This window comes from Osmerus mordax, chromosome 21 (genome assembly GCF_038355195.1).
Source record: "Osmerus mordax isolate fOsmMor3 chromosome 21, fOsmMor3.pri, whole genome shotgun sequence".
Taxonomy (NCBI): domain Eukaryota; kingdom Metazoa; phylum Chordata; class Actinopteri; order Osmeriformes; family Osmeridae; genus Osmerus; species Osmerus mordax.
Window position 1 is genome coordinate 7,341,112 of NC_090070.1, and position 268,678 is coordinate 7,609,789.

Here is a 268,678-nt window from a genome sequence, read left to right on the forward strand (position 1 = left end):
TGTAAAACGATCAATATGTTTCAATGCAAGTGTACAAAGAGGGTATGATTAAGCAAAAAAAATTGTGTGAATGACAGTTATTGAAAGTATTACTGAATGCTCAGCAATCAAGGGAATATTGATATCAGGTGAGGCAGTTAACAGTGCAATTCAATGGAACCCTTTTATGTTTAATTTTTGTAACTTGTAAATTGTAACTTGTAACTTGTTTAACTACATGCTCTTATGGTTCTTCCCTTTGGCACTTACTTTGGTTGTTCACAATGTGTGCTTCATGTTTTGGCTACTCGCAATGTTTTTTGGCTATCTTGTTGTTATGATCAGTGACCTATGCACTTTGTAAAGCTCTCTCTTGGAAGTCGCTTTGGATAAAAGCGTCTGCTAAATGAATAAATGTAAATGTAGTGTAATGTTTACAGAAGGTAGATGCCATGATTGGCAAACATTGCGCAGCAGTGAATCATATGAAAGAGACTGCCAAGAGTTCAGACACACTGGCAGTCTTATTGCTCTGAATATTTAGTATGTGTGATTTCCTCCTACAGTCATTGCCTTCTTGTGCATTACCTCCCCCCGCACACAGTCCCCCACATGGATTCACTCATACAACAACACAAGCACACACACACGCACATACACACCCGCACACACACATTCCATTACAATTTCCTCACAGGAGTGAAAACTGAACCCTGGTCCTTAAAGGCAAACACACTCTGGGCCGTGCCAATACTATGAGACAGGGCTCTCAAGCCAAGTCCCCCCCACCCTCCCTCCCTTCCTCCCCTTCCCACCCTCCCCCTTCCCTGGCCCGCCCCTGAGCCGGGACTATATGAGCCGTTATCCTCCTTCTGTCCACCTCCACACTCCTGAAGGCTCAGGGTTCTCCTAACGGTCCTCTCTCTCTCATCTCCTCTCATCTCCTGACTCGCCCCGACGACATGTCTTTCCAGAGCTACAGCTACCGTTCCGGCGGCGTTCCCAGCAGCGGAGCCTCCACCATCAGCTCCCGCCGGGTGGGCTACGTGTCCAGCGCCCCCAAGGCCTACAGCGTGTACGGAGGAGGCGCCGGCGGCAGCACGCGCATCTCCTCCTCCAGCGCCCGCAACGTCTCCTCGGGCTTTGGCGGCGGCTACGGCGGTGGTTACGGGGGCGGCAGCGGCGGTGGCTTCGACCTGTCGAGCGCCCTGGACCAGAACACCGTCCACCTGAACGAGAAGGCCACCATGCAGAACCTGAACGACCGCCTTGCCTCCTACCTGGACAAGGTGCGCTCCCTGGAGGCAGCTAACTCCAAACTGGAGCTGCAGATCAGAGAGTACTACGAGCAGAAGGGACCAGCCGCTGAGAGGGACTACAGCAACTACTGGGCCATCATCAACGACCTGAAGGACAAGGTAGGGTCTACCAGCCCATCTATAGGCTCTACCAGTCAGGTTTTCGAATCACTTTTGACAGTTTAAGATGTCCCTAACTGTTAGGTTCTAAAAGTTGTATAAAACAACTTCGAATGCTGTGTGTATATTGGATAATAGGTTGTGGCCAGGGATTATACAGGGACTGTTAAGGAACGAGACTGAGATAGTTTCTCCTTGCATGCAAAATCTAAGACTCCTAAAACCACAATACCTTTGAGGAGTTGGACTAATGGTTGGGTAAACTGGCAAACTGGCTGAGGGTGTGTCAATGTTTGTAGTCGGTTTCAGCTAGTCCTTCAAGAGATAAAAAAGCTTATTGAAATCATTTCTTGCAAAGCCTCTTCAAATAATGTTTGTTGACCTATGATCGATCATATACTTTCAGATCAATGGTGCCACTATCAACAATGCCAACATCCTGCTCCAGATTGATAACTCAAAACTGGCAGCTGATGACTTCAGGACCAAGTGAGTACTGCTATCTAACTGGTCCTGTTTTCTCTTACCATTGAAATCAGTTCTTGAAAACTTGTAAACAATCATCGAAACCCGCGCTGACACATTTAAAATCTATCAAGAATGAAGATTAACACTGCTAAAGGAGATGGGTTAAAACAGTGTGCTTTAGTTATTTTAAAGGCTGAACACACCGCGAAGGACCTTGTACTTTCAAACTCACCGGTCCTCCTCCAGGAGAAAATATGCTAACTTCACCCCATTTCGCCGTCGCCAATCAGGTTCGAGCACGAGCTGATCATGCGCCAGTCCGTAGAGGCTGACATCGCCAACCTTCGCCGCCTGTTGGACCAGACCACCCTGACCAAGGCCGACCTGGAGATGCAGATCGAAGGTCTGCAGGATGAGCTGGCTTACCTCAAGAAGAACCACGCAGAGGTGGGTGCTGTAACACGCCGGACAGTCTCTCCGTCGGAATCAAGATCGGGAGAGTAGATAAAGAACGAATGGCAGAAACGGCTGAAAATCCGTTGGAGGGACTGAAATGTAAACGACTGTTACCCTTAACCTCTGACCTTTCCACCTGTCGTATATCTCAGGAGCTGGCAGCCATGCGGGCTCAGCTCACAGGCACCATCAACGTGGAGGTGGACGCCGCACCCCAGCAGGACCTCAGCAGAATTATGGACGAGATCCGCGCCCAGTACGAGGGCATCACGGACAAGCACCGTCGCGACCAGGAAACCTGGTTTAATGAAAAGGTAACCAGCCACAATCAGGTAACTTTTAATCTAGTCTCTACTGGCCTACACTCCCCCCCACGCTCCCACACTACCAAATCCCAGCACTGTCTTCAAAGACTTCCTCGCTTTGAAAACTGTGATTTACAGTTACAATTGGCCAGAAGGTGGTGAGTGAGTTTTTTCAAGAGACTTAAGTTTTAAGGGGATTTAAGACGTTCCATTGTAACGCTCTCTTGTGCTTGCTTCCTACTAGTCCACGACGTTGTCCAAGGAGGTGGCCGCCAGCACCGAGACCATCCAGACCACCAAGACAGAGGTCAATGACCTCAGACGCACCCTGCAGGGCCTGGAGATCGAGCTGCAGTCGCAGCTCAGCATGGTGGGTCAAGAATCTGACGACAGAGCTTGATTGGCTGCCCATGATTTTTGGCCTTGGATCAGTGACTGGATTGTTTTTATCGTGGTTTCTTCCAAAACGTTGGGAAAGAGGGGGAGGTGGGGAAAGATGAAGATGGTGAAAAGAAATGTTGTTTAATCTGGCTGAAAAATGACATGCACTGGAAGAGAGACAAAGAGAGAGAGATGAATAAGTTGGAAAGGCCTGTGTTCTGTCAAAAGGCCTTTTATGGACGTGGTCCTGCTTTTGAAAGACAGAAAGCAGGGTGAATAAGACTAATGGAATGTAGTGGTGCTGACCCAGAGCTTTGCTCCCATAGATTTTCTGTAACCAGCTGGGAATTTTCATTCCAAGCAATACCCTTTTCATAACTGTAAGTCACTTGAACTATGTTAAGCTAAGATGAAGAATATCAGTTTTGAGATGCACTGCTGACACATTTTTTGCATTGGCTCCTGAATATACCCTCATCCGATGACAAAAATCCCTATCTGAATCTTGAAAAAAAAACATTGCATTAGCGTCTAGCAAGGTCTGGTTTGTGGACACATCTCATGCTGAATGGGTTCCAGTATCAACAGCATGGTTGGCTTTGCTGACATTATCCTAATAGCATGGACGTGGGTGGCATTTACTTAGCTGACGGATATTAGCATAGGGTTTAGCATGTCTCTTTAGCGCCAGGTGCAGCTCGTCGGTGACTGACCCCGCCGCCGTCTCTTCTCCCCGTCGCAGAAAGCAGCAATTGACAACACCTTGCGAGAGACCGAGGCTCGCTACAGCGCCATGCTGACCGGCTACCAGAACCAGATCAACATGCTGGAGCAGGAGCTGGGCAACGTGCGCTCCAGCATAGAGCAGCAGGGCCAGGACTACAAGATGCTGCTGGATATCAAGACCAGGCTGGAGCAGGAGATCTCCACCTACAGGAACCTCCTGGAGACCGAGGAATCCAGGTGCCATTCAAATAGTTCCTGTGCTTCCTAACAATGTCAAATGTCGCGGCCTATAGTCAGCCTAAAGTTGAGTAAAAAAAGGTTGATAGTTCAAGGAACGTTTAGGTTCGAGGATTAAAATGAGAGGTTTGTGTGGAAGATTCTAGCATTTTGACCACTCACACTTTTCTCTTTTTGCTGTTCCTCCTCCACCTTTGCAGACCTGTTGTCTCAGGTAAATATCTTCCTCAGTATGTACACAATATAGACACCGTATGCAGTTCTGTGTGAATAGCAGTGTAAGCGTAACAGTAGATTCTTTGCTTGACTCTAACTTGACTCTGTCTTCTCCACAGGTGGAACCAAATCCACTGTCACACACACCACAGTGCGCTCATCCAGCTAGATGCTCGACTCTACTGGCAGAGCAGGACATTTTCAGAAATACCCACTCACTCACATACATTGTTACAAAGAGAATAGCTGTCAATCCAAAGAAAATGTGTTGGGGTATTGACTTGTTAGCACTGTAATTTTCTAACATAATGTTACTCACTAGAACTGGAGTTTACGTATCGAAATTAGGATAAGATTTAAGGGAGAATTGCACTGAGGAACAATTGCTGGCCCCTGTTGTGAATGAATGTGTTGTTTCTGACAATAAATCTGCTGGTGAATATAAATTCTTACTGTGTGACTTAAGTGAGTTCACTGACATGGGAAACACCACACACAAAGGAGCCAGATATTTTTCCATCACATACATGTATTTAGTCCGTAGGCATGACAACCTCGGGTTACTACAGATGGCTTCATGTTAGATAAGAGCGGGGGTTGTCAGGATGTTGGTAGACAATGGCTGCAAACTCAGATTTGGGGAAACAAAACTTGCCATGGGGAAGTTGAAGGGTAGGCCCCTGGAGATCATTTTGACCTGGCAGCTCACCTCTCCAAACACAACTGAATGAGGGGCTGGTACGAATGGTTGAATCTAGTAAATGACCCTGGGTGCGGCGAAACAACTCTATGAAGGGACCACACCCCACTGGTCAACTCATTTCAACACAGTGCTGGAACATGCACAGTCTGTTACTCACCAAGAGCCTCTGTTGCCAAGGGAACGCTGATATAAACATTGACTGGGAGGCAAACACAGACCGGCTGTACAAAGAGAGCCTTTAGTACGCGGGGCGGTTATCTGCTGCACTTTGCTCCTTGCACTAACTCTGATTGAGAGCAGTGGATTTGGGCAGGGGTGTCGGACTTGTGGGTGTGTAACTGTGTATTTTTTGTGTCTATCTGCGTTCATGATGGAAGCCTTCTGTAAAACGTGCAAAGTTCTGTACGGATAGCATGAAACGGCAGTTCCGACGACGAAAAGTTCCACACTCACACACAAACACCACCCCCACTAGAACACTCAAGGACTTCATATGATTGAACAAGAACATATATTATAATGGAACCCGTGATTGTGTTCTCAAGAGGGAAAGATAATGATAAGAATGGGGCATTAAGAATGGAAGAAACCCTCAGGTGTTTCTCATTATAGCGTAATCCCATCTGTCTCTGTGAACTGTTTAGAGAATGTAATTGCAGTCTTTGTTGATGAAACACTATAGTTTCAGTGGTGACCTCAGCTTTAGGTAACATGGATTTTGGATGCAGACTTTACCTCAGTCATTTTAAATCATTGTTTTGGTTTACAGGTTGATAGCCTACTCTGACAATAGTTAACAGACACATCCAAGAATCAAAATCTCTTTGTTTATACGTTTCTGCATGCAGTTTAGGACAGTGCAGTTTGCCCTGTATCTAATACATAATTTTACTGTTTGTTTGCACTACTGGTTGGGTAATTAATTTTGTGTTAACTGTTAAACTGCCCAGATAACTTTACAGCTAATTTTTTTGTAGTCTGACTCATGCCGTGTTAGAGATGTTTAAAGTAATTGATCTTGTTTTCAAAATTTCTAAAAAACATCAATTGAGTTTGTGATTTGGTGGTAACAGCATACATTTAGATTGTTGAAGTGTTCTGGGAGTGCCTTGCTTCACTGGAGTTGGCAGACAACAGTTTCCATGGTCAGAGACAGTTTAAATGCTTATGATCAATGTCCTTGTCACTTATTGAAGTCTGACATAATTACTAAATTGATAAACTATCAAGCTCATTTGACAATATTTGTCTTTAAAGGGGGTGAGAAGAAAAATGCCTCATAGGGAAGCAATGCCATCCACAGCCTATTCTTGTGCTGTGTTAAGTTTGACACAAAGGCCAAGAAAATTCCTAACCTCGGCCCCAGGTCACAGACAGTGCCTAGCATCAGAGCTATCTGTGAAAGTCTAAACATCTGCGGACGCAGCAAAACTTGGAATCTACCAACGGCGAGAGAGAGCGTGGAATACTTGCGAACTCCGTTCTGCTTCTCTGATGCTCGGCCAAATGCTAGCAACATGTGAATTTTCAAACCCTAGCGCTGCTCTCAGTTGCTTCTCCATTGCCACTTGATCAAACACCGTCATCAATTTGTCGGTTTTAGAATTCCTGTCCTGCATTGCGTCATGCATCCCGCCCCCTCTCCACTCAGATTGAAATCTGAGTCAGACTACCATAAAACGACACTGCAACAATCCTGTTGCGAGCAAGTACTGTATGTAACGTTGTTGCACAACGGTTGTAGTTGTGGAGACATTACACATTGGAGCAGGGTTGAACAGGTCAGAAATGTTCCTTGTCAAAACCCCACCCTGTTCTTAACACTACCCAAACAGTATATCAGTGTGAGGAACTAAGGTAGCCTATAGGATGAATGCTTTCTGTCAATTGGTTTCACATTGCTGTATCTGTATCTGTGTGAGATGCAGCACTGAAGCACAAAGGAACAGAGTTTCAATTATTCCCAAACTGTCTGAACATATAGATGTAGGCTATAGTACTGTAAGTGTCCCTTGCATGTGATAAAGCTACATTTTACCTCTAACAGCTGTGGTTCAAATGCCGTTTATATTTTTCCCTCAAAGAAACATTAGGCCTACTGTTCTGTAACAAAAGAGACCTGATACTGTAGCCTAGTTATGTTGTCTGAAACCTGGTGTTCCAACTGGTCAGATTGCTAACCACCAAGGGAGCAATTGAACAACAAGCAGGAAAGTGATCCACATTTTCCCAACCAAGCTGGAGTTGGAAGCTACAAGTATGACTCAACTTCTCCAAACCCTGCATGTTTGTGTAAAACTTTGCAGGACGGTCTCACCATGTCCCAATTCCAAAGTTTTGACAAAATATCCACTTATAGCTTGTTTTGTTGGCATTTCTTCAAGTCATATCATGGGGCCATTCACGCAGGTCAGACTAACAACTTCATGTTGCTAGGAGGATTTAGCTGTGGTGGAACCACACTGACATCCAGTGTCCTAGACTCTCCTTACACACTCAGGTTCAGGGAGTGTGCTGCCAACCACAAGGCTATCATGTAGTGGATGAAATGAGTCACTGTCACTTCCGGATCCAAGGCGTGGCAAGCCGTGGTGGCTGCCACCCCAGCGAAAAAGACTTGTCACCCCAATCGCCCAATGCTAAAATATATATGTTTACATTATAGTACCTTTCATTCAATAATATTAATATTATTAGCATTATTCAAACCACAATGTTATAATAATTTATGGTGGCATCAGGTCACACCGTCACTCTATGCCTCCTGTCACCCCCTTGTCATCCCAGGTGAAAATATCTAGATCCACCCGTTTATCTAGATCCACCCCTGTAAAAGTCTCTACCTAAAGTCTAAAATGAGGCTCTCTAGCTCTCTCTGCTGTTTCCTCTCAGGTCGTGTTCACACTTATAGTTTGGTTCTCCTGGTTCTCTTGGTCCGGACCGAAATTATATGAAGATAATACATGTTCGCTTAGTGTTCACACTGGCATATCTCATTAGTGAGAAAAGGAACGAGAGAGGAAGAGAGTGAAGAGGAGGGAGAGAGGAGAGGCAGGAGAGAGAGGCAGAGTGTCAGAGAAATTAAGAATGTACTGGTGCTTAGCATTCCTTCTCAGCAGAAAGGAGAACCCCCCCAACATGAACTATAGATGACACTAGGCTTATGTAAACAAGCTGACCTAGGCTGACCATTATCTTACTAGAGATGCCATAAATATGCTCATCTTATCTGTACTGATTGGGCCAACTGGTCAGCCTAGAAGGGTCCTGCAAGGGACGCATGCACACACGTGCACGTGCACGACAACTCTGGGATCGATCACCTTGACAGCTGCTATGCAGGGGAGGGGACGTCCCACCAATATGTTTTAAATGGTCTTACATGAAGACTAGAGACCCAGACAACTTTGCATCGCGATCAAACTTGTCTCCTTGCTGGCAAGAATGAAAACTATTGTACTTTCTTTGAGTCCGACGACTCTGTGCCATTCTTTAATAGACGATTTAATTAACAGTGTCTCATAAAAACGTACACATGGTGAAGGTCATTTCTGCTAATTAAACAACAGCCATTCAGCTTGCAACACACATCAACGGTGAAAGGGGGGAGTTTGAATTTCTCCTGAGAAGAAACAGATCAGCTGTCTCTCTGTCTGCCCTTCCTCCAGTACACACTGGTACAGTATACTTCCTGGTCTGCTGAAGCCCCACCTACTACCTGACTCACCTGTCAGAATCCAGGAAGTACATTTACATTTGACATTTGAGTTTAGTTAACATTGATGCATATGAGTCTCCTCAATAGTGTCTTTCATAGTACAGTGTTTTCATCTCCGATGGTTAGTGGAACAGCAACACCTGTCTCACACAAAATGTCCGGCTTAATACAACCAGCCTGTGTCGGACAGACACGGTTCTAATGATCTCCCCATATATTCATCACTCTTACATATGAGAGAATGAACAACCTTTCCTCAAAACATGTTTTGTTTCATTCCAGGAGAAACTCCAGCCTGCTCTGAAATCCTTACGGAAGAAGCTGGAAGTCTTTAATAAGGTTAAACATACCTGTGATCAAACAGCAGAACACTTTAAGGTAAATAAGATGAGTAATAATAATACATCACTGTTTTGACATTGAAAACTCTGGTCCCCTAAACCCCTTTATGAACCTGCATGTCTCCAGATTCAGATCCAGCACACAGAGAGGCGGATTAAGGAGGAGTTTCAGAACCTTCACCAGTTTCTACAAGAGGAAGAGGAGGCCAGGATTGCTGCACTGAGGAAGGAGGAGAAGCAGAAGAGTCAGGTGATGAAGGAGAAGATTGAGGGGCTGAACAGAGAGATATCAACACTTTCACACACAATCAGAGCCATAGAGGAGGAGCTGAGAGCTGAAGACATCTTATTCCTGCAGGTCAGGACTGATCTCTCTAAGTTCATATGGAATGGCTGGCTGGGTGTGTTTATGAGTGTCTAACTTCATCTTCTGTATCTCCACAGAACTACAAAGACACAGTGACAAGGTAAGTGACCTGCCTCCTGTCTCTCTCTTCTCTGTGGTTGCGAACCAAACCCCACACCAGCTCTGATTCCAGAATGTTCTTCCAGAGCCCAGTCCACTCTGCCGGATCCACAGCTGGTCTCAGGAGCACTGATAGACGTGGCCAAACACCTGGGCAACCTGACCTTCAGAGTCTGGGAGAAGATGCAGGACATTGTCACATACAGTGAGTATTAGATCATGTAGTAATATTCAAATATTACTTACAGTATCCTGCATTACTGATCAGGATCGGTCTTATTGTGATCATATCTGTCCATACACCATCCTTAACACTACAGTACAGGCTACTTACTGTACATTACCCTTGTTCCTTGATCCAATGAACTGCTCTACCAAATATCACAACAATATCAGGCTACTAGGTTAAATATACATTTGTTGCATAATGTTATAAATACAACATGATCATTAAAACCCCTGACACATCCACATACATGATATGTAATCATTACTGGGTTTGTCATGGTGTCCACTCCTGGTGGGTGAGAGTGTAAACATTGAGCACTGCATCAACACAAACCTGACCTCTCTCCTCAGCTCCTGTGACTCTGGACCTCAACACTGCCCACCCAGCCCTCATCCTGTCTGAGGATCTGACCCGTGTGAAAGTCAGTCTGGAGAGACAGCAGATTCCTGACAACCCAGAGAGGTTTGACAGATATAGATGGGTCCTGGTCTCTGAGGGTTTCAACTCAGGGACACACAGCTGGGATGTTGAGATGGGAGACAGTACAGACTGGTACTTGGGCGTGGTAGCCAAGTCTGTCCAGAGGAAGGGAGACAAACTGGGTGGATACTGGGGAATTTGGTTCTACAACGGTGAATACACAGCAGCATCCTCATCAGGGTCGGTCACTGTTCTCACAGTGAGACAGAAACCCCAGAGGATCAGAGTGCAGCTGGACTGGGACGGAGGAAAGCTGGCATTCTCTGACCCTGATAGAAAGACACACCTGCACACATTCACGGACACCTTCCCTGAGAGAGTTTTTCCATGCATTGGTACTGGCTGCCCTCTCCACCCTCTGATGATCTCACCAGTGAAGGCCTCTGTAACCGTCGAACAGCAGAGTCATCAAAGATGGCACCACCTCTATCTGGAACAGTAGAACAGCATGTGTTTACAACCTTCCTGTCATGAAGATTACCAACCTATAACATAAGCATCAAGGTATAAAGAACAAAGATCAATATGAGTGAGGGAATTATAGGTAGGGTGTTCTTAATGATTTACAGGGTCTGAATTCAGAAGTAATTTAGTTATGTGGTAAAAATCTAATATCTATGGAAGCCCATTTCCGCCAGTAAAAAAAAATAATAATTGACAAATTAAGTCATAATTATGAGATACTAAATCGAGCGTCGGCTTCCAATTCATTTTCAATGAAGCCGGGCGTTCCTGTTCAGAACAAAGTCCCGAAATGTAACGAGCCTGAATTTAAAGATTACATTAAAATAATAATGAATGGTGCAGGGTTGCCGATGTTGTCAATGTCCCTGGTGTGTTTTTATACTTTAAATTCATTCTCGTCACATTACGTGACTGTTCTGTGCCACTGCTACTAGCTCGCTAGCCCAGCAGACACACGACTGGTTGAGTGACCGGTGGCGTAACATGTAGTCTACTGTAATCTTGCACTAGTAAAATATTGTGTATTTTTACACAAATGTTGTGTAAAAGTGGTATTTTGATCGATATTGTGAGTACATGAACCCAAGTCTGCACGCTTGGCTTTGACTACAACAATAGTTACCTTAGAGAACTAGTACAACTCTGTATTAACCTGTCGGACACGCCTCCGAGCGTGAACTGTGGGAAGGCAAGCAGTGCAAAAATACGAAATTATGACTTACGTATCTCATAATTTCGATTTAGTTGTACTTGGATTTAGCTAAAGGGGCCTTTATAAGATATTGGGCCAAATGGTTAGAGGGCGAGAATAACTGTAGTTATTTTTGTTCACTGGAGAAGAGGAATGGCCAAAGAAAAACCCTGACTTCTCTTAATATAAATGGTACCAAATCTAAAGACCCTGTGTTAATTTCAGAATTTGTTACAAAGGTTTACAAAGGTCTGTACACTTCCCAGTTTAATCCCAGTAACTGCAGCATGTTCATTGAGAAAATAAGTAAATATATTCCGATAATCAATGGCACTTACAAAGCAGTTTGTGATTCTAATATGTTGCTGAAATAAGGAAAGCTCTCCATTCCATGAACAAAGGAAAGGCTCCTGGTATAGATGGGCTTTCAGTGGAATTTTATGTGCATTTTTGGGAATATTCAGGGTCTTTGCTTTGTATGTATAAAGTGTGTGGAGCAAAAGGAGATGACTACTACTATGAAACAAGGAATTATTTCACTCATCCCTAAACCGCATAAAGACGCACAGTGTATTGACTGGCGTCCAATTTCAATTTATCAAAAGTCACCTTTCTTTTGGTACGGACAATGCAACATAAAATAAATTACTTTTGAATGGGATTGATGTGTTAGACAGAAAGTGTGATAATAAACATATTCGCCAGATCTTTCAATTCAGACTCTACTGAGGATCTTTGGTTCAGGACATTAACTGGCCAAAAGCTTGGCTGTTACCGAGTAAATACTGTACCACAAATAAGGTAAAGGAGGTTCACTTCAAAATTCGACATAAAATATATCCAGTGACTTCAATTATTAGCTTTTTTAATTATCGCATTCTCTGAATGCAAAGGATTTTCTCTTTTATTATGAGAACCCTGTGAACTACCCTTTGGAATTTGTTGTCAACTTTTTTACTCTGCAAGACAAATTTTTCCTCCACAAACAAAAATGGCTACAAGGATGGCCATCCTTCCATGCCTTTAGGATATAAATTGACACTTCTTAATTCTCTTCGTTTGGTTAAAAATAACCCCAAATGACTTTTCTGTCTCCTCCACACGGTTGTTAAATGATAATTAATTATTGCCTCTTTGTTCTGTGATTATTACTGCTCCGTGTTAACTACGCCCCCCTACTGCAGTCCTGCCTTTTCTCCAATTTAGTTTAAATAAATCTTTAATTTAATTCCTGGGTCTGAGTCTTGCATTTGGGTCTACCTGCCAGCCAGCCACCGTGACAGTACCAATATAATGTATTCTGTTCTTTGTTTCTGTATTGTCACTATGCATATATATATATATATATATATTGTTTTTACAAAAAAACAAAAAAATAAGTCTTTGGTCTACTCGCTGTCAGATAAAACGAGGGTCCTAGAACTGCGGTGCACTGCGGTCCTGAAACTGCAGCTCTCCGGGGTCTCCGGCTCTGCAGGTATATGCTACTTCTTTGGTCGGTGTTGCGTTTGTTTATAGCGGACAGAGACCTACTTTTCGAGCGGTCCGCTTGTTTGGTGCGCACCAGGATACGGATGACAGCGTTCACACTTGTTCAAATAAACGGCACTAACTACGGTGGACCTGAAGTGCAAATCACACCCACTAACAGAGCAATTACACCAGAGTTAGTTTTAATCGATACAAACCTGTTCGTGTGAACACGAACTTAAACTTGCAGTGCTTATCTGCCGTTTTCTTAAATATGGTTCTGTTTTACAATAGTGCAATGCTGCTGCCATCTAGTGGAACCTTTCAGTAAAATATTCCACTTATTTCCTTACCTTGTAGACCCCTATCTTACATGAACACAACCTCTCATCGTCAGGCCTCTAGGCATTCCAGTTTCTTCAACTGTCCCTATCAATGTAAACAATGCCAAAAGAAGAATGATTTTGCTTTACTTGAACTCTGATTCAAGTAATCAAGTCTCACTTTACTTGAACTCTGAATTTTGTCCCAGTCTTAACGATACATGCAGTACAAAAGAAATGTCTTTGGAGGGCTGCTTCACTCTCCTTTCTTCTGATAATTCAGGAACTCATATTAACAAGTGTTATCATCTGGGCATGGAACTACACCATATCCCAGTTATTAATATTATTTAGCTAGTTTGTTTGGAGTGTGGAGTGTAGTCTCCTTACTCATTTCTGTTCTTGTTAATGACAATGCAGATCTGTCTCACCAGATAAAGTGACCAAATTCTACATTAACCTTCATGTTACTGATTCCAAAGGTGCAGTATATGAGAGGATTTCTCTGATGAGCCGTATGCACCCAAATTAACTGCCCTACTAAAGAAATTAGCTTTCTTTTTCAAAGTTCATAAAAGGATGATGTGCCAAGTCAGCACTCGGTCCTTGAGCCATTCTCAAAAAGGGTCTTCCTTCCTATTTAACCTTAGGTAACCTCTGATTTATCTTGCTAGGTTACATTAACACTTATCTACTACACATCCACACTCAATCCCGTCGTGACAGACATATGCAATCAGGTAAAAAAATGACACATAACCATAACATGTAAACATATGCCGTACCGCTTCTTTATTGTGTTTTTTTTATGCTGGACATTTTGGTAGGGTATCTTATCTGAGATAAGTACAAATGAGTATCAGTGGTGTAGCCAAAGTCAGGCATTATAACAGCTGTTTAGGAGTAGTTTTGGTTTGAAATATAATAGTCTTAAATTAAATATTCTTGATGTTACTGGGAAGTTATCCATCTGTGGGTCCACATTTAGGAATGGGGGCATGGGTCAAGTCAGGGGGACAATATTGGGTGGTGGTGGTGGTGGGGGGGCCAGGGTGGGCATCTCTACTTGCTGACAACTGCCACATCCACGTCCTCTGTGCGAGAGACCACCTTTCCGTCAACCACCTCCTCGACGACTGTCCTGACCCTCTTGGTGATCACGGGTGCCTCTGTAGAACAGGAAAAAGCATGCCGAGCAATCAGCACACTTTGAATGTTGTACTTCGAGTGAAATAAATGGGAATACAATGAAACTAACCCTAACCAACTTATGATCAGGCACAATTTCATTTGAAACGTTCCCTGATGCCAACAATGCATGATTTACGGTATTCGTCTGTTATTAAGAACGATGTATCATGTGATGATGTGAGATGGAAAGGGAAAGAATTCTCCCTCAACTTACGTTTCACAACCTCGACCTTCTTTATGACCACGCATTGGCTGGAGAAGAGAGAGGACAGAGTGAGTGTTGACACCTTGACAATCCGACCCCTCTGCAAACGTTATATCTCTCAATAGTGCTGTCTGGCCCACACCCATATCCAGTAGATACTGTATCTCGTGGATAAGGGCTGTGAGTAGCATTGGAATCGGGGTCGTTGCTACAGTTGGGCCTTCTGCCCTGGACGTGGACGGCACTCGTCTTACCTCACGTCCTCTCCGTCCAGCAGCCTCCTGTACTCGGCGATCTCCATCTCCAGCCTGGTCTTGATGTCCAGCAGCATCTTGTACTCGCAGGCCTGCCTCTCAATGTCCATCTTCATCTTCCCGAGTTCGGTCTCCAGGCTGTTGACCGTGATCTGGAGCTGGCTCAGTTGCCTGTTGTACCTGTTCTGTGTTTCGGTCAGCTGGCCCTCCATTGCGGATCTCTGGAAGAGGAGGAAGAGGAAGGAAGAGGAAGGAAGAGGAGAAGGTCGAGGAGGAAGAGGAGGCCAAAGAGGAGGAGGAGAAAGAGATGAGGAGAAGGGTGAGAGGGGCAGAAGGGTGGTTGAGGAGGAGTATGAATTAATTGTCGAGTGCGATGGTTGATTGGACAGGCATCGTCGCCTTGGGTTTCAAGATTCAACATGATCTGGACTATTTGCTCTAGACATGATTGACTCATTGCCTCTTTAGTTCATCCATCATCATTAACAGTTACACACAACCAGAGGACCACCCGTCCCTTAAGATAGGAATGTGTTAGGGATCCTCACTTCCTACCACTTTAAGTGACAAATTCACTGTGAATGTAATGTTGTAAAAGAACAAATGACTGTTGAGCAGTGAAACATGAGTTATATGAGCTGTAACACGTTGTTAAGGTCACATGTTTCAGAACAGAATTTACAATCTGTGTGTGTGTGAGAGGTCTTTACCAGGTTAATCTGGGATTGTAGTTCGATCTCCAGACTCTGGAAGGTCCTCTTCAGCTCGCTGAGCTCTTGTTGGGCCATCTGGAGTTCCTGTGTGTTGCTTGTCACCACCTTGTTCAGCTCATCAAACTGCAGGAGAAGAACCGCATGGTCAGGGTCATGTGAATCTGAACTGTACATTTCATGAAATCCATGACAGTAGTGAGAAATAGGATTGTAATACAATAAAAAAACAAACATGGCTGACATATCTGCTTGGTTGTTAGTTTGTTGTTCAAAAGACGGCTCAGTGTGTTTGAAAGAGCGGTTCTTTTGGCTGGTTTTAGACTTTTGGAGGCAACACTCGAGGGAAACTCTTCCAGTGTCGTTGTCTCTTTCTCCTCACCTTGACCTTGTACCAGGCCTCCATTTCGCGACGGTTCTTATCCACGATGCCCTCGTACTGGGTCCTGATCTCATCCATCACGCGGGCCATGTCCTCCTGGGGCGCGGCGTCCACCTCCACGTTGACCGTGCTGGAGCTCAGGGCGGCGCGCATTGAGTCCATCTCCTATAGGCGGTGGCGAGAAAATGTCACGGTCAGGAGAGGTCAGAACCAGGCGAGAGGTCGCCTGGGAAATGGAAAGGGTTTAGCTGGGGTCGGGTGTTAAGTGGCCAACTTGTCACGAATGAGACCCTTATTGATGTATGGTTAAAGTGTAGATATCTGTTGCATGGTTTATTCCCATGCTTTAGAACAGGGCTAAAAGTAAATACTGTGACGTGAGCGATTCATCTGAAGGTTATGTCATCTCAATTGTGGTGAAACTGCCTTTGTGGTGACAGCACCAGTATCACCAGCTTAAAAGGTACACAAAGCTAGTGGGTACATCAAACACAACCTTTTGCGTTTGTGTACCATCAATTACCCCTTCAAAGACAATACCGCTGAGCAAACAATGAGAACAATCCAAAGATGGAAGAAGCGCCACTTTTTAAAACTACTTTTAAGGGTTAGACACTTGTCAGGGCCCTGCTGAAGGACTCCATCGAGCACCAACCTCAGCGTGGTTCTTCTTGAGATAGAGAAGCTCCTCCTTCAGGCCCTCAATCTGCATCTCCAGGTCGGACCGGGACATGGTGAGCTCATCCAGAACCTTCCTCAGTCCTGCGATATCTGCCTCCACCGACATGCGCATTGACATTTCGTTCTCATACCTGCCGCGGGAAAAGCAAAGCACGTGAGTGCTCGTGCCGAACATGGTCAACTGACTAGCTCAACAGTGTTGCCGCCAACAGTAAGAGGAAACTTGACTAAACCAGTTATACCAGGCCTATCACTTTCCGCTGACCACAACATTCACCACAGTGGTGTGATGTGACTTTGATGAAGTGATCTGGCAAACATGTGCATCCTACATAAAACTAGGGTCTTGCTGTGTTGTTATTTGATAGACAAAGTTGATTGACTTTTTAAAGACTCTTTGTTTTCACTCACTTGAGTTTGAAATCTTCAGCGGCCAGTTTTGCATTGTCAATCATGAGGAGGATCCTGGCGTTGTCCAAGGAAGCAACGCTGATCTGGAATAAAAGTAAAAAAGAACATGGAACAACGTTAAATAATTTTCTCTCCATAAACTGGTATAACACTTGAAGTGTTTATGGGTGAATCAAAGGTAACCCAAGCGGCCATTTTCTAAGGTCAAGCATCTGTTAATGTCAAAGGTGTAATTGTGACCTGCGCGCCAAGGTGAAAATCACATGTTCACGTTTAATCAAGTTACCTTTAATGTGTAAGTGGCTAGCATAGCATGATGTTAAAATACGAACGACAGTAAAACACTTTGAAGGTAAAATAAACTGGTGTGACAGTTTTACAAACAATAATAATTATAGGTCTACATTTTAAAATGAATAATAAATAAATCATAATTTAACTCGGCCATTTGAGAAAATACACAGTGTAGACTATCAAGACAAACCTGTCTATTCCACACAGTTTTATCGCTTAATCCCCAGAGTATATTTCTGAGGCAACTGCGCTCAATGTTTTTTTAAATCCACAACCTAAGGGCATGCTTACAGTGTAACTACCTTGGTGTAGCATTTATTGGTGTATTTTCAATCAATAGCCTAATGTGACTTAATATGCTTTATACAATATGAAATAAAATAATTACACGTTAAATTGTGCTCACCTTTTTGCGCAGGTCAGCAATAATAGCCTGGTATTTGCTGTAGTCATTGACGATGGGAGCTTTCCTTTCATACCATTCGCGGATTTGAAACTCGAGCTTGGCATTGGCAGTCTCCAGAGAGCGGACCTTGTCCAGGTAGGTGGCCAGACGGTCATTCAGGTTCTGCATGGTAGCCTTCTCGTTGGCGGCATTGTTCCCTCCGGCCGCGCTGGACAAGTCAAAGCCGCCCCTTGAGCCCGAAGCATAGGACACACGGACGCTTTGCCCCCCTGCACCTCCATAGACACTTGGTGCCCTTGACATGCCAATTCGAGATGAGTATCCGTAGAGAGAGGCAGAGGAGGGACGGCCGGAGGAATAACTGCGCTGGGACAAGGTACTCATGGCGACACCGGTTGTGATGGATAAGCACTTCAAATCGCCGAATGGTAAATTAAGAGTTGGTACTGGACTACCTTACAGTAGCAGAATATATAGGCTACCCTTACCACGTGGGAGCGGCTTCAGGGCGTGCATAGATAACTATTTACAGGAGAGAGATATGCATCACACATCATTAACAGGTGTGTCAGCCCTGAAAAGTGAGAAAGTGCCCTAGGTGTGGTGCGCGTGAAAGACTCCCACCTATTGTATCATCCCCATGTCAGAATGCTGTTACGGTCTGTTTTTAAATCGAGTCAGTTGTAAATATGAGGATAGTTTCACACGATTTTGCCATGAAGTCTATGTCTTTCGCAAAATTATAACGACTAAGTTTACAAGAAATGTGAAGTAAATATGTAAGTGTAAGTAAGATTGAACAATGGAAATGCTGTTTCTTGACAAAATAGTTAATGTCAGATGAGATTGAGCTGTGCTATGCCATTCCTTTATAAAGGATAACAAATATGTTCCTCCAAGAGTATTATATGGACTCTAAAAGTGGTTTGACTGTTGGCGTAGATAGAGATACATTTATGACTTGGCATATGATCCGAGTGCAAACATCAAGTAGGCTACACGTGGCATTAGATGCCATCCTACAAATGTTTCCTCACCAATGTAACACGATCAATAATGTCATTTCTTAGCGCCTTTCATTCGTAGTGTATGTTTCAAAGGGGCTCATCTGTGCTTTAGGGGTGTGAAAAAGAGCCTTCACGTAGTCCTGAGCCCAACCGCCTGACAAGTCCTCCAAGGTTCACATAAAAGCATTCTTAACAGACTACCTGTTGCTCAACAGACACACGTACAAACACACACACATACTGTAGGGCTGCATGCAGGAAACTTAGCCATCTATCTAAGCAGTCTTGCGTGTGTGTGTATGTGTGTGTGTGTGTGTGTGTGTGTGTGTGCGTGCTTGCGTGCTTGCGTGCAACTCAAACACATTTTGATCGCCGCCTTCGGTTAAACAGGCCTACAGTAGTACTGTACTTCGACATGTTATGTAGTTGTCCATCAGAGAGAACAGGCTCTCACAACGTAGGACATAACTCCTTAATTAAGTCAGCATGAATAAGTCGATGAGAACATTGACATTCATTTAACTGTGAAGAAAACTGGTTTCGTGATTGTAATTTGCCAGAGGTGGCTGTTTGTGTATGGAACTCTAGTCTTGCTTTCAGCATATTTTTGACATATCTAGTACAATATATTTTACTTTTTGGGGCACACATTACAACCATTGTCTATGTGCAAACAGATGCAAACAGGCGGTTTCTGTGGTATGTAAGTTTAGCCGTATAAAAACTGACAAACACAAACTGGATACATAAACTTACATTTACAAATGGTACTGTTATAAAGTCATTTCAATCAGTTGTAATACACAGGAATCAGGATCAGTTTTGATGACCTGCTCTTTAATCCATGTTGTCATCATCTTGTAATTAGCCTCTGTCTACACTGTTGCTAGGGTGTTGAGTTCTGTCTGTCATGTCTCTTGTCTAATAGACAGCAAACAATGTTCTCTAGGTCAACATTGACTTTGAAACGCATGACAAAACATGAATACGAAAGTGTACTACATACAGTACTAGAATGAAACCGCTAATCACAACTCAAAATGAATACATAAAGGCTCAAACAATATATTAGAACCCTAATGAAAGACCAGTGAACCATTCAATGTGAGAACCTGGTATTTTCAGGACAATACTATGTCAGATCTAAACCCAGTGCTTTTCAAAATTCAACGTGAATGTCTTCTTAAGCCATGGTATGAAGAGCTTGATCCACACCCTCTGTAATCATAGCTTTGCATCGCTTAAGATATGTAGTCCCATCTTAAAATATACTTACTGTAATTACCCCCTCATTAATCTGTATTCTAAATGTCATGTCATTATGCGACTGGATCATGGAGGGGACACAGTGGTAGGAGTCCTGTAAGGGTTATAATCTCATGCACATTGCACGTACACTAACACGTGCGCACACACACACACACTTACACCCACACACAGGACTTCAGGAGCCTGGGTTCCCAGGCTCTCCAAATAAAGTAGATGGCCAGTACTGTAGAGGTTTGCAGGAGAAGAAGAATGCATGAGAGAGCAGACCCTTCCTCCACACACTCCACTGCAACTCTGTCCCCATGAAACTGTATCAACCAGGAGGTGGATTATGGTGCAAATGAATACACAGTGAACAGTACTGTAAATTATTGGCGAAGCCAATCTTAGTTAACAATCTTAGACTGGCCCTTTACATCATTTCATCCCTTGCCAGTGTGTATCCACCAGAAAGCTATGACTGACTCCCTTTGGGTTAGGTTATTCGCCTCTCATCCTTTCCCCTCCACTCCTCTTCCCATCCTGTGAACAATAATATTTCCCAGTTTTGCTGAAATTGATACCAAAGTAATGGACACCTGTTGATAAAACCACTGATGCAGCAACCCATAATCTTGCCAAGGGAATCCATTAATAAAAAAAAAAAATTGTCAATTGCCATTTTGATGGATTCCTGTTGTAGGCTACTGTCCCAACTGGACCCTGTCATTGGGTTTGGGGGAAGGTGTGTCTCCATTGTGTGTCCTGTGTTGTGTAATGTTGTTGGTATTTGGCGGTGCTGTTGTGTGTCTGTGTATGTGTTCCTGACCCCTGCTGCACACTCATTTCCTTTATAAGGATAAATAAAGTTGAAAGTTGAAGTTAAAGTTAGTGTGGGCCTAGGTGCTTGTTCAAAGACAATGGGCTTCAAAGGCTACCTGAAGTGTCAACTGTAATTGCAGTCTAAGCTCTTCTTTGGATTGTTTCCACGTGACAGACCCTCAGGGTCTCCTGCCAGAGTTGTGGGGAGCCTTTAAGACAGAAGACTAGTCAGAAATCCACCCTGGCCACATGCCATCAACAAGAGAATAAAAACAAAAAAGCAGGAATGAATTATGATAAACCTTCTATCAACTTCACACTTTCTGCGGTACTCCAAACAGTACTGTTTTCCATCGATCCAATTAGACACATTTTGGAATTCATTTAGTTCAATAAGAAATAGACGCTTGTGAAATAAAAGCTTGATGAACCGCTTTTAATGGTTGGTTGTTATGAGAAACCTCATGACCTGTGTTACCAGTGTCACTGGTCTTCTGGGCAGAGAGTGGGCAGCCCCTCTCCTACCCACCCCCACATACAACCCCTCACCACATATCTTACTTAACTACGCCTCCTTAGGCACACACACACACACGCACACACGCGCACACGCACACACACACACACACACACACACACACACACACCCTTCCCCCCCTCATACACCTCAACTGACTTGTGTTGGGGTTGCCTCAACCTGTCTGGCTGGGTTTCAGATATGAGCCCATCCCTGTTGTTCAGACGAGGGAATGAAAGTAAAGTGTGCCACTCCTTGGTGTAATAGTTTTTCAGGACAACAGATACTCCCATGCCCCAAGGTGCTTTACTTAATACCCTGTTCAGAGCAGATCATGATCAGGTTTAATAGTTTATCACTCCACAGAGTACATTCAGGAACGATGATTTTATTTTGCAGAGTAATGGGATTTTTTGTGTCCTTAAGTTAATTAAAAAAAGAAGTTATATTTGCATACAGTGATTGAGTGAAAATGTTGCAAGGATAAAATGTCTCAATATCGTTCTGTTTTAATTGAATGTGAAAAAGGTTGCACTGCTCTAACAATTGAAACCACACCCCCACACATTAAAAAATATCAATAGAAGGCTCAGAAAGTTTTCTAAATTGAAAAATAAGAATTAACAGTGGCATGCATGGTTCCAAAGTTCTTAACCCAAGTCCACTACATTGGATAACTAAAGATAACACAATAGTTATTGATGATCTTTAATACCTTTTTAAGCTAATTTAAAAGACCTTACTTTTCAGCTAAATTGATTGACTTGATAGCCCTATTTAACTTGAGTCATTCGTCAGACATACAGATTAAAATGGAATACACAACATAATAGGTTAATAAGCAATATTAATTAAGTCACAAAGAAAAAAACACAGAAAAGTGTGAGAAACCGTATGTAGACCAAAAAGAAAACATTGTTCACAACCACACACTACAGCATGTTTTGTGAAATTACATTTGTATGACACACTTGTAAGAAATACAACTTAGCTTTTTTTCCCAGCCAATTAGCTAAACTACCTGTCGTTTCAGACAGTCTTGCCAGAGGGAGTGGTGCAAACCTTCACACCAGAACTACCAATCACCAGTCTGCACTCATGATGAATACCTCTCAAACATTTGACGGTAGGTATTTCTCATTGTAGCTTCAACTAGTTATCAGTGTAGTAATGTTAGGAATGACTAGTAGTCTGGGAGCCTTGACGACGGAGCCATAACAAAAAAGTTGAGGTCCCTTTGCTCTGAATGCTTGAGATGATTAAGATTTGCATAGAAGGTATGGAAGGGTGGGGGAGATTAACATTATGGACTGATGTTCACCTACGCACAATCACCTGATCAAAGGTTGCTGATTTGGGACTGGAGTTGGTTTAAGGATGCCAGGGGCTGATGTTCTAACCATCAATGACATTTTTGGTTGGAAATGCATTCAGCCAGGATTAGATCGAGTGAAGGATTTAAACAGGTGTTCACAGTGCAAGGTGGTCCAAAGACAACATCCCCCTATACACGCCCATCTTAACTTGAAAGAAATGAACACAAGAAAGCGTTTTTGCCAGAGATGATGGCTGAGTATTAACTGGCTCATAATCATTCAGTTTAACGCCATTCTGACAATGCGGTTTTAATCATTTTCCAACAGCTTAGTATTACTGTGTGTGGGGGGGGGGGGTTGTGTGGACATCCAACCATGTGTGTGTGTGTGTGTGTGTGTGATTGTGCTTGAGTGTCACATGCAGACGTGAGTGTGTGTGTGTGTGTCGCTGTGGCATGCTTGGTATTTCAGAAGCCACATGTACAGACGTGGTACTGAGACGTGTAACGAGTTCATGTGAAAGTTAATCCTTTGAGCAGATTTGGATTCATACTACAATAACCTTTACAGAAAACAAATCCGGGGCTCAGTTGTTTGTTGAATGATATGATGAATAGACAAAACAAGCGTGGCTACAGGGACACATGAGCTAAGTTACACGTTCCCACCACGGCTCTCAGTAGCTTGAGGCCTCAAAGCGAGGTGAAGCAAATCGTTTTGTTATGTGGTGAAATCTTAAAATGCATGAACATGAATGGTCCACAATAGTCTTGAGATGTTGGGAGAAGATTCAACGCCAAGCCTCTGTCTGAGTTGAGCCTGCTTGTCTACATATCCTCCTATGACCCCTATTCTGTCAAGATTGGAGACGGGTTATGTATGACAGTAATGCCAGTCTCAAAAGGGAAACTCTCGCTGTGTGAGGGGCTCCCCTTAGGTCATTCCTTCAGTTCTTCAGTCCCGTCGCCTCTTACTGTTGTCACCCCAGCTTCATGCCTACAAGCCACTGCATGATTCACCCCCCTGCCCCCTCCCCTGTCGCCCCTGCCCCCTCCCTCAGGCTTAACATTTCCTGGTTTGACATTTCTGCGAATTATGTGGGACGTTAGCTGTAAGAGAGGCTCTGCGCCTTTGAAACAAGCTGGGCCACATTCCCTGCACGCAGTCACGGAAGCTGATGAGTCTCAGGATATCAGAACGACTCACTGCTACGCCCAGGTGGGGTTTGTTATCCAACCGGACTTTTTAACTGAAATCATCAATACCCATCAGTGCCCCCCAATCCTCACCGCCCTATTGGCAGGAAGAGAAAAGGCCAGGTTGGGCTCCGAGGGAACGGTGTGGGCGTGTGTTTGACGGTAAGCGTGCCGACGACCTTGCATGGCCCTCTCCACCTGCTGTTATTGTGTGTGCGTGCGGGTGTGTGTTCATGAGCATCTGTGTGTGTGTTGTTGTTTCATCAGATATCATGTTTTTATCAGAAGGCGGGTGTCTCTCAACTCTCCCTGTCACAGTCCAGCCCAGCTAGACTCTCATGTGGGCACATACTCTCTAGATTTCTCCTAGTGCATATCCTCGTTATGGAGCCAAACCACAACAGAGACAGCCTCTTGGATATGTACTGCAATCTTCTCATTTGTAACCCTCATGTCATCTTCTCATTAGTCTAATGCATTTCGTTGGTCCTACTTTGCTCCTATGGTAACAAGATAGCCCTGTCTCCTCTGGCATAATACAACATGCCCTGGCGTTGGCTTAGTTGCCGTCTCATTGATAATCCTTTTATCCTGTCTTCACAGGGATACTAGGTGTGGTTGTTGACATTGTAAGGAAGTAGAAACTCTGTTAATCCAAAAACTTCATCCAAAAGTCACAAGTTGTTATGTCTTAGATCAAGTTCAAGCGTAGACAATTCAGGCTATCTTGGCATTTTGTTAATCCAAGGTAGATGCAGGTGGAAGGCTGGGGATGTTTTTAAGTCCGATGAATTTATTGCGATTATTCTGTCAGAATGACGTTTTCAGTGCAATTGTTTTGGTCCTGTGTATTCTTTCCTTGAAGGGCACGCCCCAGTTTGAACAAACACATTTCAGCACAGTTCCTCTATCACTGTGTTGTTGGCGTCCGTGCTTACGCAAAACTGTCTGCTATATAAGGTAGATTAATTGAAAATGGAAGTGCCTTGCTTTCATGCTTAAGCTGAAATAGTTTACACAGACTGACAAGATGGTGAAGTCATAAGATAAATGATGTTGAATCAACAGTCTGTAATCACGTTGACAAATCAACAATGACTACACTCCGTCATTGTTGCAAACTACAGGAAAACGAAGGAAATAATACCCTTGCCCCACAAATTCTGATATTTGCAGTCATGCAAACACTAAGAGGCACACAGACACACACACAGAGGTTCAAACCAAACCACACAGAGCCGCACACACAAATAGAGGCACGCACACAAACGCACTTAAACACACGCACGCACAAATGATCGGCTTGAAGTCCAAAGAAAGGTTTTGAGCGGCATGGGTTACAGTGTTTACAGTGTTTACCGCATGCCTCCCAGCTGAGTGGGTGTATTATTGAGACGTCACTTCATCCCCAATAAACAGCGTGTGTAATGTTGGGACGCACGCAAACAGACAACACACACTTTATCTGCGTGTCCCTGAACTTTCCCCGCACAGCTGGTGTTGCCCCTCTGTTTGAAAGCGGCTCAGTAATCCCGGATCACAGAGCACAAAGGGCTTCAGAGCGCTGGTGATGTAAGCAGTGTGGCCAGCGCTTAGCTCGGAACTCACCCCTCTCTCTGTCTCCAGAGCCTGTTGTTACTGGTGATGGGTTGGGCGGGGGCGGGGGGGTGGGGTGGGGGGGATAATGGGAGAACTAGCCTCGTCATGGCTAACCCCTGAGGTTTGCTGCTGACACACAGCTGTCCCAGAGCGCTAGCTCTGTTAGCTTAGCTAACGCTGTTGGCACTCCCATCTCGTTTGTGACAGGACGACCCTTGACCCTGCCTGAACCCAGAGAGGATAGCAAAAGAGTCCGCCGACGAAACGTGGAAGAATGTGACTAAGCTCGGTCTGGGGAGAGTGGAACGGATCCTTCTGACTGTGGGGCTGGGACAGAAACACTCTCACACACACGTCCAGTGTGTTGTAACCAGGAGAGAGGGCCACGTTGCCTGAAAGGTGAGTGTATCGCTGTGTAAACATTTACCAGGTAAACACTTATGGGTTGGTGATCTCTGCTGCATGGGTGGCACGGCTCTACCCAACTGTATCATTGCGGGAGTAGACAAGCAACGAACATAAGATGTTTCGTTAGGCAGTGTGTGTGTTTCTCGATGGTGGTCTCGTTGATTGAACCGCAGCCTAAGGATTGTGTGTGTGTGTGTCTGTAAACCTATACGTGTCTGTGTGTATCGCGTCTGTGTGGGTGTGTACCGCACGTGTGTGTGTGCGTGCGTGTGGACATCCCAAAACAGGGTTTCCATGGAACTCCTCGATGACTCCCGTACGACCATGCAGGACTTGAATGCCCGCCTGAAGGGCTTCTTGAAGCAGGTAAACCGCCTGGAGGTGTCCAACCAGCGCCTGGAGAGCCAGATAGTGGACTGGAGCAACAAGAATATCCCCCAGCCACGAGACCTGTCCAAGCAAGAGAGGACTATTAACGAGCTTCGTGCCCAGGTGAGAATGAAACATTTAGAATGTTGTGTAACTACTGGAGCCTGTCTCTAATCTTGTATTACAGCATCCGATGACTCTTCAAGTAGGCTGAGTATTCATCCCTGGGGGGACACCAGAACTAAACGTGAACTTGTAGAGCTGAGCTGTGAACAGAGATGAATATGATTGCTACCTTGCTGTAGTGCTAGTGGAGGGGCCTTTTTGGTTCTAATCTAGGCCTTAATCACATGACCATACAACCAGCCCATTCCCATGCGCCCCCTAAGTTTATTGGGTTCATGGTAGACATTTGGCAGAGCCATTTGAAATGACTGAGCTAGTGCACTTTCAAGCATCCATCTGATGGTGGATCTGATACTCTGGTTAGTTGTTGGCTAGGAATGTTACGGTCTCTCTGTACTGAAATCCTATATTTGATACTGTATCCGAGACGTGTGAATCGTATTCAAGCTTTGGTTGAAAAGTATATTATGTTTCGTTATAATTACAGAGAATCCATAACTGCATGCTGTACTGAATGTGGACATTTATTGCTCTTCCCTGCCCCTTTAGTAGACCATTAACTCTGCATGATCTGACATGTGGCTTGTCCGACGACCACTCCTTGGTTTACTGTCCGTGTCAGTTGTAAAGTCAAATGTACAAAGGAATTCAGGACACGGATATTTGGCCTGTTACAAACGGACGGGTCAGTACTACGCCCTGTTGAACCTTAAAAAATTGAAAGTGAAATGGACTGGAAAGCATGATGACCCAGCATATTTTACAGCCCTGCCCTGTGTACCAGGTCTTCTGTGATAGAATGTCATAAACACACCTTGAATGTCAATATTCCCATAACCAGTCGCTTTCAGATAACCTGGAAAGGCAAAATGTCGTTTGATGACTTGGGTGCACATACTGTTCGCTCTTGTCAAGTTTCGATTGTACCGTTGCATTTGGTTCCATTGTTTGAGTGTTGGCTAATGTTTACACTGTTTCATTTGCCGATTCTTTGATGGCGCATGATCGAAAATCAATCAGTTTAAAATTCAGTTGGAGTGTTCAACTGTCATGGCGCTGATTTACTGTCTGCATTTGTGTCAAGGTCATAAATCTGAACCGGTTTTGGATAAAAAACAGGCACCACTAAGCATAGAGACATTGACAGGAAAAATGCTGGTGGCACCTGCTCGTGTGGCTCACCAGGTAGAACACATGCTGTTTCACCTCAGGCTGTTACTCAGAGGCCTTGCCCGGTCCATTCCCTGCGAGTCTCTGTGTGTCTCGTGGAAGAAAAAGGGATTTCCTGTGTACTTATGTTATTCACTGATCAATAGAACTAGTCATTGGATACTAGTGAGTATGTTCTCAGGCGGGTTTGTTATTGATGAGAGTCGAGCGTGTCTATGTGTCAGGCTGACTAGACGTCAAGCGTCAGGGGAAAGTACTGGGTAAACGTCCCATGTGATGACTACGGGGAGGGCTTCACCTATGTTCTCTCTTTGCCCTGGGAGTGGTCACGCGCTGGGAGCTGTCAATGTCTTTCTCTGTGGCTGTCGTAACAACGTTACTGCCTTACCGTCCCTGTCTGAGTTTACCTTCTATTGCCCTATAAAAGATGGTCCTCCGGCCTTCGGAGCGGCGAGAGACATGACTGAGACCTAAGCCTGGTGTTGTGTTGTTGTTTAATGTCAGAGGTCTGGTTTTCTCTCCCAATCTGCAGCTCGATCATACTTCTAAAACTCCAGAACATAACTGAATGTAGTCACTCCGTCAATGGAGAGACAGACAAAACGCTTTCTTCGTCACTGTCTCCAACTGTCTTAATCCAACTTGATCTTAATCTTTGCGGGCATCTTTGAAAGTTATTGAAGCATCCAAGTTATTGTTGGCATTCTGTCAACAATGCGTGCGGTTGAGCCTTCGGTAAGCCTAAAGATCTTAGGAAAACATTGAAGGTAAACAACTTGTCAGAAGGGTGTGAATGTGTCTGATGCATGGTGAGGACAGGGTCATCCCTGAGCCTACGTCCTAACACAGGGGGACACTTGATTGGTTGGCTTTGTGCGAATCAGGACATAGTTCTTGTAAAGAAGATGTCAAGTTTTACAAAGGGCTTTGGGATATTTACAGTACCATGTCTTGTTATGCGTCTGAGGTTTAAATCCCAGACAACAACTGTGAGAGATTGCAGTACTCATAATTACCACAATACCTTTAGGGCTGGTTTGATTGAACATAAATCATGGGATGAATAAAGCATGTTTGTGAAACTGAGAGAAATATTGATAGTCACAATGGCAAACACAAGTCCTGACTTGACTAGTAATGGAAACTCTTCTGGCCTTTTCAAATGTTTAAGCTAAATGTGTAAGTGTGCTAGATACATTCAGATCACCCATTTCAGTAAGTGCTCTTAGTGTTCGCTTTTATTGAAAGAATTATGTCATACAACAATATTCAAACTTTTATATATACCTCACCCATGTCACAAACATTCATATTTTGAGGGTAAGGGAGTGACTCCAGAGTAATAGGCTTAAGTCACTTGTGTGACGTTTGTGTGCCTTTGCATCATTCGAATTATATTATTTTAATTATTAACAATTACATTAAATACAACCAAAAAGTGAAAGCTTTACTTATAATATGTGTGTGTGTTTGTGTGTTTGGCTACTGTAGGTTGCTAAGCTACTGATGGAGAATTCCCAGCTGGCCCTGCAGTCTGACAACATGAAGTCCAGGGCTGCTCAGATCCAAGCCAGGTTAGACACACACACACACACCAGGTACACACACACACACACACACACCAGGTGCACGTACTGGCACACACACACCTTGTATACATTCTGCAACACACACTTACACGCATACACAAAACAGATACATACTGTAATACACATACACAAACAAAACATCGTAAAAACATTTCATCTGAAGACAGTAGACCCCCAGGAAAAATTAGACTTCAAAACCAAAAGACACTTCTGCTCCTCCCTTATATCCCCACATGATCAGGTAATGGCCAGTGAGGATAGAAACAGTTTTCAAAACACTCCAAGAGAGATGTCCATTCCCTCCCCCTCCGACCCTTCCTTCCTTCCCTCCCCCCCCCTTCCCCCCCTTCCCTCCCCCCCCCCCCCTCCCCTGCTGAGTGTCAGAAATCGTTAGCTCTGCCTCCTCTTCCCCGGAGCGACCTCTGACCCTCCTGGGCTGTGACATCACCGTAGCAGCTGCCTTGTGTAACTCTGCCAGCCCCCACTGCTCCCCAGCTAGAACACAAACCTGGCTCCTGCTCTAACGCAGCGTCCACACTTTCCCTCCGGTATGGATACGGAGTGACATGCACCCCCCCCCCTCCCCTTTTCACGCTGCCCCCTTTCCGCTCCGCCCCTGTGGACGGACTGGTCCATTAACCCCTGAAGGGCATCGTGACAACGACATCCCTCTGTCTAGGGAACACATTCCAGGGTCTATTTATATATCTATGGACCTGTATCTATCTGTCTCACCTGAATGTCTACATCCTAGAGCCACAGTGTTCTGTGGGTCCTGTGGGTCTGTTACCGGGGGCTTGGTCCTATGCCTGACGGAACATATACAACTGTTGTATTTAAGTGTACCAAACTGTGTGTGTGTGGTGTCCACCCATGTGCTTCTGTGTGTTCCATGCATCCCTTCTTGCGTGTGTGTATGTTCTGTACATGTCGGGAAGTCAAGTGGCTGAGCGGTGAGGGAATCGGGCTAGTAATCCGAAGGTTGCCAGTTCGATTCCCAGTCATGCCAACTGATGTTGTGTCCTTGGGCAAGACACTTCACCCTACTTGCCTCGGGGGAATGTCCCTGTACTTACTGTAAGTCGCTCTGGATAAGAGCGTCTGCTAAATGACTAAATGTAAATGTCTGTGTGCATGCGTGTGTTACACTCTCCCCTTCCTGCATGTGTGTGCGTGTTTATCACACATCCCTGTGTGTGTGTGTGTGTAGGTGTGAGATGGAGGAGAGGCAGACCAAGCGTCTGGAACAGCAGGTGGGTCAGCTGAGGGAGACCAAGAGGAGGGCGGAGCGTGGAAACATCACCCTGGAGGTGGAGCTTCGCAGCTCCATGTCTGAGCTTCAGCAGATGCAGAAGGACTTTGCGGAGGCTGAGGTGGGTTTTAAGTAGGTGCGTGTGTTTGTGTGGGTGTGGTAGAGGGGGGGTGTTTGTGTGTCAAGGGGGTGTGTACTGTGTGTTTTGGAGAAGTCCTGGGCGATCTCCACCGTGTGGGATCGATATCCAATCCGAAAACGAAAAAAACAAAAGTGTGCGTTTGTGTGGGTGGAACTGTGTGTGTGCGGGTGTGTTTGTTTGTATGGAGATCCGTGTGCGAGTGCGTGTGGGTGTGCGTGTGTACTTGGCTGTGTTTGTAGGCATAGTTGTCTGTGTGTGTGTGTGTGTGGGTGGGTGTGTGTGTGTGAACAAGAGAATAGTGGCCCAGAACGCCTACTCCTTATTAGCCCATTAGCAGGAAGACTGCTTACCGTTGTCTTCTCAAGCCTCCTCTCGCTGACCCTGGTGGCAGGCCTTGTTACGTTTCACAGAATACTCTCATCACTTCCCCTCCCTCCCTGGCTTCCTCTCTTCTTTTTTGGGGATTCCTGCTGACTAATACCTCCCTCACTTCCCTCCCTCCTTTCAGTCTGTACGTGACCCAGCGTCTCTCTCCCACAGTCTCACACACACACACACACAAGCCCATGGAGACACACGCACACACATATAGGCTCAATAACAGTCTATCCCTTCCCTGCATTGCGTGTGCCTGCTCCTGTGGTGTAACACCCCCCCCCCCTCTCTCTCCTTCTTCTTCTTCCTCTTGTGCCCTCTTTTCCTTCTACCTTTTCATTCCTCCCTCGTGCGTACTCTCTTGCTGGCTGATAAACCTCTGCGTGTCTCTTTCTTTCTCCTACTCACACTCTCTTTCACACATTTCCTCTCTCTCTCCCCTCTCTCTCATCTCTCCCCTCTTTCTCTCCTCTCTCTCTCTCTCTCCCTTCTCTCTCCCCTCTCTCCCCTCTCTCTCTCCCCTCTCCCTCTCTCTCCCCTCTCCCCCTCTCCCTCTCTCTCTCCTCTCTCCCCTCTCCCCTCTCCCCTCTCTCTCTCTCCCTCTCTCTCTCCCCTCTCCCCTCTCTCTCTCTCTCTCTCTCTCTCTCTCTCTCTCTCTCTCTCTCTCTCTCTCTCTCTCTCTCCCTCTCTCTCTCTCTCTCTCTCTCTCTCTCTCTCTCTCTCTCTCTCCTCTCTCCCCTTCTCTCTCTCCTCTCTCCCCTCTCCTTCTCTCTCTCCTCTCTCCCCTCTCTCTCTCTCCCTCTCTCTCCCCTCTCCCTCCCTCTCTCTCTCCCCTCTCCCCCTCTCCCTCTCCCCCTCTCTCTCCCCTCTCCCCTCTCCCCCTCTCCCTTCTCTCTCTCTCTCTGGTTGGTTGCTTGCAGACAGCCCGGTCTCTGCAGCAGCGGCAGCAGGCCGAATCCTGCGATGTTCTGCTCGTGACGGACACAGCGGGAGGGGAGGAGGAGGAGGATGGCACAGGGATGGAGCTCTCCCAGCTCCTCGACCGAATCAGCACGCAGTGCGACCGTCTCAGCCCGGGCGACGTACACCCAAGCCTGGACGCCCCGTCGAATCCGGGCCCAGGCTTTGCCGGGCCTAGCCGGGCCAGAGGCGCATCGGCAGCTCTCGCAAACGGAGGAGTTCTCGCACAGGTACCCGGTGTTTTTCACTTGGCCTTCCTCCCTCCCTCCTTCCCTCCTTCTTTTCTCCTCTTTTGTTTCCCTTCTTCCATTTCACTCCGTTTTGATCGTCTCCTGGCTCCCTGCCATCAAGACACACCCTCGCAGCCCACCCCGGCTTCTCCGGGCAGACGACGCAGATTGATTTGACGGTGGGATTGGAATTGATGGGGGTTTTGTTGCTTCAGTTCATCTCCCTGCTGTTATTTCCGAATTTGTGTCATTTCTGTTTTGACTGGCTGCCTGTCTGTCTGTCCCTCTGTTTCTTTCTTTCTGGCTGGCTGGCTGCCTGTTTTTCTACCGACCTCTTCTGCTACTTTGACTCTCTCTCTTCCCATCTCGTTTCTCTTTTCATCGATTATCACATCCCTCCAAGTACCTCCAGGTACGCCAAAGGCAATCCATTATCTCATAAACTTTGACTACATTATTGGAATATGGCTCTACCTCACGTGTCCTCATCAAACATTAATACGCTGTAAGCATAAACTTCATATCAGGACTTCACATCAGGTCTACCCACAACGTACACTCTCATTACAACATTCCTCACAAATCGCTATCTCAACTGTTTTGCTGGCGCAGTCCGTGGAAAACAAGTATATATTAAAAAAAAACGTCCCCATACATGGAGGGAAAGCTATTGCTTCATCTAAATGTGACCCAGATTTGTGTACTGTAGAAATGAACAGCAGCTTCCACATTCTGGGTCCATGTTGTTTTCTGTGATAATGCCTGTTCTGTACGAGCTTTATACGACTGCCAAGTATTCGTAGTCATTCGTTGAGCATGTCGTAGATATTTTTTTGCGAACAGGTGAGATACGGATATCCCAGTAGAATGGAATCTCCGTGTTTTCTGCCGTGCCATGCGGAGTGTGCCGTGACACCGTGTCTTTGATTTGACAGCTGTGATGAAGCACCTTGGCCCGTGGCTACAGGCAGGAGTGGCACTCAGTCAGCCAAATAGTTTCTTTGTTTCCTCCTCTGAGACCGTGTGCATTCTGTCCTGTTTGCGAGCATGCAACAGCAATACATATCACTGTGCAAGCCTTGTGTGTGTGTGTGTGTGTATGTGTGTGTGTGTGAATGTGGGTGTGTGTGTGTGTATCTGTGTGTGTGTGTGTATTTGAGTGTGTGTGTGTGTGTTTGTATGTGTGTGTATGTGGGTGTATCTGTGTGTGGGTGTATTTGTGTGTGTGTGTACGTGTGTGTATCTGTGTGTGTGGGTGTATTTGTGTGTGTGTGTGTGTATTTTCTGACCCTGCTGTCCATCTCCAGGAGGAGAGAGACAGGCCTCCCAAGGACACAGGTGCTCTAACACAATTTTCTGACTCTGCTGTCCATCCTCCAGGAGGAGGCAGCATGGGCCCAGGTGAACCTGGGTGGGGCCGCCCTGAAGGAGGCTCGGGCCGAGCTGGCGGAGGCCAGGAAACAGTGGCACAGCCTCCAGGTGGAGATTGAGACCCTACATGCGCTTGTGAGTGTTTGTCCAATCAACGCAATACACACGCACACACATGCACCTACTATTGGGCGTGTTACTATATACGATTCACGTTCAGATATTTGTATTGATGTTGCCTATAGCGTCACCTTCCTGAGCTTTCTCCTTCTGCTCACTGGTCCACGAAACACAAGTTGATGTTTCTGTCTTCACCCTCCCCCTCTCCTCTTCCCCCACACCCTTCTCTACTCACCCATTTACTTTTCAAACTATCGATCCCTTCCCCCAAAACTCCCCTCCCCCCTCTACCCTCCCCCCTCTCCCCTACTCCCCTCTCCACCCCCTCCAGGAGAAAGGCCTTGAGAGCTCCCTCCACCACACCCAGCGCCAGTACTCCACCCAGCTGCACGACCTGTCCCGGACCGTCGCCGGGCTGGAGGGGGAGCTCCACGAGGTGCGCGACGGCCTGGTCACCCAGCGCGAGCGGCACAGCCAGCTGCTGAACACCAAGATGAGGCTGGAGCGGGAGATCGCCACCTACAGGCGCCTGCTGGAGCGTGAAGAGGGCAGGTGAGGGTGTGCGTCAGTGTGTGTGTGTGTGTGGGGGGGGGGGTGGGGGGGGGGTGGGGAGGTGTTGCAGGGTTGAATAGAAGTGAGCAATATTTTGGAACTGTGAGAACAGTCAGAAAGCCTGTGGGGAGGCTTGTGGTTTTGTGTGTGTGTGTGGGGGGGGGGTGTGTCTGTGTGTGTGTGTCAGTGCATGTCGAAGAGAGAGACCTCCCGTGACACAGGTGCTAACACAATAGGAGGAGCTGCTTGGAAACTCACATGGGGGTCACATGGCACACCTACATTAATCCACAGTTTTCATCTCCCAGCCGACAGCTCAATTTCCTCGCCAAACATGCAGAAACACACAACATGTTCCCAAACAATTAGTAGAAACGTACACAGCCCAAATCCAGAAGGAGCTTAGCCAACAAAAAAAAATGTAAGAACAGCGATACTTCATGTTTATTGATCTTATTTCGCTGTCACAACAAGGTGTTTTCATGTCCTGTAGACTGTCTTTGTTGTGAAGTGTGACAGATGGCTGTCTTTACTGTAAGAGCTTAGGGAAGACTTACTCCATAAGTAAAGACATTCACAAGTACAGGCAGAGAAGGTCTGGCAAACCCATCCCCTCATCGTCATAACAAAACTAAGATGGATAGGAAATTCCCCAAGGTGCATACACAGTCACATACGCAAACCATAGCATGCCAGAACCTATGCAAGTCAAACACGGCCTTCTCAAACTACTGTAAAGAGCAGGTGTTTATTTTGTATTGGTATTTTCATTTAGCCTGTCTGTGATACCGTCCTACAATTAATTCACCCAACCCCTAACAGTTAACACATAACCCATCCTCTAGTCTACATGGTTGTGTTTGTGAGGAGAATTCCGGAAGAGAGGGAAACTGCAGTAGCTTTTTAAAAGCCGGTGTTTGTTATTTGATGAGTATTTTCATGTCTATGACACCATACTACAGTTCAATGAACAAACCCTTAACAGTTAAGACACAGTTTGTCATCTATAGACATGTTCACCGGGTGTTCCATTCCAGAAGGGTCCACATTCCTTTCCCTGTCAACCTTCAGAAAGGTGTTAGGAGGATTCCATTTGACTGACACATACAATAATAGTCAATCACTGTCAACGAGGCAACGGAACACAGACAGCTCATGGCCTCTAACCATTTTAAACACCACAGTTTTAACCCCTTACCTTGCGCAATTCTGCTCGTAATGTTTTACTCCACAGAGGGAAATGGTTTTTGGTGATGCAGCTGAAATCTGACTGAAAATGTCGAGTAAGGTTTATGTTCAGTGACGTATTACACTGTCTCTTTGAATCTGGAAGAGGACAAACTTTACGAGACCTGGGCATTAATCATTATTTCCTGGAACTAAATGGATCTCTGCCCTGTGATTTTGGCATGCTGACTTAATGAGATTGTAGTGACTCTGGTAGTGGAACCAAAGAGATAAAATCTTACAAGAGGTTTGAATCGAATACCTTGTGGAGGTAAATGAAGTAACCCGAGCTTCATTAATCTTTGGGAAAATGTATCAAATCTATCAGTGTTTCAGAAGGCTTCAAAAGACAGCAAGTTTAATCTTTAAGAACAGTGTTCTGAAGGGTACAGATGACCTTTGTAAATGGACAGAAATAGGCTAAAGGGGGCAATTCTTCGAGCTACCTCATATAATAATCTAAGGAAGTGTAAAAGACAGAAAGGGGCCTAGATGCTTCAGAGGCAACCATTCGGTTCTCATCCAAACTAACCGCTTTCCGCCTTTTTTCGCTCAGGTACTTGGGCCGTAACGGCCAGGTGATGACTCTCCGGCCCTGGAAGGGCTCCTTGGGGCCCTTGGGGGAACCCAAGGAGAACGGGCTTGAGAACGGTTTCAGCGACCCGGCAGTGACCCCTGACGAGCCCAAGTCGGAGCCCCTGCCTGACATCCCTTCGTTGCTGACTGAGAACGGCATGAAGGGTCACGCTGTCCTTCGCCGGCAGCAGAGTCTGGTCATCCTCACAGGTAAGGGGTGCCACACACAGCACACATACACAGACACAAGCCAGTAATTACTAACCGCTCCTTGACGCTGACCACCAAAATACAGTAGAACTATGCACTTGTGATCCTTGATCTTCTACTTTGCTCTGTATATGTATGTCGTTTTAGATAAAAGCATCTTGTAAATGAATAACATTTGAATATATTTTTTTGTATAGTTTATTTGAATCTAATTCCATTTCTAGTTATGTACCCTTAGTTTGCTAGTTATGTACCCTTAGTATAGTTAGTCCTCATATCTAAATTTTTGATTCCCATATGTTTAATGTTTGCACCTTCCTGCCAAAGCAAATTCCTTGTCTGCGCAAACCTTCATGGCGAATAAACCCATTCTGATTCTGATTGTGATGTGAATGGTAAGCAGTGGCGCGGGAAGGGAGGTGCTGAGGGTGCTGCAGCACCCCCTAGCTGCAGGAAGGAAAAAATAAATAAACGTGTTAGTAATTGTTTTAATTAAATATATATATATATATATTAAAACGATATAATAAATAATTTTGCTTTGGGGAAGAAAATAGACGTGGGAAAAATGTGTTTGCTAGTTTTTACCTATCACAGACATGCATCTTGCTATATGGGGTTCACGGAAGTTGTTACTTGCTAACGGATAAAGAAGAACGTGAACGAAAATGGGCCAATAAGAACTTTTTGTGTGTGAGCGAGCGCTAGTGAGCGAGAGACCGAGAGTGTTCATGTTCATGTCCGAGTTTTTATGTTCCATATGCAACATATATATATGCTTATTTTTTCCCCATGCAAATACTGTAGCCTAGATTATAGACAGTACCTCAGCACCCCCACTCAAAATACTTTCCTGCGCGCCTGATGGTAAGTTATTTGCTAGTAGTTGTGATTCTGTATGTGTAAGGTACATGTTCTGTACTCACAAAGACAGTATGATGGTATGCTCAGGACATGTCACACTAGTGTACTCACAGGGTCACATGCACACTTATTCATCCAAAGCGCCGTACCCTGAGGCAGAGCTTACACACATAGGTACACACACAAGCATGCACACACACACACACACACACACACAAGCACGCACACACAAGCATGCACACACACAGCCACACACACACAGGCACACACACAAGCATGCCCACACGCACACAAACACAGACACACAGGCACACTCGTACCCATGCATACCATAAAATCCATGTAATTTATTTGAACATACTGTCATTCCACACAGAACCTGAGACGGACAACGAGCTGAGGATCGCCACGGTGAAGACCCAGGAGATCCTCCAGGGCAAAGTGGTGCGTGAAAGTGCAGAATGCCACGGCACAGTGGAGTAAGTATTGATCGCTCGCTCCATATTGATCTGATGTCAACGCCCCTCGTAGATGGTGAAACGTAATCATTTTACAAGGTTCAGGAAGTGGCATCTGTCACCACAAGTACTATTTATCATTGATCAGTCATCACATGATAGATTGTGTCAATGATGAGAGGTTGAGGCTGTGTCAGCAGAGGCGTGGGTTTGATTCCACCATGGGCCATCTCTGAAAGTTTTACCGCCTCTACATTTCCTGTCTATGTCTTAGAGTCTCTGTCCTAAAAGGCCAAAAGCACATCTTAAAAAAAAAAAGAGAATGACACATTGTTGGCTGTTGAGAAATAGAAGGATTTAGGTTCCAGATTCATTACCTATACCATATTCACCCATTAAACTGTAACATGTAACATGCCGCCTTTGAACGTTTTAAATGGTTCCCATTTGACTGTCGATGACAAATGAAAACACACCCAAATGTGCAGGACAAGCCCCTCCCTGGCGACGTCTAGTCCCGGGCACAAGATGTGCAGACAAACACATGCAGGCATACACACGCACAGCAATGGGGAAACGTTTCACCCCTGCATGTCAAACAAGTTCATAGTCATTAAAAGTGTATTCAGTTGTATCGTTTGGCAGGAGCTTCACTGTTCAAAGCTCATGGGAATACATTCCCATTTGATCAGCCCTCCCTAACGAGCGTCACTTGATCTGGAGACAGCTGTGTTTCCGTAAAAGGAGTGGCGTTCGTCATCAAAGACCCAGACGGGAGTAAGTCTTCCCTTTACCGCATTAGGTGTTAAAACTCCACCCTGCCGTCGCCCAAATATTTTCAGTTCAATGTCATCAGCTCCGCCTCATAGTTTACCACTTTGCGTGGGTGCCATGGTTTTAGTCAAGGTATTGTGTTCTGGAATGATGAGGTGTGTAAATGTGCTGTCTGTTTGGGAGAGGTATGGCGTCGACATAGGCATCGAAATACTTGGGTAGTTTACACACACATGCGTGCACAGCTCAATGCAAAATCCACTGATTATGCTAAACCTATGCTCATTTTTTCATTGCTTCCTCTTCCTACGCCAATCGCCGAACAGGACCGAGAAGATTGACAAGGTGATCAAGCAATGGGAGGGTTCATTCTTCCAGGGAAACCCCAAGCTGAGGAAGAAGTCGGTGTCGCTGCGCTTCGACCTGCACATGGCGGCGGCCGACGAGGGCTGCGCCCAGACCAAGCAGGACAGCCTGCCCGACGTGGAGGTGCGTCTGGTCATGAAGCGATCTCGCAGCATCCCCACCATCACCCAGTGACCCCAGCATGGCCGCCGCGATCCGTGACATCACGGTAATGACAGTAGTTAAGGTTGACCGGCCAGGATACACTGGCGTCATTGTTGACGTAATGTCCCAGTAATAAGAGAGTGGTATCCTTGTGGTGGTCACAACTATCAAGACTGACATTGGCATCAACGGATTACCATGACATTGTCACGCTAATCACAAGATTTGAGATCACCAGAGGGGAAAAAGCCAATCCATTGGCTTGTGGTACTGTATCGCCATGACAACCCAGTATCCAGAGTTGTTTCAATACCCAAATCACGACAGTAACATCAGCATTCTTGTCTGACTATTTAGCAAAACACATCACTTAGCTACCTCATTTCGGTAGCATCGTCTTAAACAGCTCAGTAAACAATGGAGGGCCACACTAATCATAGGTCACGTGGGACCATCCCTTCATTCCACTCATGGTCAGTTGCATTATAAGAATATCCCAAGTTAAATATCACATTTTCAAACTCTACCTGCAGAGTGCATTAGGGCATAGTTATAAGAGATTTACACAAGCTATATCTGTCTTCATACAAGGCCACATCATAAAATTCAATACCACTCAATGTAACAGTTCACACATAAAATAAGAAGTAAAAAACGTAAATAATGATATATCACAGACCGACATTCTAGTGTGGACTGTATATTCAAGGCTGGATATTTCTTGTCTGTGAGAATTGGTTGATGGGTTTGCTATGCATGGACTCCTGAAGAGATCCAGAACTGGAAGATTTGGTGATGTGAAAAAAATGTTGCTTTCTTTAACATTGCTCCGACTCCACTTGCTAAATCTGCTAACGTGGACACAGTCAAACCATAGCAATTAAAACAGAACATGTACAGTACATAATGCAATTTATATCCTTTGAACTGCTCACTGTGTGACTCAAATTGCAGTGAAGCTACTAGCCTCACTTACTTTGAAGAATTCCCAGATGTAGCCAGAAGGGCGCAGTATTTGTAAATAGTTACACAACAGTATCAAGAATGCTTAACTTTGGGGTTGTGGTGTATTTAACAAAGTATATAACTATATGACTGGTTACACGAGTAAACAATATAAATAATTTTTGCTACCTTTTTTGATTTAGCACCAGAGAAATGAAGAGAAAGAAACCATTTTGCATTGCAATTGGGTGCCTCTGATGTAAAAAAAAAAAAAAAGTTTAAAAATCGGAATAATCTATGCAGTTCTTCATAATGCTTGATTTGCTCTGCTTGGTGGAGTACTTGATCTATGTTCTCTTGTTTCTGGGATCCTCTTTCACTTTAGAATGAAGCATTGTGCTTTTATTGAACAAATTAATCCTTTAAATAAAAAGACCACAAACGCTGTTGTGTGTGTTACTCTCATCTGAGGTTTCTGTCCATGTAGCATTTGTTTATATCATCTAATCAGCTGACGTTGCATCCTTAGGGGTGATCTGAATGTTTTCTGTTGTTTTAGGTTTTCACCATTGTGCAAGTAAACATGGATCAGTCCTTGAACTCATGAATGTTTATTATGGTCCACACCATTAAAAGAACAGAAAATATAATATGCACGAAAAAAAAAAGATTATAAATAAACTATATACACATTTCAGAAAAAACTGATCCTACAGAAGAAAATAAAACATTCTTGAATCGACAATGTATGATCATATACCTCATCCAAAAAGTATTTATCTACATAGCAATGTGTCTCATATTCAAACTACTTTTCCACTTTTGGATAATATATTGCAGATTTACTCAGTGAAATTAAATCAAATGCAGTAAGCGGTCCACATTGTGATGATAATGTACACTACTATGAAGTCAGCAGACATTTAGTTATACATTTCTCAAGCAAATAATATTGGCAAAATATCATCTATATGTGTTTATTGTATTTCCGTTGAAGGTATCGTCTTACTATATAAGGATACTTATTTTGTAAATTCTAGACAGGTTAGTCATACAGTTCACACATTGTGAACAATTATGATTTTTTAAGAAGTCAGAAACCTCACAGGCCATCCAGCAAATTCATATTGACATTGATGTCATCTGTCATCTTGTTACATTTCCAACCTCATTTCCTGGGAATGGTTACATCTTATCTATGATGACTTGAATGAGTTGATTGGTCCGGTTGCAAGGTTGAAGGGCTTCATGTTCTGCAAAAACATGGCAGATGTTCTCCATTCCAGCCTCTGGATCTTTTACTACCATACCAAAAACCCTGTGGGAGAAAAAAATATCAACATTAGGTTTTCATTCACATAACTACAAACAATATTTTGAATTTAAGGGTATAATTTACAAGCTGTTGGTGAAAATACACTGTACCTTGCCGGTTTGGAACCTTTCAGCCATCTGAGAAGAGAAAATGTGATTTAATAACCTATTTAAATACATTAATTGCTGTGATTTGCCTAGTTCAAAGCACACATTTAGGCCTACTCATTATTTTAACAAATCAACTCACAGTCGCTTGTCTGGATCTTCACCACTGTAGCTCAACAGATGTGCAGGGTAATGACGTCTGAAGAAGAGTCTACAGAGGGAGAACACCATAGGCCATGGTCAAATACATTTGAATAATAAGAACAATTTGTAATAGGCCTGTCATAATTGCACCCCCAAGTTTTGATAGCCTACAGATAACCCCTCAGTAAGATTTCCTCATAATATACAGATGAACAATCACAAGTATTGCTTCAAGTGGAATTTCTTACTTTCTCTGGATGTCTGTCAACGTGACACCTTTAGGTGACACTTTCAGGTTGACAATGGTTGGTGTGGTTGTGCTGTTCTTCTGCAATAGGAAGGTGACTGCCTTCTGGACGGCACATGGTCCCGTCAGCATCTCAGTAGGGGCAGCGCACAGGTATAGGTAATTGCAGGCTAGATATGAGAGAGAAGCTTAGTATGTGAATACAATTGGTGGATGGGCAACAAGACAACTTCATAATCTCATATTTAAATGTCGGCTCTGTTCCATTCAAAGGGACATAGGCTACTTTTTGTTTGGCCTGTTAATATTTGTCTGAGAAATGAATGGATTTCATTTGGCGCGAATCACGTGAGGCTTGTCAATTAACTTTTAGGTCACCCGCTGCGTTGTTTCAAGAATGTAAGTATTGTGGTTGGTGGAATACTTTTTAGTGAGCTTACGTGACGACGCTCAAATTTATGGTGAAAATGTGAATGTTGATATAAAAAAACGTTTAATGATGGGATAGACGTTTCTTCAACCGTTTGATGAGGTAAGACTGCAGGCACTGTGCCACCACCGTTAGCACCGTTAGCTGGCTACTATAGAAAGCCACAGGAGCTAGGGCGATGTGTTGTAGAAAATCAACCTACCCGTTTTTGTCATGTCCTCTGTTAACTTGTCATTTGCTCCCTCCTCTGCTTGTGTTTGATCTGTGGACAGTGTTTCATGTTGAATGTGTGGACATTGGTTTGACCACACAGTCCAGTTTGCAATACCCACACAACATTTGTACACGACCGATCCAAATTACAGACATGTAAAAGTTCCGATTAAAAAAGAGGAATAACCTCAAAAATAGTTCATTTTGTCATTACTTTTTGCACCTGAACTGCTAACCTTTGCTGAAAAGTAACCAAAGCTCACACACAAACACGTGTATAGTGCATGATGATTACGCACAAACTTGTCAGCACAAAAGTACCTTGTGACTGGAGACGTAGTTTGCAGGGTAGGGCATACGGGGTGATGGTGTGCTGATAAACAAGGGCAGACAGACTTCCTGCAAAAGTGTAACAAACACAGATTGGATGTTAGCTGAGGATAAAATGAATGAACATAAATAATCATTCAGAACAATTGACAGACATTCTGATGTCAAGTGTGGCCTTTCGCGTTTCTCTCCACAAGAGGGCAGAAGTGCTCTGAGAATATACCTTCGGCCACATACTCTGCATTCAGAGACTGATTTCCAGTAAATCATTATGTGTGAACCAATGACATACGTGCGAACACACTTGCAAGGCCAAATAAAAGGCTGTTTCTGTGGACTTTTCTGATGTTCTTTTCCATACAGGATAATTGTTTAAAGACATTAATACAACATTATTGAATTAGTCTGTGCTTGTTACATAAATCTCCTGAAACATGAAATCGAATCACTAATTTGACAACTTCTGACTTGACATGGGACTTTGACTTGAATGATAACATAAGATTTGAACTCTGAATAAGATTGCGTATGAAAGTCCGTCGACCAGATACATGTTTCAATGTGACTTCTTATAAGGTACAGAGTCTGATGGGAAGGTAGAGTATAGAGTCTGAGTCTGATGTAATGAAGTAAAGAAGGACTATGGAGTCATTAGATTTGAATAATGGCTGTCAGAGCACTGGAGCACACACACACTGTATGAGTCTGCTCCTTTTGAGGGAGATTACAACATGCGTTCACCTCCCACGTGCACTTGAGACGGGACACGACTGACTATTATATGGTCATGCTCTAACAGGATGTACTGGGTGTGTGTTTCTTTTTATATCCAGACATGTCTGATAGACTGTGTCTGAATTAGGCTCGATACACTGGTGACATTATAGTTTGGGTGGCTTGCTTACCAAAATAGGGTTCCTGAGAAGCGCCTTTGATGCGGACACCTTTGGCTGAAGACTCGATGAGAAAGTGCCTGATGAGATCTGAACTGCCCAGGCCTGTGATAAAGAAACAGAAAGGTTTCTGAAAAAGACGACATTGGGAACCCCACTCTACATTTCGTGTTTCACGTTGGGCCGTTTATCAAACAGGTAGATCCTAAACGTTGTAGAGTCGAAATCTTGGACTTTTAGTCCCCTACTCTTATTTTCTATTAAGGTTGCCGGTCTGGTGTTAACTTGAATCTGTCAAATGAGTCTTGTAAATTGGACATTTCAAAATAAACTAGTGAAGGTGATGATTCTTTTCTGAGGCGAATATCAGACAGGTCCCTCTTATGTCAGCTCAGAGAGTTAGGTAAGTCCTCCCAGATCATATCTGGTATTCTAGTAAGTTCTGAATCATGAATCGTGTAAGCACAAATGTGGAAATATGTGATTCCCTCCTTCATACCCTCCCTCGGTATATATAGAATACATGGGTATATAGGAGGGTTCCAGGATGTGGAGTAGACAATGGCTTAGATGAATCACCTATTGCCACATTTGTGGAGGGACTCCAACCCATCTCTAGGCAAACCTAGAACGACTTGTTATTAAACATCCAGTATCTAACTAAAATGAGCCTGATTTGACAAAGCTCAGACATGTTGAATCAGTGAACTGAAGTCCGGGAAATTTACCAAGTTGGCTGGTCGGAGAGATGTTAGTTGGCACCTTGTCCAACTTCATAGCTAGTCCGAAGGAGCCTTGGTATGATGTGCTGTCCCTTACCACGAAGGATCCTGGTGCCTTGTCTCTCAGGAGGGCTTCAGCTACGATTACACACCACAGAAACGTCTCTCAGTGGATTGCAGGGTAAGAGGCCTTAGTCTACACAGCCAGGTGCACCACATTTGCCACCCGACCCCAGTCGAAGTTGCTGTTTTACACCTAGATTATAAAACCTTCAAATACCTCCCAGTCATTGCTGATGGGGATCAAAGGAAACCCACAATGATGCTTAGAAAGACGTGAGAACCATCAAATGTGTGAGGTGTTATGAATGAGATTCTTACCCTCTGCTCTGTTGATATGTGGACAGAACCAGAATTTGGAAGTGTCCATGACAAATTTCATCGATGACTGGCTGCCGTTGGACATGTGTTTAACACCTGAGCGATGAGGAATACGATGCAAGTCGTCAGGTGGAAATAAGGTGGAAAAGCACACTGCCATTTCGAAACATCTCCAAAGCATTCGAAAAACCCCATTCATTTTTGAACCGACCAGGAGGATTTCAACGGCAGGATCTCATGTCTTATTGATAAAGGGATGATGCATGTGGACTCACTGTGAGGAGACGAGGGCCTGGAGAGGGATCTCTGGATGGTCTGTGTGGTGTGCATTTCTGGAGGGGATTGGAGTTCAGGCTCCGGGGCTCCATTGACCAACACCACAGGGATGTCCGTTAGAGAGCCGGCCAGTGAAGCTGGACTGCTGTGGAAACCCTTGCTGTGGATCCCAGGGCAGTGGTCAATCGGTGAAGGCCCAGTCTGCAAGCGTTTGTCTGGGCTCTGACTGGAGCTGAAGGGCTTGGTTGGCCGAGACACATCACTGAAGGAGCCCGACGTGCGGAACATGAGTCGCTCTGGGCTGTCGCCATCTTCACTGAACAATGATTGGCAACTGAGATCGGAAGGAAAGGATGTGTCTTTAGCGCTAAGAAGCTGTGTGAAATACATTTCGTATAGTGGAAAGGATAACGTTTTACACAAAAAAATCTCCAGCATGTTTCGAAAACTCCCTGGACACACATTCAGATGAATACCTGCTCTCAAGACTTGAACGGTATCTACACATGGGCCCTACCTGCCAAGCATGTAGCTGGTGTCTGAACCAGGAGATGTGGAGAGCAGGGACACAGCACTGCTCCTCTGGGAGGGTGACATTCGCAGGACAGCCGGGGAGCAGGACAACTCTCCCTGGTAGGACGGGGCCCGTCGGTAGACACTCCCGCAGGGCAGCGGAGGCAGAGAGGACATGGGGGAGTCGGAGAAGACCAGGGAGCCATGGGGGCTGCAGCTGGGGCTAGGTTGCACTGGGATGGGCATGCTACGAGACGTGGACGAGGCGCTCCCTGGAGAACACCCTCTGGAGACCAACACACAGCTGGAGACATTTTCTTCTGGAGAAGAGTTGTCTGGAGAGAGAGTGGCAAGGTTATTAGAAAGGGCAGACAAGAGGATGTGGTATGTAGAGGATGTGAAACATTCTGATAGCAGGAAAGGCTGCAAATGATTTTTTAAGATAGACAAGGACATTGTCGGAGTTGTGGATCACAATTCAAATCATGTGAACTTCTTATGAAGTTCCGAGTGTTATTCCTTTGTACTTTTTGCTTGCTTTAGCATTAGTAAGCAGGGCTTGGCTCTAGTACATCAATATAGAACTTCCAGAGTGTTTTTGTGGAGAGTAACTATGAAATACCTGTGTGTCAAACAGGCACTAACTTGCTCTGAGTTCCAACCTTGATTTCTCTGCTTCCCCCAACTGCATACAAATACACCAAGCAACTATTGTGTTATTGCTGTTGTGAAGCTAGTTTTCCATTACGGTGGAGATTTCGGCCTAACTTGTTTTAACTCGTCCTGGTTGTCATGGGGACTGCTTTATGTTCTGTTATGGGCAGCAATGAAGTTTGCCGGTGCCCTGGAGTTAGTCAGCTGCCCTGTGGTCAGGGTTAGCCCGACAGCCTGCATAGAAACCGTAGACAGAGTTGACGTGGAGTGATGACTCGTGCTGACGTGGGCATGAGGGAGGTCTGCTCGTGAGTCTGCAGTTAGTGCGTTACAACCTACCCCTTGTGTGCATTCACTCAATAACACCAACACACAAAGTATGGTTTTTGTAATATCTAAATAACTTGTTCCACGTTACCATGACTGTAGATGTAGTTCACTGTTGATCATTATGTCTACTGGTATTTCACAGGGTGTAGCACAGTATTTTGTTTGGGCAGTCACCCAGAGCTTTGAAAGCAGAGTCATTATGTTATTATGTAACATTAAACTCTTGTGAAAATAATGGGTGTATTTTCACAGCTTCAGGCTACGATACATAACTCTGTTCTTTTTAGCACCTGCAGATGTTTCCTGGAAGTTGGTGGGAAAACGACAAAACTAGCAAGTGAATCCCCATCCACTTTGTTAAACTTTGAATGTTCCCTCTGTTCAATTTATAGTACATTTGAATGAGGGAAATAGTGTAGACAATTAAATATTGGAATTGGGTATTTTGACAAAGTGTCACATGCATTGTATTTAGGTTCTAGTGGGAATATCGCAGCCTAGTAAAAGTGGTCACAGAAGTCGAAACTTGACAAAACGATGCGTTTCCTAGAAAGGATTAGATAATTCTATCGATAAGACAAACTAAACCCAAAACATCTATCGATTCCCAGTGGGCTTTTTGTGTTACCTGTCTGGTGGCGGCTGCAGGACATGTGTCGCTTGTTGACCTGGATGGGCTCAAAGGTAGGGTCCAGCTCCAAGATGAGCTGGTTCAGGGTATCCAGGGAGACGTCCAGCTCTGAGACGTCACAGTCCCCTATGGGTTCCCCGGGACATGGACTTCTCCCCAAGGCCTCATGGGTGGGGTCCAGGAGGACACTTTGACCCACCCTTAGGATGTGATTGGCTACCGTATGGGACATGTTTTTGGTCATAGGCATCACAGTAGCAGTGCGTCTGCAGGGACACAGAGACACCAGGGAGATTAACTCAGGAGAGATCCCTTACATTGGCAGTAGGAGGGTGAATAGCGTTTTGTTCTTTGCCAAAGATGGCCTCTTACTGCTGTGCAATTCTGTGGCAGGTGACAGCTCGCTATCATTGTAAATATTTTTGCCTGTTAAATGATGTGGTCCTATTAAACCAAATTTCACTTGGTTAAGTGAATATTTACAGGTACCTTGGCCAAGTAAAGTTGGTGACTGTTACATCCTACCTCTGAATAAATACCACAAAGAATCAGACGTTGTTGAGTGCCGTTTGTTTTATGACTCTTAAAATTACCTTTTCATTGGTACACAATGTTATCACGAGTATAGCTATTTTTTTTTATTTCAGTCTCACACACGTGTGTATGAACTCCACCCAGCCCAGCACACTCATCAAACTGAACTCAATCATTTGAACTAAATGAACTCCCTAGAGCTCCTTGTATGTTACATGATTCACCAAGGCTACCTTTAGTGGACGGAGCTTCCTGTCTAAACTGATTTGTATGTGGCCCATTGTCATTAATTAATAGCTTTTTAATCAGGATTATTACTCATGTTGCTTCAACATTAGAGCCATTTCATATAGGTTCCAAGTACAAATCAGCTGGTTAACATGTAACTTGACAACATTGCTGTGTGACCCCGATCAACTTTTAAGACTGCATGAATAAGTGCTGAAATGGCCTGAGTCCTCAACATTGACCTCAGCAACAGATACCATACACACATCAAAATAGCTAAAATGTTTCAGTTCAAATCCAGTCGGATGTTATTCAGTGGTATTAGAAGTAGGCTACTATGTATTGCTAAGATTATGACTCCAAAGTATTGTACAACATTTTCTCACATGGATAGTTGGAGGGCATAAAGGGAAAGGCACGTCTGACTGAGTCATAGAACCTATGTTATGTTTCTATGACAACTCCAACATTGTTAGCTCTAACACCAGTCCCAAACCTACATTTGGAGAGTAGAAATGGCTGCATTGGAATTCCCCAATTTGACTGTTGATTTAAATTAACAAACATACAAACTGTATGTGTCCTTAAGGGGCTAAGGGTTACAGTTAATTTAGGATAGATACTATAGTGTACCTCAGACAGAATGCCTTGAATTGTTTACGTTAATTAGGTATTGTTCCAGCCGACCTACAGTTTTCCATTGTATTACATGCAATAATGCAATAAGTTCTGCTTACGAGTCCCATTGCAGCAATGCGCCAGCCCCTTTTCAAAGAACCACATTTCACAAAAACCACAATTTCTTGAAGGTGTGGGTGGATAAACATAAGTTACTGGAATGTTCTCCCACCTCGGCTTCAATACACCTCACAAAATAAACCCTTTTAGCCCAAACACTAGCCTACATTCAACAAATTTGATACTTCTGGTGATATGTTTTGAACCTACCATCAGATTTGTTTTAACTAATGAACTATCTTTTCAATGTAGATACAACATAAGGTACATTTTTGCTTTGCTGTAAACTAAAATGCGAAAATGGTAAATACCTGTGCATGCGGTCTTATTCTTCTGGAGGTGTGAATCTTTGTGTCCAGAGCTTCAGTGTTCAGTGACTCCATGTGGTGAATGCTTTTATTGATGCATCCCAGCCACTCCTACTTTAACCAACTAGAAGCTGACCTGACAAGCCCTTGCAGTTCAAACTATCTGGGCTAGGCCTGATGATGTCATCAGTGTTAAAACTGTATCTTGAGGCGTTCCTACCATGGAAGTTTAACTTTGTCTTTTATTTACTTTTCTGGACCACTGTGTGGTATAACGTTCTACTGAAACTTATCGCACAGTTCTTTTACAATCTTTTTTGTGAAGTCTTTTGAAAGGGGTATTAATGGACAAAGGTTTGCTATGAAATGAAATACCTCAACGTCGACATCTGACCTTTTTAAGCCTCTAGGACAATTCTGTGTCTGAGAAACTGTGCTACAATAAGTTAAAGGTGGACTCTATGTAATATAACCATTCTTAGTAAGACAGTGAATGCCATATTAAGCTCTACGCATACTGTAATTTTTATTTTTATTTACAAAACCAAAACAAGAAAGTAGGAAAAAATATAACAGAAGAAACACGTGTAACAATTACAATATTCCAAAATGTACTTGTGGTTATCATGTTACCATGTAGTCAGTTATAACAATATAGCAAGTACAGCCTAGAAACAACCGAACCTCCTGACTGTAAAAAAAGAAAGGTGAGGATACAAATTATTTTCTTTCCCCCCCCCCCATTCAAAAATGTACATCAACAAACAAGTAAACATGTATGCTGCAGTTGGAAATGGTGTCTACTCGGGAAACGAGTTCTAAAAGCTGTCCGACAGCACATGTTTGTGTCGTAAGATGGTCATAGTAAAAGCGAATACATTGGCGTCCGCCCGCTTCAGGGTGAGAAGGTGGTGGTGGTCTCAGTGTCCGTGGCCGCTGAGCTCCTCCTCCGATGGCAGGTGTACTTGTAGAAGCTCTCGTGACTGATGCAGCCCAAATCCTTGAGCAGCTTCATAAGGTCATGGCGGAACTTGACCCCGATGAAGGCGTACACGAAGGGGTTCAGGGAGCACCTCAGGAACGCCATGCACTGGGTGACGTCGGAGGCAAAGATCAGGCTGTTGAAGTAGCGGCAGTTTTTTGTGCCCCCGTTGAGCGTGTCCAGGGTGGTCAGCACGAGGACCAAGTTGTAAGGCAGCTGGCAGAGCAGGAAGACAGCGACCACCGCAAAGATGACCTTGATCGCCTTGTTCTTCTCGAAGCTCCGGGCCTGCCACAGGGTCCGAACGATGGAGTAATAGCAGAATCCCATGACCAGGAAGGGCACGCCGAAGCCCAGGACCATCTGGCTGACCTGGATGCCCACGCGGAGGTTGTCTGAGTTCACGGCGTAGGGGGTGCAGGTGTTGTTGTTGATGTGGGTGTAATTCATCTCGGGCACGGAGCAGAGCAGAGCCAGGAGCCAGATCCCCACGGAGGAAGCCTTGCTCCAGAAGACGGCCCGGGAGCGGTGACGGTGGGCGGAGACCGCCTTGGCGATGGCGAAGTACCTGTCCATGCTGATGCAGGTGAGGAGGAACATGCCGCTGTAGAAGCTGACCTTGTAGACGGTATACATCATTTTGCACGCAGCAAGCCCCAACACCCACTTTGTCATCGCGTTGGAAGCCCAGAGAGGCAAGGACAGGGCTACGAGCAGGTCGGCGAAGGACAGGTTCAGCAGGTACACGTCAGTCATGGTCTTCAGACGTTTGAAGTAGTAGAAGGTGAGGATTACCAGGAGGTTTCCCACAAACCCGAAGAAGCAGATTACGGAGTAGAAAACGGGCATAAACCAGGTGCGGAAATTACGGAATGACTCCAATTGACACTGCTGGGTGTACAGATCATAGTCAGGACTGAAGTAATCGGACTCTGTTGTCATGGTCTCCATTTCTTCCCCGAGTAAGCTCTGAAATAGAGTGACACATAGGTTATGGGAACACACTGTATGTTGCTGTCAGTTGAAAGTAAATGCTTGTATTCAAAGTAAAAGTACTGTATTTAGATATTTCGGTTAGGGGTTTAAAACTTGACTGCATTTGCCAAATCCAAGCCAAGGTTGTCTGGCTGTGTTTTGCCCATGACTTTACTACTTCCTGAGGAGAATTTGTACTACAGCAAGTCAAACTTTGTGGTTAGTCGATTGTTTTGTTGGCTGTATCTGTTATGCACATTGAAAGTTGAATAATAATAAAGTCTTGATGGAAGTTTATGAATAGTAAATCAAATTAGTGCTTACCGTAGAATTCATAGGAAACAGCTCTCGGTTGGTGTCTATAAAAGATGATCAGAGGTTAATAACTTGATTTACCCCAATTAGGGTTGTGAAAGCTAAAAACTGTGAAACTTCTGACAGTGTTATACAGTTGGATTTAACTATATACCCTACTGTTGACCTATGTACTGTAGGCCTATGTTCAAAAGCAAGCCATTTTCATTCATAAAAGGCTACATTGGTGATAAGTTAAAAGGCGTACACTTTTAAAAAGCAGCACTTTATTAACAGTATTGCTTTTTCAATTGGTTTCAGCAAACTAAAAGTGATATTGAAACAAAAATACTCCTACCATAAAAAATAAAAAAACTCCCTACAAATTAGACACATAGTTCTGAAACTAAGGTTAAATTCCCCTTAACAAAATCTTTCTTAATATTACTAAAGTGTTCTTCATGATGGCAGAGGGACTGTACCTAGTAAACTGAAAACCGGGTATAAACCTATGGACTAGACATAAGAGTAAGGACTAAATGAAATCCTTTATTTAATGAGTAACATTTAATAAGTACAGCGTTGCTATCTTAATTGTTCAGTAAGAGCGATGCATATCTGTGGTCTTCTACCTGTTCCTATTTCTCTCACATCACTGACAGGGAAGTTTGTAAGTATCCACTGTTGACCATGTACAATTTAATCTGAAAATGTTATTACTTGTTTATATCTTACACTCACTATGTATACTGTGAGGGAGAGCATTATTATTCATCCTTGAATCCAATTAACCCCTTAATTTCAATGAGATGAAACCTCGATATTTCCTTGGACAGCAAATTGAATGTCCAAGTTATTTTCAGTAGTTGGTTTACTGTGATAAACATTGAGATTTGACCTCTGCACTATATTAGAATAAGTTAAATCATTAAACTTTTTTTTTAATAACTTAGAATCATGAACTCACCATTGAAAGGAGGCATTGCTCTCACTGTTAGCAGCCAAGAATCAAGAAGATTATATAAATTGCTGGTTTCACCTCTGAAGCTGAGCTTTGAATGAAAAAAAACCCTGACTCTCTCTTCTGCCTCACCTCATTGAAACCACAAACTGAGAGTGCTGTGCAGAAGTGCGTGTGCAGACAATCAGCATGTAAACACGTGGTATTGTTATTTTACCTACAGAAGTACAATAAAAAAAACTGCAGCACAACTTGTTCACTGTGATAGTCAAAGTGCCATATAGCACAGGGAAACCACTGACAACCACAATGATAGAAATTCTGATTTTGACAAGATCACAAATCTCAAAAAATCACATTCATGGGGCATGCTATAACACTCATGAATGTTTTTTGCCTCATTGCTACTTCCTTACTCTGTTTGCACATGGTTATTCATGTCTTCCGACTCAGCAAAGGACAGAGGCATGTCTCAAGTATGTCTCCGATCAGGGGATGGACTGATACTGGTTGTCGATGTCTGTGGTGTAAAACTACCTTTAGTTGATACTAATGCAAAGTAACATCCACTATGGCCTCCAGCTCATCCAGAGAATACGTGTTTGGCATTAAAACAGCACTGCACATCGACCACGTGTCTCCATTTCAATCAGGAGAGACCTTGGATTAGTTAAGTGATGTTTATCACAGAATGATGAATGTACTACTTTTTTTTATTAAGTGTCGGGAGCTTAGACCCCATGGGGAATTATTGATCAAAGGGCGCCTGCCCAACATCCAAAGAAGAATCCCCCACGGAGTCCAGACACTGGTGGCGGTGGCGGCAGCCGACGACCCAGCCAAGAAGTCGAAGAACAGAGACAAGGCACCGGGTGGCGACGGGGAGGTGGAGGGTCGCGCACTTGATAGCATGGACAAACTAAACAGGGAGAGAATCATATTTAACCCTTGTGTTATCTTCGGGTCATTCTGACCCATCAGTCATTGTGACCCACCGTCGTATTGCGACAACTTTACCGCATACAAAAACAGTGAAGTGAAGCATTTTCTTTTAACTGTTGGGCTGTCTCAGACCCCCAACATTGCGAACGATGGTTCGTTATGAACCTTTGGGTCATGTGACCCGAAGGCAGCACGAGGGTTAAAGGCACGGGATCATTGTGATAGGCTGACAGCAAAGAGGAAGATTTGACAGCGTTGATTGATAGACGGGAGCGCTAATGGAACTGAAACCCAGATGACAGCCCAACATCGGAAAGAGGGAAAGTAGAGCGTTCTTAGCGGGGGGAGTAAGTAGGGAAACATTATCGAGTATGCCCGAGGGCGGGGATCGGTCTTGCCTGACTGAACTTGCGCTAAGCTTCATTTGTATGTGTGTAGCAAAGTAAACAGGATTTCCTGTTTCCTGGAATTGGAAAAAGAAATTGAATTTCTTTATATATAAATATATATATACACACACACAGATTATATGGATTAGATGTATAGATGGATATATAGATATTGAATACAACAACAGTAATGAGATGACATTAAACTAATAGTACTATTGCAAATGTGACATTTCCTCTGGCATGATGGCCCGGTCAGGCAGGTGTGTTTCTACTTAACTTCCCTCTAGAGGTTCTTGAGTTATATACAACTGTGCACCTGCCTGTGCGGTTATGGGTTTTTAGATTTCACTGCACACAGGAAAGCTCCTAACCACACTACGCTGCATCACCAGACCCCGCTGCATTGCAGGGCAAAGGCTGAACGTTTCAAACATTTTATATGCAAAGGTTTGCTGGTGCAGTTCCTGCATTTGGAATTGCTAGCAACACAGAATCTGCCAAAGCAGTGCTAAGTTTGTGGAGAACCTTAAGTTGTACTAGCACTTTTATTGACGTTTTATTGTCCACTGCATATCTCATACTCCAATCACATTAATGACAATATGGCAAAATTAAGATTCAAGTTATCCAAGTTGAGAAGTAGTGGTTGAAAACAGGAAACAAGTCACTCAGTTCCTTTACCTGTACCTGTCGATCAAAGGGTATTGCTTTCAGACAAACAGTGGTGTGAAATGTTTTGGGCTTATTTTTCACCTTGTACACCAATAAGCTGAAAAGCCACTTTGCTAAGGGAATTTGAGAATAAACACATTACCAACTGAACTTCAGGGTAGAAAAGTTTATTGGTATAAATATGTAAAAGGAAACTGATCTTAAGACTGCACTGCATGTTTGTAGCTCGTTTTTTCGACTTGCTTTGCAATGAGATGAAAATCCACTTGTGCTCAAGCAAACCATTTAGCACTGCTCACAACGAAACATTTAGAAGCTTGTTCTGGGTTAAACGTCGTAATACTGATAACATAACACTGCAAAGTTGTTCTAAGCGTACTGCTTTGATTTGATTGAGAGCTAGCAAACTTCAGAACACTGCTGGAGCCTTGTTTACAGCATGGCATACAGCACAGTACAGTTGATGGACGGACTGATGATATGCAATAAGAAGAAGAATAAATAACAAAAACTACTACTGGTGACTAACTCCTGAGACGATACTGTCACTTAATACTGATACTGAGAGTAAACAAGGAAAATTTAACACCTCACCTTTTTCATTTTTTTTTTTCGCTACAAAGGCAACTCTTCCATTCGAAGAATTACAACACCATGCAAAAATAACATTGAAAGCAACATGGACAATACACTACTACATACAAAGGTAATCATAACATTGAACATCAATGTCCGTTTGTGACAGGATTTTACAGCCAGTCTTTATTCATGATGATCTGGAGTATGCCAGATATATAGTGCCAGAGAATAAGACAAAGGATATGTATCGATTTTAAATGGATGGAACGGAATTGCATTCGCTTGGGCTTTGTGGAACATTATGTCTGAAGTCCTACGTATTTGATGGCCTCATTGCTTCACGGTTTAGGCTTATTACGGTTAAAATGGACACTGGGTCTGTCAGGCAACAACATACAATGGCCTTTAATGGAAATCACTAACACTTGACTGGGAGCGTTTTGCGTCACAAAGTAAAGCCTGCCTTAACACGGTTGTGATATCTGGATAACCGTGCAACGTGTCATCAGAGGAGGCCTTTCGTACATGCGGAGTGGCTACGCCGACGCTCCCATCAGTGGGCGACGCTGCGTCCTCTGCTGGGCCCCTCGGAAGCCGACTCGCTGGGTGGGGCATCCTCTGTCAGGGCCGAGGTGGTCTCAGAGCCCGTGTTACTGTCACTGGTGCCCTCTTCCATCGCCCCCTCCGGGACACTCTCTTTGTCCTCCGATGCCCCCTCGGTGCTACCGGAACAAGCCTCTGGCTCCTCTAAGGCCTTCGACTTCTCCGTCTCTGGCAAAAGGAGGTATTGTGTAAGAAGATGTCATAGAAGCAAAGGAGCATTTGAGCTGGGGCGTGTGGGAAATATTAATCTATCAAGCATTGCACAGTCAGTCGGTGAACAAGTTTAATGAAGGGAAAACAGCCAATTGCCACTAAGACGACACAAGGAATGAAACAAAGAGAAATGACGACAGGAATTCAAGTGCGGCTGACGATTCAGAAAACGGCGAAAGGCCTCACCGCCCGCGTCGACAGGATTGGTTTCCGTCTCCTCGCCTTCCTTGTTGCTGCCTTCGCTCGGGGAGTCCAGCTGGGCCTTGCCGCCGTGCGCCAGGCCCACGTTCTTCTCCACCACCTCGTCCAGCCCGGAGGCGGCGGCGTCCGGCTCTCCTTGGTCCGTCGCCTCCTTCTCCCTCTCCGCCATCCGTCGGCGGGACGCCTCCTCCGCCGCCGCGATCTCCGCCGATATCTTCTCCATGTCCACCTCCACTTTCATACAGCACAGCTGGACAGACAAGATGGCGGATGTGAATAGACGGCCTGACACAAAACCCTGTCGGCTCAGTTGACACACGGGCCGTTTGACAACAGGCATGCTTTTGTCTACCATTTTGTCTCCAGAGGCTACTGTCATCTTGCCTCGATATATATTGAGTCATTGGGGGGAAACGAAGCTGCTCTGCCAATCGTGAAGCCCAGGGAGGTAAACCTGAACATACGCATGGTAAACGGTGCCATCTGCTGTCAGGAATACGTAGCACATCCGTAACCAGTGCTGCATGTGGACTCGGATCAACTGTATTAGGTCTACAAATCCAAAGCGATGACAGTTGTGTGCTGGCCAGGACATGTGGATGGAGTTAGCAGCTGGTGCGCTCTATAAAGGCAACACAGGCCCCCTTTGGACATAGCACGGGGTCAACCTTGTGCAATATGCAGCGCGCAACGCATATGATTGCGCGCACGTGAAGGGATGGAAAAAGTCCCGCGCGAAGGATATCGTACCCTTTTGAGCTCGTTGGTGAAAGACTCTGTGGCCTCGATGAATTTCCTCTTCTTGTCTTGGTGGCGGTCTTCTATCTGGAGTAGCTCAGCCTCCAGCTTCCTCTGTGGGCCAGACGCACAGGAACAACAGACTGAGTGCTCGTGGTCCAATCAAATGATCCATCACAGCGACATCAGAATCAGACTAAGTTTGAATCGCCACAAGTACTACAAACACTTGTAGTTTACACCACAAGGAATTTGGTGGGCAGCTGCATACAGTAAACATGCAAGAGCGTTTGTACCTGCCCACCAAAGTAAATTGAACACTCGCGATCGGTCAAATGATCCATCACGGAGACAAGAGTGGAAGGGGGATATGTTGATAGAACAGTCTTTATGGATTGAAGTCTTCAACTTCCTATGACTAAATTGGAGACACTCAGAATATGGTTATTGTCATGTCAAGGTGCCCATGGTGCTCACTGTAACTTGATGAATTAGATCCTTAATCCTTGGGGTTTAGGTTGACCCTTAACCCTAACTCATCAAATTAAGGGTCAACCCTAAGCCTAAACCAGAGAGACAAGGCCCCATACCATACCTGGTGCACCATCAGAGACTGAACCTGGCGTTTGAGGACCTGCATGCGGGCAGTGGTGACCACGGAGCGCACGTCCGGGACCACGCTCTCACTCAGGATCTCGCTGATGAGCCGGTGGTTGCGTTGGAAGCGGGCCGCGGCGGTGTGCTTCATGGAGAACCCGTCGTCGTAATCTGAGGAGAGAGCGACGGGCCCTGCGGTGGTTGGTCACGGATTATGGACAAGGCAGGTCCATTGAATCTGTCTGAAAATATTGGCGCTATCTTATTAAAACAGAGGTTTCTGTTTGGTGAGGATTCTATCGTGGCAACTGGCAAGTATGTATTTGAGTAAAAACATTAACGTCTTTTAGATAAATCCAGGGAAGAAGTCAAAACAATTGAAACACTGGGTATGATTTGAGAGGCAACGTTGTAAAACTGGGAATTGACTATGTACAAACTACTTGCAAACTCTTTGTGCTTTCATAAGGTTCCATCTTCACATTTGAATGATGTTCCTCTCCAAACCATCTGGAACTCGATATTATATCTGTAAACCAAATTGTGGCAATCTCTCTCAACAAACGTACGCTTGCCGAGAACACAACTCATTGGGACGCAGACTGACGTTTTTATGGACATGGGTGTTTCAAATTAGACACAAGTTTTTCTATGGGTTTTTCCCTAGAGGTGGGTGTAACTCAACTATGGCCCTATGGTTTTGATGTCTGAATCATTATGGTAGGACCGGTAGCCCTGAACTGTATCTTTTAGCTTTAAATGTTAGAAATAGAACAAACATGTAGAATACAGTTGTTTTTTTGTCATGCGTGTTCTCAAATCAGAGTATATTTGACCATTGTACGGATTAGAGGATGAGGTAGTGTTACGGGGGGAATAATCACAATTCAACTGAAATGGAGGATGAATCATGGATGAGGTTGTCTCCAGAGGTTGAAGCATGGGTGTGGCGACCACACAGGTTTGTGGTCGTGCTACCGTAATTGCAGTTATTGTTACCAAGGGAATCAAGTGGCAAACAGCATGCGTCACAACATGTTAACCCTAATTGACACTGCAAACGCCTCCAGAACATGGTTTGCTACGCAACAAGGTCACCGATTTGTGAAACCCAAATTGCCACAACACAAACATTTTGGGGAAGTAATTATTGTGCAAAGTATAAATTGTACAAAAGTAAATTGTGGTTATTAACACACTTCTGTCATTGGTATTCATTTGCATTATTTCTGCCTTCCAGGTTGTGGCTCGGACCTGCTCGGTTTCCGATAAAGCCAAGCTTTTGGGACAATCTAGAATGTTCATAACGTGAACAGGACTATGCGTGCCAGATTAAGTTCCTTTAAGTAAGTAACCTCTTCTGTGATACAGACCAGGTCTTAGCAGGTGCGTCTGTGATACAGACCAGGTCTTAGCAAGTGCGTCTGTGATACAGACCAGGTCTTGGCAGGTGTGTCTGTGATACAGACCAGGTCTTAGCAAGTGCGTCTGTGATACAGACCAGGTCTTAGCAGGTGCCGACGCCTTACCGTCAGGGTCCTCGGCCGGCTGGATACTCATGTAAGGCTCGCCCTTGTCCAGACGGGACTGCCTCTGCCGACTCTCCTCCTCCAGGGCGGCCTCGGCGCGATTCTTGGCGTTGACGTAGGCCAGGTAGGCTGGGGAGTTGTGGTAGGCCTTCATGCTCTCATTGTACTCAATCTATAGAGGGGGAGACAAGGAGATGAAGCGGAGGGGGGGGGACTCAAACCAAAGCCACTAACGCACGGTCCCTCAATGCTTTTCCACTATTCAAAAGAGGAGAGAGGTTACTCAGGTGTTTCACAGAGGAAGGAATGATGACTGGAGGGACCCACAACTGTCGGAGACACCATCTACTGGTCACCCATGACGACCCCCCTCCCCACCCCCAGTAAATACCCCCCCCCCCTTTGAAAATAACCAACCTTCTCTGCTTCGTATTCATTCAAGTAATCCTGTTTCTCCTCATCAGTGAGGTCCCTCCACATGCCACCGATTATCTTCCCAATTTCCCATAGCTTCAGATCGGGATTGGAGGCTTTTACTTGATCCCAAACCTGGTGATGAAAACCAGACAGGGCGTGGGGTTGGGTTGGGCTGGAGGGGCTATGAGTGGTTATCTCTTCGCAGAGAAGTCACAAACCAGAGGAGGCCGTGTGGTTCAAGCTCCATCTCCATGTTAATTAAAAGTTAACCCAAAGGCAACCGAGAGACCCACAGCGACACTTAATGTTAACGAGTTAGCCCACGAGCTAGCTAGTTTGACACCTGCCTCTGAGTGAGTGGGGCCATACCCTACACCTTGGGACATATAGTTACGAGCTGAATATTTTACGGGGCACAATAAAATAGTTTTTTTTTTTTACTTTTTTAACTATTATTATTATCTGCCTTGCAATGACGAACATGCAGGGGCAAATTGTGGGAGGTGTGGCTTAAACACTTACCTTCCTACTGTAGCGCATATATGGCATCAGAGGCTTGTCTGGAGGCTTGGGTGGCTTGGGAATGTTTATTCCAGAAGAATTCTGTGAAGTGGAAAAGCACATCAGACATGAGAGTAGTTTGAGTCAACAGCCAGCTCTTGAGAATACAGTTATACAGTGTCATAGCAAACAATATCAATTAATAATACGCCATAAATGAATATGAAGGCATGTGGTTTCGATAATGACACTGTAGATTTCCACCCTTCAACAAAGGTGATACTATGACAAAGATGCATCCATTGGAATTTAGGGACATGTGAGGCCGACATGAGACAAAACGAGGCAATTGCAAAAACCAACTGGTTGAAAAAAATGCTCAAATTGCTCCCCCCCCCCTTAAGCTAAGATAAGCATCACTGTGTGACATAATGCCATTATCAGAACCGGAGTGCCAACCACAGCTTGCATGCAGCGACTGAATAGGCCTCACTCGAGTAGCAGCCTTAGCCATGCCAAGCAGTGGGTCTATGATGCCATGGCAACGCTGATGGCATGGGTTACTAAGCATGCCTGTCTCTGCTTTTGCAAAGTGTGTTGAAGGGCAGGTTGAATCTGAATACACAGATGGATGCTTGGCCAGTCTGCACTGTGATGGAAACAGCAGAGGGGGTGCGTGCGGAGGGTGGAATGGCGCAGGGTTTTGTTTTGCAACTTAGGTGGTTAGACTAATCATGCTGTCTATTCCTAAACCCTGAAAAGAAGTTAGGCCGGACTTAGTCACTCTCTAAAACGGTTAGTTGAAAAGATACTAGTTATAATGTCGTTTGCACATATTTTTTTTACAGGGCAAATTAGACCCATCTTAGTTTCTATTAACCAGGCTCTGAAATCTAACTTTGTACATTCGACTGACATTTCAGCTATGTCATGTTTCCTACCGTCACCCGACTGTTGCTGCCTGAGTTCCCTCCCAGTCTGTAGTTGTTGTAGGCCAGATGGCTGTATGGGTTGTACCCCACAAACCCAGGAGTGTTGGGCATTTGCTGATGGAAACAAATGACACGGAAACACGAATGAGAAATGACACAAAAATAAGAAGGGTATAGAAAAAAAAGGGCAAATTAATACTCATGGGGAAAAAAGTGAACAAAAGTGAAATGACAGAGCTACTCAAAGGAGACTGGCTTTCATGATAAAATCACTATCAACATTTTATTACAACTGCTGTAGCTTGTAGTTACTTTACATTTAGGAAGGGCAGGAGGAGTTTGGATTTAGATCCCACCTAAGCAAATTCGACTGTAGTTGCATCAGAGAAATGTGCTCGCCTCGTTGCAAAACATTGATCATCAATCTACATTTACATTTAGTCATTTAGCAGACGCTCTTATCCAGAGCGACTTACAGTAAGTACAGGGACATTCCCCCGAGGCAAGTAGGGTGAAGTGCCTTGCCCAAGGACACAACGTCAGTTGGCATGACCGGGAATCGAACTGGCAACCTTCGGATTACTAGCCCGACTCCCTCACCGCTCAGCCAACTGACTCCCCTCAATCTAGCAGGCAAGTAAGACATGCAGCCAAATAACTACCTACATATATATATATATATATATATATATTATATTTTTTTATTTTTTTATTGGGGGGGGGTGGGGGGGGTTATTAGGGTTGAGATTCATTCAGTTTCAATTAAGGGAGTGATCATTTGAAACTAAAAAGAGCTCACATATGAAAATGTTGAACAATTCATTGGCATCTATGTGTGTACTTACTTGTCCAATTTCAAAATGTTCACGTGCTTCTATAATATTTCAATTCTACCCAGTACCTCAATGTACAAAGACCATGCAAAACCCAATCAAATTAAATCACAACTATGGCTCCTTACATTTGATTAATTTAACTTAGCTACACAAGAGCATTTAATATAATTTTTTCAAATGAAATTGATCTGACCTCAACACTGAGAATAACACAGTAAGACGGTTTGAAATGAAAATGCCTTATAATCATTGACACTAGTTTGATAAAATATGAATTATCATAAATAATTTGAATATGAGGGGGGGGGGGTCTTCCTACCCGTAATCCCTATTCACATTTAAATGAATAAGCAGGTGCTACATATACTTACTGTGGTAGGGGCAGGGGGAGGGGGAGGGGCATATGATGGCCTCTCTGTTATGAAAGAAAATGTGAAGACATTAAAGTCAAAGCTAAATTGTTGGCCATTTAAATCAATTTATTTCAGTACAGTAATGTAGTGTTAAATATCCCCCTTCAAACAATGTCAGGATAAGTTTAATTTATTTGCCTAATGTTTTAAGCCATCCCTTAAATTATTTGAAAGAAGAAACAAAGCCAATTTGTCTCATAAATTTACTTTGATTGGCGTTTAAGGAAGGCCAATGCAACACATTGGGGCTAGCTTGGGACCTGGTATAAATTATAGTTTAATTTCTTACTTGACATCTTGGCTGATGGAGTAAGCTCTCAGTCTATTCCAGTCATTGGGTCTGTAATAAACATATTGAACATTTGGAATGATGATAACATGACTTGATGCATTCTACCAAAGCAATGTGATTAATAGCTCCCTGGTGCAAGTAATATATGTGCCGTTCATTCACAGGACAAAAGAGATGCCAATGATGCAAATAATGGTCCGTGTCAGGCGACGTACGTGCAACATCACAGAATACAGTATTAGCTAACAGGACTGGCAGGATGACAGTAGTGCTCGCTAGCCAGCTAGCTAGCGCTACCTGGATGGCGCAGTTCATGTTAGCATAACAAGTTGGATATATTTCAACCTTTATAACTGCTCGTCTTTTGATTACAACTATCAGAAATTATGCATTTGCCTGTCAGAGCCATTGGTAGCTAGCCTGAAACGGATAGTTTGCTAGAAAATAGATAGCCACCTACAGGATTGCTCGTCAACTAGCTTAGCTACCTTAGCTTGCTAGAAAATCGTCCCACATTAGGTCGCACAGTATTATTGTTTCACAATAATTAATGCACATCGTTAGATGCTAAGTATTTGTTAATATATCAAGAAACTAGCTGGACAACGCTTGACAGCATATAAGAGGCATACTGTATTGTAGCACGCTAGCAACTGCAGCTAAGAGAATAGGCTATGCTAAGTAGTCCGCAAGCTTTGTGTGGCATAGCCAAGAAAAATGGCATCTTTTCTCAAATTGATGACAAGCAGCGTGACGGTAAAAAAACAAAATGAGTTATCTAATGTCTGCCACAGATTTGTTGTTATGGTTGTCATAAACTGAAACAAGTACATGTAAAATGGTCAACCAACTCACCCCAAATCCTTTGTCCCCACCACTGTGTGAGTATGTGTAGCTAAATAACAGTGTTAGTAGACTGGCTTGAGAGTCCCCAGAATAAGCGGATGAAATGGGGGTCCACTCAAGATTGCAGTAGAATCTTCCAGAATTACTCCTCATTACAGACATGCACACACTGAATGCTACTCTGATTGGAGACATACTTTCCCTGATTCACATCATTTATTGACATCCATGGCACAGTTATCCTATTCAAAATCGAAATCAAATTTATTGACGTGAAATAGCTTTAATACATTAGGCATCAAAACAATCAGATTTAATAAATTGCTCGAGCAAAAGTAAAAATGTATAATTCATTGCACAGTGATACTTGCAACATCTTATCTAGTTTATATTGATTTGAAACTATATGAACATGCAGACAAGTGTCAAATCCACTCATGACTGTCAGAATCATGCTGTAGCCTACAACATTGGACTGACCAGTTATATCTGGCATTAGCCCACACATTACATAAGCAGGGAATCCAAATTACCAAACTTTTTTTCCTTAATTTTTATGGCTTGTTGGGGACAATAATTGTTCCCAAACTAAACTCGAATCGCATCCAAGCATGAAACTCAGCTGAGTTGATAATGCTTCACTGAAACAGCCTTTTGAGAAAACCCACTGCAGTTCCATTCACAGGTCCTATGTTGTTATAGCTCAAATACTTGGCATTCCTCCTCGCATTCTTTAAAAGCTGTACATGTCAACTGTTATAATGATGTGCTCTGCTTTTGGACTTACAAAAACATTCTGAATCCTCTTGGATTTCTGCACCCATTCAACTTGAAAAGCACTTGCTTTGGATTACGTATCGGTCATGGCTTCTTGTGAACCTCTCACCTCACTGCCTCTAAATTTATTCCTAAACACATTTCTCTCAACTCCCATTGACCTTGAACACTCACTGATGCACAATGACTCAGTTTGACACCTGTTATGTTTTACATTTGGAATTCATTGGCTGAGTAAACTAGTTGAGGATTATACAGTGATTAACACAGGTGAACTGAGTAGGGGGGGTGGGGGGGGGGGGGGGGTGCACAAATGCCTGCAGTACAGGTTCAGCACAAAAGGCATTCTTCTGTAAAGGGTCAACGATATAACCTTTTTTATGGCTTAAGCCTGGAAATGGTCAAACACATTTAAAACTGAGCAAAGGAATCAAACCAAAGTCCTATGGATTTCCCATTTTGGTTTAGACACTGGAATTTTCTGAGTGTACTAGTGTCTTCTAATTCTAATACAGGCGCAGTTCTTCCTAAGCTGGTTCAGCTCACCAAAATAGACTCAGGCAGTGGAACTAAGCAGGCTTGATAGTTTACTCTGGTGGTGGACCCTGTAGGTATTTTTAGAAGCAGTGGCAGTCATATTATTATGATGTATCATTCCTGAGGTATTTATTGGACTACTGCCTTGAGTGTTATCATTAACTTGTGAAATCTATCAAATGTTGGAAATTATATTTAGTCACTAACTTAGAACCGCTTTAACATTTCATGTCCAGCAAAAAACAATATTACTACCTCTTATGTATTCAACCTCACATGGGAAAAGTATGTCATTTTATGTCATTTAAAAGGCCTCCATTTGGCAGCTGCAGAAATGTGAATAACCCACATTTCAGCGTCAATCTTCTTCAATGTGTGACTTTTGACAGGATATTCTCAATCGCTTGATGACCTGTATAAACATTACACTTTGTGGTAGAACTGGAAGAAACTACAGTGTACTGTACAGTTGGTGCAGATAGAAAGGATGTAAAAACTGATATTTCTCATATATCTGCGCACACATACAGTTGTCCAAACTCTGCAACTGTTCTTTTGAAACTTTGTGGATAGCACATATCTACCAAAGTCTTAACAGCATGCACACATTTAAAAGGGAGATGCAGTCAATGTTGAATGTTTACATTTTAATTAGATATATATATATTGTATACATTGTTCCATCAAGTCAACATTTACAATATAACCAAGTCATTATTTCGAGTACACACTCTCATTGAGTAAACTTCACCCCCTAGTTTTATAAAACATACATGATATGGTCCTCTTCAGGACCAAACACACACACAATCTAGACATTCTTGAGTCCCAGTTCACCATTACACATGCAAATGCTACTTAGAATTAGAATTAACAGAGTCTGATTAAAACAAGAATACAAACAGGAATTTTCAGAAATGCAAATACACTATAACGAATGTTAGAGATGAGATAAGGTAGCTTAAGCATACAGTTTAATACATGTAGAACACTGAAGGCCTTTACTCTAATGACAAAGCCATGATCATTCATTGTCTTTTTGAGCACCTCTTAACCATTTACAGTACATGTCGGGCCCAACCTGAAAACCTTTTCAAGAGAGTGATGTAAAAATAAGAAATACACATTTATTTTTGGATTTTTATTCCCTCCAAAATATGGGGAATTTTGTCTTTGGAGAAAAAAAAAGTTTCACTTAAATGTATACAGTGAGCACCTAAGGTCCTCAGACAAAGACAACCTTTTTGTTCTTTTGTTTTTAGCACTTTGGATTTGACATGATACGATGACTATGAGGTTAAAGTGCAAAGGGTTTGCTTTATCAGCATGACTGGAGTTTGTCAGAATTGTCCAATAAGCCAATATCAGTTTGGTAGAATGTCTTGTGGATAATTGAGACCAGATTAGAGTGAAAGCACACCCCCCCCCCCCCTTCAAAAAAAGCCACTAAAAATGTCAGTGGGACAATAAACTAAAACACACTTCAGAAATCAACCAGCAATAGATAAAACAAAACACTTGTTTCGAAGTGTGAGTGTACAACCAAGGAGATTTGACATGCTCCAAGAGGAAACTGAAGGCAAGGCAAGGTAACAAGAAGTAATAGAAGATGGCTGCAGTAAAGGCAGAGCATCTTTGAAGATTCCCCAGTGGCTGGTGATGTATATTGGTTGCAGATTTCAGGCAGTCATGCATGCAAAGGATATACAGCCAATAATAAACCTTCTAAAATATACTATCCAATGACCTTTGGTGCCATAACATAGTGGACTAAAAGTGCTATAATTCCGAAACACTTAATTTGAAATGCATGAAAATACCTCTTAAGTTGAAGCTGAGAGTCACACATTAACCTACTCATCATTGTATACCGACAAAACCAACATCATAAGTTGTGGTACCAAAACAACAAAAAATGTGGTATTGTTCAAGGGCAAGGATTTATTTTATGGAAGATGGTTGAATGTAGGTAGTCCATGTTATAAAATAAGCTAAAGCTAAAGAAACATTTGATGTTTTTACTTCAGTCATCATGAATAAGAAAGGATGTCTATTCAGAAGCTTGTTAAATGTGTTAGTTAAAAGTTGTTTCTTCTACCTACTGTTAATGATTTTGGCTCTCAAACTAGATTGGAGAAAACTTCAGAAACATGCCAATACCAAAGGGTCAGGGACTCTGTACTCTATTCCTTTGGCTTTTGATTGCTACAGGTAGGCTACTTGCAGATACACGACGCATAATTATTCTCTATGTAAAACGTAGCCACATTTTCATACAAACTCTTTCTCCATAGCTCATTGAATTAGCTTGAAGTACTTTATTTCCACCCCACACCTTCATGGTATTAATGCTATAGCAAATGGACTTCCAGACTACAGACTATTACTTGTGAGTAAGCGAATGTTTCGTAAGACATTCAAGTGACAGACAACGCAATGGGAAACGGTTTTGTTCCCAGAGGACTCAACGTGAAATTTGGTACGTCTACATTTCTCTCTCTCTCTGTCTCCTCCTCACGCCTCCTCTCTCACACACTGTCCCCTTCCTAATGACCTGCCTATCAGGCGTACAGAGGAATGAACTCGCACTGTCCTCGGGATCTTGAAAGAGAAAGCGGGACAACTGCTCCTGGCGTCTCATTTACAATCACCTCCTCCCTCATCTCCTCGCTTCCCTCCCTCCTCATGAACTCACACTGCCGGCGCACCATTAACACTGATAACGACGGCACAGGCACAATGATTCCATTGTGTGTCAATTAGTAACCCAACCCTCTCATGGGAGGATTACATGTACTATCAATTTCTAGAGACCCTACTGAACTGTCTGATCTGTACTGCATCCAAGGGGGTTGTTCCTTTCCTCTTCTCCATGGCTACGAGTCTGATTTAACCAGCCTTGAAAGTGAAGGGATTCAAGTGTTGCTCTTTCGATGTACAATACAATCAAATTGCTGTAATATATGAACAGTCAAGCCTATGTAAATATAGAAAGCAGAGGAAGCAAATTATTTTGGAAGGGGGAAATTCCTTGTGTGTTGAATGTAATGCAAATAACTACTGTGCAGTGGTATCATTAGTATAAATTCTGTGAAAAGGTATAGGATTTCTGAAAGCAATGAGGGCTGTGCAGCACTCACGTATGTGAGTATTCAAATGATCTGAACATGTTGCGATTTCTTTGAATTGCAGATTCTAATGGATTACGCTTTTTATAAAACTTCTATTATTCTTTTGACTACTCAAATACTGTTTATTATTTTGCATGCTAATTCGCTACTTCAGTTAATAAAACAGTCAGGCGGTTAACTTAAGTATAACTGCAACTATAAGGATGTGCAGTTGCGCCTATTTGATTTTAATCAACTTAGCAAAAAATAAAAAATAAATTTGGAAATGTTTGCCGCTAACCAGTGATTTTTTCTCATTTAGGTCATCCAAAGATTTTTTGAGTGCCTCCGCTCTGGAACGGTCTCTGTCGTCGGTTTCTATCAAAAACAATGCCCATAAAAGTGCAGAAGCCAGTTTTTGGAACAATCAGTGTATAGCACCACTAAACTACAAAACACTGCCAAGCAGTCTGTTGGAAAATAAATCCTGTATATAGAAGCATATTCATACAAACATGGAGAACAGCGCAGGCCCCAGCTGGAGAAACAAGATTATCCTATCAGCAGTGTACAGAGTTCTGAGCCTAGCTATGCTGCCGATCCCCCTGGCCAAATAAGCCAGAGAGCTCCCAGTCAATAGAGAGGGGGATGCAGAGCGCTCGAGCGATAAAGCACATCTCTTCTTGGACTCCTTGTGCTCTCTCTAGGGTACAGTTTCCTCTTTCAAAGTAATTTATGTTGTGAAAAACAGAGGCTTATCATCAATTGCTAATTCAAAGCAGGGAAATGCTTTATAATTTTTTCTGCCTCCCTCGCTTTTCATTTGTTTCTCTCCATCCCTCTCTCATTCGTATCTTTCTGTTTCTATTTTTACGGTCTCATACTTTCTCTACAGATCCTACTGCATTGTCAATGGCAAGCCCTGCAAGAGGCAAGGGATATCCGTTTATTTACCCGAAACAAAACCAACTTTGTCGTATTTTCAAGATAATGTTTATACACTTAATTCAGTGGACTGTTTTCACAACTTGCCATTTAAAACAAGAGCGTGGGCCTTCATTTTACAGAACCCAAAGGGAAGCCACACACAAGTGCTCAAAAGACACAGAGGGACACAGAGACTCACACAATAGCAAAACAAACAATAAGTAAAGGAACAAAAATTCCATGGTTTTTCTTTTCTTTTTTTGTTACTTTTGTATTCTCAAGTACCGTTCGCCTCACGCGAAGAGAGGCTTTAAGGTGAAGTCCTTTCTTTTTATAGTTACACTAATCAGCACCAGTAGATTTCAGCTGGCCCTTTCCACCTCCCCACGGTCGACCCTGCAGGTCCCCTCCTCACTCTCTCAGGGTGGAAGTCATTAACATGTGGCAGTCCAGTTCCCCTCTCAGTTCGAGGGGTCCTGGCTGCCTCATGCCCGTCTTCTGGTCCACGCACCAGCACTTTCCCCGCTGCCCATCACGGGCCGGGTGGCACTGTGGGCGGGAAAGTATGATCAAAACATGCAGAGGTGTCACTCAAAAGGAGCAGGCGGCACACGATTAGGGGGCACGGCAGAAATACTGTTGGTAGGGAGGTTAGGACGGTACACGATTGACGTGTACATCTGTCGTTTAGATCGAGGTAAGAGCACGGAAAGGACTTCATTCCATCGGTCCCGTTCTCTCGATTTAAGTCAGGTAAAAGATCCTTCCTGTTTCTCCTGTGGGTAAGCGTCTGACTAAAACCTGAAGGCTGTTCAACAGCTTGGGAGTTTCCAAATGATTCCTGGTATGCAATGGGATGGAACAGATCACCCCTCAAAGCCTCGTTGGTCGTCGTAAAGGGTGGCACAGAGTTCCTACCATGGTGCAATTATAGTTAAACAGTAAACAGATGACTTTGCTTCGACCCCCAGACACAAGAGCAGACGAGAGTACTTTAACCCTGTTACACAATCAACCCTAGCCCAGACTTTTGAGGTCCATGCCCTTGGCAGGCTTAGTCTTTTATCACTGACTCTGCGTCTGTAGCTGAAATTGTATATCCCTGTCACAGCAAATCTTATCTGCTTCTGTGTACACAACGTTTCTGATTCCCTTTTATCTTCAAAGTTAGCCATTGAGGGGAAAAGCAAGGAAATGCAAGGAATTGTTTAGACCAAAAGCTAATAGCATCTATCACTGCAATGAGGCGATTATTTCTGTGTTTTTATTTTATTTTTATGATGCAAACCAAGTGCGCACTTATACTTCAGGACAAATGGTCTTTGAGAAATCTGTTTTTCTGCATGCACGAATACGTGCGCTCTTGGCCAGAGTAATTCCCATCCCACATGAAACAATGTGTCTCCAGTTAATATTTCAGTTCATGCACGGTCTTTGTTTTGGCTGAGTGAGTAGTGGCGTAGTTTGAGGGGATTGTATGAGAGTACAGTAAACATGCTGGGCCTCACATCCAAAATGGAACAATGACATAACAGGTATACAGGCAACAACCCGCCCCCCTCTCCCCTCAAAAACAAACAAACAAGAAAAACAATCTCGACATGACTTGGATATAATAATAACCAGTTTATGAAATACAATTGAATTTATCACATACCATTACAACTGATAGGCACCATAAAAAAAAAAAGGTCCTTATTAGTCTCAAACCTGCTTGGCATGGAAGTCTCCGTTCCTGTCACAGTTGGGTATCGGGATGTTGTAAAGATCGTCGTGGGTGCGAGTGTTGGTTGCCAGCCTATCCAGCGCTCTCTGCAGCTCAGCACGACATGGAGCCTGAGAAAAAATTAAAGGATGACCAAATTACTTCACCGTAAACTCTACTCGTGGATGTTGGTGGTGAGCCAGATTCTTCAATGGTTTTATGCCATTGCAAACGTGTGTGTTGATTCAGGCGAATACTTGTGTGCCTTTTTACAAGACACACAGAGGTTGCAAGTCGTAGCCTGCAAACAAGCGATCCGTAACCTGTTAACCCTATGCTTGTGACTTTTAAAGCCATAAACTCTTGACGTGAAACACCTGTTGGGGCTCTTTGTGCTGTGTGTGGTTGAAAGGCAATGTTTTTGAATGCCTTATTTGGGGGGATTAGGAGGTGAGAGCGTTAACGGTGGATATCTCACCAGCGCAGCCTTTGGGTCCTCCCTGGCATTGTTGCTTCTCTGATTGGTGGATTTGGGAGGGAGGCGGGCCAACGTCTTCTGGATGCAGCGTTTGTCTTGGGGACTGCAGCGGATGTTGCTGTTGTTTGGGTGCTCAGGGATGATCTCATCCTGCCGGTCCATGGCTGCGGGACACAGGAAAAGAGTTACGACTTAAGAATTCAACTGCAAGAGCTAGGGGCTATACAAGGGCATCAAAATATCGACAAGTCTCAGAAGCAAACAAACTAGTCAAGACATGAGCTGTGACAACGCTTTGGGAATGTCTTCCAAAACCTAGATTGTTAGTATGATTTCTTCAGAAGTCAGTCTTTGTGCATGTTTTGTGGTGTTTATACCCCCCTGCAGAGAGATCTCAGCAAACAGCTGAACACAGTGGTAAAATGTGGGCTGAAAAAGCAGGTTAAGATCAAGGACACAGCAGTGTTCTCACTACAGGGGGGGCGCGGAAGGGGTAAGGGGGGGTGGGCGGGTACTCCGGACACAGGCTCTCTTCAGCCACCGCAGCCCCCTCTGTGTGTCAAAGGCCGAGCCCCCCCCCCCCCCGCCGTCCTGTGCCCTCGCCCCCCCTCCGCCTCCCTCTACCCATTCTGGTCTGTGCCACATTCACCTTGCATCCCTGTAATCCTGCAGTTCTGTGTGGCCCTGTAGGCAGCCAGCTGCTTCCTCAGGAAACAAACCCCCCCTCCCACCCCCCCCCCCTTCCCCACTCCCACTGTTGAAGAGCACCCTGCTTTTGCCAGATGGAAGTTATCGTCCTTTTTGCAGTGTCACACAGTGGACAGATGAGGACGTGAGTGTGGAGTAATTTACAATCGTGGTCTTGTGCATTTCACCTGTGGCCCGCCAAGTTCGCTAGCCCTTGTGAAGCAGCTCTGTGTTTTTCCGACTCCTCTTGTGTTTGTGACCTGTGGTATTTCCAGGCTTGGCATCATCATCAAAGCACCAAAAGTCTTGGCGTCCGTGTTTTTACGTAGGTCGGCTTTCTCAGATTGCAGATTTATCAAAAGGCCGACCAGAGTACTGGATAGCATCTGGGCTTGGTTCCAGGCGTAATACAGGTCGCTATTGGCAAAGAAAAAACACCTCTCAGAGGCCTCTCTGCAATCTATTAGGATGGCTTTTCTAAGAACTTTAGTTTTCATGGGGAACCACAAAGACAATACTGATGAGATTTCAATAAGCTTTTAATAGGCTTAACCATGAACATTCACACACCAGTTCAAGCTTGGGTCTCTTGTCATTTGGCTCATTCCAGTTCACCCCCTTTGCCTTTTTTTTACTGAGTTGTGTCACATGCTTTATTTTCCCCCAGGTACAGAACTATCACTTCAGATCTGGCGCCATGTTTCTTCGTGGTAGTTGAGGTGAGGGAGCTTCTCCGCTACTTGAAGCTCACTGACAGAGACGTTTCTTGGCTTGAGAAGGAAAGGGAATAGTGCCTTTACTCTGTTTGTATTTTCTTGTCATGTTTGAGTGGCCTCATACACCCCCACCCCTCTCAGACTCAGCAGGGTTGAAGCTCAAGCCCCGGTCATAAGTTGTTCTTTCCCTCTTTTGTCGTTCTGCGTTTTTTTCCGATTCCACGCTCTTTCGTCGTGCCGTATGATACGAGCCAAAGTGATTTAGAAGTGGGTCAGGGGTGCCACATCCTGTTTGCTGCCCTCACTGTTCTCCAGAGAGGAAGTGGAGGCTTCATTGTACGGTGCTAGAACCGGAGGACTAAGACAACAGCTCTTGACTTTAAAACACACTTCAGATCTGCTGACATCAACAAGTTAGGCTGGATATTCGCTTCCAGCCTAGAATTGCCTCGAAGTTGAATTGCATCATTAACTCGTAGGCTAATCGATTGTTTTGGTTGTTTTAGGGTTTTAGATCCTCTTAACACCTTTAACTGAAATGAAGATCACTGTGGTATTTATGGAATCGAAAACTCCATGAAGGCAAACTCATTTCATTGAGCTAAAGGGAGGCAACGGTACCTTCCAGTCTTCTTCAGAAATCTTTAGTAACTTCCAGGAATAGTGTGGGGATTCCCAGCCCACAGGAACTAAGAGGATGCCATGGAATTGGATCTGCAATGTTCCAGTTTCAGCTGTCACCCAGCATCTGGACTGAGACAGTAAACCATTGGCAACCATGTCCCTGATTTACATTTAGTCATTTAGCAGACGCTCTTATCCAGAGTGATTTACAGTAAGTACAGGGACATTCTCCCCAAGGCAAGTAGGGTGAAGTGCCTTGCCCAAGGACACAATGTCATTTGGCACGGCCGAGAATCGAACCAACAACCTTCTGATTAATAGCCCAACTCCCTAACCGCTCAGCCATCTGACCCCTGATGGACCCAGGCACATAGGCAGGACTTTGTCACTATGTCTAGTGTTATACTATAGCACCTGGATGCTTATTAGTCTAGCCTATGAATTGGATTAGGGTGAAACTGTGTGCTATGGACACTCTAACGTGTTTAGCTGCAATCTTTAAAAGCAAGTTTGTAGATATTGTTTGTAGATTTAGGATCATAATTTCTTAACTGTAAAATGTGTGAATAAGTCATTCTGTGTGTTTATGGTCATCATTAGTCATTTGACCATGTTTCTTGTTTGACCTCTTTGTACGGACACAAACCATAAATTAAAGAGGTCTACAGCTACATTTTACTCGTGCCAAGGGTAACATTGTGTTGAGTGATTTAAGCACTTTTTGATTGCAGTGTTTTCATTCACTGGCTCATTTGATGAGTCTTCAAACTAATAAACAAGGTACACTGTGTAAAAATACATAAATAAGCTATCAGCTAATCAACAAATAAATCAGACCTCTAATAATGACCTGCATTGTCCAAAAGCCGCCAGATGATTGCTAAATCATTGAATGGAGCCAAGCACAGAATTATGCGGTTCAAAGGGGAATCTATTTTCGAATAGATTATATGCTATATATTTGTATTTTTAAAACCAAAATCTGCTGAGTTTGAGCTCTGACCAAAACTTTTCTATGGATATCCTTTTTTAAATGTTTATGTTAGCTTATATTGTTTGGGAAACGAACATCAGTTTCAACATTTGTGGGTTTTTAAGGGATTTTGTGGCAGACTTTAGATTGCTACGTACTTCATACTCCCAAGGCTGCTAATGCTAATGGTAGCTAACATCTCCAAAGTGCCAGAAGCATCAGCATACTTTTGCTACTCTCCCAAAAAGTGCAAAAACGTTCTTAATATAAAAAATTAAGATATATATAATAATAAGAAATGCAGTGCAGCTTTAATACACTTTAATACAATTGTACTGTTTTGGAGTTGACTTCTTCCAGGGAAAACCATCCAGTACCTATTTGGCACATGCAAAATTCAAGTGCTACCTCATTTCTTTCAGTGTTCATTTTGTCTGTATATCTCCAGCTCCAGGAAGGGGTCTCTGCTCCCATGAAGGGAGATAATTAGCTAATCACATTCACTCCTACAGTAAAATGCACTGCATCACCCCGAGCAAGCTAATTATAATGCCTGAAACATACTTCTGAGAAGTATTAAATACATTGATTCTCACTTAGCATCAAGAAACAATTTATTAATAATAAGTCATTTATTTGATCATCCAACAAAGAGATCACACCTTAGTTGGTAGATAAGTTGTTGGTTGGTAAGGTGGTTAGATGGTGATTAACATAATACAAAACTGGATCCGCACTCACACAGTGAGTGGTTATTAGAACTCTTGGCTTTAGCCATTTCTGTTGTGACATCTGGTGTAGTGCTAGGTGCCTGGCATGACATCTTTATCTGTTTGTAAATCCTATTAGTTTCACAGTTATGGCAAAACGTCAGAATATGACACAGAGGGAGACTCGACCGGAATGTTGCGATGGACTCCATCCTGCTTGATGATTTGTAAGTGTTGGGATGGATAGCATTTCTTAGAATATGGTATTAAGGAAAGGAACAGTATTAAGGAAAGAGCACGTGTGCTCACAGTTGCTATGGGAAATGAGTTAAAGAGTAGCTCTGAGCTTGATGACGTTTTGAGAGTGTGAATGCAAGGCAATTTACTTTATTATTGTCTTTCTCTAAGTAATATTTGACAGATGATATATGGTAGACGGTGGCTCATAGCCGTGATAAGTAGAATAGAATGTGTAAAAAAACAAAAAAGAAGTTATGCAGCATTAACCTTGCTATCAATTAAGCTCAATAAATGATCTCGCTCTGCTATCTATTATGACAGTATAAAAAGGTATTCATCCACACATCTGTCGTCTTTTCAGTGAAATGGTCAGGCACTGCTCCCCACTCTGGGCTTTTCTTTCGTCTTGGTGAATGCTCTCAGTTTTTAAAAACCTTCTCCTATTTTTATCTGGGTCGCGTTCACTGTTGCTAGGACCGGGGCGGACCGGACTGGCGCGGTGCAAGATGTGTATCCAGGAGATGTGCCCCCACCCCTCCGGTTTAATAATGGATAAGTACGGTCAACATGCCACAAAGGAACTCCTGTACTTGTGGCTTGGGTTTCTCTCCGCACCTCTCTCATTCCCCCCCCCCCTCTCATTTACCCCCGCCCCCCCCCCCCCCCCCCCCCCCACGACCTTACGACCCACATTCTCTCAGAGCTCCAGAGGCGCTGCTCTGAAGCGTTGATGTAAGACTTATTGAGTAGGGCTACTTTGCTTTGTTATGACAGGACCCGTGGGTGGAAAAAAAGGGGGGGGGAAGGGGCTGGGGGGGGGGGGGGGTCAACACTCAGATTCCAGACCACTCTAAACAAAACTTCCAAAGTTTCAACAACGCTCCATCAATTGCCACACCACCCCTTGCAGCAGAGGAAGGGGGCTGGGGGGAGGGGGGGCGAACCACCCCACACCCCCCTAAGAGCTTTACCAAACACACCCCACCCTATGTTGGAGCCTCAGATGGACAATGGCCCAGGCCCCAAAGCCATCTGGTCACTGCTGTTCAGGGAAAACCTTGAACGAGATTTAGCAATGCAGACGAACGAAGCCGTGCCAAGCCGAGACGGCAGTCCTCTTTTTCTTTCTCTTTTTTTTTTTTTATCATGCTCTAAACAGCTTTTCCCTCGTTCTCCCTGATTCTGTTTAGTCACGCTATGCGCCGGCCTAACCTAACCCGAGGCCGGCCCTCGCGCTGAGGAGCAGAAGGCTCTCATTTCAGCTCTGGCAGCGAGCGCGCCGATGAGCTCATCCTCTTCGCCCGAAGGAGCTGGACGCAGCGGCGTCCGACGTGGTGGTGTGTGTGGAGGAGGGGTGGGGGGGGGGGGGGGGGGCAACCAACGGGGGGGCCCGGGAAGGGGGGTGGAAGAGAGGGTAGCAGGGGAGGTGGAGGGGATGGTGCTGCACGTCGTGGACCATGGCACAAGAGACGCAGAATGCAGTGCAGAAAAAGACACCGTTTTTTTTTTGTTTTTTTTTCTGGGAGAGCTTTCTGGGATTTTCTTTCTGGGAAATGTTTTGTTTTGCACTGTTAAAAACTGGAGCCAGGGAACCACCGCCTCACGCTGGCACAAGGAGATAGTTTGCTGCCATTACCAATAACCTCTCGAAGGCCTGACTGGAGGAAGCCCAATTAGCCCTCAATCTGGAACAAATGAGAGAACCGCTCTCGTGGTGTACAGAAACCCTCATGGCATAATGGAAATCACCGCTGTGACGAACAGCCTGTACGCCTCCCTATGCATTGGAGGGAAGACAGAGGTGGTTGTGGGGCGAATGCAGATAGCGAATCGAGAATTCGACATCATTGTTCTAAAGTGCAACCAGGCCTCTGCTGTGCGCAAAAGGGGGGGGGGGGGGGACGGCTAAAAGGGGAAAAAATGGATGGAGGACAAATAAGATGGAGAAAGAAAAAGAGGAGAGGCTGGAACGAAGATGTGTCCCGTGGACGACCAAGGGGACATCTGGATGGGAGGACGGGGGACGATGAGGACAAACGAAGGGGCATCAGTGGAGGAGAAGAGAGGAGAAAAATATACGACTGATTGCAAAGAGGCTCTAATAGCTTGAGACTGGCCACTCTCCATTACCGAGTCGTTTCATACTGCAGACAGGCAGTTTTTATTTCCTCCTCTTATTACACACAGACACGCGCGCGCACACACAGACACTCAAGCCGTTCTTCCTGCCCTAAGATACACAACACTCACGTGGGCTTCAAATGGACTCGTGTTTCCAGTACCAACAACCAAACGAACAAAACCTATGTCAATAAACACCGACAACAGTCCCTCGCCTGGATACACAAACATACAGTAAAAACAAACGTTCACTGCCCATACCGCCCTGCTAACAGACAGTCAGAGTGGTCGCACGAGCAAGCGTACACAAGCTCCAGCACACGTACAAACACAGATACCCAGTGTATACAAACACGTCCAGACTCACTCTGTAAACCAAAAGTACAAAGCAGACACACTCTCACGCAGATCCCACACGCATATCATATACACGTGCATGGATTTCATACAAACATACAACGCACGCACTCGCGCCCTGTTCGGCCATGCCATGCTTCTCTCTGAGTCTGGTTCTGGGTCTGACGGCTATTTTTAAAAGTACACAGTGGCCGTGAGACAGCGAGAGGATTGCGTGCGTTCCCTCTCCCATCAGGCCATGCGTGAGGAGTTGGTGTGTGTGTGTGCTCGCTCGCTCTGGGCCAGGGCTCAGCAGAGATTAGGATTAGCAAAAAGCGCATTGTCACACCTCACCCTAACCCTGCCCGGCACAGGTATAAGACTCAGGCAGCAAGAGAGGAAGAAAAAACTTGGGTTCACTTATGTACGTACCTAACAAAGAGGCTGAGAGGGAATGAGACGTATTTGAGCAGGATGTATACTCTCAAACTTGCATAATATGGACCGTAATAAGCAGATGACGAGACATTTAAAGCAACTTCCCAACTGGGACACAACTGGTGGACATTTGATCAGGAATTCTGACATGCTCAGAAGATCCTGTCAGAGCTCTGGAAACTGCTTACATGAGATGGGATTTGTCAACATACAGGGTCACTTCAAAAGTGAACTTCCCACCCCCCCCCACCCCCACCCGACCACAACCCCGTGCCGCCCTCCTCTCTCACCTGAGTTCTCATCCACCTCCCTCTCGTCCGTGCACACCCCCTGGCCGTGCATGAGCGAGTGCAGGGGCCTGTCCACCCCGCGCGGCGGGTAGCAGCGCAGCCCCGTGGCGCAGCGGGGTGAGTAGACCCCGCAGAGCGCCCCCTTGGCCAGGGCGCAGGTGGGGCAGCATCCGCAGCCCGTCTCGCGCACCGTCTCCTCGCAGCCGTCCGGCAGCGGGCAATCGGCCAGCCGCTCCTCCGTGCAGAGGGGGCAGCGAATGGCCTCGTCCGTCAGGCACAGCGACGCCAGCGACAGGACGCTCAGTGCCCAGAGGCTCCAGCTGGGCGGCGCCACCGCTCCTCCGCCTCCGCCGCGCACCATGACGACCTCCCGGAAAACACACAGGTGGCTCTCGGACACCCCCCCAAAGAAATCCCAAACAAAGTTGAGCTCCACCTTAACTTGTTCTTGGTCGTCGGCCCGTTTCCCCCCTTTGCTTTGTCACCTCGCTTCTCAGAGTCGAGGTGGCTATCTGTGGTGTGGGGAAGAGGGAGGCGGGTTGAGGTGGGTGGGGAGGGGGCGGCTCTTTGATGTTGTCAGCTGGTTGGCTTCTAGAGTGGCACGGGTTCGAATACAATGCCCCTGCTTTGCTGCCTCACCGTCTCTCTGACTGGTTCCGGAATATCTCTGGCAGCTTAAAAAAGAATACAAACAGGTTGAGAACAAAACCCCCCCCAAAAAAACTATGTCCGATACCTACTCCTCCCTTATCCGGCGGATAAATATCGCAGTCTCTTGGAAACTGTCGTACGTTTTGTTGGAAAGGACCGTATTCACTGAAACGCATCCGCCGCAATGCACAGAGGAGCCTGTCTCCCTTTCAAGTCCGATTTACCCTGAACTTGAGAGCTGAAGAGCAGGAGGCTGGTGAGTCAATGCCAAGGTGGAGTTGGTGGGGTGGGGCATGAGGGGTGGGGGGTGGGTGTATCGGGGGGGCCCTGGTCCTCGCGCACACAAGTCGTTTATGTAGAGCTGCGGTTTCCTCTCCTACCGGCGTGCAATGCAAGAGGCTGCTCCTGAGAATGGTTCTACGCGAGTGGCTCTCTGTGGACTTTATACTGGCCCGTGGACACGCCTCCTCCAGGGGGAGAGGAGCTGAAAGGCAGAGGGAAGAAATGCCAAGCTAAAGCCCTCACTCACTCTCTCTCTCTCTCTCTCGTTCTCTCTCTCACTCTCTCTCTGTCTCGCTCTCTCTCTCTCTCTCGCTCTCTCTCTCTCTCTTCTCCACCCTCCCAACCCCTCTATCGCCCTTACTCTCTGTCATACTCCAGCTAACATAAACTCTTTCTTTCTCCTTGGTTCCCTCTGAATCTCAAATGCACAACACACGCACACACGATTGCAAAGAGAACCGTCCCAAACCGCTCTCTCGCCCTGCCTCACACACACGCGCATGCACATACATGCACACACGCTTGCTCTCTCGTTATTTTTGCTCTCTGCGCACTCTCCCTCCACTAGCTCTCTTTCTTTCCCTGACTTCTTTTTTCCCCCTGAAATACGCGTCGGAAGACACACCACCGGATCAGAGCTCGACTCTCACACTTATTTCTCTTTTCTCTGCCGTCTCCTGTCTCTTGCGCCCTCCGAAAATGGAGACACAGAAGACCCCTGGTTGACACCCTCGACGCAGGAAAACAAATGAGAAACCTTTGCTCTCTCTTGTACTCTCCGTCCTTCCTTTATTGTACACTACATGCCAGGTCACGCACCTCTAACTGCGACAGTATCAACTCAACGGACTGTTTCAGGGAGCAAACCTCGTCTCCTTGTGTCCTCCGCACAAACATGCAAACATGCCCTCATCCATGACCATTTCGACACACACCCACGAGGAATTGGAATGATTAGACGGGCTGTAATGATTCCCCCTCTCACGGTGAGGTGCTCCACGAAAGGGGATCTAGAAACATCCCTCCCAGGTTGCTCTGACTTAATAGCTCTCTCACTCTGTTTTTCACTCTCACCTGCCAACTTTTTCACCCTCAAACACACACACACACACCTACAGAAGACAGCCAAGCATTGTTCAAAGAACAAAGCCCTAGCAACCTGTATGCCTGCGTGGCATCTGGTGGTTCTCCAACTCGCTGTTGACCTCTGCATTCCCTTTCCCACTCCCCCTGTCCTTCTCGTTCCTCCGACCTCCTCCTCCCCCCCCCCCTCATTCTCTCCCTCTCTATCTCTCAGAGGGTGGCTATAAAAAGAAAATGCCCCCCCCCCCTTCCCCCCCCCCCAACACAGCCTGCGCTGTAGCCCTGCCCCCACAGGTCCTAAAAAAGCAACCCCTCTATTCACTTTTTAACTTCATGCCAAGGGGGGGTGGAAGGGGGGGGGGGCGGTGTTATTTGGACGTCGAGTGTGTATCTGATCATGAGTGTGTGCATTCCTCTGCATTGTCCATGCATGCATGCGGCCGCCTCAGCCTCCCCAAGTATTGATGTTTGGAGCCTCGTATCGGAGGTCACGTCTTCCTTTCATGCTCCGCGTTGCTTGTGTTTTGCCATGGTAACCCAGCATGTATTGTGATGCCTTTGTATTTTGTGATTTCTTTTCTCTTTCAGATTTTCTCCCAAACCCTCGCTCGCTCACTCCCAACGCCTCTCCTTTTCTGCTCCTCCTTACATTTACATTTAGTCATTTAGCAGACGCTCTTATCCAGAGCGACTTACAGTAAGTACAGGGACATTCCCCCCGAGGCAAGTAGGGTGAAGTGCCTTGCCCAAGGACACAACATTATTTGGCACGGATCGAACCAACAACCTTCTGATTAATAGCCCAACTCCCTAACCGCTCAGCCATCTGACTCCTCCTTAAGGCCTGTGGCCGACTGCCATAGGCCTGGTCCATAGGCCTGGTCCATGGGCCTGGTCCATGGGCCTGGTCCATGGGCCTGGTCCATGAGGCAGCTGCCAACCCTTGCTGGGTGAGCCCATGTTCCCCACAGGTGGGTGCTTCACAGGCCACCGGATTTCTTACATCCAGTCTCCTACTGTGGAGGGGCTCTGTGTTAAGGGCACAACCTGGCATAATACACCTCACCGCCGCAAGATTGTCTACGTGTTCTTAGTTACACAGGTGTGCTGGCAGGATGGAACCGGTTGTTCAATTTAAGTATGTTTTCCTGTAAAAGCAGCATAGAAATCCATGTGGGTTTAGGGAGGTCATTAGAAAAGGTGTTTATTGGTCTCCCAAAGCCTTCAGCATAAAGGCCAACTGTAGGGGAGGCCAAGCAGGATAGGTGGCGGATAATTTATGAGGTGTTAGTGTGCATGTGTGTGTGTGTGTGCGTGTGTGTGTGTGTATGTATGTGAGGGAGAGTGTGTGTGTGTGGGGGAGGGGAGAGGGTGGGTGGGAGTGGTAGGTTAGGGATGTGTGTGGGAAAGAGATTGTGTAGTGTGTGTTTGTGTGTGATACAGTGAGACAATGTGTGTGTATGAGAGAGAGCTGGAGCGCGTGAGAGAGTTTGTGTGTGAGAAAGTGAGTGGTTCTCTGGAAGATCGAATGCTAGGTCACAGTGGTTCACAATTCAATTTGGAAGGTGTTTCATTGTTAGTAAGGCGTATGAGTGTGTGTGCTAGTTGTGTTTTGAGACGTGTGTGTGGCAAAGTAGTGTGGGGTCTGCCTCTACTTGCAAGTTTTGCCTCACACACACACACACACACACACACACAATGGTGGACACCTCCTAAATACCTCTTTTAACACGTTATACCCACTTCTCATCCAACAATAATATTATTTCACCATATTTACCATTGCGGTATACTTTTTAGTCCCTACTACACAGACCAGGCATACAGGACTTATTGAGGTCAGAACAAATGTGGCAATGTGTTGCATGCCAATCCTGTACTGTAACAGGGGTTAATCACCTTTACAAAATACATGATCATCATGGTAAACAACACTATATTGCAAACATTGTATTAGATTCGACTACTGGTGCTCAGACATTGAAGTTGGTATGATGATGATGGTAAGATAAAAATAACATTGCTGCTCATGAATGTAATGCATGAAGCCCTTGGTCATGTTCTGTAAATGTTTGGATAATCCTTTTATAAGTGGTAAATAATTGAACTATTGAGACAGATTCGCTTCCAATTACATCTGAAGGTAGTAGCATTATTTGGCCAGAAGATGGAGGAATTGTGCTAAATTTTACCCACTAACATTATCTACGTTGCCTGAAAATAGCTTTGTAATGAAATATAGGCCTACACTAATCGAAACAAATGTAAAGAATACACAGTGATATAAACATTACATTCAACGTTCATTTTCCGTTTCGGAACTAATCTATTTGTAAAGCTGTAATGAGGAAACCAATACTTCCATCTTGCAAAATTCAGTCCCTGTGCCTTTAAGAACACTCCAAAGTTTAGCGTGACGTCGACTATGGCATTTCCATAGCGAGGAGCTCCAGCGGCGGAGAAGGGAATCTTACGGCGGGAGAGACTGGCCACTTCAAACTGAACCTGACGTTATTGCGTTATTATCCCAGGTGCGAGTTATAAGACCAGGTACGTTTCTTTTAAGGAATACTTTGTATCATGTTACCTTCCTTGTAAATAACAGCGAATCATTTTTTTTTCTCTCACTTGAAGTCCAAGGAATAAGAGTATTGTATTCGTTTGATGAAGTAATTATATTTTGTACAATAGGGATGTGATAACACATTTTCCCTTTTTTTTATTTTGAGCAAACGTTCAATTTAAAATCACAAATTAACAAGTCTTTATGGAAAGCTCAAAGTAAATGTGTAGGCTATGCAAAATGTATGAAATTAAGTTTATCTTCTTTTACAACAAACGATCATTGGCCGTCGCGCAAGTCATTTGGCTTGCAAGATTACCTAAATTTGTATCAAGATGGCAAAGAATATTAACAGTTTGAGTCGTTGGATGTCTTTTTCACACTTCGCTTTTGCATTGACTTTACAGGAAATGCATGTTGAGTGAACGTCATAGGATTGGGGGTATTTGAATGAAGTGATAGGGTTGAGCAATGAACCTTTCAACCTTTTACCGGTACAGGTCTTGAATTTGAATGAAATTCTATTCAGAAGCAACTTTTGTGTGCGCCTAAATGTGTGATTGTCCACAGAACAGCCTAGACAGCATGTCAAGGGTCAGCTGGAGAGTGCATATTTACTCTCCCGAAATGAGAGAATAAGAGCTTCTGACATGTGCCATAGCTTCTGTTGTCCTCAGACGACTTCTTCATTCTGTACTTTCCGCTCCAGAGAGCAACGTTCCACGATGAACAGAGACCAGCCCCAAGAGTTCAAACCGGCAGAGAGTGAAATGATGGGTGGGTTCTTTTTTCCACTGTCCAAGTCCGCTTTCAAATTGCGGTGTAATGTACACAACCTGTCCTGGAAATGTGTGACATGCACCATATAATGTTTCATTTTGTTCCTTTGCTGGGGTTTTGCCCCCCCCTTAGAAAATATGCAACACATTTAGATACATTAAAAAAGGTGATATATCCACAGATATCAGCAGCAGTACGACAGACCAGATACCACAGGAAGAGAGTGAGGTGGAGAAGAAGAAGGAGGCGGAAGAAATGGGTTATGGTGCCCTGGAGAATGCCTCAGTCAATGAAAATGAAATGGAGTCTTCATCTGAATCCGCAGATAAGGAACAGATAACAGGTGTGATTCTCGCATACACACAGTCATGCATTCGTAGCCACCAACACACACACACACACACAGCACAGTCTTTAAATAAATTCATAGCCACAAACATGCACACACAGCACATTCAATGCTCCAAAATATAAAGTTACGGCATGTAGTGTTATAACATTATTGTCTTTCTTATTGCTCAATCATAAGAAACACTCAGTATTTGTCGTGGGGGCGTTTGACTTAGAACACACACATGTTCAGGATTAAACTGTCCTCATCTACTATAACTGTTTATTTGAGAGATGGAAGATACACTTTTATTTAAACCACGGCTATATTCTTCTCAACAAACAGCATTCAACAAAACCCTCTAGATGAGCCTGGGCTCTATTATTGGGTCTCTCAAAGCTGTGTTTGTGTGTGTGTGTGCGGGCGATGGTCGTATCTGTGTCTGACTCTGTACATACGCCTGCATTTGTGTGTGTTCAATCCGATTACGTACGTGTGTGTGTGTGTGCGTGCACATCTAAAAGTGTACGCAAAGTTTCCATAGCACCTCCCGAAGTGTCTAATGTGAGACCAAAAAAACAACACCGCTCTTCAGCTCTTCATCCACCGCCGTGACCACATCGTGGTTTCTGGAGGGGGGGGGCCTTGGTCGTCGGGGCTGAGTTAACACTCATGCAAGCGTCGCCTTGGAGACAGGCCGGGCAGGACTTTGGAGACGTGTTATAACTGTAGCAGGGACCTACGAGCGGGTACAAGCACTCACCCCTCCACCACAAGGTTTGAGATGCTCAGAGTTTAGTGTAATCCACCCTGCACTTCCAGGAGTTGGTATGTGCACTGCGGCTTTGCAGCACGCCCCGTAAGTTTCATTGGGCACATGCAGATGAGGATGAGAGTGTGTTCTTTCGCTGAATGTGGAGAATGAGCATGCAGGGGTTGCGCGGATTCAAGGGGTCAGAGTTCGGCGATGATGTTGTGTGTGTTTGTGTCCTTATGCTGCCGTGACTGTGTCATGCATTTTTTTTTGGTTGTCGCCGTTTTAAATGTATTTGATGGAGACAGTGAGAGGGTGACAGGAAAAGCAGAGAGGGGGGGGGGAGGGGGGAGACATGCAGGAAGTGGCCCGGGCTGGAATCAAACTCGGGGCCCCTGAGCCGACAGTGCATAGTCTGTGCCTTGTTCTGTATGCACGTTCCTTTTCATAAGCAATGGGAGTCAAAGACCATGTTGAATGTTTTTCTTCCAAAATGGGCCCTGAAGCTCCCTGAGTCTAAAGGCTTTTGAAATCTCGACTATCCCCAATCTGGGTTTGGAATATACACAAGAGTGTACGTCAAACACAGTAGTTGCGTGATGAGGTGTATTAGGAGGTGTGTGTGTAGAGGGCTGAGGGGGGGTGTACAGTCTTTGGAGTATATAAAGAGACCGTTTTTAAGTCAAGGCTGTTTTATTTACGTGCTTGGAGGAAAGGTGGGCGATACGGTGAACACCAAAGCCCTTGGAGAGTGACCTTTAAAAAAGGATTCATTCTGTTTTCCAACTTTAATTCTGCATGTCCACATCAATAGTTTGGTTTGTCAGTGACCATGAAAATGCTTGGGTTAGCTCAACTCCAGAAAACCAGCATGTGTAGACCAAGAATGACTGGAATAGCCTTTATTGTGGAGAAAGAAATTAAGAACGAAAACCCAACAGATGAGAAACATACATGCCCAGGTCTATTACAATCAAGTCTATCACAATCAGGTCTATTACAATCAGGTCTATTACAATAAAGTCTATCACAATCAGGTCTATCACAATCAGGTCTATAACAATCAGGTCTATCACAATCATGTCTATCACAATCTAGTCTATCATAATCAGGTCTATAACAATCAGGTCTATCACAATCTAGTCTATCATAATCAGGTCTATCATAATCAGGTCTATCATAATCAGGTCTATCATAATCAAATCATGTAATGCAATACAATACATGATAAACAAAATACAACAGACAAAATCAGTAGGACTGTAAACTAGAAGAACATAAAAAAACAGGTTAGTTTGTTAAAAACAACCTAAAGAGCCTTGAAACTGAAGAAAAGATTTATGGACAAAAAGGACGATACCAGAATTATGGGGAAGATTCCCATAACCCAAAACACCTCATCTGTGAGATCTGGTAAAGGATGAGTTATGGCTTGGACATGCATGGCTGATGAATTCAGAAGTGTACATAAATACTTGATCTTCTCAGATACAACAAAATGCCTCAGAGATTCCCCATGCAGGGAGACCTACTCAACCAAGAGTTGTTCAATGCCAAAAAAGTTGGATGATTCTAGATCAACCAATCTGATTCCATATTTGACATGCTGAATAAGAGGAGACTGGAGACAGGATGTCCCTGAGACAAGCAGGAAGCGAAGATGACTGCAGTTCAGAGTTGGGAGAACATCATTGGACGATGCCCATATCCAGGGCTGTCTATGGGTTACAGTCTTCAGGTAGTCATTGCATACCAGGGATATGCAATCACAGATTATTTAGGATGACTTGGACAATTACGTTGAAGTGTTCAAAGGACCTTTGGTGCCCTAAAATGTGGAGTGTTGGGATATAATTTCTAAACAGTTCACAGTTTAAATCTGCACTTTTGTGCTATGGTAGAAAACCAAAACACCAAAAATCGATTGTTGTCCAACGACTTGGCGATCCCTGTACTGAATTCTTATAGATCTTTTATTATTTTCTGTCATCCCTGTAGATCAACCAGATCCACTTTGATAATTGGTTGGGTGGCTATAGACTAATACGTGCAGCCTTCAAATGAACAGAGGTACAGAATCAGTCCGGCCTTTCTCATACCAGTGGCAGATGGGAGTTTGTTTCTCTTCGACGGTGACTTCTCCTGACCCTGTTCTAAGCACAGAGAGGAAATGTGTTGTCTTTATCTTCTACATTCATCTCCCGGCTGTCTCTCAGATGTCACTCTGCCCCAAATAAACCTCAGCAGACTTGGAAATGTACTGCTGCGAGAACAACCCACTAAATATAAATCAACAAGTGGTGGCAATTTCTTTCACTGAACTTTAATAGCAATGTTGCTAAGTGAAGCCTTTGCAAAAGGGTGTATCTTGCCATATTTGAACACAACATTGCCATCCTAACCCTAACCCTTTTCGCACATTGGTGAGTGGATTTAGTCTGTGGAAATTCTAAAATGAGGTTACACACAAGTTTTGTTTTTGTGGTAAAACGTGATACATATCTCAGTCCAGGGACACATATTTATTTATTTTAAATGTACTGCTTCTGCCCTGGTATGAATTGAGTGAACTGGGTTGAAGCGAGGAACAAGATAATATGGGTCAGGCGCTGGCTAACACCGTCGGATGCATGAGTTTGCATGTGATCTTCCGTTCCTTACCGAACTCCTTTTTCCCCTCATGCCTCTTCCTTCTTCCTCTCCAGCTGGGATCATCGTGAAAACGGAGGAAGAGGAGACGTTCGAACAGAAGGGCGACGGCGGAGGAGGGGACGAGCTGAAGGACGAGCGGGGGGGCTTCGATGCGCTGGAGGAGGAGGAGGACGATGAGGAGGAGGAGGAGGAGGAGGGGGAGCGAGAAGGGGAAGAGGGCGAAGAGGAGGAGGAGGACGAGGAGAGGGACGGCGACGAGGAGGGCGATCCCCTCGACGAGCCGCAGGACCTCTCCCTGGCCGACTACGGCAAGTACGACAACCAGGCGGAGCCGACGGACGCGCGTCATCCCGGCACCGCCGCCCCCACCTACGGCGCGCCGGCGGCCGGCGCTTCTCCCCGCGGCCACGCGGGCAGCAAGCTCTGCTGCGACATCTGCGGCCTGTCGTGCGTCAGCATCAACGTGCTGCTCGTGCACAAGCGCAGCCACACCGGTGAGACTAGCGTTGCCTAGCGCTGGGACCTCAAACGGAGGCGGCGGTTACACAATAATGAAAACTTAACCGATACTTGGAGTTGATAAGGCGTTTTTTTTAAGAGTTAAATCGACAAGTGTCTGAATGACTGTGAATATATAGTGTAGTGATTTGTCGTAGTTGACTAAAAGCCATTTTGATACATCCAGATGCATCCAAGGTCCTTAATACAAATGCTGAACGATTATCTATTGAAAAGCCTTCTTAGTCTACTACATTAGTCTTAATCTGTGTGGAGGGATCCCTAACTTAAATGTGAACCAAAGTTTTCCATTTATTTGTATTTCATGTCTGAGCCTTTTCCCTGGAGAAATATGAGAAAAATCTGAGAAAAATTGTACTTCACAATAATTCACTGTGGTAAACATCCTTTCAAACAAAAGTGATTCACACAGTGTCTCCATGTAGTGTAATTCCCTCTATGCTGTGTGTGGTTGTCTTGCCGACCCAGGCGAGCGTCCGTTCCACTGCACGCAATGCGGCGCCTCCTTCACTCAGAAGGGAAACCTGCTACGCCACATCAAACTGCATTCTGGGGAGAAGCCCTTCAAGTGCCCCATGTGCAGCTACGCTTGTCGCAGACGCGACGCCCTCAGCGGGCACCTGCGAACGCACTCCGGTAAGACACGGCACCTGCAGGGGAGTCTGGTCTTCAAACACACACATTTCACACACCTGCAAAAAAGAGAAGAAATAAACAGATGCCTTCAGTAGTACATTCAAACACCTGGGAATCCTTCACTCACTCATACACACACACACACACACACACACACACACAGGCAACCTCACACACTCCCATGTAGAATCCCTCACATTGCACATGACCAGACACACGGCTGTTTCCAAATGTACGCACTCTTGTCGAAGGATGTAAGAATCTTCGACAACAACACAGATTTCTTATAGGTTCATGGATAAAAACATTAGATAAGGGTCACAGGATCAGCGCTTCAGAGGGAGAGCATCCTGCTCTGAGCACACCATGTCGTGTTTTATCGGTGTTGCATGACTTTCCAGTTTTAACCGGCCAACTCTTGCTTGCAGTGGAGAAGCCCTACAAGTGCAACCACTGTGGTCGCAGTTATAAGCAACGGAGCTCTCTGGAGGAGCACAGAGAGAGGTGCCACGTGTACATCCAGAACAAAGGCCACACGGAACGAGGTGAGAAGCCAATTCGCGCGCGCACACTTGTGAAGAAAGAACAACAACAAAACACTGTAACAGCAGCGCTTATACTTCCAAGGATCCGCACGTAGATACGACAACGCGTACACACGCGCACGTGTCCAGTCTCACGCTTGCTGGGTAGGAGCACATACTTAACTCACACTTGATGCATTTAGATACGGCCACAGATGCGTCACTTTAATGACGCACGCACATTTATACGTTTTCCCACATTTTAATCATTCATTCATTTACATATTTGTAGCATGAGAACGCTCCAACACCGCACACCCATGCACGCACACACTGTTGCCGCAAGACTGGTGTAACCTCATCGCATTGAGCTCACAGTACCTGCCAGTTGTTGGAATTAAATAGGTTACGGCCTCTGTGGTAAATACTGTTGCCTTACTAATCATTTGGTTTCCTGAGTAATCGTGTCTTTATCAAAAGGGGTTAAAAATATAGAACAAATACTTAGGGCCTCGTGTTTTCGACGCTGCACCCCACAACCGTCATACACACACATTCAAGCGCACACATATGACCGCACACACACACACCTCCAACCTCTTTAGCGTCTGTTTGTCTCCTTGGTGGACAGGGGACAGTTGCGACACAAACAATTCTTTCCTGTGTCTTGTTCGAGTGTTTGTTTTATTTTGTGGTCGGCGAATGTCGTAAGGTATGGTCGATAGCGTCTCGGTGACAAGGAAGCACATCCTCGACTTGCGGGCTCTCCTGCGCTAGTAGCTGGTTGAGGCACAGCATCAGGAAGTGAGGTCATGGGGCTTGTTATCATGGCTGGAATCAGTCTTGTTCCCCCTCCAGTGTGTTTTTTGTTGTCCTTAATTTGTTTGTGTGTCTCTTTTTTCTTTTTTTCACGTGGCACATCCTAAAATGCTGGAGGTGGTAGACTATTCATTTGCGGCTAACTGCCTGCGTGTGACACTGTCTTAGCACTCTGCTTCTCACCAGTTAAAGAGACCTCTCTTTTATCTTTCTCTATCTCTATATCTCTGTCTTTCTCTCGGTTCACCTCTCTCTCGGTTTCTCTCTCTCCTCCCGCATCTCTCTCTCTCTCTCTCTGTACATTCATCTGTCTCTATCTCTCTCAGCCTCCGAGGAAGCCCACGCATCCAGGACCCAGATGGGCAGCGAGCGAGCTCTGCTGCTGGACAGGCTGGCCAGCAACGTGGCCAAGCGCAAGAGCTCCATGCCACAGAAGTTCACCGGTAAGGAACCCGCCGTCTCTCCCACCCGCAGTCCGCCCTGGTCCGCCTTTGAGGACACGTTGACCTCAAAAAGGAGGTACAAGTTCAAGGGTCGAGTGGGCTGCACATTGGGCTGCACGTGGGGGCGACAGTCATTTTGAGGATAGACATGAATTGCACTTTTGATTTGAGTGTTCTTCTTTGGTATTTCGCTTTGTTCGGGGCGGCCATGCAAACGATCAGCTAAGCTTTCAACTGCTGCTTGATATGTGACTGGTTTAGGATTGTGTCTTTTGATAGGTATCCTGCATAAATAGCTTCAATGCTGCAGTAGGCAAATGCGTGGTGTCGCCTGTTTGTCTTGCAGGTTGCAGTTGTGTTAAATGCAGCCTTTGATGATGCTGCACATGCACGCCTATGTGAGCTTTTGTGATTCAACGTATACTTGGTATTGTGCAAAACTAAGCTGTCTGTCTGCCTATTGTATGTCTGTCTTCCTGTCTGTCTGTTTGTCTGCCTGTCTGTTTGCCTATTGTCTGTTTGTTTCTCTGTCTGTCTGTCTCTCTTCTCTGTCTGTCTCTTCTCTGTCTGCCTGTCATCTCTTTGTCTGTCTGTCTCTCTTCTCTGTCTGTCTGTCTCTTGTCTGTCTGTCTGTCTGTCTCTTCTCTGTCTGTCTTTCTGTCTGTCTGTCATCTCTTTGTCTGTCTGTCATCTTTTTGTCTGTCTGCCTGTCTCTTCTCTGTCTGTCTTTCTGTCTGTCTGTCTCTTTTTTATGTCTGTCTGTCTGTCATTTCTTTGTCTGTCTGCCTATCTCTTCTCTGTCTGGCTGTCTGTCTGTCTGTCTGTCTCTCTTCTCTCTCTCTCTGTCTGTCTGTCTGTCTGTCTGTCATCTCTTTGTCTGTCTGCCTGTCTCTTCTCTGTCTGTCTTTCTGTCTGTCTGTCTTCTCTGTCTGTCTGTCATCTCTTTGTCTGTCTGTCATCTTTTTGTCTGTCTGCCTGTCTCTTCTCTGTCTGTCTTTCTGTCTGTCTGTCTGTCTGTCTGTCTCTCTTTTATGTCTGTCTGTCTGTCATTTCTTTGTCTGTCTGCCTATCTCTTCTCTGTCTGTCTGTCTGTCTGTCTGTCTGTCTCTCTTCTCTCTCTCTCTGTCTGTCTGTCTGTCTGTCTGTCATCTCTTTGTCTGTCTGCCTGTCTGCCTGTCTCTTCTCTCTGTCTTTCTGTCTGTCTGTCTCTCTTCTCTGTCTATCTGTCTGTCTGTCTGTCTGTCTGTCTCTTCTCTGTCTGTCTGTCTGTCTGTGTCTTCTCTGTCTGTCTGACTGTCATCTCTTTGTCTGTCTGACTGTCTGTCTGTCTGTTTCTGTTTGTCTGTCTGTTTCTCTGCCTGCAGCTTGTCTCCCACTCTACTGGCCCAGCAGTCATTCATGGACCTGATCCTCAGTACGGGTGCCATAAATTGGTAGACCTCCAGCCATGCATAGGAACATGATCAGACAAAAAACACCAAGCTACTTAAGGGTATTTAAGCACACACTCACACACAATCTGAAACTCTCCAAAGCCGTCCCACAGATGCATATAGATGTTCCAGTTTTACAACAGTGGACTTGAACACTTTATTTAAAACAACACCCAGCTATTGATACTATAGATTGTTCCAGTTTAGTAACTTCAAACTTGAAGGCTTTATTTAAAACTATACCTAGGCCTAGATATTGTAGCCTGGTTAAAATTACACACACTTCTAATACTGCTCCTTCTGGAACTAGCAACTACCATAGGGTTTGTGGAAAAAGCCAATTTCGGTAAATGACTGATTTGTCAAGCCTTCCCAAACCTTCTGGGCGTGTGTGGCGATTTCCAGTACACCCATCACACCTTCTCACACGGCCCAACTCTCGTTTCACTGCGCTTCATCACTTATGGTTTCACAACCGGGCGCCCTGCCTCCATGCCGACGTGAAGGAATCCTGTGTCGAGCAATCTTACAAAATGAACTGAGCTGTTTCACTTTGACAACCGCGGGAAGAGAAGAGAAGAAAGTGCTTCTGCGACCGCAAGACAGAAAACAAAAAACGCGAGAGAAACGTGAGCGCGTTCCGTCTACCCTCCTGTGACTGCAGCTGCACAGAGGATGCCTCGTGTGTTTCCTCCTCCCCTTCTACTGTCCTCTCTCACTCACGCACACACACACACACACACACAACACACAAACATGAGTGCACATATTAAGTGAGCAGGAAGCTCAACTGTTGCTTGGGTCATGGACTTCCGGTGCTTTGCTGCTAGCTATCCAGTCTCCTTTATGTGTTTTGTCTGCCCTGGCGCTGTGCAAATGCCGCCCCTGGTTACAGGAGAACGTACGTATGTTTTTTTGCAACTTTTTTCTTTAGGAGGGTATTAGGCCAGGCACCCTCGGCAGTAGCTACAACAGTGTTAAAAAAAAAATGTATTTGTAGAAGAAGAAGGAAGACAAAAAACTGTATTTGTAGAAGGGGGAAGACTCTTACACCGACACAGGAAATGCAAGCACTCTATCAAGGTATTCCCCCAGGAGTCAGGTGTCTGTATGCCCCCTCTTACCCCTTTTTTAAACTACGCCAACTTTGGTTCAGCTGGTGTGAGCTTCTGTGTTGAGTCTCCTTCCATAGTGCATGTGCTGAGGTGCATCTCCCTGTGTGTGGCCGGCGTAGGGGACAACGGTGTGTGTCTGGACCTGAGCTTCAACCGGGAGCTGCTGCACCACCGCACCGATGCCATGGATCCCACTCCCCACTCTTCCCCGGGCCCAGATGCCCTCCACCACCACTCATCCCTCCATGCCGGCCAGGACTCTGGTGACCCCGCCCACAGGTCCTACCCGGTCCCTCTGGCTCTGACCAACGGCCACAAGCTGGAGCTCCCTCCCCCCGGGCTGTCCCACCTGACCCGTCCTGGGCAAGGCCACCTAGGGCTGGACCCGCTCCACCCCGACAGCCTCTCCCAGCCTCTGTACAGCCTGGGCCACCTGCTGGGGGTGGCGAATGCCCACAACGGCCTCCCGCTCCCCCACGGCCTGTCCATGGCCCCCCCGGAGGCCCTGAGGGTGGTGAGGGGCGACGGGGAGGCCATGGCGGGGGCCGTGTACCCCTGCGCCCACTGCAGGGTGATCTTCCTGGACTACGTCATGTTCACCATCCACATGGGTTGTCACGGTTTCCGCGACCCTCTGGAGTGCAACGTGTGCGGCCATCGCAGCCGGGACCGTTACGAATTCTCTTCCCACATTGCCCGTGGTGAGCACCGCATAGAGTTGAAGTAGTGTGCTCACACACACACACACATAAGCACATACACACTCTCCACTAGCATACACACTCCAAATGCACACACTCACTAGCAGTCCTAGGTATAACCACATACATGTTGACACACATACACAGGCGTTTCAAGTGAGCACATGTAAACAGAAAAAGGCACCTCAGGTATTAGAATTATTTGTTTTTATCTGTTTATTTATCCGTACTTACAAACGCAGCACACAACCAAATGTAGCATTTTAATGTGCTGAGTGAGGACTTATACAACGTGTATTTATGTAAAATACATTTATAACTGGGTAAATGATATGATGAAAAATATGTGTACATGTTTTATTCTGTTTTCAACTTTTTAAATGGTTTCTTTTCATGGTTTGTTGACGTGTTTTTCATGTCCTTTGAAGAACAGCAAGTTTTGTGACTGTAAACTGACTGTATGCTGTCGACGTCTCCTGTCAACTGTACCAAGTGTGAAAATAAACACATCATATTAAAGCCGTTTTAGCTTTGTGTGGGCTGTACGTCCATTAGTAAGGCACTACTACTACTACTACACAAAAAAAAAGAAACATGATCCTGACGCTCTCAAAGGTCACATGGCTTCTTTTAGTTTGTGGTTTTGACGACTGCTGTTCACAGCTTCAAAGCCAGCTCTTCACAGTTTACTCCCCTCTTCACAGCTCCGACAAGTCGCTCTGACACATTTGTTTCTCTTTCCTGGATTTTTGAACGCTCCTTTTTAAATGGAGAGGCACGTCTGTCAATACGTGCGGGGTTATGGGTGAAACGATGCGGTCTGGGAAACAAATGAATCCCATAGATAGAAAGTGATATATTCATACAAGAGCTACAGTTGTATTCACAGCTATCCATGGTTATGGCTCATGTCATAGTTTATCCTGCAAACATTGCATTCACTTGACTCATACTTTGAAGCAACATCTTATGTTCTGTTGCCTCTATAAGAGCTTGCGTGATAAGAATTGGTAGTCGAAATATGGCACCAAAAAGTGGGAAGCGATATGCTAGCTAGGGCAAGCTTGCTTTATGTAGGCAATGTCTCCCCTTATTAGCACCTGGTGTTTGATATGTTTGCCGTCTTTCCTAGGTGCAGAGGGGTTTTGAAGACCTCCTTTTGCTTGACACCTGCCCCCTGGTGGTTGAAAAATATATTTAGATTTTCTTTTCGGAAGGAAGGGAAATGATGTGAGATGTGTCCACATCCAAAAATTACCCCCACCCCATCTTGCCCATTTTGCCTTCTTGCCTTGCCTCACCACCCTCACATCAGCACGGGTGTGTGGGGGTGGGGGGTGGGGGTGACAAATGCGTCTCATCCAGCTGCCACTTCTTTATCGGCCGTCTCCCATCAGCAACGCTTCCCCTTTTCTCTCTCTCTCTCTCTCTCTCTCTCTCTCTCTCTCTCTCTCTCTCTCTCTCTCTCTCTCTCTCTCTCTCTCTCTCTCTCTCTCTCTCTCTCTCTCTCTCTCTCTCTCTCTCTCTCTCTCTCTCTCTCTCTCTCTCTCTCTCTCTCTCTCTCTCTCTCTCTCTCTCTCTCTCTCTCTCTCTCTCTCTCTCTCTCTCTCTCTCTCTCTCTCTCTCTCTCTCTCTCTCTCTCTCTCTCTCTCTCTCTCTCTCTCTCTCTCTCTCTCTGGGTATGGAAAGGAGACACTCCTTAGTCGTGCAACACTGTCTGATGCAAGGCTGTCACAATGGATATTTAGTTCATTACATAGAATGATGAAGTGACCAAAGCAGTTGGTATTAGTTCTCAGTAAATGCAATACATTTTTAAGATGTCCAATTTAATTTACCCTGGGAACACCATCAGGAGGGATTTTGAGTGTGCGTGTAAACAATTATATTGCAAATGGAGCATCGGTACTGTCATGTTTTTCGCAAAAAGACACACAACAATTATTGAAAGGCAGGATCAGGCGCATGTTCACCCACAGGAGCGGGAGTACAAGCTACTCAGCGCCATCTACTGGTTTGAAGGATGTACTACATGAGAGTGTTGTCATTCTGGCACTTTGTAGATCATGTCGAATGAGTAGGCTGGTCAGCCTTATTTTAATTTTTTTAAGCAATCAGGGGTAACAAATGTCATGTAAACCACATGTAAATGAGGGGGCCCTGTGGATGCTTCTGGTAAGCATGTCACATTTCAAGTTTGTCAGATTTTCATAACACAGTATTAGCCCTAGAGTTATAAGGAAATGCTTAATTTTCAGGCTTCCCCTGCAGTACAGAAATAGTTCGACTTCAATAACGTAACAAATAATACTATTTTACATAAAGCAATTTAGACTGTACAGTCGGGTATCTATCAAACATGAAATTGACAAATCAAATACTATTGTTTTATGTAACATTATACTAAGTAGAGCAATTCATATGATACAAATACAATAAATGAGAAGTGGCTGGGTGAAGTGATTAGGGATCTAGAGAGGATCTGAGTTTTTCTGTTGAGCGGTTACGTTTTTATTGTCAGCGTGTTTATAAATTCAGTGGCTTCAGTTCTATAAAAATCCAAATAATAAAAGGCCTACATTTTCTGTTGACAACTGGTGGAGACACTTATTATACGGTGTGAGGGTGGGGCACAATTCAAAAGCAAAAATGTACTCAATCAGTTGAGGTTCAAGCACGGTCTTCTTCTAACTTCTGAGGACTATTTCCTATCGCAGTGCTGTAGTCTATCTATGTGAACTCAATTTCCCATGAATACCTTTGGTGAGGAAAAGTGTTTTTATATCTACCCATAACCTGCACGGGCGGGGTTCTCAGCCTGTCTTCGTGAAAAAGAATGCAAATGTCGATAACTCCGCCTGTACGGCGGACCTTGTAATATAAGTCGAAGAACGAGGGTAACTAGAGAGAGTACAATTTCTGGGGAAATTGTAGGGTGTGCTTGCTTGCGTCGGTTGCACAGGGGTCTGTATATTTTATATAAAAATGCATCGGGCCTACTTATTATTTATAAAGATTACATAGATTTAAAAGCATCTTTTTTTTGCTGCTCATTTACAACTCAAAATATGAGTGAAGTGTAGAATGAAATATGATGTCTTCTCATTTCCCCTGCAAGAGGCAGCTGACAGGCTGAATCAAAACGAATACATTTGGCAGACCGGTGTACAAATGGACCTAATCTCTATGACTTAAACGTCCTTTTAAGTTGTCCCTTCTCGTGATATTTTCAGGCATTTAGACTACTCATATTGCATTCATTCATTAATAAAGAACCCCCTTTTAAGATTATTCTACGACTTTACCGGCAGAAGATAGAATCGCGATTCAAACAGTACCATCTGCTAACTGAAAATATGCCCCCAAAAACGTAAATAAGCTTGACATTTATTTAGTGGAAAATAGCTCATTCATAAAAAGCTCACTGGTAGCGATCATTGTCAGTAACAACTCAAAATGCGATATAGCCCTGTGTGGAGAAGCTGCCCCGGTAAATTCTACTACTACAGTACAGTACTAGACTACTGCTGTGTTCGTCTTGATAGCGATTGCGTTGGTTGAATTCGATTAAACGTTCCGTTGTTAGGTTTAGGCTGAAATTAATTATTTTCATGAACAGATTGACAAAGTTTAGGCTGTGGCAATGAAGTTCAGGTTAGTAGTCAGATAGTTTCCCTACTGAAAGACTTTTGAGTAAGGGGAGTGCCATACATGTTCTGTTGCCGTTTGACTTAAACAGCTGAGGAGTTGTTGTTAGCTACTCACACTAGTGTCTCGGGTACAGTAGGCTACAGCGTTGCAGTGAGCTACACTGGTTTGAAACCACAGGTAATGGTAATTTCACCAACAAATCGTTTACTAATGTCAGAATAAATCCTACAACGAAAATGTATATGTGAGGAATGTTTATTTTAACGATTGAAAACAGATACATCATAGACCACTGTAGTATGTGTTGCCCGGGCAACACAGGCTAATGTCATGATGCTAATATGTCAGTGAAATAGTAGACTACTGTTTCCGAAAGTAGATGTACTTCCTTAATAATATCAGCTTATATTGTACATTACACATCACAATTGTGTGTCATATCACAAAGTAAAATGAGTAAATATTTATCACCCTGGCCTCTTTGCTTGTGGCGTTTCTGCAGCTGCCTTGCAGTAAAGCTATAGTTAGCCTAGCTATCCCCCAAGTTAACAGATGCGAAACGAATGTTCTGGCAAAGGTAGTCACGCGTGTTTTCGTGACATTATTGCAGACCGGTGTAAAAATTGACCTAATCTCTATGATTTAAACGTCATTTTAAGTTTTTCTCTTCTCATGATATTTTCAGGCATTTAGCCTACTCATATTGCATTCATTCATGAATAAACAACCCCTTTGAAGATTATTCTACGACGTTACCCGGCAGTAGAAGATGGAATCGCAATTCAAACGGTACCATCTGCTAACTGAAAATATGCCCCCCAAAACGTAAATAAGCTTGACATTTATTTAGTGGAAAATTGCTCATTCATAAAAAGCTCACTGGTAGCGATCATTGTCAGTAACAACGCAAAATGCGATATAGCCCTGTGTTGAGAAGCTGCCCCGGTAAATTGTACTACTACGGTACAGTACAGTACTAGACTACTGCTGTGTTCGTCTTGGTAGCGATTGCGTTGGTTGAATTGGATTTAACGTTCCGTTGTACGGTTTAGGCTGAAATTAATTATTTTCATGAACAGATTGACAACGTTTAGGCTGTGGCAATGAAGTTCAGGTTAGTAGTTAGATAGACTTTTGATTTAAGTAAGGGGAGTGCCGAACATTTTCTGTCGCCGTTTGACTTCCTAAACAGCTGTGTACTGTAGCTAGATGTTTTTGTAGTGTGTCTCGCGTAAGCTACAGCGTTGCAGTGAGCTACACTGGTTTGAAACCACAGGTAATGGTAATTTCACCAACAAATCGTTTTCTAATGTCAGAATAAATCCTACAACGAAAATGTATATGTGAGGAATGTTTATTTTAACGATTGAAAACAGATAACGCTACATCATAGACCACTGTAGTATGTGTTGCCCGGGAAACACAGGCTAATGTCATGATGCTAATACTTCAGTGAAATAGTAGACTACTGTTTCCGAAAGTAGATGTACAGTACTTCCTTATTAATATCAGCTTATATTGTACATTACACATCACAATTGTGTGTCATATCACAAAGTAAAATGAGTAAATAGTTATCACCCTGGCCTCTTTTCTTGTGGCGTTTCTGCAGCTGCCTTGCAGTAAAGCTATAGTTAGCCTAGCTATCCCCCAAGTTAACAGATGTGAAACGAATGTTCTGGCAAAGGTAGTCACGCGTGTTTTCGTGACGTTAGTGACGCAGTGACGTTAGTAACGTCAGTGACTGTGGCTAGCAAATTAGCCACCGTTAGCTTCACTTTTCGCCACAAAAACTTAACTTACGCTTAAACCATGCAACGGAACGTAAATTCCAATAGAAGCAACTCAATTGCTACCAAGACGAAACTTTTGACACCTACGTTGTCTATGTAGGCCAAGTATTTACTGAGTTTTAGGGGGGCAAAAAGAAAAAAAAAAAATAATAATAATAATATATATGTGAGAGAACAAAGGTTGTGCTCTCGCCGAAGGCTTGAGCACACCCAATGACATCGCAGAAGGGAGAGCCAATAGCAAAGTGGTGGATTTGTAGTAACACGTCATTCTAGTGAAGTACAGGAACCGGCCGGGGAACACCCCCAGAGTCTTGTGTCTCTCATTCTGTTTGCCCGTCGGCATTTATCGCCAGATGCTGATGTAAATCGATCAAAACAGTCTCATATTTATTTGTATTCTTCTGGACCTACGACCGAAAGCACGAAAGAGGTGAGTAGCTCCGGTATTTCCGCCCGTATCAATTCGCAAAAGTAGGCCACTTCTTTCGCATTCGACAAGCGTATAGGGAACGCCGACAAAACGGGGTTAGGCCTGTTTATCCTTAACCTATGTGCTACAACACAGAATCAATCTTCATGCTAACAATAATCGTATTAATTGTTTCCGTTTTGGTTTTGGTTTTATTATTTATGCTAATTTCTAATTTTCACAAATAGGCGTGTCTCTTACACTGGGGTTGAGAGTAACGCTGTTTCTATGACTGTCGCAGGCTATGCTACCTAACCCTAACGGTTTGAACCTAACATGTCTGTTTAATGCAATTAGGTTGTATTCTCTATATACAACTGTACGTGTTTGTACATTTGCTGTTTAATAAATAATAATACATTATTAGTTTTAGGTACACTTTTGAACTTGGACTTTAAGTCGTCATTTCTTGGGTCTTAAACTTTTTTTCTTGGTAAGGATTTTGTAAGAAGGGCTGTAAATAGTCCAGGAAATCCCGTTTAAATTAATCAGGTTGTGTAAACCCAAAATCAATACTATTTGTAGTCAAAGTGCTCTCACCCCAGCCATTGTTTGCTGCCAAAGGTTCTACTTTGACTCTGAGGGGAAAGGAAAGTGTGTGTGTGTGTGTGTGTGGATGGATAAATAGATAGATATATAATCTCCCATATCTTATATGTAATGGGAACACGTTCATAGACTAGAACTGACCACTTCTGATACATACAGTTAGGTCCATATTATAAGTATTTGGACATTGACACAATTTATCATTTTGGCTCTGTATACCACCACAATGGATTTGAAATGAAACAATCAAGATGTGCTTTAAGTGCAGAGTTTCAGCTTTAATTTCAGGGTATTTACATCCAAATCAGGTGAACAGTGTAGGAATTACAACACATTTCATATGTGGCCCCCCCCTTTTTAAGGGACCAAAAATATTGGACAAACTAACACTGTACCAATGGCAATAATGTAAGGAAAGCAATAGGGAATTGTCAACCTGTTATAGCCTTGCCCTTGATGACCTGTCAGTCTGTAGTTGATATAGCTGTAACTATGGTCTACCTAATGTAGATCATTATTTTGAGCAGTGTGTAACACCCACTGCATACCTGACCATTTGGGCTGAAGCGTAAACGGAAGGAGTGACCAATATTTGTGATGCCGGTGCATAAAAATAGTTCCCAGGTCTCCTATTCACTCGCATTCATTCATGAAAAACATGCAGAGCAGGTTCTTCGGATGACACCCATCGTCGTCAAGCTTGTTCCACCTACGCAAGTGGAGGAAACCTCATGAAAAGAGTGTTCCTCCGTCTCTCCAGCCAGTATCTAAAAGCAGTTTGAGAAGGAAAGACGAATCAGGGAGGACTAATAAAGCCGAAGCTAGTTTTTGTAGACATTGACGAGCCCTACAGGGTAGGTCTTTTTTGGCTGTCGTTGACAGAGACTTCTCTCAGGACTAGTTCCAAAGCCGACTGTACTTTGTGGCTGACGCTGAGCCGACGGATGCTACCCAAAGTACGTTAGCCAAATGGGCTAACCTCTTGTCTCTTGTACTTCTTCCCTTCTCCTTTCGAAACAGTCATGGCGACCTACCAGGAATTCATCCAACAGAACGAGGACCGGGACGGCGTACGTTTCAGCTGGAACCTGTGGCCTTCCAGCCGGCTGGAGGCCACCAGGCTAGTGGTGCCCGTCTCCTGCCTCTTCACCCCCCTGAAGGAGAGGCCTGACCTGCCGCCAGTCCAGTATGAACCCGTCCTCTGCAGCAGGGCCAACTGCAAGGCTGTGCTCAACCCGCTATGGTGAGTGTGTGTGTGTGTGTGTGTGTCAAGGGCATTTGCTATGAAATATCTTGGGGTTGGAAGAGATCATTATGGGAAAATCCCTTTGTCAGTCATTCTTATGGTCTTGTCTAAGACTTGGCATCATCTGTGGAGTTTTGGGAAATGTGCTCAAAGGAGTTTTGTCAGGTGGTGTTGTTAATGTGAATGTCACTCAGACTTTGGTTTGTTTTTTGATTCCACACTGAGTGGAACCAAAGATGCGGAGGAACCTGTATTTATTTGCATATTAATGGAATTTGCGCACCCATGCTCAAAGAAATGTGAGTTATTGAAAGAATGTTGTGGTAGCCAACACCGGTATAGGTGTGCTGCCGGCATCCACGCCTGGTGAATATGATGTATTAGAGTACAAAATGTCAAATATTTCTGTTAATACTTTACAGCCCTTTATTGACAGCCACCTTTTTTTGTTGCTTTGTTTGCAGCCAAGTCGACTTCAGAGCCAAGATATGGGCGTGCAATTTTTGCTTCCAAAGAAACCCAGTAAGTAGCTGAAATACTGTCAATTACATTTTCGTCACTGTCAAATGATTGGTCGTATGCCCCACATCAAAGAGATTCCTAATAACCATATATTTAATGCTCCATCATTGTTTATCTGCTAAATTATTGGCTGCATGTGCAAGTCTTTATTTGTTTAGTACAAGTGGCTAATTGACCTTTGACCTTGTTTCACAGTTCCCTCCATCCTATGCAGGCATTTCAGACGTGAACCAACCAGCTGAACTCATGCCACAGTTCTCCACCATCGAGTACATAGTTCAGGTAGATGCATACATGGAACCCTAAGGCTGTACTCTGAACCTGACACAATATACAGGGACAAACTGTACAGTACACACACACACACACATACCTCAGACCTTCGATAAACATCTGCTGCCATTTCACATACATGTTACGTGTATTGCATCATCAGAACGAAGTTCCAACTGAAAACTTTTTTTTTTGGTGTGTTTGAGCTTTTTTCAGAAATGTGCTTGTTTGTTGCTCGGCTCTTGTTAAGCACCAAGCAGAAATACACAATTAAATATGAATGAGGTTTTAGGCTCAGTGCTTTTGAGGCCGGAGAAGATATTCCATTACATTTATGCATTTAGCAGACGCTTTCATCCAAAGCGACTTCCAAGAGAGTTTTACAAAAGTGCATATTGAACTACAATGTCAAAAATATCGCCAGGGCCACATTTGTCATTTTACAATCGCCGATAACACTGACTCGGCTGTTCTAGAGAAGTCTTATCACATTGAAGGGCCACATACGTGCTCTCACACACACAAACACAACCCCCGTGGGCTGACCCCCCCCCCCCCTCCCTCCCCTGCCTCTCCAGCGCGGCCCCCCCACCCCGCTCATCTTCCTGTACGTGGTGGACACCTGCCTGGAGGAGGAGGACCTGCAGGCGCTGCGCGAGTCCCTCCAGATGTCCCTGTCCCTGCTGCCCCCCGACGCCCTGGTGGGCCTCATCACCTTCGGACGCATGGTGCAGGTCCACGAGCTCAGCTGCGAGGGCATCGCCAAGAGCTACGTGTTCCGCGGCACCAAGGAGCTCTCCTCCAAGCAGATCCAGGTGAGGGGGGAGTCGGAGCGGGGAGGGGTTGGGTTGGGTGTGTGGGGGGGGGGGGGGGTATATGGGGCAGGGACATCTGTGGTGTGTTTGGGCGCTGTGCGTGCCATCCCGCTTCGGTTGGGGGGGGGGGGGGGGGGGGGGTTTGCACAAATGTTGAATTGTGTCTCTGTGTTTTCATTGTTTGAGAATCCAGTGCAGCTCGGGAGAAGGCCTTTTGGGTCGGCTGTCTTTTTTTTTTTATCCGTCTTTTGCTGGTAGGAGTGGAACCAAATGGTCTCCGCATTTGGTTCCGAGAATGTGCAGGACGTGATCTAGGTCAATGTTCAGGATCTATTGAATTCGAGAAATACAATGTGTAGAAAAGACTCCCCTCATTGTCTTTGTGAGGAGTTGAGTTTCATCGCTTTTGAGGAATTCTAAGGCCAATGCGAGGGCAATGGAATGGCAGGCATTGAGCCGATCCAGGTCAACCTCTTAGATAAGAATGGTCAACGTCAATTTCGACCACATGAATGGGTTATATGATCCATATCTAGGATAGTTTGCTCCAGTGAAGAGTGGATGTTTATGGGAAACGTTTAGCCGTGTTCAGTTTCAATTTCGGAAATTTTCAATGGCATTTACGTACGAGCGTTTTAGTCCTCCTAACCTATTTATGGGTGTCAACAAAGCATGACTGCTTAAAAAGGTGCCGTGATACAAGATCAACATCGTTGATGAGATGTTCACATATCATTGTATTTGTGTGTGTGTGTGTGTGTGTTCCAGGAGATGCTGGGACTTATGAAGCCGGCTGCCTCCGGCCAGCAGGGTCGTCCTGTGGCCCCCCATGACGCAGCAGCCTCCTCCTGCAAGTAAGAAGCCAGCCGCCCCTTCACCGCCGTGTGAAAGCCGCTTCGCCTAGACACAAACACACTCGCAGAAGTACTTGCTTTCGCTCCCAGAGACCAGTGGAAAGGCCACTAAAGAAAGAAATCATGCGACGGGATTCGGACATGGCTGGCTCAAACGAGCGACAGAACCCAAGTCTTCCGTTGTCGAGTTAGGAGTCAAAAGAACGACTGCTTTAAACCGCCTGGGCTGTCGTGTCTAATCCTGCATGTCGTGGCCCACCCCTGCCTCCAGGTTCCTCCAGCCGGTCCATAGGGTGGACATGAACCTGACCGACCTGCTGGGAGAGCTCCAGAGAGACCCCTGGCCTGTGCCCCAGGGCAAGCGGCCCCTTCGCTCCACCGGCATAGCTCTCTCCATCGCCGTGGGGCTGCTGGAGGTACACACACACACACACACACACACGCGCGCATTACAACACGCCCTCCTAAACTGAACCTTGTCCTCTCCGATGTGCCACATGGCATCCACACACACACACACGAGCTTGATAGCACACTTATCTCCAAAGTGTTACGTTTTGTACTGGATGTCCGCGGTTCAAAGGTGAACCTCTTTCTCTTTGCCTCTGTGTTCTTCTCTGTTACTCCTCGTTTGTCTTTCTTACTTATCTGTCCTGTTATGAAACAGATGGGGGGGTGGGGATCTGTTGTTTTCTCCAAAGCTGGCAACATTTGATGATGGCACATGTCCTTTCTCTCCACGTGGTCAACTAGGAGTCACTTATACTCAACACATGTTAAATGCCCCAATTTTTTATTTCACTTTCACCATACACCCCCGTTGCTTATTTTTCCCCTCAACATTTCCATCGCGAGCGCATGTGCGCTTATGCAACTCCCTCCTTCAGGCAAGTGACATCTCTTTGAAGCTTTAGTGAAGCTCAAGTTCAGTACGGGTTGAGGAATCAACAGTGAAGGCAACTGTTCCGCTTTGAGGGGCGATGTGCTTTTAAACCGGAAACAAACCGTTGACCCCAACGTAACGCAACGGCTGTCAGGTTAGGGAGGGGGGGTGGGTATCCTCAAATCATTCGAGCGCATCACCCCTTTCCAATGATGGCCTCGGTGCTGTACGCCCTCCACCCTTACTGACCGCAGCCCTCCTCCGTCCCCCACCCTAGGGCACGTTCCCCAACACAGGGGCCCGCGTGATGCTGTTCACGGGCGGCCCCCCCACCCAGGGCCCTGGCATGGTGGTGGGCGACGAGCTGAAGACCCCCATCCGCTCCTGGCACGACATCCAGAAGGACAACGCACGGCACCTGAAGAAGGCCACCAAGGTGAGGGCGCCGGTCGCTAACGGTCGTGATAACGGAGAGTGACCTGATAACACGCTATTTTGCAATCAATGCTAATGCTGTCAGTGATGTGTGAAATGGTGTTAATGAAATCTCCTGTGCATTTCAAATCAAGCTCCTCCGCTCTATTTGGTTTATCAAAGTCTTACAAATGTTAATCTTTTTTCAATAACTTTGGATTTATCTGTGGGTAGCATTCAAAAAAACTCCAAAGGTGCACCTGAGTGCTTTGAAACAAAACCGTTTATACCGTGTTGCTAAGGTACGCTCAAGGGTAACGTTCAAGAACCCAACAACTGTTTCCATGGCTTAAACTAAACCAAGTCCTTCTGCTGGTGTGTGTGTGTGCGCGCAGTACTACGAGGCTCTGGCGAACCGGGCGGCGGTGAACGGCCACTGCATGGACATCTACGCTTGCGCTCTGGACCAGATGGGCCTGCTGGAGATGAAGTGTTGCGCCAACCTTACTGGGTCAGTACCGCCCAGACAACCAGACTAGATGTGTGTCTCTATACAGCTGGATGGATATGGAAACACATGGTAGATGTATGTCTCTGGATACATTTCTTTTAATCGACACAGTGCTACTGTCTATTCATGATATGGTACCCACATGATATGGTACTCACAAACCGTTAAAGAGCTGTACTCCTACTCCACACTATTATGCTAAACCTGAGGTTTAGCACAATAGTGTGGAAGTGTGCTATTGAAAGGCTGGTTTGAAACTAATTTTCATATATTTTAATTTTTTTACCCTGCATGTTTGTATCCTGCATATTTCCCGACACTGTTCAACTTAGTATTTGTTTGATATGTACCAAAACTTCACAGCCTTTTGAAGTTTTCCTTCTCCTCCTTCTCCAGGGGCCACGTCGTCATGGGCGACTCGTTCAACACCTCGCTCTTCAAGCAGACCTTCCAGAGGGTCTTCAGCAAGGACTACAATGGAGAGTTCCGGATGGCCTTCGGAGGCACGCTGGAAGTCAAGGTAAGACGCGCTCGCTGTCCGGGCGAGGATATCGCTAACGTGTTTTCTGTGATGGGGGGGGGGGGGGGGTGAGAAAATACAATAAAATAGCTTTCATTTTGTACAGACTCCCCCCCTTCGGGTGTTGAATCCGTTGTCGGACGGAAGCTGAGTTGTCTTTTCTCTCGCTCTCTCTTTGCAGACGTCGAGAGAGCTGAAGGTGAGCGGCGCCATCGGCCCCTGCGTGTCCCTCAACGCCAAGGGCCCCTGCGTCTCCGAGAACGTGAGTCCCTCGACGGCGCAAACTCCAACCCGACCTCTCCTTTCCTCCAATCACCTCCCTCCCATTAAAGGATTTTCATTGAACGCCTTAAGCATTTTTGATGTACCTAACCCTTTTGGTTATAACTCCCCTTTTCGTCGGTACGACTGTGTTTTCCATCGACCCATGTTTTTGTTGTTGTTGCGTGTCCTCCAGGAGATGGGGATCGGAGGTACGACCCAGTGGAAGATCTGCGGCCTCAATTCCTCCTCGACGTTGGCCATGTTCTTCGAGGTCGTGAACCAGGTACTTGACGGTTGCTGCAGTAAAAGAAAGAAAGAAGAAAAAAGTTAGCCTTTGTCCCCCGCTGATCCTCCATCTCCTCAATCCCACTCCAATTTTAGTTTTGTTTTTGAGTGTCGTCTGCGATGAAGTCACGACAGAAATCCCTCCTATAATCGAATCAACGGGAAACGGACGATGGTTTATACTTCTGAATGGCCGTCGTTCCCGCCTCTCTCGCCCTCCCTTGTTTTGAAGCAATCGGTAGCCTGACGGGATTGGGTTGATGAATGCCGTGTTGCTGATCAGATTAGTGCAGAGCCTCCTCGCTGTGAGGGGTGGAGGAAGGGCCACAGGCGGGTCGTCTCCATTCGTACTCCGGGCAGGATCTCATTACCCGCGCCGGCGGGATCATCTCCCTCAGGCCCTGGACAAGGATTGTCTAGCTGGGAATCTGTCGTTGATGGCAGACGTTCGCGTGTTGCGTTTCTCAACCTCTGACTTGTTGTTGTTGTTGTTTTGCAGCACAACGCGCCCATCCCGCAGGGCGGCAGAGGGGCGGTGCAGTTTGTCACCCAGTACCAACACTCCAACACCCAGAAAAGGATCAGGGTCACCACCATCGCCAGGAAGTAAGCCCTCCCCACATCTCCCTCTCTCTCTGGGTCACTCTTTCCTTTTTCACTCTCTCTTCCGTGTCACTCTCCTTTCTCGACGCGTCTCTTTCTCTCTCATCTCCCCACTCGCTCCCAGGCCGCGTGGCTCTTGTCAGCTTTCGCCCTGCTCGACAAACGAGGACGTGGCATCTGGCCCATCCTGTTCAAACATGGGCGTGATGTGGCATGTGTACATTTAGTTGCTGTGTGTGCATGTTTTTTTTTTTTTTACACGCGTCACGCAGCCTCCTCCCTTCTTCCGTCACTCACCTCTCCCTCCCTCTGCCCTCTCCCTCTGCCCTCTCCCTCCGCCCCCTCCCTCCCTCTCCCTCCGCCCCCTCCCCAGCTGGGCCGACGCCCAGTCACAGATCCAGCACATCGAGACGTCCTTCGACCAGGAGGCCTCGGCCGTGCTCATGGCCCGCCTGGGCGTGTTCCGGGCCGAGTCGGAGGAGGGGCCCGACGTCCTGCGCTGGTTGGACCGACAGCTCATTCGCCTGGTGAGTGACGGTCGCCCGCCGACCAATCCCCGTTTAGCAAATCCCCCCCCCCCGTCCCGGGAAAACGGACCGGTATCGTTTGACGTCAGTATATGGTTCAGCGCCAACTGGGAGTAGTTTGCCATGTGTGCTTTCAATAGAAGTCGAGGACAATAGATTCATTGACGTGCGAGATTATCATGTTACGGTTCTTCAACACGCTGACGCTGCACGTTTTTGTCTCCGCAGTGTCAGAAGTTCGGTCAGTTCAACAAAGACGACTCCACCTCCTTCAAGCTGTCGGAGTCTCTCTCGCTCTACCCACAGGTAAGGCTGCCGCCCAGTGGTATCTTGTGGAACTGCAAACCACTCCTACACTGTGTAGAAATACCGTCATGCTTTGAACGCCGATTACATCTAAACAGTTGATGGATGTTAAAGCAGGCATGTGATTGAAATGGGCGAAATGATATTATACAGTACCAGTCAAACGTTTGGAGACACATTATAAAGTTTAATATTAAGGATTTTTGTTTTGATTGATTTGACAATATTTGTGACACTTTCACAATTACAGTTCGTGAAAATTGAAAAAACGATGAAATCCGTCAAAAGTAGTCATCGTAATAATAACCTCTACATTTTCCCCTCCACAGTTCATGTTCCACCTGAGGCGGTCGCCCTTCCTGCAGGTGTTCAACAACAGCCCAGATGAGTCGTCCTACTACCGCCACCATTTTGTGCGCCAGGACCTGACCCAGTCCCTCATCATGATCCAGCCCATCCTCTACTCGTACTCCTTCCACGGCCCACCAGAGGTCAGCCTGCCAACCAATCACCTTCCTAGAACCCCCAAGTCAGACTAACCAATCAGCAGGACACAAGCTTAAGTCACTTCCTGTTTCCTGTAGTGCGCCGCTGATAAAAATGCATCTTCCCCCTATTCTCATGTTATCTAACAAAACCACAGATGGAACACACTATCATATCATATCAAACATTTCTATACGAGTAAGCCGTTATTATAACGGTATACGAAAAGAACAAATTCCTACAGTAGTGATATGGTCTTCCCTCCATATTGCTGTAAAACGTGACTTGTCTGAGGTGGAAGGTGTGACATGTTGTGTCCCCTCTCCCCCCTCCTGCAGCCCGTGCTCCTGGACAGCAGCAGCATCCTGCCTGACCGCATCCTCCTCATGGACACCTTTTTCCAGCTGGTCATCTACCACGGAGAGGTGAGACTTCCTCACCGGGGCGGTCCCCCGCGTTCGAACTTCCTGTGTCAAGCGACTTTTTGGATTACCATTGTCACGGCTGTGGGCCTTTTAAAAAAAAAAAAAATATGTCGCTGTGCGCCTGTGTGAAATGCTAAGTGCATTTTTGCACAGATGGCATGTCAATAACTTGGTGGTCCCTTTTCGCAGAAAGTGTTTGTAAATACAAAGAATCTATATAATCTCCCCTCAGCTGCCCTCCCACAGTCTCTCCACAGCCCCTTCGAACATCTGGACATGAGAGCCAAAGAGGCTCGTTGACTTGACGACCCATCCTCCTCCTTTCCTCCCCAGACCATCGCCCAGTGGCGCAAGGCGCGCTACCAGGAGATGGCCGAGTACGAGAACTTCAAGCAGCTGCTGCAGGCGCCGCTGGACGACGCCCAGGAGATCCTGCAGACGCGCTTCCCCATGCCCCGCTACGTGGACACGGAGCACGGCGGCTCGCAGGCCCGCTTCCTGCTGTCCAAGGTCAACCCCTCACAGACCCACAACAACGCCTACGGCTGGGGACAGGTACGGTCAAATCCTCCCCGCCCCCGAATCCCCCCCCCTCTCCCTTCTCCATCCAGACTCCAAATGAAGCTTGTTGGACAGCACTCGGATGACGTGTATTATTAACCAGCTGTTTCGCGAGGTCTCGTCGGTTAAAGAGCTAGGCGTGGTGAGACTCATCCCGTTTTATTCCTCCCCCCTTTGCCAGGAGTCCGGTGCCCCCATCCTCACAGATGATGTCAGCCTACAGGTGTTCATGGACCACCTGAAGAAACTGGCCGTGTCTAGCGCCGCCTAAGAACCCCTCCACCTAAGACCAGGACCAAAGTGAAGGACGGAGAGAGAGAGGGAGAGAGAGAGAGAAAGATTCCTATATACATATAGGGTCCCTGTAACATTTCCATTTTCCAGTATGGCCACGGATGAACACTTGACCACAATCACCATCCATACTGAAAAAGCCATATTAATATTACAATTCTCTTATGTAAAGAACTTTCTGACCATTTTTACTGACATTCCCTCCCATCCTCATAATTTAGGTTATTAATCTTCTTTTTTTTTTTTTTTGTCTGTGCTGTAATGTGTAGCTACTGTAGCAAATTGGTGGTCAATGCTGCTTGATGTGCTTTTGACTATAATCCATGTCCCCACCAAGTTCACAGCATGTGTACATTCCTAGAAAGACCCTTAATGGCAAGAACCATGTTTTGATGAATGGAAGTCTATTATTATTATCGTAAGGGTACTGTTAATAACTGAATACGCAGACTAGAATTTCAATGAAGAACATGGCTACTGTAAACTCTAACAGATCTTATAGGCCACTGATACTTTACCCTATTTCTTCCTGCCTGTCTGAATTTTTCTACTAATCTTCTCTCCCACCCCACTACCCACAATTTTCCAAGACAGACTGTTCCTAATGTCAACATTGTATTGTATTATAAAAGCAAAACAGTAATTGGCCTGCATTTGGTTTTAAGTATCAAGCATATAAAAGTATGCCATGATAACTATTCTAAGGCTCGAAATCCATTCATTTATTCATTTGTAAAGGGTCGACCTGCGTCCGAACAATGATTACAGTACCATATCAGAGTCTCACAACCCCACGCGGCTCAATAAAAGACCGTATTTCATGGCTGGTTGAGAGAGCCTGGGGGTTTCTGTCAGACAGTCCAAGAACGTTTGTGTAATGCTAGCGAGACAGCGTGCGGGTATGTTAGCTGGCAACATACTTACACCAGATGTCAGATTCACCTGGCAGGTGAAAGGGCTCACGAAAGACTGAAAACAACAGTTGACCTATTCATAGTCTGAATTAAGGCCTCCATTAAGCTCAGGCTACTGCAGTATCACTATAGACTAACACGCAATCACGTCAAACCACTCACACAATCCATGTCACCGACAGTCCACTGTAAGCTGATGCTAAGCAGTGCAGACACAGTATGATTTCGAGGATCTGAGAGGAACAGATTACGAGGACTAATCCTTACACGGATTCCACTCGTATCGGCTTGGAACGGGAGTTGTCGGGAAAAAGTACAAATGAGGTATATGTCTATCTAGCGCCTTTAATGGCTGTAGCCTGTTTCGTGGTGCATATGCTTTAAAATACCACAGAGGCAGATAAAAGAGCATGCCCATTTAGCCTGTTGCGCCACTCACAGCACTGTGTTCTATAGCTACATCTAAAAGCTGTATCTATGCTTTTAGTTTTTTACCATAATAGAATATGTGTGTCTAAACACTAGAGTGATAGATTAAAAAGGAAAAATCAATCCCCCACGCTATCCCTAATCTGCTGTGCTCATTTAAGGCATAGAAGCAAACTGCAGCTTTATAGCCTAGTGATGATTGATTCATTCACAGGCATCTAAAAGTATTTCATTTCCTGTCCACAGCAAAATACCGGTTATTTTTTATACAGATCATCGTCACTGATGCCTTTGTCAATCTGTATCTAAAAGCTTAAAGCCAAAGCCTTGAGAAAATATTGTCTTATCTTTGAGAATCATGAAAAATGAAATCCTTCGGCTCAAGTTCTGGACTAGCGCATTCATGAGCCAGATTCTGAGGCCTGTCTTCCTAGTTGCGTAATAATTCTATGGCGAGAAAGCAATACGAAATACAAGTTACGGAACACAGAGTGAGTAAGCTGAATGGAAACTTTCCAAAGCAAACTGAGATCTTGGGAGCATATCTCAACAGTAGCTTTCTTCATTATACATCCTGAATGTGCTCTGATTTAGGAATGGCTCTCAACGTTATCAAACCTATAAACATGAGACACAGGATAGGAGACCACAACACGGAGCTGGAAACGACGCCATTAGGGACTGTGAAGGAGAGCAGATCGAGAGGTGGGACCCCTAAGTAGACGAGGAGAGGAGGAGACCACAGAAGGAAGGGGGATGCAGCTAGGACAGAGGAGGTGAGGAAACCATGAAGGATCTACGAGAGGGCAAGAGACATGTTTTATGTTTGACTGTTAAAAGATGGCCCAATGAATCCCACTCACATCCTCCCAGACAGTTGTTCAAGACACGATATCCATTCTCGTCCGTTTCATCCACTTCCCAGAGGCTCAATGGCATTGAAACCTGACATGAAGTTGAGGCTGAGAAGATATTAAAAAAATGGGTGTGACTGACTCATATCACTCAAGCAAGAATATTAGAAATATTAAGAACAATAAGAGCTTGGACTTGCCTGTGGATTCACTCATAACCCTACATGTTTATATGAGGTCATGACAGGTGCGTGTGCATATGTCTTGCATGTGTTGAATAGTTTCAGCTAAAACAATCATTCTGTAGTCATTTCATGTGGCGAGTTATCATTTGCATAAACCCTAGAAAGTTAATCCCTATGACCATAATATATATATAAAATAACGATGGATGCAATCTTTTTTTTTTTTTACCACCATAAAACAGCTCTTACACCCACTACAGCACAATAGCTATATTTGTTTACTGTACTTCAAACTCGAGTCTCACTACTAAAAAGGTCCTAATATGAATTAACACAGATATTTATGATGTGATCCTCTCAAAAACTTGAATACAAGCATGTTTGTTTATTTGGAAATTGGATTTTTCAAAAAGAGGAAAACATACTTCCTATCAAAACTTGAGTTAGTGTGGTTAGTCTTGAAGGTCTAAAGTTGCCACACAAAGAAAAAAATGTATTCTCAACTTTACTGCACTCTAAAAGAAATATAGCATGCCTTTTTGATGACATAACGAAAGTAAGATAAGTGCACATATCGCTTAGCTTTTTAACTGAACTGCTTGATTATAAAAACTGAAACTGAGCTAGTCTAGGCAATTGAACACAACACAATTATTTTGATAAATGTCAACCGTCTACTTAAATTTACCCTCTATTACAAAACACATTCCCAAAAGTTACATGTTTTACTGATTAACCAGAGCATTTACTGACAATAATATAATCATCTTATTGTAAAAAGTTAGAAAACATTGATATATCAATAGCGTATAAATATTGCACTGATGTCACTTAAATGGGGCAGGATACCAGTCACCCAAATGTATGGGTTTGCTTCATTACACCTCATTGCTCACTGAATCTGCTGACTGCGGAAGTCCCGCACCATCTTGCGCATGTCTGGGTAGGGCTTCAGCTGAGTTTCATGCAGGGGTTCCTTCTTGACAGGATCTGTGCTTTCCCTACGACAGAAGGAAAAAATGGTGAACACCTGAGCACCCCTTAACTGCTGATAACAGGGACTAGGGAGTCATATCGAACATGTCATTTCTGTCACTTTTAACGTAATACAATTACGCACCTAAACGTGTCATATATATACATTTATTTTCATTTTTTTACAGATATTGCTATGATTGGACTTTCAAATGCAATCAAATTCAATTAAGGAACATATTAGATCAATAAGGAACTTGCGTCTTCAGATGTTTCTCAATGGCTTTGCGTTCGTAGACAGTCCCGTAAATGGTCATCACAGGATCGATAAACATCTTTTTGGTCAGTGGACAAATCAGGTGTGGTGGCACAAAGTCCTCTGTGACCTCTGAACCCACCAGTTTCTATCAGGGAACAAGACAACAAGCACACTCAAAGGTCACTGACAGGAAAAACAAAGAAAAGTTTCACTTAAGTCACTGTCCCTAAAATTGGAAAAACAAAAAGGACCAACAAAAAGGATCTAACCTCAATCAAAGTAGTAAATTGGAGTTAATAAACTGTACTTGCTATATTTAGGGATGACATTTCAAGGAATGGCTTGGATTAGTGCAATTATACACAATTGTTGGCGTTCACCTGTTCCATGTCATTCAGAGAGTTTCCTGCTATTTCTTCTGTGTTTTTCTTGGCCTCTTGTTCATATGTCTCTCTACTGGTCATGAACTCTTCAGCCAAGATGCTAAAAAAAAAAATATATATATATATTGTACATAATATTACATGATATTTTATAAAATTCAAACAAAAATCATGAGACTACTATTTAGATGTTACATAACCCTTTGTCAATAGAGGCAATTCATATTTTTTCTCCGACAGGGTTAGTACAAAAGAAAAGTTGCTATGTTCAACCTATCCAGAGGATCCTCAGGCTCGGGCACGATGAGCAGTCCATAGACGGCGTCCAGGATCTCTCTCATGGTGATATGAGCAGAGTAGTTGCGGTCAAATATATTGTGGCAGATACGGCCCACGCTGTTGACGTTACAGTGGTACACCTTTTTCAAAGTCAAGTAAGTTCATCAAATTGAATACATACAATACTCAAGTATGCACACAGTATACATGTTACACCATCAATGTCCCCAGTATCACCCAATTCTATGCCTCCCTAAAACTCATACCCAAAAATAAAAGGAAAACATTATATCGGAAATTATTTGAAGCCCTACCCTACTAATATACACACCACCCCTTAGATGAGCTTCATGTTATGTGGGGGAGGGTTTTTTTTTGTTAAGGGGGAGGCAGAATGATGGTTTATATGAATATTACTCAATGCATTAACTAGGGGACACATTACCTGGACACAATATTGATTCTACATGACTAAGTTGTGTCGAATGTAGTCATATTATTCAGTTGACATATCGTTTTGCTGACAACATGAAAGCTGACTTCATTTAAGTAGCAGGATACAGGTGTGACAAATCGCATCAGTGGCGGTTTGACTGGGTAGTCGTCACCAAACTGGCAGTACAGCTCGAACACTCCGTTCTCGTATGACGTGTCAGGGGGGCCTTGCATGAGGATTTTCCAGAAAGCTGTGAAGATAAACAAATTAGAAGCTGCGTTTACCGTTTCATCCAAGATCTCCACCTTGCCGTGTAATCCAGTTTGCTGTCATTTTCTTGAATTAGACAGACAGTACACTGAAGCAAGCAATGAGTGGGTTTGTGGTGTTGAGTGGGCAGGGTATTTTAACACTTGTCCATTGACAGTTAGCATATGACTGGCTATTAGGTATCAAGCAACTCATAATAACTTTGGTAAAATAAAAACATTTGACATATTTCCTTATGTAGATTGGAGTCATGAATGAATGGGATTTAGATGATGATCAATTACTATACTGCATTAGGTTACATATGTGCAGGAACCGAAATAGAATAAAAAATGACACTTCTATTCTGTTGTGTTTATTAAGAGTTCACTTACTCATGTCTGACTCTGTGGGATAGATGGTGCAGAAAGGGTGTGGGTCACAGTGCAGGCTTCTCAGCTCGGCCAGAATCCGCCGGTCCTTCTCCAGATAGCATTTGGTTTTCAAATTCTTTTTCAGTGTGCTGCATTCAAAATATTTAAGATGTTTGTTTTGGATATAAAACAATAGGAAAAATGACATACTGCATGTGCTTGGAAGAATATGTGGAATAATCTTTCAGCACTTCTGGCATACCAGTACTGTATTCTGCATCGTCATTTTGATGGTTTTTAAGGTTGGAAAATTTTGAAATTTACTGCCATGTGGTTCATGGAAATCTGGAGGGGACAAGGACTAATCCTTGCAAGACACTCATAACAGCAGATAAAGGGGTCATTTTAGGTACAAGTGAATTTGCCATTATAATGGCTTAAATATATAGTCATAATCAAAGCCATACCTAGAATTATTGTTTAACATTTTCAGGATATGATTCAAATGATGGGAAATAACTTACTTCTTTGCCACGGTCACTTTATTGCCTAGTTCCAATGGCAGAACATTTTCAGGTGATTCATCATAGTCTTTACTGGCTACGAGAGCTTTTATCGCCCTCTGTAAAAAAAGGTTTAGCCTGGTCAGAGTATTACCCACTAAGTTAATATACAGTACGTGATACAGTATTAGGTGTTTTAATGTATCAACATAAAACATGGAGGAAGTTTCCCTGTGGAACTGGTGTGGCAGACATACCACGCTTGTAAGGACAGAGGGGTCAGGTTCTTCTTTCGGCTTCCTCAACTCCATGGACAGAACCGTTTCCATTTCAAAGAGCTTCAGACCGTCTTTGCACGTCATTGGCTTGAAACAATAGCCACCTACAATATCATACGAGTCATTATTCAGTTTCGATGGTTGTCTTGATCATTTCATCAAAAGAGGCTATAAATTCCAATAACTTAGTATAACTTTCCTTTTCCCTCTGGACTGCTTGGAAAAGACAAAAGATGAAAATAGTGGTCAAAAGCTAACAAATGGCCAGTCGTTTCTAAGAAAAATGTAACTACGCCTTTGTCAAGTCTGAACAAGGAACAAATGTAAATGAGCTAAATTCAATCTTCCTACTGACTTGGGAATCATGATCTGCCTCAGAGTGAGTGATTTTGTTCACTATTACTTATTGTTAGTATGTGCAGCACCATCACAGTGCAGCCTGTTAGGGTTAGTGCACCAAGTTAACAGTTCCGTTTTGCACAAGGTGCATAGAAAAGGCTGTAAATTGACGTCATACCTTCCTTTATTAAAATTGTATCACTGACCTATTTAATTTCTACAAGTAAAAGTTGTACAACTTTTTTGAATATCCTGTACATATCATGTATGCTGTGATTTTAGTTAAGACGGTTGTTCCCTTTCTTGATATGTAATTGTTGTGATGAAAGTCGTAGTCAAAACGGCCTCCTACCTGTTGCATAGCTGATCCCATGTAGCACATCGTTCACCACATCTCCCACCAGAACGGCATCCACAACGATGCCGGAGCTCATCAAATTGGTTACAAGACCGCGTGGGTGGGTATCTGAACTGCAATATGAATAAAGGGTTAAGATAATTACTACAATATACAAAGATATTTGTGTATTGCTACTATTTCTGCAGGTCAAAGGCGAACTTGTGTCACGTTTGAACACGACTAACTGGAACTTTCCAACTAATTTGTAATTATGTTTTACCCCAAATCATTCCCGTCTGTGAGACATATGATGCGAAGTTTACAGTCAGGGAATTGCTTCTTGACTTTATCCAGCTCAGTTATGCCATTCTGTAAGGCGTCATAGAGCCGAGTAAATCCTTCTGCCTCCACACTGCGTACATATTCCTGTGTGTTAAAAAAAAAATGAAATAAAATAGATGTTCAAAAATGCATGAAACATTAGTATTCAAAAAACATGAGTATTTACAGCGTTAAGTGTAATACTGTATAGATTCCAATTTCAAAAAGCTGGTAAGTTATCAATTCTGTTGTTGAAAGAGAACGGTTCAATCAGAATTATAGAATTATAATAAAATGATCACATTACTACTGTAAATTTAAAACCACTGTAGCACAATTCTACATCTACAAATCTATCCTCAGTCTAATTTAGACCTACCAAGAGTGAGGGCCCAATCAATATGGCTAAAACAGGGGGTAAATGGCTGACACTTAGCATTTACCAAATTGCCATGCCCCCGTAGGTGTATTTGCTTAGCTTTGGCATAGTTTGCCACAGAGTATGTGGAACAGCACACACATGCAGAATAGTTTTACTGTGAGAATATAGTAACAATTCAAGTGTTTACCATAAAGGTCTCAAGAGTCTCTGTAAAAGTATGGACCATTTGAACAAGTGAGCCAAATGTCATCAGGCCAATGACATGACGCAAATTATATGCCATGGTTCTGGTTGCAAAGGCATGGAAGAGCTCTTTGACTTCGTCGATTCTCTTCAATGTCACTCCTTCATAGCATTGCTCCGTCATTGAGGTACTTGTATCTATTAGTACCTGGTAGGGGGGGAAGAGTACTGTTCAGTTATAATTTACTGTTGTTACTAAACAAAATATCGAGTATTAATACTATCATAGCAACACGTTATATTACAGCATTAAGTTATACATCATTAAAGACAGGGTCAGTAATGTTGTTGTGATGCAATTTGTCATATTTGCTGAAATACACTTCACATCCTGTAAGCAACAAATAAATCTAAAAGGTTTGACAATAACATTTGATAAATCTGGTATCTGTGGCTCAAATAAACACGGCAAGTTTGTCAGTGCCTCACTATGCCTGAACATAAACCTTCATTGGCATTGTTGAGGTAAAAGCGTGGGTTAGCTTTATATCAATCATCACATAGCATTAGTCATTCTGTAGCAATCTTTGAATCTGTTTATAGTTCTATCATAGATCTATCAAGACTAGTGAAATGATTGCAAGAAAATATATAGATGTACATTACCAGAATAGCTTCCTTGGGGGTCCTGCTAGTTATGAACGTCTGATCACTTCTTGTGTCTCTCATTCTACACAAAAGTACAGGATTAGAAGTATTGGGTCAGTATTGACAGTATATTTGTCAAGGCAATGCACAAGTACTTGTGACTATCTGAAAATCAGTATTTGGGTAATATAACATCCACCCCACTTCACAGTTGTAACATAGCAATAGCCAAACCTCACTGTTGGGTAGAAGAACAGAAATACAAACACAGTATAGAAAGAAAATGTATAACAAAAGTAGATATATTTATGAGGTATGGACACTTACTCTTTTGCCAAAAGGTTCAGATCTACAGTTTGGATTTTGCCAGCCATGCAATTAAAGATTCTTGCATTCTGGGGTCCTGATTTGTCATTACTGACATAAACACCAAGGTTAGCTGTGAGGGAAAAGCATTTATTGCATCACTTGAAAATGCAATATTTGAAGCTGAATTATTTTACTACAGATCAGTATGAGCAATGTCTTATTGTCAAAGGGCAGCAAAAAGCAGCAAGACAGTGCAGTAAACCCTCTGTCTCCATCTTAAATTAAAATCAAATATGACATCAAATGTTCCAAGTAAGGTTTTGTCATTTCTACTAAGTAAGTAGTAACTAAATACTAACTAAGAACTGCTTAATCTCAGGGCTCTGGTCAAGCAAGAACTATACAGTACATACACTTCTGACAGTGAGCTGACCCTAACCTTAGCAGTTGCAGAAATGATTTCCCACTAATGCTGAGTACACACCACAAGATAATAGGGCTGATTTGGGGTCGATTTCCCCCTTCCGACAATCCTAGGTAATGTCCTGATTATCTACAGATTATCTTATCAGATTTTCCATTGGTTTGAGGTGTGTTAAGAGTGACCGAACTTGCTCGGAAGAACGTCCCCGATCGTGAATCGTAAATATCATATTTACGATCAGAAATCCTGATGTGTGGGGGGAACCCCGAGGACAAACACCACACACTATAGGAGCAAAACGGTTAAATCTAGTCATTTTTTTGTCCTCATGTTTGTGGTCTCACATTTTGAAAATCTTTTTTAAATCTTTTAGCGTTTACCCAGCATTAGTCCTCTATGTAACCCACTGGGATGTCCAATACCTTCATTCAGGAGCACAAGCATTGGGGCTTGCAATCCTGTTTCCTTCAGCATCAAAGGTGGTGTAATCGTCAGGTAAGAGTACTTTTTTACATTTTCCATCATGTTGCCAAAATTCTCCACATCACTTATCTGAAAGCTTTAAATACATTGTGTGAGACACAATAGCTTTTTTGTCCATAATACAGCTCAGTATTGATAACGCAAAATACTTCCATTAAACCGTACCCATGACTAGTCGCCTGTTCAAAGGAGATCCAGACAGGAAAGGATTTCATAGATGGAGGTAAACTGAGCAGTAATTTCTCAACATCAGTTGCTCTCTTCATGGATGTTTCTCGCAGGTTTTTATCAGTGCAGTTTGGAATTTTTTCCCCATCTTAACAAATGACAAACAAGAATCAAATTGATCACAAATAAAGCGCTGCTGATACAGAAAAACAAAAAGGTAAAGGATTTAGGGGTTGATGGATTGATGAATGGAGCAAAACAAATGTTAACCAGCTTAGCCAGACACCAGCTTCAGACTGGGGCAAATATTTTTCTTGGCGCAACACCCACCTGATACTGTACCAACTTGTTATCGTTTGCCTGGTACTGTACATAGATTTTAATTGTATTGAACCAAACTGAACTCACATTCCAGCTTCTGGATTAATGCAGTTTGTTTGGTTTGTCTCCAAAGAAAGGAGTTAAAATAAGTGTTGTTGATAATAGCCATTTGGTTTAAATAAACTAAAAATGAAATAACACAATTGAGGGTCTTAATTAAAGACAGTGCTGCCTAGTGTCTTTCTGCATAAACCGATACTACATTACAGTCTCATCAATCACAACCAGAGTATACAGTCTCTCGTAATAATATCCATTACTTTTACAAATAGAAGAAATGTGACAAACTGTATCCTTCCCTTGTTACCTTTTTGTGAAATCATACATATTCATCTGCGATTACATACTATAGCATACCTTTGATTTTCTGCAGAACATATGCTCTTTCAAGAACATCTGGTATACCTGGGACACGAACTGGGTCAGAAAAGCGCTGACCTTGTTGAGAAGTCAGACACATTGGTGCATAGTTTTCATGCTCTGGGGTACATGTCTGGTAAGACAGAGAAAGCATATGAACATTATCATATTAAAAAGATGCCAAATAAAAGGCATCATGGAGAAATGTTTTAGTTTTGATTCAAAAAAACTACCTTCAACCTTCTAAACCCCAATACTAGACACATTTAATATTCCACCATCTTGTTACTTCTGTAATACCATTGAAATGAATGCACATTTAGTGTTAAGTGCTAAAACAAACATTTTATAGACACACCTCTGCTCCCGATAGCAGAGTGGCCCAACACACGTTTGCGCTTTCAAAGACCTCAAAGTCTTCAACGACGTGTCCATCTCTTTGTTTCTCAGGACTTGGCAATAGTTCTCTGAAGAGATTGTACAATCCTTCTACAATCGCAATCTAAACAAAATATTAACAAATACTTTGTGTAAAATATTTATCTAAAAGTAAATAAAAAAGTTTTATACTAAAAGTATTTTCTGAAAGAATCATTATGTATATCTAACTCTTACCCTTTGAGCACGGGTTCCAATCTCATTTCTATTCAGAAACTGAAACAAACTTTGGGCCAAAGGGTTGCATCCACTGAGTTTTCTAATATATGCAATCAATTTCCTAAAGAATTCTCCAGAATGTTGATGCATTTTCTGCAAATAAGATGAGTAAAACAAGTTCATTCCAATTCCGTTGTTTGGCTTACAATTTCATATTCAGTTTTCTTAGCCTCACAGTGTAAGTGAGAGATACGTAAGTCAGGAAGGCATAGTTCAATACAGTTTGTTTACAAACACTGACACCAATTTCGGAACCTTGATGTCCTTTTTCAAAACTCTACGGACACAAAACTCACAACTGATGGTCAAAATGCAAATTTTTCAGAATGCTAACACCATTTTCAATTGTTTGGATACAATACACATACACCTTAGATCATTTCTTCATTGAACTATAATCATCTGTTCAAAATGACACCACTAACATCAAAGTATCACAATTTTTTAATGAAAATCACACATAACATGTCTGTAATTTCCTTAAATTACAATGATCTGTCAATTGATACTACTGCTCAAAATGATAATTATAAGTAATTGCTGCATTACTCTTAACGCATAGTTTTACAGAAACTGACAAACAATATTCCAAGTTTAGAACATGAAAGCTCAGTACAACGAGATCCATTGACACCATGCTCAATTGGTGCAAGCATGGTTTCAGGCCCATCCACAATTTACAGCCTTGTACTTGCCCCCATACTTAATCCTATTGAGGATTCTTCTCCACGTGGGAGGTGGAAGGTGCACGATAGGCACCCTCATGAACATGTTACCCTTCTCCAGGCCATGGATGAGGCATGCAATTACATCACGGCAGACCAGTGTCAGGCCTGGATTCGCCATACCCGGAGATTCTTTCAGAGATGTTTGTCAAATGAAAACATCCATTGCGATGTGGATGAAAACTTGTGGCCAAATCCACAAGACAGGGTTGTTGGAAATGTAGGAGTAATCAATCCTTTGTTTTGCTTTGCTTGATTGTTTTTTGAGCTAGATGAGGAACACTGCAGTACATGTTTTACGTACTGTAGCATAGTTTTCTTTTGTAGCTAATTATGTTTGCTTTGATACAAAAAAACTAAGAAATGTTGTAATTTGATTGTATTTCATCAAGAAATGTCAGATTTTGCTTAATGATTCCACTCTGTAGTATTCTCTCAGTCCATTTATGGTGATGTAGTGTCTTATGAAACATGTATCACATATTTTGTAATACAATGATTGTACAAACAACTACATGGTGAAACTATGGGCATCTTGGGTGTGGATGAACTAAGTGAATGTTCCTATGGTATTTCATGATAAATTTGTTATTTGAACTAATAATTCTGCATGAGCACGGTGTCTTTAAAGATACGAACATACAATGCTATGCTTTGAACATGTGACAGTCTGTGTTACAAGTAATGACTGTAAGAGTTTTGAATCTATAGTTTTGAAAAAAGACATCACGTTTCTGAAATTAGTGTCAAAGTCGTAAAAACACTGTAATAATTAATATTCATAAACATTTGAAGTGAATAATTGAGGAAATAATGTATATCTTACAATGGCATAGAGAGTAGAGAAAAACACACTCAGCCCTTTTGGAGTTTGTTGTACTGAGGGTGTGATGTCATTTGTGCAAAACGACATGGAGTCTTGACTTTCTTCAGGGAATGAGGTCAAAGAAAAATGCACCGTTGACTCCACAGTGACTCCACAGTTCTGCAAGGTGTCTCCAACACTGCCAGATTCACCTCTGCAAAACAATTGGAGTGCACAAGTAAGTAAAGTTGGGGTGTTGAAGTAAGTTGTAAAGTGTATTAGAAAATAATGTAATATTAAAATATATCTCAAGAGTCCTAAAATTTGTAAGGTGATTGGTACAGTCATTTGAGTGAACCGTTTTCCTTTTAATACATATTCCCATAAGTGAGGCATAGATTTGGTTTGAACATTCATAATATTCAAACATTGTTGTAATTTGAATATGGGGGGGTGGGGGGGTGGTTGCATTCACTTGGTCAGTATATAATTGTTCAGCTATTTTTATAAAATTATCTATCAAATGCATACACTTAAAACAATACTTTTACCTCAATCTAAAAGGTAGATTGCATAAACATTGATAATCCATTAAAACTCATGTTTACACCATGTGTATCCTGGGCCAGTATAAGTTGCTATGTTGGGTATGATATTTGTTGATATACAGAACACTTAATATACAATTACCTGTAATGGAGAACATGTGCTGGGATACCAGTCTCACCGGCAAGCTTCAGTCTCAAGTCCTTGATTGTATCACATTTCAAGTCCACCTTAACCTCATAATCTCCCTGTTAAGGAATGCAAAAAGGGGCATCCAAATCAGGATCAAAGGTGGAAAAGGGGGCTCAGATCAAGCGTGATCACTTGCCAGAGTAAAGTATCCTGTGGGATTCTTTAGTCATGGTCGTTTCATGCTCACTGCTTAAAGTAGGAAAAGGGTGTCAATCTGGAAAATAAACATCTGGAACTTTTTAAGGTATGATAAGAATATAATCTTTTGAGTTGCCTCAGCTTTAAATGTGCTTTAGCATTTTCTATAGGCCCAAAATTTACAGCAGACCAACATTAGGTTTTTAACAAAAATATGTTTTACAGGCAAAACTTTTCAGGTTTTAGTTGTGCACCAGCCTAACACTTCTACTCATACATTTACAGAATGGTCACCCACTGAGAAACCATAACAGTCATACAATTGTAGAGCTCAATCATATTCTATAACATTTATATGATTTTTCCAATTAGATTTTACCTTTGCTAAAGTTTACTTATCATTAACGTCATAATTACAATGTGATCATAAACAATAAATGTAGCTCATGGCAGCATTTAACAACTTCCTTCACAGTGCCTCTCGACCGTTATCTTGACAGTTATTGGCCTGTTGTTCTGGGTTTATCAACAGTGACCTTAAACTGTAACCTAATCATTATCATAGACAAAAGCATTTTCTATCTATATACACCACAAAACATTTGTTTTGGTAACAATTACAAACAAATTAATGACGGCAAACTAAGAGTTTGATAGTGTCTATGGAGCTCTTCTTAAATTAACCATTGGGAAATATCTAAAAACCTGGGAACTTTGCCTAATAAAACGTGACAATCAAATGCTGTGTAGAAGGTTGACCTAAAGTACTTGACTAGTAATTAACGGTTTGGTAAGCTAATTCAGGTTAGTTACAACTGGGGTTTGAGTGAAAAGCTAGTGGGCTGGCTGTGCTGGAACAAAACAGGACGGCCTTGATTACACAAGGTGGAAACTGATGTCAGTATTTTCATAATCATGTGAAACTTATTACGCTCACCTTAAGCATGATGTGGCAGCGAAGGGTATCTCCTCCAAATCGTCCATCAACCATTTCATGCTTTGGCATTTTGGGGGCTTGTTTCAAGTTCTCCTTGGGTGTAAATATTGCATATAGCACAGACCCATTTTCAATGTGCCTGTCTGTCAATGACCCTGAAAGTGTTCAACAAATAGAATATCAACACTAGCATATGAACACTAGAATGTGCATATCATTGCACAAATGATAGTGTTTGACATTGATGATGATGAGTGTTATGCAGCGTTAGACATACTTACACGTATTGAAGAAAGGATCGTCTGTTAAAGGCATTCCATCGACTGTGTAGAGGCACACACCTTTAGTGTTCCCCACGCACTCCTGGTAACAAATCCTCAGCATCAGATCCTCTAGTGTGTTTTGGGCCGGGTCCATGTCTGCACTCAAAACCAATTAAGGCGTATGATCATCATCTCCAGATGTGGCCAAATATAATGACACCTTTACCATTTGTATTTCAAAACCATTTAATCTTACTGGTCAGAACAGTACATGCAAATGTTTAACACTTATCAAGTTGTAATAGCATCACCGTTATTTTGTTGCATTTGCAGAATATGATAAATTGGTATGAATTCATTTTTGTAAACAACCAAGATGAGGTTTTGTTGCTCTGATTGGCTGTATCTATCCAATTGCATCCAGAGGTATTTTGGTCTGCACTCTTTGATAACAGCCCTTGGATATCGAAAATGATCTGACCGGTTGCCAGGTCTGGCAATGCCAGGCTAAAGGGATCTGTGTCGACCAGTCAAGTTCTTCCACACACAACATTTCTATATGGACCTTGATTTGAGGATTGGGACATTATCAGGTCATTGTCAGGTCTAATCACCCTATGTCAATGTCCAACCACACTAATGCTATTGTGGCTTAATGATAGAAAATACAGCTTCAACGTCACAACATCTTTCGGAAAGCCTTGTTAGTTTTATTTCACTGTAAATCAAAGAAAAAATGTGGAGACATTGATATGAATTCAGATTACATTCATTACAAACTAAAAAGAATGTAATATATACAGTTGATTTATTATAATTTAATTATTAATTATTAATATTCATGTCAAATTAACAGGACAAGTGGACATCCTGTCATATGGCTTTCTACCCTTGTTACTGGATATCTACCCTTCTATTTACAACCAAACATCCTGCACTACAGTATCTCTCCACCGTCAGGATAGCTCAGTTCCACAGTTTAGTGTAGATAGGTTTCACTTTCTTAACCAGGCAGTTTCAGTTTTCTCTTGAAAAGGATGTTATAGTTGGTGATTGCTGTATGTTGTTGATGCCAGAAGATGCCCCCTTACTACTATGTTTCCGATATGCTTCTGGCACTTGAACTTCCATAACCCTGTAAGACCCCTTGTTGTAAAATGACAACGTCACCTTTAGCTCTTTAATTTCTCATTTCCTTTTTTTGATATACCATTGCAAGGCAAGACAATAGGACCCATTGGTTACGTAAATGTGTCTGTTCTTATTTGCAAATGTGTTGTTTGGAGAGCTAAATGTGATGTTGAAATTTTAAGTCAGGTCTAATAGGGAGCATTCATTTTTCTTACCTCTGATGTATTTTGGCTCAGGACAATGGGGGTATGTGTACTTGAGGTGGTAGGCCTCCATTGATTTCTGTACAGGTGTGCCTACATGGGGATTGTTCTGTGGGGAACGAAGTCTTCTAACATACTCTTGCAATGATGCAAAGCGATTCTTCTCAATGTGACTAAAACCTGTTTGGGAAAAAAAGCATGTCATGCTGATTGGATACAGAGCATACCAATGTAAAAATAGGACTGTGACGTGTCTAATCTACTGTACTCTCTACCTTCCCTTCATACCAACTTTGACAGTTTCCACAATAGTTGTGTATAAAATGTCTGTTTCCTCTACATGTGTCAAGTGTTTATTATTACTGTTTTACTCTTATATAATCATGTCTCTAGTGGCAGAGAGAAGAGTAGCAATAAAAGACTGACTGGGCAATGTAGCAAAACCCAGGTGTTTTTTTTTGTTGTTGCATAATTTGTTGCCACATTATATCAATTTACGATGTTAAAGAACAGCAACAAATGAAACTTACTTATTAAATAACAAGCTGCTAAATTGTAAAAAGAACATGTGACGCTTACCCATGGTGTTTAAGTCTTCACCATTTACACTGTCAATGAAATCTCTCTCATCCTTGACACCAAAATTTAGGAACTTGTTATAGTACGACTCCAGTCGGTGTGTTTCAAGAAGACTGTAGATCTTATCCATCTAAAACAAGAAGCCCAAAATGTTATGTATTGCATTTAGCAGACGCATTTATCCCAAATGTCCGAAAGGGGGGGTAAGTGAATTTGGGACCTTTTATCTGTGGTCAAATGAACTACCACTGGCACTGAGCCTCAGGCCTGCCCACTTAGAGGATTAACTGTATGATGGATTGTGAAAATACATTGAATGGTCTCAATTAAATGTGTAGGAATTATGGAGGACGATCGCCCCCCCCCCCCCCCCCCCCCACACACACACACACACACACGTGGATTACATTACAAACAAATTGAGGTGTTTTTTGTTGTTGGAATTAGAAATCTACCTCCATATTTGCATACCACTCTTCAAATCTTTTAAATAGAAGTCCAGAAGTAAATGGTATCCTAGTTAATTTCACAACATAACTCATGTCACTTTAGGTAATTAACAAACGAAATAATACGCGTGCCAGACTTGCAGTCGGCTAGAAGCTTGACCCTAGCTTCATCTTGCGTATCTTTCTCTATCCCATCACACACACCAGCAATGTGATTCTGATGGCAGCGAATTCGTTTTTCCAAGTTAACCCAGTTTACTTAACTCCATGGAACCTGTCCTAAACGAATTTATAAATGTACGACTACTCTACTACGTTTTGTAGTTACAGTGAAGTAGGCTACCACAGCGTAGGCTACGCTTAAACTTTTACTTACGCTACGTGATGGTTCGGATACAATAATTTGCCCTTCTGTTTACAACGCATTACCCGTTCTTTTTTTGAATAACTCTGCTTTTAATACATCCCCACTGTAGCTTATGTTCAGTAGGCTATAAACATCGATGTACATTTTTTGTTACAAAACTGTTACCTTGATTGATCTTGTGTGTGTAGCCTATCCTGGCTAATAAGTCTCTGACTCAAGGTGTGTCAGACTGAAACTGAAACTGATTGCCATATCACGTGACAAAACCGGTTGTAAGCAGATTGATTGTCATTTTAAAGGGTTCTAAACTAAGCACGCATTGCTTATGAGTTAGGCCCATGTCTTCTGACTATACCCATCTACACTTTTCACAGTGGGAGGAAGTGAATCTCCTAGTTGGGAATTTCTATTCCTATAGGCCTACCAACATGTGGGAGCTACTGCTAAATAAATGCAGTTCAGGCTGGTTGTTTACATTTCGGAGAGAACTCTATGTTGGTCCTTTTGATTGTATAGGCTAGGTTTGCGATCACATTCATCATATTCAATGTGAGCATGGTCTGTCTGTAACTTTGCGAGGTTGTGATGCTTCTAACTACAATAGGGCACAGAGAGAGAGAGGGAGGGGAGAGAGAACGAGGGAGGGAGGGAGGGAGGGAGGGAGAGAGAGAGAGAGAGAGAGAGAGAGAGAGAGAGAGAGAGAGAGAGAGAGAGAGAGAGAGAGAGAGAGAGAGAGAGAGAGAGAGAGAGAGAGAGAGAGAAGGGGGTGATAGTCTGACAGTGAGAGACTGAAGCGAGCATCACCAAATCCATGTCATCGCGCGAACAAGCACGAAATCCGTTGACAACGTGACTCTTTGAGGACCCTTCGTCCGAAAACAAATGGCAGATCCAGGCACAATAGTAAAGCCGAATCAAGATTTTAATTCCAACGTCTGTGATGAAGTTGATGTAGGTTACCATTTCGATGAGGAGATTTGTAAAATCCCAAATACATCTTTTTTTGTGAGATTTTCCTTTTTCTTCATATTTGATCAATTTTACACTGCGTTCATGAACTTGGGATACTTGTGATCGCATGAGTTCAAATAGGCTTCGAAAATCTTAATGGACAATGAAGACGACGCGAAAGTGCAGGGCACTGCTCTCTGTCAGCCTGAATTTCTTAGCTCTGTTTTTCTCAATATCGGCATTTCTAACAACTTACTGGTGCGTCGGCACACAGAGAGTCCCGAAACCCAAGTGCAGCAAACTCAGGACGCACAATTGCATTGACTACGGAGTCAACGAAACAGACCCTAACAAAGTAGTCTACAGTTGGGAAACTGGGGACGACAGGTTTCTCTTTAGGCAGTTTCACACTGGAATCTGGTTTTCTTGTGAGGAAAACATTCATGATGAAGGTAAGAGGCTGTGAAAAGGTTTTTTCAATAGTTTTTAATTCTTGATCAAATCTAAGCAGTGCATAATCAGTGGATAACATTGAATGGGAATGATCAAATAAACATTTATGCCTTAATTTTGTTTTTATTGTGTTGGCCAGTCTTGGGAGGAAAAAAAATGAAAGAAATGAAAGTCCGGTTCAACTACAGTTATTGCAGGCATTCAGATCTTACAAGTGCAAGATTTCAAAAAGCATTTTTGGAAGTTAGCTTGACTGACTGACTTCAAAATGTTTGAATAATTGTAAAAGGGCAATATTCTCACCAAAGTAGATAATATAGTCCTACATTTTTGCAACCCTATATCACCTTTGTCATAATCCCTATGATATTGTCTTTATCACAAACCTCCTTCACTGTAACCAACTACACACACACACACACACACACATACACATTCAAACACAATTCAAGAGTGAAACACTGGTGTATGTTTGTCTCATTAACAGCCAGCCTTAAATTTACAGCTAGGGAACCAAACAGCCTGAGTTACAGCTCTGGAAAAAATTGAGAGACCACTGAACCTTTAATTAAAAAAAAAGTTGATAAGTACAATTTTGAGTGAGGAACAGAAGGGTACAATTTGCAGTGGCCTCTTAAATTCTACCCTTCTGCCCCTCACTCAAAATTGGCCTTTTCAACAAACAAAAAAATGAAAGAATAAGGTATCTACATTATTTCCAGAGCTGTAGTTGTAGTCAGGCGCTTTACACCTTAATTTCTGAAGAAAAGCATCTGGTGTCAAAAAGTGCAAGCACAGGAAGCACAGCAACCAGGTTGAGAGAATGTGGAGAAAGAGGTGATGGATGAAATGCTGTCTGGGTGTCAAATGAAACCCTTTTCTCGTATAGTTGCTGAGTACAATCTGTCGTAATCTGACCCGCACACATTTTGGTCAGTTAAACCATATTGGCCAGTAGTTAACCAGCACCTAGCTAGTGTTTATGGTTCTTTGATAGTGGTTAGGGTAGCCACTAGCCTTGACAAGCTCCACAAACTGTCCATTTCCATGAAGAGCTTTGGAATCCTATATAGAGCAGTATATTTTAGAAATGATAGTATCAAGCCAGGGACTAAGGGATTACTATGGGAATAGCTGTACAAAGGTGTGGGGTTTATTCCAAATAAAAGGAACTTCAAGAACAAGAACACATGCACCCCCCCCCCCCCCCACACACACACACACACACACACTCAAACACCTACACACAATTTAGGAGTGAAAGACTAGTGTGTGTTTGTCTCATCAACAGCCAGCCTTAAGTTTACAGCTAGGAAGCGAGACAGCTTGAGTTAATAAGGATTATATAACGCGCCTTGATGAGTTTTTTCTCAAAACAGCTGTTGCCACCATCCCTCTACCTGATTAAGCTTTCGATTTACGACAAATCCTGCCACTGTGGACTGCAATCGACAGATGATGGAAATAATAAATCACGTCTGGCGAGAAAAGAGAGGAGGGGGAGGAAGAGAGGAGTGGCAGGGGTGTCTGTTACAGCCGACCTTGATGAGCTGACACAAGGTCTCATAAGATGTTGTCATTTGTTTGTTGGTTAACTGGTGGCTGTTCTTTACGTGTTTACTTATTTGGAAGAATTGTGGCTACGGTGTCCTTCTTGTCAATGACAGGACTGTCGCAATGACTTCAACGAGTGAGTGGTATTAGACTGATCGGCTGATGATTGGACGAGAAGCAGTTCAGCAGCTTTGACATGAACCTGTGAACTTTGTCCGGCGGGATCGACCTCTGTGAACTTTATAGCTTGGTTGTGAGTGCCGAGCACGCGATTATTCCACTTGACCCTCCAAACTATCAATCACCCCTTTTGTCATTCCATCTTTTCTATCAACAACTGGGTTGATAACAGCAAGTTAGACCTCTACATGCTTTTCCCATCAAATCCTTTTAGATCAGCAATTCCAGATTTCATCTTGGAGAACCGAGTTTCCACTAACCTTTCCAGCAGGGGTGGATAGATAAGTAGGTTTCATATGGGAGGCGCCGATGAGTTGTGGTCCGTTGATTCCGGGAAAGCTGATGTCAACCCCGGGTCACGGCGACACTGACGCATCTGTTTATGTTCCAGGTGAGAAATGCAGAAGCTTTATTGATCTGGCCCCGGCATCTGAAAAAGGTGAGTGATCTATGCATACATCAGGAGGTTAATAAGCCCAATGAGATGCTCCTCGTCACTCTTGAGACTTGAGATCAGAATAAAGAGAGACCAAATGGGGGACCTCTTTAAGCAACCCCTTAAAGGTATGATAGCACATTAAAAAAGGCATTCATATGCATTTTTGCATGTGGATAATGTCTTCTTATTACTTTATTACAAGCAAAGCAGTCGTTTGACTGCATTACAATGTTTTTCCAAATACATTTTTAAGTTGGAGGAAGATAAATGGGGTTTCCCCTAGCAGCATGCAGGGATTGCATTGATTTTGTTACCATGACTTCATCTTTGTTCAGGTGCATCAAATATTAAAGTTCCATACTGTTTTAATCTGAACTGATTAAGATTTGAATCATATATTATTCATTTCTGTAAAAGAACAATATTAGTCAATTAAATACTTACATTTACAGCTAGGGAGCTCCTACGTGCTCTACAATTACAGCTATTACGTGATGTAATATGTTTATACCAAAAGCGGTAGATCCTAATGCTTTTGTATAGTCATTTTAATTACCTTAGACATTCTCACAATGTGAAATTCTAATAAATTCATAATTAAAATCAATTCTTTGAAGTTTCTTCTACCCTGTTTAATTCCTCTTCATATTTGAATACCAGCACAACACCCTTTTTTATAAATTCTCTCATATAACTTTTAAGTGAACACTGAACTTGGTATCAACCTCAAAGTTAAAGCAACTGATTTATAGAAGCCTAGTTATTGGGGTTATAAAACTCATACATATTCCTGAGGTAAGCTCCACAGTGGCTTATGTTCTTAAGCAGCCTTGACATTCTGTAGGCTGTCAGGCAGGTGGATGTTGCTGCAGGCACACCCCTGTGGAGCAAGGTTATAATATACTGAGGCTATCCTTCAGAGGGTCCCCGGAAATAATTGGCAACAAGGTATATGACATGGAGAAATTGTGAGCTTTTGTGGGTGCTTGTGTTAACAAGTGTTGTGCATTTGGGAAGTGACCAAAATTTACATTTGGAGATACTGCAGAGAACAAGACAAGTTTTAATACATTTGAAGCTTTGAGGGCGGAAGCTTTTCTATTATTCTATTCAACCAACTGCTGGGGGTAAAAATGGCAATGTTTTTGTAGAGTAAGTAAAAAAAAAGTGACCTACCTTACACTCCAGGTACATTGCATTAAACTAGGACACATGTACCTGCTAAGATTAAAACCTATCTTTGACTTTCCACTGGACTCCACCCTTCACTCTCTTAGGGCTGTCCATGCTATTGGGCTGCGGGTCTCTCCTGGGAAATACTGGTGGCACCTGCAATGTTCACTTCTTGCAATGAAAGTGTCAAGCTGGATTAATAGCCAGGGAGAGTGAAAGGCGAGATAGGGAGAGATGTGATGTCCAACCTGTCGTGTAGCGAGATAGTGTCTTGGTTGATTCATTGGAAATTTAAGGAAGTTCCTAGTTCTAGAGAAAAAACTGCCTCTATTGGATTTGAGGGGTCTGTGACTGCAGCTATCTTATAATGAGCAGCATGTGAATGATAGGAAAGGCTATTTGGATGTCAGGTTAACAGGTTAACATCCATTTGAGGTGTACTTGTATGAGGATGCAAAAATACCATAAAGTATTTGATTCCCTGCATGGTGCTTTCTTGGCCCAGAGCCAATTGTGACTCCACTAACAAAACAAGTCCCTTTTAATCAATAACAAACCAATACATTTTTATTTGTCTGTTTCTTCATTTGAGATATTTTGTTAGCAAGCCATTTAACAGAGGTTAAAGAGCTACAGATTTAAGATAATTTAAAAAAGTCTAAAAAATAAGTTTTACAAACATAATATAACATAAATGTTATATTATATAAATGTATACAAACATAATATAACATAAATGTATGTTTGCAATGTATCTCAATGCAGCTACAGAATGTCTGCGTCCTAATCTTTGGCCTGCTCTGTGTCAGGCGTCCTGTGGCTGTCTGTGATCTCGGAGATGCTGTACATCGTGCTTCTGTTCGTGGGCTTCAGTCTCATGTGCTTGGAGCTGGGCCATTCCAGCAACGTCATCGACGGTCTGAAGCTCAACGCCTTCGCTGCCGTCTTCACCGTCCTATCAGGTGCACATTGTTAACGTCCTATCAGGTGCACGTCGTTAACCTCGTAGCCTACCGTCGCCGACTTCATTTGGTCCCGGATCCCGAACCGTTATATTCTTTTCGAAAATGATTGTCTTAACGTGTTATCGTGACAAAAATCACATTTGGGAACATTGGAGCATGTTGTAGCAGTTGTTAGCAGTTTCCGTCAAATTGTCTGGAAAAAGTCCTGGTCAAAATGGAATCATTTAAGTTGTTTGAATAATGTAATGTAATATGTTAAAGTGAACTCAGTACAGTAGTATATTAATAGAAGAGCAAATGGTACAAGTCTTTGGTTGGGTCTGGGACATATGTTTGTGTTCCAGACAGGATGAAATACCATGTTAAAAGGGTTAGTTTGCTAAATCTTTCCCAAAAATTCAATTTGGGGTCTTGCAGACTGTAGACACATACGCCAGTCTAGAGGGATTTGAAAAGTCACGATCAAAGGAGACAGTGTGTGTGTGTACGTACTGAGTCTCGGTGTGTGTGTGTCTAACACCCAGCTTTACCACTACCTTTCCTTACACACACACACACACGCAACCAAAGGTCTACTGGGGATGGTGGCCCACATGATGTACACGCAAGTGTTCCAGGTGACCGTCAGTCTGGGTCCAGCTGACTGGAGACCCTACAACTGGGACTACGGCTGGTCTTTCTGGTAGGCCTCCTCAACGATTCCATCACCCCTTCTAATGAATAATTCCAAAGCTCTCGTGTTACTGCAGGATTAAAGATTTGGCGCCCAAAGCCCCAGTACCGATGCGATTGGAATTGCATAACGGGATATCTCATATACCCCTTAGGCATACTATGCAAGCTACAGTATGTTGTCATTTCATATGGTAGGCGTAACAGGCAAACCTGTTGACCTTTGGAGTTTTGGAAGTAGTTGATGTTACATGGTGTGATCTTACACTTCAAGTTTACGAGGCCAGGATGTGGAGCTCAAATTTGGTTCCCTGAAATATAAGCATGCCTGAAAGTATTAACTTTCATGTTTTTTCACGCCATTGTCCCACTGTTGTTCCGCCATTTTCCTCCAATCTCTAGCATGGCCTGGGCTTCCTTCACCTGCTGCATGGGCGCCTCGGTAACGACCCTCAACTCCTACACCAAGACTGTCATCGAGTTTCGACACAAGCGCAAGACCTTCGAGCAGAGCATCCGCGAAGAGCAGGCGAGGGAAGCCTTCGGTTACCTCCGGGAACGCTCCATCCACTCAATCTCCAAAACAGTGGAGGTGTTCACACAGACACCGAGGAGCAGTCGGAAAATGCCCGTACCCGGAGACTCCCTGGACCTGAGTGAGATTCCCGAATCTCTGGAGGAAGAGCAGTGCTGATTTGCACTAGAAATCGATCCATCGCCTCAATATCACACCAAGACAGTTCAGAGAAACGGCGGTCCACACAGACTGAATTTCTTCAGGGATATTCCACATCGGCATCTCTGCCTTAATTGAAATGCGAAAAATCCACTGTCTTGGCTTTGGAATCTATAGGGAGTCGTCCAATCGGACCAGTGTTGACCAGCTCAGTTAATGCCATTAAAAGAGTCAGAGTGGCGAGTTAAATCAAATGTATTGTTGCAGATGATAGGGAAGGACTGAGAAAAAATATTTACAACAACAATATTTGTTATGAATCATCTCCCGGCATGCCCTCTGACCCATAAAAGCAGATTACACATCAAGGGTCTTATGTTCCATAATAGCCTTACTAAATTTGATGTTATATAATATTTGTGTGTGTGTGTGTGTGTTGATGGACTGACAATCTGCATTAAATCTCTATCTACAGTATGATCTATTGGAAAATATAACCTCAAGTGTTTGCTGTGCATAAAGTGTGCCTATATAGCCAACGTCATATTTACATCTATGCATTTAATATTTGTCTACAAAATGAAAAGCTCTTCAATGATTAAAGTGATACTTTCATTCAGTGAAATGCTATACAGTTCTGGTTACAGAGTAATAATTTTGCAGGGTTTTAGGGCCCTGGTATGAAATGTGTCTTCCACTTCCTCTTGCACGATGAACTGTACATAGAAACATTCCTGGTCACCACCGATACAAATAACTGCAGCTGCTTTTTTGCATCCACTGTATTTGACTTCTTTATGTAGTATCCATTTCTGCTTTGCACTGAGAACAATAAATGACTTTAAGTACATTTCCTTCTCCACCGATACAGTACAAAGTTGCAGTCATTTGACTTAGCCTGTGCCATTTGACCGGCAAATGGAATTGAGTTGATGAGGAATTAATTGTGCAGGTAAATGGTTTCACAGTAAGTTTGGTTGGAAGATGTTGACACACGAGAGTATCTTTTAAGATCTCATCCACTAAACCTGATGTAGCCATTTCTGGAAGCCTCTGTAGAGTAAGAAATCATCACAGCTCTCTGTTTGAACAGATTTAGTACCAGCATGTGCCGTCATAAAAAGTATGCACAACATTTACATTTAGTCATTTTTTTTATAAATCATAAATTGAATGTAACCTATATCAATGTACTATTAACTAATGAACTCAATGAACTATATACATTTTTTGTTTTTCTTGTTTGTTCACAGGGCTTTACAAGCATATGGCTGAGTAAGGCCAGAACCAGCATCGAGCACCCTGTCACACCTGACGGTGGATCTCACACTGGCCTGTAGAGGGTGCTGTGGGCCTGAACGACGTGGCGCACAATGTTTGAGGTGAGGAGCACGTCTGTCTGGTGTCGTCCAATCAAAATAGCCTGTGAACCTTTTGAACTGTGTTATTTACATATTGCAATTTATACATTTATACAGTGTATTGGACAGATAATAGGTTCAGCCACTGATTGGCTAAAAAGAGTCCGTACAATGCACTTTATTTCCATACCTCAACATTTTTCATTTAAAACATACATTTTTCAAAAGTTAGTTTTTGGTTTTTTTGATCATTTACATGTAGTCATTTAGCAGACTCTCTTATCCAAAGCGACTTACTTACTTAAAGTATCATTAGTTAGACGAGTTAACATTTTAAGTTCAAAGAACTAATAAACAATAGAGGTGGCCAGCACCCTCATTATGCTGGCTACTATGCGTCCTTTGCTTAAATTTCAAGTGTCCTTTTTCCCATCTTTCCATTTCCTGTTCTACTTCCTGTCCCCGTGGTTCACTACAGCCCATGCAGTGCTCAGCTCAGTATCCATCATCGTACTCATTCTGAGCCTGCTGACGAGCCAGCATGGCCTGTATAAGTGCACTTGATCCTAACGGAGCTGGGTTCTCCGGAGGAGCGGGGATCCGGAAGAAGTTATCTTCCTCCTCCTCTGCTTTCTGTCGAGCGCGCATGGCCTGTTCCACGGCACTGGACCTGGTGGACATGGGGTCCTGGGAAGAAACCTGCGCCCGGAAAGGATCATCTTCTTCTTCTGCCCTCTGCCTAGCTTGCATGACCTGGATCAGAGCACTAGGTTTGGAGTTTGCGTTGTGGCCTGGAAGCGGCGCCCTGTAATAATCGGCTACATCCTGTTCTTCGGCCTTCTGCCTGGTTAGCATGGCCTGCATCATGGCGCTGGATGTCGTGGACACCGAGATATCTGAGGGAATAAGCGCACCGTTGTAGCCTACTCTGTTTTCCTCCTCCTCCTCCAATCGTTGTCGGGCTAGCAGGGCCTGGAGCATGGCATTAGACGATGACTGTCCACCAGGGAACTGGTCATCTTGTTTTCTTTTGGACTGATGGAAAGAGAAGGGAGAGGAGATTGTACGTGCACGTTGACAGTTGGAGGTTATTTAGCACAATGAGCATAAGTTAAAGCAGTTGTTCTCAAACTGTCGGGTGCCAAGCGGGCCTGCAGGGGGATGGGGGGGCGGGGAAGACCAGTACATTGTTTTTAGAAAGAGGATCTTATTACAATGGGAGGGTGTGAGGTTTTTGAACTTTCAAAGTGAGGCCTGATTGATAAAGTTGGAGAAGAACTGAGTTAGAGAAGTGCACTGAAAGTCTATGCAGAACTACCACATACCTGTTTAGCCTTTTTCGGTTTTGGCTTATTTTGGTTTGATTTCTGAAGGGCCTGGAGTTTCTCTAACAGGAAAGTCTTGTCCTTTCCTTCCTGGTAAAAGACATGAGAGAAAAGTTTGAAAGAAATCAGAAAGCCATGGGCCTCAACGGGTAGATTGAGTACCATTTGGGCTAGGGCTAGGACCGTGACTTCATGCAATTTCTTGCATGTCTTCCCCCTCTCTCTCTCTCAATACTTTTCTGTCTCTCTCCAAACTGTCTCTATCAATATACATGAACCCCCCAAAATGTCTCAATGCCATTAGTCTACAATACATGTAAACCTTTCTGCGAAACCACATTGTACAAATTCACAAAAGCATTGTTCGAGCAAGAGAAACAGTTTGAGATTGTTAAACTAAACACCAGTCAAACAAAGAAAATTCTTTTTTCAAAAGAATTCTGGCATTACTCAACTATTCGAGACAGAGACTTAAAAAATGGCAGTCGTTACATAACTCACATTAACAATCTGCTGCTTGAGGAGAACAATGAGCAGTTTGCGTCCCTTTGTGATCTGCCAGAGGATGTATATGAAAACTCTGCAGACAAAGACAGAGAGAGAAGGAGACAGGGACAAAGAGAGAGAGAGAGAGAGAGAGAGAGAGAGAGAAAGAGAGAGAGAGAGAGAGAGAGAGAGAGAGAGAGAGAGAGAGAAGGAAGTCAGTCCACTTGCTGGAAGGTAAGGTACACCTGCTCACCACATCCCAGACAATAACATACTTGCTGGACTAGATAACATGTTGTGAAATTCAAAAAGAAACCAAGGGTGAATAAAATGTAATAACGCCAGCATGACAGCATACAAGTTTAGTTTTTTATGGTACAAGAAACAATCAACAGTGTGTCCTAGGGCTTATCGTCCTGATATAATACGGTAAATGACTGATTAACTCATATTTGACTGATTTATAGTCAACTGACCTTACAGTTTAGCTATGCTTAATCAATGATCCTCTCAACCTCTGGGCTTTGCTTTCTTCCTCCATGATGTTTTGACATGACTTATTTTTTCTTATGCGACAACAGACCCAGAAAAAACTTGAGGCCACACTGTTAATAAAAAAGGCCTTGTCTGTAAATGCAACCAGGAAGCTGATGTGTCTGGAGTGTGAACCACCTTGAAGGCCCTAACTCACATGATGATGAGAGCAACCAGGAAGTAGAAGACCTCGCTCCTGACGACGTTCTCGTAGATCCACACAAACCACTGAGAACCAGGGACGTCCTGCTCGCTCACCATCCAATTGGACACGGCGTCAAAGGTTCTGTTGAGGCCCCGGAATGGACCGCAATGCTTCGACGGAGGCAGACTGGAAAGAGTCGTAGGGGTTTTATTTTTATTGATTCTATGTTGGGCGTGATCATGCTTTTTTTTGGATAGCGACAGCGATTTGAGGTAGACGGGAAGGCAGGGAGAGAGGAGGAGGGGAAAACATGCAACAAAGGGCTTCCCCGGGCCGAAGCGAACCGAGGCTGCCGCGGTAAGGCTGTGCCACATGCGGCGCATGCTCTGTCCCCAGTCAGCAATACCTGTAGCAGATACACGCATTCTAAGGAGCCGCGTAGACATAAACGTAGGGCACGTTCTCACTTCGGAAAACTTCATAGCTCAATACTATCGTTTGACTCATTCGACCTTGTTTAATTATATTATCTAGAGTTTTAATCGGGAAATTCAGCTCGGTTAATGAATGCCAAGTTGGGTAGGAGAATTTCAGAGTCTTTGTATGAAATATGAATGACTCTACATTAGTATCCTATTTCCATCACCGCCCCCCCCCCCACACACACACACACACACACACCACCACCCCTTCCCCCTACCTCCAGACGGTGTAGGCCAACATGGAGATAGCTCCCAGGAAGGAGGGGAAGAAGAGCAGGGCGATGAAGATGGTCTGCATCTGGGCCGCCCGGCCGGACCTCCGAGGGGGCTGACAGTTCTGGGTCAGGCTCACCTAGACATCCCAATGGAAAGAGAGAAGATATAAGATATGTATCCTCCTCTCTCTTACAGAGAAAAGGAGAGAGAGAGAGAGAGAGAGAGAGAGAGAGAGAGAGAGAGAGAGAGAGAGAGAAGGTGAGGCATAGAAAGTATGCTATGGACAGTGTTGTGAACGTGTATACGTAAAACGCCGATGGACAAGTCATAAATGATAACGGGGCACCTAAGGGGTCTATAAGCATACTGTAGCTACAGCTTGTGTCAGTTTCATTCCAATGTCATCTTAAATGTGCTTTTGGGAAGTAATGGAATCCATTTGACGCTGCATAACTGCAAGAGCTGTAGTATTACCAGGAAAGTGTACCTTTCAGCCTGCCATGGAAAAATATGAACATATCTCAGGAGCTTTGAATGGGCTCATGCCCACGGCATGGCCATTCAACAGAGTCATAAAACATTCAGCATTGCCCATCACATGTGGGTAACACGAGTCCATGAGACAAGAGGAGGGCCGTGTAGGCCTCGGCATTGTGATCTACGGCGGTGTACCATCGCAGGATTCACCTTACACTTTAGAGCAATCCGAGTCCGACACGCCGCTGAACTCATCCTCACCAAGGATTGTTTGTATGAGGTGGCTCATTCCTAAATGACACCTTTTTGTAGATGACTGATTCAGGAATTATTTCTGATAACGTGATAGCTCCCTGAATTTCCTGTCAGCTATATCTCGGTGTGACTGGGTAGAAAACATTTTGAGAAAGTGTCCAGCTTTTCTCTTGCAAGTGTGTGTCTGCTCATAGTTCCTCGACAATAATGTTTCTCTATTTTGTCTATATTGATACTATAATTGGCTATTTGTCCAGTACCTTGACATTTGCAGAAACATATTTTGTTTTAATCATGTCTTACAATTCACACTTGTTCTTATTTTCAAGTATAAAAAAATCTAACTGAGATGGGACCTTGAGAAAGACTTTGTTATTATTTTAATCCACCATGTACTTTTTAAGACCACCGCTTTCCTGCACTGCGTTCTAAAGTATCCGTCTCCATGATGCATTATTCAAACTTGATTTGGGACACACTGGAACCTAAGACTCACAAACCATTTCAAGCGATTTCTAATGTTTCGGGGTTATTTGTTTAAGTTAACTGGCAACACTTCAATCAAGGTTACATAAACTAACATAACAACACCTAGAGTGAAAACATTCTAGGTTTGTAGGAATTGTTATGTGATTAAATTAACCTATAGTCAGCGGTATAGGTTGTTACTAAAGTGTAAGAAGACAGATTGTGTCTCCCACACAATCTGCAATTGAACACTGTATAAACTATCTGCACAATCTGACCTGAAATATATGTTGAATTCTGTACTACATGACATGACACCATGCACACACACACACACACAATGCCGACAGCCCTACCTTCTTCAGGTAGAACAGGATGAAGAATTTGATGATCTGAATCACAGGCAGGAGTGGAGAGAAATAGATCCCAATCCTGCCAAAATGAGACAGGCCAGGTACATTGTCCCATCATCTGACTTCAAAATTCTCCATCTCAGGTGTTTAGAATTTGGTGGTTATATTTACCACGCCAATGTCTGTGCGTAGATGAGGTCTAGAACATTCCTAGCAACATCAAACTCTGGAACCCCCAAGTTGGGCAGGCATTTGGTCCCAATGACGCTGTGAAAAAAGTCTCCTAGTTATATGAGTGATGCTTTCCATTATTGACATTCATCTTACGTATAGTTTAACTTTTGTTTTGTACAATGTTGAATGTATTATTTTCATTATACATTCTCACAGTACGACAAGCGAGTTGAAGATTTGTTAGAAATGTTCCTCACTTTCTGAGAAACTCTCCAAAGAAGGAGCCCAACATCAGGAAGAGGAAGTCAACAATGACCAACCGGTACAAGTTCTGCCCAACAATAGACTCCCAGCACTGTGATAGGGAATAAATATGGGTTAAAATAGCCAATTGGTGTGGGTTACAACCATATAGGATGGAACTGATTGGTCTGAAAGTACTCACAGGGAATTTATTGGCCACATCATTCATCCAGTAGTAGCAGAGTATTCCCAAGATAGACATTTTCAGAATGATATTCCTAGATTTGGAAAATAATACAGATTGACCATGTGACTGTACAATGGGAATGTAGTTGGGAGTATAAACAGTGATGTAAAGTTAACTTTTTTATTTTCCCTTATAGTCTCTCTCTCTCTCATATATCTGGGCTCCTACCTGACTATGATAGCATAGATCTGCATGCGCGGGTGGGAGTAGTGCTCGAACTTGTTGAACAGCGAGTAGAAGAGAGGGATGACCAGGTTGATGAGGGACACGACGAACGGGAGGAGGAGAGTGGCGGCCTCGTCCACCAGAAAGTTGGTATCCGACATTTGCTGTAAAGAAGCAGACAAACACAATCAATCAACTGCTTCGAGGCAATACACTTAAGAGGAACATGAGTGAAACATGTCCAGAAACGCATATTGACACACACATAAACATGGTTACATCTTTATTCAGGAATGAAGCAAGGCCAGAGGCAGCACACACCTTGTACAGCCTTCAGTGTGACACCATTAAAGATTATACAACAGCCCTTATTGTAAGCGAGGCGGATTTATCTAACATAAAGGAGGCCATTAGAATGACAACAAGCTCTTGTGACATTTACAACTTTAATTTGACCTCTGGGAATCGTACTAGGAACTTCCTCTGGGTTACTTAACCAGGAAGAGGTTGGGTGTTCAGATATACAGTATCAAAGGCTAGTAAATGACAATGGAATGGACTTGTTCCATCAGATGAAGGTTGATCATTGACCTTTATGTACTTCCCCCCAGAAATGTCATGTAGTTAAAGCATGATTCTATACAGTTTCATCAAGGTTAATAACATATTTTGTTACTTTTCTGTGCTTTGGTCTTTAGTCTGCGTACCTTAGTGTCAAACTGACACAGGAAGTAGATGGCGGCGCCACAGCCCAGTGCCAGGACCGTGGAGAACAGCCAGGCGGTCAAGTGGACCCCCAGGTGTTTGAGCCTCTCAGACATGGGCAGGTAGGCCACATGAGCATTCTCCGACAGAGACTCCTGGAGGGGAGAGAAGGTAAACAGTTCAGCGACACGGAAAAAACGAGGTTGTCCGACGAGCTGAAAGGGTCAACAGAGACGGACAGGCACAGACTGACCCCTCATCTGAAAGGGTTTGGCGTTCACTTGCGGCGTGCCAAGCACAGGGACAGGCACCTTGAGTTGGATGCGGAGGTTGTTCTTGCGCTGTCTGACCGCTCTCTCGTTGGTCACGTTGAAGTCCCAGGTACAGAGGAGTGTCCAGGCACCGCCGGATGTCGGGTCAGCCAGGACGTAGTTCCTTTTGAATGAACTGGCCATGCTAGAGAGAAAGACAGACACACACACAGACAGACACACACAAAAACAGAGATGCAGACATACAGACAGACAGACAGACAGAGACAGACCAACAGCCAGACAAAAACCGAGAGAGAGAGAGAGAGAGAGAGAGAGAGAGAGAGAGAGAGAGAGAGATGGTCACCAACAGATTGTACTGAATAGTTTGATATAGTACTCATCAGGACGTACAGAATTTCGAGTTACCATACTCAGACAACGTGTAACTGGTTGGGTTATTGTCCCTCTTCATGACAATCGATTGCATAGTATAAGTTGTTAGAGCCCTACTGACCTGTATATCAGGGCACCTCCACACAAGACCATGTAGGCTGCTATGGTGAAGAAGTAGGCCAACTGCATGTTGTATTCTGTAGGAGCTGACCCCGTGGGCTTATCACTGTATGCACCATAGTACATTACGGTGTAATTGAAGTAACCCTGTGGAATCACAATTTAAAAGGCATTTTTTGACACCTCATTCACTAGTCAAATCAAATTTGAAATAGAGGGTGTCTTTGCTTTTGGCTGCCGTCCTGCCATGCTAGTTTGGGCTGTCTGACCCCCCCCCCCCCCCCCCCCCCCTCCCCAACAAATATTACAACACACGTTGTAATATTTACCATTCATGTAATACAATGTAATACTGATTACAAGGAGCAAAGCTAACCAATTTAGCTAAGCTAACTTAGCATGTATAAATGAATACAATTGTATTCAAACTAGGAATGGAAAAGGATGAAAGTGCAACGTAAACCGAACCCACCGCTCCGGTCAGCAACTCCAGGCCTCGGAAGTTCGTCTCCACGGGGAAGCTGGCTGTGGCGTTATGCACCAGCTGAGGGATGGTGATGAAGCCAAAGTTGACCAGGAAGGAGAATAAATTGAGCATGAGCAGCCACTTGAGGAACAGGAAGTAGGAGAGGACGCCAGTCCCGAACTTGCCGCCAATCTCCTTGAACGTCCCTTGCCAGATCTTCAAGGCCTGCCGGGCTGAGGTCATGTGAATGCCGCACCTGCGGAAGGACTGGGGGGTGGAGGAGCTGGTCTTTGAACAGAGCCGAAACTAAGACACAAGCCTGAGTTTATCACACAGACCATGTAATGGACAGCCTTGGAGGTGTGCTTGATTTTCCTTTCAGCTAGCATGATGGGACAGATGCATTTGTGTTCTCGCACTGCGTATGATAAATCAGGCACACCCAAGAATTTGACAGTATTTGTAAATAGTTATTGACAGAGGCCTGCTACTTTGGAATTCCGCTAACAATGACTGAAAGCTGTCAAATTAAAATCAGACATAGATCAAACAGTTGGGGAACGCTTGATTTGGATCACATGGGTCCATGAACGAACAGTGAACCTCAGTCCAATCAAGTGCACCTCTATTCAACCACGCTATGATTCACACCATACTTGACCCAGATCTGATAACATCAACAGACAGAAAGTGGAGATGGTTCATAGAGCGCAATAACAACCTAATGATGTGGCAGGTCTAATTAGACTGGAGCCAGAGGTATAAATGTCACAGGTGTCGCTTGTTAGTTTGGCGCCACCTCACAAGGCTCGATCTCAGGCCCTCTTCTGACGATGATGTTTATTTGTTTTATTAGTCATTAGTAGCCACCATGAAAAGCTATTCATTTGATAGCATGGATAATTGGTACTTCTGCTCAACCAAAAGATCATCCAAGAGTCAGTGACCTGACCAGGAAAAGATTTCGTATTATGACACCTGGTTTTATGCCATAGGCCACTAGGCTTGATTCTGAATCACTACATATTGATTTGGTTCTTTATCAGCAACACTGACTGTGTGACTCACCAACGACATGTTCTCTGTGCATTCTGCAAAGCAGGTGAACTGGCGAGCACGCTCCGAGGACTTGAAGGCCAGAACCTGGCTCCTAATGAGATAGGGAAGAATAGATTAAATAATAGTGTTTGGCAACGTCATGAGCTGCCTTTATCTCTCCATGAAAATATACAACCTGCCAAAGCAGCCCAAGTCTGTAGGGTAGCTGTGAAACTTTGGACTCCAAAGGTATTTTTATTAGCAGGGTTTATGAACGAGGGAGTGTGTGCGTGCATGTCTGCCCCCCCCCCCCCCACACACACACACACACACAAACACACACACCAAACCATGACACAACCGTGAGCCTTGACACAAACCTATCCTTGTGCAAACAGAACACCTACTTCCCGACTAATGTGACATCTGCGCCGAGCCGAACCGAAGGAGTAACCCCGCCCCCTCGTCAAACACCCACCTGATGTGCTTCTTGTCCTCGAAGCTCATGGGGAGGCCTCGGATGGCACGTATTCTGTCGCGAGTGGACAGGGCAACAAGTTCTTTCACCAGGTCCTGCTCCTCTGTGGAGATAAGGACAGTACGAAAGACATCAGGAAAGACGTTATCTATGATGGAAGTCCGGTAGGTCAGTCTGAAGAAGCTCCGCTTGATATGAAAACACTGGATGACTGAGAGATGACAAAGGCATTTGTTTCCTACACAGGACACCTACCAATCTTTCCTGGTCAGCAAGAACAGAAAGCAAATTGAATCTCTCCCCTGTCTTACCGTTCTCCATCTCAGTTCTGATGGCGTGCTCTGTGAAGCCCAGATTACTCATGGCAGCCTCTCCACCAGGGAATAGACTCATCCTCCTCATTCCCCTCCAACGCATTGTCATATTACCTGAAACCACATGAAAAGCAAATCAGTATATTACCTGAAAAAAAGACATATTGCATTGATATACAGTGTCAACCGAAAACATAAATGTGTCAGTGAAATTACCTCTGGTAAATTAACTCATGGAGATTGGTAAGAATGGTCATGCTACTATTTAACTATGTCTCATCTTAAGTGGATGGCAAATAAGCTTTGACAACTACTGTACATTCACTTTAGACTAACTAGGTTATTCAATACTCAAGGAAATGGGTCTTATCACATACAACAAAGGTAGATACCTGATGCTAATATTTACACCAATAAAGGAGTTACCAAAGGTTTCTGTTTACAAGGTTTCTCAATACAAGTCAATCAACTACCAAACTCTTAAAATTCAATCAATTATCAAGGGGTTAATTTTTAAAGATTTCATGACAGATTATACATTAACATTTACAGTTGTCTTTAATTCTAGACTGGCTCCTTTTAAGGAAATGAGAATTCCATTACAATTTCCCTAAATAATTTTCTGACAGCATGGAATTTTCTGACTGCATGGTCACTGAATAGTTTACTTATTTATAACAGCAACACCATGAAAAAACTGTTGTGACAGTCAAATGTTTAGGGTTTATGAGCTTTCTCTGTTTGCATACATATCATAACAACAGTGTGATGGACGCTAACTTCAGTAACAGTGCATCTTTAATGTTTCCTGAGCTTAAAAAAACGGTGACAACTCTGAAAAGAAACGAACCCCTTGAGCGTTTGTAAATGTTTTGAAAGTTCTTTAAACGGTACCTGTGAATGCAGGTAGCTGTCGTACGGGAGGGGAAGGATCATACTGAGCCGCAGGTTCTATCTGGAACGTACTGTGGTCTAAAGAAACAAGACAGAGAACTGGAGGGATTAGGAACACGCTGTCACATAGCAACACACAACAACAGAAGGCTCCTCAGAATCAGAATCAGAATGGGATTTATTCGCCGTGAAAGTTTGCACAGACAAGGAAATTGCTTTGGCAGGAAGGTGCATACAATAAACATATAGGAACCTCAAATTTAAATATGTGGACCATCTATACTAATCTGTACATAAACTAGCAGTACTAAGTGGAATTAGAATTAAATAAAATATACAATAAAATACAATAAAATAAAGTGAGTTACACACGCAGTGTGCTTCTAAACCACAATGGACCATCGATGACATAAATACTAGTATGCAGATCTGAAATCTGCATACTGCATATCTTTAAATCCGTTTTTTCATGCGTCACCGGTGGGATATGATGGGATTCCCGCCTTCTGCGTGGAATCCCATCCAAATGAAATCCACCCCCTCTCAACAACTGAAACAACATGTGGGCTTTCGGAGGCATAGACAACAATACTCATTACATAGTTGTGGATCCCAGCCACCTCCTCTAATGAGCAGATGAGAGGTCAGGCTCTCCACTTACTGAGCTCATGCTGCAGCCACTTGGGGCTCTCGGGCCGAGGCGAAAGGAGACCCATGGGGATGCTGTCCCTGCCCCTCCAGCTGCCCTCCTGCCAGCCCCCCCAGGGCACCTTCTCCAGGGCGTCGTCGTAGCCCGCCGGGCGGCCCTCTGGCTGCTGCCAGCCTCTCTGCCCGCCCGTGTCGGCCTCTCGGGCGTAGGGATTACTGTGCTGGTGTTTGCTCCTGGAGGGGCTGCAGATAGGAAGAGAGTTGAGAGAGAGGGGAGGGGAGGGGAGAGAGGACAGTTGACAAACACATGTTGCTGGTTGATATATTTATATATACTTATATATAAGTATTCAAGTATCATAGTCAGAAAGATTATTATTGAAAGCTTGTTGACCCACACCCACCCTGGCAGTCATGTCCCACAAACGGAACAGTACATTATTAGCATTAGTCACATACTTTATCTTTCATGTAGCTCTGATTGTTTCTGTATGTATTTTAGAGGAGCTATTATTGGAAGCCAGGCTATAAATCACACCTTCAAGATGTTGCCATCACCCCAACCTTGACAAACAGTAACTTCAAATGACCTTGCCCCCCACCCCATCCACACTCAAACCCACCCTGGTTTCTATTGACAGCAAGATGCATTTACTTTCATGAACTGAGTGGTGACTCCCATACAAAATGCAAATGTATGTGTCCAAGATAGGGGAGGTAAAATGATCAAAGATAAAATAGACACAAAGTCACAACATAAAAGTGTCAAACCTCCTGTCGACCTCCAGTGTTTCGCTGTCATGGTAGGCAGGGTTGAAATGTCCCCCGTTGTAGTGTGACATGAGATCCTCGATCTTGGACTTCTCTTCCTCCTCTTACTCAACAGAGGCTTTCCCCCTCTTTTATGCTCCTTCTTCAGTCTCTCGTTCCTTCGCTAGTGCGCCGCAGTCTTGGATGTCCACCTATTCTTGGTAAACACGCCTGGTAGTCATCAAACATCTCCCATTACAAAGAAAGCAAACTAGTTGTCGTGTTCAATGATGCAGTTCTGGTATAGAATAAAGATCCTATACCTAGGCTAACATTAAGACTTTCATGGTAAGGTCTTGATTACATCGACAAATAATGGTATTCAGCACACCACTTATAATAAAACTGCATTTTACTCCATGTACATTCAAACAGCTATAACCCAAGGGAAACCTGTAATTTAACTCTTTTCCTATGCCTCCGTGTAATTCATTATTAATGAATACTGCGGATAAGGTTTCTGACAGACAATTTGTGGTTCCTCGGTGGCAGAAGTAGGAGTATCAGTACAGGAAAGACAAATCTGAATAGCAAAAGAACAATCTGGAGAAAAAAATCTGAGTGGATGTTCAAACATTGCTGTCCTAACAAGTCAAAATGGATCACAGTGCTATCAGTAAATGAAGCTCCATTGAAATAATGTTACTCAAATACTATACTATTCAATTTCCATGAAGTGATATAAAGTATACACACTTCACCATAATAATTAAAGTGTGTCATAATAATAAGTCACCATAATAATTAACCATGATAAAAGTTATGTACAAACTAGCTTTTCAACTTACATAGATTCGATTGTCTTCTTCAAGTTAAATAAATGCAAGCTAATCCAAAATTATTCCAGTGTTACAGTATTAAAGTGCTGCCTGGTGGGGACAAGAGAATGAGAGTGATACCTGTGGACAGCAGTGGTGTACACGGAACTGTGGTCTAAATTCATAAAGTTGAAAGTTCACTGGCTTTGAATAAATCATGAAAATCCCAAGGCTCTTTGCTCTAAAGACAAACATTATAAGGACTCCCATGAGTTGAAACCTAATTGGAATATATACTTAATATGTTGCCAGGAAATGATAAACCTTTAGATTAATACATAGTGAAAGCTGAATAATGTCCACTTTTCACTGGGAATGCAAACATTACCTATTCAAGCAACTATAATGATTAACCTTAAACAGGGTTCTCATGGTCTGTATGAAGCACAGATTAAACCAGATGATTTTACCCATACCAATGCTTTTACTGATACTAAATAGCCTACTCCTCAAAAAGGTTTTTATTGAATCATGATTAATACAGTTTGTGTTTTGTCGATATAGGTTAAACAATAATGCATTTCGCAAAAACTAAACTGATCAATTAACATTAGTTACAACGTCAATAATGCCGTTTTATATCAACATAACGTGCATTTGTTATGTACAGTTAGTAAATAATCTTTTATTTTGCCTATTTATTTTTAGTTAAGTCCCCCTGGATTTCAGGAAGTGGATGTAGGCATTGTTTTCCTACTCCATAGTAAACGGGAGCTGTCAGGCTAGCAAAGTTGGACAATTCTTTGATGGTCGCTAAACGTTCGTGAAGAAGACTAAAAATGGAGATAGACTCAGGTAAACTATGCCAACTACATTTTTCTGACTTTTAACAATATAGACAGCTGCTGTTCTTGCCCTCATTGGTGGTAGCTAAAGTTAGCTAGGCAAACTAAAGTAGTTAGCTAGCGTTACAGAACTGTAGCCAGCTAGCTTATAACTGCGGTCTGACTGCAGCTTATCTATTACATTCTTTCTGGCTATTATTCTAACAACAAACATGTTTTCAGACACCTTTTCATGTCATGCTTGTTAGCAAACAACATATGAATACATTTGTTATATTTGGCCTTTGGACGATCACTTTGATGTTATTTCAACTTAAATGTAATTGAATAATGAATAATGCCCATTCATACTCAATTAACTCTACCAATGCAGGTATTTTTCTGGACAATTGAGTCCTATTTTAGCCAACCACAACCACCAACAGTTCTCCACCATGTCTATTTAATAACAGTGTTCTACACGGACCGAACTGGACCAGTCAGCAACCCTTTGCTAGACCAGCTGCCGAGCTACCAGTCTCTGCTGTACCGCAGGAAGCCGTCACATTCGAGCAGTACAAAGCGCAGGAGCAGCACCAGAAACAGGCTGGGTTCGACCAACAGTGGGAGATGGGGGACGACCACCGTGGACAGAGCGGCGGAGAAACAGAAAAGCCAGACCGTTGAAAGAGCTGTCAGAGAACTGCCGAAGCCTATGGGAGAGAGACGCAGAGACATGTGAGCAGGCGATACACCCCCCCCCCCCTCCAGACACATTAAGCCTAGATAAGCACCATAGGTAGAACCGAAACACACTTACAATCAAGAGTCTTCATTGACATTGTTTTTAGTCATGCTTAGAAAAATGGGTGTAAACCAAGCCCCTCTGTATCCTATCTGTTAGTCACAAACCTGTGGCATCATGTACAGTACAAACTCATTTTACTGCTCTATTAGGATGTGAAACTCACATACAAGTCACATAAAATGAACTTTTTGCTGAATCTTACATCTAATCACGTATTTGCCAGACACAGATTATACCTGGTCTTTGATTTATAAACAAGGAAACTTTGATCTTATGAGTCGCGACTGATCAATATCAAGAATGTGCCCGACAAACTGAACTGTATTGCGTTCATTGACTTCATGAGCGCAATGGACTAACCGATGCTCCCTGCCGACGGTGCCCACCCCCCCAGGGACCAGCGTCTGGAGCAGGCCAGGGAGCTGAGCAGCTGGAGGCAGTGGAGACAGAGCGCCAGACGAACCCTGCGGAGGCTGGGGGAGGGCGCCCGCGACTGGCTCCACTCCCTGGAGCTCTGGAGGGGGGACATCCACCTCATTGAGGGTGAGGTCGGGGGGAGAGGGTGGGTCGGGATGGGGTGGGGGGTAGCTAGCGGTGAGAGGTTTATTTTTAATGACAACGTGAGTCTCGCTAGCAAGGGTTAGCGGTTTGACAGTTACGCTTTGACTGTAACACTTCTAAGGAACTTGTGGTGTGTGTTGGTGTGCATGGAAAGCTAAATATTAAACCAGTGTTTTCCCTATTTGGGAAAAGTTGGCAACCTTGTTACCCATTGTTTATACCTTACAGGCCTTGATGAATCAATTTATTTGTTATACCTAATTTACTGAAGGTTTGTAGGTAACTGTTTGGATAAATATTGGCCGTGCTTATCTGCAAAAGCCGCACACCGGTTCAACAACAGTTTTGATGTTCTCTCTCTCTCCCTCTCTCTCTTCCCTCTTTCTCTCTCCACCCCTCCCTCAGGGATGTTCGGTACAGGGATCCTGTCCTACTTCTCCTTCCTGCGCTACCTGGTCCTGCTGAACTTCGTCATCTTCCTCCTCATGTTCAGCTTCGTCATGCTGCCCATCATCATCGCCCCCCATGCCTCAGGGAACGCCACCTATAACCAGGCGGACGGTAACACAAACTAGCTTCGGAACCAGTTCATACCGGTATAATTCAGCACGTGCCAGTTTATACCAGTAGAAATGCGCAAAAAAACCTGTCTCTTACTTCTCACAGTCCAAGAGAACGGATACAGTAGGAGCATGGACATAAATGTCATCACATCAGACCCTCAATGTTATCCGAGGAGTCATTTTGCATTGTAGTCTTAAAAAAAAATATATAATCCAATTAGCCCGCAGATAAGCTATAAACGGAGTGCTTCCACCATTTCCAATGAGCACAACAGACCAGCCTGTGCTGAACTGACCCACGGGGTGGTATGTGGCTGTGCTCCACAGGCAGCGTGTGCAGTGTCTACCCCAGCAGCTCGCGTCGAGGCCTGGTGGTCTTTCACCAACACATCACTGACTTACTCTCCGGAGGGGTATGTCGCCCGTTCTCCCCGGACGTTCTGCCTTCATGAGTGTTTACTGCTGATATAAAACTCTTATTTTGAAAGCAGAGACATAACGTTATGTATACTGTGTTCTGAATACAGAGTTTTATGGATGTGAGGTATCTTTAAAGTGTGGGATGATGGGAAACCGAAAAGATAATGATGATGGGAAATTGAGTTTTTTTTTATGGACCGGTAGTAAGTGAGTTCTCTGGACTGTGACACACAGGGTTTTCTGGAGCAGACCTACCTGTTCTATGGCTACTACCAGGTGGATGCCATCTACTTCCCTGGGTTCAGATACAACCTTCCTCTAGCCTACCTGCTGGTCACCATAGCCTACCTCTTCCTCAGTCTCATATGGATCGTGAAAAGGTACCGTCACCAGCATCTACAAAAGTGCTGTTCTTTGGGGCTGAATAAGTCGAATTTCAGCCAAGGTTATACTGCTACTAATTAATGCACAGTTACAAATCAACAGTCAATTCAGATATCATAATTATTGATATTGATACATTGTACATTTAAATGATTTGTTTCTCCCAGATCTGCCACGGGGTTCAAGCGTAACCTGGTGCAGGACGAGGACCGCTTCCAGAGCTTCTGCAACAAGATCTTTGCCGGCTGGGACTTCTGCATCACCAACGAGAACGCGGCCAGGCTGAAGCGGAGCAGCCTGCTGTACGAGCTCAAGGTGAGGCGAAGGGGGCCTCAAGGTGAGGCGAAGGGGGCCTCAAGGTGAGGCGAAGGGGGCCTCAAGGTGAGGCGAAGGGGACCTCAAGGGGAGGCGAGGGGGCCTCAAGGTGAGGCGAAGGGGACCTCAAGGTGAGGCGAAGGGGGCCTCAAGGTGAGGCGAAGGGGGCCTCAAGGTGAGGCGAAGGGGACCTCAAGGTGAGGCGAAGGGGGCCTCAAGGTGAGGCGAAGGGGGCCTCAAGGTGAGACGAGGGGGCCTCAAGGTGAGGCGAAGGGGGCCTCAAGGTGAGGCGAGGGGGCCTCAAGGTGAGGCGAGGGGGCCTCAAGGTGAGGCGAGGGGGCCTCAAGGTGAGGCGAAGGGGCCTCAAGGTGAGGCAAAGGGAGCTCAAGGTGAGGCGAAGGGGGCCTCAAGGTGAGGCGAGGGGGCCTCAAGGTGAGGCGAAGGGGCCTCAAGGTGAGGCAAAGGGAGCTCAAGGTGAGGCGAGGGGGCCTAAAGGTGAGGCAAAGGGAGCTCAAGGTGAGGCGAAGGGGCCTAAAGGTGAGGCAAAGGGAGCTCAAGGTGAGGCGAAGGGGCCTCAAGGTGAGGCAAAGGGAGCTCAAGGTGAGGCGAGGGGGCCTAAAGGTGAGGCAAAGGGAGCTCAAGGTGAGGCGAAGGGGCCTAAAGGTGAGGCAAAGGGAGCTCAAGGTGAGGCGAAGGGGCCTCAAGGTGAGGCAAAGTGAGCTCAAGGTGAGGCGAGGGGGCCTAAAGGTGAGGCAAAGGGAGCTCAAGGTGAGGCGAAGGGGCCGCTGTCGACGGGAGAGAGAGTCTGTTTGGGACTGCAGGTGTTTGCTTTCACTGCACGGAGGGATGGCTTCTATCCCAAGTGAGAATGCGAGTTTCAACAAGTTTGCTTTGCCCGTGCCTGCTAAATATGTCGTGCAAGCAGCCCCGGCGATGCCTCTTCTTATTCAGTGCTCGCGTATTTTGTGCTTTCTTATCGTTTTTTCCCCCCAAGCTTTTTTGAAGGTCGACATTACATTAAATGATGTCAAGCTCGCACATCTGACCACAGCTGGTCACCATAACGATACCATTTTCAATTTTCTTCACGTCACTCTTTGCCAGACTGACCTGGAGGAGGAGCGGATCAAGCAGAAGATCGCCGACCGCACGCGAGGGCAGCGGTGCAGGATCTACCTGATCCGACTGATCCTCAACCTGTTTGTGGTGGCTGTCCTGGCCGCCTGTTTCTACAGCATCTACAGGGCCACCATCTTCTCCCAGACAGTCCAGGTCACCAAGGTCGGTAGATCATCCATCCTGGGGAAAGTGTTGGAGAATGCTAGGCACTGGTTGTTGGGTTTTACAAAACAATACGATGGTAAGAATGGGAATTCTTACCATTGAATGTTAGCAGAATGTTTACAGATGGTTGCGGAGTTCAGAGTGTTCTCTATTGCTTGTCATCAGTTATTGTAAACTGAAGCTTTTTTTGTGAAACGTTTTTCAACATTTTCTGAAAATACAGAGTAACTGAAGAAAAACAAAACACTGAAAAACAGTTGTAAGTTCGGTTAAAAACCGAATATATTCTATAACTACTATATATTGAGTGGTTCCCAAACGTTATTTTAGTTTCTGATTTTGTTAATCTAAATGGCCTAGTTTATTTCATAAAGAGGTAACATACTACTGTACAGTTTTACACCCTATTACAGTAGTAACTTTGCTCTGCACAAAGTCCATCCCAGTGACGTATGCAAGCTTTGGTTTTCCGTGGCGTCCGCCAGGTGAACTTCCTGCTGGACCTGATCTACGAGTACCTTCCGTCCATTGTCATCACCATGGCCAACTTCATCACCCCCCTCCTCTTCTCCTTCATCATCAACTACGAGGACTACTCCCCTGCCTTTGAGATCCGCTTCACCCTCATGAGGTACACATTTACATTTACATTTAGTCATTTAGCAGACGCTCTTATCCAGAGCGACTTACAGTAAGTACAGGGACATTCTCCCCGAGGCAAGTAGGGTGAAGTGCCTTGCCCAAGGACACAACGTCATTTGGCACGGCCGGGAATCGAACCAGCGACCTTCTGGTTACTAGCCCGATTCTCTAACCGCTCAGCCACCTGACTCCCTACACGCCGCGTAAAGATGGGCGAACATCTTGAGGTGTTTCGGATTCACCTCGGAGTTTGCGCCCAGTAGGATCGTTTGTTGCGCTAAATCGAGTCACTTGAACGTGTACCAGGTCAGTTAAACTTCTCCCTCTATTTCTCTCATTGCTTCCTCCCTCCCTCTCTCTCTTTCTCTCTTCCTCTCCTCTGTCTGTCCGTGTTCTCTCTCCCCCCCCCCCCCCCCCCCCCCCCAGGTGTGTGTTCATGCGTCTGGCCAGTATTGGGGTGCTGCTGTTCTCTCTCTGGTCTCAGATCACCACCTGTAAGGAGCAGCCCTGCGTGTGTGGCTACAACCACGTCCTCTACTCTGTGAGTACAGCCCTCAGGTGTTTATTCCTCTCCTGTAAATGATCTAGCAAACGAGCGTACTGTATGGTTACTGGTTTGTGTCAGGGTTTGCTTAAGTTGAATTCATTGTAATGTATTGGATTCTGTGCTTGCCTGTCGTCCTGCACAGTGCTGGGAGACACGCGTGGGCCAGGAAATGTACAAGCTCACGATCTTCGACTTCATCATTATCGCCGCCGTGACTCTCTTCGTGGAGTTCCCCCGGAAGTACGTGTGTTTCACACCATTGAATGTTAGTCAGTCACGGTAGAAGCAGTGTATCTTGGATACAGCTTTGTAAAGAGCAGTGTCGTACACACACAGTCCACAGTAAAGGAAATCCTTCTTCCGTAACCTGTCCGACCACCATGCATTTACCACTGCCACTTCAACAGACTGTACAGAGAACCAAAATCCAGCATAACTGTTTTATTTCTAATCTGTCTCCCTCCCTTGTCCTTCCTATCTGTTTCCTTATCAACCTTACCCCCCCCCCCCCCCCAATTGACCTCTATCTGTATCCCCATCGAACCTAACCCTCCCTCAATTGACCTCCACCTATCTGTAAACCCCATCCACCTAACCCTCACCCCCCCCAATTGACCTCCCCCTATCTGTTTCCCCACCAACCTAACCCCCCCCCCCCCACCCCCATCCCTCCCTCCCACAGGCTGATGGTGAACTACTGTGACTGCGGCCTGGCCAAGTGGTGGGGCCAGCAGGAGTTCGCCATCCCCCAGAACGTGCTGGAGATCGTCTACGGCCAGACCATCTGCTGGATCGGCGCCTTCTACTGCCCCCTGCTGCCCGCCATCTGCATCATCAAGTACTTCATCATCTTCTACATCAAGAAGGTAAAATCGAGCATTCACAGCTGCCAGGTAGAATGAAGGGTTTCTATTTCAAGCCTGGGGAAAGAGTTGAACGCCACCAGTTTGTGGGGAGGAATTGAAGCTTGCCTCAGTTTTCCCATATTGTGTGTCTTTATCTCATTTACTGTATAGAATACCAGGGTGTTTGCTAGCTATTCACCTCTGAACCTTAGCTATTCAAGTTCCCTATCAAAGATGGTCTAAAATGGTGATATTGTCTTGTCTTAAACCTCAGGGGTATATATTCTATATTTATGTTTACAAACAGTAGGACAGTTCCCATTGAGTACTGTGCAAAAAATCTTCGGCACCCAAGACATTAATATTGTCTTGAATATTTCTATTTGTCTCTTCTGTATTTGTGCGGCAGTATAAAAGTGCAACGTCAAGAACATTTTAGTTTTAGTCTTTGACATTTTTCCTTCAAGCATTTTTGTATTTGTGCCTAACACTTTTGCCCAGTACTGCATATTGTAGCCTGGGGCATGTGAAGTGACTGAAGAGGCACGTTCACATCAACCAACATATTGTGTTACTCACGCCTGCTGCTCCCTGTGTGGCTGCAACTCCTCCAGGTGTCCCTGGTGAACAACTGTCGTCCAGCCACCCGGCCATTCAGGGCCTCCAGCTCCAACTTCTTCTTCCTGGCCGTGCTTCTGATTGGCTTAGCCCTGGCCTGCGTCCCCGTCGCCGTCAGCATCGCCCAGTGAGTACACGGCCATAGCTGCAATGTCACCACAGCCTGTGTGTTCACCGCTCGAAACGAGATGCCGTTTAAAGGGGCGTGCCCCCGAAACTTCGAGTCATGATACCAGAGCTCAAACACATACCCCCGCAGCAACAAAGCTAACGGAGCTAGCGTAGCTAACGGAGCTAACGTCTCCTCCGCCCCCTCAGGATCAGCTGCTCGCAGGCGTGCGGTCCCTTTGTTAACTACACCACCTCCTGGGAGGCCCTCCCCCGCACCGTGGCCCAGCTGCGCCCCGAGGCTCGCTCCGTCCTCCTGGCGCTCTCCTCCGAGGCCTCCGCCGTGTCCCTCTTCGTCATCACGTGGTACGTTTGAAAAAGATAGCCTAGCCTAGCCTGTGTGTTTTTTTTATTAATTTTTTTATGTGGGGAGTGCAGGTCTATTATACAGTAAGGAGTACAGTTGTTACTCCTTTTTATATGTCGGGTTAGGGTTACCTAACTAACTAACTAACCCTAATATTATGTTACACTGTATGTTGTGCTCCATTGGTCACACTGAGTTGTTACTAGCGATCCCTGCGTGTCGCGTTAGTGTGTTTTTATCATTAATTCCTGTCTGTGTCTCTCCAGCCTGGCCATGTTTTATTTTATCGCGTTAGCCGGCGCCCACAAGAGAGTCATTAACCAGTTGAGAGAGCAGCTGGAAATGGTGAGTACACCTTAGAAACTTTGCAGTTTTGGTGCTTCTGAGAAGGCTTCAAAGACTAATTTTAGTGTTTGTTTTTTTTCTTCACATTGCATATTTTTGTCTACGACTTGATATTGCCGGTTATATAATTTGGGATAGGTGGAAGTAAGGAGCCTCTTTCACTTCTTACTTTGACCCGTTACTGTGTTGTACAATCACACAAATGAGCTCTGCTTGAGGAGTCCCAGCACTGTAAGATCACATTATGTGATTAGAAACCAAGCTTATATGTCTCCAGCATCACATCTAGTACAGTACAACAGTTTTTTGTTTCACAAAAATGTTATTCCTCAAATACAAAGATTTATTGACCGTTGAATCGTATTTACTGTAAAGCCATTCACTTGACAATTATACCAGTGACATTTAATGGACAACTGGACTCTCCCTGTGGGACTGTTATGTCCAGGAGTTTAAGAGAGAGGGTTAACGTGTGTTTCTCTGTTCTCCAGGAGGGTCGAGACAAGCGTTTCCTCATCCAGAAGTTGTGTCAAGCCCAGAGGGCCCAGACCCGTTCTCAATCCCGGCCTCGCGCCCAGTCCCACCCAGACAGGCACAGCCCCAACTACCAACTACCATCCCCCACCTACCCCTACAACTCTGGTCTGTTCCTGGTCCAACCTCCCCCTGACTCTTCCACCCACGTATAAACCACAGAATAAGAGTGAGCGCTGTAGAGCTCTAATAGATTTGAATGGATGCTAAAAGTTCTGAAACCACAGAATTATTGTTTGAGATCTTAATATTTGGAAAGGACTGCCTTTTATCCAAAGTAGATTTGAGCATGTTCAATCTTTTAACTACAATATTGGGACCAATGATTTGAACATGAAGCTCAAAAAAACTGCTGCTATCCTATTTTAGGGTGCATAGCTCCACTGTAGCTACTATAAGAATGGCCTGCTATTTTGTAAGAACATGAGAATCCATTCCATCACTTTTTCCTTCCAAGAAGGACTTTTATTATGAAAACCACTACAAAACTTTGAATTAAGTTAAATAAATATTCCATGCCAAATCTGGCCCATGTTTTCTAAGCTTGAATGCCCATGAACAAAATGTCCACATATCAATTGTAATTATTTTTACAATGACTTTGTTGCTATGTTTATGAACTATTGAACATATTTTAGCTCTTGTCATGATTCCTTATTGTTTTTTCAAAATGGTGTGCTATTGAATTGGTATATATATTGTATACGTGCCTTGCCCCGAGTTTCCACTACTAAGTTGAAAATACTAGCCTAATGGTTTACTCTTACTGCCTGCACCAAGGCTATGGTGAGCGCTTTACCTCAAGTATTATATCCTCTGTGTTGTTGTGTTTTGGTGTACTGTTACAGTTAGAATGGTCTGTACTTTTACCATTCTGGGAATATGTTGGTTTGATACCTTAACCTTGAATTCTTGATCTAAAATAAATAAGTAAATAAATCAGTGTATCTGGATTCCACCATATGCCACTGTGTTATCAGCAATAAATTGAATCTACTTAGAGAGAGAGAGACAGAGAGACAGAGAGAGAGAGACAGAGAGAGAGAGAGAGAGAGAGAGCTCCCTCTACAGCTGACTGGAAGGAAACACATCATTAGAGGCTGACACAGGTTTTCTATAACATAATCTCCAAGTCTGCCCGCAAGGATGCTCTGCAGCAGAAAAGCACAGATGACCCAGGCTGGCAGGCACATGTTCTGTTTCTTCATGTCTCTCTGATAGATGTCTGTTTCTCCCCAGAGAGAATGCCACTTTTATAGCATTTTGGAATTCCAAAGGAAGTTCGGTAATACTTTTGAATAATGGTCCATTGTTAATGAGTAGCTTGGCAGGAAGTAATAGGTAGAACTACATTAACACCAAACTTTATATGGAAACCAAGATTAACTAAGCAGGAAGTAATAGCAAATTTAGTACAAAGGTACTAAGATTCACTTTTGAGACATGTTACTTTTGTGATTAGTAATTAATTGGTTATTCTTTCTTAATTGGTCATAGTTCACAAGTAGTTCTCAATGAGGATATATGTATTTAGTAATAATCAAATACCTACCAAGGAACTATCTTTGTACTAAATTTGCTATTACTTACTGCTTATTAATCTTGGTTCCATATTAAGTTTGGTGTTAATGTAGTAGGCCTACTACCTATTACTTCCTGCATAGCTACTCGTTAACAACGGACCATTATTCTAAAGTGTACGAAAGTTCCTTGGAAATGATATACTGAAAAACAAATAGCATTACTGTTTCCTGATTGATTGTAAGAGATAGTGAAAGAAAGTGTGACTGCGTGTATGTGTGTGTGTATGTATAAGAAAGTGTGTGTGTGTGTGTGCTGACTGCTGAGTAAGGGATAATTACGGTGGCCCTGAAGTGCAAATCACACCCACTAATATGAGTGCATCCCCCAAATGAAACCCCCCCCCCAAATACCAATAAACTCCCCCCAAATAGGATGACGTGCTCACCTCCCCCAAATAGGAAACGACATTACATTAACTCAAACACATTACATTAACTCAAAACGGAAAGGGATGGTACTACACTTCGTCGCTGATTGGATGCAGTAGGCAAACTAACAAGAAATAAGAAATTGATCGACAGAAGTACAAAATGCAATAGCCTGACAGAGTTACCGTGCACCAAGACATTTGTTTGGCTATCGAAGAATGTAGCAAATAGTAGGCTACTTATGCAAAAGTATAAATTGCGTGTTAAACGTAAAAATCGATAGCCAAACAACTATCCTGGTCCACGTAACTCTGTCATTGTGGCATTTCGTTCTTCTGTCGTGGACTATTAGTTTTTTATTCTGAAAAGTCCTGCTTCCTTCAACTGCGCTTTTAGCGTGCGCATAGGCTACTTATTTTAATATTGTGAAACGTTAACAGCATATCTAAGATTATTTCATAGGAATGACCCTGATTAAAATAAAGAGTCGTGTCATGACTCTGAATTGTTAACACAAATGTTTCTTCTTTCCTTCCAACCAAAACGATCAAGTTCATGATAATGACAGAGGTACGTGCACCAGCATGGTTGTTTGGCTATCGATGTTTACGTTTAACACGCAATTTATGCTTTTGCATAAGTAGCCTACTATTTGCTACATGCTTCGATACCCAAATAAATGTCCTGGGGGGTATTCGTCGTAGCTCGCTAAGCGGTTTAGCGAGCTAATTTTCAGGCTAAGATAAAAAAACGCCCCTCTTTTTGGTTCGTGGAAGCAACTTTCGATAAATCACCATAGTAACATCAATTAGCACTAACCTGCTCCAGAGCAGGCTAACGTAAGTGTAGCTGGATAAGCTTGCCACACCCCCGGAAAATAACATGGCAGCTCCCTTTTTGAGAGACCCAGTTGACCAAGGAGCTATATTTTAGTTCGATTAGCTTTCCATACCAATAGAGTTCTTCGCGATTGCCAAGATCCTTTATTTCATACGGATGAGTTCTTGTTTGAGCGATATCGATTCAGCCGACTATTTGCAAGACCTTCTCGGGCCGTGCATTGCAAATATCACACGCCGCAGCAAGCTTTATGCTTTATTATGAGCTTATGCTGCTATATGTGAATATGTAACGCTATGTTTTACAAAATGTCTTGTCTTATCTGTTGTGCCTGTGCTTTTTATATGTTTCACTGTGGGAGAGTGGGAAACGTTATATCGAGTCCTTTTTATGTCTTGACATGTGAAGAAATTGACAATAAAGCTACTTGAAACTTTAACTGTGCTTCAGACTGCATAGCCTTGAGATTTTTTGCGTCAGGTAGGCTATAGGCTACATTTTTATACAGTATAGGCGATGCAGAAAACATTGGCAAAGCCGCAGCATGCGTTGCTGTAAGAAAAGTGTACTTGGCGCTTAACCAGCTGATGAATCAATTCATCATATTCCCTGGCCATGTCCCAGTCAATGAAATCAAAGAGGGATTTACACATAGGCCTACATGCACATATATAGTAGGCCTACATGATATAAGCGCAGTATATCCTCATAATTGTCTATGAATTCGTATCAATTAGATACTCTTTGGCCTTGTTTTTATCTAGCCTACTTATTCTGAAAGAGTTGAGATCATTATTTTCGCTAGCAAGATCTCATTCGATTATTAATTTCCATTAAGCCTATACCAGCAGGCACATTTAAAGAAATGTGATCTGATTGATTGGGGTAATGAGGCACTTAAGATGAGTCTATACATTTCCCCAAGACTTTCGCATTTAGCTTATTGGCAATTTTTTGCCAAGCTGCTTGTCTTGCTCTGGCAGCGGTGGCGGTGTTTGACTTAGCCATGATAATATATGCTTATTGTCTTATAGAGACTCATTATAATAGTTTGCTCGGATGGCGAGAATAGCCTATCACCGCTCTCTCTTTCGTATTTTCCGCCATCATACCGTTAGAAAATCAAGGTTTTGGTGATCGACCTTTCCTGCCTTTTGAAGTAGGACGTGCACTTGCAATTTCCCTGATAAGTTTAGCCTGATTGAAATTAACCGCATGATTTGGATGCGGATCAGCCGTTGACGAACCGATATTTGCTATTCTCACTCATCTCGCTAATGTTAACGGGCTAAAGGGACAATTGATTAACTTAGCTTCAACCCTTACGACGAACGGGGCCCTGGTGCACGTAACTCTGTCATTGTCATGCCCCTGATCATAATACAGGTTATCTTTCACAAAATATCTTGGAACTTAAAGAGAAGGCACATAGTGTACAGAGAATGACTGGAATTCCCTTGAGGCATGGAACATTCAGAATGTTTCTTAAATGTCAAACAATTTGCAAATTCTGCTATGTTGTGTGTTCAAGATTTATTATTCAACCTTTTGTTTTTGTTTGTATGCTGTTTCTTTGTATGATGCACCAACTGGAGTAGCGCTCCTAATTACATTGTATGCAGAGCTGTACCATGGTGGATGGATGACTCAAATATGATTTCCACACAAATCCTCACATCCCAGATCTACATCATCATGATGGCTGTTAAAGATGAAAAGACATTGTGCCGCGAGATAGGCCCGATGACTTGGCCAAAGCAGGCACTGTTTACTACGGTACATTGATTAAAGACTGCCATCTAGTGTAAACATTGAGATCTACAGTTTTGAACTAGGAAGAAAAACATTCTTGTTTGAACCGACTTGAATATTTATACTGGCATAACAGAAAAACAGTATTAGTTGCTGCTTGTGTTTTATTTTCATCTCTGTTGATTGCTAATAATAACCTTTACTAACAAACTGTGGTTGAGGTCTGTGATTGAGGTTTGCAGCGAATAAATCTGATGATGGCAATTTTTACTTCTTTATTTGAGTCGGACTTCATCAAGCCTTGAGTATTACACATAAATCCCTGATTTTGGTCCAGATAAGTGATTAAGTTAAAGGGAAAGTAGTATGTTTATTTAGTAGGCTAAACTTATTTACCAATGTTCCCACTATTCCCTAGTATGCAATTTATAATTATAGAATGCAAACCTTCAGAAACAGTAACCCACAATTCAAAGCTTATAGTTATTTATATGCAGGGTGTTCTGTCATCATTTCCAGGGTTAAAACATTTCAAAGGAGACAGGAGAGAGCCTGAGCTGGTTGCCATAGGGATGGTCATGAAGCCGTTCTGAGGGAGGTGTGACTTCATCAGCTTACTCCAGACTCTGGCTCCCTGGAGGTCAGAGGTCAGGGAAAAACACAGTGTTACCAGGGAGACCGTTACTATGACAACATCAGGAGTCATCATGGCTGTGGTTTATACTCACAGGTGATTGGTCCGACTGAGACAGGTTGGAGGGGCACAAGTTCGTCGACAGAGCGGACAAACCTTCTGGAACACATCTGTGGAGAGACACCAGAGAGTCAGAGAGACCAGAGAGTCAGAGACCAGAGAGACCAGGAAGGAGGGTGGGAGGACTCACAGGAGAGCAGGAGGAGTTCCTCTGGTCACACAGGTTGAGGCTGCAGTGCAGGTAGACGTCCCTGTAGTCCCCCTGGAACAGGAACAGCAGCGCAGAGAAGCGAGCCTGGAGGGACAAGCCATTCTCGTCCACGGTCACCTGGTGACGGTCGGTAGAACACCTGGTGGAACAGGGGGGTTAGACAAACACATACACACACACACATTCTTTTCCTCTCTCCAGGCTCACATACCTGTGCTGGATGAGGAAGTATTTCAGGAGGTCATCAGGATCAGGGGAGTGGGTGGTGTAGCAGTCCTCCAAAACGACCACAAAGATGCCAGCGTCCGTCTCTTCAACAGACACACCCACATGCAGAGCAGAGCCCAGGGGCAGAGTGACACGGCCTGCTGGGTAAGGAGCTGTGTAGTTGGCATCACGGAACAGAGACATGGAGGTCCTGGCCTTGGCACCCTCATCTTTCACCGCACCTTCAAGTCTGTCAAGATATGGAACAAGTAAACAACAAAGTCAAAACCAACAAGTTTAAATTGGAAACTAAGTGTGTCAATGTTTGAGTTTGTGAGGGTCCACCTACTCCAGGTATGGTTTGATGGCCACATCCAGGCTAGCCACTGTCTCCAGAGGATAGGAGCAGGAGAAAGGGATCCTCAGGGGTTGAACCAAGTTCTCACTGAACGGGTAGACAAACAGACTGTTGGAGTAGATGGCGTGGCTGCCGTTGGTCTGGAGAGGGAAGGAGGAAGACAACGGGTTTTTAGAGACAGGCAGACAGGCAGGAATACGGAAAAACTGACAAAGATGGACAGACTGGTAGAGTAACCGTGTCCTCACCGTCAGAGTGGTTCCACAGCTGCCCTCCCTGCGCTCCACCTGGAACCACACCGTCCCGTTAATCTCCTGGGAGGAGCAGCGGGGGTCGGCCATGTGAGCAGAGGACGAGTCCAGACGTTTGGCCGCTAGCTGAGACTTGAGGAGACCCACATCAAGGAAGCTCCTCCCACACACCAGCTCTGGGGTGACTTTTGAAAAAAAGAGGGAATGAGAGAAAGAAAGACAGAGAGAGAGGTGAAAGAAGATAAGGAATTAAATAGAGAAAAATAAATAATTAAAATCCCTCCCAAATTTATTTTTGTAATCCTCTCCTTTAATAGATACTATCTAGACATACGGTACACAAATATGATTTTTCCTGCTTACATGTCAAAGTTCATGTCCCAATTGATGTGTACTGTGTTACTTTTGTCTAGTTGAAGATAAAAACACTTAATTCTCTCCTCATAAGTCCAGGTGACGTTATTTTGACTTGTGCAGTCTTTACACTTACTGGTGATGGTTGTGGTTGTTGGTCTGGAGGTGGCAGTAGTGGTTGGAGGAAGGGTGGTGGTGGTGGTGGAGTTCCCCCAACCAACTGGGAAGAGAGGTAAACAACACAATGGGTTTAAAACAGCTGTTTGACAACTGTAAAAAAAGAAAAAGAAAAAAAAAAAATACTGAGAGAATAAGCTAAATGAATGACAACTTTTAAATTGTTGAATCGTATAAATTCTCGTTATTTCTAACGTGATAATAGCTACAACAATTTTGGACAAATGTTTGAGACTATGACATGATAATGATGATAATGAACAATGACATAGCATTCCCAATTTCAGACAAAGTAATTACATGCAGTCCACAATGGTTACATACCTGCACAATAAGCCAAGTAACAAGCACTTGGTTGGACAAACTTGTAGACGTAGTAGTTGCCAGGACAGGCTTTGACATGGATGGGGTTTGACCTAAATGCACAGCAGTTGCCGTTGCCGGCGCCCCAGGACCATTTCCCACAGGTTCCCCGTTCCACCACGCCGTCTCTCAGCAGGGGGTGAGGGGTGGTGATCCACAAAGCGGCGTGGGTCCCACACATGTTCTCTTCCACACACGTCTCTGGCATCTGGGTACTGTTCCCCCCCAGGAACAAGCGATACCATCCCTGCCAACTGATATGCTGGTCACAGTGCAGGTTACCATCGTTTCTGAAGTCCGTTGAACGCCAGGCATCGTCCAGAACAGAGTACTGGCTACAGGGGTCAGCACAGCGAAGAAAACCGTTGACACTGACACAGTCCTGGCCTGCTGGGCAAGGTGTGCCCCCACACAGGAACACCACAGGAGGGGGAGTGGTGGAGGTAAGGGTGATGGTGGTGGAAGGAGGGGTGGTTGTGGTGGAAGGACGGGTGGTTGTGGTGGTGGAGTTTCCGCGACCAACTGAGAAGAGAGGTAAACAACACGACTGGGCTAAAGCAGCTGTTTGAAAACTGTAAACATTGAACAAATACAGAGAGAGTGAACGTCAACTCTAATATAGTATAATATATACTATATTTAAATTAACATATTAATTAATTAATTTAGTAAAAGTAAATGGGACGATAACTACCAATGAAACATAATTTATGTACACACAGTAGGCTAAGGGATAAATTTGACTAGTACTGGAGTTTGCCTTCACAAAGTAGTCTACACTATTTTTCAACAACACACTTGAGAGTGTATCATCTTGCTTATACCATGACCACTTGCCAAAGACAAAAAATATGTGCCATTGCCATTTACTTATATTTTAGATTTGTTATCAAATTCCACAAATAAATAGGAACTGATGTAGCGTTTTAGTTAACTAGTGTGTTTACTTGTTACCTGGAGGCATGATAAAAATGATGTTCATAATACCTGGAAAGCAAGCTTTGCCATCCAATAGTTAACACGTAGGGTATTTGTAATGGAACTTGCAAGACGACCTATCGATACGAGGTGCTAGTAGACCATAGTAGCAGAAAGTTATGCTAGCCCATCGCAACCCAAAGTCTTGACTGGAAAGTCAACTTCTACAGTGACCAGGTACCTAGCCATGAACAAACTTGTGTAACTTCCTTGCTAAAACACATTTCCAGTAAACAAATTATGCTAGCTAGTTTTGAATATAAAAAAAACATTTTTAAATGATTTACATCCGACACTGCCAGATAAGGAAAAATCTTGCCAGCGTAGTTAGAATTAGCTATTTTTTCAAATGGTTTTCTTTTGGATGAAATTCTGATTAGCTAACCAGCTGTAGGACAAGATAAAGTGGATATTTTATTTTCAGTGGAGAATGGAATTGTATCTACATGTTAATGAATTATCGCGTTTACTAATAATCCATGTGGACGCCAGTAATAATTGAACTGTGATGTGTAAACAGGCTCTTGGTTGTTGAAGAATAATGCACACCCATCCAAGTCAATCAGAATCAAGAATTCATCAAGGTCATGCAATTATAACTAATTATGACTATGACTGGTAACAAGCAGTCAACAATGGTTACATACCTGCACAATAAGCCAAGTAACAATTATTTGGTTGGACAAACTTGTAGACGTAGTAGTTGCCAGGACAGGCTTTGACATGGATGGGGTTTGACCTAAATGCACAGCAGTTGCCGTTGCCGGCGCCCCAGGACCATTTCCCACAGGTTCCCCGTTCCACCACGCCGTCTCTCAGCAGGGGGTGAGGGGTGGTGATCCACAAAGCGGCGTGGGTCCCACACATGTTCTCTTCCACACACGTCTCTGGCATCTGGGTACTGTTCCCCCCCAGGAACAAGCGATACCATCCCTGCCAACTGATATGCTGGTCACAGTGCAGGTTACCATCGTTTCTGAAGTCCGTTGAACGCCAGGCATCGTCCAGAACAGAGTACTGGCTACAGGGGTCAGCACAGCGAAGAGAACCGTTGACACTGACACAGTCCTGGCCTGCTGGGCAAGGTGTGCCCCCACACAGGAACACCACAGGAGGGGGAGTGGTGGAGGTAAGGGTGATGGTGGTGGAAGGAGGGGTGGTTGTGGTGGAAGGAGGGGTGGTTGTGGTGGAAGGAGGGGTGGTTGTGGTGGTGGAGTTTCCGCGACCAACTGAGAAGAGAGGTAAACAACACGACTGGGCTAAAGCAGCTGTTTGAAAACTGTAAACATTGAACAAATACAGAGAGAGTGAACGTCAACTCTAATATAGTATAATATATACTATATTTAAATTAACATATTAATTAATTAATTTAGTAAAAGTAAATGGGACGATAACTACCAATGAAACATAATTTATGTACACACAGTAGGCTAAGGGATAAATTTGACTAGTACTGGAGTTTGCCTTCACAAAGTAGTCTACACTATTTTTCAACAACACACTTGAGAGTGTATCATCTTGCTTATACCATGACCACTTGCCAAAGACAAAAAATATGTGCCATTGCCATTTACTTATATTTTAGATTTGTTATCAAATTCCACAAATAAATAGGAACTGATGTAGCGTTTTAGTTAACTAGTGTGTTTACTTGTTACCTGGAGGCATGATAAAAATGATGTTCATAATACCTGGAAAGCAAGCTTTGCCATCCAATAGTTAACACGTAGGGTATTTGTAATGGAACTTGCAAGACGACCTATCGATACGAGGTGCTAGTAGACCATAGTAGCAGAAAGTTATGCTAGCCCATCGCAACCCAAAGTCTTGACTGGAAAGTCAACTTCTACAGTGACCAGGTACCTAGCCATGAACAAACTTGTGTAACTTCCTTGCTAAAACACATTTCCAGTAAACAAATTATGCTAGCTAGTTTTGAATATAAAAAAAACATTTTTAAATGATTTACATCCGACACTGCCAGATAAGGAAAAATCTTGCCAGCGTAGTTAGAATTAGCTATTTTTTCAAATGGTTTTCTTTTGGATGAAATTCTGATTAGCTAACCAGCTGTAGGACAAGATAAAGTGGATATTTTATTTTCAGTGGAGAATGGAATTGTATCTACATGTTAATGAATTATCGCGTTTACTAATAATCCATGTGGACGCCAGTAATAATTGAACTGTGATGTGTAAACAGGCTCTTGGTTGTTGAAGAATAATGCACACCCATCCAAGTCAATCAGAATCAAGAATTCATCAAGGTCATGCAATTATAACTAATTATGACTATGACTGGTAACAAGCAGTCAACAATGGTTACATACCTGCACAATAAGCCAAGTAACAATTATTTGGTTGGACAAACTTGTAGACGTAGTAGTTGCCAGGACAGGCTTTGACATGGATGGGGTTTGACCTAAATGCACAGCAGTTGCCGTTGCCGGCGCCCCAGGACCATTTCCCACAGGTTCCCCGTTCCACCACGCCGTCTCTCAGCAGGGGGTGAGGGGTGGTGATCCACAAAGCGGCGTGGGTCCCACACATGTTCTCTTCCACACACGTCTCTGGCATCTGGGTACTGTTCCCCCCCAGGAACAAGCGATACCATCCCTGCCAACTGATATGCTGGTCACAGTGCAGGTTACCATCGTTTCTGAAGTCCGTTGAACGCCAGGCATCGTCCAGAACAGAGTACTGGCTACAGGGGTCAGCACAGCGAAGAGAACCGTTGACACTGACACAGTCCTGGCCTGCTGGGCAAGGTGTGCCCCCACACAGGAACACCACAGGAGGGGGAGTGGTGGAGGTAAGGGTGATGGTGGTGGAAGGAGGGGTGGTTGTGGTGGAAGGACGGGTGGTTGTGGTGGTGGAGTTCCTTTCACCAACTGGGAAGAGAGGTAAACAACACGACTGGGCTAAAGCAGCTGTTTGAAAACTGTAAACAATAAACAAATACTGAAAAGTGAATGACAACTCTAATTAACAAATGAATATGTTAATAAGTAAAAAAAATGGAGGTGTGGGAAAATCATGTATTCTATATTAGTTACTCATGTCATACAGTAATCAATACTGTGTATCATACTGTAATCAATACTGTGTATCAAACTGTAATCAATCCTGTGTATCATAATGTAATCGATACTGTATCAAAGACAGATTTGAAAGAAAGAGTAAGCACTGGCTTAGTAGGGGTCAAGTGGAGACAAGTACTGTGGGCAAGGGAAACCTTACACTTGACCATCTGAGCCTAGCTTCTAGCACTCTTGATATGGTAACCCGTCCTAAAATATCATGGCTGTTGGGTCTGTGATGTAGTATCTGCCTGATCGAATACCAAACACCTGTGATTAACTTGATATATTGACACTATAAGTCTACATTTGAATGTATTGCAAGTTGACCACACAACCACCAGGTGGCACATGGGAGCATGTTCTGGAACAGTAGTGGGGAATGTGTTCTGGAACAGGACTGGGGAATGTGTTCCCCCCCCCCCCCCCCCCGCGCGGTTGGTGCCCCCTGCTGGTAGTGCGGATGCACTTGGAAAATTGCCGCCCCCCTCTTCATGCCGCCCTAGGCGCCTGCCGACGTCGCCTATAGGAAGGACCGGCCCTGCATTTAACTGCCCTGCAATTGAAACATCGTTTAACACTCACCCTCACAGATGACCCCGGCATCTTCACCGTGTACACAGTTGTGTGAGCCGAAGGGCAGGTGGCTGCAGTTCGCCAGGGAGGACTCTGACCCCGAACACCTGACATCGTCCAGCCAGATGGGCCCGCTGCCCTGGCCGAAGCTGGCATATGATGGAGCAGACAGAGCGCTGCCACAGCCCAGCTGACTGCACACCACCTGGGCATCCTGCACGTCCCAAAAGTCATCACACACCGTCCCCCACTGGTCCTGGTGGTAGATCTCCACTCTGCCGGAGCAGGCAGGGTTGTCAGGGTAACCGTTGACCAATCTCAGAGGATCGACAGCTACAAAGTACAGATGGCAGCCCAGAGAAAGTTGCATGAAGATCACATCGTTATAGTTTACATGTGTTCATTTCCTGTTTGCGAGCAACAGTGTAAACAGTTTTAATAGAGCGAATGTGAATACATTTAAAGTTGAGGAAGACTTGCCAGAGCAATTGTATGCTGACACATTTATGAAAGATTGAATGAAAATTTACAAAATGAGCTCTTCTTAATTTCTGTGTTTGGGCACATTTGTAACTATGCCAACCTGGCTAAGTTGATACACAAATAATGAAACATCTTTCCATAAGCACAAACCCCTGTCCTGATTCAGTCGTTCACTATTCTGTGTTTGTGTGTTGTAGTGTCGTGTTTCTCCACTAGATGTCGCCTGTATTCGGCTCCTTCTTGTTGTTACAGCTGTGTGTCATTACTAAGAAGTCTGACAGCCTACCTCTATAACCCAGTCTTCTGCGTCACCCTCTGCCAGACTGTCTCGTGTGCGTTGCCAAGCCTCTCACACTCACCTTCACAGATGACCCCGGCATCTTCACTGTGTACACAGTTGTGTGAGCCGAAGGGCAGGTGGCTACACTCTGCCAGGGAGGACTCTGACCCCGAACACCTGACATCGTCCAACCAGATGGGCCCGCTGCCCTGGCCGAAGCTGGCATACATCGGAGCAGACAGGGCGCGGCCACAGCCCAGCTGACTGCACACCACATGGGCATCCTGCAGGTCCCAGTAGTCATCACACACCGTCCCCCACTGGTCCTGGTGGTAGATCTCCACTCTGCCGGTGCAGGAAGTGTTCCCCCCAGCCAGACGTAACTCCCCCTCTGCTGCTGAGGGGGTGGTGGGTACCAGGGTGGTGGTGGAAGGAGGGGTGGTGGTGGTGGAGATCCCTCGACTCTCTGTGGAAGAAGAGTAAACAACACGACCGTTATAAAAGTGAGTGTTATTCTAAATAAATACTGAGAGAATGATGACCAGTAGATATAGAGGGTCCCTAGCGACCAAATGGTATGTGTATACTGATTGAGTGTATATCAATGAATGACCATCAACTATGACTAAAAAACATTTCATTACGTGTAGTCCAAAATGGTTTCAAACCTGCACAATAAGTCGCATGACAAAAATTTGGGTTGACGAACTTGTACACGTAGTAGTTTCCAGGACAGGCTTTGACATGGATCGGGTTTGACCTAAAGTAACAGCAGTCGTTCCCCCAGTGCCCACACACACCGCGTTCCACCACCCTGTCTCCCAGCTGGGGGTGAGGAGCAGTGAGCCACAAAGGGGCGTGGGTCCCGCACATGTACTTTTCCACACACGTGTCTGGCATCTGGGTGCTGTTCCCCCCCAGGAACATGCGATACCATCCCTGCCAAACGAGGTTACTGTACCAGCCGAGGTCACAACGAATAGTACCATCATTGTAGTCTGTTGAACGCCAGGTATCGTTCAAAACTGAGTACTGGCTACAGGGGTCAGCACAGCGAAAAGAACCGTTGACACTGATACAGTCCTGGCCTGCTGGGCAAGGTGTGCCCCCACACAGGAACACCACAGGAGGGGGAGTGGTGGAGGGAAGGGTGGTGGTGGTAGTAGGAGGGGTGGTGGTGGTAGAAGGGGTGGTGGTAGTTGTTGGTCTTGAGGTGGTGGTGGTGATGGTGAAAGGAGGGGTGGTGGTTTGACCAACTGGGAATAGAGGTAAACCAACAACACAAGTTAAGCAGCTGTTTAAAAACTGTAAACAATTAATACTGAGAAGAAATTAAGTAAATAAACAAATTACGTAAATTGGAATGATTGTGTCTTATTGTATTTTGTTAAACTACAATCATATATGTGAGATAAATTGTCCATGATATACATTTCCTCTTTAGACTCGTCAGCAGATTTGCATTGCCAGAAACAACATGTTCACATCCTACCTGAAGCATGATGAAGAGCTTGTATGATCAGGAGTAACAACAAACCCTCTGACATCATCATCATGCGAGGCTTCATTCTCGTCAGACAACAAACCTTAAAAACATTTAAATTCACATATGAGCAACACAAGCTCAGGTTAGTTTGTTTGCTTGCTATAGGTTAGTTTGTTTGCTTGCTATAGGTTAGTTTGTTTGCTTGCTATGAAGGCGCACCATTGTCATCGCACTCACTCATGTAAAAAAAAGCCTTATTTCTAGAAAATGTGTCCTATTTTTAGTCTAAAAAGAAGAAGAATCTTGCCAAGCATTTTTCACATAATAAAAATAGTCTTATTTTGAGAAAATATATCAAACTTTTTCTTAATAAGATTTACCAACTAATATCAAGCTCGATTTAACTAGTACCAAGGTGTGGACATATTTAGATAATTATCCCAGCAGAGGAACAAGATTATCTTTCCTTATTTTAAGATTGAGACCACTTGCACAACTTCTTAAGAATCTTAAGAAATGACAGCCATTTTTTTTTATTTATGGTTATTATAAACATTATAAACATGAAAATACAGTTTAACATGACCGTTGACTGAAAAAGGGTTAGGTTTAGGAAAAAGGTGTTAAACAGTTCTGTGTTGCCCACTACCTTCTTACCAAATTAATTTCAAAACTTTCCATAACATTTCTATAACTTTTTGCAAAATGTCCATGTATATCTTATGAGCCACAGCTGTTGTAATAACAGAATAACAGTGTGCCTTTTACAATACATCAGATGAGGCTTTGTGTGGCCCAATCACATCCCCAAGGTAATATTTCATTGGGACATACACTATATCCTTGTGATAAAAGCTGTAATATGGAGTGAAATCTACAAGGTTATCGACAGATACCAGTTCAGTTGCTTGTGCCAAGTTTGGGATCTCTATTTGATATGCCATATAATCTCTATCATAACAAATGGTGTTTTTTTTTATTAAATTAATCGGTGTTGCCAATAAAGTCAAGCAAATACAAATATATAATCACAATGAAGTGCCCAGGTAGATGTTAGTACTTACATGCACTAGAATGTAGATCTGATGCTCTCTCCTCAGTCAAAGTGAAGTGATGCACTGATGAAAGTCTCAAATGGGCCTTTTTATTCTATTCTGTACCTGCCTGCTGCCAGCACAGGTAGGTGTGTTCTATGTCTAGAGTTAGGTAGACATAATTCCTCAAAATATAAAGCCACCATCATTGCCAACACTGGACAAGCAAGTTTTCATGCCAAGAGAATGCTACATTTACTGGAACATGTATAATCACACTGTGGGTGTGTTCCAAATTCCATCATGCCTGCTTCATAGCTAGCTGCACAAAGGACACCCAATCAGGTTGTGTGATTAGCTGTGTGAGTGATTAGGCCTAGACGTGTCATATTTACTCCCTGCACTATATACCCACTGTTTGTGCATCGCTTTGGACAAAAGTGTCGGCTAAATGACTAAATGAATGATTGTAGAAAGATGACCAAGCTTAGAGTGGTCGCTGTCCGTGGTGCTGCAGGGGTCCACAAAAGGAGGTCCAAAGCATAACTGGTATATGTTTGACAAAGCAAAACTCACACATTCGATTAATAACTTAATTCGATTTCCATCTATCCTTAACCCTTGTGATATCTTCCGGTCATTCTGACCCATCAGTCGTTGTGACCCACCGTCGTATTGCGACAACTTTACCGCATACTGTCTCAGACCCCCCACATTGTGAAGGTTAAAAGAAAATTACTTGTATTTGTTTTTGTATTGGGTAAAATTGGGTAAACACAACGATGGTTCGTTATGAACCTTTGGGTCATGTGACCCGAAGGCAGCACAAGGGTTAAAATGTGTTCTTTTCATGAATGACCATGAAACGTAGTAGACCCCATAGTCTGCGCTCTGATTGGACGACCTTTGGTTTGAATTTACTAGAAGGAAAAGAACGCAACTACACTCATCTAGCAAGTTTCTGTGCCAAGTGCACATCACACAACTCCTGCATTCAGGGATGGACTGGGACGAAAAAATAGCCCTGGCATTTTGGCTCAGACCGGCCCACCACAATAGGTTGGTCGGTCAGACACCTGCTCCTCTGCCTGACAGGTGCCATGGCCAATCACCTCTCCTCCATGTTCTATGTTCACCTGTCTTTGCAAAATGTCAGGTACTGTAGGCTTAGAAACTGAAGCTACAGCACTAAACATGTCGGTTATTTTTGCACATGTTGAGGCATCAACCTCTTTTTTAAAGACTGAAACTTTTTTGGGCCCACAACTTCTCTGCATCCCCATTGCCCTTGCGCTTTTGTTTCTCCATCCTAATCCACAGATTTTTGTCTCTGAGCCACTGCATCTGACACAAGAAACAGAGAGGGAGGGGTGGAGCCTGTTAAGAGATGTGATTGGGCCAGCCCAGTGTCAGTATGGAAAATTAACCAATGGGCTGCTGTCCCTGCTTTATGGGCCGGTTGTTGGCCAATTTTAAGTTTATAAAAAATATATATATAAAGATTTACATATATATATTAAATATCATATTGGCCCCAAGTGCGTCGGCCCACCGGGCATTTGCCCGGTATGCCAGATTACCAGTCCAGGGCTGCGTTTCCCGAAAGCATCGTAAGCCTAAATTGATCGTAGAATCCATCGTAGGACGAATCTTAGTTTTACAAGCTGTTCCCAAAGACATCGTAGCTAAAGTGTCTTTTGAAAATTCGTAGCTCTTGAAAGCACATAGATTAGCCTACTCCTTACAAGCATGTTTGGAAAACGCATGGAAGAAATATCGATGTTTTTTTGCTCGATCGTTGCTACGATCCATCGTTATCGGGAAACGCAGCCCAGGCCTGCATGCCTGCATTCTTATTGTATGAATGTCTCTCATTTCCAGAGGAACCAGAGGAACAGGAACTGTCAAGTTATCTGATCCACTAATCGGACAGGTTCACACGAAACAATGACAGGGCTTTCTAGTCACACTATGTACTGTATGCTTGAAGCTTTTCCCCTGGAGGGCAGGGTGCACAGGTCCAGGGTTGGAGGGCAGGGTGCACAGGTCCAGGGTTGGAGGGCAGGGTGCACAGGTCCAGGGTTGGAGGGCAGGGTGCACAGGTCCAGGCTTGGAGGGCAGGGTGCACAGGTCCAGGGTTGGAGGGCAGGGTGCACAGGTCCAGGGTTGGAGGGCAGGGTGCACAGGTCCAGGCTTGGAGGGCAGGGTGCACAGGTCCAGGGTTGGAGGGCAGGGTGCACAGGTCCAGGGTTGGAGGGCAGGGTGCACAGGTCCAGGGTTGGAGGGCAGGGTGCACAGGTCCAGGCTTGGAGGGCAGGGTGCACAGGTCCAGGGTTGGAGGGAAGAGTGCACAGGTCCAGGGTTGGAGGCTCTGAGGCGCACACGGTACACAAGGTTTAGAAAGCCTGAGGAATAGTAACATAGAAAGCATGAGGAATACTTGATTTGTAGCGGAAATGTTTCCCTTCCTTCAGGCTTTAGCTGATCGATGTTTTTTTGCTCGATCGTTGCTACGATCCATCGTTATCGGGAAACGCAGCCCAGGCCTGCATGCCTGCATTCTTATTGTATGAATGTCTCTCATTTCCAGGAACTGTCAAGTTATCTGATCCACTAATTGGACAGGTTCACACGAAACAATGACAGGGCTTTCTAGTCACACTATGTACTGTATGCTTGAAGCTTTCCCCTGGAGGGCAGGGTGCACAGGTCCAGGGTTGGAGGGCAGGGTGCACAGGTCCAGGGTTGGAGGGCAGGGTGCACAGGTCCAGGGTTGGAGGGCAGGGTGCACAGGTCCAGGCTTGGAGGGCAGGGTGCACAGGTCCAGGGTTGGAGGGCAGGGTGCACAGGTCCAGGGTTGGAGGGCAGGGTGCACAGGTCCAGGCTTGGAGGGCAGGGTGCACAGGTCCAGGGTTGGAGGGCAGGGTGCACAGGTCCAGGGTTGGAGGGCAGGGTGCACAGGTCCAGGCTTGGAGGGCAGGGTGCACAGGTCCAGGCTTGGAGGCTCTGAGGCGCACACGGTACACAAGGTTTAGAAAGCCTGAGGAATAGTAACATAGAAAGCATGAGGAACACGTGATTTGTACCGGAACTGTTTCCCTTCCTTCCGGCTTTAGCTGTTGTCATCTCAAGGAATATTGGGCCCCTTTAAAATATTCCACTGGTCTTCTCAAAGTATCAGATGAGCTAAAGTCTGGATTAAAAGACTTGCCCCTCGTTATCAACACATTGGAAGCAATCGCTTTCATTGACAAAGAAATGCTAAGATTTTGTTTTAGAACCTGTCTGGGATGCTGTCACGACCCCATCCCCTTGAACTTGTTTTCCCTGTCTGTCTGGTTTGTTCTGCGTTTTGTGTTCCGTTCCTGAACGTACCCGGTTCCGATTTCCGTGCAACGAAGGCAATGCGGGAATTCCCGTCACTCCCGCCCAGGGTCACCGGCAGGAATTTCGGGCCGCATACATCCAAATATATATTGTTTTTCTGTTTTTCTATTTTTTCAACCCTGGACCTGTGCACCGTGCCCTCCAAGGGGAAATGCTTCAAGCGTACAGTTAGGAATTGTCCTAACTTCCCCCCCTATACGGCGCCCCTGCTCCCGCCTGGCCACCAGTAACCACTGACCTGCACATTCGTCACCACCATCAACCTCCCATCACCCGTACTCACCTGTCTACACGTCTGGAAATACCTCTTCAGTTATTTTTGTGTCACCAATAAATACCACCTTTTTCACCAGCTACCTTGTCCTGGTCTGCGTTTGGGTTCAGTTACTGGGGATAGTGACAGATGCCTTCATTGGGGGTTGAACTAATCTGTCTGTCTGGCATTACTACATGTTTTGGTTGTTCCATTAAAGCCAAATCACTTAAACACAATTATAATGCTGAATGGAATTTTCCTACATTGAAACATCTCATGTGATTTTGAATAGCATAGAACAAAGGGAATCTGGAGGACAGGAAGGGGTTACATGTAGGTCAGTGAGGACAGGAGAGAAGGTGATTGTTTATCTGACAGGATCACAATTCCTTGCCAACAAACAATACAATACAACAATGCTAGCCAAGCAGGTTTCTGTGCCAAATGAACACTGAATGACTTTCATGTGACTAATGCGTGAATGTCTTTCATTTCCTGACACAAGCAAGTGACTAGCGCTACAGTCTGCCTTTGAGGGCATGGGTGAACAGGGACATATTGAATGTATTTCAATAATAATGAAGCATATTTTGCATCTTTAGACGAATGTCTTCATTTGGGTATTGTGTGCTTCTTTATTCTTCTTCTGAAGATTTGACACAATAAAGCAGCCTGTTGGTATCTATACAATATGTGTCCATTCCCAGTTCAACATTCCTCCACTCTCTTCCTCCTCTCTCCTCCTCCACCTCTCCTCCTCCTCTCTCCTCCTCTCCTACTCTCCTCCTCTTCCTCTCTCCTCCTCCTCTCTCTTCCTCTCTCCTCCTCCACTATCTTCTCTTCCTCCTCTCCTCCTCCTTCTCTCTTCTCCTCTCCTCCTCTCTCCTCCTCCACTCTCATCCTCCTCTCTTCCTCCTCTCTCTTCCTCTCCCCCTCCACTCGCCTCTTCCTCTCGCCTCCTCTTCTCCTCCTCCGCTCTCCTCTCACCTCCTCTCTCCTCTTCCACTCTCCTCCACTCGACTCCTCCTCCTCTCTTCTCTCCTCCTCTGTCTTCCTCTCTCCTACTCCTCCTCTCCTCCTCTCACCTCCTCCTCTCTCCTTCTCCTCTCTTCCTACTGCAGCAGTGAGACTACTTGGTAATGAGAAATGAAAGAAGGGGTTTGACATTTCCAGTAAAGGAGAGACACTATAGGAACATGAAAGTTCTGCAGTGTTCACGCGGCACAGACACCCGCTTGACTGGATTGGTGGTATTGTGTGTTGTTGCACAGGATTAGAGTATGACCTACATTTCTCATAACCAGTTTGCTCCAATGCAAGGATAGTATATCTCGTCCAGAGTAGACTGGTAAAAGGCAATACTGGACTAATGTGAGGCCTGACACCACCATCGGTTTTGCGGTTCGTGTCAGACGATCCAAAACACACTTTACAGAAGGTTTAGAAAAATACTTTACTTGGAAGGACAGTCACATGGCACATGGTTCAGGACGGAAGACTCAGGAGTCAGTTAAAGAAACTTTATTGACAATACAAATAGGTTCGATCAATATTGAATTTGTTAACATTGTAAACAAAATGAATAAATGTAAACACATAAATTGAAATACATAAAAACAAAATAAAAGTTCCTTGCTTTGGGTCCAGTCAGCTATTTTGCTTGCGCTGAAATGTACCCAGTAAAGAGGTGATGGCACCAAGGACTCCTTACCTTCTGACTCCTTTCCCTGCATGCAATTACACAATACTAATGCTGCTCAACACTGCTACGGCCCCACCTCAAATAAGACTAGCCGCACGCCCTGATGATTCCCCCTAGTCTTACTGTAGTCCTACTCAAATCTAGAACAGTGGCTGACGCAAATTTTGACATACATTTAGGGTTAGGGTTTAGGTTTGGGGTTTAGGTTTAGGGATGAGGGTTAGGGTTTGGATTTAGGGTTAGGATTTAGGGTTTAGGGTTAGGGAGGAGGGATGGACTAAACATCCGATGAGCAGAGTACACAACCTGGATCCAGTAGTGAACCGCTCTCTTTGGGTCTGCGAAGGTGGTTCAGGCAGGAGGACTCAGTAGTGTTTACTTGAGGGTGATACTTTATTGCACACGATACAATACATGATTGTAATACTTGAATTTGGCATAATGGTTTTGCTTGCAGTGGCTCCCTGCCGCACCCAACGGAGACACCGCCTCGACATCCGAGCAGAGAGCAGCGAATGCATTCCCCAACACAAAACCAAATGCCAATCGAGACAAATGTATGAGACGGCTGCGTGTATGTGGAGCCCTTGATGTGCCTGAATGTGAATTGAGATAAGCGTCATGTCAGCCATACTTACCCTCAGCATTGTATCTCAGAACAGACGGTGCCCCTAGCTGCATCTATAGAGAATGAGCGTTGTGTTGCCTTGCTTGACCTAAGTAAGTGTAGCTCACAGCAGACAGTGCCCCTAAGCTTTATCTATTGTGAATGTGTGGCCGTGATTCCCAACTGAAGCACTGTCTCGACGTCCCGACTGAGGCATGACCTCGACATCCCACATTGACGGTGACTGTGTCACCTGACGCTCCACGTGCTGCTGTAATGACGAAATGACAAAACGACGAAACATTGATCAGTGAATATTAAGCATGCAATACATGAAACATGAAAGAGTGACCGTTAGGTTATTAGGAGCTAGGGAGGTAGACGCCATCCTCCTCTGGCCTTCCAGAACATCACTGGCATTCGGTCTAATGTAACGTTGAACCGTTGCAGATGACCAATGATAGAATGTTTTTCTGTCTGGAGCAGAGAAGTTGTTTGACATAAAACTCTACTGGGGCACAGGCCCCTAATTCATTCCATTTTTTTATTTCAAGCTTGCTGCGCACAATGCACTACTAGGCTATAGAAACTCCCCTTGCTTAACCCAACATACAACAGTTCAGGGACGCAAGTTAGATATCAGCTTTGGCAGGGACATAAATAGCTAATGCGAGAGCTTACATTTTCGCATTCATTTGAGTGCAAATACAGTTTTTTTGAGCATCATGTACATTTACATTTACATTTAATCATTTAGCAGACGCTCTTATCCAGAGCGACTTACAGTAAGTACAGGGACATTCCCCCGAGGCAAGTAGGGTGAAGTGCCTTGCCCAAGGACACAACGTCAGTTGGCATGACCGGGAATCGAACTGGCAACCTTCGGATTACTAGCCCGATTCCCTCACCGCTCAGCCACCTGACTCCCTCATGTAATATTGTTTTTATGTTTTAGTCAAAATAAGATGATTGGTAGGCTTATCATTAAGAAACTTTTGTAATGCTTTCTTAGCCTACCTCAATTCTGACTTGTGTGCTGAGTCTGACACCTGGGGAGTATTCCGGAAAGCAGGTTATGTGACATACCAGGGTAAGTTAACTCCCCAGCTGAAACCCGCCGAGCAACATTGCAAATCAGCTGTTGGATTATCAATATAAATTAATGCACTGACTAATGAAGTAAATTGTTAAAACTCAAACTTTTTTTATTTTACTGGGGCACAGCAGATTTATACTGGGGCTCGTGCCCCAGTAAAAAGGGTCTAACGACGCCCCTGGTCTGGAGGCAGGCAGGCCGAAAAGAGAGGCACGATACTGAAGAGATTTGACTTGGTTTATTAGCCCAAGCTCGGATCATGTGACTTCCCCACGACAGAGTGGTCAGCATGAGTGAAGAACATGTCTTTCAGATGGCCCTTATGTCTGGCCGGACAATACAAATATGCTAACCACAACACATGCCCTTAACCAGCACAAATTCCACGAATGATACACATGGGAAATGGCACACAGGTGATACAGTCATAACTCAGTGTGTAGACTATTCTCTGCATCCTGCTCTCTCCAGAGGTCGAACAGAGCACCTTCCAAGATCTATATGTGTCTTGCCAGGTGCCCACTGCGCGACCTCTTGACCCCAGCTAGGGACAAACCTCACATGTAGAAAATCTGCACATCAACCAACGACCCAACACTTTGAGCGGTGAAGCCGAGATCACTTGAACCGTTATGTAGTCATTCTTTCCCTGTGTAACAGGCCATAATATACCCCCAGTCCGGACTGTACCTGGGGTTCAATTGGCCTTGGCTAGATTATACCCCAGGTATATTATGGCCGAGGCCAATTTATACTCCGGGGTACTCCTGACACAACCGCCGAAGAGAGGACAGCGCCCAAGCCTAACGTCCCTCAACTGAAATGCACCGCCCGGTGCGAGACGGAAAATTGATCACTAAATCGTCCGGCAGGTGCAGCACAATGCAACCTGCACTTATGAAGCAGACCCAACACACACGGAGACTCGGACAGACGTCTAAACAGTAGCAGTTAGAACCCAAACTGTAGGCTACTGTACTGTTGCCAGTGGTACGTGACGTCGCCTCCACTGGCACATGATAGTTACTGTTCTGTTGATAGTGGTATGCAAGTGGTACGCAAGTGTCTCGTGGCAGTTGCATTGGGTGTCTTGCATCTTTTTTGTTTACTGTCGTCAGGGCTCTCAAGTGTCACGCATTGACCGTGACAGTAACTCATTTCGGTCTTTTGTCACGCACCCCCGCCACACATTGTATTTCTCATGCGGAAAAACTATTGTTCACGTGATTCTGCTACACCGTCTTCCGAAAGTTTCGTTCACCCACAGAGCAAACCACAGAGTAAGTCATGATCTCCTGTTTTAATGCACAACTTGATTGACACAAACAATGACAACTTAGAAAATGTTTCCCAGATAATTAGCATTAGTTTTTCATGAGTATCTGTAACTTAACCAAAAGTTTTACAGCCTGTTCACTGACAACCCCTGCTCAGAACAAGTAGTCTAGGCAGTGGCGATTTTAGACCCTTTTTAGGGGCGCTCAACACCCACTAAATTTAATCTCAGCAACCCTAAAAATAATAATAATTTAAAAATATATATTATTGTTTATTATCATTTGATGCTGGTAGTTCATGAAGAAAGGGACATCCTTAGTTTTTTAATTCATTCAATATTTTGCATAATAATTGATACATGTATTAATTGTTATCCAGTGTAATTAGGGATTTTGAAACCAAAATGGGTAACCTACGGTAACCGCCGTGGCCAACACAGCATTTTACCCGTGCTTCCCAACTTTACAACTAGCTCTGGAACCAATGCTATACCAAAAATGTCTTTATGGTTAAAAGAACATGACATTGTTTACAAGAGCACTGATTCTACATAGATCTAGCCTCTTAAAGGCTCTCAAAGTGCACCAGATTCATGCGTTTAACTTTAAAATGTTATAAATTTGGGGGAGAATGCCCCCAGACCCCCCTAGAAGGTAGGGGGTTCGCTGTAACCTTTTTCACCCCTGACCTGTTTGAATGCCTGTTATTGTTATCGCTCTGGATAAGAGCGTCTGCTAAATGACTAAATGTATTAGCAAGGGGGTTTAGTACTTTTGCAAGGCACTGTATTCATGTCACATGTCATTGGGGGCTGAGCACCCCTAAAGGTCTGACCCTAGAATTGCCCCTGAGTCTAGGCCTAGTCATATTTTCGTTATCACACGATGACTGACATATTGTCACATTATAATCATATTTTTCCAAATAGGCTTAATAATTTGATTTGCACTAAATACATTTAAGTGTTTCGCAATGTTTGGGGCTATCTCATTGTTATGATCAGTGACCTATGCTCTTTTGTAAAGCTCTCTCTTGGAAGTGGCTTTGGATAAAAGCATCTGCTTAATGCATAAATGCAAATGTACACACGTAATGACTTAGTAACAAATTATTTTACTCAGAGTAACTGAATTTAAGCGTGCACATGACATCCACCGTCGTAGACTCTTCTATGTCTCTAATGCACATGCACCATTGTGTTGTTATGAGCGCCTCCTGGTGACAGTATTGTCAAACAACAAATTAAAAATAGACTATAATTCAATCCCTTTTAATTTCCCGGTCAACTATAAATCAAAGACTTTTTTACATCGTTGTTGTTACCCGGTCAAAACAAATCGATGCTTACTCAATTATAATCAGGACAACTATAAATCAATGTTTTTCGAATGTTTATCTCAACCATTCAAATGATTTAGATGGAAAATCTATATGAATTCAATGTCGTCTTGCTATCTGGGAAGTATTAAAAAGTTTGGATCATATGCGATTAAAACTCAACGGTGATTAGGTTGATATATATTTGCTGTTGTATTTAGACAAAAACATAATATTTTATTTTGTTTATGAAAGTTTAGAGTTATCTACTTATTAGCCTTATATGGGGGTCAGATGGCTGAGTGATTAGGGAATCAGGCTATTACTGTAATCAGAAGGTTGCCGTTGTGTCCTTGGGCAAGGCACTTCACCTTACTTGCCTCGGGGGAATTTCGTTTTATTTTTTCTTTTTTTAATTGATCTTATATAGGTATACTTACGTATACTAAAGGTACAAAGTCCAACTAATATTAAGGCGTTAGGTATGTAAAATATTTGAATAAAAATAAATTAAAGCCATATAAAGCCATAATATACAATATAAAAAAACGACATGTACATGCTCAAGATTACAGGAATAAACTGTATTTAAAAACGTGTTTATCCGATATTCTTCCTCCTAGCAGATGAGTCGATTCCCTAGCCTGAACCTGAACAGGTTTGGACAAAGATTCACTTGAGAGACTTTTTAGTCTGGGCAATATTGTGCTTCACCCCAGAAGAAACTGGTTGACAGACAAACGTTTTGAAAAGCTTCTGTTGATGAGGTACAACCGTTTCTTTGGTAGGCCTAGTGAGGAATAGAAAGTGCCTTCGTTACTCATCATCAAGTATGATTAAAATATTTTTATATGTCATTTTATTTCTTCTGTTCATTATTTCTGATCCCCAAACCTTGTTCAATAGATTCAACCACAAGAAAAAATCATTTTGTTTAGGAAATTTGTTTAGGCCAAGAGGTGTTTAACATAGTATAATTTATTTACACAAATATATTATTATTTTTGAATGTGTAAGACTTTTTGATATTTATATTGTTGGAAATAAACGTTGTTCTTTAAAGAAACACTATTTTGCATCTGTACTGTGTCAAAAATGTTCTTGCAAATTGTTTTACTAAGTCAAACTCCCTACTATTAAAAGTAGGTCAAAGTAATAAAATAAGTAATAATATTACTTTGTACAGAAAGTAATAATGTAACTTAAACACACTACTCGTACTGAACAATAATAAGTAATAACTAATATATTACTGTTTGAGTAACCCCCAACACTGCCTGTTAGTGATGTTATGTTTGAGATGTAATGAGGTTGTGACATAATGATGTCCTAAAACTTACCAGACACACTATGTATGCATCAGTTTGAATAAAACTGACTGTTAAATGAGTAAATTAATGGTTGTAGAAAGTGGCCGCTGTCCGTGGTGCTGCAGGGGTCCACTACAGGATCCCTCCTAAAGATGGAACCACAGCCTCTGTCCATGGTGCTGACAGACACAAGTTCAGTATTTATCAATGAAGAGGGAAAAACTATAGGATACTGTATTTGGAATAAAACAAACATAGAAAAAAAAATGAACGAAGTATTGAACATTAATGCATTAGTGCATCAATTGAATTATTGACAGGGACACCACCCTACTCAAGTCACACAGCACGTCACATTGACTGCCTGACATGCTACCCAATGTCCTCTGATTGAGCAATGCATCCCTGGCCTGACTGACTCTGAGAAGCCCAGTGGAATATTTTAATGGGGCTCAAGTTTACTTGGGATGACACCAACTTCACAACACTGCAATGTTGTGTGTTCAAGATTTATTATTCAACCTTTTGTTTTTGTTTGTATGCTGTTTCTTTGTATGATGCACCAACTGGAGTAGCGCTCCTAATTTCATTGTATGCAGAGCTGTACCATGGTGGATGGATGACTCAAATCTGACTTCCACACAAATCCTCACATCCCAGATCTACATCATCATGATGGTTGTTAAAAATGAAAAGACATTGTGCCGCGAGATAGGCCCGATGACTTGGCCAAAGCAGGCACTGTTTACTACGGTACATTGATTAAAGACTGCCATCTAGTATAAACATTGAGATCTACAGTTTTGAACTAGGAAGAAAAACATTCTTGTTTGAACCGACTTGAATATTTATACTGGCATAACATAAAAACAGTATTAGTTGCTGCTTGTGTTTTATTTTCATCTCTGTTGATTGCTAATAATAACCTTTACTAACAAACTGTGGTTGAGGTCTGTGATTGAGGTTTGCAGCGAATAAATCTGATGATGGCAATTTTTACTTCTTTATTTGAGTCAGACTTCATCAAGCCTTGAGTATTACACATAAATCCCTGATTTTGGTCCAGATAAGTGATTAAGTTAAAGGAAAAGTAGTATGTTTATTTAGTAGGCTATACTTATTTACCAATGTTCCCACTATTCCCTAGTATGCAATTTATAATTATAGAATGCAAACCTTCAGAAACAGTAACCCACAATTCAAAGCTTATAGTTATTTATATGCAGGGTGTTCTGTCATCATTTCCAGGGTTAAAACATTTCAAAGGAGACAGGAGACAGGAGAGAGCCTGAGCTGGTTGCCATAGGGATGGTCATGAAGCCGTTCTGAGGGAGGTGTGACTTCATCAGCTTACTCCAGACTCTGGCTCCCTGGAGGTCAGAGGTCAGGGACAAACACAGTATTACCAGGGAGACCGTTACTATGACAACATCAGGAGTCATCATGGCTGTGGTTTATACTCACAGGTGATTGGTCCGACTGAGACAGGTTGGAGGGGCACAAGTTCGTCAACAGAGCGGACAAACCTTCTGGAACACATCTGTGGAGAGACACCAGAGAGTCAGAGAGACCAGAGAGTCAGAGACCAGAGAGACCAGGAAGGAGGGTGGGAGGACTCACAGGAGAGCAGGAGGAGTTCCTCTGGTCACACAGGTTGAGGCTGCAGTGCAGGTAGACGTCCCTGTAGTCCCCCTGGAACAGGAACAGCAGCGCAGAGAAGCGAGCCTGGAGGGACAAGCCATTCTCGTCCACGGTCACCTGGTGACGGTCGGTAGAACACCTGGTGGAACAGGGGGGTTAGACAAACACATACACACACACACATTCTTTTCCTCTCTCCAGGCTCACATACCTGTGCTGGATGAGGAAGTATTTCAGGAGGTCATCAGGATCAGGGGAGTGGGTGGTGTAGCAGTCCTCCAAAACGACCACAAAGATGCCAGCGTCCGTCTCTTCAACAGACACACCCACATGCAGAGCAGAGCCCAGGGGCAGAGTGACACGGCCTGCTGGGTAAGGAGCTGTGTAGTTGGCATCACGGAACAGAGACATGGAGGTCCTGGCCTTGGCACCCTCATCTTTCACCGCACCTTCAAGTCTGTCAAGATATGGAACAAGTAAACAACAAAGTCAAAACCAACAAGTTTAAATTGGAAACTAAGTGTGTCAATGTTTGAGTTTGTGAGGGTCCACCTACTCCAGGTATGGTTTGATGGCCACATCCAGGCTAGCCACTGTCTCCAGAGGATAGGAGCAGGAGAAAGGGATCCTCAGGGGTTGAACCAAGTTCTCACTGAACGGGTAGACAAACAGACTGTTGGAGTAGATGGCGTGGCTGCCGTTGGTCTGGAGAGGGAAGGAGGAAGACAACGGGTTTTTAGAGACAGGCAGACAGGCAGGAATACGGAAAAACTGACAAAGATGGACAGACTGGTAGAGTAACCGTGTCCTCACCGTCAGAGTGGTTCCACAGCTGCCCTCCCTGCGCTCCACCTGGAACCACACCGTCCCGTTAATCTCCTGGGAGGAGCAGCGGGGGTCGGCCATGTGAGCAGAGGACGAGTCCAGACGTTTGGCCGCTAGCTGAGACTTGAGGAGACCCACATCAAGGAAGCTCCTCCCACACACCAGCTCTGGGGTGACTTTTGAAAAAAAGAGGGAATGAGAGAAAGAAAGACAGAGAGAGAGGTGAAAGAAGATAAGGAATAAAATAGAGAAAAATAAATAATTAAAATCCCTCCCAAATTTATTTTTGTAATCCTCTCCTTTAATAAATACTACCTAGACATACGGTACACAAATATGATTTTTCCTGCTTACATGTCAAAGTTCATGTCCCAATTGATGTGTACTGTGTTACTTTTGTCTAGTTGAAGATAAAAACACTTAATTCTCTCCTCATAAGTCCAGGTGACGTTATTTTGACTTGTGCAGTCTTTACACTTACTGGTGATGGTTGTGGTTGTTGGTCTGGAGGTGGCAGTAGTGGTTGGAGGAAGGGTGGTGGTGGTGGTGGAGTTCCCCCAACCAACTGGGAAGAGAGGTAAACAACACAATGGGTTTAAAACAGCTGTTTGACAACTGTAAAAAAATAAAAAGAAAAAAAATAAATACTGAGAGAATAAGCTAAATGAATGACAACTTTTAAATTGTTGAATCGTATAAATTCTCGTTATTTCTAACGTGATAATAGCTACAACAATTTTGGACAAATGTTTGAGACTATGACATGATAATGATGATAATGAACAATGACATAGCATTCCCAATTTCAGACAAAGTAATTACATGCAGTCCACAATGGTTACATACCTGCACAATAAGCCAAGTAACAAGCACTTGGTTGGACAAACTTGTAGACGTAGTAGTTGCCAGGACAGGCTTTGACATGGATGGGGTTTGACCTAAATGCACAGCAGTTGCCGTTGCCGGCGCCCCAGGACCATTTCCCACAGGTTCCCCGTTCCACCACGCCGTCTCTCAGCAGGGGGTGAGGGGTGGTGATCCACAAAGCGGCGTGGGTCCCACACATGTTCTCTTCCACACACGTCTCTGGCATCTGGGTACTGTTCCCCCCCAGGAACAAGCGATACCATCCCTGCCAACTGATATGCTGGTCACAGTGCAGGTTACCATCGTTTCTGAAGTCCGTTGAACGCCAGGCATCGTCCAGAACAGAGTACTGGCTACAGGGGTCAGCACAGCGAAGAAAACCGTTGACACTGACACAGTCCTGGCCTGCTGGGCAAGGTGTGCCCCCACACAGGAACACCACAGGAGGGGGAGTGGTGGAGGTAAGGGTGATGGTGGTGGAAGGAGGGGTGGTTGTGGTGGAAGGACGGGTGGTTGTGGTGGTGGAGTTTCCGCGACCAACTGAGAAGAGAGGTAAACAACACAACTGGGCTAAAGCAGCTGTTTGAAAACTGTAAACATTAAACAAATACAGAGAGAGTGAACGTCAACTCTAATATAGTATAATATATACTATATTTAAATTAACATATTAATTAATTAATTTAGTAAAAGTAAATGGGACGATAACTACCAATGAAACATAATTTATGTACACACATTAGGCTAAGGGATAAATTTGACTAGTACTGGAGTTTGCCTTCACAAAGTAGTCTACACTATTTTTCAACAACACACTTGAGAGTGTATCATCTTGCTTATACCATGACCACTTGCCAAAGACAAAAAATATGTGCCATTGCCATTTACTTATATTTTAGATTTTTTATCAAATTCCACAAATAAATAGGAACTGATGTAGCGTTTTAGTTAACTAGTGTGTTTACTTGTTACCTGGAGGCATGATAAAAATGATGTTCATAATACCTGGAAAGCAAGCTTTGCCATCCAATAGTTAACACGTAGGGTATTTGTAATGGAACTTGCAAGACGACCTATAGATACGAGGTGCTAGTAGACCATAGTAGCAGAAAGTTATGCTAGCCCATCGCAACCCAAAGTCTTGACTGGAAAGTCAACTTCTACAGTGACCAGGTACCTAGCCATGAACAAACTTGTGTAACTTCCTTGCTAAAACACATTTCCAGTAAACAAATTATGCTAGCTAGTTTTGAATATAAAAAAAACATTTTAAAATGATTTACATCCGACACTGCCAGATAAGGAAGAATCTTGCCAGCGTAGTTAGAATTAGCTATTTTTTCAAATGGTTTTCTTTTGGATGAAATTCTGATTAGCTAACCAGCTGTAGGACAAGATAAAGTGGATATTTTATTTTCAGTGGAGAATGGAATTGTATCTACATGTTAATGAATTATCGAGTTTACTAATAATCCATGTGGACGCCAGTAATAATTGAACTGTGATGTGTAAACAGGCTCTTGGTTGTTGAAGAATAATGCACACCCATCCAAGTCAATCAGAATCAAGAATTCACCAAGGTCATGCAATTATAACTAATTATGACTATGACTGGTAACAAGCAGTCAACAATGGTTACATACCTGCACAATAAGCCAAGTAACAAGCACTTGGTTGGACAAACTTGTAGACGTAGTAGTTGCCAGGACAGGCTTTGACATGGATGGGGTTTGACCTAAATGCACAGCAGTTGCCGTTGCCGGCGCCCCAGGACCATTTCCCACAGGTTCCCCGTTCCACCACGCCGTCTCTCAGCAGGGGGTGAGGGGTGGTGATCCACAAAGCGGCGTGGGTCCCACACATGTTCTCTTCCACACACGTCTCTGGCATCTGGGTACTGTTCCCCCCCAGGAACAAGCGATACCATCCCTGCCAACTGATATGCTGGTCACAGTGCAGGTTACCATCGTTTCTGAAGTCCGTTGAACGCCAGGCATCGTCCAGAACAGAGTACTGGCTACAGGGGTCAGCACAGCGAAGAGAACCGTTGACACTGACACAGTCCTGGCCTGCTGGGCAAGGTGTGCCCCCACACAGGAACACCACAGGAGGGGGAGTGGTGGAGGTAAGGGTGATGGTGGTGGAAGGAGGGGTGGTTGTGGTGGAAGGACGGGTGGTTGTGGTGGTGGAGTTCCTTTCACCAACTGGGAAGAGAGGTAAACAACACGACTGGGCTAAAGCAGCTGTTTGAAAACTGTAAACAATAAACAAATACTGAAAAGTGAATGACAACTCTAATTAACAAATGAATATGTTAATAAGTAAAAAAAATGGAGGTGTGGGAAAATCATGTATTCTATATTAGTTACTCATGTCATACAGTAATCAATACTGTGTATCATACTGTAATCAATACTGTGTATCAAACTGTAATCAATCCTGTGTATCATAATGTAATCGATACTGTATCAAAGACAGATTTGAAAGAAAGAGTAAGCACTGGCTTAGTAGGGGTCAAGTGGAGACAAGTACTGTGGGCAAGGGAAACCTTACACTTGACCATCTGAGCCTAGCTTCTAGCACTCTTGATATGGTAACCCGTCCTAAAATATCATGGCTGTTGGGTCTGTGATGTAGTATCTGCCTGATCGAATACCAAACACCTGTGATTAACTTGATATATTGACACTATAAGTCTACATTTGAATGTATTGCAAGTTGACCACACAACCACCAGGTGGCACATGGGAGCATGTTCTGGAACAGTAGTGGGGAATGTGTTCTGGAACAGGACTGGGGAATGTGTTCCCCCCCCCCCCCCCCCCCCCCCGCGCGGTTGGTGCCCCCTGCTGGTAGTGCGGATGCACTTGGAAAATTGCCGCCCCCCTCTTCATGCCGCCCTAGGCGCCTGCCGACGTCGCCTATAGGAAGGACCGGCCCTGCATTTAACTGCCCTGCAATTGAAACATCGTTTAACACTCACCCTCACAGATGACCCCGGCATCTTCACCGTGTACACAGTTGTGTGAGCCGAAGGGCAGGTGGCTGCAGTTCGCCAGGGAGGACTCTGACCCCGAACACCTGACATCGTCCAGCCAGATGGGCCCGCTGCCCTGGCCGAAGCTGGCATATGATGGAGCAGACAGAGCGCTGCCACAGCCCAGCTGACTGCACACCACCTGGGCATCCTGCACGTCCCAAAAGTCATCACACACCGTCCCCCACTGGTCCTGGTGGTAGATCTCCACTCTGCCGGAGCAGGCAGGGTTGTCAGGGTAACTGTTGACCAATCTCAGAGGATCGACAGCTACAAAGTACAGATGGCAGCCCAGAGAAAGTTGCATGAAGATCACATCGTTATAGTTTACATGTGTTCATTTCCTGTTTGCGAGCAACAGTGTAAACAGTTTTAATAGAGCGAATGTGAATACATTTAAAGTTGAGGAAGACTTGCCAGAGCAATTGTATGCTGACACATTTATGAAAGATTGAATGAAAATTTACAAAATGAGCTCTTCTTAATTTCTGTGTTTGGGCACATTTGTAACTATGCCAACCTGGCTAAGTTGATACACAAATAATGAAACATCTTTCCATAAGCACAAACCCCTGTCCTGATTCAGTCGTTCACTATTCTGTGTTTGTGTGTTGTAGTGTCGTGTTTCTCCACTAGATGTCGCCTGTATTCGGCTCCTTCTTGTTGTTACAGCTGTGTGTCATTACTAAGAAGTCTGACAGCCTACCTCTATAACCCAGTCTTCTGCGTCACCCTCTGCCAGACTGTCTCGTGTGCGTTGCCAAGCCTCTCACACTCACCTTCACAGATGACCCCGGCATCTTCACTGTGTACACAGTTGTCTGAGCCGAAGGGCAGGTGGCTACACTCTGCCAGGGAGGACTCTGACCCCGAACACCTGACATCGTCCAACCAGATGGGCCCGCTGCCCTGGCCGAAGCTGGCATACATCGGAGCAGACAGGGCGCGGCCACAGCCCAGCTGACTGCACACCACATGGGCATCCTGCAGGTCCCAGTAGTCATCACACACCGTCCCCCACTGGTCCTGGTGGTAGATCTCCACTCTGCCGGTGCAGGAAGTGTTCCCCCCAGCCAGACGTAACTCCCCCTCTGCTGCTGAGGGGGTGGTGGGTACCAGGGTGGTGGTGGAAGGAGGGGTGGTGGTGGTGGAGATCCCTCGACTCTCTGTGGAAGAAGAGTAAACAACACGACCGTTATAAAAGTGAGTGTTATTCTAAATAAATACTGAGAGAATGATGACCAGTAGATATAGAGGGTCCCTAGCGACCGAATGGTATGTGTATACTGATTGAGTGTATATCAATGAATGACCATCAACTATGACTAAAAAACATTTCATTACGTGTAGTCCAAAATGGTTTCAAACCTGCACAATAAGTCGCATGACAAACATTTTGGTTGACAAACTTGTAGACGTAGTAGTTTCCAGGACAGGCTTTGACATGGATCGGGTTTGACCTAAAGTAACAGCAGTCGTTCCCCCAGTGCCCACACACACCGCGTTCCACCACCCTGTCTCCCAGCTGGGGGTGAGGAGCAGTGAGCCACAAAGGGGCGTGGGTCCCGCACATGTACTTTTCCACACACGTGTCTGGCATCTGGGTGCTGTTCCCCCCCAGGAACATGCGATACCATCCCTGCCAAACGAGGTTACTGTACAAGCCGAAGTCACAACGAATAGTACCATCATTGTAGTCTGTTGAACGCCAGGTATCGTTCAAAACTGAGTACTGGCTACAGGGGTCAGCACAGCGAAGAGAACCGTTGACACTGATACAGTCCTGGCCTGCTGGGCAAGGTGTGCCCCCACACAGGAACACCACAGGAGGGGGAGTGGTGGAGGTAAGGGTGATGGTGGTGGAGGGAAGGGTGGTGGTGGTGGAAGGAGGGGTGGTTGTGGTGGTGGAGTTTCCGCGACCAACTGAGAAGAGAGGTAAACAACACGACTGGGCTAAAGCAGCTGTTTGAAAACTGTAAACATTAAACAAATACAGAGAGATTCAATTAAGTGAATGTCAACTCTAATATAGTATCATATATAAATTAACATGTTAATTAATTAATTAATTTAGTAAAAGTAAATGGGACGATAACTACCAATGAAACATAATTTATGTACACACAGTAGGCTAAGGGATAAATTTGACTAGTACTGGAGTTTGCCTTCACAAAGTAGTCTACACTATTTTTCAACAACACACTTGAGAGTGTATCATCTTGCTTATACCATGACCACTTGCCAAAGACAAAAAATATGTGCCATTGCCATTTACTTATATTTTAGATTTTTTATCAAATTCCACAAATAAATAGGAACTGATGTAGCGTTTTAGTTAACTAGTGTGTTTACTTGTTACCTGGAGGCATGATAAAAATGATGTTCATAATACCTGGAAAGCAAGCTTTGCCATCCAATAGTTAACACGTAGGGTATTTGTAATGGAACTTGCAAGACGACCTATAGATACGAGGTGCTAGTAGACCATAGTAGCAGAAAGTTATGCTAGCCCGTTGCAACCCAAAGTCTTGACTGGAAAGTCAACTTCTACAGTGACCAGGTACCTAGCCATGAACAAACTTGTGTAACTTCCTTGCTAAAACACATTTCCAGTAAACAAATTATGCTAGCTAGTTTTGAATATAAAAAAAACATTTTAAGATGATTTACATCCGACACTGCCAGATAAGGAAAAATCTTGCCAGCGTAGTTAGAATTACCTATTTTTTCAAATGGTTTTCTTTTGGATGAAATTCTGATTAGCTAACCAGCTGTAGGACAAGATAAAGTGGATATTTTATTTTCAGTGGAGAATGGAATTGTATCTACATGTTAATGAATTATCGCGTTTACTAATAATCCATGTGGACGCCAGTAATAATTGAACTGTGATGTGTAAACAGGCTCTTGGTTGTTGAAGAATAATGCACACCCATCCAAGTCAATCAGAATCGAGAATTCACCAAGGTCATAGTGCAAATATGACTAATTATGACTATGACTGGTAACAAGCATTCCACAATGGTTACATACCTGCACAATAAGCCAAGTTACAATTATTTGGTTGGACAAACTTGTAGACGTAGTAGTTGCCAGGACAGGCTTTGACATGGATGGGGTTTGACCTAAATGCACAGCAGTTGCCGTTGCCGGCGCCCCAGGACCATTTCCCACAGGTTCCCCGTTCCACCACGCCGTCTCTCAGCAGGGGGTGAGGGGTGGTGATCCACAAAGCAGCGTGGGTCCCACACATGTACTCTTCCACACACATCTCTGGCATCTGGGTACTGTTCCCCCCCAGGAACAAGCGATACCATCCCTGCCAACTGATATGCTGGTCACAGTGCAGGTTACCATCGTTTCTGAAGTCCGTTGAACGCCAGGCATCGTCCAGAACTGAGTACTGGTTACAGGGGTCAGCACAGCGAAGAGAACCATTGACACTGACACAGTCCTGGCCTGCTGGGCAAGGTGTGCCCCCACACAGGAACACCACAGGAGGGGGAGTGGTGGAGGTAAGGGTGGTGGTGGTGGTGGAAGGAGGGGTGGTTGTGGTGGTGGAGTTTCCGTGACCAACTGAGAAGAGAGGTAAACAACACGACTGGGCTAAAGCAGCTGTTTGAAAATTGCATGTTGCTAGTTGACTACACAACCACCAGGTGGCACATGGGAGCATGTTCTGGAACAGGACTGTGGAATGTGTTCTAGAACAGGACTGGGGAATGTGTTCTGGAACAGGACTGGGGAATGTGTTCTGGAACAGGACCAAGGAATGTGTTCTGGAACAGGACTGGAGAGGTTAATTAATGTAAAATGTATTTTGTGTATCAATCATTTAACAGCCCTGCAATTGAAACATGGATCGTTTAACACTCACCCTCACAGATGACCCCGGCATCTTCACTGTGTACACAGTTGTGTGAGCCGAAGGGCAGGTGGCTGCAGTTCGCCAGGGAGGACTCTGACCCTGAACACCTGACATCGTCCAGCCAGATGGGCCCGCTGCCCTGGCCGAAGCTGGCATATGATGGAGCAGACAGAGCGCTGCCACAGCCCAGCTGACTGCACACCACCTGGGCATCCTGCACGTCCCAAAAGTCATCACACACCGTCCCCCACTGGTCCTGGTGGTAGATCTCCACTCTGCCAGAGCAGGACGTGTTCCCCCCAGCCAGACGTAACTCCCCTTCTGCTGCTGAGGGGGTGGTGGGTACTAGGGTGGTGGTGGTTGTTGGTCTCGAGGTGGTGGTGGTGGTGATGGTGAAAAGAGGGGTGGTGGTGGTTGTTGGTCTTGAGGTGGTGGTGGTGATGGTGAAAGGAGGGGTGGTGGTAGTAGAAGGGGTGGTGGTAGTAGAAGGGGTGGTGGTGGTTGTTGGTTTTGAGGTGGTGGTGGTGGTGATGGTGAAAGGAGGGGTGGTGGTGGTAGGAGGGGTGGTGGTAGTAGGAGGGGTGGTGGTAGTAGGAGGGGTGGTGGTGAAAGGAGGGGTGGTGGTGGTAGAAGGGGTGGTGGTAGTAGGAGGGGTGGTGGTGGTAGAAGGGGTGGTGGTGGTTGTTGGTCTTGAGGTGGTGGTGGTGATGGTGAAAGGAGGGGTGGTGGTAGTAGGAGGGGTGGTGGTAGTAGGAGGGGTGGTGGTGGTTGTTGGTCTTGAGGTGGTGGTGGTGATGGCGAAAGGAGGGGTGGTGGTAGTAGGAGGGGTGGTGGTAGTAGGAGGGGTGGTGGTGGTAGAAGGGGTGGTGGTGGTTGTTGGTCTTGAGGTGGTGGTGGTGATGGTGAAAGGAGGGGTGGTGGTAGTAGGAGGGGTGGTGGTAGTAGGAGGGGTGGTGGTGGTAGAAGGGGTGGTGGTGGTTGTTGGTCTTGAGGTGGTGGTGGTGATGGTGAAAGGAGGGGTGGTGGTAGTAGGAGGGGTGGTGGTGAAAGGAGGGGTGGTGGTAGTAGGAGGGGTGGTGGTTTCACCAACTGGGAATAGGGGTAAACCAACAACACAAGTTAAGCAGCTGTTTAAAAACTGTAAACAATTAATACTGAGAAGAAATTAAGTAAATAAACAAATTACGTAAATTGGAATGATTGTGTCTCATTGTATTTTGTTAAACTACAATCATATATGTGAGATAAATTGTCCATGATATACATTTCCTCTTTAGACTCGTCAGCAGATTTGCATTGCCAGAAACAACATGTTCACATCCTACCTGAAGCAGGATGAAGAGCTTGTATGATCAGGAGTAACAACAAACCCTCTGACATCATCATCATGCGAGGCTTCATTCTCGTCAGACAACAAACCTTAAAAACATTTAAATTCACATATGAGCAACACAAGCTCAGGTTAGTTTGTTTGCTTGCTATAGGTTAGTTTGTTTGCTTGCTATCAAGGCGCACCATTGTCATCGCACTCACTCATCCCACAGTGTTTGCACTACATGAAGGGTGTGAAAATGTGCATCTCGTTCCCCGAAACATAGCTATTATTTGTAGAAGGTTCTGTAGCTGTAGTTTCAGTCCAGCATTAATTACTTGACTTAATATTAATGTAATATATTTATATAAATATATATACTGCAAAAAACAGATTTTTAAGAAAGTAAAGCCTTATTAAAGTCTTATTTTGAGAAAATATATCAAACTTTTTCTTAATAAGATTTACCAACTAATACCTAGCTCGATTTAACTAGTAACAAGGTGTGGACATATTTTGCTAATTATTCCAGCAGAGGAACAAGATTATCTTCCTTATTTTAAGATTGAGACCACTTGCACAACTTCTCAATTTAAGAATCTTAAGAAAGATTTTTTTTTTCGTTTATGGTTAATTGAAACATGACAAACATGAAAATACAGTTTAACACAATGTCGGACTGTCCATCGGGAGAATCGGGAGATTTCCCGAACGGCCGGTCCAACTAACGGCCGCTATGGCCACGGCACTATGCAAAAAAAGAAAGGTACAGCCTAATAGTTTACGCTCACTTTGAAGACAGCCTGGCAACTGTTTAACTGGAGCGATCCAAAATCCACAGGGTGGGGGTGGGGATTTCCCCCGTGTAAACTTGAACGGTGCACTTGTCCGTCCGGTCTACAGATCGCGATTGGTCAAAAATCTATCGTTTTCCGGTATGAACAGTTCGTTGGAGTGGGTGGAAGCAATGAGTTCGCGTGCAGTTTTTAAAGTATTTTGTAAACGAGACATATTTAGCTATTGCTAAAACCATTGTTGTCTCTTTTGCAAAGAAATGGAAAGAAAAAGAAAAGGAGAAAAGGGTGGTGCAGACAAGCAAGAGACAAAAAACAACGGGCACTGCAAAATGTAAAAACAAATGTTTAGACCGGCAAAAGCCAAGCGAAGTGAGGGAGAGAGTCTGCAGCCCGAAGATGCGGCAGTACCAAAAATCCAAACCATATTGTTCTCATTTTTCTAAAAACATACATTTGGTATTACTGTTAGCCAATATATAGGCTATATATTTTAAATGAAGGAAAATAAATGGCCAAGAGAAAAAGGCACTCTTTTAAATATGCACAACATGTTTTTTGGCTTTAAATATTAAATGTGCTATGTGGATGAAATGCAATTGTCTTATTTGTTCTGTTCTGTGTATTAAAGCAACCACAGGTGACACGGGGAAAGAGATGAAGACTGCTGTGGTGACAGGGTCCAGTGGAGAGAATTTGACAGGTGCAGCACAGCAACTGTACACAATAGACTATATGTTAACAGGGTTATTATATGTAAATTAGTTTGTTGAATTGATTTTCATTATTGACTATAGTTAACTGATTATTGTTCTTTTGCAACATCAAAAAGCAGATGCAGAAACAGAGAGAAGTAAGGAAAAGGAAAGTAAGGGAGAATTGCCATATTCATTTTTAGATACTGTATTAGATCTAATTTTGTTAACAGTCTTCGATAGCACTGCATTATACTTTATTATTATATAGCCTATTTAAGCAACTGTACACAGGTCGCGGGCCGGTCTGCGTTTTAAAGTCCCGGGCTGTTTTCCGGTCCCAGTCCGACCCTGCGTGTGGTACTCATTACCTTTAACTGCATCAATCAGAAATGGCAGAATTTTAAGTAGAACAAGCATTTGGCCTGAGTACTGCTTTAATTTATTGTCACTGGATGCTAATGTGCTGTAGCTTATAGGGCTTGGTTTATCTCTGACATCATGTGGAGGGAAGGGAGATGCAAGTAATGCACTATTGAGAACATCCAAGTCAAGTTGTCCTAAAAGTACTAAGTGTTTCAGCACACAATTTATTTCTAAAGGGGCAATGCCTTCCAGTATTACGTGCATGATGTCTTGCGGTGTTTGTTGGATCAAGTTAAAAGCCGGGAATTCTACCAGTTTACTCCTTCTGTTGATCCCAAATGTAGTTTTTAAACGGTTTCTAAGATACTCAGTATTGGCCCTCTCAATATCACTACACTGCCTGTACTCATTGACTCAGTGAGTGGATTGATGGATGCAGTGCAAGTTGTTAAGAAAGAAAAACCTTTCAAATCAGGGGTCAGATGGGTGAGCGGTTAGGGAATCGGGCTATTAATCAGAAGGCAAGGCACTTCACCCTACTTGCCGCGAGGGGGAATGTCCCTGTACTTACTGTAAGTCGCAGGTCTGTTAAATGACTAAATGTAAATTGCGTTGAAGCGTTAAACTTACTTCAAGGTATTAATTCTTAACCCTTGTGCTGCCTTCGGGTCACATGACCCGAAGGTTCACAACGACCCATCGTTGTGTTTACCCAATTTTACCCAATACAAAATCAAATTTGTTTAATTTTCTTTTAACCTTCGCGATGTGGGGGGTCTGAGACAGCCCGATGGTTAAAAGAAAATGCTTCACTTTGTTTTTGTATGCAGTAAAGTTGTCGCAATACGACGGTGGGTCACAATGACTGATGGGTCAGAATGACCCGAAGATAACACAAGGGTTAAAGTCAGCTCAATTAAGAGAATAACATGCTTATTTTAAGATTATATTTGCTAGTTATTAATCTTATTTCCAGATATAAACACACCTGATTCAAATGAATGGTCGTTATCCAAGCCTGATAACGACCATTCATTTGAATCAGGTGTGTTTGGAGCAGGGAAACATCTAAAACATGCAGGGCAGGGGGTCCCGAGGACCAGGATTGAGAACCACTGTGCTAAATGATTAAATGTAATGTAAATATAAAATCACAATGAAGTGCCCAGGTAGATGTTAGTACTTACATGCACTAGGATGTAGATCAAATCACACTGCTCTCTCCTTAGTCAAAGTGAAGACACTGATGACAGCCTCAAATGGGCCTTTTTATTCTATTCTGCACCTGCCTGCTGCCAGCACAGGTAGGCGTGTTCTATGTCTAGAGTTAGGTGGACATCGAATCTAAAGCCACCATTATTGCAAACACTGGACAAGCAAGTTTGCCAAGAGAATGCTACATTTACTGGAACATGTGGGTGTGTTCCAAATTCCATCATGCCTGCTTCATTGCTAGCAACACAAAGGTCACCCAATCAGGTTGTGTGATTAGCTGTGTGAGTGATTAGGCCTGTGGGTGAAATGTCATATCCCTGCACTATATTTTTAACATTTATTTTACATTTTTAGTCATTTAGCAGACGCTCTTATCCAGAGCGACTTACAGTAAGTACAGGGACATTCCCCCCGAGGCAAGTATGGTGAAATGCCTTGCCCAAGGACACAACATCATTTGGCACGGCCGGGAATCGAACTGGCAACCTTCAGATTACTAGCCCGACTCCCTCACCGCTCAACCACCTGACTCCCACTGTTTGTGCATCGCTTTCGACAAAAGTGTCCGTGTTGCTGTCCGTGGTGCTGCAGGGGTCCACTACAGGAGGTACAAAGCATAATTGGTATATTTTTGACAAAGCAAAACTCACACATCCGATTAATAACTTGATTCGATTTCCATCTATCCCAGTACCGGTCCTAGCACATTTGGTGCCCTAGGCAAGATTTATCATGGCCCTGGCATTTTTGCTCAGACCGGCCCACCACAATCGTTTGGTCGGTCAGACACCTGCTCCTCTGCCTGACAGGTGCCATGGCCAATCACCTCTCCTCCATGTTCTATGTTCACCTGTCTTTGCAAAATGTCAGGTACTGTAGGCTTAGAAACTGAAGCTACAGCACTAAACATGTCGGTTATTTTTGCACATGTTGAGGCATCAACCTCTTTTTTAAAGACTGAAACTTTTTTGGGCCCACAACTTCTCTGCATCCCCATTGCCCTTGCGCTTTTGTTTCTCCATCCTAATCCACAGATGTTTGTCTCTGAGCCACTGCATCTGACACAAGAAACAGAGAGGGAGGGGTGGAGCCTGTTAAGAGATGTGATTGGGCCAGCCCAGTGTCAGTATGGAAAATTAACCAATGGGCTGCTGTCCCTGCTTTATGGGCCGGTTGTTGACCAATTGTAAGTTTATAAAAAATATATATATAAAGATTTATATATATATATTAAATATCATATCGGCCCCAAGTGCATCGGCCCACCGGGCATTTGCCCGGTATACCAGATTACCAGTCCAGGGCTGCGTTTCCCGAAAGCATCGTAAGCCTAAATTGATCGTAGAATCCATCGTAGGACGAATCTTAGTTTTACAGGCTGTTCCCAAAGACATCGTAGCTAAAGTGTCTTTTTAAAATTCGTAGCTCTTGAAAGCACATAGATTAGCCTACTCCTTACAAGCATGTTTGGGAAACGCATGTAAGAAATATCGATGTTTTTTTGCTCGATCGTTGCTACGATCCATCGTTATCGGGAAACGCAGCCCAGGCCTGCATGCTTGCATTCTTATTGTATGAATGTCTCACATTTCCAGGAACTGTCAAGTTATCCGATCCACTAATCGGACAGGTTCACACCAAACAATGACAGGGCTTTCTAGTCACACTATGTACTGTACGCTTGAAGCTTTTCCCCTTGGAGGGCAGGGTGCACAGGTCCAGGGTTGGAGGCTCTGAGGCGCACACGGTACACAAGGTTTAGAAAGCCTGAGGAATAGTAACATAGAAAGCATGAGGAACACTTGATTTGTAGAGGAACTGTTTCCCTTCCTTCAGGCTTAGCTGTTGTCATCTCAAGGAATATTGGGCCCCTTTAAAATATTCCACTGGTCTTCTCAAAGTATCAGATGAGCTAAAGTCTGGATTAAAAGACTTGCCCCTCGTTATCAACACATTGGAAGCAATCGCTTTCATTGACAAAGAAATGCTAAGATTTTGTTTTAAAACCTGTCTGGGATGCCTTCATTGGGGGTTGAACTAATCTGTCTGTCTGGCATTACTACATGTTTTGGTTGTTCCATTAAAGCCAAATCACTTAACCCTTGTGCTGCCTTCGGGTCACATGACCCAAAGGTTCATAACGAACCATCGTTGTGTTTACCCAATTTTACCCAATACAAAAACAAATAAAAATAATTTTCTTTTAACCTTCGCAATGTGGGGGGTCTGAGACAGCCCAACGGTTAAAAGAAAATGCTTCACTTTGTTTTTGTATGCGGTAAAGTTGTCGCAATATGACGGTGGGTCACAATGACTGATGGGTCAGAATGACCCGAAGATAACACAAGGGTTAAACACAATTATAATGATGAATGGAATTGTCCTACATTGAAACGTCTCATGTGATCTTGAATGGCATAGAACAAAGGGAATCTGGAGGACAGGAAGGGGTTACATGTAGGTCAGTGAGGACAGGAGAGAAGGTGATTGTTTATCTGACAGGTTCACAGTCCCTTGCCACCAAACAATACAATACAACAATGCTAGCCAAGCAGGTTTCTGTGCCAAATGAACACTGAATAACTTTCACGTGACTAATGCGTGAGTGTCTTTCATTTCCTGAAACAAGCAAGTGACTAGTGCTACAGCCTGCCTTTGAGGGCATGGTTGAACAGGTACATGGAAATATTGAATGTATTTCAATAATAATGAAGCATATTTTGCATCTTTTGAAGAATGTCTTCATTTGGGTTTGTGGTCTTCTTCTTTATTCTTCTTCTGAAGATTTGACACAATAAAGCAGCCTGTTGGTATTTATACAATATGTGTCCATTCCCAGTTCAACACTCCTCCACTCTCCTCCTCCTCTCCTCCTCCACTCCTCCACTCTCCACTCTCCTCCTCTCTCCTCCTTCTCCTCCTCTCTCCTCCTCTCACCTCCTCCTCTCTCCTTCTCCTCTCTTACTACTGCAGCAGTGAGACTACTTGGTAATGAGAAATTAAAGAAGGGGTTTGACATTTCCAGTAAAGGAGAGACACTATAGGAACATGAAAGTTCTGCAGTGTTCACGCGGCACAGACACCCGCTTGACTGGAGTGGTGGTATTGTGTGGTGTTGCACAGGATTAAAGTATGACCTACATTTCTCATAACCAGTTTGCTCCAATGCAAGGATAGTATATCTCGTCCAGAGTAGACTGGTAAAAGGCAATACTGGACTAATGTGAGGCCTGACACCACCATCGGTTTTGCGGTTTTGCGGAGGATCCAAAACACACTTTACAGAAGGTTTAGAAAAATACTTTGTAAGGACAGTCACATGGCACATGGTTCAGGACGGAAGACTCCGGAGTCAGTTAAAGAAACTTTATTGACAGTACAAATACGTTCGATCAATATTGAATTTGTAAACATTGTAAACAAAATGAATAAATGTAAACACATAAATTGAAATACATAAAAACAAAATAAAAGTTCCTTGCTTTGGGTCCAGTCAGCTATTTTGCTTGCGCTGTGTGATAGTGATTCAACATTTATTTAGCATTGAGATTTCACATCTCAACCATTCTGATGATTTAGATGGAAAATCAATATGAATTCAATGTTGTCTTGCTATCTGGAAAGTATTAAAAAGTTTGTATCATATGCTATTACAACTCCACGGTGATTAGGTTGATATATTTGCTGTTGTATTTAGACAAAAACATAATATTTTATTTTGTTTATTAACTTTTATAGTTATTTACTTATTAGCCTTATATGGGGGTCAGATGGCTGAGTGATTAGGGAATCAGGCTATTAATCAGAAGGTTGCCGTTGTGTCCTTGGGCAAGGCATTTCACCCTACTTGCCTCAGGGGAATGTCCCTGTACTTACTGTAAATCGCACTGGATTAGACTGTCTGCTAAATGACTAAATGTAAGAGTAAATGTATTCATTACTTTTGTTTATGAATGATCTATGAATTATCAAGATCTACAGTAAAACAGGCAAAAACTATTTTTGTTGGTGAGTAGATTTGGTTTTATAGTTGTTGTTTTTTTTACAGTGAAGAAACAGAATCAGAAAGGGTTTTAATCGCCATGAAAGTTTGCACAGACAAGGAATTTAGTTTGGCAGGAAGGTGCATTCATTCAACATATAGGAATCTTAAATCTTAAATATGTGGTCTTACTATACTAAAGGTACAAAGTCCAACTAATATTAAGGGGCTAGGTATGTAAAAAATTTGAATAAAATACAAATATATAAATAAAGCCATATAAAGCCATAATATACAATTTAAAAACCGACATTCTCAAGATTACAGGAATAAACCAACTGTTTGTGTTTCAAAAACAGTGTATTTATCAGATATTCTTCCTCATGAGCGAAGCAAGTTCAGGCATGGCACTCGGGCAGCGCACGTCATATCGCCCCTCGCCGTGTTCTTAGCCCATAGGCTTAGCTTGATAGGCGGCGCTATAAAGTCGCACACATGCACGCACACACGTCATCGATTACCTTTGTGTTCTGCGCTGCTGCCACCCACCACCGTCCCCTTCTCCCCCATGTTGTCTGTCTGTCCGTCAGGATCCCTCCTAAAGATGGAACAACAGCCTCTGTCCATGGTGCTGACAGACACAAGTTCAGTATTTATCAATGAAGAGGGAACAACTATAGGATACTGTATTTGGAATAAAACAAACATAGAAAAAGGGACAGGGACACTACTCAAGTCACACAGCACGTCACATTGACTGCCTGACATGCTACCCAATTTCCTCTGATTGAGCAATGCATCCCTGGCCTGACTGACTCTGGGAAGCCCAGTGGAATATTTTAATGGGGCTCAAGTTTACTTGGGATGACACCAACTTCACAACACTGCAATGTTGCCCTTTTGTTTTTGTCTGTATTCTGTTTCTTTGTTGATGCCCCAACTGGAGTAGCGCTCCTAATTTCATTGTATGCAGAGCTGTACCATTACAAATGATTTCAATTCAGTTTGAGTTTCAAGATTATTGCCGTTTATGACAAGTACATTGAAATAAATGTATCAATAAATTGAACACAAAAGAAATCCCCAACAAATGAGAATAACCACAGCTAAGAAATACATAATAATATGTACATGTATGTAGAGCACAGCTATGTCCTTGGGGAAGGACAGAACGGTGCCAGGAAATCAGATAAACCATCACAACACCTCACAATTCCAGGACATGAAAGAGCTACCTCCTGGATAGGCAGCTACTGTAGAATCACATTTGCATATTTTTGTCTTGTTGAGACACTCAGTAGAAATCTGAGTTGTGGTATGTTCTTTTGGCACAGAAACCTTCTTAGCTAGAACCATCATTTGATGGCATTACACTAAAGAATGACACTAACACACTGAGAAAAGATGCATGAATACTTCATACAGCAGGACATTAGAAGTGGGAGCACCAGTAGTTGTCATGGTCTTCTATGGGAGTCCTCTGCCCTAGCCAAAGCTGGCACTGTTTCAGACATTGATTAAAAACTTCCATCTAGTGTAACCATTGAGATCTGCAGTTTTGAGCTAGGAAGAGAACATTAATTCTCGATTGGACAGATCTTGAACATTGATACTGACCTAACAGAAAAACAGTTTTGGGGGCTAATTTGTATTTTTCCAGATATAAGGGTGGACCTTTGGTATGTTTTGGAAGACTTTTGACAATTGACTTGTAAATTCCTTTTTGGTAAGTTATCACATGTGCATATGGATGTGGGCACTGCCTAAATGAAGGAAAGGTAGTGGCTAAGGGAAAGGGGTACACAAGAGTCTATCCACCTAACGAGGCAGATAGAAGAACCCACAACCATGCTGTAGAATGTGGGGAGAGGGCTATCCAGGATGGGGTTACCCATGTCTTTGGAGTGAAAACTGTCGCCATTGATCCTTTCGAATCCCTCCACCGGTTTTGACATGGTGAACAGTTTTCCTGTTGATTATATGCATTGTGTTCTATTAGGAGTGACAAAGCAGTTCTTGGACCTGTGGTTTAACAGTAAGCACCATAAGAGTCTTTGGTATATAGGTACATCCAAAGATCAGGTGGATCAGAGGTTGCTGTCCATAAAACCCCCCTCAGATGTGCCAAGAGTGCCAAGAACTGTGAAAGTTGCTCAGAGATGGAAAGCTGCAGAGTGCCGTAGTTGGTTGCTCTTTTACAGTGGGCCTGTGCTGCATAAGATCTTACCAACCAAGTTCTTAAAGCATTGGTTGCTGTTAGTGGCAGCTATCTTTGTTTTTCTGAAAGAGACCATTTCTCAATGTGACTTAGCAGAGGCAACATCAAAGATCACAGTTTGTACATGAGATACCTGCAACTTATGGCTTATGCCACATGTCTTTCAACATTCACCAACTGACCCATTTGCCTTTCTCTATTAGGATGCATGGGCCTCTTTGGAGTACATCTGCATTTTCTTTTGAACGACACAATAGTAAACTGACAAGGTTATGCCATGGGACTAATTATATACCGACACAAATTGCACGCCAGTTTAGCACACTCCAGTTCCTACCTACGTTTTTGAAGCTGTCGCAAACAACATGTAGAGGTAACATCTCACATAGAGTTGACAGGCTGGTCGATTTTATCACTCCAATACAACCATTTCTCAGCTCCACTGTATAGCTGTTGTGCTTGTGCCCTTTCCCGTAGTTTTCAGTAGTGTACACTTTTCCTTTCATGATTGCTCTCTCATAGAGCTCAGCAGTAACAATATCATCTTTAGATACATTACAAAGAGGAAACAGAATAGCTCTTTCATCTGGCTCAAGTGTTGAGCCAGATGTCCAGATGTCCTGATGAGTACACCCCAGCAACACAATACCATCCACCTCTTTTGCCTTTGCTATTAGGGGGTAGCCACCAATCCAGTCATTAACCAGCCTGTCAACAAGGGCTTTCTCAGGATGTTCTCAAGTGGCTTATGGTCCGACTGGACAGTAACTCGCACGCCACAGGCGTATTGATGAAACCTTTTGACGGCGAACACGATGGCCAAGAGCTCTTTTTCTATTTGAGCATAATTCTGCTCCGGTGCAGTCAGTGCTCTTGATGCATAGGCTATTGGGTGTCCACCTTGAAGCAGACACGCTCCCAGCCCATCCTTAGATGCATCAGCCTGCATAACAAGCTGTTTCCTTGGATCGAAAAACTTGAGCACAGGTGCATTTGTAAGGGCCTCTTTGAGTCTCTCAATGGCCTCACCTCATGTTCGTGTCGCCACAGCCACACCCTGTCTTTGCGCAGCAGCTGTCTCAAAGGCGCAGTGAGGGTGGCCTCGCCCGGAATGTACTGAGCAAGATATTTGATCATGCCCAACATTCGCTTTAGCCCTGCTTTGTCCTCGGGCGACGGCATCGCTGCGCTGGGTTTTATTTTTGTGTCGTCCGCCTTCACGCCTTCTGCAGTGACCACGTGCCCCGTGTACTTGACACTGTTCACCTCGAATTGTATCTTTTTCTTTGTTGAATTTGACGTTTGCTTCTTTTGGTTGTGTTATTACCTTTTGTAGTATTTCATCATGTTCCACTTCTGTGGATGCTGCAATGATCATATCATCTGTTATGATATGGACTCCCTGAATGTCACAAAACGTTTCACAGTTGCGCTGTTGGAAAACTTCACTAGCAGATTGAGAAGCAGTTAGAATGATGAAGTGTAATCTCCATGTTAAGAAAGGGGGATGTAGGATATATTGCTGATTTGATTCCAAAAGGCATGTGTTTGAATCTGTATCTCCCCCACGGGGTGTTGAAAGTGCAGTCGTGATGATGCCTTGTCAAGCTTCACCTGCCAGTAGCCATCTTTATCATCAAGCACAAAAAACACTTTCTTACCAGCCAGTTTGCTCAGTACTTCATCAGTCGTGGGAACAGAGTAATTCTGTCTCAGAATAGCTTTACTGAAGTCACTGGGATCCAGACAGAGCCGTAGCTTGCACTTGTTTTTCTTTTCAGTGACAACCAGGGGTGCGTTTCCCGAAAGCATCGTAAGCCTAAATTGATCGTAGAGTCCATCGTACAATGGATCTTAGTTGTACGAGCCGTTTCCCGAAACCATCGTAGCTAAAGAGGCACTTGAAAATCCTCGTAGATTAATGAGAGCTCCAGACCAGTCGTAGATCGCTAAATGCATCGTAGCACAGAGACTCAGTGGAGACGCACGTAGGCCGACCATGAAAACTACATTAGACTAATGCTGAAAGTTACTTCCGATGGAAAATACCATTATTTTGGTTCTCTTTTTACAGCAGTTATGCTGGAACTGGGATATTTCTTAGTGAACCATACAAGTTTAAGTGCCGAAAAAATATCAGAATCCGGTTTATTCTCAAGTAAATTTAGGTTACACAAAATAATTTGATTTGGTGGGTTTGGCGCATGCAATGAAGGTATTTAAAAAACAAATGTCGGTCTTATTCAAAATACTATAAAATTGAAATATGGCTGTTGTAATGTACAATAGTAACTAGAAATGCATTAACGTAACGCTTTTACAAGTACAATAACACAACAACAATTGAACATTGAAGATGTTTATTAGAATTATAGGGCTGGTAGCACGCCAAGCCCGGTGGATGAAGAGGCTGGTGGCAGAGCCGAGCCTGATGTTAGGAGATGGTGGAGCCCAGGAAATGGAAAGACTCCACAGGGTTGACTGGGAAGGCACACAGGGTGAAGGGGCTGGGAGGGAGTGAAAACTCATACAAAAATCATAAAAGCCATTGAAGATAGCCTAAGTCCTGCACCGCAGACTTGTCCCCTCTGGTTGTGGGGAATTGGATGTGGTCTGGGATGTGGCAAAGTAATGCAGTTGTGACAGCCTGCACAGATCCTGACACTGAGGCCTTGTAGAGCCCATGTCCATCTCCAATAACCTCCAGAAAACTGCCAGTGGCATATAACCTTAACACTGCCAGTAGTTGGGTTGCAGGGGTCAGTGCAAAGGACCTCCTTGTTAGCCTCTGCATGTCAGCTTCTATGTGGTTCAGGAGCAGCATGATATCATGATGTCATATCTTATACTCATAATGAGTATAATTGATCAACCATCAATTAAAGTAGAGTTGATTATTCATGTCAGAAACAATGATTCTGACATGAATACCATGTTGAAGACGGGGGTATTCATTACTTATGTATTATTATTTATATTACCATTATGTTACAATTTTTGTTACCATTTTTGAGTCTGCTTAACGATCCGAGTTAATCAAGTGCGGAGCCAGACGTTATAAACATTAGGGGCTTAGCTCAAACTTATGACGTATCCTGGGTGAGCTCCACAGTTTATGCGAAATTTTGGGGCATTCATTTGAGCGCAAAATAGTTTTTTTTTTTAGCTTTATGTAAAAATAAACATAGCCGTTTTCCAATTGGTAAAACCTTGTCTACTGAAGGTGATGTCTTTATAATTGCTGGCTCCAAATTGTCGACAGGGGAAGCAGAAACATGCATCTAGCTTGGCTGAGCACTCTAACCAAGTTCGAGAGCGATGCCCTAGGAGCAGGGCCGTTGCTAGGAATTCTGGGCCCCCTGAAAGAATATTGGTGTGCCCCCGACTTTTCATCACCGAAGATCAATTTTACACCACTTTTTTTCTTAGATTATATGTATTATAATTTTTTCTTTATTTTTCTGTTTCTCTATGTTCTTGACAGGGCCTGACGAAATGCACCCAATTCGTTTCAATTAACCACTCAAAGGTTAAAGACCTTTTTATAAAAATGAATGTTGATGCGGTTATTCTGTTTGTCTGTGTCTTACCATGTTGTGGTCCTATTTTAGTACTCTGTATTGGTCAACGGAAGTTGTGTTTAATTGTGCTTTATAAATAAAGTGATTGACTGATTGAACAAAGAGTCACTGAGTATTATTACTGTATTATGGTGTTTGCAACGTAAGACAAATGTTTGCTTTTGAAACGTGTTTGTGAAATGTTCAATGCTTCATTTAGCAAGAGATGCGAGGCATTTTGCATTTTGTGTGTGCAATTCTTGGATTTGTGTGTAAAGTTTTGAAAAAAAGAGGAAAAGTAAAAAAAAATGTGTAGCAGTTGAAAAAACTGTAACCATATAGCCTACGACTTTAATTTAGATTTTTTACTATTTGGCCTGCCAGTTTTTTCACGTGACCATCAGTTTCATTTATCCTTCTGCCACCTCTTTTATCCATTATCCTTCTGCCACCTCTGTAGGATACTACACAAGATCAACACCAATCAAGGTAACAGTTTTTTAACTTACAACAAAAATTTACATCGATGTTTATAGCCTACTGAACGTAAGCTACATGTAGGCTACACTGCTGTAGGGATGCATTCAAAGCAAAGTTATTCAAAAAAGAACGGCTAATGCGTTGTAAACAGACGGGCAAATTATTGTTTCCGAACCATCACGTATAAGTTTAGGCGTATCCTATTTGTGTTTACGCTGTGGTAGCCTAGGCCTACTTTACAAAACTTTAGCGTAGTGGTACATTTCTAAATTCGTTTAGGACGGATTCCATGGAGTTCATTTGACCACAGATAAGAGGTCCCAAATTCACTACCACCCTTTAGCGCATTTTGGATAAATGCGTCTGCTAAATGCAATACATAATATTTTGGGCTTCTTGTTTTAGATGGATAAGATCTACAGTCTTCTTGAAAAACACCGACTGCAGTCGTACTATAACAAGTTCCTAAATATTGGTGTCAAGGATGAGAGAGATTTCATTGACGGTGTAAATGGTGAAGACTTAAACACCATGGGTAAGCGTCACGTTTTTTTATTTTATTATTACAATTTAGCAACTTGTTATTTAATAAGTCAGTTTGATGATTTGTTGCTTTTCTTTAACGGTGTAAATTGATATAACGCGGCAAATGCTTTTTTTCAAATAGGTTTTAGTCACATTGAGAAGAATCGCTTTGCATCATTGCAAGAATATGTTAGACGACTTCGTTCCCCACAGAACAATCCCAAACTTGGCACACCTGTACAGAAATCAATGGAGGCCTTCCACCTCAAGTACACATACCCCCATTGTCCTGAGCCAAAATACATCAGAGGTAAGAAAAATGAATGCTTATGGAAGTGTTAATGCGCCAGAAGCATATTGGAAACATAGTAGTAAGGGGGCATCTTCTGGCATCAACAACATACAGCAATCACCAACTATAACATCCGTTTCAAGGGAAAACTGCAACTGCCGGTTTCTTTTCTAAAGAAAGTGAAACCTATCTACACTACAGGGCGGAACTGAGCAACCCTGACGGTGGAGAGATACTGTAGTGCAGGATGTTTGGCTGTAAACAGAAGGGTAGATATCCAGTAACAAGGGTAGAAAGCCATATGACAGGATATCACTTGTCTTGTTAATTTTACATTAATAATGTCAAATTATAATAAATATACTGTATATATTATGACGCATTCTTTTTAGTTTGTAATGAATGCAATCTGAATGCATAACAATGTTTCCACATAGGTATTTCTTTGATATACAGAGAAATAAAACAAATAAGGCTTTCCGAAAGATGTTGTAACGTTGAAGCTGTATTTTCTATCATTAAGCCACAAGAGCATTAGTGTGGTTGGACATTGATGTAGGGCGATTAGACCCGAGAATGACCTGATAATGTCCCAATCCTCAAATCAAGGTCCATATAGAAATGTTTTGTATAGATAGGTTTTGAAGACCTTGACTGGTCGACACAGATCCCTTTAGCCTGGCATTGCCAGACCTGGCAACCTGTTAGTTCATTTTCGATTTCCAAGGTCTGTCAGATGGCTGAGCGGTTAGGGAGTCGGGCTATTAATCAGAAGGTTGTTGGTTCGATTCCCGGCCGTGCCAAATGACGTTGTGTCCTTGGGCAAGGCGCTTCACCCTACTTGCCTCGGGGAGAATGTCCCTGTACTTACTGTAAGTCGCTCTGGAAAAGAGCGTCTGCAAAATGACTAAATGTAAATGTTATCAAAGATAACCAAATGACCAAAATCCCTCTGGATGCAATTGGATAGATACAGCCAATCGGAAAAACAAAACCTCATCTTGGTTGTTTACAAAAATTAATTCTAACCAATTTATGAATTTATCATTATTCTGCAAATAAAACATAACTGTAATGCTATTACAACCTGATAAGTGTTAAACATTTGTATGCACTGTTCTGACCAGTAAGATTAAATGGTTTTGAAATACAAATGGTAAAGTTGTCATTATATTTGGAGATGATGATCATACGCCTTAATTGATTTTGAGTGCAGACATGGACCCGGCCCAAAACACACTAGAGGACCTGATGCTGAGGATTTGTTACCAGGAGTGCGTGGGGAACACTAAAGGTGTGTGCCTCTACACAGTCGATGGAATGCCTTTAACAGACGATCCTTTCTTCAATACGTGTAAGTATGTCTAACGCTGCATAACACTCATCATCATCATCAATGTCAAACACTATCATTTGTGCAATGATATGCACAGTCTATTGTTCATATGCTAGTGTTGATATTCTATTTGTTGAACACTTTCAGGGTCATTGACAGAAAGGCACATTGAAAATGGGTCTGTGGTATATGCAATATTTACACCCAAGGAGAACTTGAAACAAGCCCCCAAAATGCCAAAGCATGAAATGGTTGATGGACGATTTGGAGGAGATACCCTTCGCTGCCACATCATGCTCAAGGTGAGCGTAATAAGTTTCACATGATTATGAAAATACTGACATCAGTTCCACCTTGTGTAATCAAGTCCGACCTGTTTTGTTCCAGCACAGCCAGCCCACTAGCTTATCGCTTAAACCCCAGTAGTAACTTTTAAATTTACATTTAGTCATTTAGCAGATGCTCTTATCCAGAGCGACTTACAATAAGTACAGGGACATTCCCCCGAGGCAAGCAGGGTGAAGTGTCTTGCCCAAGGACACAGCGTCAGTTTGCATGACCGGGAATCGAACTGGCAACCTTCGGATTACTAGCCCGATTCCCTCACCACTCAGCCACCTGACTCCATAACTTACCTGAATTATCTTACCAAGCAGTTAATTATTAGTCAAGTACTTTAGGTCAAGCTTGTACACAGCATTTTATTGTCATGTTTTATATTAGACAAAGTTCCCAGGTTTTTTGATATTTCCCAATGGCCATTTTAAGAAGAACTCCATAGACGCTATACAACTCTTAGTTTGCCGTCATTTAATTTGTTTGTAATTGTTACCAAAACATATGTTTTGTGGTGTATATAGATAATAATAGAAAATGCTTTGTCTTTATGATAATTGTTAGGCTACCTGTTTTTACAGTTTTACTATCAAAAACATTGACATACCCAGAACAACAGGCCAATAACTGTGAAGAAATGGGTCGAGAGGCACTGTAAAGGAAGTTGTTAAATGCTGCCATGACATGAGCTACATTTATTGTTTATGATCACATTGTAATTATGATGTTAATGATAAGTAAACTTGAGCAAAGGTAAAATCTAATTGGAAAAATCATATAAATGTTCTAGAAAAGAACTTATAATTGAGCTCTACAATTTGATGACTGTAATGGTTTCTCAGTGGGTGACCATTCTGTATGAGTAGAAGTGTTAGGCTGGTGCATTGCCTAAATTAGCCAACAATAGTGATCGTTATTTCTTGGCCATTAATTCTGGTCTAGTACTATTAAGTAGATCATGGAACTTCCAAGAATATCCACAACTAAAACCTGAAAGGTTTTGCCTGTAAAACATATTTTTGTTAAAAACCTGATGTTGGTCTGCTGTAGATTTTGGTTTTGGGCCTATATATAATGCTAAAGCACATTAAAGCTGAGGCAACTCAACAAAAAAAATCATACCATAAAAAGTTCCAGATGTTTATTTTCCAGATTAACACCCTTTTCCTACTTCAAGCAGTGAGCCTGAAACGATCATGACTAAAGAATCCCACAGGATACTTTACTCTGGCAAGTGATCACGCTTTAGCTGAGCCCCCTTTTCCACTTGTGATCCTGATTTGGATGCCCCTTTTTGCATTCCTTAACAGGGAGATTATGAGGTTAAGGTGGACTTGAAATGTGATACAATCAAGGACTTGAGACTGAAGCTTGCCGGTGAGACTGGAATCCCAGCACATGTTCTCCATTACAGGTAATTGTATATTAAGTGTTCTGTATATAAAATATTATACCCAACATAGCAACTTGTAGTTGCCCAGGATACATATGGTGTAAACATTAGTTTTAATAATGAATTCCAAAATGTAATAATGGATTTTCTATGTTTATGCCATCTACCTTTTAGATTGAGGTATAAGTATGGTTTTAAGTGAATGCATTAAGTGTATGCATTTAAGAGATCATTTTTAAAACAGCTGAACAATTATATACTATATGTTACCCCCCAAATATTCAAATGACAACAATGTTTGAATATTATTAATGTTGTATTATGTTACTTCAACCCCCCCCAATGTTCAAACCAAATCTACGCCCTTGGTCAAATGCCTCACTTATGGGAATATGGTTTAAAAAGCAAGACGGTTCACTCAAATGACCGTACCGATCACCTCATGAGAGCTTTCAGGACTCTTGAGATCTCTAATACACTTAATACACAACTTACTTTAACAAACCCCAACTTTACTTACTCGTGCACTCCAATTGTTTTGCAGAGGTGAATATGGCAGTGTTGGAGACACCTTGCAGAACTGTGGAATCACTGTGGAGTCAACAGTGCATTTTTCTTTGACCTCATTCCCTGAAGAAAGTCAAGACTCCATGTCATTTTACACAAATGACATCACAACCTCAGTACAACAAACTCCAAAAGGGCTGAGTGTGTTTTTCTCTACTCTGTATGCCATTGTAAGATATACATTATTTCCTCAATTATTTACTTCAGATTTTCATGAATATTAATTGTTATTGAACTATGTTGTCTTCCTGACTTATCTTTCACTTACACAGTGAGGCTAAGAACACTGAATATGAATGAAGAAAAAAAAGCCTAACAACGGAATTGGAATTAACTTGTTTTACTCATCTTATTTGCAGAAAGAGAAACATTCTGGAGAATATTTTCATAAAGTGATTGCATATATTCGAAAACTAAGTGGATGCAACCCTTTGGCCCAAAGTTTGTTTCAGTTACTGTGTAGAAACGAGATCGGAACCCATGCTCAAAAGGTGAGAGTTAGAAATTCATAATGATTCTTTAAGAAAATACATTTTGATAAATATTTGACACAAAGTATTTATGTAAATATATTTTTAGATTGCAATTGTAGAAGGATTGTACAATCTCTTCAGAGAACTATTGCCAAGTCCTGAGAAAAAAAAAGATGGACACGTCGTTGAAGACTTTGAGGTCTTTGAAAGCGCAAACTTGTGTTGGGCCACTCTGCTAACAGGAGCAAAGGTGTGTGTATAAAATGTTTGTTTTAGCACTTCACTTTAAATGTGCATTAATTTCAATGGTATTACAGAAGTAACAAGATGGTGAAATATTAAATGTGTCTAGTATTGGGGTTTAGAAGGTAAAGTAAATAAATTGTAACTATTAGTAGAAGGAACAAGTGCTGTGTGTGTATAGCGGCTACTTTCCATGTGGAAGTGGAAGTTAATGATGATCTTGTTTTGGTAACACACCCTTCTCTATGCTTAGAGAGCCTCTTATCCCTGGAAGCCTTACATCCCCCACACCTTAAACATAAATAACATGTCAATTGCAATCATTGATTCACTTCGTTTTTGTATTTTTTCCTATTTGAATCAAAACTAAAACATTTCATGAAACACATCTCCACGATGCCTTTTATTTGGCATAATTTTAATATGATAATGTTCATATAATTTCCCTGTGTTACCAGACATGTAGCTCGGAGCATGAAACATATGCCCGAATGGATCTGACTTCTCAACAAGGTCAGCGCTTTTCTGACCCAGTTCGTGTCCCAGGTATACCAGATGTTCTTGAAAAAGCATATGTTCTGCAGAAAATCAAAGGTATGCTATAGTATCTAATCACAAATGAATATGTATGATTTCACAAAAAGGTAACAAGAAGGGAAGGATACAATTTGTCACTTTTCTTCTTTTTGTAAAAGTTATATATATTATTACGACAGACTGTATACACTGGTTGTGATGAGACCCTAATGTAGTATCGGTTTATGCAGATAGACACTAGGTAGCACTGTCTTTAATTAACACCCTCAATTGTATTATTTCATTTTTAGTTTATTTAAACTAAATGGCTATTATCAAGAACAGAGACTTATTTTAACTCCTTTCTTTGGAGACAAACCAAACAGACAGCATTAATCCAGAACCTGGAATTTTAGTCATTTAGTCATTAGTTGTTAGTAGTAGTAGAATGTTAGTTCAGTTTGGTCCAATACAATTAAAATCTATGTACAGTACCAGGCAAACGATAACAAGTTGGTACAGTATCAGGTGGGTGTTGCTCCAAGACAAATATTTGCCCCAGTCTGAAGCTGGTGTCTGGCTAAGCTGGTTAAAAAAAAAAAATCTCCATTCATCAATCCATCAACCGTAAATCCTTTACCTTTTGTTTTTCTGTATCAGCAGCGCTTTATTTGTGATCAATTTGATTCTTGTTTGTCATTTGTTAAGATGGGGAAAAAATTCCAAACTGCACTGATAAAAACCTGCAAGCAACGTCCATGAAGAGAGCAACTGATGTCGAGAAATTACTGCTCAGTTTACCTCCATCTATAAAATCCTTTCCTCTCTGGATCTCCTTTGAACAGGCGACTAGTCATGGGTACGGTTTAATGGAAGTATTTTGCGTTATCAATACTGAGCTGTATTATGGAGAAAAAAAGCACTTGTGGCTCACACAATGTTTTTAAAGCTTTCAGATAAATGATGTGGAGACTTTTGGCAACATGATGGAAAATGTACAAAAGTACTCTCACCTGACGATTACCCCGCCCTTGAAGCTGAAGGAAACAGGATTGCAAGGCCCAATGCTTGTGCTCCTGAATGAAGGTATTGTCGTATTGGACATCCCAATGGGTTACTCAGGGGACTCATTTCTGCAACTGCTAATAACAAGTACTCGGTTAGGGTCAGCTCACTGTCAGAAGTGCGTAGTTCACAAGTGTATGTACTTTATAGTTCTCGCTTGACCAGAGCCCTGAGATTAAGCAGTTCTTAGTTAGTACTTAGTTACTAGTAATTTAGTAGAAATTACAAAAAACCTTCCTTGGAACATTTTATGTCATATTTGATTTTAATTTAAGATGAAGAAACAGAGGGTTTACAACACTGTCTTGCTGTTTTTTGACAATAAGACATTACTCATATTGATCTGTAGGAAAATTATTCAGATTCAAATATTGCATTTTCAAGTACTGCAATGAATGCTTTTCCCTCACAGCTAACCTTGGTGTTTATGTCGATAATGACAAATCAAAACCCCAGAATGCAAGAATCTTTAATTGCATGACTGGAAAACTCGAAACTGTAGATCTGAACCTTTTGGCAAATGAGTAAGTGTCCATAACTTATAAATCTATTTTTGTACTACTGTGTTTCTGTTCTGCTACCCAACAGTGGGGTTTGGCTATTGCTATGTTACAACTGTGATGTGAGGTGGATGTTAAATTAACCAAATACTGATTTTCAGATGGTCATACACCACCCCTCATCTAAGGGGTGGTGTATAAGTACTTGTACATTGCCTTGACAAATATACTGTCAATACTGACCCAATACTTCTAATCCTGTACTTTTGTGTAGAATGAGAGACACAAGAAGTGATCAGACATTCATAGCTAGCAGGACTCCCAAGGAAGCTATTCTGGTAATGTACATTTACTTTTATGCATTTAGCAGACACTTTTATCCAAAGCGACTTCCAAGAGAGAGCTTTACAAAAGTGCATAGGTCACTGATCATAACAACGAGATAGCCCCAAACATTGCGAGCAGCCAAAACATGAAGCATACATTGTGAAAAACCAAATAAGTGCCAAAGGAAAGAAACATAAGATCATGCAGTTAAACAAGTTACAATTAAACAACATGAACCTCAAAAAGTGCAAGTGTACCTGTAGAAAAGCAATCAACAGTAAAATATTTCACAGCGAGTACAAGAATTTAAATCCTACAACTAACCAACAAGAGCAACAAGTCTCTCAATAAGAGTCATTGTGATCCTGGAGGAAACTAGCATCAGGTCCAGCAAATCATTCCTAAGTACCGTTGTACTCCCGGAACAAGTGCGTCTTAAGCCTTTTCTTGAAGGTGGGGAGACAGTCAGTGTCTCTGATGGAGGTGGGGAGTTGATTCCACCATTGGGGGGCCAGACAGGAGAAGCGCTTGTGTTGGGACCGGGCACTCTTGAGCGGTGGGACCACCAGACGGTTGTCAGAAGAAGACCGTAGGTGGCGGGTGGGGGTGTAAGGCTGGAGGAGAGACTTGATGTAGTCGTGTGCAGTCCCGTTCACCGCTCAGAAGGTCAGTACCAGGGTCTTGAATCTGATACGGGCCGTGATGGGTAGCCAGTGAAGGGAGATGAGGAGCGGGGTAACATGGGAGCGTCTGGGTAGGTTGAAGACCAGACGGGCTGCTGCGTTTTGAATCCTCTGAAGAGGGCGGGTTGCGCATGCTGGGAGACCGGCGAGCAGCGAGTTGCAGTAGTCCATCTTTGAGAGAACAAGTGCTTGGACTAGCAGCTGGGTGGAATGCTCAGACAGGTATCTCCTGATCTTCCGGATGTTGTAGAGGGTGAATCTACACGACCGGGAGACTGCAGCAATGTCGGCCGTGAGGGAGAGCTCATCATCCATGGTAACCCCAAGGTTCCTGGCAGAGGATGAAGGGGTCACCGTCGCAGATCCCAGGGTGATTGAGAGATCGTGATGAGAAGTTCTGTTTTGGCGAGGTTCAGCTGGAGGTGGTGCTTGGTCATCCAGGCGGAGATGTCTGTGAGGCAGGCCTCGATCCTAGCTGAGATCCCCGGATCAGTCGGGGGGAACGACAGGTACAGCTGCGTGTCGTCAGCGTAGCAGTGGTAGGAGAAGCCATGGGAGGTGATGATTGGTCCAAGCGAGGTGGTGTAGAGGGAGAAGAGGAGGGGTCCAAGGACGGAGCCCTGTGGGACACCAGTGGAGAGCTGGCGGGGCCCTGACACTTTGCCTCCCCAGGAGACCTGGTAGGATCTTCCCGACAGGTAGGATGAGATCCACTGAAGTGCAGTGCCAGTGATGCCCATTTCAGAAAGTCTGGCGAGCAGGATCTGATGGTTAACCGTATCAAACGCTGCAGAGAGGTCCAGCAGAATGATGACGGATGACCTCGAAGCCGCTCTGGCAGACTGGAGGGCAGTGGTGACTGACAGGAGGGCAGTTTCTGTGGAGTGGCCAGTCTTGAAGCCCGATTGGTTGGGGTCAAGCAGGTTGTTCTGAGAGAGAAAGTTTGACAGTTGGTTAGATACAGCGCGTTCAATTGTTTTTGAAAAGAAGGGTAGCAGTGATACTGGTCTGTAGTTCTTGACATCAATATATTTTCTTGCAATCATTTCACTAGTCTTGATAGATCTATGATAGAACTATAAACAGATTCAAAGATTGCTACAGAATGACTAATGCTATGAGATGATTGAAATAAAGCTAACCCACGCTTTTACCTCTCAACGATGCCCATGAATGTTTATGTTCAGGCATAGTGAGGCACTGACAAACTAAATGGTTGGTCGTGTTTATACCAGTCATGCGACAGCCACAGATACCAGATTTATAAAATGTTACTGTCAAACCTTTTAGATTTATTGGTTGCTTACAGGATGTGAAGTTTATTTCAGCAAATATGACAAATTGCATCACAACATTATTGACCCTGCCTTTAATTATGTATAACTTAATTCTGTAATATAACGTGTTGCAATGATAGTATTAATACTCGTAATTTTGTTTAGTAACAACAGTAAATTATAACTGAACAAAGTACTTTTCCCCCCTACCAGGTACTAATAGATGCAAGTAGCTCAATGACGAAGCAATGCTATGAAGGAGTGACAATGAAGAGAATCAATGCTGTCAAAGAACTCTTTCATGCCTTTGCAACCAGAACCATGGCATATAATTTGCATCATGTCATTGGCCTGATGACATTTGGCTCACTTGTTCAAATGGTCCATACTTTTACAGAGACTCTTGAGACCTTTATGGTAAACACTTGAATTGTTACTATATTCTCACAGTAAAACTATTCTGCATGTGTGTGCTGTACCACATACTCTGTGGCAAACTATGCCAAAGCAAATACACCTACGGGGGCATGACAATTTGGTAAATGCTAAGTGTCAGCCATTTACCCCCTGTTTTAGCCATATTGATTGGGCCCTCACTCTTGGTAGGTCTAAATTAGACTGAGGATAGATCGGTCTCCTGTAGATGTAGGATTGTGTTACAGTGGTTTTAAATTTACTGCAGTAATGTGATCATTTTATTATAATTATTTTTAATGATTGAACCTTTCTCTTTCCACAACAGAATGGATAACTTACCAGCTTTTTAAAATTCGAAACTATGTACAGTATTATACTTCACGCTATAAATACTCATGTTTTTTGAATACTATTGTTTCATGCATTTTTGAACATCTATCTTATAATGTTTTTTTTAACACACAGGAATATGTACGCAGTGTCAAGACAGAAGGATGTACTCGGCTCTATGACGCCTTACAGAATGCCATAACTGAGCTAGATAAAGTCAAGAAGCAATTCCCTGATTGTAAACTTCGCATCATATGTCTCACAGACGGGAATGATGTGGGGTAAAACATCATTTCCCAGCAGAAATTGTATTTTTTCCACACAATTATTGCAATATATAAAGATATTTATCTTAACCCTTTATTCATTTTGCAGTTCAGTTACCGATCCACGTGGTCTTGTAACCAATTTGATGAGCTCTGGCATCGTTGTGGATGCCGTTCTGGTGGGAGATGTGTTGAACGATGTGCTACATGGGATCAGCTATGCAACAGGTAGGAGGCCGTTTTGACTATGACTTTTATCACAACAATTACCGTATTTTTCGGAAAATAAGCCGCATTTTCTATAAGCCGCATCCCACCAAAATGGGAGTTTTGTGTTTGTAAGTCTGAGTATAAACCGCACTGGAATATGCCGCACTTGATACGGGAACAATGATACCAAGCAGTGCACGAGTATAGGCGATCTTACAGCATGCCGTTGTGTAACACACTTCGGTTGTGGGTATGTCCAGAAATAAAGCCAAGTCACTCATTTAGTGGCAAAACCCATTGTTATGTCTACAAAATTATTTTAGATATAGTACAAGTTTAGCTAGCTTGCTGAGGATAGCCTACCAAAGTTGAATTAGCCAATGTCGTTAGAACTAACTAGTTAGTTTGCTACCTGTATCTATCTATACTATATAACATTTCACTGGGTCTTGCAGCTGTTTGATTTACTGAAATTATGATTACATGTTATGTTCTACTAGCCGTTTGCCTACTTTAGCAAGTCACTGTATTTCCAAGCCCTGATAGTGTAACTGAGACAACACAGTAAATAATTCATCTTTCAAGTTTTGTTCTAAAACCGGGCTATAAACCGCATCGAAATATAAGCTGCACAACCACAAGAAAACTGTAAAATCGGGGTACAAGCCGCGGCTTTATTTCCGAAAAATACGGTACATATCAAGAAAGGGAACAACCATCTTAACTGAAATTAAAGCATAGACACAAACGATTAACGTGGTACAGGATATTTAAAAAGGTTGTACTTGTATAAATTAAATAAGTCAGTGATACAATTTGATACAAGGGAGTTATGTAATTTTTCAGCCTTTTCTATACACCTTGTGCAAAACAGAACTGAACATTAACTTGGTGCACTGCAACCCATACAGGCTGATGGTGCAGCACATACTAACAATAAGTAATATTAAACTAAATCACGATCATGAGGAAGATTTAATTTAATGTGCATTTGTTCCTTGTTCAGACTTGACAAAGGTGTAGTTACATTTTTCTTAGAAACGACTTGCCATTTGTTAGCTTTTGACCACTATTTTCATCATTGTCTTTCCCAAGCAGTCCAGAGGGAAAAGGAAAGTTATACTAAATTATTGGAATTTATAGCCTCTATTGATGAAATGATCAAGACATTATTACCATCTAAATAATAATAAATCATATGATATTGTAGGTGGCTATTGTTTCAAGCCAATGACATGCAAAGACGGTCTGAAGCTCTTTGAAATGGAAACGGTTCTGTCCATGGAGTTGAGGAAGCCGAAAGAAGAACCTGACCCCTCTGTCCTTACAAGCGTGGTATGTCTGCCACACCAGTTCCACAGGGAAACTTCCTCCATGTTTTATGTAGAAACATTAAAACACCTAATACTGTATCACGTACTGTATATTAACTTAGTGGGTAATACTCTGACCAGGCTAAACCTTTTTTTACAGAGGGCAATAAAAGCTCTCGTAGCCAGTAAAGACTATGATGAATCACCTGAAAATGTTCTGCCATTGGAACTAGGCAATAAAGTGACCGTGGCAAAGAAGTAAGTTATTTCCCATCATTTGAATCATATCCTGAAAATGTTAAACAATAATTCTAGGTATGGCTTTGATTATGACTATATATTTAAGCCATTATAATGGCAAATTCACTTGTACCTAAAGATGACCCCTTTGCTGTTATGAGTGTCTTGCAAGGATCAGTCCTTGTCCCCTCATGATTTCCATGAACAACATGTTTAAGAATGCCACTAAATCCCACATTTTCCCAACCTTAAAAACCATCAAAATGGAGACGCAGATCACAGTACTGTATGCCAGAAGAGAAAGCGCTGAAAAGTTTTTCTGCATTCCAAGCATATGCAGTGTCATTTTTGTTTGTATTGTTTTAAATATGTAAAACAAACATCTTAAATATTTTGAATGCAGTGCACTGAAAAAGAATTCAAAAACCAGATGCCATCTGGAGAAGGACCGGCGGATTCTGGCAGAGCTGAGAAGCCTGCACTGTGACCCACACCCTTTCTGCACCATCTATCCCACAGAGTCAGACATGAGTAAGTGAACTCTTAATAAACACAACATCAACATCAACAGTGCTGTACTGGTCAGAATAGAAGTGTCATCATTTAAAAAAATATTTAAAAAACTTTGGTAATTTATACCAAAGTTATTAGGAATTTCTCAATACCTAATACCCAGTCATATGCTAACTGTCGATGGACAATAGTGTTAAAATACCCTGCCCACTCAACACCACAAATCCACTCATGGCTTGGTTCAGTATACTATCTTTCTAATGAAAGAAAATGACAGCAAACTGGACTACACGGTAGGTATAGATTTTGCATGAAACCGTAAACACAGCTTCTAATTTGTTTATCTTTACAGCTTTCTGGAAAATCCTCATGCAAGGCCCCCCTGACACGTCATACGAGAACGGAGTGTTCGAGCTGTACTGCCAGTTTGGTGACGACTACCCAGTCAAACCGCCACTGATGCGATTTGTCACACCTGTATCCTGAAATGAACCCAGCTTTTTATGTTGTCAGCAAAACGTATTAGTAAACGATATGTCAAGTGACTAAATTCGACATAATATTGATTCTACATGACTAAGTTATGTGAAATGCATTGACAAATATTTATATAAACCATCATTCTGCCTTCCCCTTACTAAAACGAACACACACATAACACAAAGCTCATCTAAGGGGTGGTGTATATTAGTAGGGTAGTAGGTCAATTATTTCCGATATAATGTTTGCCTTTTTTTGGGGGGTAAGGCATCCTCAAGTATGAGTGGAAGTGGGTGATACTGGGGACTTTGATAGTGTAACATGTATACAGTGTGCATACTTAAGTATTGTATGTATTCAATAACACGTGCTGATTTGATTAACTAACTTGACTTGGAAAAAGGTGTACCACTGTAACGTCAACAGCGTGGGCCGTATCTGCCACAATATATTTGACCGCAACTACTCTGCTCATATCACCATGAGAGAGATCCTGGATGCTGTCTATGGACTGCTCATCTTGCCCGAGCCTGAGGATCCTCTGGATAGGTTGAACATACCAACTTTTTTGTTGTTGTTTTTGTACTAACCCTGTAGGAAAAACAGTATGAATTGCCTCTATTGACAAAAGGTTATATAACATCTAAATAGTAGCCTCATTATTTGTTTGTTTGAATTGTATAAAATATCATGTAATATTAGGGACAATACTGTTTTGTTTTGTAGCATCTTGGCTGAGGAGTTCATGACCAGTAGAGAGACATATGAACAAGAGGCCAAGAAAAACACAGAAGAAGAAGCAGGAACCTCTTTGAATGACATGGAACAGGTGAATGGCAACAATTGTGTATATTTGCACTAATCCAAGTAATTCCTTGAAATGTAACCCTAAATATAGCAAGTACAGTTTATTAACTCCAATTTACTACTTGGATTGAGGTTAGATCGTCCTTTGTTTTTCACATTTTAGGGACAGTGACTTTAGTTTCACTTTTTTTCCTGTCAGTGACCTTTGAGTGTGCTTTTTGTCTTGTTCCCTGATAGAAACTGGTGGGTTCAGAGGTCACAGAGGACTTTGTGCCACCACACCTGATTTGTATACTGACCAAAAAGATGTTTGTCGATCCTGTGATGACCATTTATGGAACTGTCTATGAACGCAAAGCCATTGAGAAACATCTGAAGACGCAAGTTACTTATTTATCTAATTTGTTCCTTAATTGAATTTGATTGCATTTCAACTCCAATCATAGCAATATCTGTTGTAAAAAAGGTAATTGTATTACCTTAAAAGTGGCAGAAATTACTCCCTAGTCCCTGTTATCAGCAGTTAAGGGGTGCTCAGGTGTTCACCATTTTTTCCTTCTGTCGTAGGGAAAGCACAGATCCTGTCAAGAAGGAACCCCTGCATGAAACTCAGCTGAAGCCCTACCCAGACATGCGCAAGATGGTGCGGGACTTCCGCAGTCAGCAGATTCAGTGAACAATGAGGTGTAATGAAGCAAACCCATACATTTGGGTGACTGGTATCCTGCCCCATTTAAGTGACATATGTGCAATATTTATACGCTATTGATATATCAATGTTTTTTAACTTGAGTTTTTCCTTTTCCAATAACATGATTATATTCTTGTCAGTAAATGCTCTGGTTCATCAGTAAAACATGTCACTGTTGGGAATGTGTTTTGTAATAGAGGGTGAATTTAAGTAGCAGGTTGATTTTTATCAAAATAATTGTGTCGTGTTCAATTGCCTAGACTAGCTCAGTTTCCGTTTTGAGAATCAAGCAGTTACGTAAGTTAAAAAGTAAAGAGGTCTGTCCTTAAACCACTGATCAGTTAACAACGATAAAAGATAATACAAATTAAAAATAAACATTTTATTTAAAGGCGCCTTTCTCGGCACTCAAGGACACCGTACAGGATACAAAATACATTTAAAAACAGCAAAAATAAAGAATACAACAACATTAAAAACAACAGAAGGCAGAGTAATTGACATTAAATGGAATATGCATTTTTAAACAGATGGGTTTTGAGTTCCGATTTGAAATGGGGGAACGAATCATGAATGAGTTTGGGGTGGTAATGAATTCCAGAGACGGGGAGAAGAGCGGCTGAATGCTCTACTCCCCATGGTGGTGAGGCGGGCAGAGGGGACAGACAGGTGTATGGAGGACGAGGATCTGAGGGAGCGGGAGGTAGTGGGACCCTGGAGGAAATCAAACAAATACGGGGGGGCGAGGTTGTGGATGGCCTTGAATGTGAACAGGAGGATCTTGAATTGTATACGGAACTGGACCAGGAGCCAGTGGAGCTGTTGAATGATTACTGAATGATAATGATTACTTTATTACTTCTATACTTTTTGAAATGTTCTAAATAAACAATGTTTGATCTATACCTTGCAATAGTAAGCTCATGAGCACATAACCCTTGGTTATGTCCAGAAGACAAATATGCCTATCTATTAATTATGTTTCTTGTATCTTTGATAAACTGTCATTATGCTGTTTTCTTATGCCTGCATAGCCATAAGTTAGGTCTTTGAAAGGTGACTAGGAAAGGCCTGTGTCACTAATGTAGGTCAGAGGTCACAATATCTCCAAGTGTATAATGCCATGCAACTTTGAATGAGGAAAATAGAAGGAGTGACAAGGCCATTTCTAGAAGCCCTATCTAGAGACCTAAACAAAAGCTATCTAGCACACATTGTTCTTTCTCTGTGCCTGCAAAGGCTATGCTACTCATTGTTTATCCTCCCATATTGTGATACCAATTACTCCCTTGATTTTCTGTATTCATTGTCCAGTCTTCTGTGATACTCAACTTGAGTGTAACGGACACTGCACCTCACATATGTGTAATAAATACATTGATTTTGTCTTGAACTTATCGGAACTATTCCTTTCATTGACTTGGTACTTTGAGAGCAATTGGGTATTATCTAATACAGCTTCAAAAGCTAAGAAAAGATATGTGCACTTATCTTACTTTCGTCATGACATCATGAGAGAGTTTACATTCAGCTACTCAGTGTTCCATACTTGTATTTCATATTGCTTTCTCACCATAGAATTATTACGCAACCAGGACGACAGGCATCAGAATCGACTCATGAATGTGCTAGTCCAGTGCTAGTCATTTTTGGTGATTCTCAAAGATAATAAGACAATATTTTCTCAAGGCTTTGGCTTTAAGCTTTTAGATACAGATTGACAAAGGCATCAGTGACAATGATCTGTATAACAAATAACCGGTATTTTGCTGTGGACAGGAATGAAATACTTTTAGATGCCTGTGAATTAATCAATCATCACTATAGGCTATAAAGCTGCAGTTTGCTTCTATGCCTTAAATGAGCACAGCAGATTAAGGATAGCGTGGGGGATTGATTTTTCCTTTTTAATCTATCACTCTAGTAGCCTGGTCCTAACCAGACTCTCTACATTTCATTTGTACAGAGTCTGGCCTCGCTCCATTGACAAGCGTTGACTTCCTTGTAGGCGGGTACTCTGTTGAAGTTTAAAACTATTGGATCTGCCCAGAGCCACTCTGATCTGCCATAACCAATCGCTAGCGTTCGCCAATTCCTTCACCTACTGTAACAGAGCTAGCTGCCGTAGCTGCAAAATCAAACTCCCCGTGGGGAGGAGGGCCACAACATCATGGCCACCAACAAAACTCAGCAAAACTTGTTCTTGCTCCGGCTTTAGTTTATAGATATTCGGCAGTGTTGCCACAACGGACCGAATGGCTTCGCTCGCATCTTTCTCGAGAAGGGTCCACTTGCAGCGCTCCCTCCTCAGGCCCCTAGAGGAAGCAACTTTTGTCTTCCAAGATGGCGTCCCCATTCATTTCTATGAAAAGTGCTCAGTGGCGCAGTGAGGCAAGCGAGAGTACGAAACTGGACCGCGCCATCTTTCCACTTCCGACTCTTCCGGTCTAGCTTTAAACAGTGGCTTATTTTTCCCTAGCTCCGAGACCTCGTGCACGCTTGCAACTAGAATTACACGTCATACTTTGCGACAACCAGTCGCGAGCATAGATGTATATGGTTGCGAGCGTGTGAGCTAAGGCATTGCAGTGGCAGAATCTACAAGTCTGATAAGAATCAGAGACATGATGCAAACTTTATGGAAATGTATGCTGTCACTGTATAGTATTCCTTTCACTAGGTTTTTAGAAATAGGCTATAGGGCTAAATATAGGGCTATTCTAGATGGAACTCATCACATGTTGTTTTTTTTCTTTGTGATACCAGTATGATTTCCAACGCATTGTATCGGATTAAATAAACTGTTAACATGAACACTTAGCTCCGTCGTTGTTCTCGCCAGGCAAAGAAAGCTTAATAGTTATTTTTGTAACAGAAATCTTCCATAATGCAGACTTACCATAGCTTACTGTCAACTTTATATTCAAACGAAATGCCACGAAATTCACACTGCCTTCAATTTAACATCAGTGTAGAAATGTGGCCTGTGTTTTATATGTTCAACCTACAAAACCAAACGCCTATTAATGGATATAACGTGATCTAACAAGACATGGTAATAATGTAATAAATAAAAGCTTTAGAAGTGTCTAAAATATACTTTATTGAACATTTGACTTTGAAAGGGGCATATTAACAGAACTATATACAAGACATTTCCATCAGATATAAGTTCATTGTCCCACAAAACCAGTCTGGCTTGATGACACGATAAAAAAAAAGAATAGCCTTAATGGGTGTGTTTAACAAAAGCTTCTGAAGGCAAGACTAATATTATTTAAATATATATCATTTCCTATTGTGGTTATCGGTTAAAGTATTAATCTTCGTCTTTGCTCCAGATAGCCATGTGAACAATCTATGCTCACGCTTAACATAATATAATATTTGCCATCATGTCATGAAAAACGTTCATGACAGAAAAATGTAATCTGTTTTAAAATAACGGGAATAAACTATATTAACAACATTTCATGTATGTGTGACAACCATTTGCTAAACTTGCTACATCAGGGCAGGCAACTCAAGCCGTTTTTCCCTGTGCTCATTCAATATAAGTCTATGGAGGACCAAACCTGCCATATTTACAAATGAATGAATGAATAAATAAATGTCCACATCCATGCATTTAGACAGAAATAAACAAATATATGTATTAATTAATGCACAATTGTCAATCAATAGTTACATATATTTTACATTTATGTATGTATTTATTTTTGTATTCATTTATTGATTGATTTATTCATTTATTCATTTATTGATTGATTTATTCATTTATTCATTTATTCATTCATTCATTCATTCATTCATTGTTCCCAATATGATAATGAGAGGAGGCCAGTAGGCGTGGAAACTGACGTTCAGACACTGCAATCAATCCAGAGCCATAGATTCAATCTAGCTAAAGCCTGGGACACACTGGCTGCGAAGCGGATATCGTTTTTATGGACAACATAGCCTACATGGCCAGGCTGGCCGACCTCGTTGAAAACAAAGATTTAATTCACCATATGATATTTGGATAAACAAACATGTTATAAAGAATTGACTACGTTAGTTGTGGGCTATCATTTAACACCCAACTTCACTACTCTGACCGGCCAACCATGTGTTCACCCCGATAAAAACAATATCCGATCAATTCTCAAAATGTAAACATTTAAAAATAAAAACCAACATTTTTGTCCTGTGTGTAAGAGCGAGATAGACGATCTGTCATAGCCCCCAATCAAGCAGAAGAGAAATTTGTGAAGATTGACGACACAAAGTTAATCATCGAAGATGAAATGTAGCTTAGTCCTACATGGAGTTGTATGCCCAACAGCACGTATTTTACAAAGACTACGGCAACAAAAGCCAAACATTGCCACGTTATGTTGGGAATGGGATGCTGTTGCGACGGTTGTTGGAGCAACAAGTTGCCTAATTAGCCTGTAGCCTATGCCATGTTTATGTACCATGTCAGCTTTACATGTATAAAAGGAAAGCTCAGAGAAGGTGAAAGGCTTGGTGACCGGCGTGGAGAAATGCGCGTCTAGTGTGAACAGCATCGCGTCATTAGTAGCAGATTGTGGCGCTTCAGGGCGCTTCGCAGCCAGTGTGTCCCAGGCGTTAGCTAGATTGAATCTATGGCTCTGGATTGATTGCAATGTCTGAACGTCAGTTTCCACGCCTACTGGCCTCCTCTCATTATCATATTGAGAACAATGAATGAATGAATTAATAAATGAATGAATTAATAAATGAATACATAAATAAATAAATGAATACATAAATGAATAAATCAATCAATAAATGAATAAATAAATGAATACAAAAATGAATACATACATAAATGTAAAATATATGTAACTATTGATTGACAATTGTGCATTAATTAATACATATATTCGTTTATTTCTAAATGCATGGACTACAACCTTCTGCCAGATGAACGATCAGCTTTTGTCACTCCTTGGCTAGGCTATTGCCTACTGGAGCCTGGGACCAGACCCTAGAACCAGACCACAGATCCAGAACCTAGGGCCCCGGTTCCAAAAGCACTACGGGAAACATCCGCTCATCATTAGTGCCGAGCTATCTTTAAGATGAGGGTCCAGAAAGCATTGTCACTCCTGTGGCACGTTCAAGCCATTGTACTCTACCTGGCACAGGGTCACTGAGGTATCATCATCTAACCCAAACACTGGCTGAAGGGGTTCTGTGAATGTGGTGTGGAATGTGTACAGGCAGGTCAGTGTGTCAGAGTAGATGCTGTAGAAGGACAGAATGCCAGCTGGCCAGTCCAGATAAACTCCTACTCTGATAGGTAGAGGTAACCAGTCAGGTGTGGCAGTCTCCTCATTATTGTGCCAGACAGACGGGCTCTGTCCACCACAGAAAAGGCCCCAGGATGCATCATTTTGTCCAACAGAAGCATTATTCCCTTTTGTCTTGATGCTTCCGTATGTCACTCCTATCATGGCCGAATAGTTCTTCCCTTCCATCTCCACCTCCCAGTAATGGCGCCCAGTCAGGACTTCTCTACACAGCACCTGATCCTCAGGTTCTCCATCCAACCCCTCTGGGTGATCAGGATATGGCTGGTCCTCCTCCACATACTCCACCTTTCTGTTGTTCTCCGACAAAGAAAGGTGTCCGGTAGCTGTGTTTGGGTCCAGCGTTAGATAACAGGTATCTACAGAGGCGAGGAGAAAAGACCGGATCATACCCTGTGTGTCTGGCTGTTGCGTGTCTGTGTCTGGATGTAACCACGTTCGATAGGTTCGACTCCCTCTTGTGACTCTTTTCTAGTGAGTCAGTGAGTGAGTGAGTGAGTGAGTGAGTGAGTGAGTCAGTGAGTGAGTCAGTGAGTGAGTCAGAGCTACTTTCCCTGAGGTGGTCAACTGTGATTTGAAGTCATAGTTCAGTGATGGGGCTGGAGCTCAGTGAGGAGGGTGAAAGCAATACTGACAAGCAGCACAGTGGAACCTGTTATAGTTGAACTGCCTCTGTAAAGGAGATTGAAGGACTATATGTATGTATGTATGTATGTATGTGTGAGGATTAGCCTTTACACAAACACGCACGTGAAATAAAAGTGCGATGTAACGCGAGTCTCTCTTACTTTGTATATTTGGGGAAAAGTCTTCAAATCAACACTTACACTTCCTAAGCATCTGTGGTTTCACCCAGATCTCGTCATTATGGTCCACACTGTGAGGGACAGTGGAACACAGAGTGAGACACAGCCTATACACACACACACACACTGAAAGAAATGTACCACTCGAATACTAACTTGAGTTTCTCCAGTCTACAGTGTGGATCTGAGAGCAGATTAACTCCTGTGTTTCCTGGGTGATTGTAGCTCAGATCCAACTCCCTCAGGTGGCAGTTTGAGCTGAGAGCTGAAGCCAGATCAGCGCAGCCGTCCTCTGTGACTCTACAGAATGCCAGCCTGCACAGGGAAGACACCAGGATGTTACAAGTGCCCTGTTGCGTTCTGAGTGATAGACCTGAGTACATTTTTGGAATGATGTCATAAAAAAGAAAGCTATCTAAGTAACACGAGCAATTACTTATTCATAGTGACCAAATGAATTGATTTGTGGCATTAAACAGCACAATGCATGTATCTCATTGGTTAAGTGTGTCTGATCGCTCACCTCAATATCTCCAGTCTACAGTGTGGACTCCTCAGTCCATCCGAGAGTATCTTCACCCCTGAATTCGACAGTTCACTGTGACGCAGGTCCAACTCTTTTAGGTGACAGTTTGAGCTGAGGGCTGAAGCCAACATCCCATAACTGTCCTCGGTCAGTAAGCACCTTTTCAGCCTTAGTAGGCGATGACAGAGCAATGCATGAGATGATGAATGGAAAAGTGTGATAATGAAAGTATGTTGTACTCCAGTCAAAGATTTAGTTTAATGCAATAATTACATTTATAGACCAGCGATTATTAAACTGTGTGGCCCGACCAAAGTTCAGTAAATAGAAGATGACAGGAGAAGGTGACAGTCTCGGCTTAAACTGTGCAAGTGTTAGTGTGTGGGTTGTCATGGTCTAAAGCCACTGACCTCAGTATCATCAGTTTACAGAGTGGACCTCTCAGGGCATGATAGACAGCACTCAGGTCATCCGCAGATAGCTTAATTCCCACAAGGTGCAGTTTTCTCAGAGGACAGTTTGGTGACTGGAAGGAGGAGGCCAGTGATGAATAGTCCTTTTTACTAATTTCCATGGCCGTCAGTCTATCGAAATAAATAACATTGATATAGCATGTATTCCATACAACAAGGAACCAGGTATGTAAAACAGTAGAGTGTGCAGATACCTTCCAGGTAATAATAAAAAAAATGTTTGAGGCCAATTAATGTAATAACTGAATTAAGTTCATTCATGACTTCAAACAAACATAATGTGTGCCTTTAATAAAATATAGTATTATGTTTATTTCATGAATGTATATAGTTTACTTAAACAACCCCGCCAACTAATTATATATAAAAAGTAAACTTCACATTTAAAAGTGTACTTCTAGCTAGTGATTTCAAAATTATACCAATACTTTAGGCTATGTAATGTGTGTTTTCAGAGAACAGTATTATCTTAGTTCTGACTGGTATTGTTGAATTGGTTTTATACAGTCAAAGTAATTTGTTCATTAGTCAAAATGTAATCTTAAATCAATTTATTTGCGACATACAACACGTCCGAGTTTAAGACCGTTGTAAACTGTCTTGAAATGTGTTAGTCTTTGGGTTATCATCATGTCAAGACTCAAAAGATACTGACCCGAGTGTCTCCAGTTTACAAGGTGGACCCTTCAAGACAGAGAAGACAACACTCAGGTCATCACCGGACAGCCTAATCCCTCTGAGGTCCAGCTCTCTCAGAGGACAGTCTGGTGACTGGAGGGAGGAGGCCAGTGATACCCAGTCCTCTTGGCTGGGTCTAATATCGGTCAGCCTGTAGAAAAAGAACATGTCCTTCATGAGCTGCAGTTTGGTGTAGTGATTAATTATGTTGACTCTAGATTTCCATATCTTTCAAGACTTTCAAAACACAAATTGAATACTGACACAACATTCATTGTCATTTCATCTTGGTCAAATTAGGATTACTTTACATGTATGCAGTACATAGAATACAATTATGAGTCTATCCCTTTCTATTTTTCATTCTAGAGGGCAATAATTACATTCACATAAAACCTGTCTTATTTATAGGTCACCAACCATAGAGCCATTTCAGTACAGTATATTGTACAAACATGGCGAATAAACCGAATTCTGATTCTGATTCTGATTGACTCCACTATACTAATTCTTCAATCTCACTGGGAGAAGCACAACCTTGAATATTCCAGTAAAATACAAGCGCTTGTTGACATTCAGATATTTGACTCCAAAAGGCAACATTAGTAATACATGTACAAATGGTTTCTGTATACCAGAAGCCATAGGCAGTTATATTAACAATGCGTGAAATCAACATTTGGACATAGTCACTCTTACTGTATTAATATGATGTTGTATGAGTGAGTTTGAGATGAATACGTACAGGGCCTTTTTGCATTTCGCTACAGCTGGCATTAGTCTTTCATAATGGTAGTACCCGATGTTGTATTTCCTTAGATCCATCTCATCCAGCACGCCTGGCGACATTAGAAGTGCGTTGGCCAGTGCTGAGCAGTGATCCCCCGAGAGTGCATCGACGTCACGATCTCGCGACAAGAGGAACTTGTGAATGTCTTCATTTACTGTGCTGTCTTTCATCTCAGTCAAGCAGAGGAAGAGATTGACATGCCTCTCTGGTAAGATGTTCGCTACGTCTGGCCTCCTCAGGTATTTCCTCATCTCCTCGACAGTCTCAGAGTTGTCGATCTGTGGCAGAAGGCCCTGCAAGAGAGTCAAGTTGGACTCCAGTGAGATGCCAAGGAGAAAGCGGAGGAAAAGGTCTAGGTGTCCATTCTTACTCTGCAGAGCTTTATCCACGACTCTCTTCAGCAACTCGTGCAAGGGTTGCTCTGAGGACACCTTCTCCACGAGAGACTCCAGTGCACTGATGTTCTTGCTTACACAGCAGTAGTACACATAGAGAGCTGCAAGGAACTCCTGAAAGCTCAGGTGCACAAAGCAGTACACCTTCTTCCTATAAAGGCCTCGCTCTACCTTGAGGATTTCGGTGCACAGTCCACACTTCACTGCAGCTTCGTTGACATCAATGCCACACTTTTTCAGGTCTTCCTCATAGAATATAAGACTCCCCTTCATTAGCTGGTCAAATGCTAGCTTCCCTAGCTTCAGCATCAGGTCTTTACTTAATTCCAAAATCTTCTCTTCATCCATAATTGATTCCCCCTGATACTTTTCTTTTGCTAGATTTGTTTGAGTGATCAGGAAGTGAATGTACATCTCAGTCAGACTTGTGGGGATATTTCCACTCTCGTTTTCACTCAACATATGTTCGAGAACCTTGGCCGAAATCCAACACATAACAGGAATGTAACACATGATGTGGAGGCTTCTTGTCTTCTTGATGTGTGAGATGATCATTTTAGCCAGCTCCTCGTTGTCAAAGAATCTCTTCATGAAGTACTCATTCTTCTGTTCTTCTGTAAACCCTCTGACCTCTGTCACCAGGTTGATGTTGACGATTCTGCGAGGGATCTGACTGGCGGCTGCAGGTCTGGAGGTTATCCAGATAAGAGCAGAGGGAAGAAGATTCTTCTTCATGATGTTGGTCAGCAGAACATCAACTGGAGATTTCATTGTGACATCAGATACTCTCTCATTGTTTGGGAAATCCAGTGGTAATCTGGTTTCATCAAGACCATCAAAGATGAACAGCACTTTGTGGGACTCAAAGATCTGCATGTCGTCTATCTCTTTAAGCTCCGGGTGAAATTCATTCAGAAGACCATAAAGACTGCGGTCTCCTTTGATCAAATTCAGCTCTCGGAATGGAAGCACAAAGATGAAATCTACATCTTGATTGGCTTTCCCTTCTGCCCAGTCTAGGATGAACTTTTGCACTGAGACCGTTTTTCCGATGCCAGCGATGCCCTTCATCAGCACAGTCAGGATCTCTTTCACTTGGTCAGGTTGGGCTTTGAAGATGTCATTACACTGGATTGGCTTGTCTGAAAATTGTTTCCCAGAGGATGGATATTTAATGTGCATGATCTCATGTTCTTTGTTGACCCCTTCACTCTCCCCTTCAGTGACATATAGTGGGGTGAAGATGCTATTGAGAGGAATCTTCTCATGTTCAGTTCCCTCCGACGTCTCAACAAACTCCTTCCTCAGACGAGCTTTATTCTTCTCTTTGAACGTGTCAATCGCTGCAAGGAGGAATAACAGAATATATACAAGCAAAATATTACATCCACAGGGTCATTATTATTATTATTATTTACAAATGTTCAAGCTGTTGAGCCAACCAGTCTACCATTAGACCAAGAGGTTGTCCTAGACCAGTCCTAGTCCTGACTGGAGGCTGTTGTCGTTCATGGAGAATTGACTCACTGCAGAACAAAAGACAAAGAGAAACAGAAACTGTCAGTAGGTTTCCAATTATTCACCTCACAAAACGATGTACTATATGGTTTCCTGTATTCTTTACTGTTGTTTCTTATAGTCAATCTTACCCTGGTTTTGTGTCACCACATTGTGCTGCCTGGCAAATAATGTCTGCAGAACAAAGCATAAACACAACAATAAATGCATAATTAGTACACAACTTTAACATGAAATGACATTTGTTTTTTGAATTTGTTTAATTAGGAATAATTTTCAATGTAGTATTATTAATTGAATGAACATCAGTTACTCTTGCCCGTGGTCAAGTTGTGCTTGTGCTATTATAGTGTAAATGTCTTTTATTTAGGTTGTCAGCATAAGAGCATGGTAAAATGATAAACTCAGCATGTGTTTGAGCATGATGCAAGGATAGGGAGATGTTACCTTTTGTCTGAACCCCAGTGGAAAGCTTGATATTAACATTCTGAACACTGGAGTTGATAAAGCTGGGGGAGATGATGATGCTTTCACCACTGGCTGTGTTGGAGCACGAAGGAGCTGCTCTCTGATGCCCCATGTTGCATGCTGTCATATCTATACATAAAATGCTTGTTTTTTTTCAACTGAATATGATATTATACCTTAATCATCGCTTTAGAATAATGAATTACATTCCTTTTTGTCCAGTTTTGTGATTAAATGTGGGCCATAGATATGATTGATGGAGGAGAGGAAAAGACAAATCCCTTTCTGAACCCCCCAAAAAAGACACATATTAGGACCCCCCACTTAAACCAACTCAATAAAGTTTTACCCAGTAAACATGTATGTTATTCCAATTCAGTAAAGATAGCTTACCTCTGTCTGCACATTTCCTCTTAGTCTCAGAAAAGTACCTCGGACTATCACAAGAGGTGAAGAGACTGAGAAAAGAAAACCGAAACTCATTTTTAGTTATTTTCTCTTTCTCGTTTCTTTTGCTTTCCATCTTTCACACAAACAACACGCACGCGCACACACCTCATTACAAACGTCTTGGACAGTATCCAGGAACAAAATGGCACCCGCCCCCATGCCCACACCCTGGCGCGACAACACATAAGCAAGGTTAACTATTTCTATCTGACCTCGAGGCACTCTGGGAACAACATGGTTCTTCATCTTTGTCCTCTTCTTTTATGTCAGCTAATGGATTTGGCGCCTTTTCTCTCTTCTTATCCTCTTCCGGCCGTTTTCGGTTCTTCTCTGTCCTCTTCCGTTTTGTCTCCCTCGCTTCTACCTTCCCTTCGGTCTCCATGCATTCACTTCTGTTTTCCTTACTTCAGACAATGTTAAAAAGTACAACAGTATTATTAAAAAAAGACATTGCTGTGAAAAGTAAGTCATAGGATTTCACTTTATATGAATCATAATATATTTCATGTGATTTTCGGGGATCTCAGTCTCCAGTCCTAAATCCCTTCAAGTGACTCTTTTGACTCCTTTCGGGGGGGTCAATATAGAATCTGATTGGACTATATACAATGTTTCATTTACTAAATACACCATAACACATTCCTTTCATACTCTTGTAGGAGAGTCATGTGTACTTGTTTATCACAACTGTCCATCGTTCAACCATGCAGCTGGACTGGAATAGTCCCACACATTACTAGAAGTATTGTCAGTCTACCTGTTGAGAGATGACAAGACAGAACTGTATGCAGACAGGTATGAATGTGCTGGTACTGGTTTTACCATATAAGGATCCACTGCATGCTGAACACGGTTCCAAGGTGCATTTTTAAACCATGTGACGCACAGTATAGATCTAATCTAAATGTATCTTCCACTGATCCAACAGAGTGCCAGAGATGGTCTGTTGTAAGGCTATAATGTCAGTAATATCAGCACTAAAGATTAAAGAGATCATAAAACACAGACTTCTCTAGTTTACCCTGATGATAAATGACGTGATTTACCCTGTGATTATACCTTTGTTCGTTAGATGTTTTGCATGAGGTTTAATGAGTCAAAATGTAAGAATGTTTGATCAGAATGGTGTGATGTATGGTAGGTAAGACTGTGTTCACCCTTTTGACGATTGAGATAGAACACTGTTCAGAACAGTTCTCATGTAAAAACATTTGTATTTACAGAAGTTCTTGAGTTCAAAACAATGTTGTAGGATTTGGGTTCAAAATGTCCAGTGGTGGACCTTGAGATGTAGGCACCTCCAGAACTCCAAAAGAGAACCGATAACCAGAATTGCGCTGTTTGTTCTTAGAGAAATATGTTTTTTGTTGCTTGAACTTTGAATACCAGAATACAGTAGGCTAGGCCTTGTAAAAAATGTACACCAGTAATGATGGCATAAGCCAGTAGGGCACATCTAGAGAAGATAAGGTCCTGTGAGCCTTCTCATTCTGTACAACTCCTCCCTGTACTTGCCAACAAGTGCTAAACTTAAAGCCTCAGTCTCTTGGTCAACAACCAACCACCACAGTAATAATATCTTTATGAGGATGTCACCATAACAAACACAGCACACAACAGTGCATTTATCGTATCCATGTCGTGTTGTTATGTAAGTATATAATGTTCCCGGATCTAATAATGCATCTGTGTGTATGAAACGTGTCTGATCTTAGAGAATCTAATGTTTATGATGTGTATAATGTCTAATGTGTATTTAATTCATGCGGTATAGTTTCTTACCTCTCTGCTGCTGATGCCAGGTTATCTCATCAATCGACACACCGAGAACAAGGAAACCCATCTAACCCGCAGTGTGTTTGGGGGCGGGGCGGTGGGGGAGGGGGGGGGGGGGAGGGAGGAGGACAGTGAGATCCTGTTCCATGACGTGTGAGTGGGCCTGTCGCGCAGCCTGCTGATAATGCTGGGTAAGGGGAGGAGGGAGGCAGCAACAAGAGAGATTGTGACAAAACATCTAATCCAACATGTTTTATTCATTAAACTTTCACTGGCATTTTCTGGTTTTATCCAGTCCTGAAACTGGTACCAGGCCCCAGGAGCAGGTAGACCTAGGCTACATCTGTTGTTTAATTTTGCAACCAAATCTAAGTTTCGCACACTAATTCGACGTGTCACGTCTTTACAGCGTAGGCCTACACAACACAGTTTGCTATTCATCGATCACACTGAGATAAATGGCATTGACCATGTACCGTAATATATATTTATTGCCAGTTCGATTCCCGGCCGTGCCAAATGACGTTGTGTCCTTGGGAAAGGCACTTCACCCTACTTGCCTCGGGGGGTATGTCCCTGTACTTACTGTAAGTCGCTCTGGATAAGAGCATTTAGACCCCCTAAATGTAAATTGATCTTTTTCCACAGTCCTGAAAGATGGGGCCTAAAAAAATAACTCAAAAAGCATTTTTGTTATTTTTGTTATTAGTATCTTCAAATTCAGATAGTAAGAAAGGCAGTGAGGTTGTTCCAAATATATTCTAAAGCAGGCTGGTTGCTATGTATGTTGCTATGCAGATTCCATCGCATGTCTTTCCCCACAATTTTCATCAACTTTGTTGTGGAACGATAAGTAAGGGATGATGCCCGACGAGGTGTACATTATCACCCGATAATGGACGATGCGGAGGCGTGAACCGTCCAACGCGCCACAAGGAGGCTCCATCCCCCCCAGATCCTTTCGTTGTGACGCCTAAACACAACCGGGCCTCCCAGGCTGCAGCCGTAGAATGGATTTTTTGTTTGTAGTCTAGCTAAAAAAAATTCAGGCTTCTGTTTCTGCAGTACTACACTGAAATTAATGATTGGCAGCAACGTCCACCAACCTGATGCCAGTCAGTCCCACTCACAAAGATATTTGAGTAGAAAGAAGCCCCACCCACTCTAAAGTCTAGGACTGCCCCTCAATAGTCGATCAAATCTTAAGTCGATGTGGAAAATATTGGTTGACCGAGTCTGGATTGTTCGGTTGGTTGCAGAAAAAACAACACAGGAAGTGGCGCAGAACACAGGAAACACTTCAACTCTGAACAGCTGAACACATCTGGGTTTCCTCCACACAACCAGCTTCCTCATCGACGGGAGGAAGGCAGACTGAGCACGCTCAGAAGGGCTCTGCAGAGGAGCAGCTGCGCTCTGCAAGACTGGAGTTTGTGGAGCGAGTGTCCAAGCCTGTCCTGGATAATCTGCTGGATGGACTTCTGCAGGAGAGAGTGATCAACGATGATGAGAGAGAGTCAGTGAAGGTGGAGACAGTGAGGGCAGAGAGAGCGCGGGGCACCATCGGTCTGAGGAGAGGAGAGGAGTCATGTTCTGTGATGAGACACCTCCTGTGTGATATGGACCCCTACTTACATTCTTACTTGGCTTTAATTAATGCTGAATAGGATGAATTTATAGAGATTCTGTAAGAAAATCATGGTACAATGTTTCATTCTTGTACAGTCCTATTTTGGAAACAATTTGTATTTTCTTTTTAATTTACTTTAATCTTTAGTCGAGGATTAGAGTAGGCCTAATTTGATTGAGCGTCTTAATCCGACCACCGTCAATTTGTTATATTATTACATTAAATGTTATTAGTTTAGCAGACACTTTAATCCAAAACGACATACAAATGTATTAACATAATGTTTCATAATCATCATTTCTTAGAAATTCTTTCTGGCAGATGAATAATAAGCTTTTGTCACTCCTTGACTAGGCTGCTGCCTACTGGAGCCTGGGACCAGACCCTAGAATCAGACCACAGAACCAGAACCTAGAACCAGACCACAGACCCAGACCCTAGGACCAGAACGTAGGACCAGACCCTAGGACCAGAACCAAGGACCAGAACTAGGACCTAGAAACTAGGACCAGCTGGCTGCAACTGCAGGCGGAAACAGATCTATTTATGAATAAATAAAGCAGAGAAAAATATAATTGGCGGGACTGTTCATTGTCTTCACAAAAGCATTTCTGAAACATCGAGAGCTATAAATTAGTCCACAGGTTTATTTAGAGTTCACTGTGTAGTTGTACTTTTACTGTTTTGCAGAAAAAAAACTAAAAAACATTGCAATTGCACTAGATAACTTATAAAAAATTGTTTTAACCATTAACAGTCATAAAAGACTGTTTCCAAAATGTAGCCAAAGCCCAGATTTAAGAAGAAGTTACCTTTTAAGAAGTTACATTTGTCATGAAGGTATATTGAACAATAGCAGGATTTAACAAGTGTGATACATTTATCATCAAACAACATAGCCTAACAATAGAACGTGGCTTTACAATATATATATATATATATATATATTTTATTTTTATTTTTTTCATATTTTATTTGTCTGGAATGGTGGATGGTCGGTTCAGAAGTGTTGAATGTATGTGGTTGGAAGGTGCTCCAAGGTTGCTACTGCTTCAATCACCCCTCCCGGAAGGGCAAAATACTAAAAAGATGTAATATGATGAGTATTTTGTTAATGAGCTACTAAAATAAAGGTTTAGAAAGAGAGAACTTGCATACCATTCTTCAAAGGGACATTAACATACGTGAGCAACACAGTTTTATGTAGTAGGCTACAACTACATTTCCCATGAAAGACGTACTGGAGCCACGGTAGTGATACGTCAGATTCAGCGCGCCAAATCTGAGCATTTCTGGTGTCAACAACCAGAACAACACACCGGGTAAGAAAGACTGTTTTACTGGGGGCTTGAAATACATCTACAGAACAGTAAATGAAAATGTTTTTGCATCTAACACAACTCAATTAAAAGCACACGATCAATTGCTTCCCCAAACTCTTCCGTAACTACCTAGCCTAGGTATGTCTAAGCACAGACGCAAGATAGTATTGTGGTTAGCTAGTTAGGTCACTTGTTAGCATGCTAGCTAGATGTGTAGCTACTAATTCCACGTAAGTGACTGACACAAGTATACGCTAGTTTGATAGTTAGCTGGCTATTGTTGTGGCAGATTAGCCACTTCACTATACATCGTTATCACAGATTCATGTTCCCTCGTGTTTTACACTGGCGTTTTAAACTTCAAAATTCAGCATAGGAACCATGGACCTCAGCCACTATGAGGCAGATAACTCGGTCAGCTGTCGCCTGGCCTCGGCCATACCTGACATGTGTAAGACAGAAGACTGCTGCCTGGGCATCGATGAAGCAGGCAGGGGTCCAGTGTTGGGTAAGATCACCCTGTCTGCCGTTGTTTGATAGTAATGAATCACTTTCTGGGCGATGCACTGAACACCCATGTTGTTGTTGATCCAGGCCCCATGGTCTACGGCATCTGTTTCTGCCCAGTCTCCAAGAAGGAGGACCTGAAGGACTTGAAAGTAGCCGGTTAGTGTTTTCTGACCACTAAAGGACTCATTCTAATGATATCAGCAATGTCTTTATGTTGACATTTGTCTGTGTGTGTCTCTCCCCCCTAGACTCCAAGACGTTGACAGAAGCAGAGAGAGAGCACCTCTTCAGTAAGGTGGACGAGGCCAAAAGCTTCGTGGGCTGGGCTCTACAAATCCTCTCGGCCAACACAATTTCCAACAGCATGCTGCAGAGGTAGTCCCCTTCTCTCTCTCTCTCTCTCTCTCTCTCTCTCTCTCTCTCTCTCTGTCTCTCTCTCTCGATCTGTCATAAGCGAATTTACTTCTGACATGCTATCTTTCCACAGGGCAAAATACAACTTGAATGCTCTTTCTCACGATGCGGCCATTGGTCTTGTCCAGTTTGCCCTGGACAACGGAGTGCAGCTCAAAGAGGTGTGAAACAAGCTATTCCCATTGCCAGGCCCATGCAAACACTCTGCACATTTATGTGGAGCACAGCGCCATTGTTTGTCTTTATTTGGGTCCTCTTCCTTCTTGCTCGCCCCTTGCGTTTGTCTACTTCCTGTGCTCATCCCTTTTATCGTCTTCTCATCCATCCGACCCTTTTGTCCTGCGCCCCCCCAGGTGTTTGTGGACACGGTGGGCCCGGCGGAAAAGTACCAGGACAAGCTGTCCCAGCGCTTCCCCGGGGTGGAGGTGACCGTGCGCCCCAAGGCCGACTCTCTCTTCCCCATCGTCAGCGCAGCCAGCATCTGCGCCAAGGTCAGAGGTTGGCGTGCGTGCGTGTGTGTGGGCATAGGTGTGTGTGTATTTGTGTGTGTGTGTGTGCGTGCGTGCTGTCTCATTGGTCCACCCTCACATCCCACCTGTTTCCATGACGTGGTGTAAGGCTGAAGCTGGCTGTCTGGTGTGCAGGTGGCCAGGGACCACGCTGTGAAGGACTGGAACTTCTCAGAAGACCTGGGGGATGTAGACACAGACTATGGCTCTGGCTACCCCGGTGGTACGTATTACATGTAGACATGACATAGTCATTTAGCAGACGTTCTTATCCAGAGCGACTTACAGTCCAGGTACAGGGACATTCCCCCGAGGCAAGTAGGGTGAAGTGCCTTGCCCAAGGACACAGCGTCATTTTGTACAGCCGGGAATGGAATCGTCAACCTTCGGATTAATAGCCCGATTCCCTAACCGCTCAGCCATCTGACCCCCTATATGTAGGGCATCACACACACACGACCGTTATTGTTTAGGCTACTCATTCTTAGGTCTCATCTGCAATCTTATAAACTAATAATAATATATAAAAAAAGATCAAAAGCTTTGAATGATCCTAAGTGATATCATCACACACAGTTGTACACTCTTGAATTCCAAGTTCTACTGTATACCGACTGTGTACACTGTTGTTGGTGTGTGTGTGTGTGTGTGGCTCAGACCCTAAGACCAAGGCGTGGATGGTGAAGTACCTGGACCCCGTGTTCGGCTACCCCCAGTTTGTCAGGTTCAGCTGGAGCACCGCCCAGACCCTGCTGGACAGCAAGGCCGTCCCTGTCCACTGGTGAGGGAACGATAAAGATTTGCTCCTTTGAATGGAGCAGAAGGGAGAGGGTGGACGTGTGGATACGGTAGTCGAGGAAAACTGCGAGTTTTCTTCCGGGAGGGATAGCGTTAATCACAGTAGATGCGAACGAGCATCGTTAGTAGAATTTTAAATATTATTTCAATGTTGCTAGTTACAAGGATGGTTCGGAGTGAATATTGAGAAAGGAGAGTGTAGATTCACGACGCGCGCGTGTGTTCGTGTCGTCAGGGACGATGACGAGGAGGACGGGGAGAAGGCGGCGGCCCGTAAGAACAACACCTCCGTGCTGTCGTACTTCAGCAGCGCCAAGACGGACGACTTGGCCCACCAGGCCCACCAGGCCCACCGCTTCTTCACCGAGAGGAGGTTACACAGCCTGGACACCCTCTGAGACGCACGGAGACTCACACACTGACACACACACACCACACACAAAAGATGAACTTGTTGTTGTGCCTTAGGCAACATATCCTTAGACAAGAATGGAGTAAGGACTTGTATTACTTGTTTTTGTCCTTTTTTTATGCAAGAGAAACATTAAAATGTTTGTATTTCTTATGACATTTGTGGTTGTTGTGTTAAAACACCATGCAGGGTAAAACCGTTGTGTTTTGAAAGATTTTATTGTGCGTCAACACTGCTGATGTGCCCAACTTTGCCACAAACCAACACCGCCCTCCAGTGGTGACAAGTCAGAACATACTCAAATGTATACAATTATGCTGTACACTTCTAACACTGCATCATAGCCTGCAACTTTGTTACATACTTTGTTTAAGCCACACATTCACCTTCAGGCACTGAAATAGCATTTTGCGCTTGCATTGTACAATCACTTTGAAGGCAGTTCAAACAACATGCAGTGGACTAAATAATGGTCAATGACACAATTGTTTTCCAGCCCAACTCTTGTCAGTTTGACGCCAGCAATATAGTTTTCCCCAGATTACAAGGTAAATTAGTCCAAGTTATTCTGAGCTAAAGCATGATAAGACAGTTTCGTCTTCCCTGAGTAATAAGTGCAAATTCAACACAATTTCATATTTACAAATACACAAGTTGGACAGCCTACTATTCATTAGTGGGATACATTATTACATTATTATAAGACATGAACACATTTGGCATTGCATCAGTCAAACATCGTCTCGCGGTCTTGGTAACTATTGCGTTGACATGGCAACCCAGCTCCCCTCAGATACTGATGTGTTCCAGAGTCTCTCTGCGGTGAGGTGTCGACAGAGACTACACTGCCCAAGTCTTTCCTGAGTCCCTCCAAACATCCCAGCAGGCTCCTCTCCCTGTCACACACCAGCGGAAACACGGAGACCTGGTTTGTTTTTTGTTTTTAACAATGCAGCCACCCCCCCTATAGGGCCCAAGGCAAATCCATGTGTGGACGTTGGCTAGCTGTGATTGTGCTTAATTCTGGATTCTTGTATCTTCTTGCCCCAGTTCATCGCCAGGGTGGACAATGCGAACGACGACAGGATGACGATGGAGCTCCCCACGAACCCGGACGAGGCCCCTCGAGGGCCCGCCCGCATGACCCTCCGACGGTGGCGGTCTCCGCCGGCGCCTGTAGCCGCCACGGTCTGGGCGATGGGCTTCATTGGCCTTGGCTCGGAGGTTGGGGCGTCCAGGAGGTCGGAGACGAGATCCTCTTAACCGGCTTTGGGCGCTAACCGTCTGGGGAGCAAGGACTGTTGTTCTGGAAGTCTTGGATGAGTTCACCGCTGTGTCACCTTCTGCTCTCCCGATCTGCTCGCTCTCCTCTCCGTTTCCGATCTTGAGCCCTCGCTCTGGCCTTTTATAACCTTCTGCCTCGTCTCGTCAAATCCCCGTAATAGCCGTGTTCCCGACTGCGTCAATGGGGATTGTAAATAGACTAGGGCCATGACTAGTGAGGGCTAAGCTGGGATCTTCTTCCGTCAATGACATCGGGCTGTTAATGTCATTAGAACATCCCCTACCCTTGCCACTGCCAAAGAACAGATGAATGGAGAGATGAGGGGATTGGCACACAGGGGGTCCAAACACTGGTGTTTAAGCACAGGCCAGGCCAGAGTAAACAGAGGAAGACGCAGTGTACTCACAAGGTGTCTGTAACACTGGTCACGTGGAAGGTCGTGGGAGATAGTGTCCGTTTCAATGTCAAGGTGCTAGTTGACCAGTAGAAAAGTAAGAAACTAGCAGGATTTCACTGCAAACAGTAAAATGTAACATAAAAGACACAAGGTCCAAGAGACTCCCTGTCATTATTATTTGCGATGGCATTTAAAGTAGCCTACCGTAGGCCAATAACCAAGTCTGCAATTGTAGGTTTGCGGTTCAGGTGCACTGGGGTTAGTGGAACTGGAATTTATCAACTCGAATCAGGTCAAGAATATTCCTACCACAGACCACAATAGATATAGAGCTATGCCTAGAAATGTAGGAACGCCGCCAGCAAGCATGTCCTCCAAAAGGTCGTCGATTTACCTCTGCGTTTTCAGCACCGCGGACAGCGTCTCCTTGCTAAGAATAGAGCGGTGACCTAGGCAAAAACGGGTCAACGAGACCCTAATCCCCGTGGCACGCTGTAGATTTCCAAATAATTTGCATAGTCTTTAGCGTATCACACGCTCTAAATTGCGATCGTAGAATTGCCCATAGCCTTTCAGTGGAACACGAAAAATAAAAAGAATGTGTTGGGAATTGTTCAATAGGCCTACAGAATTTTCCGACATTGGATGGATGATTCAGTTGAATGGCCTGCTGCTTGCTATTTTCCATTTCCTATTTGCTTATTATCTTAGTCAGTACGTTCTAGTTAGACCACTAACATAAGGTGCAGTTCCAAGTTTAAAGGCAATTCAAGCTTTGGTAAGAGTTGGATAACAGGATAACCTTTAATTGTTCATCTAATTCATTATTGAGTATACAGCAGCACAAGTCAAGGCGATGTCAGGACAGATAAAGAAAGGCTTTATGAAAGATCCAGTTTAAATGTGAGACGTTTCTTGGATTTCATTAAACAAATTAGATTGTCTTAATCAGCGATTGTTACATTAAATTGCAGTACATTTTCAGGATTGCTTTTGTCATACGGCATGGTTATTTTTGTTTTTTGTTGATTTGGGACATAACCACAGTGCATATTTTATGTTCATCACTCAAGAGAAGAGCACAAAGGCCTAGTGACAGGCAAGTTTGAAGAAGCACAAATCACACCCCCTCTACACTACACAAGCTAACAGGCTCAGTGGTTACTCAACCCAGCAACAGCCTCATTAGCGTTTAACCTATTTCTATATGTGTTGTGCACAGGAGTCAAATTGGTCAACCTTTGCTGGCTCTCTCCGAAGCTCTGAAATACTTGTTATCCTCATCCTCGAGATGGTCTCAGTTGTAGTGTAGTAAGAGCATGTCACCACTGTGTGTCGCTTTGTGTGCCAAAATCTGAATCTATGCAAGCGATTGTAATCACAGCTGCGAGGAGTGTGCCTACTGTTAGACTTGTACCGGTATTGTACCGAAATCGGTGACCTATCAAAAACTGTGACCAGGGGTCGCTGTTCGAACGGCTTGCCGTACTGTTCTGCAAATGTTCGAGCCCCAATCCTAACCCTTACCCTAACATTGGCAAGCCATTAGAACAGCGACAGTAATTTCTTTTAGTCTTCCGTTGTGGTTGTCCTCATGCAAATCTGTTTTACAGAGCAGCGTTGCTGGAATAGAATTACGTAGGTGAGAGTGCGCGACGATAACGGGGACTCGTATGCCATATGTCCTTACTAATTAGGGTGGGGAAAGGAGAAGAGATGAGGCTCTCTTCAGACAATGAAGATGCACAGTATTCCTCTTGAACTCCTTCCCACTCTCTGTCCTCCCTCGTTAGTGTGAGGATGGCAGATCCACCTCTGGGATTTGTAGTCCTTTGGTGTTCTACCACGGCTTTTAGCAGTGCTGTAGTCTGTGACCCACTTCCACACCACTACGGGGATGAGAAGCAGAGGGATGAGCAAGACAGGAAGGTAAAGGAACTGGTGAGGGAGTAAGGGAAGCAGAAAAAGGAAGAAGGTTGTGTGCGTGCGTGTGTGTGTGTGTGTACTTGCGTAACACTGAAATCACAGTACAATGCAATACACACTACACAGTATAGGGAACACAAACAAAGGACACGTTAGCCCCTTACTGCCAAAACCCAGTGACACACATCTCCAGCTCAGATGACAAGATATAGTCGTGCCCTCAGGAAGCACCCGATGTTTTGTGTTTCTTGCCAGTGTTGTGCTCTCTCCCTGACACACTCATTCTCTCTCTCTCTCTCTCTCTCTCTCTCTCTCTCTCTCTCTCTCTCTCTCTCTCTCTCTCTCTCTCTCTCTCTCTCTCTCTCTCACACACACACAGAGCTACACTGCCCAGTGGAAGGCAGCTGCCGCCGATGAAATAATGATGGTTGACGTGGTTCTTGTGAGACTGTCTGAGATGGACTTTCGGAGAAGAACTCTTGGTGATGGAAGTGGGATCGCAAAAACACGATGAATATTCCAAGGACATGGCAAGCTGTCAAGCTTTTTGGCTTGACGTCACCTCCCTCGATACATGATTTAGGGAATTACATCATCCTTTAGTAACTCCAAACTGTTTGCATGGGCAACCACTCTCGTTTTCACTCGATCAAACTCAGTGATGTTTTCCCTCGGCATGCGAACAGCTCCCTTGAACAATAAAATATGTAAAATGGATGTCCTTCCATTCATAATTGAACTAAAACAGCGTTGGCTACATGTGCTGGAGGAATTGGATAGGCTTGCATGGGCTGTTTTCCAGAACATTCTTCCTCTTTCTTGGTGTATTGGTGACAGCCTTTTGTAATGTGATTCTTTTGTTCGGGCCCACATGCAGCACAACAACAGTTCATGATGTCAACACGACATCTCTGATTAAGCTGCGTGGGAGAGATAAAGAGAGAGAGACGACTAATATATTAGGAAGAAAAAAGAAGAAAGTAAGAGAAAAGAAGGGAGGGAACAGAGAGTTAGAGTCAAGTGGGGGGGGGGGGGGGGGCAGAACAAGACAGAAAGAGAAGGGGGAAGAACAGAAAAAGAGATCGAGAGAACCAGACACATAAAGACTTGGCTGTGTGTGGGCACAGTCCCCAGCCAACCAATCTGTCAGAAGTAAATCCCTATGTGAAGCAGCCTAAGCCTGCCAGACCGACCTGCACTGAGAGAAAGAGACCATCAGGGCAATGATGCTAAAAGCCACTAACTCCCTCACTGTCTCTCTCTGCCGTATAAACTTGGATGTGGACCAGCCGCCCTCTTACTGTGTGTGTGTGTTTGTGTGTGTGTGGTTGGTGTGTGTGTGGGCAGGCATGGGAGATATTTGTATCTTTTGCCTGACAATGTTTAACAATGGAACGTTCTCCTAACAAACCACATTGTGTGAAAATGATGGACTTTGGCCTGTCACCCGTCACCCCCACCCCTAAGCTCTGTGTGGAACTGGAACATCCTCATCCAATACTAAAACAATGCAGAAGAATACTCAATAGCAGCCCATAGTTTCTAGTTAATGTTTCACAGCAACCCCTTCTCCTTCTTTGGTATACTATGGTGCTACGTGGAACTGTATTCATTAAACGAGGAAAGAGAGATGACAGGAGAGGCAGATGAAATGCTGTGAAATGTTCCCTTGAATACCCAGAACGTGACAGGTGTTAATGAAGCTGTATACTATTCATGTGGGCTACAAATCATTCCAGCGCATATATGGAAACTATATAGGCTCCCGCATCAGATGTCTAGCTATATATTATTGAAATACTAGTATGAAATCACAACATAGGAAATGCACATAGCCTGTCTACTTATAGCCTGCGTGTGGCCCCATATACTAGACAATTATCGACAATTTTCTTTTTTCGATCATCCAATTATTCGAGAACTATGCGAAATACAAAAACGCTGAATACGTTGTGTAGTCAAGGGGAAACTTGGACGCTCAGGGGTTAATCATCATATCGTTTTGTTTAGTAGGAAGTCGAAGGTATAGGAGGGACTGAGGAGGTAGTCCAAACACCTCTTTCATCGAGGTAAACATCAAGACTCCGATGGTGGTACATTGCAGGAGTGAAACGTCCACGACAAATCCATATGGCAACTGCAACCAACGGTAACATTTCCGGGGATTAAACGAAAAGGCGAACAAAACATACCGCGTTTTAAGAGATGGTAGACCAAATTTGCTGCCTTGTCCGTAAGACAAATCGCTAAACAGCATCATACAGATGTCGACAATTATGTAGGCTATCGCATTCCGTATTCGCGTTAAAGATGTTTACACGTCAGAGCAGTATTCAAACCCAAAGGTGGATTTCCATTCATCCATAGGTAGACTGTCTTTTACTTCTGGCACGTGCCATAATTGTGTTTGCTGGACAATGCTAGCTATAACAGTGTCAACATCGGGGCTCGCTAGAAACTAATGAAATATTGCTTTGACAATCTAGCACCCAATGAATTACGGTATAGGCTATACGAAACCAGATAATAGGCTATACGAGAATATAGGCTACAACGAATGCCGTTGAATTTGCAATTAATTTTTGAAGCAGACATAGGGCCTAATCATGGTGTTGTTATTTGGGATTGGTATTCCAGTCTGTGGAGTTAATGGACAATGCATCAAGAGAGGACAATTAAACAACTAATGGAGGAGCTGACGGCATGTACCTTCACACAGAAAAGCCTAGGCAATTGCAGCTGTTGAGCAAAAAACTGTTTTCATGAATTTAAACAGACTGTTAATGTGTGCATAACTGTTTCTTCTGAGTTCGACTTTCTCGGTATCATAAATTCAGAACACGCCGATGCCCTCCGGCTCTTCACTCTTTCTTTATTCAGCAGTTCTCAGAACAGTAGCCTAATTTAGTGTTCTACAGTGTGTCAATCGGGCGGAATGTCTTTTCGCTTGAGTTAAGCAATAAGTCAGAGCAGAGGGGCTGTACCGCTCCGAATCTCCACGGCGCCGCTTCACTGAAGCCACGGGAGTGCCGGTGTTCGTAGCACCGTGCCGCAGAGCCTCGCGGGGACGCCCATGCCGGGTCACCTAGAAATCACAGGGCCTCAAGACCCGCCAAAGGTGACACCCCAGCGAGCGCCCCACCTGTGAAAACGTCTTGCCATGGACGACTCTGGAATAATTCGACGACGGAGACTGCAGGTGAGAAATTCCCCACACACAGTCTCATTCAAAATATATTTTTGAGCGAATGCCAGAAATCATTTTACAGTATTGAGCATAATCTAATGATAATAGACTATGTGTAGTATTGCATTGAAATAGTCAAATTCTATGAAATGACCCTGGCATTGATTTAGCTGCAATTTCCTGTCTAGACCATTAACCCGAAGAAATGAATGAAATATCCTATAACAATTTGTGTGACCCTGTAGCCTCTTAGCCCCCTTCTTAGATGACAGGGGCTGGTAAAAGCCTTCTAATAGCGAGTTAAATATGTCACCACAGGAAATCATATCCTCAAATGTCAAAAATTACGATTTCTAATCAGTTTATTCAGTATGAAACTTCCAACTTCACTGGCCGAAGGGCCACATCCTAGCTCTTTTATAGACAGCTAAACCCTCAGAATTTCTGTTACAATCTCATAGTATGCAACTGCAAGCAAACAAGCGTAAGAGATATCAGTTTGTCCAGGCCAAGGTATCGATCAGGTGTGTTGTGTACACATTCATGAATCACTGTTATGTGGAGTTGTAACTCACAGGAAGAAACAGCCTTCATTTGAAGGGCTGCTGGTAAAAGGGTATTCATAAGAGGCACGTTGTAACCACGCAGTTGTTAATAACATCACTCAATGGACGCTTAAGGGACGCTAGCAAATTAGCTTTGCATTTTGTGGTCGTCATGGATGTAACTGTCAAACAAATGACTTTGACAGACTAAGGCAGCCTAGTATTATTCATCTGGCGGCAGCAGTGTCTAATTGTACAGTTAAAGCCAAACCATATTTGACTGACTGCATTGAAGAGTGTGTTAAATCGTTTTAGCTTTACAACATTCTGTATCCTCTGACATAATAAAAATGTGGAATATGGAAATAAAGTCATAATGCAGGCACACACATGACAGAAACAAACACACGCACATAGAAAGTTGAGAAATACTTCAGCATTTGCATGTCATACAAGCCTCTGGGCTTTAGCTAAAATTAGTCTCAGATGTACAGTGTGTGTGCGTTTATGTATGATACATATGTGTATAAAGCGCATGTTTGCATGCTGGTGAGCTCATTTGTTTGCGTACATGAGCTCATGTTTGTGTTTTCCTGCACATGTGCCTTTGTACTGTACAGTATACACATGACATATCCCCCCCCCCCCTCCTCCCATTGAAGTTGTCGATATCCATATCCAGGACTCAGACAGGGAGGGGAGAGGATGCGGTTCAGTCCTCAGGCCCATTAGTGAACCCTAATGGTGGCCTAACAGCTCTCTGCCCTCGGGGAAGTTGAATAAACCCAGGGACTCACCGTGGGGGAGGTGGGGGGGCAGGGGTCAGCAGCTGTGGGCCAGGCCCCAGTAAAGTGGCTATTAAGCTCTTGGCCGGCTCCGCTTTCACCGAAGAGGGTGGAGGTGTGTGTGTGCGGGTGTGTGTGTGTCTGAGGTGTAGGGGTGGCCGGGGTGGGGGGGAAGGGTTGTCGCAAAGGACGGGGTCATTTGTTGCCAGGGGACACGGAGGGCAGCCGGGGTCAAACGTAGGAGAGTCCCCAAAAACCGGATGTCGTGTGCGTCTGTCCGTGGTGTGTAGTGTGGGTGTGTTTCGGAAGCAATAGAGGCTGTCAGACAGCAGATAAGCCCATCCTGGCACCTCCGCCCCGGCACAGCGTGACTGGCACCTCGCGTTGAGTGACAGCGTGGCGTTTTGGCACGTCCGTCATCGTGGCCGGAGACGCCGGCGGGTGGGGGCAGCGCCCCTCCGGTCCACGCGACTTGTAGCCGCGACTCACGTAAGCGTAGGACTCGGTCAAGCTTTGACGGCGTTTTCGACGTCATTCGACGCGTGCTAAGTGAATCCTTTCTCGTGATCGCTGTATGATTGTATAGACATGGTTCAGAGATATGTCTTTATTCAGATGGATGACCCAGTTTCTGGGTTGTATTGATCCATACTAGCTTTATGTGCAGTAGTTGACAATAAGACTGGGCCAGGTTTCACTTCTGGGCAAACTGCCCATTCTCGGTTGTCTCAACAGGAGAGATAAAAGCTGGATCAATTCAAAGGATGCGCTCAGCTTTGGCATGCATTGTTCCACTCCCTATTATGCTTTTACAAACTTTTTGCACCATGTTGAGCCTTAGTGGTTTTGCGCAACGCTAGGAAAGTGGGATCATACCATAGAAAGTCCTTTGTTGTGTCTTGACACTTACATTACGTGGCGAATGAAAGGCTATTGAGTTGGATCTTTGGAATATATCGCGTCGTGTCAACCAAGGAATATATATCCACGTTAGCCTAATGAGCTGTCACCCTACTTGTCGTAAGCTGGAAACACAGAGAATGTCCCAGGAATAATTCAAATGTGTGGACACGCTCGATTAATGAAACTAGTCCTTTTTTCAAACGGCCCTCTTTTTCTTTTTAGGGTAATTATTAGTCGAGGAAACACCTTGCAAAGTGTCTTTGTGGGAGCGCAGAGAGGGTTGTATGTTAATCAGTTGTGAGTGGCATGTCACCGCAGGGAACAATGGCGATTGAGGACAACTCCAGAAGCGATTTGCACTTACTGTTCCGGTAATTGCAATAATAGCATGGAGGTTGTGCATAAGAAGAATAGCTGTGTGTGTGTGTGTGTGCTTGAGAGTTTGAGAACGTGCACACATGCGGTGCAATTTCATTTGGAATGAACCTTTCCACTTGTTCATGTCCTGTCGATGAATACTACTATGTATATTGATCATTAGTTGTTCCATAGGTTATTTTACAGAGACTGTGTTTGATACCAAGATTCCCTGGTGTTCTGAATGTGATTGCTGCAGTCACACCTGCCCACTACCCACCCACCTATTCACCCACAGGCGGATATTGACAGACTGTGTTTAGCCTGCTGTGTGTAATAATGTGTGTGTATGTGTGTGTGTGTGTGTGTGTGTGTGTGTAGACACAGGAGGAGACCTGTCATACTGACAGGGTTCTTATCCGTAATCAGGAAATCAGGAATTGTCTCTCACAGTTTGGCATCAGTACGATGACTCATCGAATTCTGGCAAAATTGCTCGTCTCAACTCCGGAAATATCCTGCCTGTTTTCTATGCAATAATGAAACTTTTGTTTATTACGGTGGTTATTATTCAATGTAGAGAATATACATCCGTATATATGTGCACAGTATAGGACCATATTGGTCATTGCGTATCCAATCAATTCAAAAAGGTTGTGTTCCATCTTTCTAAATGTTTTTTGACGACAAGAATTAATTGATTAGAAGAGCATGGAACGCATTTCCATATGAAATGAGCGGGGATGGAAATGACGACAGCTTGGCGGTCCGTGTTCCTCTCTGTCACCTGCTGTTTGTTGCCCTTCAAACCCTCGTCTCTCTATAGCTCCAAGGACATTTAGTCAAGGTGGATTTCAGAAAAAACTATTGTTGTTTTACGATAGTCACGGCCTCGACACAGGAATGGATTATATGTGGGTGTACAGCAGAACAGTGCAGGCAGGCTTTAATGGCTTCTAAGACACAGTAGTTGGAGTCAACAAGCTTGGAAAAAGAGGTTTGCAAAGAAAAACGATTGGACATATTGACATCAAGTCCACCCCCCCCCCCCCCAAAAAAAAAAAAAACAGCGTTTTTTTTTTTTTATGAACAGCGGTTATGTGACAAAGTAGAATAGGTGTTTGTAGCCAGGTTGCCCAGGATGACTGCCCTGTTCCATAGCAACAACACGGTACAGTACTGAGAGTAGGATGAGCAGGTGTGAGGGTTTCATGACAACTACCCCCACCCACCCGCTCACACATCTCACCCCCACTTCACTCACTCACCGCCGCCGCCAACCCCCCCCCCCCCCCCCACCACCACAGCCTGCTCTGACTCACCCCTGGTTGAGGTCACTTCCTCTCTGGGGGGGGCCCTAGTAATGTCAGTCCTTAGCCATCGGATGGAAAGAGAGAGAGAGAGAAACAAGATGACCACGACTGGGTGATGTCACTGCCCGTTGAGAGAAGCGCCGCACTTTGATTCACAAACCAGCTGCGTCCTTGTAACCCCGCCCCCCCCCCCCCCCCCCCCCCCCGCCCGCCCGTTATTGATACCCCGCACCCGATATAAATCATATGTAGGAGAAACGTAGTTTCATGAATGATCTGTCTGCTAGCCGTTCTATTGGCTTGGAAGTGCACCCTGTATGACTTGACATCCGTCTCATCCTTTCAAGATCTAGAGGGTGGGTCACTGAGAGAGAGAGAGACAGATAGATAGAGAGAGAGAGGGGAAAGAGAGAGAGAGAAGGTAAGAGAGACACAGAGTAGGGGTGTTGCTTCATGATTGACAACGTCTCTCTAGAGGGCGGGTCACTGAGAGATAGAGAGAGATAGAGAGAGAGAGAGAGAGAGAGAGATAGAGAGAGAGAGATAGAGAGAGAGAAAGAGAAAGTAAGAGAGCCACAGAGTGGGGGTGTTTCTTCACGATTGACAACGTCTCTCCACTAGCTGGGGCTATGGACCCGGGCATGAAGTCCTTGGTACCGCCGTGACTTTTAAGCAAATACAAATGTCAGCTACGCAGAGCAGGTCAAGCAGTCAGACAGGCTGAGAGGGAAAGCTCAGGGACATGGGCTTGTGTTGTTGGGAGAAACAAGGAGCATCTGTCAGGTGATATTGCATCAGGCCGCTTTGTTTTGGTTTTATAACTCAGGCGTTTGTTTACCTTGTTGACAGAAAAACCAAGGCCGGGCCAGGCAGGGGAAGTGAAGAGCCACGTCCACATCAAACCACTGTTCATCTCGATCCCTTGAAACATTTTTTTTTTTTGTCTTTCTTTCTTTCTGTCTTTCCTTCTGACTTTCTTTCCGTCTTTCGCCGTTCCTTATTCATTTCTCTTCCTCATTCTCTTTCTCTGTCTCGTCGTCTTCCAAATCAGCTCGCGACCTCTGTGTTTTTCGGAAAACTCGTATTCCCCCGGGCCCGTAGAGACACTGGTCCCGAGAGGCAGACCCGTCCCAGAATGCAATGGAAACAGCCAACTGCCACTGCAGAGAGCCATGTAAACGGTGGGATAACCCAATCCACCAATCACGTTAGGCCCGACAATAGAAACAGTGGGGTAACGTGAGACGACCTGAGAGCATGTCATGGAGGAAGAGAAGCGTGCCGGGCGTTTGACGGATCAATCCCCAATGGGTTCTAATCACATTAGTTTCGCTTTGTCGCCGTGTCATCATCGAGGCGGCCATTTTGGCCGGCTCCGCTCTGTCTATGTCCTAGGATACTGTGCCTAATGTGTCACTGGCCAAGGGTTTTTAGCATGGTGGTTTTGGAAAGCATCTTTTATGAAAATCCCCCAAATGGTGGTGATTTCTCCCTGGTTATAGATGAATGGTTTTACACATTGGGACCTGAAGTGTATAAGCACCTAACTAACTCTTCTCTATTCTTCTTCTCCCTCCTCTCCTCTCCCTGCCTTCCTCCTCTCTCTCTTTCCTCCCAGAAGGATTTGCCACTACCGAGAAAAAGTAGCAGGTGAGTCCAGGTTTTCCATTATGTGTGTGTGTGTTTGTTGACGTGCGAATTCAGCGCTGTCAATGTTTTGCCCAAGCAAAATATTTCAAAACATATTATGTAGCCGCGACCGGTCGGTTGGTCCACAAAAAATAACGTCCGCACCCTTTTGCCCTTTGCCCCAGCCGTTGTGACTGTGCTCGTTTCACCTTTTGTGTCTCTCTGTTTGGCAAATCCATCCAGTCAAACGTGGCATCTGAAACGCAGTAGGAAGACCTTTTCGGACTTCCAGCGCCGATTACTGAGAACGTGTGTCAGCATGTGAGGCCCGGGCCCCTTGGGAGAGACGGCAGTGTGGTTTTGAAGCAAGCCGTCCCTTCCCGGGCGTGAATTTCAAAGTGCGGATTCAAGTGCTCCGCCTCGTGTGAGAACCCGTGGCTGTGACGCTGTCCATGGTGCTGAAACGCTCTTTCGACAAGCCCCCCCCCCCCCCCCCCGTTCTCTGCCTCCCCTCTCCTATCTTCTTTTTTTTCCCTTTTCATCTTTTTTTTTTTATAGTGTTTTGGCTCCCTCTCTCCATTCTCTCTAGCGTGGAATATTTCTTTTGTAAATGAGATGAAACATGATCGGATTCCCAGGCTCCATTTTGGTGGGCAAATGTAACTGAGCCCGAGCTATCGGTTTCCCCACGGCTAAATCTGAACTGCTGTTCTTATGTTTTGCCCTGTTTTCATCAACGTCCCCTCTTTCTCAGAAATACAGAGTGACGTTCCTGTTACACCTCTCAGAGCTGTTAGCGTTGCTGGTTCCCACCGCTTCAAATCCTGAGAAACCGACAAGAATCAGGGTCAACCCTAACACATGCATTTCTTCCGTCAAAAAAACCAAAAAAAACCTGAATTGGCAAAAAAACTACGAGAAAAAGCCAAAGATTTCAGCCTCAATCTCTTTGCTGACATGCCAGCCTCAGGGGCTCTCTAACCATATGCTACAGAGTGCTGATGTGCTGTGTCATCGCTGGAATCCATAACTGTGCCTTTCCATGCTAGTTACAGTATTCTTTTCTAGTTAGGCGCTCGACTAGCTTGTGTGTATTAACATTAGATCTCTGCGGTATTTGGCTAGCCTGCTATGTAAAGTACAGTACCAGTCAAACGTTTGGACACATTTTTCTTATTACAGTATATTACATCGAAACCATGTGCTTGTTTTGAAAGTGCCTTGAAGTACAGTTGAGTATGGGGAGACATTGGATAGTCAGCACGCACATAACCAAATGCTCTGGCATTAATATTTTGTATTGGATGTGTGTGTGTGTGTATACAGTATGTGTGTGTGTGCATTTACATACCCAGCAGTCTCTTTCTGCCTCTGGGCAGTGGTGCTGTCTGGAGGCGTTAGCATGTACTTGTCTCAGTTATTTAGCTCCGTGTGTGTGTGTGTGTGTGCACGTGGGTGTGTAGTTGAGGGCCAGAATGAAAAACAGAGATGGAGAGAGTGTGTGTGTGTGTGTGAGCGAGCCCGATTCCACAGTGTCTAGCCTGTATGCATGGCGACCACCACCACAGTGTGTGTTCGACCACCTTAACTAACACATTTTCTGCGGGAAACCCTGCTCCAGTCTAAATCGCTGTGTCTGTCTCCACTGTGTGAGGTCTGTCTCCCAGGGTGGATGTTGTCTACGACCTCTGACCTTTACCACTGGGAAGCAGATGTCACAGCTGGGCAGCCCGCCTGGGTGGAGCCAGACGGCTGGAGCCCCCTTCATTCTAGATGCAGTCACACAGACGTAAACACACACTCTCACCCCCGAGAGAGGCACTACCTCACACACACACACACACACACACACACACCATGTCCTGCCCCCTACACCCCCCCCCCCCCCTTACCCTATTGGAGCCCCACTCAACCCCCCCCCCCAACACACACACACTCACCCCCCAGAGAGGCACTACCTCACACACACACACGTCCTGCCCCCTACCCCCCCCCCCCAACACACACACACACACATGCATATTTCATTCATCCAGACACACACACATTAGGGGCATCCATTATTCAATTAGCACCACTGTGCAACTGTCACCTAAAGTCTGCTCTCATATTCGGTGGTTTTGTTTCATCATCGCACGCACACACACACACACACACACACACACACACTCTTAAGCCTCCCCCTTGGCGGGTCATGTGTTATTGCGCGGTTCTTGCCTGTAATATCTAGGGCAAATAGAGGGGAACAGGATTTCTCATCCAATATGGCAACCAGAAGGAAGGATATGATCCAGCAGTCCTGGGGCCGTCTCCACCCAGCTCTTCATTTGGAAGGACGGGTGGAGGGACGGAGTATGAATGGGTGGGGGGAGGAGGGGGGAGGGGGGAGTGGGGGGGGGGAGGGGGGGGGGGGGGAGAAGAGCTTTTTTTGGTTTCTGCGTTCCGAGCTTTCCTACGAGACACGGCTCCCTCTGTGTTTGACGACATCACTTCCTCCTGTGAGGGTGTCATGACACGCAAATGCATGCAGGCAACTAAACATAGACGCACACACTCACACACACACGCCAACTGTCCCCAGAATCCCTCCCTCTGTCACCCTCTTCTTCTTTTTTTCCCTCCTCTCTTCCTCCACTCTGTCATTTGCATTTACATTAGTCCTCAGTTCACTGCCCTGTGTGATTCATGCACACACACACATCCCTGCTGTGATTCTTTCTCTCCCTCCCTTTCTCTACCCTTCTCTCTCTCTCTCTCTCTCTCTCTCCCTCTCTCTCTCTCCACACTTCCTGCCTTGGCACGATACCCTTGAGAACAGCCCCAGCATCCTCTCTCCTTCCGCGAGGGAAGCTAGACAGTCTGTTCACTCTCTGCTCCTCCTCTTCCTCTTCTTCTCTCGCTCGTTCTCTTCTCCGTTCTCTCTCTCTCTCTCAGCTCACTCAGAACACACACACACACACACACACACAAACAGACACACAGGCAGACAAGCATCGGTGTGCTATGTGTGTGTTTAAGGAGCGCTAGGAGGCTGCCATGCTAGTTTGGAGTGTATTCGCTGTCTCTTGACTGCCCGCGCGCGCGCGCGTGTGTGTGTGTGAGGGCACAGCTGGTCTCACGCCTGTCTGCTGGAGAGCATCCGCTAGCAACATGTTCCGACGCACCAAAAGGTAACAGCTAAAGAAAAATATCTGTCTGTCTGTCTCCTGCGTTCTGGACTAGGTGGTGTTGTGTTTGGTCTTTTCTCCTGTTTGTCGGTTTCCATCCTGTAGTGTTTTACTAAGGTGCTATTTGTGTTGTTCGCCCTCTCTCCCTCCCCCTCTTTTTTCCCTCTCTCTCGCTCTCTCTCTCTCTCTTCAGGCATGGTTTATTGTTAGACGGTGTGTGTGTGTGTGTGTTTGGTGGAGGTGGCGTTTTGTTGTCGTGGTGTGATGGTGTGTTTTTGACACTCCTATTCTTCCCCCGCCAACCCTCATGCTGTCTCACAGTTGTCCCTCTGTCTCTTCTTGGCGCTGACAGTGAAGTGTGTGTGTGTGTGTATCACTGTGTGTGTGTGTGTGTGTTTTTAGAATGGTGCTCCAGGGTGTGATGTGTCGGTGAGTGTAAAGGTGTTTTGTTGTGTGTGCATTTGTTTTGTTGTGTGTGTGTGTGGGTCTCTTGTGTTGGGCGTGTTTGTTTTAGTAATGGCCCAGGTTTCTCTCTGGGTGCATCGATGTAATTACCTCCTCTTTGTTAGCCTGTGAATGTCACTGGTGGTCTATGATGGTTCAGGATTATTATACAAAACCCTGCAATGGCACACACACACACAAACTTGAGGTGGAAGTGTGTGTCTAATTGTGTATGCCATCACTGGTTTGTGTGTGTGTGCGTGTGCTGTAAGAGGTTTGTGCGTGTGTGTGTTGCCTGTGTGCAGGAGATAGGATTATAGACCAAAGGCTGTGTTGTCACTATTCCTGTTCCTGTCGAGGAAGTACTTCTGAAGGGTCAGTTCTATGCTGTGCTGAGTGCTTTGATTATAGCTCTCTCCTCCTACTCTCCTCCTTCTCTGTCTCTCTCTCTCTCTCGCTTTCTGTTTTATCGCCGTCCCCTCTCGCTCTCTCCATGTTTCTCGGGTCTGTTCCTCTCCCTCGTGTTTTCTTCGTCTCCTTCCTCCATCCTGCCTTCTTTTTCTCTCTCCCTCTCTTCCTCTATTTGTCTCTCTCTGTCTTTTTCTGTATCTCTTTCTCTGTGTCTCTGTCTCTCTCTCTTCTGTCTGTCTCTCTCTTCTGTCTGTCTCTCTCTCTCTCTCTCTCTCTCTCTGTCTCTCTGTCTCTCTCTCTCTCTCTCTCTCCCCCCCTCTCACACACGCCCAGTTGTCCCGCAGCACTTCATTCCAGCTGGCTTCATCTCATGTGCTCATAGGAGGATTAGTGTAAATCCTCAGTGCTTGTCCCATCACAGTGTGTGTATGTCTGTATGTGTGTGTGTGTCAGGACCAGGACATGTATGAATGGGGATATTACCTCCAGCCAACCAACCTGACTCAAGGTTCACTTCTCTGTGTAATCTCCCTGTTCAGCCCCAGGTTAGAGGGTCTCTCTGAATTAGATAACACTCTGTGTGTGCAAGAGATTTAGCATGTTTGCCGTGGCGTACATGCGTGTGCACAGGGGGGGGGGGCGGGCAGCCTGTGGAAGTGTGTGTTTTACTAGTTTGTGTTTGAGCGGCACGTGTTTGCGTACCACACCAGGTGTTTTCTGCTCTCGGCTACCTCAGGGGGACAAGGTGTGTGTGTGTGTGTGTCCCCAGTCCACTTGTGTGTTAGGTCTCAGGGTTTTCATCCACCTGCACTATCCCATGCATCAGGGAGTTGCGTGTGCGTGGATGTGTGCATTTGCGAAGCCTTACTTCCCTGCCTGCTCTATGAGGCAAGTACATTTACTTATTTTTTACATTTAGTCATTTTTAGCAGACGCTCTTATCCAGAGCGACTTACAGTAAGTACAGGGACATTCCCCCGGGGCAAGTAGGGTGAAGTGCCTTGCCCAAGGACACAACGTCATTTTGTACGGCCGGGAATCGAACCAGCAACCTTCGGATTATTAGCCCGATTCCCTAACTGCTCAGCCACCTGACTCCTCTAGGAGTGAAGAGATGCTTTGAGCCTGGATCCGGATAGATCGAGCTGCGGGAGGAGTGGAAAGGAGGAGGAGAGAGAGAGAGAACGGAATGAAAGGCAGAGCCCCGAGGTAGAGTCTCGGCCTACATTTAAGAACAGCCCACTGGGGTTAACCGTGCCCATAACGCTGCCGTGGTACGCCACTCTCTCTCTAGCTCTCTCTCCCTTTCTATCGCTCTCTCTCCCTCCTTCTCTCGCTCCCACTATCTTAGAGCAGCAACACTGTTGTTTTCTCCTTTCAATTCTCTTGAAAGCAAATGAGAGACAGAGAGAGAGACAGAGAGAGAGACAGAGAGAGAGACAGAGAGAGAGAGACAGAGAGAGAGAGACAGAGAGAGAGAGACAGAGAGAGAGAGACAGAGAGAGAGAGACAGAGAGACCTGAGATTATCGGGTTCACATCATGTTCACGTTGGCGCAACTATGCCATCTGTGTACTGTTCAGCACACAATGTGGTTCACGTAACGTCCATTAGATATTTACATCACAAAATATACATCCACACCCATTGCATTTATACATGGTATATACTGTCATACTCTTGCAATCACTCAAAGCTTTGTTTACCAGTTAACACCTAGGCTTAGGTCCTTAAGTCCTATTGATCGTGGCGTTCCCTGTTTTGGGGTGCAGTGTAGGGATGTTTATATGAAGGTTCATATGTGTGGTTATGAGTAAGATACATCTTCCCTCTCACACACACACACACACACACACACACACACACACACACACACACACAGGTTCACTCCAGTGTGCACTACTGCCATCTGTTACTTGCTGGTGCACAGTCAGAGTCGAGTGAGTGCAATATGTCTGGTGCTGTTTTTAAAAAGAGGCGCATAGTTGTCTTGATGAAGAACCCTTAGGAACGCATCAAGCACTCCATTTATCAAGTAGCGAACCGGTCTGAGCAGGCAGGTTCCATGGAATAAGAATGATTCATAAAGGATCACTTCTCTGTTCGAGATGTTGGGCTGATTGGCGCTTTCGTTCTACCTTTAAAAGTCACCGAAAAACCTAATCTGGACTGAATGACGTAATAATGTAAATGAGTAAAAACTTCACACAAGGACCTATAAATCTTTTGTTTAATGTGCCATTCAGAACGTAGGATATGCTCGAGTCTGAATGAGTGGTTCACACTAATAATGCTTTGCATAAATGTTTAATTCAAAGAGTATTAAAAGATGTTCACTCAACCCTTAGAAATCTATAATAATCAAATTAAATGTCACATGGGCTTGATGGGTCATTTTCCACAAACGTAAATTATTCCTATTCATCTCTGTGGAGTGACACCATGAATTAGCCTTGCATGGAAACAAAGCTGAAGGTTGTTACGTAAAATTATGACAACAACCGGCACTCTGTAGACTTAGTCAATAGACTTTTAACATGTTAGTTTTTCATTTCCTGTGTGGGTCACCCTGGCTTCAACAGCCTTTAAAACACCTTTCAGAGGATTAATGAGAGGAACACCTTTGGTGATAAAAGAGAGTCGGTGTAGAGATTACATTTTGACGTGTCATGACAGGCCCGCTCCCAGCCCCCCACCCTGCTCGTTGCTCTCACTGTAAGCCCCTTTGAAGGATGTGACTGGTTGCACTGGAGTGGTTGAAAAGTAAAGCTAAAATAAAATCACCTGTCCGTCAGTCTTTGGTGAGATTCTTTTAGATTTGTAGTTACTTCCATGCATGCCTAGTGGATTAGCATTACGTCACCGCCTCAGTTGTTCTGTGCTTTACAGTAATTACACGGATGTGATTTCAGACATCCCAAGTCTCCCGGAAGTTCCGGGAGTCTCCCGCATTTCAATAGCGGCTCCCTGACGCCCGCAAATGCTGTACAATCTCCCGGAAATCGGCGATTTTGTATTTATAGCGAGCGAGAGTCCAATGGTCATTTCTGGTAGAGACAGGTGCAAATCGCGCGTTGAGTGCGCGTGCGGGGGGGGGGGGTTACGTGCTGTTTTAGGTGGTACATTATGCGTCCGTATTGCGTCCCGGGGGAGGAGGGGGGGGAGAGCCACCTCCCTGAAATGAGTCTCTGCAGGTTGGGATGTCTGTGATTTCTGTTTTGTTAGCATTAGCATTATCGTTAGAATTACCAACACTGTTAGCTTTATTGCTAATGGCGTTTTTTGTTCAACGTTAACATGGTACCTTCATGTGACGTGTTTGCTAGCGGTTGTATTCGTTTACCAATGCCCTGTTCGCACTGAAGCTAGCAGAGGTACTGTCATCTCACCTCTGACATGCTAGCAGTGAGAGCGCCCTGACTGAGGGTGCCCCAGATGTGCTTCCTGGCGGTGACGGATGTGTTTGTGAGCAGAGCTCCCCGCGACGGCGCCAGACAGCTCCGGGCCCCGACAGCTCCGGGCCCCGACACCTAGCGTTCGCTAGCCCTGCTAGCGTAAAATGGGACAGGTTGACGACACGTCTTTCCCTTTTATCCGAGGTCGAGGAGCGAATGTCGCCCCCTCTCTCCCCCCGCCCCACCTCCCGCTGTGCTCAGACGTGGGCAGCCCTGGCGGATTAGCCGAGAGGATTCATCAAAATTATTGATGTCTCCAACTCAATCGAGCGTGTGGGGATGACTCAGTTTCTTCTTCCACCCTTCCTCTACTCCAGACTTTGGTTTTTCATCTCTGGCGTGTTCCAGGCCCAATTACCCTGACCACCTCCTGTGAAGGATCGCCTTAGCGACAGAAGGCTAATACTTCACCGTGATTTTCCCTGTTTGTGGGATGTGTGCCCTGCCTTCACCTTTTTCCCCTCCATCTATTAGCTTGTCTCTTCCTGTCGGTCTGCATGGCATCGCGGTACAACCATGCATTGCGGCAACCATGTGACCAACAGCCCCTCTCTCTAAGAACGGAAGGCTGCTCTCCTCCTTTGCCCCGTTTGCATCCATTACATCCTTTCTTTCCCCCCCTTCTTCTTCTCCGTTTCTCCTTATCTCTCTCCATCCCTGTCCGCTTCCTAGTCATCATCCTCCCATCCTCTTTTACATTTTCTTTTGGGGGATGTTATTCAAGTAGCATTCTGTTTTTGAAGTCCTGGTAGAAGGTTGGGCAGAGAGAGATTAGTGGGGTGCGTAATTACCTGAACTCTCTTGGGGACTGTGATGGCTGGAGTGAGATGGCATTTCAGACATCCATTTCCCCGTCACTTAAGCCAATCGTAAAGATGGCCGGGTCCCCTTTAAGAGGTCTCCTGGGATTGGTAGGGAAAGGTCAGCTGACAGGAAGTGAGCCCGCTCCGATCGATGGCGTAACGATTAGAAAGGTCTGGTGTCCTTTCTGCCCTGTGACTCAGCATTCCGACGATGACAACCAGGCGAAGTGCACGCGCACACCTGGCATGAGATCACAAAGGAGACGGACTCCCTCTCACTCACATACATCCCTATGCTCCCTCGCTCGCTTCCCACTTGTGTGGTTAGCCTGTCACTGGCATCGCCACGGCTTCCGCGATTGATCTTATGCGACACCATGATAGCTGGGCTCGTTAAACTTCAGATCATCCAAGCTTCTCTTATCTGAGCACATCCATTAGGTTGGATTTACTCACCCTGCTTGTCTTCTCCATAATAGAAGCTGTCAGATGGCTTTGGGGTGTGTGTGTGTTTTGTGTGTATGCTGGTGTGTGTGTGTGTGTGTGGACATAGCCTTCTGCAAAGAAGCCAGTCATGTTGAGAAGTCATTTAGAAAGCAATTAAGACGGCCGTTAAACTGTAATCTAGTTAAACACGGTCTGGACGTCTTCTGTGTGTTGGTGTGTGCACAAGTGATGGTTGTTTTCATTTAGTTTTCCTAATGTCTGCGTCGAAACGTTATGCATGTGACCTTTGGCAAGGGCTGTTTCCAGTGTGTGTTGCAGGGTGTGTCGTTGTCTACGTGTGAGCTTGTGTGTGTGTGTGTGTGTGTGTGTGCTAGCTTGTGTTGAGCGTGTGAGCGTGTCTGTTCATTTCTGTCACTACTCAGAGTGTCTGCTTGTGTGTGTGTGTGTGTGTGTGAGACAGAGCTTGTGTTTAGTCTGTTTCATTGCTTATGAGGGTGCGTGTGTGCGTGTGCGAGCCCTACGGAGCGGTGCCAGTAAAAAGACATGCTGGGGGGGATAATTGCTCGTCAGAGCCACTGCACGAGTCATTACTACAGATTTAACCTCCGACCTGGGGACTGTGAGCAGAGGTTGGGATGGGCACACACGCACGCACACACACACACACACCACACACACACACACACACACACACACACAGAGTGACAGGGCTGGGCCTCTTATCTGGCCGATCAGGCACACAGCAAATCCTCGTCTTTTGCTCGCTCTCTTTTTCAGTTTGTCCTTGCGCTCCCGTCTCTCCCTCCCTCTCTCCCCTTCCAATGTTTCTCTTCTCTCTCTTTCTCCTCCTCCTATTTCATCCCCTGTTCCTTTTTCAAGGGGAGAGAGTGGACTGGACACCCGTACACTGTCCTCACCGCGGTGAGGCGGTCGCACCATCGCCTGAAGTAGAACTGGGCCTTGAAATTTTCTCTGTGGGAAGCGCTTGATTCTCCCCTGTGTGCATTTTGATTTATGTACACACGCGTACACACACATCCATATGCTGACTCATGTGAGTGTACACACACGCACATCTCCGGAAACAGAGATCCGCCCCACCACCACACACAGACACACACACACACACACATCTACGCACGTGCAGACATACAAACAGGGATGCACACAGACGCACACACACACACACTCACACACACACTCACACGTCGTCAGTTGGCCTGGTTTCTCAGTTTTCTTCTCTCTCTCTCTGGATCAGCAGGACGCCACACAGTAACAGCGTTGATTCTTGAATCACTCGGACAGGCTGATGACTGTGACACACTGCTACTACAGTCACACACACACGCACAAGCACACAGTTTGAGTTGACGATGGATTATTTTGGATTATGATGGATTACCTGTTCCCCCTCGCAAACGCGCGCACACACACACACACACACACACACACACACACACACACACACACACTTTTGGAAATAGAGTTCTTAAGTCACAACAGTCAGTGTTCAAATCGAAACGATGTCGCGACATCCGCATTCTCATGAATCACATGACGGCTAAGTGCGCTCCGGCTTAGCGAGTCGCACGGCAGACCCAGGAGCGTCACAGGGATCCGCAGGAGCCCGGCACAAACGCCGACTCGTCCCCCGGGCCGCGGTCTCTGCCGCTCGCCGCTGCGTCGCCACGGCAACGGTTTTACATCCCTCCACCTCCTCCCCCACGACCCCTCCCCCCCCCTCTCTCCCTCCTCTCTCCTCTCCAGTCATCGATGGAGAGAAGCGTCCAAGCATCGTCCGACGGTGAATTTCAATTGGATGCTCACGTTCAGTCGATATCAAATGAGAATGGCTAGTATACGGTCGGATAGCAAAAGGCCAGCTCTCTAAATCACGGAGGAAACAGCCAGCTTCGAAACCTCAGCTGTGCATCGCCGTCCGCGGCCGCGAATGGGCTGAAGGATGGGGTAGTGACATGGGGTCTATTGCTGCAACACAAATGTTTGCGTCGGAGCCGTCTGCGTGTAAATTGCGGGCACGCGCGTGCGCGTTTGACCCTGAGAGTGGTTCCTGTTTGATTTATCCCCGAGCTCAGACGGCGCTCCCGGTATCTGGGCGCGTGCGCACACACACACACACACACACGCGCTTTCGTGGAGCTGTGGGAGAGCTGCCGAGCCCATCCCGCATGGCCGTCACCGTGACAGCAAGATTTATCCTGTCACTCAATATTCTGCAGGGGTGAACACACACACACACAACCTACGCTCTCCCGCCTCTCTCACTCTATCCACCTCATCCTTCATCAGACTGGGGGATTACCTCCAGGGCCGTTTCAGATTGAACCCTAACCGAACACCGGTTCTTCCTTCCTGTCCTACATAGTATATTAGCCTTGCTTAGAATCCCCACTTTCTGCTTCACCAAGCACTACCATACAACCCTTAGAGATTGAGCCTGTTAGCAGATATACTGGATGTGCTGGATGGGCTGGATATATTGTATACACACACAGCATGGGGGGGGCTCTTAAATCTGTCCTTTCTATATGATGAATATGGGACTTTTATGGAGGCTGGCCTGTGCTTCTATGGGGCTGTGGGACTTTATGGGGTCAGGAGGTTCACCCTAAGTGGGACTCTTATTTTGAAGGTTAGTGTATTCTCCCCAGGCCCAGTGAATCAACTGAGAGTGAGAGAGTGAGAGAGTGAGAGAGTGAGAGGGAAGAGAGGGAAGAGAGGGAAGAGAGGGAAGAGAGAGAAGAGAGAGAAGAGAGAGAAGAGAGAGAAGAGAGAGAAGAGAGAGAAGAGAGAGAAGAGAGAGAAGAGAGAGAAGAGAGAGAAGAGAGAGATGAGAGAGATGAGAGAGATGAGAGAGATGAGAGAGTGGAATTGTCATTTACTGAGAGGTTATGAATAATAGAAACATACTGTAACTCAGAGGTCTTTAGGAATAGGAGTTTCACATCATTTGACATGAGTCACTTTGCCCTGAAAATAAAGTTATGACTCACTCGTACTCAAATGAGATGAGTGAGTCATTAAACGGAGCATAGGTTCCAACAGCGACGATCAGAGCTCCATGAGGTTTATACTGTATCACGAGTGTAAAGGTGATTAGGGTTAGATAGGACTAGATTGAGAAATGGGATTGAAGGACGGGGATGAAAGCCAGGTTGAGAGGAGGGAGGGGACGAGGGCACAGCAGGCTATGTCAGCGGTAACCCCCTCTCTCTCTCTCTCTCTCTCTCTCTCTCTCTCTATCTCTCTCTCTCTCCATTTCCATATCATCCCTTCTCTCCCCTTCTCTGTTAGGTCAAATCTCTTGATCGAGAAGTGCACCGAGTCGTCCGGGTTCATGGAAAGTTCGATCGTTTTGATTTCTTCGCCAGCGAGGAAACAACGTCCGACTGGGCTCCGAGTTGTCTGAAGCCTCACAGTAAAAGGCGCTCCCTTTATACGTGTTCTGAACAAACTCGCAGGAGGGAGACGAGACGTTTCGTCTCCCCCATGCGGAGGCGGAAGCGTGTCACCTTTTGAATGTCAGCTAGTCGGTCTCAAGCCTGTGGAAGGTTTCATGCCTCGTCCGCAACCGTTTCTGACACCCGCTCGACACATGCACGCACCGCAAGGATCAAACGATCGTCGCGACAAAGAGGAACTTTCCTCGGGGTGTTCCGCTTCGGCTCGACCACATTTGGGCGCCGTGGTTTCTCTTTCTCAGGCGCGAAGATGTCTTGCACGGCTGTATTCTTCTCAGCCTGCATAACAACTTGCTCAAATACTTCCAACATTCTCTCTCCCCCCCCCTCTCTTTCCCTACTACCCCCCCTCCCCCCCCCCCCAAGAGTGACAGCGAGTGCATAGCCAGGCCGCCACGCCTCCCCGACACTCCAAACCTCCGAGACCCCTAATGCGTTCGCCTTAAATATTTCAATATGCTCCACTTCGGCTCAGTTCCGCCAGGTTTGAATAACCCCCTTTTCCCCGCCTGGCGCCCGCTGAGGCCTGGCTGGATCTCCGTGGCCGCTTTTTCGGGTGTCTCCCAGTGTTAGCTTCAGCGCCCCTGGAAACCGGGGGCAGAACAGCAGAATGAGAAAAGAGAGGGATGGGTTACGAGGAGGGAGGAGGGAGGAGGGAGCCTCTGTTTGAATGCATCTGTGCGTTCGTGAAAAAAAATTAAAAGGGTCCTGCTGTGTCGTCCCCGTGTGTGTGTTTGCGTGTGCGGGGGTTGGCAAAGACACACTTGTGAGGACAGTTGTGCGTCCTCGGTGGTGCGCTAGCCTACTGTGTGTGTCTGGTATTGACACATGGTTGGCTGCACAGAGCTCCAGACTTGCTGATGCAACACAGAGCAAGCGTTCGCTCTGTGCCACCCCGCGTGGCTAACGATGCTCTGTTTTTTTCCTGCTCTAACCGTCTGGTCTGACCGATAGGAGGCCTTGGCTTAACGTTGATACACTGCAAATGGCGATCTGCTCTTTTCCAGCTCTACTCGTCTGGTCTGACCGATAGGATGCCTTTTGGCCTTACACTTATACACTGCTAATCATGACTGACTGGAGCAGACGTGACACACACACACACACATGCACACAAAAGAACACACATACACACTGCCTAGTAAGTATGCACACACACAAAGTTATGTGAATTGTGTTCAGTATTCATCTCAGTATTACGCAATACAGGTTGAATTACAGGTACATAAAATAAAATGCACGGTATGAACGCAAATATGAACACACACACACACACACTCTATATCGCAGAGGAGGAGAGAGAAAAGGAGAGGCAGTTTGTTGAGCGATACACCACACCTCTACCACTGCATATGGATGTTTCTGTCACACAGTATACTCCTAGTGTGAATGATCTTACTTGACTGGCATTTAAAGTTCAGCCCCGACGCACGGTTAAGGGCCTACACACACACACACACACACACACACACACACACACACACACACACACACACACACACACACACACACACACACACAGCGGGACTCTAATGGTGAAGGAAGTAGGCTATGGTTTCCTGAGCTGCTTGGAGCCATTAGAACAAAACACGGTAACACTTTGAAACATTAACAATACATGATTAAATAGTTAATAATCTTATTATTAAACACTGTTGATCATTAATAAACACTGTTAAATATTATGGATTTTATTCATAATACAATTCATAAGGTGTTTGAGACATTAATTAAAGACATAAGTAAATATGTTGTTAGTTATTTACTCATGCTTTATAAAGATAATGTAAATTGTTTGTTCACCATTTGCTAATGCTTTCTATACCAGCTCATGTACCATTAACACCTTTTAAACTACTGGTTTGCAACTATATTAACAAGCTGTCTATAAAGTATGATAATGCAGTTATCAAACACCTTATGAATTGTATTATGAAAACAGTGTTTATTAATGATCAACATAGTGTTTAATAATAAGCTTATTAACTATTTATAATGTATTGTTAATGTTTCAAAATGTTTTATAAAGGATTAACTAACTATTAGTTAACACTTTGTAAATGCCAAAAAGCGTTGACTTATTATAAAGTGTTACCCAAAACACGTAACACGAAACACATAGCCCTGCCCCCCCCCCCCCCCCGTCCTCCTGCATCATGCTGTGCGAGACTGAGCTAGAGAGAAAGAGAGAGAGAGAGAGAGAGAGTCTGTGTTTGTATATGTGCCTGTCTGTGTCTCTGTGTTTGTCTATGTTTGGATGCACTTGTTTGCATGTGCATTTCCGACTTCAGCGGGGGGGGGGGGGGGGGGGGGGTGGGATTAAGCCTTTGTGGAAATAATAATCTCGACACATCATTACCCTGCTCTCCCGATCTTTTCCTCTCCCTCGCCTCCCCTCCCTCCAGCCCTCCATCTCTCCCACACTCCGCCATTATCTTGCATGAGAGGACTCTGGTGAAGGCTGGAGATTGAACATCTTTGTTGTTGTGCATCTCCCCATGGGGTGGCCAGACGTCAATAAACCCTGTCCCTACACACACACACACACGCACACACACACGCACACACACACGCACACGCACACGCACACGCACACGCACGCACGCTCCGTCACACATTAACACACATATAAGCACTGTCCACGGTCAAGGATAACACACTCACACAAAGAGGAGTCTTCTTGCGAATATTGATTGGACTTTCAAGGTACTACAGATGCTTACATCCTGCGTGTGTGTGTGTGTGTGTGTGTGTTTTTTCTCCAGTTGCCGGACCAGCAACCGGAAGAGCCTCATCCTAACCAGTACATCACCCACCCTCCCCAGACCACATTCACCTCTTCCTGGACACATAGGTAAGAGCAATCCACCTCAAGTCAGGTGGCTGAGCGGTTAGGGAGTTGGGCTAGTAATCTGAAGGTTACCGGTTCGATTCCGGCTGTGCAAAATGACGTTGTGTCCTTGGGCAAGGCACTTCACCCTACTTGCCTCGGGGGAATGTCCCTGTACTTACTGTAAGTCGCTCTGGATAAGAGTGTCTGCTAAATGTAAATACAACTCTTCAGCTCTTCATTCATGTTTTTCTACTCGTGTCATTCACATTTGTCCCCTCTCTCTCTCCGTCCGACCGTCTGAAATCGCAGGAAGCAGCCCATTGGACAGCCCGCGGAACTTCTCGCCCAGTGGCCCCGCCCACTTCTCTTTTGCTTCTTCTAGAAGGTTTGCTCGATGATGTCGTTGTGTTCACTTTCAAGCTTCAGTGCTCTTACACGACAAAATGAAAATGGCCATATATAGCTGGGGTTAAGGTTAGTACACAGTGTGTACACAGCCTATTTGTACATGTCCAAGGATGGATTGCAGGATTAATTAAACACAAAGCAAAAATCGAAGACTGCCGACGGTTATGTTGCCAACACATCAATGCAGTTATTAGACAAGCACAGGAGTGTGTTATACAACTGGCTGTTTAGACTGTGGAATACATGAGTGCTACACACACACACACACACAA

At 43.9% G+C, this 268,678-nt stretch overlaps 19 protein-coding genes across 26 annotated transcripts; 9 read left to right on the forward strand and 10 right to left on the reverse strand.

The window, feature by feature from the left end:
• The first annotated feature begins 864 nt into the window (after nucleotides 1–864).
• Nucleotides 865–4,632, forward strand: krt94 (keratin 94). 2 transcript variants are annotated; one of them, XM_067259270.1, is made up of 8 exons: nucleotides 865–1,397; nucleotides 1,804–1,886; nucleotides 2,156–2,312; nucleotides 2,474–2,635; nucleotides 2,871–2,996; nucleotides 3,750–3,970; nucleotides 4,171–4,184; nucleotides 4,306–4,632. In XM_067259270.1, exons 1-8 carry the CDS (start codon nucleotides 942–944, stop codon nucleotides 4,353–4,355), a joined length of 1,269 nt encoding a protein of 422 aa, XP_067115371.1. In that variant the 5' UTR covers nucleotides 865–941; the 3' UTR covers nucleotides 4,356–4,632. The 2 variants fall into 2 exon arrangements, with proteins under 2 accessions (XP_067115371.1, XP_067115369.1); XM_067259268.1 differs by lacking the exon at nucleotides 4,171–4,184 and having other exon boundaries at nucleotides 3,750–3,984.
• A 2,648-nt stretch (nucleotides 4,633–7,280) lies between these two features.
• On the forward strand, nucleotides 7,281–10,809 carry LOC136965633 (E3 ubiquitin-protein ligase TRIM39-like). Its single transcript, XM_067259816.1, has 6 exons — nucleotides 7,281–7,298; nucleotides 8,890–8,985; nucleotides 9,076–9,306; nucleotides 9,393–9,415; nucleotides 9,501–9,619; nucleotides 9,994–10,809. The coding sequence occupies exons 1-6, from the start codon at nucleotides 7,281–7,283 to the stop codon at nucleotides 10,563–10,565; spliced, it is 1,059 nt and encodes a 352-aa protein (XP_067115917.1). The 3' UTR covers nucleotides 10,566–10,809.
• A 3,032-nt stretch (nucleotides 10,810–13,841) lies between these two features.
• On the reverse strand, nucleotides 13,842–18,051 carry LOC136965209 (keratin, type I cytoskeletal 13-like). Its single transcript, XM_067259266.1, has 8 exons — nucleotides 17,607–18,051; nucleotides 16,907–16,989; nucleotides 16,470–16,626; nucleotides 15,815–15,979; nucleotides 15,433–15,558; nucleotides 14,723–14,943; nucleotides 14,478–14,515; nucleotides 13,842–14,241 (listed from the first exon to the last, which is right to left on the reverse strand). Exons 1-8 carry the CDS (start codon nucleotides 17,988–17,990, stop codon nucleotides 14,135–14,137), a joined length of 1,281 nt encoding a protein of 426 aa, XP_067115367.1. The 5' UTR covers nucleotides 17,991–18,051; the 3' UTR covers nucleotides 13,842–14,134.
• Nucleotides 18,052–23,727: 5,676 nt separating this feature from the next.
• On the forward strand, nucleotides 23,728–39,833 carry krt222 (keratin 222). Its single transcript, XM_067259263.1, has 11 exons — nucleotides 23,728–23,874; nucleotides 25,519–25,710; nucleotides 26,007–26,211; nucleotides 28,876–28,958; nucleotides 30,184–30,346; nucleotides 31,663–31,932; nucleotides 33,313–33,438; nucleotides 33,755–33,975; nucleotides 35,759–35,988; nucleotides 37,229–37,331; nucleotides 38,411–39,833. The coding sequence occupies exons 3-11, from the start codon at nucleotides 26,014–26,016 to the stop codon at nucleotides 38,622–38,624; spliced, it is 1,608 nt and encodes a 535-aa protein (XP_067115364.1). The 5' UTR covers nucleotides 23,728–23,874; nucleotides 25,519–25,710; nucleotides 26,007–26,013; the 3' UTR covers nucleotides 38,625–39,833.
• Nucleotides 39,834–40,134: 301 nt separating this feature from the next.
• LOC136965307 (tensin-4-like) lies at nucleotides 40,135–48,610 on the reverse strand. Its single transcript, XM_067259406.1, has 13 exons — nucleotides 48,537–48,610; nucleotides 46,723–46,991; nucleotides 45,115–45,445; nucleotides 44,597–44,931; nucleotides 44,322–44,417; nucleotides 43,947–44,078; nucleotides 43,231–43,323; nucleotides 42,317–42,394; nucleotides 41,985–42,044; nucleotides 41,354–41,522; nucleotides 41,104–41,172; nucleotides 40,965–40,991; nucleotides 40,135–40,857 (listed from the first exon to the last, which is right to left on the reverse strand). Exons 1-13 carry the CDS (start codon nucleotides 48,542–48,544, stop codon nucleotides 40,725–40,727), a joined length of 1,800 nt encoding a protein of 599 aa, XP_067115507.1. The 5' UTR covers nucleotides 48,545–48,610; the 3' UTR covers nucleotides 40,135–40,724.
• Nucleotides 48,611–49,058: 448 nt separating this feature from the next.
• On the reverse strand, nucleotides 49,059–51,826 carry ccr7 (chemokine (C-C motif) receptor 7). The gene is made up of 3 exons (XM_067259519.1): nucleotides 51,752–51,826; nucleotides 50,815–50,849; nucleotides 49,059–50,484 (listed from the first exon to the last, which is right to left on the reverse strand). Exons 1-3 carry the CDS (start codon nucleotides 51,765–51,767, stop codon nucleotides 49,429–49,431), a joined length of 1,107 nt encoding a protein of 368 aa, XP_067115620.1. The 5' UTR covers nucleotides 51,768–51,826; the 3' UTR covers nucleotides 49,059–49,428.
• A 2,949-nt stretch (nucleotides 51,827–54,775) lies between these two features.
• Nucleotides 54,776–62,531, reverse strand: smarce1 (SWI/SNF related, matrix associated, actin dependent regulator of chromatin, subfamily e, member 1). Of its 3 annotated transcripts, none has more exons than XM_067259614.1 (11): nucleotides 62,458–62,531; nucleotides 61,600–61,650; nucleotides 61,269–61,312; nucleotides 60,071–60,175; nucleotides 59,151–59,231; nucleotides 58,629–58,760; nucleotides 58,212–58,383; nucleotides 56,681–56,853; nucleotides 56,098–56,199; nucleotides 55,333–55,597; nucleotides 54,776–55,101 (listed from the first exon to the last, which is right to left on the reverse strand). In XM_067259614.1, the coding sequence occupies exons 2-11, from the start codon at nucleotides 61,604–61,606 to the stop codon at nucleotides 54,884–54,886; spliced, it is 1,299 nt and encodes a 432-aa protein (XP_067115715.1). In that variant the 5' UTR covers nucleotides 61,607–61,650; nucleotides 62,458–62,531; the 3' UTR covers nucleotides 54,776–54,883. The 3 variants fall into 3 exon arrangements, with proteins under 3 accessions (XP_067115715.1, XP_067115716.1, XP_067115717.1); XM_067259615.1 differs by lacking the exon at nucleotides 62,458–62,531 and adding an exon at nucleotides 62,063–62,288; XM_067259616.1 differs by lacking the exon at nucleotides 58,629–58,760.
• Nucleotides 62,532–64,394: 1,863 nt separating this feature from the next.
• On the reverse strand, nucleotides 64,395–78,055 carry LOC136965412 (insulin-like growth factor-binding protein 4). The gene is made up of 4 exons (XM_067259551.1): nucleotides 77,118–78,055; nucleotides 69,983–70,146; nucleotides 69,510–69,635; nucleotides 64,395–68,348 (listed from the first exon to the last, which is right to left on the reverse strand). The coding sequence occupies exons 1-4, from the start codon at nucleotides 77,476–77,478 to the stop codon at nucleotides 68,211–68,213; spliced, it is 789 nt and encodes a 262-aa protein (XP_067115652.1). The 5' UTR covers nucleotides 77,479–78,055; the 3' UTR covers nucleotides 64,395–68,210.
• A 3,518-nt stretch (nucleotides 78,056–81,573) lies between these two features.
• LOC136965563 (zinc finger protein Aiolos-like) lies at nucleotides 81,574–92,918 on the forward strand. Its single transcript, XM_067259745.1, has 8 exons — nucleotides 81,574–81,683; nucleotides 82,406–82,473; nucleotides 82,658–82,819; nucleotides 86,267–86,707; nucleotides 87,201–87,368; nucleotides 87,797–87,913; nucleotides 89,038–89,154; nucleotides 91,822–92,918. The coding sequence occupies exons 2-8, from the start codon at nucleotides 82,422–82,424 to the stop codon at nucleotides 92,427–92,429; spliced, it is 1,665 nt and encodes a 554-aa protein (XP_067115846.1). The 5' UTR covers nucleotides 81,574–81,683; nucleotides 82,406–82,421; the 3' UTR covers nucleotides 92,430–92,918.
• Nucleotides 92,919–98,097: 5,179 nt separating this feature from the next.
• Nucleotides 98,098–109,355, forward strand: sec23b (SEC23 homolog B, coat complex II component). 2 transcript variants are annotated; one of them, XM_067259320.1, is made up of 19 exons: nucleotides 98,098–98,280; nucleotides 99,889–100,111; nucleotides 100,579–100,636; nucleotides 100,832–100,918; nucleotides 101,488–101,724; nucleotides 102,493–102,578; nucleotides 102,850–102,994; nucleotides 103,739–103,897; nucleotides 104,271–104,386; nucleotides 104,783–104,906; nucleotides 105,088–105,168; nucleotides 105,364–105,453; nucleotides 105,955–106,061; nucleotides 106,432–106,585; nucleotides 106,814–106,891; nucleotides 107,221–107,382; nucleotides 107,716–107,802; nucleotides 108,136–108,357; nucleotides 108,545–109,355. In XM_067259320.1, exons 2-19 carry the CDS (start codon nucleotides 99,891–99,893, stop codon nucleotides 108,632–108,634), a joined length of 2,304 nt encoding a protein of 767 aa, XP_067115421.1. In that variant the 5' UTR covers nucleotides 98,098–98,280; nucleotides 99,889–99,890; the 3' UTR covers nucleotides 108,635–109,355. The 2 variants fall into 2 exon arrangements, with proteins under 2 accessions (XP_067115421.1, XP_067115422.1); XM_067259321.1 differs by lacking the exon at nucleotides 98,098–98,280 and adding an exon at nucleotides 99,605–99,722.
• A 2,044-nt stretch (nucleotides 109,356–111,399) lies between these two features.
• LOC136965684 (uncharacterized) lies at nucleotides 111,400–126,319 on the reverse strand. Its single transcript, XM_067259869.1, has 25 exons — nucleotides 126,271–126,319; nucleotides 125,290–125,419; nucleotides 124,723–124,890; nucleotides 123,395–123,532; nucleotides 123,114–123,268; nucleotides 121,991–122,094; nucleotides 121,322–121,514; nucleotides 119,729–119,863; nucleotides 119,472–119,615; nucleotides 119,111–119,246; nucleotides 118,370–118,520; nucleotides 118,144–118,280; nucleotides 117,316–117,427; nucleotides 117,007–117,070; nucleotides 116,345–116,548; nucleotides 115,735–115,880; nucleotides 115,467–115,585; nucleotides 114,755–114,879; nucleotides 114,519–114,616; nucleotides 114,016–114,143; nucleotides 113,497–113,621; nucleotides 112,930–113,075; nucleotides 112,654–112,756; nucleotides 112,276–112,418; nucleotides 111,400–112,040 (listed from the first exon to the last, which is right to left on the reverse strand). Exons 2-25 carry the CDS (start codon nucleotides 125,417–125,419, stop codon nucleotides 111,932–111,934), a joined length of 3,213 nt encoding a protein of 1,070 aa, XP_067115970.1. The 5' UTR covers nucleotides 126,271–126,319; the 3' UTR covers nucleotides 111,400–111,931.
• A 900-nt stretch (nucleotides 126,320–127,219) lies between these two features.
• On the forward strand, nucleotides 127,220–133,186 carry gsg1l (gsg1-like). Its single transcript, XM_067259550.1, has 5 exons — nucleotides 127,220–127,508; nucleotides 129,635–129,682; nucleotides 131,665–131,817; nucleotides 132,391–132,502; nucleotides 132,895–133,186. The coding sequence occupies exons 1-5, from the start codon at nucleotides 127,220–127,222 to the stop codon at nucleotides 133,184–133,186; spliced, it is 894 nt and encodes a 297-aa protein (XP_067115651.1).
• Nucleotides 133,187–134,724: 1,538 nt separating this feature from the next.
• tmc5 (transmembrane channel like 5) lies at nucleotides 134,725–146,251 on the reverse strand. The gene is made up of 20 exons (XM_067259632.1): nucleotides 146,181–146,251; nucleotides 145,423–145,652; nucleotides 144,762–144,839; nucleotides 143,865–143,981; nucleotides 143,554–143,656; nucleotides 143,106–143,187; nucleotides 142,044–142,304; nucleotides 141,573–141,718; nucleotides 141,116–141,260; nucleotides 140,807–140,959; nucleotides 140,103–140,263; nucleotides 139,890–139,965; nucleotides 139,702–139,799; nucleotides 139,442–139,537; nucleotides 139,274–139,349; nucleotides 137,720–137,853; nucleotides 137,032–137,205; nucleotides 136,356–136,434; nucleotides 135,855–135,944; nucleotides 134,725–135,564 (listed from the first exon to the last, which is right to left on the reverse strand). The coding sequence occupies exons 1-20, from the start codon at nucleotides 146,249–146,251 to the stop codon at nucleotides 135,025–135,027; spliced, it is 2,910 nt and encodes a 969-aa protein (XP_067115733.1). The 3' UTR covers nucleotides 134,725–135,024.
• Nucleotides 146,252–147,737: 1,486 nt separating this feature from the next.
• LOC136965255 (transmembrane channel-like protein 7) lies at nucleotides 147,738–157,075 on the forward strand. The gene is made up of 16 exons (XM_067259331.1): nucleotides 147,738–147,832; nucleotides 148,275–148,539; nucleotides 149,004–149,152; nucleotides 149,576–149,731; nucleotides 150,061–150,146; nucleotides 150,388–150,533; nucleotides 150,705–150,852; nucleotides 151,957–152,133; nucleotides 152,622–152,767; nucleotides 153,205–153,319; nucleotides 153,468–153,565; nucleotides 154,008–154,191; nucleotides 154,785–154,915; nucleotides 155,107–155,262; nucleotides 155,530–155,608; nucleotides 156,100–157,075. Exons 1-16 carry the CDS (start codon nucleotides 147,817–147,819, stop codon nucleotides 156,295–156,297), a joined length of 2,250 nt encoding a protein of 749 aa, XP_067115432.1. The 5' UTR covers nucleotides 147,738–147,816; the 3' UTR covers nucleotides 156,298–157,075.
• A 3,871-nt stretch (nucleotides 157,076–160,946) lies between these two features.
• On the reverse strand, nucleotides 160,947–170,280 carry LOC136965045 (deleted in malignant brain tumors 1 protein-like). The gene is made up of 13 exons (XM_067259029.1): nucleotides 170,193–170,280; nucleotides 169,369–169,956; nucleotides 168,780–169,166; nucleotides 167,947–168,270; nucleotides 164,927–165,508; nucleotides 163,263–163,823; nucleotides 162,898–162,981; nucleotides 162,405–162,592; nucleotides 162,148–162,296; nucleotides 161,803–162,048; nucleotides 161,571–161,730; nucleotides 161,415–161,490; nucleotides 160,947–161,320 (listed from the first exon to the last, which is right to left on the reverse strand). The coding sequence occupies exons 1-13, from the start codon at nucleotides 170,266–170,268 to the stop codon at nucleotides 161,301–161,303; spliced, it is 3,441 nt and encodes a 1,146-aa protein (XP_067115130.1). The 5' UTR covers nucleotides 170,269–170,280; the 3' UTR covers nucleotides 160,947–161,300.
• A 12,882-nt stretch (nucleotides 170,281–183,162) lies between these two features.
• LOC136965635 (scavenger receptor cysteine-rich type 1 protein M130-like) lies at nucleotides 183,163–204,175 on the reverse strand. Its single transcript, XM_067259817.1, has 17 exons — nucleotides 204,023–204,175; nucleotides 203,698–203,936; nucleotides 201,297–201,406; nucleotides 198,473–198,526; nucleotides 192,421–192,738; nucleotides 191,577–192,119; nucleotides 189,912–190,466; nucleotides 189,323–189,709; nucleotides 188,490–188,813; nucleotides 185,486–186,046; nucleotides 185,121–185,204; nucleotides 184,628–184,815; nucleotides 184,371–184,519; nucleotides 184,026–184,271; nucleotides 183,794–183,953; nucleotides 183,638–183,713; nucleotides 183,163–183,543 (listed from the first exon to the last, which is right to left on the reverse strand). The coding sequence occupies exons 1-17, from the start codon at nucleotides 204,173–204,175 to the stop codon at nucleotides 183,524–183,526; spliced, it is 4,167 nt and encodes a 1,388-aa protein (XP_067115918.1). The 3' UTR covers nucleotides 183,163–183,523.
• Nucleotides 204,176–207,010: 2,835 nt separating this feature from the next.
• LOC136965421 (uncharacterized) lies at nucleotides 207,011–223,226 on the forward strand. The gene is made up of 25 exons (XM_067259568.1): nucleotides 207,011–207,042; nucleotides 207,439–207,568; nucleotides 207,701–207,868; nucleotides 209,067–209,204; nucleotides 209,334–209,488; nucleotides 210,833–210,936; nucleotides 211,460–211,652; nucleotides 211,842–211,973; nucleotides 212,062–212,205; nucleotides 212,657–212,792; nucleotides 213,423–213,573; nucleotides 213,664–213,800; nucleotides 214,192–214,303; nucleotides 214,554–214,617; nucleotides 216,780–216,983; nucleotides 217,449–217,594; nucleotides 217,689–217,807; nucleotides 219,000–219,124; nucleotides 219,263–219,360; nucleotides 219,746–219,873; nucleotides 220,208–220,332; nucleotides 220,739–220,884; nucleotides 221,062–221,164; nucleotides 221,380–221,522; nucleotides 221,710–223,226. Exons 2-25 carry the CDS (start codon nucleotides 207,439–207,441, stop codon nucleotides 221,816–221,818), a joined length of 3,210 nt encoding a protein of 1,069 aa, XP_067115669.1. The 5' UTR covers nucleotides 207,011–207,042; the 3' UTR covers nucleotides 221,819–223,226.
• A 3,527-nt stretch (nucleotides 223,227–226,753) lies between these two features.
• On the reverse strand, nucleotides 226,754–235,063 carry LOC136965420 (NACHT, LRR and PYD domains-containing protein 12-like). Of its 2 annotated transcripts, none has more exons than XM_067259564.1 (12): nucleotides 235,041–235,063; nucleotides 233,471–233,662; nucleotides 233,202–233,266; nucleotides 232,788–232,937; nucleotides 232,473–232,514; nucleotides 230,383–232,165; nucleotides 229,615–229,788; nucleotides 228,897–229,070; nucleotides 228,484–228,654; nucleotides 228,117–228,275; nucleotides 227,982–228,031; nucleotides 226,754–227,513 (listed from the first exon to the last, which is right to left on the reverse strand). In XM_067259564.1, the coding sequence occupies exons 2-12, from the start codon at nucleotides 233,638–233,640 to the stop codon at nucleotides 226,945–226,947; spliced, it is 3,507 nt and encodes a 1,168-aa protein (XP_067115665.1). In that variant the 5' UTR covers nucleotides 233,641–233,662; nucleotides 235,041–235,063; the 3' UTR covers nucleotides 226,754–226,944. The 2 variants fall into 2 exon arrangements, with proteins under 2 accessions (XP_067115665.1, XP_067115668.1); XM_067259567.1 differs by lacking the exon at nucleotides 226,754–227,513 and adding an exon at nucleotides 227,561–227,826 and having other exon boundaries at nucleotides 227,943–228,031.
• A 2,910-nt stretch (nucleotides 235,064–237,973) lies between these two features.
• Nucleotides 237,974–240,782, forward strand: rnaseh2a (ribonuclease H2, subunit A). Of its 3 annotated transcripts, none has more exons than XM_067259575.1 (9): nucleotides 237,974–237,986; nucleotides 238,358–238,494; nucleotides 238,581–238,652; nucleotides 238,745–238,871; nucleotides 238,984–239,071; nucleotides 239,264–239,401; nucleotides 239,555–239,642; nucleotides 240,077–240,200; nucleotides 240,453–240,782. In XM_067259575.1, the coding sequence occupies exons 2-9, from the start codon at nucleotides 238,368–238,370 to the stop codon at nucleotides 240,613–240,615; spliced, it is 927 nt and encodes a 308-aa protein (XP_067115676.1). In that variant the 5' UTR covers nucleotides 237,974–237,986; nucleotides 238,358–238,367; the 3' UTR covers nucleotides 240,616–240,782. The 3 variants fall into 3 exon arrangements, with proteins under 3 accessions (XP_067115676.1, XP_067115675.1, XP_067115677.1); XM_067259574.1 differs by lacking the exon at nucleotides 237,974–237,986 and adding an exon at nucleotides 237,992–238,033; XM_067259576.1 differs by lacking the exon at nucleotides 237,974–237,986 and adding an exon at nucleotides 238,200–238,216.
• Nucleotides 240,783–268,678: the final 27,896 nt, after the last annotated feature.

What these genes read in the sequence shown, in the direction of transcription:
- LOC136965307 (XM_067259406.1), bottom strand. An exon ending in ACATATCAACAGAGCAGAGG is followed by an intron (nt 44,079 to 44,321) that starts GTAAGAATCTCA and finishes GTGTAATCGTAG; the next exon opens with CTGAAGCCCTCCTGAGAGAC. An exon ending in TTGACAGACATCCAGAGAAA is followed by an intron (nt 41,173 to 41,353) that starts GTAAGAAATTCC and finishes CTCCCTCTGTAG; the next exon opens with ACTCTTCTTCAGACGTCATT.
- LOC136965633 (XM_067259816.1), top strand. An exon ending in AAGACATCTTATTCCTGCAG is followed by an intron (nt 9,307 to 9,392) that starts GTCAGGACTGAT and finishes GTATCTCCACAG; the next exon opens with AACTACAAAGACACAGTGAC. An exon ending in TACAAAGACACAGTGACAAG is followed by an intron (nt 9,416 to 9,500) that starts GTAAGTGACCTG and finishes ATGTTCTTCCAG; the next exon opens with AGCCCAGTCCACTCTGCCGG.
- LOC136965255 (XM_067259331.1), top strand. An exon ending in GGACATCCACCTCATTGAGG is followed by an intron (nt 149,153 to 149,575) that starts GTGAGGTCGGGG and finishes CCCCTCCCTCAG; the next exon opens with GGATGTTCGGTACAGGGATC. An exon ending in CTGACTTACTCTCCGGAGGG is followed by an intron (nt 150,147 to 150,387) that starts GTATGTCGCCCG and finishes TGTGACACACAG; the next exon opens with GGTTTTCTGGAGCAGACCTA.
- gsg1l (XM_067259550.1), top strand. Translation starts at nt 127,220, where the DNA reads ATGAAGACGACGCGAAAGTGCAGGGCACTGCTCTCTGTCAGCCTGAAT. An exon ending in CGTCTTCACCGTCCTATCAG is followed by an intron (nt 131,818 to 132,390) that starts GTGCACATTGTT and finishes ACGCAACCAAAG; the next exon opens with GTCTACTGGGGATGGTGGCC. An exon ending in GACTACGGCTGGTCTTTCTG is followed by an intron (nt 132,503 to 132,894) that starts GTAGGCCTCCTC and finishes TCCAATCTCTAG; the next exon opens with CATGGCCTGGGCTTCCTTCA.
- sec23b (XM_067259320.1), top strand. Translation starts at nt 99,891, where the DNA reads ATGGCGACCTACCAGGAATTCATCCAACAGAACGAGGACCGGGACGGC. An exon ending in ACCTGAAGAAGGCCACCAAG is followed by an intron (nt 103,898 to 104,270) that starts GTGAGGGCGCCG and finishes GTGTGCGCGCAG; the next exon opens with TACTACGAGGCTCTGGCGAA. An exon ending in CCTTCCACGGCCCACCAGAG is followed by an intron (nt 107,383 to 107,715) that starts GTCAGCCTGCCA and finishes CCCCTCCTGCAG; the next exon opens with CCCGTGCTCCTGGACAGCAG.
- krt222 (XM_067259263.1), top strand. Translation starts at nt 26,014, where the DNA reads ATGGAACTCCTCGATGACTCCCGTACGACCATGCAGGACTTGAATGCC. An exon ending in AGGACTTTGCGGAGGCTGAG is followed by an intron (nt 30,347 to 31,662) that starts GTGGGTTTTAAG and finishes GGTTGCTTGCAG; the next exon opens with ACAGCCCGGTCTCTGCAGCA. An exon ending in GAGTCTGGTCATCCTCACAG is followed by an intron (nt 35,989 to 37,228) that starts GTAAGGGGTGCC and finishes CATTCCACACAG; the next exon opens with AACCTGAGACGGACAACGAG.
- smarce1 (XM_067259614.1), bottom strand. An exon ending in ATATGCGCTACAGTAGGAAG is followed by an intron (nt 58,761 to 59,150) that starts GTAAGTGTTTAA and finishes TTTCATCACCAG; the next exon opens with GTTTGGGATCAAGTAAAAGC. An exon ending in CAATCCTGTCGACGCGGGCG is followed by an intron (nt 55,102 to 55,332) that starts GTGAGGCCTTTC and finishes TCCTTTTGCCAG; the next exon opens with AGACGGAGAAGTCGAAGGCC.
- tmc5 (XM_067259632.1), bottom strand. Translation starts at nt 146,251, where the DNA reads ATGTCACACTACAACGGGGGACATTTCAACCCTGCCTACCATGACAGC. An exon ending in ATCTATGCTATCATAGTCAG is followed by an intron (nt 139,966 to 140,102) that starts GTAGGAGCCCAG and finishes TTCCAAATCTAG; the next exon opens with GAATATCATTCTGAAAATGT. An exon ending in ATGTGGCCAATAAATTCCCT is followed by an intron (nt 139,800 to 139,889) that starts GTGAGTACTTTC and finishes TCCCTATCACAG; the next exon opens with TGCTGGGAGTCTATTGTTGG.
- LOC136965209 (XM_067259266.1), bottom strand. Translation starts at nt 17,990, where the DNA reads ATGAGTACCTTGTCCCAGCGCAGTTATTCCTCCGGCCGTCCCTCCTCT. An exon ending in GCTGAAGATTTCAAACTCAA is followed by an intron (nt 16,627 to 16,906) that starts GTGAGTGAAAAC and finishes TTCCCGCGGCAG; the next exon opens with GTATGAGAACGAAATGTCAA. An exon ending in TCAAGAAGAACCACGCTGAG is followed by an intron (nt 15,980 to 16,469) that starts GTTGGTGCTCGA and finishes CACCGCCTATAG; the next exon opens with GAGATGGACTCAATGCGCGC.
- LOC136965635 (XM_067259817.1), bottom strand. Translation starts at nt 204,175, where the DNA reads ATGCCGTCGCCCGAGGACAAAGCAGGGCTAAAGCGAATGTTGGGCATG. An exon ending in TGCCGGGGTCATCTGTGAAG is followed by an intron (nt 188,814 to 189,322) that starts GTGAGTGTGAGA and finishes TGTACTTTGTAG; the next exon opens with CTGTCGATCCTCTGAGATTG. An exon ending in GCCATCAAACCATACCTGGA is followed by an intron (nt 184,272 to 184,370) that starts GTAGGTGGACCC and finishes ATATCTTGACAG; the next exon opens with ACTTGAAGGTGCGGTGAAAG.
- LOC136965684 (XM_067259869.1), bottom strand. Translation starts at nt 125,419, where the DNA reads ATGGATAAGATCTACAGTCTTCTTGAAACACACCGACTGGAGTCGTAC. An exon ending in TCTCTACTCTCTATGCCATT is followed by an intron (nt 119,864 to 121,321) that starts GTAAGATATACA and finishes TCTTATTTGCAG; the next exon opens with AAAATGCATCAACATTCTGG. An exon ending in TGGGATCAGCTATGCAACAG is followed by an intron (nt 114,880 to 115,466) that starts GTAGGAGGCCGT and finishes ATGATATTGTAG; the next exon opens with GTGGCTATTGTTTCAAGCCA.
- LOC136965563 (XM_067259745.1), top strand. Translation starts at nt 82,422, where the DNA reads ATGAACAGAGACCAGCCCCAAGAGTTCAAACCGGCAGAGAGTGAAATG. An exon ending in GGCAGAGAGTGAAATGATGG is followed by an intron (nt 82,474 to 82,657) that starts GTGGGTTCTTTT and finishes ATATATCCACAG; the next exon opens with ATATCAGCAGCAGTACGACA. An exon ending in GCACCTGCGAACGCACTCCG is followed by an intron (nt 87,369 to 87,796) that starts GTAAGACACGGC and finishes TCTTGCTTGCAG; the next exon opens with TGGAGAAGCCCTACAAGTGC.
- LOC136965045 (XM_067259029.1), bottom strand. Translation starts at nt 170,268, where the DNA reads ATGAAGCCTCGCATGATGATGATGTCAGAGGGTTTGTTGTTACTCCTG. An exon ending in TGCCGGGGTCATCTGTGAAG is followed by an intron (nt 168,271 to 168,779) that starts GTGAGTGTGAGA and finishes TGTACTTTGTAG; the next exon opens with CTGTCGATCCTCTGAGATTG. An exon ending in TTACTTGGCTTATTGTGCAG is followed by an intron (nt 163,824 to 164,926) that starts GTATGTAACCAT and finishes CTCTCTTCTCAG; the next exon opens with TTGGTCGCGGAAACTCCACC.
- LOC136965421 (XM_067259568.1), top strand. Translation starts at nt 207,439, where the DNA reads ATGGATAAGATCTACAGTCTTCTTGAAAAACACCGACTGCAGTCGTAC. An exon ending in CTCCCAAGGAAGCTATTCTG is followed by an intron (nt 214,618 to 216,779) that starts GTAATGTACATT and finishes CCCCCCTACCAG; the next exon opens with GTACTAATAGATGCAAGTAG. An exon ending in ATTGAGAAACATCTGAAGAC is followed by an intron (nt 221,523 to 221,709) that starts GCAAGTTACTTA and finishes CTTCTGTCGTAG; the next exon opens with GGAAAGCACAGATCCTGTCA.
- LOC136965420 (XM_067259564.1), bottom strand. Translation starts at nt 233,640, where the DNA reads ATGGAGACCGAAGGGAAGGTAGAAGCGAGGGAGACAAAACGGAAGAGG. An exon ending in TGTTCCCAGAGTGCCTCGAG is followed by an intron (nt 233,267 to 233,470) that starts GTCAGATAGAAA and finishes TTCTTTTCTCAG; the next exon opens with TCTCTTCACCTCTTGTGATA. An exon ending in TGTAGACTGGAGAAACTCAA is followed by an intron (nt 228,032 to 228,116) that starts GTTAGTATTCGA and finishes TGTCCCTCACAG; the next exon opens with TGTGGACCATAATGACGAGA.
- LOC136965412 (XM_067259551.1), bottom strand. Translation starts at nt 77,478, where the DNA reads ATGGTGCGCGGCGGAGGCGGAGGAGCGGTGGCGCCGCCCAGCTGGAGC. An exon ending in GGAGGTGGATGAGAACTCAG is followed by an intron (nt 70,147 to 77,117) that starts GTGAGAGAGGAG and finishes TGTGTCCCGCAG; the next exon opens with CCATGGACCGGCAGGATGAG. An exon ending in AGGACCCAAAGGCTGCGCTG is followed by an intron (nt 69,636 to 69,982) that starts GTGAGATATCCA and finishes ATTTTTTCTCAG; the next exon opens with GCTCCATGTCGTGCTGAGCT.
- krt94 (XM_067259268.1), top strand. Translation starts at nt 942, where the DNA reads ATGTCTTTCCAGAGCTACAGCTACCGTTCCGGCGGCGTTCCCAGCAGC. An exon ending in AAACCTGGTTTAATGAAAAG is followed by an intron (nt 2,636 to 2,870) that starts GTAACCAGCCAC and finishes GCTTCCTACTAG; the next exon opens with TCCACGACGTTGTCCAAGGA. An exon ending in TGCAGTCGCAGCTCAGCATG is followed by an intron (nt 2,997 to 3,749) that starts GTGGGTCAAGAA and finishes TCCCCGTCGCAG; the next exon opens with AAAGCAGCAATTGACAACAC.
- rnaseh2a (XM_067259575.1), top strand. Translation starts at nt 238,368, where the DNA reads ATGGACCTCAGCCACTATGAGGCAGATAACTCGGTCAGCTGTCGCCTG. An exon ending in TCCAACAGCATGCTGCAGAG is followed by an intron (nt 238,872 to 238,983) that starts GTAGTCCCCTTC and finishes ATCTTTCCACAG; the next exon opens with GGCAAAATACAACTTGAATG. An exon ending in ACGGAGTGCAGCTCAAAGAG is followed by an intron (nt 239,072 to 239,263) that starts GTGTGAAACAAG and finishes GCGCCCCCCCAG; the next exon opens with GTGTTTGTGGACACGGTGGG.
- ccr7 (XM_067259519.1), bottom strand. An exon ending in TGTTTCCTATGAATTCTACG is followed by an intron (nt 50,485 to 50,814) that starts GTAAGCACTAAT and finishes ACTCTATTTCAG; the next exon opens with AGCTTACTCGGGGAAGAAAT.